This window comes from Ranitomeya variabilis, chromosome 4, assembly GCF_051348905.1.
Source record: "Ranitomeya variabilis isolate aRanVar5 chromosome 4, aRanVar5.hap1, whole genome shotgun sequence".
NCBI lineage: Eukaryota > Metazoa > Chordata > Amphibia > Anura > Dendrobatidae > Ranitomeya > Ranitomeya variabilis.
Window position 1 is genome coordinate 133541671 of NC_135235.1, and position 288358 is coordinate 133830028.

A 288358-nucleotide genomic window follows, 5' to 3' on the forward strand; every position below is an offset into this window, starting at 1 on the left:
GGGGAATCATAATGGCAGGTCAGTTTTAGCATTTATTAAACATGGTTAAAAAAAATTGTGGAATTGCACTTTATTTGTAATTTTACCACACTTTGAAATTTTTTTCCATTCTACAGTACACTATTTGTAAAACCAATGGTGTTGTTCAACCATACAATTCATCCCGCAAAAAACAAGCTCTCACATGGCCATATAGACAGAAAAAAAAGTTATGGCTCTGGGAAGAAGTTGAGTGAAAAACAGAAACTAAAAAAAGGAAAAACCCAAGGTGGTGAATGGGTTAATAAAAGCTATATTTTATCTCACTTTCTTTCTCTTTACCTTCCCCTTATAATTCACTAGACTTCTTTGAGTAGTGTAAACTTTTGTAAGAATAATTTTCTAAAACATTTCTCAAACATGATACTAGATTTCATAAAATTAATCTAAGCAACAGCAGCACAACTCTCTGGAGTTGTTCAGGCTGTGGGAGAGGGGTGCGAATTACAGCTGATTGGATCAATAGCGTTCCAGTCGGCTCACACACATAGAGATGTTTGAAAGGGAAATAAAACCATATTCACCTGCAAATATGGAGTCAATTTGTAGGTTAATAAAGCGTTCCAAAGCTACAACCACCATACTGAAAGTAAAGCTACCAAGAGGAAATTAACTTTATACCTCCCAAAAACTTCCAGCTTTCAGTCATAGAGGCGCGGCCAGCGTGGCTTCAGTCACCGCTCAGTATACAGTGAGTAGCAGCTGTAAGCATGCCCTGGCACATTGACTGACAGCTAGCTCTGCACTGTGCACTGCTCCTTAAGAAGTGGTGAGCAGGTGTTTGCAGACAGCAGCCAACATAAGGGAGTTGCAGGCTGCACCTGCAGCAATAAGCAGTGTGGTGCCTGAGCCAACCAGAAGATCCTCTAGTCCTCTGATTGGCTAGTCCTACCTTGGAAGAACATGAGATACATACATTCCACATTGGGTCTTTGATTTGAACTTCAAACTTCCTGTGCCTGTGAAATCATCAATGTTTTAATTTGGTGCAGGTAATTAAGTAGAACATATTTAATTAGGTGCAGGTGAAGGCACCTGAGATCTTGTAATCCTGATGTGTACTGGTCATTATGTATGAACAGTTTAGGGTTGTCTGCTCCTCTTCTCACTTTAGTATTATTTACTTCTTGTCTGCTACAGTATGTCATAAAACAAGAATATCTAAACTAATGACAGTGCTAGACCTCTTACATTCTGGACACCTGTGGTGCCTGGTGGACCACATGGACTTTAATGGGTTCTGCAAGGTTTTCTGTCATGATTGATGAACTGCTGAAGAGACCTCAGTAGTCTGGGAAGCGCTGAAGAGACCTAAGCAGTCTGGGTAGCTTCCAACTTTTGTCATATATTTCAGTTAACCATTAAAAGATATGGATGACTGAAGTATCTCATTTTGAATCTTTTCAAGGCATTGTGCAAAGAACAGGAGAATATGTAGGTTCAGGTTTGCAATGTAATGTAACAGAAGATAATACTGGCATGCATTAAAAAAGTGTAATAGAGGAAACATTGTGAGTGACTGTCTTTGTGCTGTCAGAGAAAAAAATTCTCCACCCAATGATTCAAACTAGGCCACAAAATAAGTAACATAGTTTTATCCACTGGCTTAGCTGTTATGTCAGCTTCTATGCCAAACATCTGACAAATTTACTTTTTTGAGCCCTGATCTGACGTTTTTACTGACACCATTTCAGGGTAGATATGATGTTTTGATCGTCTCCTATTGCATTTTATTGCAATGTTGCGTTGGCCAAAAAACGTAATTCTGGAGTTTTGATTTTTTTCTCATTACGCTGTTTATTGATCGGATTAGTTTATTTTATATTTTGATAGATCAGACTTTTACAAATGCAGCAACACCAAATATGTGTATTTTTATTGATTTACTTTTAATGTGGGCAAAGGGGGGTGATTTGAACTTTTATTATACTTTTTTCTTTTTCACATTTTGAAAAACATTTTTTACTTATTACTGTATTTATTAGTACCCCTGGGGGATTTGAACCTGCGATCATCTAATCTTGCACTATATATAGCAGCACATTAGCACTGGTATGTATTGCAAAAAGGAAAAACGTTGACAGGAAAACCGTCATGACAAGGTCGTCAGCAGAACCCTGGCTGTGATGACAACCCATCAGTGCCCGGCGATCACATCACGGGTGCTCGGATGGGCTCGTGGAATATCACGACCCCCTGCCAGTGCGCATTAAATGCTTCTCTCAGAGAGTGACACACGTATATAACAGGTTAACAGCCATAGGCGAAGCTCCTCCGGTGGCTGTTGGAGTCAGATAATTCAGCCACCATTTGCTGAGAAAATGTGAGCTTGGCTTGCAAGCCCGCATTAAAGTCAGGGACCCTGTACGTCATATGTCATGTCGGGAAGAGGTTAAAAGGCAGGTAGAATCCAGTGCTAATTAGAAACTACCGTATATACTCGAGTATAAGCCGACCGAGTATAAGCCGACCCCCCTAATTTTGCCACAAAAAACTGGGAAAACTTAATGACTCGAGTATAAGCCTAGGGTGTAAAATGCAGCAGCTACCAGTAAATGTCAAAAGTAAAAATAAATACCAATAAAAGTAAAATTAATTGAGACATCAGTAGGTTAAGTGTTTTTGAATATCCATATTAAATCAGGAGCCCCATATAATGCTCCATGCAGTTCATTATGGCCCCAAAAGATGCTCCATATTAAAATATGCCCTATATAATGCTCCATACAGTTCTTTATGGCCCCATAAGATGCTCCATAGACACATTTGCCCAATATAATGCTGCACAAATGTTGATTATGGCCCCACAAGATGCTCCATAAAGATATTTGCCCCATATAGTGCTGCACAAACCTTGATTATGGCCCCATAAGATGCTCCATAGACACTTGCCTCATATAATGCTGCACAAACGTTAATTATGGCCCCATAAGATGCTCCATAAAGATATTTATTATTATTATTATTTATTTATATAGCACCATTAATTCCATGGTGCTGTACATGAGAAAGGGGTTACATACAGAGTTATAGATATCATTTACAGTAAACAGGTTTACAGTGACACACTGGTACAGAGGGGAGAGGACCCTGTCCTTGCGGACTTACATTCTATGGGATAGTGGGGAAGAGACAGAAGGTAGGGGTGAGGCGGCGGCGGCTCTAGCGGTGGTGAGGCGGCGGCTCGGTTATTGTAGGCTGTAGGCTTTCCTGAAGAGATGGGTTTTCAGGTTCCGTCTGAAGGATCCGAGGGTGGTGGATAATCGGACGTGTTGAGGCATGGAATTCCAGAGGATGGGGGATATTCGGGAGAAATCTTGGAGGCGATTGTGTGAGGAACGAATAAGTGTGGAGGAGAGTAGGAGGTCTTGGGATGAACGAAGATTACGTGAGGGAAGATAGTGGGAGAATAGTTCAGAGATATAGGGAGGGGACAGGTTGTGGATGGCTTTGTAGATCAGTGTTAGTAGTTTGAACTGGATTCGTTGGGGGATTGGGAGCCAGTGGAGGGATTTGCAGAGGGGAGAAGAAGGGGAGTAGCGAGGAGAGAGGTGGATTAGGCGGGCAGCAGAGTTGAGGACAGACTGGAGTGGTGCAAGAGAGTTAGCGGGGAGGCCGCAGAGGAGGGTGTTACAGTAATCGAGGCGGGAGATGATGAGAGCATGCACAAGAGTTTTGGTAGATTGTGGACTGAGGAAGGAACGGATTCTGGCAATATTTTTGAGTTGGAGGCGACAGGAGGTGGCAAGAGCTTGGACGTGAGGTTTGAAGGACAGGGCAGAGTCAAGAGTTACTCCGAGGCAGCGGATTTCAGGAGCGGGAGAGAGCGTGATGCCGTTCACCATAATAGATAGATTGGGTAGGGGGGATACGTGAGGTGGGGGAAAGATGATGAATTCGGTTTTGTCTACATTGAGTTTTAGGAAGCGAGAGGTGAAGAAGGAGGATATGGCTGACAGACACTTCGGGATTCTGGACAGCAGGGAGGTGATATATGGGCCAGAGAGGAAGATCTGAGTGTCGTCTGCATACAGGTGGTACTGGAAGGCATGGGACTTTATGAGTTGTCCTAGGCCAAGGGTATAGATGGAAAAAAGTAGGGGTCCTAGGACAGAGCCTTGAGGGACTCCAACAGAGAGAGGGCGGTTTGAGAAGGTAGTGTGGGAGTGGGAAACGCTAAATGTGTGGTTGGATAGGTATGAGGCAATCCAGGACAGGGCGAGGTCTTTGATGCCAAGGGAAGAAAGAATCTGTAGCAGTAGGCAGTGATCGACTGTGTCGAAAGCAGAGGACAGGTCAAGAAGGAGGAGGATGGAGAACTGTCTGTTAGCTTTGGCTGTAAGTCATTAGTAATTTTGGTCAGGGCAGTTTCAGAGGAGGGTTGGGGAGGAAGCCAGATTGGAGGTTGTCAAGGAGAGAGTTAGATGAGAGGTGGGAGGAAAGTTGACCATGGACATGCTGCTCAAGGAGTTTTGAAGCAAACGGGAGCAGTGATATGGGGCGATAGCTGGGCATAGCAGTTGGGTCAAGGTTAGTTTTTTTGAGGATGGGTGTGATGGTGGCATGTTTGAAGGCAGAGGGGAAGGTACCAGAAGAGAGCGATAGGTTGAAGAGATGGGTTAGGGCTGGAATAAGCGTGTCAGTGAGGTTGGGGAGCAGGTGGGAAGGCATGGGGTCAAGTGCACAGGTGGTGAGGTGTGACTTGGAAAAGAGGCGAGTAAGCTCTCCTTCAGTGATGTTGGAGAGGGAGGTTATTAGGGAAGGGCAGAGGTCTGGTATATGGAGTGGTTGGGGTGGTGGACAAGTAAAGGTTTGCCTTGTTTGGTCGATCTTGTTTTTGAAGTAGGTGGCAAAGTCCTCGGAAGAGATGAAGGGAGTTGGAGGTGGCAGTGGTGGGCGGAGGAGAGAGTTAAATGTGCTGAACAGTTGTTTTGGGTTGTAGGATAGTGAATATACAAGGTTAGTGAAATAGGTCTGTTTAGCAGAGGTGAGGGCTGATTTGAAGTCAAATGTAGCTTGTTTGAAGGCAGTGAAGTCGTCTGGCAGGCGTGTTTTCTTCCAACGCCGCTCCGCAACCCTGGATGCTTGTCGAAGTTTTTTTGTGACATTGTTATGCCAAGGTTGCCTATTGGTTTGTCGCACTGTGCCATGCGTGAGAGGGGCGACTGAGTCTATGGCGGATGTGAGGGTCGAGTTATAGAAAGCGGTGGCGCTGTCCATGTCGTGCAGTGAAGATATGGAGGACAGGGGTAGGAGAGAGTCTGAGAGTCTGTGAGTGTCTAGATGTGCGAGGTTTCTGCGAGGATGTGGTAATGGCTGGACATGGGGGGCAGGTGAGGAGGACAAGGATGAGAAGGTGAGTAGATGGTGGTCAGATAGGGGGAAGGGAGAGTTTGTGAGATTAGATAAGGAACAAAGGCGGGTGAAGATGAGGTCTAGTGTATGTCCGTCTGTGTGGGTGGCTGTGGTGGACCAATGGGTGAGTCCAAAGGATGAAGTAAGGGCCAGTAGTTTGGAGGCTGCTGGCTGGTGGGTGTCAGTAGGGATATTAAAGTCACCCATGATGATGGTGGGGATGTCGGCAGAGAGAAAGTGAAGGAGCCAGGTGGAGAATTGGTCGATGAAGGCAGTGGCTGAGCCAGGTGGTCGGTATATGACAGCCATTTGGAGATTGGTGGGAGCGTAAATACGGACAGAGTGAACCTCAAAAGAAGGGAGGATAAGGGAGGGTGGGGGTTGGATAGGGTTGAAGGAGCAGTTTTTAGAAAGAAGGATACCCACTCCTCCACCATGTCTGTTGCCGGAGCGAGGAGTGTGGGTAAATTGGAGGCCACCGTAACTCAGTGCTGCAGGCGAGGCCGTGTCAGGGGGCGTCAGCCAGGTCTCAGTGAGGGCCAGGAAGAAAAGGTTGCGAGAAGTGAAGAGATCATGGACTATGTGGAGCTTGTTGCAGACAGAGCGGGCATTCCAAAGTGCCCCAGAGAGGGGAAGCAGTGTGGTGGGGGTCAGTTGCACAGGTTTTAAGTGTGAGGGGTTGCGGTGGTTTCTCATAGTGTGAGAAGGATAGGGTAAGGGGTAGTAATGTATGAGGCGGGGGCAGGATTGGGGGATGTGTCACCAGCAGTGAGAATAAGTAATATAGTGCTGCACAAACGTTATGGCCCCATAAGATACTCCATACAGACATTTGCCCCATATAATGCTGCACAAACGTTAATTATGGCCCCATAAGATGCTCCATAAAGATATTTACCCCATATAGTGCTGCACAAACGTTGATTATGGCCCCATAAGATGCTCCATACAGACACTTGCCCCATATAGTGCACCACAAATGTTATGGCCCCATAAGATGCTCCATACAGACACTTGCCCCATTTGCTGTTGCTGCGATAAAAAAAAAAATCACATACTCACCTCTCCATCGCTCAGGCCCCCGACACGTTCAATATTCACCTGACTTCGTTCTGGCGCCGCTCCATCTTCAACGTCTTCTGCACTGACGTTAAGGCAGAGGGCGCACACTAACCACGTCATCGCGCCCTCTGACCTGAGCGTCACTGCAGAAGATGCAGAATATGGAGTGGCGCCTGGAATGGGGAGCAGGTGAATATTGCGCAGCGCTCCCCCTCCCTATTATACTCACCTGCTCCTGGCGCTGTGCAGTCCCTGGTTCCACAGCGCCGTAGCTTCGTCCTGTACTGAGCGGTCACTGTTACCGCTCATTACAGTAATGAATATGTGGCTCCACCCCTATGGGAGGTGGAGCAGCATATTAATTACTGTAATGAGCAGATATGGAGCGCCCCCACGTGAAGGGCAGTGGGGTACTCGGCACTGGGTCTATCTCTCTCTCGGTTCTGGGGGTGTCACGGTGGCCCGACCCGGTCCGTGGCCCTTCTGAGGGGCGTCCAATTAAAGGTGAAGTCTGTCTGGTGTTCGTGATGCCACCTGTGGTATTCGGTCAGGGTGACCGACGCTGCTTAGGGGTCCGCTGGGGTGATGGAATGGCAGCTAGATGGTATACCTTCCCACAGGTGAAGTGTGTCCCCAGGGCTTCCCAGATGTGTAGGTGGTGATGGTGAACTTTGTAAGGCGCAATGAAAAACGGGGACACAAGGTTGCAGTCTCTTTACCTTTTACTGAAGACTTCAGCGTCCACAGTCCAGAGCACAGATCACAGGGCTGGCAGAGAGTCCGGCCGGTCCAAAGGCACATCCAGAGCTCCATGTGCAGGTGGAAATCAGTAGCCTTCCTACTAGCACCTGTGTGTAGTACCTCCCTGCTGAGCACCACGGGACAGTCCTCACAACTTTCTTGGATGTTTCTGATGTTCTCTCTCTGTTCCCCAGATGGTATGGATAGGACAACCCATATGACGGGGTAGGCCTGGAGCTATTTTATAGGGACCCTAAAGACGCCCCTCTCCCACAAATTACCTCCGTGTCTTCATAGGTATTAAGGTCGGGCAACCAACTTGGAATTGACTGTCCTGCCGGTCTCTGAAGTAATGCCTATTACTCCCTCGGTGTTCCGGCCACCTTCTACGCGCCTCAGAAGGAGGCTGCCGATCTTGGGGCAGAACTCCTCGAGGTATTATCTCCTTGTGCTGTGACCATCAGACGTAATATCACTCCCCCTAGTGGAAGAGCGACATTACTGCAATGACCAGGACTCTGGGGTGCTGCAGATACCATGTGACCGTTCAGTACAGGAAAAAGCTGGGGAGCCAGGGACCTGCAGGGACCGCACCAGGAGCAGGTGAGTATAATTAGACAGCCACCGCTCCCCTTAATATGCCGCCCCCTTGGTATGACTCGAGTATAAGCCGAGAGGGGGACTTTCAGCCCAAAAAAATGGCTTATACTTATGGCTTATACTCGAGTATATACGGTAATTTAAGTTTTTGTAAAAACTGTGACAATTTAAATCTAAGGTCATAATTTCCCCAAACCATATAAATCATCATGGAACTTCAGATCTCTCTCTAATAATGGAACATTTATAATGATAGCCAAATCTTCTACTTGTGGACATACCCTTATTCTCCAATAGACATGAGTACATTGTATAGCTATTTACAATTTATTCCACTGTTTAACATATGAAATAGTCTAGAATTAAAATTGAGTCTCTGTTGCTTACATTAGCTTATAACGAAGAAAGACTTCCAAAAAACAGATAAATCATAACCATTACTCTTACCATAGGCAAGTTGAGGCCTCTTATTCCCTTGAAGCGTTTTCAATTTTACGACTTTCTGACTTTGGCAATAAAGCGTGAGGCACCAGTTAGCAAGTCTTTTACTAGGCAATAAAAGTTTGTTCCTTCAGGGTATTTTTTATATGTATTCTTTACTATCTATGTCTATTGTAATATAATAGACTAAACACCTTTGTAAACAGACCTAATAAAATTCAAAGAAAGAAATCTCCATCTAACCAAACACTATAACCCAGGGCTGTACAGTAATCGCCATGAAAAGGAAACATTATATTATCCACCAGAATATTGCAGTAAACCCTACTTTTATGAAGCAATTAGATAAGAGAGAAGCCCTGAACTGAGCTATACAAACCTAGAACTAATAGACTACTGTACCCAAAGCACAAAGCTAATAAAAGAGCTGTTAATGCCATAAACTAATATGTATGTAAATGTTTCTGAAACTTCTCAGAAAAAGAGATTTGTGAGATAACGTAGTGGGGGCAGATGTTGATATGGCACTTTATTTCTGTAATTCCAGTGTACAGCAAACTCTCCAAAACATCAAAGAGTAAATGTACATTCAAATAACTTTTCAGAATAAGATGTCCTGCGTGTACATGAGAAATTATACTATACTATACTAATATCCTGCATTTCATTGTAGACCGTATCTCTTAATTTGCAATTGACTCTGAGCTGGTGCAGATATCTATCAGCTATGATGACATAGGCTACTTTCACACTACCGTCGGTACGGGCCCGTCGCAATGCGTCGGGCCAACGTACCGATGGACGCTGTGAAATAACTGCAAGACGTGGGCAGCTGATGCAGTTTTTCAATGCATCCGCTGCCCATTCTGCAGTCCGGAGAGGAGGGGGCGGAGTTTTGGCCGCGCATGTGCGGTCGAAAATTGCGGACGTGACGCACAAAAAAAGTTACATGGAACATTTTTTTGTGCCGACGGTCTGCCAAAACACGACGCATCCGTCGCACGACGGATGCGACGTGTAGCAATCCGTCGCGATCCGTCGCTAATACAAGGCTATGGGAAAAAAACGCATCCTGCAAGCACATTTGCAGGATCCTTTTTTTCCCAAAATGACGGATTGCGATGGACCTCTAAAGACGGAAGTGTGAAAGTAGCCTTCCATGCACATTACAGCACACAGGGATGGATTCATCCTCTTCATTCCTTAGGCAACACACAGATAGGAGAATTCTTTAACTGTGTAGATGTGAATACAGTTCTGGGGTGAGAGAAAAGACTTGTTAGAAAGCTCAGCACAATCTTTCTGTGTCCCCCTCTGCTTGTTCTCTCACTCCTCCTTCTTCCCACCTCAATAGAATATAAAGGGCTGTGTAATCTTACACCATACTGGGCTTGCATGCAATCATGTCTTGAGTAAAGGTACCGTCACACTAGGCGATATCGCCAGCAATCCGTGACGTTGCAGCGACCTGGATGGCGATATCGCTGTATTTGACACGCAGCAGCGATCTGGATCCCGCTGTGAAATTGCTGGTCGCTGCTAGAAGGTCTGCACATTATTTGGTCGCTAGGTCGCCGTGTATCGCCGTGTTTGACAGCAAAAGCGACGATACCAGCGATATTTTACACTGGTAACCAGGGTAAACATCGGGTTACTAAGCGCAGGGCCGCGCTTAGTAACCCGATGTTTACCCTGGTTACCAGCGTAAAAGTTAAAAAAACAAACAGTACATACTCACCAGCGCGTCCCCCAGCCTCTGCTTCCTGACACTAAAGCGCCGGCCCTAAACTGAAAGTGAAAGCAACAGCGGTGACGTCACCGCTCTGCTGTTAGGGCCGGAGCTCAGTCAGCGTCAGGATGCAGAGGCTGGGGGACGCGCAGGTGAGCATGTACTGTTTGTTTTTTTAACTTTTACGCTGGTAACCAGGGTAAACATCGGGTTACTAAGCGCGGCCCTGCGCTTAGCAACCCGATGTTTACCCTGGTTACCCGGGGACCTCGGCATCGCTGGTCGCTGGAGAGCGGTCTGTGTGACAGCTCTCCAGCGACCACACAGCGACGCTGCAGCGATCGGCATTGCTGTCGCTATCGCTGCAGCGTCGCTTAATGTGACGGTACCCTAAGACAGAGTTAAGTGCTCTTTTTTTGTGATATAATATATTACAAAGTTTCCTACAATCACACGTACCATTGTATATCACATGTATTGGGGCAAATATTGTTCAAGGTACAGTTACCGTTCACATATATTGTTTACACAGTGGAGGGTTTTCTATCAATTTTATTAAATCACTTGAGTAAATGATAATCAATCAAAGTTGCCCACTTAATGACTGTATTGTACAACGTTGCTGAGGGTTTAAAAATTGTCTTCCTCTTCATAGTCCCATTATATTGCCTAGATATCCATGAATCATAGAATCATAGAATGGTAGAGTTGGAAAGGACCTCCTGTGTCCTCTGGTCCAACCTCCTGCTCAAAGCAGGATTCGCTGAATCATCCCAGACAGATGACTGTCCAGCCTCTGTTTAAAAACTTCCATGGAAGGAGAACTCACCACCTCTTGTGGCAGCCTGTTCCACTCATTGATCACCCTAACTGTCAAAAAGTTTTTTCTAATATCTAACCTGTGCCTCCTCACATTCAGTTTCATCCCATTGCTTCTAGTCTTTCCTTGTGCAAATGAGAAAAAAGATGATCCTTCTACAATGTGACAGCCCTCGAGATATTTGTAGACAGCTATTAAGTCTCCTCTCAGTCTTCTTTTTTGCAAGCTAAACATTCCCAAATCCTGTAAATGTTCCTCATATCACATGGTTTGCAGACCGGTCACCATTCTGGTCGCTCTTCTCTGAACTTGCTCCAGTTTGTTGATGTCTTTTTTAAAATGTGGTGCCCAAAATGAACACAGTATTCCAGATGACGTCTGACCAAAGAGGAGTAGAGGGCAATAATGACTTCGCGTGATCTAGACTGTATGCTTCTGTTAATACATCCCAGAATTGTATTTGCCTTTTTTGCTGCTGCATCACACTGTTGACTAGTGTTGAGCATTCCGATACCGCAAGTATCGGGTATCGGCCGATACTTGCGGTATCGGAATTCCGATACCGAGTTCCAATATTTTTGAGATATCGGAATCGGAAGTTCCCAGTGTATTGTTCCCAGGGTCTGGAGGAGAGGAGACTCTCCTTCAGGTCCTGGGATCCATATTCATGTAAAAAATAAAGAATTAAAATAAAAAATATGGATATACTCACCCGTCCGGCGGCCCCTGGACCTTACCGCTGTTAACCGGCAGCCTCCGTTCCTAAGAATGAGGAGTTTAGGACCTGCGATGACGTCGCGGCTTGTGATTGGTCGCGTGAGCGGTCACATGAGCGGTCACGCGACCAATCACAAGCCGCGACGTCAGCCGCGACATCATCTAAGGTCCTAAACTCCTCATTCTTAGGAACGGAGGCTGCCGGTTAACAGTGGTAAGGTCCAGGGGCCGCCGGACGGGTGAGTATATCCATATTTTTTATTTTAATTCTTTATTTTTTACATGAATATGGATCCCAGGGCCTGAAGGAGAGTTTCCTCTCCGTCAGCCCCTGGGAACCATCCAGGATACCTTCCGATACTTGAGTCCCATTGACTTGTATTGGTATGGGGTATCGGTATCGGCGATATCCGATATTTTTCGGGTATCGGCCGATACTATCCGATACCGATACTTTCAAGTATCGGAAGGTATCGCTCAACACTACTGTTGACTCATGTTTAGTTTATGATCTATTAGTATACCCAAGTCTTTTTCACATGTGCTGTTGCTTAGCCCTATTCCTAACATTCTGTATATGCTTTTCATTTTTATTGCCCATATGTAGTATTTTGCATTTTTCCTTGTTAAAAACTATTCTGTTAGTTGCTACCCACTGCTCCAGTTTATTTATATCTTTTTGAATCCTCTCTCTCTCTTCTATAGTATTATCTATCTCTCCTAGCTTTGTGTCATCAGCAAATTTAATCAGTGCACCCTCTATTCCTTCATGTAAATCATTGATAAAGATGTTGAACAATACAGGGCCCAGGACAGAACCCTGTGGTCAGGGCTGGACAGGCCATCTGGCAATTCTGGCAAATGCCAGAAGGGCCTGTCTGGTCATGGGCTTGTCTGCTACGTTGTTTCAGAATCGGTGTTCTTAAGATACCCATACTGTTAAGAGTTGTGATGGAGCACAAAGTTGCTGACTCCGTCACTTACCCCAGCAGGCCACAGGTATTATTAGAAATATTGGTCTTGTAGAAAATCTTCCTTTCCTCCATCCAGGGTAATATAAGTAATATATGCCATCTGGTTCATGGGAACAGGGACAGCATGGGCCTGTGTGATTTCAAATGTCAGGACTGAATATCAGCCCCAGTCCGTACCTGCCTGTGGTACCCCACTTGAGACATTCTTCCAACTGGATATGCAGCCATTTACAACCACTCTTTGGACCCGATCACTAAGCCAGTTATGAATACACCTAACAGTTGTCTTGTCCATTCCATACTTAGTCATTTTTTCAATAAGAATGGTGTGATATACTTTGTCAAATGCTTTGCTGAAGTCAAGATATACTATATCTACAGCATTTCCCTGATCCACCCAGTCAGTGATTTTGTCATAAAAGTAAATTAAGTTAGTCTGACATGACTTATTAGTTACAAACCCATGCTGACTCTGGCTAACCCCTTAATCACATATGACATACTATCTCATCGAGGAGACCTGGGACTTAATTCCCAGTGATAGGATATTATGTCATATGCAATCGGCCGCGCTCACCGGGGGAGCGCGGCCGATCGCGGCCTTGTGTCAGCTGACTATCGCAGCTGACATCCGGCACTATGTGCCAGGAGCAGTCACGGACCACTCCTCGCATATTAACCCCCAGAACACTGCGATCAAACAAGATCACAGCGTTACGGGGACATAGGGAAGCATCGCGCAGGGAGTGGGCTCCCTGCGGGCTTCCCTGAGACCCTTGGTACAAGGAGATGTGCTCACCTTGTACCGAGTGTCTCCTCCCTGCAGGCCCCAGATCCAAAATGGCCACGGGGCTACTTCCGGGTCCTGCAGGGAGGTGGATTACAAGCGCCTGCTCAGAGCAGGCGCTGGTAAGCCAGGAGCACTGCCTGTCAGATCGCTGATCTGACACAGTGCTCTGCAAACTGTCAGATCAGCGATCTGTTACTATATAGTGATGTCCCCCCTGGGACAATGTGATAATAATGTAAAAAAAAAATATTTAGATGTGTAAAAAAAAAAAAAAAATTCCTAAATAAAGAAAAAAAAAAATATTGTTCCCATAAATAAATTTCTTTGTCTAAATTAAAAAAAATAAAAGTACACATATTTAGTATTGCTGCATCTGTAAGGACCTGACCTATAAAACTGTCCTGCTAGTTAACCCCTACAGTGAACACCGTAATAAAAAACGAGGCAAAAAACAACGCTTTGTTATCATACCGCCGAGCAAAAAGTGAAATAACACGCAATCAAAAATACGGATATAAATAACCATGGTACCGCTAAAAACCTCATCTTGTCCCACAAAAAACGAGCCACCATACAGCATCATCAGCAAAAAAATTAAAAAGTTATAGCCCTCAGAATAAAGCGATGCAAAAATAATTATTTTTTCTATAAAATAGTTTTTATCGTATAAAAGCGCCAAAACATAAAAAAATGATATAAATGAGGTATCGCTGTAATCGTACTGACCAAAGAATAAAACTGCTTTATCAATTTTACCAAACATGGAATGGTATAAACGCCCCCCCCCACAAAAGAAATTCATGAATAGCTGGTTTTTGGTCATTCTGCCTCACAAAAATCGGAATAAAAATCGATCAAAAAATGTCACGTGCCCGAATATGTTACCAATAAAAATGTCAACTCGTCCCGCAAAAAACAAGACCTCATATGACTCTGTGGACCAAAATATGGAAAAATTATAGCTCTCAAAATGTAGAGATGCAAAAACTATTTTTTGCAATAAAAACCGTCTTTTACTGTGTGACAGCTGCCAATCATAAAAATCCGCTAAAAAACCTGCTCTAAAAGTAAATCAAACCCCCCTTCATGACCCCCTAAGTTAGGGAAAAATAATAAAATTAAAAAAATGTATTTATTTCCATTTTCCCATTAGGGTTAAGGTTAGGGTTAGGGCTAGGGTTAGGGCTAGGATTAGGGCTAGATTTAGGGCTGGGGCTAGGGTTAGGGCTAGGGTTAGGGCTAGAGTTAGGGTTAGGGCTAGGGTTAGGGTTAGGGCTAGGATTAGGGCTAGGGTTAGGGCTAGTGTTAGGGTTAGGTTTAGGTTTGGGGCTAGGGTTGGGGCTAGGGTTAGGGTTGGGGTTAGGGTTGGGGCTAGGGATAGGGTTGGGGCTAAAGTTAGGTTTAGGGCTGGGGCTAAAGTTAGGGTTAGGGTTGGGGCTAAAGTTAGGATTAGGTTTGGGGCTAATGTTAGGGTTAGAGCTACAGTTAGGGTTGGGGCTAAAGTTAGGGTTAGGGTTGGGGCTAAAGTTAGGGTTAGGGTTGGGGCTAAAGTTAGGGTTGGGGCTAAAGTTAGGGTTAGGGCTTCAGTTAGGATTGGGGCTAAAGTTAGGGTTAGGGTTTGGATTACATTTACAGTTGGGATTAGGGTTAGGGGTGTGTCAGGGCCAGGGGTGTGGTTAGGGTTATGGTTGAGATTAGGGTTAGGGGTGTGTTGAAGTTAGGGGTGTGGTTAGGGTTGAGATTAGGGTTTAGGGTGTGTTGGGGTTAGGGGTGTGGTTGGGGTTAGGGGTGTGGTTGGGATTAGGGTTAGGGGTGTGTTTGGGTTAGGGTTTCAGTTACAAATGGGGGTTTCCACTGTTTAGGCACATCAGAGCTCTCCAAACACGACATGGCGTCCGATCTCAATTCCAGCCAATTCTGCGTTGAAAAAGTAAAGCAGTGCACCTTCCCTTCCGAGCTCTCCCGTGCGCCCAAACAGGGGTTTACCCCAACATATGGGGTATCAGAGTACTCAGAACAAATTGGACAACAACGTTTGGGGTCCAATTTCTCTTGTTACCCTTGGGAAAAGAAAAATTTGGGGGGCTAAAAAAACATTTTTGTGGGAAAAAAATTATTTTTTATTTTCAAGGATCTGCGTTATTAAATGTAGTGAAACACTTGGGGGTTCAAAGTTCTCACAACACTTCTAGATAAGTTCCTTCGGGGTCTAGTTTCCAATATGGGGTCACTTGTGGGGGGATTCCACTGTTTAGGTACATCAGGGGCTCTGCAAATGCAACTTGACACCTGCAGACCAATGCATCTAAGTCTGCATTCCAAATGACGCTCCTTCCCTTTCGAGCTCTGCCATGCACCAAAACGGTGGTTCCCACCCACATATGGGGTATCGGCGTACTCAGGACAAATTGGACAACAACTTTTTGGGTCCAATTTCTCCTGTTACCCTTGGAAAAAAACAAAACTGGGGGCTAAAAATTAATTTTTGTGGAAAAAAATGATTTTTTATTTTCACGGCTCTGCATTATAAACTTCTGTGAAGCACTTGGTGGGTCAAAGTGCTCACCACACATCTAGATAAGTTCCTTAGGGGGTCTACTTTCCAAAATGGTGTCACTTGTGGGGGGGTTCAATGCTTAGGCACATCATTTGCTCTCCAAACCCAACATGGCGTCCCATCTTAATTCCAGTCAATTTTGCATTGAAACGTCAAATGGCGCTCCTTCCCTTCCGAGCTCTGCCATGTGCCCAAACAGTGGTTTACCCCCACATGTGGGGTATCAGCGTACTCAGGACAAATTGCACAACAACTTTTGGGGTCCAATTTCTTCTGTTACCCTTGGGAAAATAAAAAATTGGGGGTGAAAATATAATTTTTGTGAAAAAATATGATTTTTTATTTTTACGGCTCTGCATTATAAACTTCTGTGAAGCACTTGGTTGGTCAAAGTGCTCGCCACACATCTAGATAAGTTCCTTAGGGGGTCTACTTTCCAAAATGGTGTCACTTGTGGGGGGTTTCAATGTTTAGGCACATCAGGGGCTCTCGAAACGCAACATGGCGTCCCATCTCAATTCCAGTCAATTTTGCATTGAAAAGTCAAATGGCGCTCCTTCCCTTCCGAGCTCTGCCATGCGCCCAAACAGTGGTTTACCCCCACATTTTGGGTATTGGCATACTCAGGACAAATTGTCCAACAACTTTTGGCATTCATTTTCTCCTGTTAACCTTGGTAAAATAAAACAAATTGGAGCTGAAGTAAATTTTTTGTGATAAAAAGTTAAATGTTCATTTTTTTTTAAACATTCCAAAAATTCCTGTGAAACACCTGAAGGATTAATAAACTTCTTGAATGTGGTTTTGAGCAGTTTTTAGAATGGTGTCACACTTGGTCATTTTCTATCATATAGACCCCTCAAAATGACTTCAAATGAGATGTGGTCCCTAAAAAAATGGTGTTGTAAAAATGAATAACCCTTATAACTCCCTAAAAAAAAAAATTTTGGTTCCAAAATTGTGCTGATGTAAAGTAGACATGTGGGAAATGTTACTTATTAAGTATTTTGTGTGACATATCTCTGTGATTTAAGGGCATAAAAATTCAAATTTGGAAAATTGCTAAATTTTCATAATTTTTCCCAAATTTCCGTTTTTTTCACAAATAAACGCAGGTAATATCAAAGAAATTTTACCCCTATCATGAAGCCCAATATGTCTCGAGAAAAAGATGTCAGAATCACCTGGATCCGTTGAAGCATTCCAGAGTTATAACCTCATTAAGGGACAGTGGTCAGAATTGGAAAAATTGGCCCGGTCATTAACGTGCAAACCACCCTTGGGGCTTAAGGGGTTAATCACTTCATTCTTATCCAGGTACTTACATACATGTTGTTTAATAATTTGTTCAAAGATCTTTCCTGGCATGGAAGTCAGACTCACCGGCCTATAGTTCCCCGGGTCCACCTTCTTCCCCTTTTTGAAGATGGGAACAACATTTGCTCTTCTCCAGTCTTCTGGGACTTCTCCTGTTCTCCAAGAATTTTCAAAGATTATGGAGAGTTGTTCAAAATTTTTTTCTGCTATCTCCTTCAGTACTCTGGGCTGTAATTCACCTGGACCTGCAGACTTGAATTCATTTATGTTAGTTAAGTGTTTCCTCGCTATCTTTTTGTTTATAGATATCCTGGATTCTTCTATTCCTTTAATAGAACAGTGAAAACTAGTTGATGATTTCCTTTCTGAGAGAAAACAGATGCAAAATAGGAACCAGGTGTGGAGTCCTCAGGAGAGAATTTGCATATTCCCAATGCATTCTAGGATAAGTAAAGAGTCTCCGTGAGCTCAAAAAACACTGGATTTTTGCCATTGCAGCTGAAAGGAGGACATCGGTAAACCAGGGGAGGAGTCCTGAGGAAAGAATTTGCATATTCCAAGTGCATTCTGGGATAAGTGAAGAGTCTCCTCCAGCTCAAAGAACACTGGATTTTGGCTGTTGCAACTGAAAGGAGGACATCGGTATGAGTCTAATGTGGTTATATAAAAGGAGTTTCCAGTGTTCACCTGCAAACTTTGGAGCCATCTAATAATGAAATATGGCTACAGCATTCCCGAAAGGAAAACAGAGTATTACACAAAAATCAATGAGTGGAGTATTATTATTATTATTATTATTATTATTATTTCTATAGCATCATTGATTCCATGGTGCTATACATGAGGAGGGTCTACATACAAAATACAGATGATAACTCAAAACTACAGCTCCTAGTGCAAAATCAGTCTAGCTTTCCCCAATTACAATGTGTAATTTATAATACTGGTCAGAGCATCTAATATTATTATAATAATGGTGTCTCCATTTGTTGTTGAAGGGACTCCGTGCCTCTATAGCTAAACACCGTTTAGGGGCTGTCAATATAATGTTTAACTTTTTTTGTTTTATTCCTTATATAGTTTAACGGGAACTTGTCACCAGATTTTTCCTATATAAAGTACAGCCAGCACCTGAAAGCCCTCATATACAGCATTCTAGAATACTGTATATATGTGCCCAATGCACTCTGCGTAACACAAAAAAAGACCTTTTATTATACTCACTTATGGCATGGTACGGTCTGATAGCCATCTAAGATCTTGATCCGGCGCCTCTTCTTTTCTTGCGAGCATCGGCCTCCTTCTTGCTTCTTGGAGATGCTGCATTCTACATTATCCACACAGTGTTCTCCATCGCTTTCCTGCACAGGCGTACTTCTCTCTGTCCTGCCAAGGGCAGAGCAAAGTATTGTAGATCGCAAATGCAGGAGCATGCTGCTCTTAACTTTACAGTACTTTGCTTTTCCCTCAGCAGGGGAAAGAGAAGTCCACCTGTGCGGGATTGGAAACACTGAGTGGATGACGTAGAATGTGTCATCCACATGAAGCCGGAAGGAGGAGTTGATAGAAGAAGAGAGGAGGTGCCAGATCAAGACCACAGATGCCCACTGGACCCCACCGTCCCATAGGTGAGTATGAGTATTTTTTGTGTTATGCAGGGAGGATTGGGGACATCTAAACAGCATTTTATAATGCTCTAACAGAAGGCTTACAGGTGCTGGTCCTACTTTATAATGGAAAAACCTGGAGATTCCCTTTCATTCTGAGTTCTCCAATAAGGTATTTGAAAATCTCCGAACCAGAACACCATACTTAACAACATCTTGGTCGATAAAAGAGTAATGTTTCAGATCACTCCCAAAGCAGATGGGAATGCCAACTTTTTGTATGAACCCTTTTAGGACCAGAACAAGACAATTTGCTGGGACAGGTTAAAAAAATCCAAGAAAGTCTTTGCAAATTGGAGGCTTTTAATCCTCTGGACATCCTCTGTGGTGGCTAAAACCTACACATTTAATCACTCTCTCTACTTTTCTATCAATAAGGAGAGAAAAAATACATTTTTAACTATTTACTTGCTTAGTAATAAAACAAACAATGGAGACATAGACCATACCACATAATTCTCATCATAATGATAATAATTTCGGCTGTGATTTCACAAAACCAAAAAGTGCTTTTTAGTGGGTGTAATTGTAGGCACAAGTATAGCTCAATAAGAGAATGGTATTGATGTCTGTGTTTTAGTACTCCTTCAATAGTGATGGGCTCTCTTTGAAGCTCTGCTCTTCTTATTGATCCAATTTCCTCTGTGAAAAGATTAGTCTATATGCCACATCTGGATTTCATATGGCAAGTGTACAGTTCTGTTGACTGTTAAATGTTTTTGTAATTGTGACGTGTTTCCTAAATATCTACAAATAAACATTGCTATATAAGCATTAACTACTAAACAGAACTGTAACAAATGCAATACAAAGAAGACTTATCAACATCAAAAAAAATTGAAACCCACAAACCTATTAGTGTAATATAAATCTCAAATATAAAAGCTGGACAAACTAGAACAAAGAAGCATTGTGTGCAAATAGATTAGTTCCAGTATTACATAAAAATGTTTTTGTCATTCCACAGATGTGTATGTACTGTATATGTCCCTCTACGTCCAACTCACAGAGTTTGACTGTGTCTCAAATACACACATCAAAATGGAACTGCATAGATACATTAGCTGAAGAGTGGCACGACTTTCAGTTTTATCAAAGTACTTTGCCCCCTTCACGACCTTGGAACTTTCCATTTTTGCGTTTGTTTTTTTTTTTTTTTACTGACCTGCCATTATGATTCTCCAGGTCATTACGAGTTTGCAGACACCAAACAAGTCTAGGTTCTTTTTTTTTATTTATGTGATGGAAAAAAAATCCAAAGTTTGTAAAAAAAATTAAAAAAGCGTGCCATTTTCCAAGACTGTAGTGTTTCCATTTTTTTGGTATCTGTTGCTGCATGAGGGCTTATTCTTTGCATGACGAGCTGATGTTTTTATTGATACTATTTTGTGAAAGATATGATCTTTTGATCACTCGTTTTTGCATTTTATTGCAATGTTGCAGCAACCAAAAAAACATTATTCTGGTCTTTTGACTTTTTTTTTCATGACGCTGTTTACCCATCAGATTAATTATTTTTATATATTGATAGATCAGGCATTTCTGAACATGGTGATACCAATTATGTGTATTTTTAAATATATTTTCTATTGTTTTTTATTGAATAGGGTAACATTGGGGTGATTTGAGCATTTATATTTTTAAAATTTTTAAATATTTTTAAGAACATTTTTTTCTCCTTTTTACTTGCTTCAATAGTCTCCTTGGGAGACTTGAAGCTGCGAAACTCCGATCCCCTGTGCAACACATAGCGGGGATTCAGCAGAAATGATAATCTTTGGGGTCTCCTGCAGACCCTGGGTTGTCATGCCAACCTATCAGCGTCCCACAATCATGTGACAGGCGAGATTTGTGATGCACTTCCGGTGTGGCCATGTTAAACGCTGCTGTCGGAGAATGACAGCAGCATTCAACTTGTTAACAACTGCAAGTGGATCACGATTCCAACCGCAGCAGTTAAGGGCACATGTCACCAGATGAAATCAGCTGTCAAATGCCGGAAAACATGTGAGCTGGAATGCAGGAACACAACCTATGACATATAAATATATGTCACAGTTCATGAAGGGGTTAATGGATAAAAGAAGAAGAGATGAAATAATGAATCATTCAATGTTAGGAAAACTGATAGGTGTCCAGTGTCCACATCTTGCAGTCTAGACCTGTATTCACCTTGATAGACATGTCATGTAAACAGAAATATTTGCTACTTGCTACTTTGTGAGTTTTTTCATTACAGTACCTTTAATACAGATAAACAATGAATGTCCAAAATGTTTCACATGACTGTATAAATACAACATAATTCAGTGTCTTTTCTGAATAGATCCCTGAAATATTGTATTGTGTTTAGTTTACATACAAAAAAAGTGCCAGTCGGGAGGTGGTGGATATTGGACTACAGAATCTTTGTGAGCTGTGAAAACCCGGGGAGTTTTCAACCCCTTGGCAACACGACATACATTTACATCTCATGTGTAAAGGGAGGGTGTAAAGCAGTCTCAGAAGCCAACTAGTGATGGAGATGACACCTGCCTGCAACTGCCATTATCAGAGATAGCCAGAAGTGGAATCATAGGTGGTCGTCATAGGTGGTCTACAAAGTAGACTTTATGTGGTTGATTCCTTTGTATATGGTAATATCCTGATGAAGATGTCTGAAGACTTTGAAACACATTGGTAATAAAATCACATTAAGTCTACTTTGTATCCTAGACCATTGTTTCCATCAACAGCGCAGACGACCCACCATTTGTTTCTCTTCTGGCATTTTAATGTTTTTTGAACCCATAAGACTGCAGCAGCTGACAAATGTAAGCTTCATCCTTGTTGTGTGAGCCACAACTATACAAGTTCAGCAATTCCCTGCACCTTATTGTCCTTCATCATCAGATAAGTTCCCTGTTGTGCTTTTTGCTCCTCAGTTTTTTCCTATATTATCAGAGGCAGCTCTGTCAGTTTAACCACTTAGATGCCACAGTCGAAAGTGACTGTAGCATCTAAGCTGTTAAAGGGGGACCTCATTCAGGACTCAACAGGAGAACGCTAACAGGATTATACACTGGATTGCAGAAATATTGTATTGTACCAACAATTGAATTAACACAGGCTTAATTCCTCAAGATAGATATAAAAGTTTAAACTCCTCACTTTTCAAATGTGTTAAATAAAATAAAAGCGTTACCAATTACCACAGCTATATCAGAACTACTAAGATTTTCCATTTTTTATCTCTGAGCAAGAGAATGTTGTAAAAAATAGCAAAAATTTAAAAAATGCCAGAATTAATGTTTTAGCGCCCTCAAAAATGGCATAAAAAGCTATCACAAAGTTACATAATCTCAAAATAATTAGGCTAAAAACCATATCTTGACATGCAAAAAAACAAACCCTCAATCAGCTCTACTGGAAAAAAAATAAAAATGTATTTGTTTTTATATTTCAAAAGTTTTTTATTTTTCTCAATTCAAAAAACGAAAAATATTTATTAAAAAATAATCAATATATGTCATGTTACTGCCATAAAAACAAAACCCTAAATCAAAGGCAGAATTGCTGTTTTTTTGCAATATATTTTGCACGTTTTTCAGTGCTTTACAAATAAAATAGATGTTGCCATGAAAAAATACATCTGTTTCCGCAAAAAAAATCTCATTTGGCTAGATTGAAAATTAAAAAAACAAAATTCTATCTCTTGAAGAGCAAGGATAGCAAAGGAGAGTGAAAAAAAATTTCAAATGATCAATAGATAATCAAAAACATTTTTTTTTTAACTGCAACCAGATATCTCTGGTCCTAGACTGGATTTTTCCATGACACTTGTTATGTTCTAACTGAAAGGTATTTTTTATTTTATGGGAGCAAATTTGTGAGACACCAGCAAATATCCCTTTCTGAAGCACAGAACAAGCCTTCTTTGATTTATAAAAAACAGACAGCCATTCAATATTTTTTTAACACAGTGACTCTCTTTAAAAGGTTGTTTTTGGAAGCAATTTGAGTATTTTTAATTGACTGCTCAATTATAAGATTTGTTATTCTTAATGTTCAGCCTTGAAATTCCTTACATTGTATGGCGGGCAGGTTAACATTTCACTTTTATGGAAGCTTCATATACGAAGGAAATTCCAAACCACTTGGTGACACTACATTGATATATACAGGAAATACCATGGATAACAACTCCAAAAGTATTACAGCTTATCACAATCACTTCCATTGCAGCAAGATTCATTCAATAATAGGCAAAGGCATTGTCTCCCAGCAACTAGTAGTAAAATAGTAGAAAGGGGAAAAAAAGTCAAAGAATAAAAATGAATAAGACATTTTTTTTTCGTTCTATGGAAGGATGAGTCAAAAGGAAAAAAAATATGACCAACAAAGAACCCATTATTTCTGGCAGAAATCAAATATAGCATTTCACAAAAAAGAATTCAAAACATCAGAACATCGGTGAATCATGGAAATAGTGTGATGATGAAGGGATGCTTTGCAGCTTCAGAATCTTAGCAACATACCATTTAAAAAAAAAAAAAAAACCTAAGACTTTTGCTCTAAACTCTAAAGTTTTTTTTTTACAAAATGTCCACTCATCTGTTTTTAAGTTGAAGTATAAGATTATTGAGAAAGAAAATGTTCTGAAGAACACAGATTTCTAAATCTATTATTTCAGTCTAAAGTTGATCCTTAAAGAGATACTGTGGCAAAACTTGAAAAAAGCAATTTATGCATAAAAATTACCATAATATTAAAATTAGGTCCCATGTACACAACAAGAACCTTCTACAAGGATGAGAGTACTGTACCTCCACATAGAGGCAGATAAAGCTTTAAAAAATAACCCACCATATAGAAATAGTTTGAATTATGAACATTGGTTCGAAAGTCTTTTTTTTTTTCAACAAACTTGTTTATGTGGAACGTCAAAAAGATGTGGTGCAAATTTACAATGTAAACTAAATCCATTACAACTCTCACCAAAGTGGAGTAAGGGTACCGTCACACAGTGCAATTTTGATCGCTACGACGGTACGATTCGTGACGTTCTAGCGATATCGTTACGATATCGCAGTGTCTGACACGCAGCAGCGATCAGGGATCCTGCTGAGAATCGTACGTCGTAGCAGATCGTTTGGAACTTTCTTTCGTCGCTTGATCACCCGCTGACATTGCTGGATCGTTGTGTGTGACAGCGATCCAGCGATGCGTTCGCTGGTAACCAGGGTAAACATCGGGTAACTAAGCGCAGGGCCGCGCTTAGTAACCCGATGTTTACCGTGGTTACCAGCGTAAAAGTAAAAAAAAACAAACCGTACATGCTCACCATCTGATGTCCGTCCGGTCCCTTGCCGTCCGCTTCCCGCTCTGACTGTCTGCCGGCCGGAAAGTGAGAGCAGATCACAGCGGTGATGTCACCGCTGCGCTCTGCTCTCACTGTACGGCCGGATCTGTCAGAGCGGGAAGCGGACGGCAAGGGACCGGACGGACATCAGATGGTGAGCATGTACGTTTTTTTTTTTTTTTACTTTTACGCTGGTAACCACGGTAAACATCGGGTTACTAAGCGCGGCCCTGCGCTTAGTTACCCGATGTTTACCCTGGTTACCCGGGGACTTCGGCATCGCTCCAGCGCCGTGATTGCAAAGTGTGACCGCAGTCTACGACGCTGGAGCGATAATCATACGATCGCTGCGACGTCACGGATCGTGCCGTCGTAGCGATCACAATTGCACTGTGTGACGGTACCCTTAGTCTGAAACAAGGTGTTCACAGCTGAGCCCCTACAGAGACACTGCAGAAAGGGAAGGTAGCTGAGCTTGAGAAAGGGGAGGTCCCCAAAAAGTCACAACAACAATGCAACAGCAACAGGTGCAGATGGAATATCCATAATGCAGCATTTCTACAGTGGATGAAATAGAGCCATCAATATTTTGTCTCGTGGGATTACTTCACGTTGGTGAAAGTATTGGCAGATTTTGCATTTCCTTTGTAAATTTGACCCTAAAACTTTTAAAGTTCTACATAATGTAGCTTGTTGAAAAAAAATTCATGGTACGTTGCTCTAGGAGGTGGTTAAGAGTTTGTCAAGAAAGGTCAAAGGTCTGGAGGAGTATGTATTCAGAGACACCATGCAAGATTACATTAATTGCATATTACCAATCCAGATTTGTATTACAGTGCTGTGTGAATGAGTCTTTTCCCTACCAGGATTCGTCACTTTTTGTTATCTTTACTACTGTGTACCTAATAAGCTAACTCATATCAGATAATGCTTATTTACAGGTGAATAAGGAAATAACTAGCTCACCTATATTTCCAACTTTAGGTTTTGCAGAACCTGGAACAGATCCTGTTGCAAGATGGTGATCAACTGAAAAAAGAGATGGTGTTGTCCTGCTCGATCCAAATAGATTGAAATTAGCACTTTATTTCAAACATTTAAAACCGCCTCACCACCACCCGAGCTGCTGCCTCACCACCACCAAAGCTGCTGCCTCACCACCACCAGAGATGCTGCACCCCAGACCTTCTGTCTCTTCCCCATTATCCTGTAGAATGTAAGTCCGCAAGGACAGGGTGCTCTCCCCTCTGTACCAGTCTGTCATTGTAAATTTGTTTACTGTAAATGATATCAATAACTCTGTATGTAACCCCTTTCTCATGTACAGCACCATGGAATTAATGGTGCTATATAAATAATAATAATTACCCATAGAAGAGTGGTGAATGGATACTGGTCATCAATGTGTTTCAAAAGCTATGTGCATTCTTAATTAAGATAAAATACCCTCTCCCTGTGTGGATAACAACGATATACTTTCCAATAGCAAAATCGGCCACACCTAATCTGCACATATTAGATTTAATTATCTTATTTGGATTGTCTTTGTAGGCAAAGAGTCAGTTATCCATATTGGGGAAACCTCTGATTAATGTGAACATGGTGTTAAGATATTGAGGTGGTGGGCAAGACTGAATAAATAAGAAAGTAGAGTATATGCCAATTTTGATTCATTTAACAAGCCAGTTGTAAAAACTCTAAATGAACCCCCCACCCCAATCTCTGCTGAGCAACTCTTTCCTTGATTTCTTATTTACCTACTTATTATATTTGTCAACTTGAATTTTTTTATGACCATGAACCAGGGTTGCTCACAGCGATCCTCTCATCTCTAGTTAGTTTATTTATATCAATTAACAAAATGCAAAGTGAATGAATTAAAGAGAAATCTAAATTACATCAATATTTGGTGTGACCACCGTTTGCCTTCAAAACAGCATTAGTTCTTTATGGTGCACTTGCAAAAAGGCAGGGATTTTATTGAATTACAGTCATGTGTATGAGAACCAATTATGCCAAACAGGTGATAATGATCATTATTTTCATGTGAAGGTTGAAGCATTGTCATTAACTGAAATGAGAAACATCTGTGTAAGAAGCTTATAACTGGATGAGGATCAGTCATACTCCACTACAAGGGTAAGGCTGTGAAAGACATTCTTTTCACATCTCCATGAAAACTTGCTCCTACAACTTCTGCTTCTGTCGCAAGATGCCACCATACTCACTCTGCAGATGGTGCTGGTGATGGAAGAGACCAGAACCTTTGGATGGTGGTCTCTATCCAGCCACTAAGGATAGAGTGGCTGGGACCTGTAATACCATTGACTCTGGCAGTATGGGTGCATGTGCTGTCCAGATGAAGTTATTCCCTCCTTGCTCCAGCCACTTGGAGAGAACTATTCCCTACTCAGGCTAGCAGCTGGGAGCTGCCAAATATAGCTTTGTGTTTCCCTGGCTAGGTTTCATTCTTCTTCTCCTGTTTTTTTGTTTAATGTATTGCTGTTTTGACTCCGACTTGTTTCTGAGTATACTTATGGTATGGTATGATATTAATTTTGTCCTTGATATGGCATCTTAGTTCCAACCCTTCTTGATGACCATTCCTACCTCTGGATGGCAGCCCTTCCATGGTAGCATTCCACTGGGTCCTATTATAAAACAAGATCCCTGTATAGGGGCTAAAAGGTGTTGGGATTTCTCTGTAGTCTGCCAGATGGAGTAGCTTGTACCAAGCCTGTCCGGTGCAGCCTTTTGAGCCTGTGGTCTAAGGCAAATGTTACAGATTTCATGTAAAACGTTATACAGTATATCAAAACTGAGCACAAAAACAAGGCACGAGATAGTTATACTGCTTGAGCAAAGTTTCTCTTAGGCAAAGTTGTCAAAGCAGACTGGAGTACAAGTTTTTTTGAAGAAACACCAAGAAATTAGCAATATTGAGGACTATAGATGTAGTCAAGGAAACTTATTGCAGCAGGTGACACTTCATGCTTAATTGAAATCTGAAGATATCTATTAGTACCATCAGCCCACAATTGGTAGCACACAGTGGGACCCAGCTACACCCATCTATTGTTAGGAGAAGTCTAGCCAGAACTATTCCACATATAAGAATTTCAACCAAAAACCTATACCTTCCACGTAAAAAGAAGGTGACTCAACAAGCACAAAAACATAGGAGCTGTGGAGCAGAAAAATACAGCAGACAATCTGGCCTGAAAAATGTGAAATATTTCCCTATATAGAAAAAAAATTGTTTGCCGAAGGACTGGAGACAAATGTCTGCAGACAACAGTGAAGCATGGGGGACATTCTTTGCCAGTTTGAATTTGCATTTCAGCAAATAAAGTTCTAAATTTGATCAGGACTAGAGGTATCAGCAATATGGAAAAACACAGGCAGATAATTATCCATCAGGCATTATAATCAGGAAAACATCAGATTAGCTACAAATTTATTTTGCAGAAGGAAAACAACCAAAAACAAACAACCCATGTCATAAAGAACTATCTTCAAGAGTCCTGGAAAATATGATATGCCGTTAAATGAAACAGGCCATGTCCTTTGCAACATGTAAAGTGTCCCCAGTGCGTTGGGGGACACTTCACATCCTACAAAGGACATGACAGGTTCCCTTAAATATCAACATCATTGAGTCTATCTGAGATTACATGAAGAGCTAAAAGGATTTGCACAAGCCTACATCCTCAGATCTGTGGTTAGTTCTCCAAGATGTTTGGAAGAATCTCCCTGTCAAGTTCCTTCAAAAATTGTGTGCAAGTGTATCTGGAAGAAACAATACAGTTTTGAAGGCAAAGAATGATCACACAAAATATTGATTAGATTTAGATTTGTTTGTTCAATTTGTATTGTGTTAATTGTTAAAGATAAACTATTAACATTTCTATTTTTTAAAGTATTCTTACTTTACAGCATTGTGTTCACACATGTGTAAAATTTTGCACAGTGCTTTGTTTCTACAGCCCATACTTCTGATATGAAGACATTGGCTGTATAATCTATGAACTCTAAAATGATAATTACATTTAAATTTCATCAGAGTAAATATGAATCATGGATGCATCAAATATGGTAAAAAATGACTCTATTTTTAGGGATTGTCCGGGAATTTCTTGATGGTTGGCAACACTGTAATTAACCCAATGACATCCCCTTTTAACATAGAAAATCTCCTGTAATAAGGAATTAATACAGTAAACATAGATCATTTTGTTAATTTGTTTTTTTATTTTTTATTTATTTTTTACATTTTTGGTACAGCTCAATTCTTGCAAAATAAAATATTTATTCCCCCCCTTCTTTTAATAAAATAAATAAATAAAATTACTTGGAAAATGTAACATCATTTTTTTTTCTAAATCAAATAATTAAGACAAAATCAAATATAAACTAAAACTTGGATACTCTCTAAAGAAAAACACAAAAATAAAACATTTCAGTTGTAAAAATGAAGAAATAAAGCAAATCAACTGTAAGGTTAACACGGACGACCTTGAATTGCACTTAATTTTCAAATAATGAATCTAGTTGATATAGTGCAAGTTTATTGCCATGCGTGACAAGTTGTATCTACGTCACTCTATTATTTTAATGTGTTGGTTAAGAGTGCACTTCAATAATAGAACTGATCCAACAATCACAAAAAAATCAAACAGAAACTTGTCTATTCTATTTAAACTTGCCGTAGAGCCTAATCTACTGCTACAGCCAAGGATAACACCTTGAAGGTCCATATTTTACAACATATTGCAAAATCGATAGTTACTTAAATTAAACTAAAAGTTTCAGATCACATACTGTATGTAGAAAAGTTCCACTTTGGTTAGATCATTATAAAGAGGTGGTGAAAACTAGCTACTTGCTGATTGAAACTGCTCTGCAAAATGTAATTCCTCACTCTGTCAGGCCAAAGTCAAGTCAATTATCATGGAGCCATGCTTATGCATATATAAGCATGTATTAGCTTTTCGGTATGTTCATAAGTGTCGTATTTGACATAACTTTTAGCACAAATTCTGTACTGAAAGCTGAAGACCATCCAAATCTCATAAATTCTAAAGGACTTTCCACACTCTTGGTCACATGCTTTGGAAATTTTCTGTGCAGACTAGTGTTGAGCGATACCGTCCGATACTTGAAAGTATCGGTATCGGATAGTATCGGCCGATACCCGAAAAGTATCGGATATCGCCGATACCGATACCCGATACCAATACAAGTCAATGGGACACCAAGTATCGGAAGGTATCCTGTATGGTTCCCAGGGTCTGAAGGAGAGGAAAACGCTTGAAAGACCTTAGATGACGTCGCGGCTTGTGATTGGTCGCGTGTCGGTCACGTGACCGCTCACGCGACCAATCACAAGCCGCGACGTCATCTAAGGTCTTTCAAGTGCTCATTCTTAGGAACGGTAGCTGCCGGTTACATCGGTAAGGTCCAGGCTGCGTCGGAGAGGTGAGTATATCAATATTTTTTATTTTTATTCTTTATTTTAGACATTAATATCGTTTCCCGATATCACAAAAGTATCGGATCTCGGTATCGGAATTCCGATACCGCAAATATCGGCCGATACCCGATACTTGCGGTATCGGAATGCTCAACACTAGTGCAGACTTTTCTACATGGAAAAGTCAAGTATTAGCCCAACTAAATGACAATAGAACTAATCCATAAGCAGATCCACAACACATACTGAAAATCAATGAGTAGAACAGGCTGCCACGACAGGTGGTGAGTTCTCCTTCAATGGAAGTCTTCAAACAGAGGCTGGACAGACATCTGTCTGAGATGGTTTAGTGAATCATGCATTGAGAAGGGGGTTGGACACGCTTACCTAGGAGGTCCCTTCCCACTCTACCATTGTATGATTCCTCTGCAGCAGTCCGAGGACCCAATAATGAGCTTCGGTCACACATGCGGATTGCAGAACTAATGCTCCTTTGAATACCTCTGACATTCCATTTAAGGGGTATTTCTCTTTTATCTTATTGCATGTTTTATAAAATATGAAGTAATACAATTGTAGACAATACTATGATCTGGATTGTATAAAGTGTATAGACCTGTCTCTAGTCCTGCCCGGTGAAGGACTCAGAAACATGTGCTGAGTGGCATGTTTAGCCCCTTCAGTTAGCCCATGAATATTCTATGCAGCACACATTTATTAGCTCTACTATTTAAAGGGGTTTCCCAGGAAAAAAAATAGTAAAAACAAAAAAAGTAAGTCCTTATTATTACCACAAGGGTTCAATACCTTTTTACCAATTTTGGTTCTCCTTTTCCCTCTTCTCAAATCAGCTTGTGTTTATAAGCAGCAGTCTGCTCCCTGCATCCAGGCTGCAGATCCAAAGATTCCAACTATCCCGATGTCTCAGCCAGCGCTTGATCTGGTCCCACATAAATGCTGGAGAAGGACATCTTTGACTTCTTTTGTACTGTCCTTGAAGACAGAGTTGCCAAGGGAGTGGGGATACAATTCCTCACTCCTTCTCCAGTATTCATGTCCAATCCCCACACCGTCTGTACACAGTGCAGGACACAAAGAGGAGATCATGCATGTGTGATCCGAATGTTTCTATGTCCCTTATAGGAGGGGAGAAAGCATGTCCGATCCTAGATCTTCAAAATTGTCCACAAGGAATCTTCGGCAGATGTTACGGGTACTGGGTAGAACCTTTCTGGCAGAAAATCATGTGGGTGGTATATGGAATATCAGCAGAGTGATGTCACAGCCCATATTTTCAGCACACTGAGGAGATGTCAGGGGCAGACTTTTTTTGTAAGTCCATTGTAAATCTGTTTAGGAGAAAGTTTAGGGACCTAAAAAAAAACTCTCTCGGATAACCTCTTTAACTGTGCTGGGACAGGTTTCTACTGCACTAATAAAGACAGAAATGGGAATAGCATTTTACATTCAAAAATATAAAAAATGCATGATTCCCTAATTATTTGATCCTACAATAACAGGTTTGAGAATCCCAAACAAGTCCCTATATACTAGATTTAGGTCCTCACAGCTCATCCCCTTAAAGACCATGCAATTTTTTGTTTTTTTCCTCCTCTTCGTCAAAGAGTCACAAATTTTATTTTTTCTGTTCAGATAGTCAGATGAGGACTTGTTTTACAGATAAACTGTGATGCAACGGGGGTAACCCATCGGTGCCCCGCGACTGCATCTGGAGCACCAGTCACACTGCATTTATACGTCACTATAGGAGATTGGCTGCAGTTGTTGCCATAGCCTGCATCTATCATGTGTGGAGAGAGCTCAGCTCCTGAGAACCCTCTCAATCACATACACGGATGTGATTTTGCATGGAGGGGTTAAAGAAGAGCTGCGCTCTGATGGGTGTTTCTACACTGTGCCTGATAATTGGCATACAGAAATGAATGGCGTTTAAGAGCTGATGTTTGTGGAGTGTATGAGCACCATTTCCGGAACGCCTTTCAGTGCTAGGTGTCAGTGTTAGAGAAAGTAAAGTGATGCCTCACAAACACCAAGCTGAACCTATCTAAGTGGTAGCATGCATATAACCATCTGAAGCCGGAGTATGGGGTTATTTGAGGATAGACTATTAATTTTATGCATACCTGAGTTATATATGTGGTAGATTTACTATTACCGTAGAATGCTGAGAAAACTGTGAATGAAAATAAAAATCTACGATCTGGACCTCAATACTCAGCAATTCATAGAAAAAACAGACCAGGGCTATGCTACCTTGTCCTTATTCAGAGTTGTACAGGTCTTGAGGGACGTCTTCGTGTCAGGAGGACACAGAGGGCATTATAGTGCAATAATCGGCCAAAAGTAGCAAAACCCATCTTACTAGTAATTTATGGCATGTAGTGAAGTGTGAATCTGAACCGAGCAACGCATATACAGTTCCCTGATTCACAGACCTACTTACTGCCAGGAATGACCTCAATAAGGCTTTACTGGGAAATAACATAGAGGGTCATTTATTGGACAGAATGTATCTTTATAGCCTCTCTTTACTTCACATTCTTTTTAGCTTTTTGGCCTGTAAATGGGGAAGGGAAGCCTTCATGTATTTATTTTAATGATGTTTTATCACTTTTATGGAAGATATGTTACTGACAGCTTCTAGAAATCATGCAATAATGCATACATATCTCACTTTCCGTAGAGTTATATAAAGGTTTGTGCAGAGTTATGAAATAATGAGACCAATGATTTTTATGCTTTAAAATGACAAAACAAGCAGCCGTTATCCGCTGAAGAGTCCAGCACCGCCTTTCCGCTCATCAAAGGTCAGAGTTCACAATGAGCCAATCACTAGGCTCTTGTACCGTCGACCTCGGCATTACTGATGCAGTACAGCAGTTCTGTTAGCTACAATTTAATAAAATTAAGGATTCTAGATCTTCATACCTGTAACATTTAGACTGGAACTACACAGCCACTCTGGCCACAACACCTATCATGCAACCAAATTCTGATAGCTGCCACTGTTACATCGCAGCAAAATACTAGTAATCCGGGATGCATTGTGACCCCAAGGATTCTGTGAGCAGGACAAGCAAGTAGTCAAACCACATCGGATATTTGTAACTTGCTTGTTGCAGTGGAAGTAACCTCAGGGTTGTAGTGGCAGAACCCCCGGGTTGCAACACGACCCGAATTACTTGTATGTAATCCATTTACCGCAATGTAACAACAACACTCAGTGAATTTGGTCGCGTGATAGGTGTCTCAGCCAAGGTCACTATGTAGCCCCAGCTTAAATATAGTGAAATGAATCGGAATTCATTTATCTCTTATATTAAAGAATAGGTTACTAAGTTACTTCTTAACTGAGTGTGCATACAGAATGTAATGTCTGCAGTGTATTGCATGGTAAGTCATAGCAGCACAGGTAATGAGTATGCAACTACAAGTCTTGTGTATACCCTGAACACTAGTATTCATTTTCTTCTTTAAAGGGAACCTGTCACTCCAACAAACATTATTTGCCTGCAGGTATAGTGGTAATCTGCATGTAAATAGTATTTAAGGTATGTCTGACAGAGTTACTGGACCGGTGGCTACAGGGAGGAAATAAAGTTATATTCTCCCTGCAGCCACTTGCTTCCAGTCATTGGGCCACTGCAGGGAGCTAGTAATCACTGCTTGCTATACAGTGAGTGTGCTATAATCACTCCCCGGCACACTGATTGACAACCTGCCCGCATTGTGTGTGTCACATGTGTGTGCAGAACCGGCTGTCAATCAAAGTCCCAGGGACTGATTACAGTCACGGTCACTATGGAGTGAACAGTGACTGTAATATCACTATGCGCTGCCCCCATGACTGGAAGCGAATCAGCCGCAGGGAGAATAAAACTTCATTTTATCCCTGTAGCTGCTGCTCTAGTATGGTAGTATCCAGGATTTAAATTCTATTTATTTGCAGATTAACCGTTTACCTGCAGGTACATAGCATTTCTTTACCATCATACATTCAAATTACAGCTACTACATGCCTCGTAGAAATCCATTCATTTATTCTATGTGACATGGTAAATGCTGCTGGTGTAGAATACATACAACATTTACAGAAGTATTAGTTACACACATCTCATAAATGTGTAATCATCTACCCATTCATGAAGGATTGCATTACATTTCACTGTCACTGCTGTTCATGTGTTCTACCTATTCGGGCTATTTAGACAACATAACCAGGAGCAGAGCTATATTAAACTATTAAAGTGTACTAATCTTTAGTGAAAAAAAGTTTTTTTTAAATTTAGGAGTGTCAAAGTGCATCTGATGGATGGGGGTCAGAGACCGCTCCAAATGTGCCCAGCTCCTGCATGAACATACATAGAGTGGTATATAGTAGATCTATGGGTTCATACCCTGTTTTTGAGAGTGGTGTATGGAGCCATTTACTTAATGTTGAGCCTGTACATAATGCTGAACATGATCCAGCAGGCTTTGGGTTCTTCAGAATGATATTTTGATTAACCAGTGGGGGTTCAAGAGCCTAAATCGCACCGATCTGCAGAATTATGCAGCACCTACATTATATAAAACATTTTCCAAATGATAGGTACACTTAAAAGGTGTTGCCTCCATAAGATTAACTCAGTATAGTATACTCATCTTGTATTTATAAATAGTTTCTCTGCTGGCTCGTCTAAAGTCCATCACAGTCCACTTGTCACTGCTATGGGCCATGACGGAATGGTTTTCTTATGCAGGATCATTACCAGAGATGTGGCTGTCAACCAGCCCAGTGTCAGTAGGGCAATGGAGAATATATGTATTATATATATATATATACAGGTCCTTCTCAAAAAATTAGCATATAGTGTTAAATTTCATTATTTACCATAATGTAATGATTACAATTAAACTTTCATATATTATAGATTCATTATCCACCAACTGAAATTTGTCAGGTCTTTTATTGTTTTAATACTGATGATTTTGGCATACAACTCCTGATAACCCAAAAAACCTGTCTCAATAAATTAGCATATCAAGAAAAGGTTCTCTAAATGACCTATTACCCTAATCTTCTGAATCAACTAATTAACTCTAAACACATGCAAAAGATACCCGAGGCTTTTAAAAACTCCCTGCCTGGTTCATTACTCAAAACCCCCATCATGGGTAAGACTAGCGACCTGACAGATGTCAAGAAGGCCATCATTGACACCCTCAAGCAAGAGGGTAAGACCCAGAAAGAAATTTCTCAACAAATAGGCTGTTCCCAGAGTGCTGTATCAAGGCACCTCAATGGTAAGTCTGTTGGAAGGAAACAATGTGGCAGAAAACGCTGTACAACGAGAAGAGGTGACCGGACCCTGAGGAAGATTGTGGAGAAGGACCGATTCCAGACCTTGGGGAACCTGAGGAAGCAGTGGACTGAGTCTGCCGTGTGCAGGAAATGGGCTACAGGTGCCGCATTCCCCAGGTAAAGCCACTTTTGAACCATAAACAGCGGCAGAAGCGCCTGACCTGGGCTACAGAGAAGCAGCACTGGACTGTTGCTAAGTGGTCCCAAGTACTTTTTTCTGATGAAAGCAAATTTTGCATGTCATTCGGAAATCAAGGTGCCAGAGTCTGGAGGAAGACTGGGGAGAAGGAAATGCCAAAATGCCTGAAGTCCAGTGTCAAGTACCCACAGTCAGTGATGGTGTGGGGTGCCATGTCAGCTGCTGGTGTTGGTCCACTGTGTTTCATCAAGGGCAGGGTCAATGCAGCTAGCTATCAGGAGATTTTGGAGCACTTCATGCTTCCCTCGGCTGAAATGCTTTATGGAGATGAAGATTTCATTTTTCAGCACGACCTGGCACCTGCTCACAGTGCCAAAACCACTGGTAAATGGTTTACTGACCATGGTATTACTGTGCTCAATTGGCCTGCCAACTCTCCTGACCTGAACCCCATAGAGAATCTGTGGGATATTGTGAAGAGAAAGTTGAGAGACGCAAGACCCAACACTCTGGATGAGCTTAAGGCCGCTATTGAAGCATCCTGGGCCTCCATAACATCTCAGCAGTGTCACAGCCTGATTGCCTCCATGCCACGCCGCATTGAAGCAGTCATTTCTGCCAAAGGATTCCCGACCAAGTATTGAGTGCATAACTGAACATTATTATTTGATGGTTTTTTTGTTTGGTATTAAAAAACACTTTTATTTGATTGGTCGGGTGAAATATGCTAATTTATTGAGACAGGTTTTTTGGGTTATCAGGAGTTGTAGGCCAAAATCATCAGTATTAAAACAATAAAAGACCTGACAAATTTCAGTTGGTGGATAATGAATCTATAATATATGAAAGTTTAATTGTAATCATTACATTATGGTAAATAATGAAATTTAACACTATATGCTAATTTTTTGAGAAGGACCTGTATATATATATATATAATACATATATTCTCCATTGCCCTACTGACACTGGGCTGGTTGACAGCCACATCTCTGGTAATGATCCTGCATAAGAAAACCATTCCGTCATGGCCCATAGCAGTGACAAGTGGACTGTGATGGACTTTAGACGAGCCAGCAGAGAAACTATTTATAAATACAAGATGAGTATACTATACTGAGTTAATCTTATGGAGGCAACACCTTTTAAGTGTACCTATCATTTGGAAAATGTTTTATATAATGTAGGTGCTGCATAATTCTGCAGATCGGTGCGATTTAGGCTCTTGAACCCCCACTGGTTAATCAAAATATCATTCTGAAGAACCCAAAGCCTGCTGGATCATGTTCAGCATTATGTACAGGCTCAACATTAAGTAAATGGCTCCATACACCACTCTCAAAAATATATATAATATATATATATATATATATATTAATAATTGTTTAAGTAAAATATCATTCTGATTCATGTGCAGCCTAAGACACATAAGGCATAAAGATTTGGCCAATATGATGAGAATTTTTTTATTGTAATACTTCTTGAGAAAGGGACTTAGACTACAAAAAAGTTTTCCAGTTATATGATTACGTTTCGGACAAATTGAACAGTTTAGAAATTACATGGTGGTCTAGTTCCAACAGAGTGAAAGCCACTCAATGTTCTTTACAATTTGGATTAAAGTGGGACCCACAGATTTCAGAAAGATTGGTCATCTATCAAATGCATATGAGACCTCCCGGATCCATTTGTTAACTCGAGAGGTAAGTGGCCGACACAGCGGGCAGGCAGTAACGTACTCTGCTCTCCCTGTTGAAAGTACAAGCATGATAGCTTGAGTGTAACGCTGACTGTTATGTATTGGCAGCTTTATACTTTCTGGGATAAAAGACAAACCATCTGTATCGTTTTTATCCGAAATCAATAGTACACATGAAAAAAATAAACTTTGTCACATATTTTATTTTAAAAAATCTGCTTCTTTCTCTACTCGAACAAATAATTTTTTTCCAAAACTCACAATTCCTGGGTAAAATCTGGGTTCAGTGAAAACAGAATGTGACATTATTAAGAAAGGAGATGGTAGTTAGTACTGATAAGATATTATGTAAAAGGGAGGTGGAGAAGGAGTAGCTAGAGGAAAAGCTCCCCCTTCCTCTCATTCTCTCCTCTTTACAAAAACTCTTATCAGCAGCAACTATCATCTCCTATCTCAGTAATGGGAAAGTCTGTCTTCACTGAATACAGATTTTACACCAGAATTGAGAATTTGAGAATGACTGATCATTCCTGGTGGAGAGAGAAGCAGATTTCTCTAATAAGATGCATTACAAAGTTTGTTATTTTCATGTGCATTATTAATTTATTAAAAAAAGAGATACTGATGTTACTCGTTAAGCAGAGAACTCCCCGTTATGATGCCTATTTGCCAAACAGGAGATACGATAGGGTTAGTCCTGGTCAGTTAACATCTTACCAGATATGCTTATGTGTTAAGTTGTAAAATACCATAGCTACATCTGGTCCATTTTAGTATTTATATAAGAAACTAAACAAACTCCATCGTGTCAAGTCAAATTCTTAGCCACAACAATCTTTCTAAATCTATTGAAAGGCATTCAAAGAGTAAGCTATAAAGAATGAAATGAAGGTAATAGCCAATCATAGCAGAGTGTCCTGATCTCTTCACAACATGCCTGCCCTTTGTTCGAACAAATTATCAGCGTGTTTGAACATTCTTCAGTTATGTTACCTAATTAGAATAAAGAATTGTTATTGACGAGACACAGTTTACTTTGCTAATCCAGGAGAAGGACAAGTTCCTACATGATGGTAATTAGACAGCATACAAAAATGATTCACTTTTTATATGAAGTGCACTGTTAACCAACACAATCATTTGGCATAAATGGCTTCTTTACGTATAATCATATGCTTCTAAGTCTACAGTAAAACCCAGATATGTTCAGTCATGGAACAATGCATGGAAAGATGGCAGATCGGATTACTGGCGTGTCTCCATATGAACATTATAGGGATGCTTTCAAGTTTGAAAGTTGTCTCCTATCCAAACGATAAGGGAAACTTTCCGATATCTGGGGTTCCAAACATTGTGGGTCCCACCGATCCCAAGAACTGGGGCTATGAGGAGCCACATCTGAATATAGCAGAGATCGATCAAGCGCACCACAAATCCATTTATTTTAATAGGAGCGCAGAAGATCAGATGTGCGCTATGCTCAGAAATCTCTGGCACTGCCATCAAGAGTTAATAGAGTGGTAGAGCACATGATCGACCTCCATTCCAATCAGCCAGGGTTCTTCAGAGCCATGTTTCTCCGGATCAGTAGGGATGATGGCGGTCCGACCCCTAGTAATTAGAAAGTTATCCCTTATCCCGTGGATAGGAGATAGCTTTTAAACTTGAGAACCCCCTTTAAATTGTTATAAATTATTTTCTCTAATATAGTCCAACTTGTGGATATGATTAATTAATTTTGGTGTACTGGATTTATTTAAAACTTCATATTCACATTTAATACATTAGGACTACTTCCAATAAAAGTCACTTGGTGTCCAGCCCTGCTGATCACTAACGTCACCACAGGACCCCAGGTATATATTATATTAAGACAAAATTGTTATCTAGCCATGTTCAAGCAACCCTGAGAGTCCAGCTTTTGGTGTGACCATAATTTAATACAATGATTTTGTGCAATCGATCATGGGAGGGGATTCAAAATATCTAGAAAGTCAGCTAATTACTGGTACTTGTTCCCAGTGCTTGTCTATTGGCTATGCAGACTAGTTGTGTTGTCCTGGCTAAAAAAAGCTCCTTCATATCGATCTTAAATTATAGTCTAATTACTACAATGAACTAATAAATGTTTGGACAAGACCAGCTGCCCACTACTCTGCTCTGAGCAATTCGCAGTCCTATTGAAAAGCATTCATTATCCTATTACAACCTCATTGAATGGAGAAGACAGGTGAGAGGTCTGCTCCAACTTTATGGAGTGTTAGCACAAGCTACAGTGAGAAACAGGTGGTGCAACCTCACATCCTAAAGAAAAACACAAGCTGACTTCCTCCGTTATACAGTATTTGATTTCACATGCAAAGCTTCAGCCAACTGTGTTCAAGCCTTGAAAGAAAAAGACACTTTGTAAGGCTGGGAATTTTGGTGTAAAATGATAAGGACGGAGAGCTTTAGCTTTTCATCCCAGTTGTATCATAAATATTTTCTATGTTTGCGGGGGAATGAATGTGCAAGCTCGTTCTTGCTCAGATATGCTGCTTTAGAAGGTCTCTCTCATATTCTAAGCGTCATAAAGAAAACATCTGCTCTGACTAGCATGAATACTTGTACAACAAAAGTCCACTGTCTTTGTATGTAAGAAACTCTCAAAATAAACCTATCGGTATATAAAATAATCACTCACAAAGACTGTTAGCCCCCCAAAATGGTAAAGCTTTCATCCTCTGTAGATGTGATTTCATAATTTATGTGCTGAATATTTGAGCTATTTTATGATTGCAGAGTCCTTGAACTTTTTGGACGCCTTGCAGTGCAGAAAATCTTTACCTCGGCTTCAGAAAACAGCTTGTGCTGTGGAGAAATTTCCAGGAATAGATTCAGCCAGTACCTGGAAAAGTAGGCATTTTCTGTACATCAGCAGGAATCATCCACTATAAAAGCCAATCTGGATAATCGGTATCTTCAGCTTCTTCCCCTGACTTTTCAATAAGAAAGACTTCCTAATTTAGGAAGTAATACACTGAAAAATGCACACATGCTTTAAAAAATGGCGCATTGCGGCTCAGCAGGTGCAAAAATTGGCCCTCTTCCATCTGCCTCCCCTGTTTCAAGCACAAAGTTTAATAGCAGTTTTTGACCCAAGATATAAATAATTTAAACAGCAGAACACTACCTCATCCAAAAATTAACCTTATCCTCTAGCAAACTGATTGAACGATTTGTAAGCGTCTTTAAGTCATTAGCCAACTTGTAGCCAAATAGTTTCATTGCTGGTTCACACACATCCTGAACTACTTGGGCTAATTTAAATGGTATGCTGAATCGCCACTTCTCAAACTGTTCAGAAGAGTTCTTTTGTGTAGAGTAGATACCATTATTTTCTTGGGAAGCTTGGGTGTTCTTGATGATCCACTCTTCCACCTGTGGTGTAAGTGTGATTCCAGCAAACCTATACATTTCCTTTGCCTTTTCAAGAGGAAATCTAGCAATGTCTTCATATCGTATGAGCATGTAGCGACCTCTAAGCCAATTTGGTTGACTCAAGCCAAGCTGTGCAGACATACGTATATTCTCACAGTTACCCTTTAATTTTTGAACTTCATCCTCATGTATGGGAGCTGCTCCTTCTAGAGCCCATTTTTTCCATAATTCATATTTTCCAGAGAAAGCTACCATGCGAGAGGCCAATACAGCTCTTGGGTCACGAACTAACTGTATTATCCTCATGTCAAGTCGTGGATCTTCAACAAGAGCGCGTAGAAACTCCAACTGTCGAATACGTACTGACTTAATAGCTACATGATCTTTTCTTAGACATGATTCCATTGCTAATGTCATATTAAGAGGACCACATCGACGATTCTTGCAGTGATATTTTTCAAAGGCTTTTTTCACAAAGGGAGTACACACTGGGTCTTCACATAAAGACTTACTAGAGCCTCTACGGAATAAGAATCTTGTAAGGTGGTTTTCAGAAGGTGGGGAAATAAAGTTCTCCAAGATATGTAGATCACAGAGGAGAAGTTGCTGGAGAACGTCTCTGTAAACAATTGCTGAACCAACCGCATTGGCACCAATCGATTCAAATGACACCGTTCTTTCAATGTGCCACAGAGGTTCAAACAAATAAAAGATATTTCCCTGTTGGTTAAAGAACTCTCCTACGAAAGATGAGCCAGTGCGCGTGGTGGCCATGAGCAGTATGTGCCTACGAGGCATTTTAGGAAGGTCCGCAGGAAATGGGTTTCTACCACCGAGTTGTAGGGTGACATTAACCAGTTGTTTCCTAAACTGAGAAAAGGCAGAGTCCAGCTCACTGAGTGACAGCAAGGAACCATTTTCTGAGTAGACAATATTGGTGCCTGTATTGTTGATCTCAAATATGTTCTGTGGCATTTGCTTCAGGTTAAGTTTGTCCGATACTCTGCAAGAAAAGAAATACGATATTACAACTTATCAGCATTTCCTAATTTTCATTAAATCCTGTGTATTTTGTATCTGAACATTATTCATTCTAGAAGCTGACTGATCCAACCAAAGAATGTCTACTACTACAAGTTTTACATATTTTTCTAGAACTGTTCTTTGTGTATATTGCATAAATATTAGATAAATTATGATGGTCTGCCAACAAAAGTCTTGTGAAAATAGCATGACTCTTTGCAGTAATTAGGTAATTACAAATTGTTGATGGAGAAAGTCAATAATAAGCAACAGCTGGATCTCTTTGGGTAGGTTTTACAAGTTAATGTTTCATAGAAAGACCACATGTACGTGGCCTAGAAATGGGAGTAAAGCCCATGTGGAGAAATACAGAGGGCCCTATTCATCAAAGCTTTTACGCCATGAAACTGGCATAAAAACTTTGCAAAGTTGCAAAAGTCTTGAGCAGCCTTGTGTTGTGCAAAAATTTGCAACTTTAGGTGCCAAAGTTGGGGTAGCTGGGGCAGCGCATGGTCAACTCCCACCAATTTAATTCATAACGAGTGGTGTCGTACCTTATGCACAATTATTTCTACAGTCCCGCACGTCACTTCGCTCCTCGCCTGACTCATTAAGAGGCATGACCGACGTGAAAACTGCAGGTCTTGATGAATTGGGGCTAGAGTCTCTATGTTGCAGTACTATGGATCTTTGGCCAATCAATATTCTTTTCTCTTGTTCCAATATATAAACACATATTAAAAATATTAATCTGTCAGTAGGATCAACCCTCCTAAGCCATCTATATGGGAATGCTGGTCATAGGAAGCTGAATAAATGAATACCTTGATCTCTGAGATCTGATGTCTTATTCCAGAGAAATCCACGTTTCTTCTTATATGTAAATGAGCTTTTCAAGACTATGGGCCGGACACTGACCTCCCTGAGTATCTGCCTCCAGAGCTTATTATAAATGAAGGGGGGAGTTACTAGTGTGATGTGTAATGATCACTTTCTGCTCTAGTGATCTCACTGTAGAACTGTGTGTGATTATAACTGACTCACCTGCAGGTTCCTCTCAGTGCTTCAGCTTCTATCTCACAGGCTGCCAGTGTTATAATATTGTAGGAACACAGCAGAACCGTGAAAGCTGCAGCTGTTAATATGTTTGTTATAAGACAGAGTTCAGTTCTACTGTTCTCTGTTAGTTACATGTATCACACTGGTAATGCCCCATTTTATTTAAGCTCTGGAGGCAGATTCTGTTACAGATCAGTGTACAACCCATAGCCTGGAACAGCTAATTTACATATAATTAAAAAGTAAATTTATCTGAAATAAAACATTGAATCTCCGATACTAAGGTATCATTTATTTTATTCAGCTTCGTAAAACCTGCATGCCCATATAGACGGCATAGAGGATTGATCCTACTGACAGATTCTCTTTAATTATGTATGAGCTTTTGGAGCCCTGCAGTACCCTTCTATGCCCCTGTTATAATATTTTCTGCAAACAGTGCATCTAACTACATAAAGAAAATTGACAGACACAATCTGCATATAATCGCTAAGAGTTACATGCTCTTATAGCAAAACATACAACCCCCACCCCTCATAATTGGTTAAAAATACTTTGCTACAAACATAAATCAAACTGGTTCACCATATTTAGTGGCCTGAATTCCCCTGAGGAAGCCACATGTGTGGCGATACGCGGAGGAAATACAGACACCTTACTTCGCCTAGGGTCTCTGTGATCTTATATGGTATTTATTCCTTGCACAAACACACTTTATTGCTTGATGTTAAATTTTGTATTAATCCTTGTTTTGGTATGTCAGCTTTATTATATGCATATTCTTTGTTAGACTATGTAATTGCACTTTATGCTGTGTGCTGATTATATTTCTTATTTTGGCAAGGAACCCTTGAATACAGGAGACAGGCGGTAATTCTGGTCACTTATCATGGTGAGCCAGTTTGATTTTTGCCTCCAGCACAATTGTGCTTTTTAAAGATTTTTTAAACATTTGTGCAGTTTCTTTGTGTTATGCAATTACACTTTTAATAAAATTGTATTTCCATGATGCCCACCAGTGTGCACTGCTACTATTTGTGTAGCTCTGGGATGTCTTTTTAAGTAAGCAGTACAACTAACCCACAAATTTTGCTTCTCCGTGTGTTGAGCTCAACACACATTTGACGAGTTGTTTTATAATAATAGATGTGACCTTCTAATTATATTACTGATTAGGGACAGGTTAATACTTCTGTAATGTAATATCACCCTTTGTGATTGGCCTGTATTGTACTTGTACTTTCATCAATCAGCTACTGCGTATGACTGCTTGGTCGAGCCAACAGACTTTAATGATCTCCACTTACTTCAATAAAACACACAAAAATCAAAGCGTAGCTGAACAAATTTCATCACAGTGTTGCTCATAAAGGGAAATTATGGTGCGGACTGTGAAGACTTGACCTGGAGCAGGAGAACCTCCTGGATTTGCAATCTCCAATTTCCTAATTTTTTCCAAGGGGCTAACTTTAAAGGTATTGCTTGTAATCTGAATTATTAGGGGTTAAAGGGAACCTGTCACTTCAGCAAACATTAGTTACCTTCAGATAATAGGGTTAAGCTGATTTATTCAAAGTGCGGCTACCAGGAGAAAATTAACTTATTTTCTCCCGGAAACCACCAGCTTTCAGTCATAGGGTTGTGCATGACTGTAAGCACAGTCTGGAATTTTATTTGACAGCTCATTCTGCACAGATGTGCTGCAGAGCCAGCTATCAGTCCAAGTGTTGGGGAGGGCTTACCGTCACCACTCATACTATCGTGAGCAGTGCTGTGAGTGAGCTGCGTCAGTACTCCTGCATAACTGAAAGCCAGTGAATCCTTGGAGGAAAAAAGTTATTTTTCTTCAGGTAGCCGCACTTTCAGGAAGACAGCAAAGCAGCATTGTTGACACTATTTAATTGCAGATTAACCCTATATTTTCAGATAAATAGTGTTTTCCAAGGTAATAGATTTCCTTTAAAAAGGCTTTTCGGCTTATGATATTGATAACCTATCTTTAGCATAGGCCATTAATATCAGATTCATGGGAACGCGATGCCCAGCATCCTCACAGATCAATTGTTTTCAACTCTGGCGCTGGCCAAATGTAAACAGTAAATGGATCCAAAACAGATGTATCCGGCATTAAAAAAGCATTGATTGGCGGTAGTGCAATCAGTGATCTCATATTGATGATCTTAGGATAGGTCATAAATATCATAAAGCCAGATAACCCCTTTAAAAACAGCCTAACATTCTTCCATTTTCTGTTCACCATTACCTAAACTATGTCCTAGTATCTTACTTTGAGATGATCTTGTTTTCCTTCTCAATGATGACCAGAACCACGACTAAGACTATGAAAAGAGCATATTTGGCTTTTATCCTGATTGTCCTCAGCAAATCTCTGATGTCCATGGGGGGGTACCGAAATCTATCCATGGCAGACAAGGTTTCCAATGGAACATCACTTTTTCTATTTTTTGGTGCGAGAATTTGTTTCTCCTTCAGGCATTAGGACAAAGCCAAGTCTCAAGAATCTTTGCATCTTCAATTATTTCCCTACAAAGAAAAAAAGTGTTATATTGTTTTTGTACTAAGATACAATAGTAACCTCAAAATACACAAACTACTGTGTAGCTGCCCATTCTACTAACTTTTAATAATATGCAGTATAGAGATTCAGCAATGCTTCACTAAAGACTATAGGTGTACCTTCATATTTCTAAAATCTTAAATATCAGAACACAAACTTCAAAAATATACTGCCTGGTGTTGCATCACACCACACAAGTGTAACATCTATGCTGGTTGCTGCTTCAGCCACCAGGCTGCACTGCGCCTTTGATGCCGGAGATGAGTGACAGCATCGGTCCTGTTCCTGGGATTTTTGGTGCTGCTGGATCATGGAGCTATGGGCTTAATTGATTGGATTTCGATTACTAATTTCTCAGAGCACTGGGGGGGCTCTCTGCTATTTAAACTCCTGGGTCTCTGACTTCCACCATCAATTAGGTTTTCTACCTGGTTTGTGCTAGTCATTGGTTGTGTTGGTTTCCTGACCTCGCAATACATTTTGACTCTATTCTTTTTTTACGACTCTGTTCCTGAAGTGACCTCTTGGCATTGACCTTGCTTGGCAACCTTTCCTGCCTCTGCTTCCTCTTCTGGATGGCAGCCCTTCCATGGAATCAATCAACTGGACCCTGTTGTAAGACTAGGTCTTTAGCCCCCGTCTCACTAAGCGAGATCGCTAGCGAGATCGCTGCTGAGTCACAAGTTTCGTGACGCAACAGCGACCTCCGTAGCGATCTCGCTTTGTGTGACACGTAGCAGCGACCAGGCCCCTGCTGTGAGATCGCTGGTCGTGTCGGAATGGCCTGGACCTTTTTTTGATCGTTGAGGTCCCGCTGGGTAGCACACATCGCTGTGTTTGACACCTTACCAACGACCTCGTTGACGACTCAGACACTGAATCGTCATAATAGCTCCCATGTGAGATCGTTGTACAGGTCACTACAGGTCGCTGGTGAGATGTCAAACAGTGAGATCGCAGCTGCGATCGTTAGTAAGATCTCACTGTTTGACATCTCACCAGCGACCACATAGCGACGCAGCAACGATCCCTGACAGGTCGTATCGTTGTCGGGATCGCTTTAGCGTCGCTAAGTGAGACGGGGCCTTTTGTGCAGAGGCTAAAGGGTGAAAAACAGATTCCTCTAGAATCTGTCAGAAAGAGTGGCTTTTGCCAAGTCTATCCGAGGTAGCCTTTTGAGCCTGTGGCCTCTGACAGCCATGAAAACAAGCAATACACTTAACAATAAGAGTATATTCACAAACTGCGGATATTTCTTTTCTGAAAAGAGAGTTTGCAGAAATCCATGTGTTTCCAGCCAAACCAACCCATACAGATAAATGGCACTGAATTTTCTGAGTTAATGTACACAAATGTTCCCTTCATGCAGTTATGAGAGATGAAGTAACTGTAACTGCTAAGGGAACATTTAGTGTCCTGGATGTGGGTTTATGGGCCAATGTGGACACCTATGTAGTAACATGATGAGAGATAACTTAATGTTATATGAATCCATTCATTAGTGAGTGGAAACATTTGCAGGAGTCTTGATTGATTTTCATTCTGTACATTACATTTTTATCTGCTTGTTAACAAAATTTAGATTTAATTGTGTGAACTTCACCAAGAAAGATATGACTTTTTAGGTTTTAAAGTCATTTGTCAACTTCTGAGAAGGAACCAACTGATTATTTGCCAAACGAGAGTTGAGTGTCTTTTTCTAATTTATGCTTTGTGTGAGAGAGCTAAAATAAGTTTTTAATTATCCCCATCATCATTTTCTTGTCTTTCTTGGAAAGGCGACATATGGTTCCAATTGCGATACAGCCACACAGACAGACACTCGCCCTATGTGCAGAGAAAAATAAAGACATCTACAGACATCTTCATGACAGCTGCGAAATACACAGAAAAATAAAGCCAAAAATCGACAAAGATGGACAGCGTCTACACTGGATACATATACAGCCGATCTTCCATTGAATGTAGACAATGACAATATTTAATATGCTTTACAAATGGACTTTTCAGAAGTATTTTCAGTGTCTCCCCCATATAAATGTCATTATAAATGTTACAGAAATATATAAAATATGAGCCAATATAATCTCTCTTTTTGCTAAAACAGTTTTATAAGATGATCACCGTCTGTCCATCTACACAGACCTCCCGGGGTCAGGAGTAGCCTGTGGTGCATCTCATCACAATGTGTTTAATTCTTTTGCAAAACTGGCATAGGAGAAATTAATTATTAAATATTATCTACGAACAACAGGTAATTAGTGTTGAGCGATACCGTCCGATACTTGAAAGTATCGGTATCGGAAAGTATCGGCCGATACCGGCAAAGTATCGGATCTAATCCGATACCGATACCCGATACCAATACAAGTCAATGGGACTCAAGTATCGGACGGTATCCCTGATGGTTCCCAGGGTCTGAAGGAGAGGAAACTCTCCTTCAGGCCCTGGGATCCATATTAATGTGTAAAAGAAAGAATTAAAATAAAAAATATTGCTATACTCACCTCTCCGACGCAGCCTGGACCTTACCGAGGGAACCGGCAGCGTTCTTTGCTTAAAATGCGCGCGTTTACTACCTTCCGTGATGTCACGGCTTGTGATTGGTCGCGTGCCACCCATGTGGCCACGACGCGACCAATCACAGCAAGCCGTGACGTAATTTTCAGGTCCTGAATGCCTAATTCAGCATTCAGGACCTGAAAATTACGTCACGGCTTGCTGTGATTGGTCGCGTCGCGGTCACATGGGCGGCACGCAACCAATCACAAGCCGTGATGTAATTTTAAAATGCGCGCATTTCCTGCCTCCCGTGACGTCACGGCTTGTGATTGGTCGCGTCGCCCATGTGGCCGGCGACGCGACCAATCACAGCAAGCCGTGACGTAATTTTCAGGTCCTGAATGCCTAATTCTGCATTCAGGACCTGAAAATTACGTCACGGCTTGCTGTGATTGGTCGCGTCGCGGCCACATGGGCGGCACGCGACCAATCACAAGCCGTGACGTCACGGAAGGTAGTAAACGCGCGCATTTTAAGCAAAGAACGCTGCCAGTTCCCTCGGTAAGGTCCAGGCTGCGTCGGAGAGGTGAGTATAGCAATATTTTTTATTTTAATTCTTTCTTTTACACATTAATGTTGTTTCGATACCGATACCCGATACCACAAAAGTATCGGATCTCGGTATCGGAATTCCGATACCCGCAAGTATCGGCCGATACTTGCGGTATCGGAATGCTCAACACTACAGGTAATATCTTTCTACAGGATAGAAGAAAAAAATTGCGCCAGCGTCAAAGGTAAATTAAAAACATAAATGCTTTATTCCTTCTACTTAAAAAGGTAACATGCCATATCACACAAGGAAAACACCTAAAACACATTTCAAGCCTGTTGAGCCATAAAGGCTTCAAACGCATCAGATGATTTTTTTTTCTGTCTTCGTTGTCTGATGTCATGTTACCTTTTGAAGAAGAAGAAATGAACCATCTATGTTTTTATCATACCTTAGACGCTGGCACAATATTTCCATGGTTCATACTGGTTCCATTACTACCCTTAGAGAAAAGATTATGTGTACTTCTGAACAATCCCTTAAAATCAATGGACTCTCCATATAAAGCACAAATATCAAGGGTGTTCCATAATAACACTCTGCTCTGGCTCATAAGTGAACATTATTTTTTGAAACATGTTTTATTCAACCTAAATTCTCTTGAATTTGCAGGACGTTATTCATCGATAATATATATTATATATATACAATACAGACCAAAAGTTTGGACACACCTTCTCATTTAAAGATTTTCTACATTTTCATGACTATGAAAATTGTACATTGTACATTCACACTGAAGGCATCAAAACTATGAATTAACACATGTGGAATTATATACTTAACAAAAAAGTGCGAAGCAACTGAAATTATGTCTTATATTCTAGGTTCTTCAAAGTAGCCACATTTTGCTTTGATGACTGCTTTGGACACTCTTGGCATTCTCTTGATGAGCTTCAAGAGGTAGTCATGGTTTTCCAACAATCTTGAAGGAGTTCCCAGAGATGCTTAGCACTTGTTGGCCCTTTTGCCTTCACTCTGCGGTCCAGCTCATCCCAAACCATCTCGATTGGGTTCAGGTCTGGTGACTGTGGAGGCCAGGTCATCTGGCGTAGCACCCCATCACTCTCCTTCTTGGTCAAATAGCCTTACACAGCCTGGAGGTGTGTTTGGGGTCATTGTCCTGTTGACAAATAAATGATTGTCCAACTAAACGCAAACCGGATGGAATAGCATGCCGCTGCAAGATGCTGTGGTAGCCATGCTGGTTCAGTATGCCTTCAGTTTTGAACAAATCCCCAACAGTGTCACCAGCAAGGCACCCCCATACCATCACACCTCCTCCTCCATGCTTCACTGTGGGAACCAGGCATGTAGAGTCCATCCGTTCGCCTTTTCTGCATCGCGCAAAGACACGGCGGTTGGAACCAAAGATCTCAAATTTGGACTTATCAGACCAAAGCACAGGTCTAATGTCCATTCCTTGTGTTCTTTAGCCCAAACAAGTCTCTTCTGCTTGTTGCCTGTCCTTAGCAGTGGTTTCCCTGCAGCTATTTTACCATGAAGGCCTGCTGCACAAAATCTCCTCTTAACAGTTATTGTAGAGATGTGTCTGCTGCTAGAACTCTGTATGGCATTGACCTGGTCTCTAATCTGAGCTGCTGTTAACCTGCGATTTCTGAGGCTGGTGACTCGGATAAACTTATCCTCAGAAGCAGAGGTGACTCTTGGTCTTCCTTTCCTGGGGCGGTCCTCATGTGAGCCAGTTTCTTTGTAGCGCTTGATGGTTTTTGTCACTGCACTTGGGGACACTTTCATAGTTTTCCCAATTTTTCGGACTGACTGACCTTCATTTCTTAAAGTAATGTTAGACACTGGTTTTTCTTTACTTAGCTGCTTTTTTCTTGCCATAATAGAAATTCTAACAGTCTATTCAGTAGGACTATCAGCTGTGTATCCACCAGACTTCTGTCTAACACAACTGATGGTCTCAATCCCATTTATAAGGGCACACCTGTGAAGTGAAAACCATTCCCGGTGACTACCTCTTGAAGCTCATCAAGAGAATGCCAAGAGTGTGCAAAGCAGTCATCAAAGCAAAAGGTGGCTACTTTGAAGAACCTAGAATATAAGACATAATTTCAGTTGTTTCACACTTTTTTGTTAAGTATATAATTCCACGTGTGTTAATTCGTAGTTTTGATTCCTTCACTGTGAATGTACAATTTTCATAGTCATGAGTATACAGAAAAATCTTTAAATGAGGTGTGTCCAAACTTTTGGTCTGTACTGTATATATGTATATATATACCGTATATATACATATATATAAATATTTATATACACACACAGTATATATATATATATATTATATATATATGTATGTATGTATGTACATATTCAGAGTGAAGTTCTCTACATCTATTGTAGAATCAGTTTTAGATTTAATATTTATTTACAATTATTTACAAATATATTTACATTAATGAACCATAAAAAACAATACTTAGCAAAAGCCAAAATTTGTGAAAATTACACCAACAACTCTGACTCCAGTAAAACAGTCTCTGATTTAAAAGTTTAAAAAAGTCACCAGCAACATATGCTTGTTGTCTCGTTATCTGTCATCAAAAATTGGTCATAGAAACAGGAAAAAAGTATCTTTCAAGTAAACAACAGCTGCAAGGATATTTAAAAAGTCATGCGTTCATGTCACATTTTCTCCTCAGACAGCACAAATCCCCAAGAGCCTGTGCCACACTTATCCTCCGAGCCACTCATTCTTAGCCATTATGGGAAAATTAAGGGTCATTTTCAGTATGCTTTTAACTTTACAAAAAAAAGAACAGGAATCCCTACTGAGAATTAAGCCGGTTATACTGAAACTTGATGGATGTAAAAAATATTTTGAAAATGCCGCTGTAGTAGTACGGAAGCTTCTCATCTCTCCTGTAGAAATGTCAGCCAGGTTAGTTACATAGTGATTCCTTACACCTTATTTTCTATAGAAGTAAATATATAATAAGAACAATATGTGTTATTTGTTCACTTGAAAGTTGATATAAAAACATCTGGATGCCATAATCATTCATGTGACCGCTGCAGCCAATTACTGGCCTCAGTGGTAATGTGTGCATGTAAGGAATGGGACTGATGAGGCCAGTGATTGTCTGCAGAGGTTCTATGATGATGGATGTGATGTATCGTAATTGCAGCAGGACCGTTGATACCATTGGAGTGGTGGATGAGTAATGTTTATTTTATTTTACCATATTTCATACTCTTTGCCAGTTTGTGAAAAATTCTGGCCAACTACCTTAAAATAATTCTGGTTACTTCTTTTTGAAACTTATAAAAATGCATTCTCTACATTGTGTCTGGAGAAAAATCACGTTTCTCTGGCACACTGCTTATGTTTCTTGGTTGTTGATCCACTAATCACAAGTGGTACAGGGAGCTAGGACTAAACCTCTTGTACCACTCACTGCCATTATTGACTCTGGATACAAAGAAAAGAAGGAATAAAATATGAAATCCATATGTGACATAATAATAATATGGGAGATATATTGGTTGCACACTATTCTGTATATATAAGGGCAGGAGAACTTCTGAAAATCAAATTGCATCGAAAGCACATTCACTTAGATTGGTTCATCGAGTACAAACTGAATGCTCAGAAATAAAGGATGACTGATTCTATGACTGACCAGACACAGCCCTTCAGATAAGAATGAATCCAGACAGGTGTATGTGCTTCCCAGGCTTCAGGTATGTATATACTGTGATGTATCACCCAGTGCACAGGATAAGGCCAATCCACAGCTACACATTGCAAGAGAGAGAAAGTCCAGCACTTGGGGTAACATCTTCTAAAACGTTATTTACAATTATTAAAAAACAACAAAAATACATAGTACACATATTGGCAGTCCCAAAACATGTACAAAACTCCAGCGCGTTTCACGATGAACACAGCTCTTCCACAGCCATAGCAATATGAAATCGTACTATTGTTCATTGTTTCAAGTAGTGATGAGCGAACGTGTTCAGATAAGGTGTTATCAGAGCCTGCTCGGGTGCTAACCAAGTGTCTTCGGCAGGCTTGAATAATATGTTTAAGTCCCCAAGCCTGTCTCGTGGCTGTTCAACAGCTGCAACACATGCTTGGATTGTCTAAGAAACAGGCAATCCCTCCATGTTTTGTGGCTGTCGAACAGCCGCGAGACATTCAATCACGGGAACTCGAACATAATTTTCGAACCCACCGAAGACTGTCGGTTAGCACACGAGCATGGCGGATAACACCGTATCCGAGCACGTTCCCTCATCACTAGTTGTCAGTCATAACATAGTGATGGCATACACTCAGGACAATCCCAATATGTGATTGGTGAAGGCCTGATATTCGACATAATCAGCGATCACCTGCCATATGCCCCGTCACATTGAACGGAGTGGCAAAGCACATCTATGCTTGATGTGTAGTGGCCGCTGCCAGGTATTGCAGAATAGCTCCTATTCTTTTTCAAGGTGGAGCAAATAACAGCTGATCGGTGGATAGATGATCAATATGTTGTGATTGGACAACCCCTTTAAAGAACAGTTTGTGGTTGATTAGACAAAGTCAGAGGTCCCCTTTAATGGCTTTAATATAAACAGTCAAACAACAAAGCCTATAGTGATAATTACCTAACTAATTTCAACTGTTTACAGAAGGATTTGCGCTCCACAACATTGTCACAAACCTTGATAAGAGATGCTGATTCCCAGGAAATACAAACATTTGTTAGATATTTACCAAAAAAACACTTCAAAAAAGCAAACAGAAGCTGAAGCATGTGCTGTCATTAGGACTGTGGTCATGTTGGAAACATATGGTCTATGAAATATGTAAGATTGCTTGCCAACATAAGACGTTGTTCTGTGAAACACTGAGGATTCTGGCGTCTCCAGTTCAGCATTCAAAGATTGCCAATAACCCAAAATGACATATATACTATGGGCAAACCACTGACTGATTAATGGCTAAAACCTACTGATTCTACATTCTAATTATCACTGCGGACTCTCAGATTTCATAGTAAAACCTTTGAGAACATATGCAGAGCTTACAGTCTGGCTTGTTGTTATAATCTCAGACGCATTACTAATTAACTTATAATAAAAACTCTAATTGCATAGTATATTTGTACAGCGTAGTTATATTCTGGGACACTGCCGAAATGGTGTCCTTTTCCACAAAAATCTTAGTTCACAATTACAATTCCCTCATGTGTACATCAAGGGTAATTTAATTAATCTAACAACTAGAGTTGAGCAACTTTCATTTTTTTAAGATCGAGTCGGGTTTTGTGAAACCCGATTTTGTCCAGAGTCGAGTCGAGTGCAGTCGGCCGATTATCGCTAAAAGTCGGGGATCGACCGAAACACGAAACCCAATGCAAGTCAATGGGGAAGCATAGTCGGCAGTGAGTGGAGGCCAGGAAAACACCTACAGTGCCCATTTTAATGCCAAAAACATCCATTCTTGTTTCTGAAGCTTGTCAATCTTAATTAACTTTATAATAATAGTTGGGCATAGGGAATTGGGGGTCATTTGGCAAAAGTTGTGGGGGGAGTAGGGCCGGCTCAAGTTTTTCGTGGGCCCAGGAAATGCGGACTACGTCACGGCGGTGTTGCAGGGAAAGGTAAGTATTTCAACGTTGCAAGTGCTGTGATCCTGAGCAAGCAGGGGGGGCCCACTCGTTCGCATTGGCACTGGCACAGGGCCCCTCAAAGTACAGCGATGTGTGTTTGCATGGCGGGGGCGCCTCCCACCAGCAGCAACACTTTTGCGTACTCTGAGGGGCCCTGTGCCAGTGACGTCGCCAACAAGTATGCCCCCCCACCTGATGAAGGAACCTGCACTTTCATCTGCACCTTCCTCTCTGTCCCTGTGTAAGGTGGTATAACATGCGGGAAGGGGAACCTTACTTTCAGCAGGGTCAGATTCTGGCTGTGTAGAGTATAAGGGGAATGTAGTGGTCTAGGTCAATGTACCAGCAGACTCATCTAGCAGTGGCTGGGCAATGGGCAGGATGAGGAGGAAACAGATATAGGGCCAAAGAATAAAGTAGGCTAAATGCAGTTCAAAATTGGTAACAGGACTAAACAGGCGACATTGCTTTGTTCAGTGGAGTAGCAAACCCAAGAGCAGCAGACACTGTTTCAAGGGCCTAACCACACTAGTAGGCCAAATGCAGTTTAATATCTGATAGTATAGGGCGAAAGCCAGAATGTGGAAGCTCAGCTTTGTTCAGTTGAGGACAACACCAGGCAGGGGCAGACAGACACCTTTAGTAGGCCGGAACAGCCAATTGCATTTTTAAAAATGGTAATTTGGAACTGAAGGTTGAAGCTCAGCTTTATTCAGTTGAGGACAACACCAGGCAGGGGCAGACAGACACCTTTAGTAGGCCGGAACAGCCAATTGCATTTTTAAAAATGGTAATTTGGAACAGAAGGTAGAAGCTCAGCTTTATTCAGTTGAGGACAACACCAGGCAGGGGCAGACATTCACCTTTAGTAGGCCGGAACAGCCAATTGCATTTTTAAAAATGGTAATTTGGAACAGAAGGTAGAAGCTCAGCTTTATTCAGTTGAGGACAACACCAGGCAGGGGCAGACATTCACCTTTAGTAGGCCGGAACAGCCAATTGCATTTTTAAAAATGGTAATTTGGAACTGAAGGTTGAAGCTCAGCTTTATTCAGTTGAGGACAACACCAGGCAGGGGCAGACATTCACCTTTAGTAGGCCGGAACAGCCAATTTTTAAAAAAAACAGCAGTTAGTAAGAGACAGAAGGTAGAAGCTCAGCTTTATTCAGTTGAGGACAACACCAAGCAGGGGCAGACAGAAACCTTTAGTAGGCCGGAACAGCCAATTGCATTTTTAAAAATGGTAATTTGGAACTGAAGGTTGAAGCTCAGCTTTATTCAGTTGAGGACAACACCAGGCAGGGGCAGACAGACACCTTTAGTAGGCCGGAACAGCCAATTTTTTTAAAAAAACAGCAGTTAGTAAGAGGCAGAAGGTAGAAGCTCAGCTTTATTCAGTTGAGGACAACACCAGGCAGGGGCAGACATTCACCTTTAGTAGGCCGGAACAGCCAATTTTTTAAAAAAACAGCAGTTAGTAAGAGGCAGAAGGTAGAAGCTCAGCTTTATTCAGTTGAGGACAACACCAGGCAGGGGCAGACAGACACCTTTAGTAGGCCGAAACAGCCAATTGCATTTTTAAAAATGGTAATTTGGAACTGAAGGTTGAAGCTCAGCTTTATTCAGTTGAGGACAACACCAGGCAGGGGCAGACATTCACCTTTAGTAGGCCGGAACAGCCAATTTTTTAAAAAAACAGCAGTTAGTAAGAGGCAGAAGGTAGAAGCTCAGCTTTATTCAGTTGAGGACAACACCAGGCAGGGGCAGACAGACACCTTTAGTAGGCCGGAACAGCCAATTTTTTAAAAAAACAGCAGTTAGTAAGAGGCAGAAGGTAGAAGCTCAGCTTTATTCAGTTGAGGACAACACCAGGCAGGGGCAGACATTCACCTTTAGTAGGCCGGAACAGCCAATTGCATTTTTAAAAATGGTAATTTGGAACTGAAGGTTGAAGCTCAGCTTTATTCAGTTGAGGACAACACCAGGCAGGGGCAGACAGACACCTTTAGTAGGCCGGAACAGCCAATTTTTTAAAAAAACAGCAGTTAGTAAGAGGCAGAAGGTAGAAGCTCAGCTTTATTCAGTTGAGGACAACACCAGGCAGGGGCAGACATTCACCTTTAGTAGGCCGGAACAGCCAATTTTTAAAAAAAACAGCAGTTAGTAAGAGGCAGAAGGTAGAAGCTCAGCTTTATTCAGTTGAGGACAACACCAGGCAGGGGCAGACAGACACCTTTAGTAGGCCGGAACAGCCAATTGCATTTTTAAAAATGGTAATTTGGAACTGAAGGTTGAAGCTCAGCTTTATTCAGTTGAGGACAACACCAGGCAGGGGCAGACATTCACCTTTAGTAGGCCGGAACAGCCAATTGCATTTTTAAAAATGGTAATTTGGAACAGAAGGTAGAAGCTCAGCTTTATTCAGTTGAGGACAACACCAGGCAGGGGCAGACATTCACCTTTAGTAGGCCGGAACAGCCAATTGCATTTTTAAAAATGGTAATTTGGAACTGAAGGTTGAAGCTCAGCTTTATTCAGTTGAGGACAACACCAGGCAGGGGCAGACAGACACCTTTAGTAGGCCGGAACAGCCAATTGCATTTTTAAAAATGGTAATTTGGAACTGAAGGTTGAAGCTCAGCTTTATTCAGTTGAGGACAACACCAGGCAGGGGCAGACAGACACCTTTAGTAGGCCGGAACAGCCAATTTTTTAAAAAAACAGCAGTTAGTAAGAGGCAGAAGGTAGAAGCTCAGCTTTATTCAGTTGAGGACAACACCAGGCAGGGGCAGACATTCACCTTTAGTAGGCCGGAACAGCCAATTTTTTAAAAAAACAGCAGTTAGTAAGAGGCAGAAGGCAGAAGCTCAGCTTTATTCAGTTGAGGACAACACCAGGCAGGGGCAGACAGACACCTTTAGTAGGCCGGAACAGCCAATTGCATTTTTAAAAATGGTAATTTGGAACTGAAGGTTGAAGCTCAGCTTTATTCAGTTGAGGACAACACCAGGCAGGGGCAGACATTCACCTTTAGTAGGCCGGAACAGCCAATTGCATTTTTAAAAATGGTAATTTGGAACAGAAGGTAGAAGCTCAGCTTTATTCAGTTGAGGACAACACCAGGCAGGGGCAGACATTCACCTTTAGTAGGCCGGAACAGCCAATTGCATTTTTAAAAATGGTAATTTGGAACTGAAGGTTGAAGCTCAGCTTTATTCAGTTGAGGACAACACCAGGCAGGGGCAGACAGACACCTTTAGTAGGCCGGAACAGCCAATTGCATTTTTAAAAATGGTAATTTGGAACTGAAGGTTGAAGCTCAGCTTTATTCAGTTGAGGACAACACCAGGCAGGGGCAGACAGACACCTTTAGTAGGCCGGAACAGCCAATTTTTTAAAAAAACAGCAGTTAGTAAGAGGCAGAAGGTAGAAGCTCAGCTTTATTCAGTTGAGGACAACACCAGGCAGGGGCAGACATTCACCTTTAGTAGGCCGGAACAGCCAATTTTTTAAAAAAACAGCAGTTAGTAAGAGGCAGAAGGCAGAAGCTCAGCTTTATTCAGTTGAGGACAACACCAGGCAGGGGCAGACAGACACCTTTAGTAGGCCGGAACAGCCAATTGCATTTTTAAAAATGGTAATTTGGAACTGAAGGTTGAAGCTCAGCTTTATTCAGTTGAGGACAACACCAGGCAGGGGCAGACATTCACCTTTAGTAGGCCGGAACAGCCAATTGCATTTTTAAAAATGGTAATTTGGAACAGAAGGTAGAAGCTCAGCTTTATTCAGTTGAGGACAACACCAGGCAGGGGCAGACATTCACCTTTAGTAGGCCGGAACAGCCAATTGCATTTTTAAAAATGGTAATTTGGAACTGAAGGTTGAAGCTCAGCTTTATTCAGTTGAGGACAACACCAGGCAGGGGCAGACAGACACCTTTAGTAGGCCGGAACAGCCAATTGCATTTTTAAAAATGGTAATTTGGAACTGAAGGTTGAAGCTCAGCTTTATTCAGTTGAGGACAACACCAGGCAGGGGCAGACAGACACCTTTAGTAGGCCGGAACAGCCAATTTTTTAAAAAAACAGCAGTTAGTAAGAGGCAGAAGGTAGAAGCTCAGCTTTATTCAGTTGCAGCTTCTTGGCAATAATATAAAGAAGACGCGACAGGACAACACTCGGTGGATGCCATATCTGTGTTTTCAATGGAAAAAAACCTTTCAGTTAACTACTTGCAGGAGCAAGTTTTTGTAGCTGGTGGACAATTTTTTTTAAAAAAAGCAGTTAATAAGAGGCAGAAGGTAGAAGCTCAGCTTTATTCAGTTGCAGCTTCTTGGCAATAATATAAAGAAGACGCGACAGGACAACACTCGGTGGATGCCATATCTGTGTTTTCAATGGAAAAAAACCTTTCAGTTAACTACTTGCAGGAGCAAGTTTTTGTAGCTGGTGGACAATTTTTTTTAAAAAAAGCAGTTAATAAGAGGCAGAAGGTAGAAGCTCAGCTTTATTCAGTTGCAGCTTCTTGGCAATAATATAAAGAAGACGCGACAGGACAACACTCGGTGGATGCCATATCTTTGCTTTCAATGGAAAAAAACCTTTCAGTTAACTACTTGCAGGAGCAAGTTTTTGTAGCTGGTGGACAATTTTTTTTAAAAAAAGCAGTTAATAAGAGGCAGAAGGTAGAAGCTCAGCTTTATTCAGTTGCAGCTTCTTGGCAATAATATAAAGAAGACGCGACAGGACAACACTCGGTGGATGCCATATCTGTGTTTTCAATGGAAAAAAACCTTTCAGTTAACTACTTGCAGGAGCAAGTTTTTGTAGCTGGTGGACAATTTTTTTTAAAAAAAGCAGTTAATAAGAGGCAGAAGGTAGAAGCTCAGCTTTATTCAGTTGCAGCTTCTTGGCAATAATATAAAGAAGACGCGACAGGACAACACTCGGTGGATGCCATATCTGTGTTTTCAATGGAAAAAAACCTTTCAGTTAACTACTTGCAGGAGCAAGTTTTTGTAGCTGGTGGACAATTTTTTTTAAAAAAAAGCAGTTAATAAGAGGCAGAAGGTAGAAGCTCAGCTTTATTCAGTTGCAGCTTCTTGGCAATAATATAAAGAAGACGCGACAGGACAACACTCGGTGGATGCCATATCTGTGTTTTCAATGGAAAAAAACCTTTCAGTTAACTACTTGCAGGAGCAAGTTTTTGTAGCTGGTGGACAATTTTTGTACTGTACCAGTTTTTTGTTGTATGTGTTTTTGTTTTTAATGTTAAAATGTCTGCATTTGATATCTCTCCAGTATTTTCTTTTTTATAAGCAAAATACTGCAGTTTTACATCGGTTACATGGATACACAGGCAGCTTGGTGGTGAGTGGAGGAGTATTTAAAGTAGGGACCGCAGACAGGCTATCAAAGGCCTAAAATAACAAACAATAGGCTCATGGCAGCTTTACAGCGGTTACATGGATACACGGGCAGGCAGCTTGGTGGTGAGTGGAGGAGTATTTAAAGTAGGGACCGCAGACAGGCTATCAAAGGCCTAAAATAACAAACAATAGGCTCATGGCAGTTTTACAGCGGTTACATGGATACACGGGCAGGCAGCTGGTGATGAGTGGAGGAGTATTTAAAGTAGGGACCGCAGACAGGCTATCAAAGGCCTAAAATAACAAACAATAGGCTCATGGCTGTTTTACATCGGTTATATGGATACACAGGCAGCTTGGTGGTGAGTGGAGGAGTATTTAAAGTAGGGACCGCAGACAGGCTATCAAAGGCCTAAAATAACAAACAATAGGCTCATGGCAGTTTTACATCGGTTACATGGATACACAGGCAGCTTGGTGGTCAGTGGAGGAGTATTTAAAGTAGGGACCGCAGACAGGCTATCAAAGGCCTAAAATAACAAACAATAGGCTCATGGCAGCTTTACAGCGGTTACATGGATACACAGGCAGCTTGGTGGTGAGTGGAGGAGTAGTGCAAGGAGTGTCTGTCCCAGTACTCCCAAAATATAAATAGATGTTAATGTCTCGCAAAACAACCAAAACAAAAAAAAAGGTGGCATACTTAGGTACAGGGGTGGGCTCATCTACTGAGTTTCTGACATAGTAATTTGGCAGTAACTATTTAATGGTGCCAATATAGGACACAGACACAGACTACTTTAAGTTGCATCATAGATGTCTACAAATTTGTATTGTCAGTGCCAGACATTGAATGATGTCAGCGAATAGACTAAAGATTGGTGGAGCTGTGCGACATAATTTTGCACGTGGTAGAGCACATTTTGAGCTGGGGTAGGGGGGAACTCTCTTGAGGCTGGCGGGACCGCCCCAGGGCCCCTCATGTTACAACGGTGTGTCTGACGTTGGGTGCGCACCACCACCGCCAGAGACACTACATTGTACTATGAGGGACCCAGTAGCAATGCCGTCAACCAAAAGCGAGCACACCCACCTCTTCAGACAAACAGCAGTCTCACGGGTGCTTGCGCCAAGTCGCGATACCACGGCCCCGTGTGGGGAGTTTGGCCATTTAGGGAGGTGTAAACATGTCGTATGCTGTACAATCAGCTGCAGCAAATTAGACATTAGAAAAGTAATTCACAGGCAAGAGCTTTTCATAGGAAAGCTAGGTGTCGGCCGGGCAAGGTGGGGCAAAAGATTTCGAAATCCAGTTGTGGTTCATTTTAATGAATGTTAGATCGTCAACATTTTGGGTAGCCAGACGAGTCCTTTTTTCGGTTAATATTGAACCTGCAGCACTGAATACTCTTTCTGATAGGACACTTGCTGCCGGGCAAGCAAGCTCCTGCAATGCATATTCTGCCAATTCTGGCCAGGTGTCTAATTTGGAGGCCCAGTAATCAAATGGGAATGACGGTTGAGGGAGAACATCGATAAGGGATGAAAAATAGTTAGTAACCATACTGGACAAATGTTGTCTCCTGTCACTTTCAATTGATGCAGCAGTACCTGTCCTGTCTGCGGTCATAGCAAAATCACTCCACAACCTGGTCAGAAAACCCCTCTGTCCAACGCCACTTCTGATGTGTGCACCCCTAACACTCCTAGTCTGCTGCCCCCTGGAGCTCGTGTGAGAACGATCACGTGCGCTGTGTGCTGGGAATGCCTGAAGCAAACGGTCAACAAGAGTTGATTGTTTGGTTGCTAATATTAGTTCCAAGTTCTCATGTGGCATAATATTTTGCAATTTGCCTTTATAGCGTGGATCAAGGAGGCAGGCCAACCAGTAATCGTCATCGTTCATCATTTTCGTAATGCGTGTGTCCCTTTTTAGGATACGTAAGGCATAATCCGCCATGTGGGCCAAAGTTCCAGTTGTCAAATCTCCGGTTGTGATTGGTTGAGGGGCAGTTGCAGGCAAATCTACGTCACTCGTGTCCCTCAAAAAACCAGAACCCGGCCGTGACACGCAACCAATTTCCTGTGCCCCCGGGAAAGGTTCGGCATTAAAAATATACTCATCCCCATCATCCTCCTCGTCCTCCACCTCCTCTTTGCCCGCTACCTCGTCCTGTACACTGCCCTGACCAGACAATGGCTGACTGTCATCAAGGCTTTCCTCTTCCTCTGGTGCAGACACCTGCTCCTTTATGTGCGTCAAACTTTGCATCAGCAGACGCATTAGGGGGATGCTCATGCTTATTACGGCGTTGTCTGCACTAACCAGCCGTGTGCATTCCTCAAAACACTGAAGGACTTGACACATGTCTTGTATCTTAGACCACTGCACACCTGACAACTCCATGTCTGCCATCCTACTGCCTGCCCGTGTATCCTCCCACAAATAAATAACAGCACGCCTCTGTTCGCACAGTCTCTGAAGCATGTGCAGTGTTGAGTTCCACCTTGTTGCAACGTCTATGATTAGGCAATGCTGGGGAAGGTTCAAAGACCGCTGATAGGTCTGCATACGGCTGGCGTGTACAGGCGAACGTCGGATATGTGAGCAAAGTGCACGCACTTTGAGGAGCAGGTCGGAGAACCCAGGATAAGTTTTCAATAAGCACTGCACCACCAGGTTTAAGGTGTGAGCCAGGCAAGGAATGTGTTTCAGTTGGGAAAGGGAGATGGCAGCCATGAAATTCCTTCCGTTATCACTCACTACCTTGCCTGCCTCAAGATCTACTGTGCCCAGCCACGACTGCGTTTCTTGTTGCAAGAACTCGGATAGAACTTCCGCGGTGTGTCTGTTGTCGCCCAAACACTTCATAGCCAATACAGCCTGCTGACGCTTGGCAGTAGCTGGCCCATAATGGGACAACTGGTGTGCAACAGTGTCATCTGCCGATGGAGTGGTTGGCAGACTGCGTTCTGTGGAAGAGCTGTAGCTTCTGCAGGAGGACGAGGAGGAGGAGGAGGAGGGGGTGCGAACGCCTACAGCCAACTGTTTCCTAGACCGTGGGCTAGGCACAACTGTCCCTAAATTGATGTCGCCTGTGGACCCTGCATCCACCACATTCACCCAGTGTGCCGTGATGGACACATAACGTCCCTGGCCATGCCTACTGGTCCATGCATCTGTAGTCAGGTGCACCTTTGTACTCACAGATTGCCTGAGTGCATGGACGATGCGCTGTTTAACATGCTGGTGCAGGGCTGGGATGGCTTTTCTGGAAAAAAAGTGTCGACTGGGTAGCTCGTATCGTGGTTCAGCGTACTCCATCAGGGCTTTGAAAGCTTCGCTTTCAACTAACCGGTAGGGCATCATCTCTAACGAGATTAGTCTAGCTATGTGGGCGTTAAAACCCTGTGTACGCGGATGCGAGGATAAGTACTTCCTTTTTCTAACCAGAGTCTCATGTAGGGTGAGCTGGACTGGAGAGCTGGAGATCGTGGAACTTTCGGGTGTGCCGGTGTACATGGCAGACTGAGAGACGGTTGGAGACTGTATTGTTTCCGCCGGTGCCCTAGATGCAATATTTCCTCCTACAAAACTGGTGGTTCCCTGACCCTGACTGCTTTTGGCTGGCAAAGAAACCTGCACAGATACTGCCGGTGGTGCGGAAAATGGTGGCCTTACAGTGACGGAAGGGATGTTGCGTTGCTGACTAGCTTCATTGGCCGATGGTGCTACAACCTTAAGGGACGTTTGGTAGTTAGTCCAGGCTTGAAAATGCATGGTGGTTAAGTGTCTATGCATGCAACTAGTATTTAGACTTTTCAGATTCTGACCTCTGCTTAAGCTAGTTGAACATTTTTGACAGATGACTTTGCGCTGATCAGTTGGATGTTGTTTAAAAAAATGCCAGACTGCACTCTTCCTAGACTCGGATCCCTTTTCAGGGATTGCAGACTGAGCTTTAACCGGATGGCCACGCTGTCCTCCAACAGGTTTTGGCTTTGACACGCGTTTTGGGCCAGATACGGGCCCGGCAGATGGAACCTGTTGCGATGTTGATGCCTGCTGCGGCCCCTCCTCCACCTCCGCTTCTGAACTACTGCCGCCTGCACCCTTTTCCCCCAATGGCTGCCAATCGGGGTCAATAACTGGGTCATCTATTACCTCCTCTTCGAGCTCGTGTGCAACTTCGTCTGTGTCACTGTGTCGGTCGGTGGTATAGCGTTCGTGGCGGGGCAACATAGTCTCATCAGGGTCTGATTGTGGATCTGTACCCTGAGAGGGCAATGTGGTGGTCTGAGTCAAAGGAGCAGCATAGTACTCTGGCTGTGGCTGTGCATCAGTGCACTCCATGTCAGAATCTACTTGTAATGGGCATGGCCTGTTAAATGTTTCACTTTCTAAGCCAGGGACGGTATGTGTAAAGAGCTCCATGGAGTGACCCGTTGTGTCGCCTGCTGCATCCTTCTCTCTTGTTGTAGTTTTTGCTGAGGAGGACAAGGAAGCGACTTGTCCCTGACCGTGAACATCCACAAGCGACGCGCTGCTTTTACATTTACCAGTTTCGGAAGAGGAGGCAAAAGAGCTAGAGGCTGAGTCTGCAATGTAAGCCAAAACTTGCTGTTGCTGCTCCGCCTTTAAAAGCAGTTTTCCTACTCCCAGAAAAGAGAGCGTTCGAGGCCTTGTGTAGCCTGACGACGAAACTGGCTCCACAGCTCCAGACTTAGGTGGAATATTTTTATCCCCACGACCACCTGATGCTCCACTACCACTACCATCATTACCAGCTGACAATGAACGCCCACGACGACCTCTTGCACCAGACTTCCTCATTGTTTTAAAATCTTAACCAAAGTAACTTTATTTGTTGCTGTCAAACAACTTACACGGTGAGCTATAACTTCAGTATGATTTCAATATCCCTTAACAGGTTGGTGAGACCACAAGGAAAATCAGGCACAATGTTACACACTCTGTTTTCTGTGGCACAAAATCACAGAGATGACACACACGCAGGACTGTCACTCAAGCACTAATGTCAATATTAATCTCCCACCTAATTTATTTATTTTTTTTTCTCAGGGAGACTTTAGAAACCAAATAATATTAAAAAAACCAAAAAAATAAATAGGCTTTCTATGGCCCACTGAATGAGAGAGAGAGGTGGCACACCCAGGAGTCAAGACTGGCACACAAGCTGAAAGGGCAATATTACTCTCCCACTGTTTTTTTATGTATTTTTTGTTTTTTAAGGGAGACTTTAGAAACCAAATAATATTAAAAAAACCAAAAAAATAAATAGCCTTTCTATGGCCCACTGAATGAGAGAGAGAGGTGGCACACCCAGGAGTCAAGACTGGCACACAAGCTGAAAGGGCAATATTACTCTCCCACTGTTTTTTTATGGTTTTTTTTTTTTCAGGGAGACTTTAGAAACCAAATAATATTAAAAAAACCAAAAAAATAAATAGCCTTTCTATGGCCCACTGAATGAGAGAGAGAGGTGGCACACCCAGGAGTCAAGACTGGCACACAAGCTGAAAGGGCAATATTACTCTCCCACTGTTTTTTTATGTATTTTTTGTTTTTTAAGGGAGACTTTAGAAACCCAATAATATTTAAAAAAATAAATAAATAGGCTTTCTATGGCCCACTGAATGAGAGAGGTGGCACACCCAGGAGTCAAGACTGGCACACAAGCTGAAAGGGCAATATTACTCTCCCACTGTTTTTTTATGTTTTTTTTGTTTTTTAAGGGAGACTTTAGAAACCAAATAATATTAAAAAAACCAAAAAAATAAATAGGCTTTCTATGGCCCACTGAATGAGAGAGAGAGGTGGCACACCCAGGAGTCAAGACTGGCACACAAGCTGAAAGGGCAATATTACTCTCCCACTGTTTTTTTATGTATTTTTTGTTTTTTAAGGGAGACTTTAGAAACCCAATAATATTTTAAAAAATAAATAAATAGGCTTTCTATGGCCCACTGAATGAGAGAGGTGGCACACCCAGGAGTCAAGACTGGCACACAAGCTGAAAGGGCAATATTACTCTCCCACTGTTTTTTTATGTTTTTTTTGTTTTTTAAGGGAGAATTTAGAAACCAAATAATATTAAAAAAACCAAAAAAATAAATAGGCTTTCTATGGCCCACTGAATGAGAGAGAGAGGTGGCACACCCAGGAGTCAAGACTGGCACACAAGCTGAAAGGGCAATATTACTCTCCCACTGTTTTTTTTATGTATTTTTTGTTTTTTAAGGGAGACTTTAGAAACCCAATAATATTTAAAAAAAAAAAAAAAATAGGCTTTCTATGGCCCACTGAATGAGAGAGGTGGCACACCCAGGAGTAAAGACTGGCACACAAGCTGAAAGGGCAATATTACTCTCCCACTGTTTTTTTATGTATTTTTTGTTTTTTAAGGGAGACTTTAGAAACCCAATAAAAATTTTTTAAAAAAATAAATAGGCTTTCTATGGCCCACTGAATGAGAGAGGTGGCACACCCAGGAGTCAAGACTAGCACACAAGCTGAAAGGGCAATATTACTCTCCCACTGTTTTTTTATGTTTTTTTTTTTTTCAGGGAGACTTTAGAAACCAAATAATATTAAAAAAACCAAAAAAATAAATAGGCTTTCTATGGCCCACTGAATGAGAGAGAGAGGTGGCACACCCAGGAGTCAAGACTGGCACACAAGCTGAAAGGGCAATATTACTCTCCCACTGTTTTTTTATTTTTTATTTTTTTTTCAGGGAGACTTTAGAAACCAAATAATAAGAAAATAAATAAATAAATAAATAGGCTTTCTATAGCCCACTGAATGAGAGATAGCACACACAGCAGTGGCACACAAGCCCTGACTGAGGCCAATATTTTTCTCCCACTGATTGATGTAGTGTTTTTGTGTTGAGGTAGATTTTAGAACACAAATCAAGGAAAAAAAAAAATGCTTTCTATGGCCCACTGAATGAGAGAGGTGGCACACCCAGGAGTCAAGACTGGCACACAAGCTGAAAGGGCAATATTACTCTCCCACTGTTTTTTTATGTATTTTTTGTTTTTTAAGGGAGACTTTAGAAACCCAATAATATTTAAAAAAAAAAATAAATAGGCTTTCTATGGCCCACTGAATGAGAGAGAGAGAGGTGGCACACCCAGGAGTCAAGACTGGCACACAAGCTGAAAGGGCAATATTACTCTCCCACTGTTTTTTTATGTATTTTTTGTTTTTTAAGGGAGACTTTAGAAACCAAATAATATTAAAAAAACCAAAAAAATAAATAGCCTTTCTATGGCCCACTGAATGAGAGAGAGAGGTGGCACACCCAGGAGTCAAGACTGGCACACAAGCTGAAAGGGCAATATTACTCTCCCACTGTTTTTTTATGTTTTTTTTTTTTTTCAGGGAGACTTTAGAAACCAAATAATATTAAAAAAAACAAAAAAATAAATAGCCTTTCTATGGCCCACTGAATGAGAGAGAGAGGTGGCACACCCAGGAGTCAAGACTGGCACACAAGCTGAAAGGGCAATATTACTCTCCCACTGTTTTTTTATGTATTTTTTGTTTTTTAAGGGAGACTTTAGAAACCCAATATTTAAAAAAAAAAATAAATAGGCTTTCTATGGCCCACTGAATGAGAGAGGTGGCACACCCAGGAGTCAAGACTGGCACACAAGCTGAAAGGGCAATATTACTCTCCCACTGTTTTTTTATGTTTTTTTTGTTTTTTAAGGGAGACTTTAGAAACCAAATAATATTAAAAAAACCAAAAAAATAAATAGGCTTTCTATGGCCCACTGAATGAGAGAGAGAGGTGGCACACCCAGGAGTCAAGACTGGCACACAAGCTGAAAGGGCAATATTACTCTCCCACTGTTTTTTTATGTATTTTTTGTTTTTTAAGGGAGACTTTAGAAACCAAATAATATTAAAAAAACCAAAAAAATAAATAGCCTTTCTATGGCCCACTGAATGAGAGAGAGAGGTGGCACACCCAGGAGTCAAGACTGGCACACAAGCTGAAAGGGCAATATTACTCTCCCACTGTTTTTTTATGTTTTTTTTTTTTTCAGGGAGACTTTAGAAACCAAATAATATTAAAAAAACCAAAAAAATAAATAGCCTTTCTATGGCCCACTGAATGAGAGAGAGAGGTGGCACACCCAGGAGTCAAGACTGGCACACAAGCTGAAAGGGCAATATTACTCTCCCACTGTTTTTTTATGTATTTTTTGTTTTTTAAGGGAGACTTTAGAAACCAAATAATATTAAAAAAAAAAACAAAAAAAAAAAGGCTTTCTATGGCCCACAATTAGAGAGAGAGAGGTGGCACACCCAGGAGTCAAGACTGGCGCACAAGCTGAAAGGGCAATATTACTCTCCCACTGTTTTCTTAAGTTTTTTTTCTTTTATTTTCAGGGAGACTTTAGAAACCAAATAATATTAAAAAAACCAAAAAAATAAATAGCCTTTCTATGGCCCACTGAATGAGAGAGAGGTGGCACACCCAGGAGTCAAGACTGGCACACAAGCTGAAAGGGCAATATTACTCTCCCACTGTTTTTTTATTTTTTATTTTTTTTCAGGGAGACTTTAGAAACCAAATAATAAGAAAAATAAATAAATAAATAAATAGGCTTTCTATAGCCCACTGAATGAGAGATAGCACACACAGCAGTGGCACACAAGCCCTGACTGAGGCCAATATTTTTCTACCACTGATTGATGTAGTGTTTTTGTGTTGAGGTAGAATTTAGAACACAAATCACGGAAAAAATAAATAGGCTTTCTATGGCCCACTCAGTGAGAGATGGCACACACAGGGATGGCACTGTAGCAGAAATGCCAATCTTAATCTCCCACAAAAAAAAAAAAAAAAACAGGGACTGTCCTACAATTACTATCTCCCTGCAGTAATCTAAGCCAGGTATGGCAGGCAGCAATAGGAGTGGACTGATGCACAAATTAAATAAAAAGTGTGGACAAACAAAAAAGATAGCTGTGCAGAAAGGAACAAGAGGATATGTGCTTTGAAAAAAGCAGTTGGTTTCCACAGTGGCGTACACACAGCAATACAGCTATCACGGAGCCTTCTAGGGCAGCCCAATGAGCTACAGCGCTGAGGAAAAAAAAAAAAAAAATAGCTTCCACAGTCCCTGCACACCGAAGGTGGTGTTGGACAGTGGAAATCGCTACAGCACAAGCGGTTTGGTGGTTAGTGGACCCTGCCTAACGCTCTCCCTGCTTCTGACGAAGCGGCAGCAACCTCTCCCTAAGCTCAGATCAGCAGCAGTGAGATGGCGGTCGGCGGGAACGCCCCTTTATAGCCCCTGTGACGCCGCAGACAGCAAGCCAATCACTGCAATGCCCTTCTCTAAGATGGTGGGGACCAGGACCTATGTCATCACGCTGCCCACACTCTGCGTTCACCTTCATTGGCTGAGAAATGGCGCTTTTCGCGTCATTGAAACGCGACTTTGGCGCGAAAGTCGCGTACCGCATGGCCGACAAGCACAGGGGTCGGATCGGGTTTCATGAGACGCCGACTTAGCCAAAAGTCGGCGACTTTTGAAAATGATCGACCCGTTTCGCTCAACCCTACTAACAACATATGAGGAAGGAAACTTGTGCCTGGAGAAAACTCATTTACATATGTGCACATAGAATATAAGAGTTCCATACCGATATTACATTAAAAAAATGTTTTTGCATCATCGATGGTAATATAGGGGCAAAACATGAGCATTAGTGTACATTGTTGCTAATTGCTACAATGGTCTAATGGGGGAGTCCAGAGTTTTTATTTTTTTCATAGCCATGGCCTCAGTTTACAGGTTTAGGCCTCTTTCACACTTCTGTCTTTTCAGATCCATTGCAATGCGTCGCTTTGGGGAAAAAACGGATCCTGCAAATGTGCCCGCAGGATCCATTTTTTTCCCATAGACTTGTATTAGCGACGGATCGCGACGGATGGCCACACGTCGCATCCGTCGTGCGACGGATCCATTATGTTTTGGCAGACCGTCGTCTGGAAAAAACGTTCAATGTAAGGCTACTTTCACACTAGCGTCGGTACGGGCCCGTCGCAGTGCGTCGGGCTGATGTACCCACGCATGCTGTGAAATAAATGTCCGGTGTGGGCAGCGTAAGCAGTCTTACGATGCTTCCACTGCCCCATTGTAATGTCCGGGGAGGAGGGGGCGGAGTTTCCGCCGTGCATGCGCGGTCAAAAATGGTGGACACAACGTGCAAAAAAACATTACATGTAACGTTTTTTGTGCCGACGGTCCGCCAAAACATGACGCAACCATCGCACGACGGTTGCGACGTGTGGCACTGCGTCGCTAATGCAATTCTATGGAGAAAAAACACATCCTGCGGGCAACTTTGCAGGATGCGTTTTTTCTCCAAAACGACGCATTGTGATGTGCGTCGAAAGACGCTAGTGTGAAAGTAGCCTAACGTTTTTTGTTTGCGTCAGGAAAACGTGTCGCGACGGATCCTGCGGCATATGTCGTTGACTAGAATGGAAGCCTGTGGATGCAGTACCCATCGTGACACGTCATATGACGGAATCCAGTGCTGGAATCCGTTTCTTTACACTGAACATGCTCAGAATCAGGAATTTGTAGCCAATTGGCCAGACAGGCCCCAAATCTATATAAACCTGGCCTGGGGCGTCACCCCCAAATGTGCCAGCAAGACTCCTGCCAGCCTGAAAACAGCCAGCCAGTCAATATATTGGTTTCCCTATTTTCCAGTAGCCAATCACATTTGGGAGACTCCCATTTTTAGGCATGGAAAACGGATCCGTCAAAAAAACGGATGAAACGGATGATAAAAACGGACAAAAGAGATGCAACGGATCCAGTTTTTCAACGGAACCGTCTAGCGGATCCATCAAAATACTGGATACGTTGCATCCGTTTTTCACTATTTTTGACGCATCCGTCGATACGTCACGCTGTTGTATTGTGATGGATTAAAAAAAACCGGAAGTGTGAAAGTAGCATAAAGCGAATCTGTCAGCAGGATTTTAGTAACTAAATTACAGACACTGCCAGGTTGCCTCTGTTATACTGATTAAAATGATACCTGGGTTGAAGGAATCCATCTCGTGGTTCTTGTGTAAACAGTGTTAGACGTTTTCAGTTAATGATATGCCTCTGCTCTGGGGTGGGACTGTAAGGAGTGTCTTTTCTTCCTGCTCTAAGCCAGAGAAACCAAGGAAAGACCTACCCACAGGCTGCCCGAAGCACAAACAGTCTGTCTCTATAATGGGGAACATGCTTGTGCGACAGGGCGGCCTGTGGGCAGGTCTTTCCTTGGTTTGCTGGCTTAGAGCAGGAAGATAAGACTCTGTCTACAGTCCCACCCTGGAGAATGGCATATCATTAACTGAAAACTTCTAACACTGATTACACAAGAACCACAAGATGGATTTCTTTGCAGCAGGTATCATTTTAATCAGTATAACAGCGGCAACCTGACAATGCCTGTAGTTTACTTAGCAAAATCCTGCTGACAGGTTCACTTTAAGTCCTTCCATTTCCTGTATCTCACACCACGAATATGTGTCAGTGTTATGGGTGACAGAGAAGCAAGCAAAATATTCATGTAATGCTGCTTCCTTAGAAATGTAAATAGGCTTCCGTGGTACACTGGGCATTTTCAAACTATTCTTGGCTTTTGGAAGTTCTTTCTTTTTCCTGGAAGCCATTTTAAAGGGGTTGGCAAGTATGCTACTACTACTGATCAACTACTACTGATCAATACGTTACCAGTGAGTTGACATCTACACCAGAGACTGATAGGAGCCTTCATTGCAATCTCCAACATATTTGACAAGAAGAATAGAGTCTGCTCTTCATCCCATTGAGAGAGTAGACACCACTGAGGAACCTGTTAGTCAATGAGGTCCATTAAATACTGTTAGTGTCTGTGCTAGAACCAAGTAAAAAAAAAAAAAAAATCAAAGACTTGATTTGGACTCATCTGTGAAACATGGATTGTGCTCAGATAGCAATACCTGGCCAACCATTGGGTCTCCTGAGTTAAGCTGACTACTATAGATTAGCAAATCTTACCCTTTATTTTGATGCACATCTCAATACTGCAAAGCCTAGAAAAGACATCTATAACGCTCCAAGGTCTATAGGACTGTATTGAACCCCTTTGAGCTCTTTAATACAAACACAAAATAGGACAGAGGGGTATTAAATTGCTCTTCTTGTTGCAGTGCACCAATAACAAAAAGAAAGTGTCACACTGACTGCGCAGGTCTAGCACCTCCCTACGTCACTTACATCTTTGGTATTATTTTGAGACTGAGATATAGTCACTTTTAATGTTTTGAAAACACCACCATGAGGTGTAGCCCTTTTAGTATCCATATGTGTTAGGATAAGCTGTGTGCTCCAAACTCCTTCCTCTAGGTTGTAAGATCCTAAAATGGTGCAGATTTCCCTGCCCTCATCTTTTATAATCCCCGTGATAGTCACCCCTGATTGGTTGTGTTAGGCTATGTCATGTGACAGCTGCAAGGCGTTATGGGGAATCCCGCGTAACTGTGTCTGATGCGATTAGCCCACTATATGGCTGATGCAATTTTCAACAGTGTGTGAAATGGTGCAGGGTATTTTTTTGTGATCCTCACAAATAGAAATGCAAATTGTTCAAATGCGCTGGGACCTGCGAATTTCAGAAAATTCTATTCAGGATCGATCCATTAATCTCTACTAACTACCTCATAGGCATTTATGAGGCAATTTTTTTCCAGTCAGAAGATCCTAAGGTTGGGCCAGGTTTTGCGATCCTAGCACTGTCCATTAATGGATGTGTGAAACCGGCCTTATTTGTCATGTAGGGGACACTTGATTATCGCCACAGAAAGACTGCCTGAACCATTTTCACCATGTCTGATGCTAAGCAATGCCCTTTAAAGTAATTATTGGTCAGCAAGATACAATTGGTTATTGGCTTATGAATTACTACAGGGAAACTTGTTTTGACGGTTTCCTTTCAAATAAATATTACTATGCTATAAGTGAATCCTCTAACATTGTCAGATCAGGACTCCTAGAACAAAAACTGCTCTTTTTCAGCTGATTTTTGTGACAACTTTCTAAGGCTTTTGGAAGTCAAGTTTGTTCTGAATAGGTATTTTGCTGTACTGCCAAGCTATTAAAGACAGGACGTTAGTCATAATGTGCTTTTCCTCCTGCGTTTAGATCTTAATCACAGAATTCCCAAGCATGACCTAGCCTGCTGAAGTGCGCTAGCAAACATTTCAAAGGCTTTTAATCACACATAAAGTTGTGTTCCAGTGACTTCCGGGAGAGATCTATGTATTTCTTTAGTATAGATAAAAATTTTAATTTTCTATTTGACTTTTATGCAGCTTAGACTCATCGTTAGATAGAAGGACACAGAATGTTGTTGAAGGATTAAAAAAAAAACAAATTCTTTCCACTGAAATAATATGAGCTACCATATTAATGAATTTCCCACTTTTCCAAACACTGCCATGGTAGCTGCAGTCATTTACCCCTAGTGGAGGCTGCATGTACCCACAATCATTTAATAAATGGATTTTCTCATGTTCCATCTTCATTGCATTGTCCAACAGCAGCACAGAAAGGCGGGAAGCTCGGGAGTAGTGCGCTCCTAAGGATTGAAAACTCAGACCAACAGTTCAAACTGTGAGCTCTCTGATGCTGCAAGCAGAGGTAACGTTGCCTCTGCAACACCAAAGGAGCAACGTGGCACTAAGGATGTCCGAATTATGATCTCCAGTGATCCAGCCAGCTTTAGATCAACACTAGCAAGCTCCACTAAAAAAGCTTGCAAGCACTGAACATGTTCATCCAACAATGCAAGACAGCAGTAGTGGCTGGTAACCTAGACAACAAGCATTAAACAATAATATTATGGTTGAGAAAGGAAGATTTATTGAATTCCCTATTCATTGTGGCTCTAAGAGTCCTAACTTGTAATTGACAGCCTTCTCTGTATGTGTGCATACTAAAATAGATATCAGTCATTGATTAGGACTGTTACATCGAAAGATTAAAACAGAATAAGCAGGGATTTCAATAAATTCAAGTTTTATGGAATCTCTTCCAACAAACTTTTATATCATTCTGCGTCTCCCAATAATATTCTGCTGCCCTAATATAGTTTTCAATGTGAAAGGTTCTATTTAAGCTTAAAATATGCTCAGATCCTAACACAAGTTTGTCTTTTGTACTGTATCCCATTTATGTTGAACATAAGAAATTAGAAGTTTTGACAGAAGATGCCTTCAAGGCTCTCGCACATTTCAAAATACCATTAATGTGGTAATAAAAGCTGGCAATGACTTCTCTGCTGTACACAGCTGATCCTATAGCTACTTGCTGCTCTAGTTGGCAGAACAGAACATGAGTGTTTGTGGAAGAATAGAACTTGGCTTCATAGCCAAAATTTTGTTTTACTAAAATATAACATGAAGGAACTTTACAAATAGTCTGATAGTCTATTGATCATATGTTACTAAGAGATGAAAGACAAATGGTAAGAAGTGCAGGATTTGAGGAGACAGTGTATGTTTGTACTGTAGTCTTTAATTTGCTTAGATGTAGACAGAACTGTGGGATGTTTGTGAAGATGCCCTGGAACAGTAAAGGTGATTTTGCAAAGATAAACATTTAACAATTGGCATCTGTTTACACAGGCAGACCAGTTTAATAGCCTGTTTACACAGGCAGACCACACATAATGATGTGCCCTGAACAAGCTGTAATAGATCAATCAGAGACAGTTGTTGACTGGGCCTGGGGGCAGAAGGGCACATGCACGGCAGGCCAGGCCCCAAGCAGCTGTTTAGGGTCACTTAGCGAGCTGCTGCTTTAGCAACAATGGGCCGGCCCGCAATTTTAAATGTACTCACCCGACAGCACAGTATAACAGGCGCTGCATGATGTGTGTGGCTGCATTGTCCTGACTGATGTCACTGAACATGCGGCCTGCTGAGAGGATCTCCGGGCAGGAGGGTGGGCCGTACGGGATACAAGCCGCAAAGCAGGTGTTGAGAGTTGTATGGTTGGATGCCTGCCTGTTCCAATTATGAGATGTAAAAGTATCCCTGACGTGTGTATGTATATGGAATTGTATATATGTGTATATGTATGTTTGTTTATGTATGTGAATAGATGTATTTATGTGTATAATATGTGTGTATGTAAGTTTCTATGTATATGTATGTGAAATTGTGTATATGTGTATATGTACAGTGGATACGGAAAGTATTCAGTCCCCTTTACATTTTTCACTTTGTTTCATTGCAGCCATTTGGTAAAATCAAAAAAGTTCATTTTTTTCTCATTAATGTACACTCTGCACCCCATCTTGACTGGAAAAAAAACAGAAACGCAGAAAATTTTTGCCAATTTTTTTTTTTTTTTTTAAACCCTAAAATATTACATGGTCATAACTATTCAGACCCTTTGCTTAGAAGCTGATATTTAAGTCACATGCTGTCCATTTCCTTGTGATCCTCCTTGAGATGGTTCTACTCCTTCATTGGAGGCCAGCTGTGTTTAAATTAACTGATAGGACTTGATTTGGAAAGACACACACCTGTCTATATAAGACCTCACAGCTCACAGTGCATGTCAGACCAAATGAGAATCAGGAGGTCAAAGGAACTGGCCAAGGAGCTCAGAGACAGAATTGTGGCAAGGCACAGATCTGGCCAAGGTTACAAAATAATTTCTGCAGTACTCAAGGTTCGTAAGAGCACAGTGGCCTCCATAATCCTTAAGTGGAAGAAGTTTGGGACCACCAGAAGTCTTCCTAGACCTGGTAGTCCATCCAACCTGAGCAATCGTGGGAGAAGAACCTTGGTGAGAGAGGTAAAGAAGAACCCCAAGATCACTGTGGCTGAGCTCCAGAGATGCAGTAGGGAGATGGGAGAAAGTTCCACAAAGTAAACTATCACTGCATCCCTCCAACAGTCGGGTCTTTATGGCAGAGTGGCAAGACAGAAGCCTCTCCTTAGTGCAAGACATATGAAAACCCACATAGAGTTTGCTAAAAAAAACATGAAGGACTCCCAGACTAAGAGAAATAAGATTCTCTGATCTGATGAGACAAAGATAGACCTTTTTGGTGATAATTCTAAGCGGTATGTGTGGAGAAAACCAGGTACTTTTCATCACCTGCCCAACACAATCCCAACAGTGAAACATGGTGGTGGCAGCATCATGCTATGGGGGTGTTTTTCAGCTGCAGGGACAGGACGACTGGTTGCCATTGAAGGAAACATGAAAGCGGCCAAGTACAGAGATATCCTGGATGAAAACTTCTTCCAGATTGCTCTGGAACTCAGACTTGGCCGAAGGTTCACCTTCCAACAAGATAATGACCCTAAGCACACAGCTAACATAACAAAGGAGTGGCTTCATAACAACTCTGTGACCATTCTTGACTAGTACAGCCAGAGCCCTGACCTAAGCCCAATTGAGAATCTCTGGAGAGACCTGAAAATGGCTGTCCATCAGCTTTCACCATCCAACCTGAAGGAACTGGAGAGGATCTGCAAAGGAAGAATGGCAGAAGATCCCCAAGTCCAGGTGTGAAAAACTTTTTGCATCATTCCCAAGAAGACTCATGGCTGTATTAGCTCAAAAGGGTGCTTCTACTCAATACTGAGCAAAGGGTCTGAATACTTATGACCATGTGATATTTCAGTGTTTCCTTTTTAATAAATTTGCAAAAATGTCTACATTTCTGTTTCTTTCAGTCAAGATGGGGTGCAGAATGTACATTATTGACAAAAAAATGAACTTTTTTGAATTTACCAAATGGCTGCAATGAAACAGAGAGAAAAATTTAAAGGGGTCTGAACACTTTCTGTGTACACTGTATGTTTGTATGTGTGTATGTATGATGTGTGTATATAAGTATATACACTCACCGGCCACTTTATTAGGTACACCTGTCCAACTTCTTGTTAACACTTAATTTCTAATCAGCCAATCACATGGCGGCATTTAGGCATGTAGACATGGTCAAGACAATCTCCTGCAGTTCAAACCGAGCATCAGTATGGGGAAGAAAGGTGATTTGAGTGCCTTTGAACGTGGCATGGTTGTTGGTGCCAGAAGGGCTGGTCTGAGTATTTCAGAAACTGCTGATCTACTGGGATTTTCACGCACAACCATCTCTAGGGTTTACAGAGAATGGTCCGAAAAAGAAAAAAAATCCAGTGAGCGGCAGTTCTGTGGGCGGAAATGCCTTGTTGATGCCAGAGGTCAGAGGAGAATGGGCAGACTGGTTCGAGCTGATAGAAAGGCAACAGTGACTCAAATCGCCACCCGTTACAACCAAGGTAGGCCTAAGAGCATCTCTGAACGCACAGTGCGTCGAACTTTGAGGCAGATGGGCTACAGCAGCAGAAGACCACACCGGGTACCACTCCTTTCAGCTAAGAACAGGAAACTGAGGCTACAATTTGCACAAGCTCATCGAAATTGGACAGTAGAAGATTGGAAAAACGTTGCTTGGTCTGATGAGTCTCGATTTCTGCTGCGACATTCGGATGGTAGGGTCAGAATTTGGCGTAAACAACATGAAAGCATGGATCCATCCTGCCTTGTATGGAGCATCTTTGGGATGTGCAGCCGACAAATCTGCGGCAACTGTGTGATGCCATCATGTCAATATGGACCAAAATCTCTGAGGAATGCTTCCAGCACCTTGTTGAATCTATGCCATGAAGAATTGAGGCAGTTCTGAAGGCAAAAGGGGGTCCAACCCATTACTAGCATGGTGTACCTAATAAAGTGGCCGGTGCGTGTATGTGTATATGTATGTGAAATTGTATATATGTGTATATATATGTATATGTTTGTATATCTGTGTGAATAGATGTATTTCTGTGTATAATATGTGTATGTAAGTGTATATGTATGTGGAAGTGTGCATTTGTGTTTATGCATGTTTGTATGTGTATAACCAAGTTCGGACTTACATAGGAGACTGGCTGAAAAGAAGCGAATCATATACGGAAATAAAAAGTTGAACTTTATTTTAAATTAATTAAAACATAAGATAAAATGACATAGTAAACAGACAGAGTGCCCAGTAGGAGGGATCCCATCCCTATCCACACAATAATAAGCTGTTGAGGTAAGTATAGTGCAGCGATTACCCAATGGACCAGAAAAATGCTCACTTGTTTGGATGAAAGATTTTTAAGCTTACTTGAAACATCGTTGTTGGCTTAACATCATCCTATGTAAATAGTGCCGTCGAAAACAATGGCAGCACACAATGATCAGTTGCTGAGCTCTTACAAATCATTTTGTACTAACAGGTGTTAGGGGTTGAGTTCCTGCCTCTGCACACGGGGAATCTCAAACCACCTCCGCTGCAGTCTCCCATTTTTCTCCAGCCGCAGAGGAACCTGCTCAGCAGAGATGTGAGTCCCAGCATCAGGCTCAGCCTGATACTGTGTGGATGGTTACTGCTGCCTTTCCAGGCTCAGCCATTGTAGTCAGTACTGGTCAGCAGCGAGCAGATGTCTCTGGGACTAAGTCCTGTTTTTCCCCTTCTGAGCATGCCCGGGGTAAAACCTCTCATTGGAGGTCGGGGGTCACATGGTCAGGTACTGTGGCAGCTCCCATTGGTCCTCTAGGAAGGTCCTGAAATTGCTCAGGTACTGTAGCAGCTCCCATTGGTCCTCTAGGAAGGTCCTAAAGTTGCTGCAGCTGTAAAAGGTTTGTATGGCCGCACGGCCATGCACTAGTATCAGCTTATGTTATGAGCTTTAGCTACTCAGTGGTCTTGTCTGCTTGTGGTCAGGGTCCGGATGAAATAAGCCACTAGAATACCGGCACCTCCGGTGAGGAGTTTGTATGGTGAATTCAGGGCTGGCTTAAAGCCATTAAAATTCCGGCTCCACCGGAGAGGAGGTGTTTGTGTGCTTGCTACTTCCTGACCACTGATTGCTTTTACTCTGTTAGGCAGCTGTGTTCCCCTCTGACGCTAACAGGGCACAGTGTTTTCCCTTCTTTTCGACTCTGTGAAGTAAAAGAGTTCGCTTCTACTGCCATATTGTGCCACCATTTGCCAGCAGCAGGTTGGTCTCCTGAACAGTGGACCCCGGGCTGCGAACGCACCAATAATATCTAAATATACTCAGTGTGTTCCGCCAGCCCTAACATAATACTAGCGCCAGGGTCTGGCTAGCAATGAAGAACACAGCAATCCATGCAGTACATCCAGCAGCTGGAGGGTAGGTTGGCGGCTCTCAAGTGCACAACCTCAGCTGTGGATGTAACCGCAGTTGCTGTTCAGGCTGCTAGCATGGCTGCAGCAACCTTGTCCACTGCCACCTCTGTTCCGACTCTATGTCGCCTCCCGCTGCCAGAACAATGTTCTGGTGATAGTAAATCTTGTAGGGGTTTCGTGAGCCAGCGCTCTATACATCTCGAGCTTCTGGTCGCATGTTTCCCCACAGAGCAGGCTAACGTGGGATTTATTGTGTCTCTCCTGTCGGACAGGGCGTTGGAATGGGCTTCGCCGCTGTGGGAGCATGGTAATCATGTGGTGCAGAGTGCTCCGTTGTTCCTGAGCACTCTGAAACAGGTCTTTTTAGGACCTCGTGTCGCCCATGATACGGCACTCCAACTGTTGGCATTGACTCAGGGCTCATCCTTGGTCAGCCATTTTGCTGTCCACTTTCGCACCCTAGCATCTGAGCTGGAGTGGTAAAATAAAGCCGTTATTCCGATATTTTGTAGGGGGCTGGCTGACAACGTGAAGGATTCTCTGGCCACTAGGGAGATTCCCACCACACTGGAGGAGTTAATAGCTGTGTCCACTCGTATTGACCTCCGTTTTCATGAGCGGAGGTTAGAGCGAGCCCAGTGTAGGCTGGCTCCCACCTTCGCCAAACCTTTGGAATCTCCAGTCCAGGCCCCTGAGTCACATGGGCACGAGCGGGATCTAAGTTCCAGACCGCTCATGCATTCCAGGTTTGTCATGTTTGCCAGCAGTCAGGGCGTCTTGCCACCAGATGTCCCCAGCGGTCGAAGAAACGTCAGGGTCTAGTGGTAGTAGATGAAGGTACACTAGACACGGTGACGTTTGCCTCCAAATTGTCCTTTAAGGGGACAATTACTATAGGCTCATTTACTCACTCGGTAGAGCTCTGCATGGATTCTGACGCGGAGTGCAATTTTATGTCTTCTGCCTTCGCCCAACGTCACGCAATTCCCCTGGTAATGTTAGCTCGACTAGTAACCGTACGAGTGGTAAATGGGTCAACACTGCCCTCACAGATAACACACCAGACCATCCCGTTTTCTCTGTCCATGTCACCATCTCATCAGGAAATTATATCTCTGCTCGTCATTCCTGAGGGAATTGATGAGATCCTGTTAGGGATACCTTGGCTACGGTACCACTCTCCTCATATTGAGTGGTCCACAGGCAGAATTTTGGGATGGGGTGAATCTTTTGGGGGTAGATGTCAGAGGGAATGTGTTCAGGTTGCTTCTACTGAGGTACCCGCAGCTCTATCCTCTCTCCCTAAGCAAAATTGGCCCTATGCTGACGTGTTCTCCAAAAGAGGTGCGGAGACCCTTCTGCCTCACTGCCCCTATGACTGTCCTATTGAATGGTGCTGAGACTCCCCGGGGTTGAGTCTATCCGTCATCTCTCCCGAAGACGGAGGCACTGTCACAGTACATCCAGGAAAATCTGGCAAGAGGATTCATTAGGAAGTCAGTGTCACCTGCAGGGGCTGGGTTCTTCTTCGTGCAGAAGAAGAACGGGGAACTACGTCCATGCATAGATTACAGGGGTCTTAATGCCATCACAGTTAAGAATAAGTATCCTCTGCCCCTGATATCTGAGCTCTTTGATAGGCTTTGGGGAGCAAGGGTATTTACAAAATTAGACCTGCGGGGTGCTAACAACCTGATTCGTATCCGTGAGGGGGACGAATGGAAGTTCAGGGATATGCTCTCCACCTCGGTCGTAGTCTATCTGGATGATATTCTCATCTACTCTCCAAATATTGACTCCCACCGGAGAGATGTTTGCAGAGTTTTCGACCTCTTACGGGCAAATTCCCTCTACGCAAAGTTGGAGAAATGTGTGTTTGAGCAGGAGTCCTTACCTTTCCTGGGCTATATAATCTCTGCCCAGGGATTGGCTATGGATCCTGCCAAGCTACAGGCTATGATGGACTGGCAGGAACCCCATTCTCTTACAGCGGTGCAGCTCCCATTGGTCCTCTAGGAAGGTCCTGAAATTGCTGCAGCTATAAAAGGTTCATATGGCCGCACGGCCATGCGCTAGTATCAGCTTATGTTATGAGCCTTAGATATTCAGTGGTCTTGTCTGCTTGTGGTCAGGGTCCGGCTGAAATAATCCACTAGAATACCGGCACCTCCGGTGAGGAGTTTGTATGGTGAATTCAGGGCTGGCTTAAAGCCATTAAAATTCTGGCTCCACCGGAGAGGAGGTGTTTGTGTCCTTGCTACTCCCTGACCACTGCTTGCTTTTGCTCTGTTAGGCAGCTGTGTTCTCCTGTGATGCTAACAGGGCTCAGCATTTTCCCTTCTTTTCGACTCTGTGAAGTAAAAGAGTTCGCGTCTACTGCCATATTGTGCCACCATTTGCTAGCAGCAGGTTGGTCTCCTGAACAGTGGACCCCGGGCTGCGAATGCACCAATAAATAATATCTAAATATACTCGGTGTGTTCCGCCAGCCCTAACATAATACTAGCGCCAGGGTCTGGCTAGCAATGAAGAACACAGCAATCCATGCGGTACATCCAGCAGCTGGAGGGTAGGTTGGCGGCTATCGAGTGCACAACCTCAGCTGTGGATGTAACCGCATTTGCTGTTCAGGCTGCTAGCGTGGCTGCAGCAACCTTGTCCACTGCCATCTCTGTTCCGACTCTATGTCGCCTCCTGCTGCCAGAAAAATGTTCTGGTGATAGTAAATCTTGTAGGGGTTTCGTGAGCCAGTGTTCTATACATCTCCAGCTTCTGGTCACATGTTTCCCCACAGAGCAGGCTAAGGTGGGATTTATTGTGTCTCTCCTGTCAGACAGGGTGTTGGAGTGGGCTTCACCGCTGTGGGAGTGTGGTAATCATGTGGTGCAGAGTGCTCCGTTGTTCCTGAGCACTCTGAAACAGGTCTTATTAGGACCTCGTGTCACCCATGATACGGCACTCCAACTGTTGGCATTGACTCAGAGCTCATCCTTGGTCAGCCATTTTGCCGTCCACTTTCACACCCTAGCATCTGAGCTGGAGTGGTCGAATAAAGCCCTTATTCCGATATTTTGGAGGGGGCTGGCTGACAACGTGAAGGACGCTCTGGCCACTAGGGAGATTCCCGCCACACTGGAGGAGTTAATAGCTGTGTCCACTCGTATTGACCTCCGTTTTCACGAGCGGAGGTTAGAGCGAGCCCAGTGTAGGCAGAGGTTTCGGCTGGCTCCCACCTTCGCCAAACCTTTGGAATCTCCAGTCCAGGCCCCTGAGTCACATGAGGCCATGGTAGTGTCACGAGCGGGATCTAAGTTCCGGACCGCTCGTGCACTCCAGGTTTGTCATGTTTGCCAGCAGTAAGGACATCTTGCCACCAGATGTCCCCAGCGGTCGAGGAAACGCCAGGGTCTAGTGGTAGTAGGTGGAGGTACACTAGACACGGCGATGTTTGCCTCTAAATTGTCCTTTAAAGGGACAATTACAATAGGCTTATTTACTCATTCGGTAGAGCTCTGCGTGCATTCTGACACGGAGGGCAATTTTATGTCTTCTGCCTTAGCCCAACATCGCGCAATTCCCCTGGTAATGTTAGCTCAACCAGTAACCGTACGAGTGGTAAATGGGTCGACACTGCCCTCACAGATAACACACCAGACCATCCCGTTTTCTCTGTCCATGTCACCATCTCATCAGGAAATTATATCTCTGCTCGTCATTCCTGAGGGAATTGATGAGGTCCTGTTAGGGATACCTTGGCTACGGTACCACTCTCCTCATATTGAGTGCTTCACAGGCAGAATTTTGGGATGGGGTGAAACGTGTGGGGGTAGATGTCAGAGGGAATGTGTTCAGGTTGCTTCTACTGAGGTACCCGCAGATCTATCCTCTCTCCCTAAGCAATATTGGCCCTATGCGGATGTGTTCTCCAAAAGAGGTGCGGAGACGCTTCCGCCTCACCGCCCCTATGACTGTCCTATTGAATGGTGCTGAGCCTCCCCGGGGTCGAGTCTATCCGTCATCTCTCCTGAAGACAGAGGCAATGTCACAGTACATCCAGGAAAATCTGGCAAGAGGATTCATTAGGAAGTCAGTGTCACCTGCAGGGGCTGGGTTCTTCTTCGTGCAGAAGAAGAATGGGGAACTACGTCCATGCATAGATTACAGGGGTCTTAACGCCATCACCGTTAAGAATAAGTATCCTCTGCCCCTGATATCTGAGCTCTTTGATAGGCTTCGGGGAGCAAGGGTATTTACAAAATTAGATCTGCGGGGTGTTTACAGCCTGATTCGTATCCGTGAGGGGGACGAATGGAAGATGGCTTTTAACACAAGGAATGGGCACTATGAATATCTGGTGATGCCCTTCAGGCTCTGTAATGCCCCAGCCGTTTTCCAAGACTTTGTGAACAACATCTTCAGGGATATACTCTCCACCTCGGTCGTAGTCTATCTGGATGATATTCTCATCTACTCTCCAAATATTGACTCCCACAGGAGAGATGTTTGCAGAGTCTTCGACCTCTTACGAGCAAATTCCCTCTACGCAAAGTTGGAGAAATGTGTGTTTGAGCAGGAGTCCTTACCTTTCCTGGGCTATATTATCTCTGCCCAGGGATTGGCTATGGATCCTGCCAAACTACAGGCTACGATGGACTGGCAGGAACCCCATTCTCTTAAAGCGGTGCAGCCCTTTATGGGGTTCATTACATACTATTGCCAGTTCATTCCACACTTCTCAACTTTGGTAGCTCCCTTAGTTGCCCTCATCAAGAAGGGAGCAAATCCCAAATTGTGGTCTGAGGAGGTCTCCAAGGCCTTTCACCTTATTAAGTCACACTTCGCTAGCGCTCCCATCCTACATAGCCCCTATGTAGATAAGCCATTTATAATGGAAGTGGATGCCCCTTCCGTTGGTGCTGGAGCAGTCCTTTTCCAAAAGAATGCTCAAGGTCGGAAGCATCCTTGCTTTGTCTTTTCCAAGACCTTCTCACCAGCAGAGAGGAATTATTCCATCGGGGACAGGGAGCTGCTAGCCATGAAGTTGGCCTTCTCAGAGTTGAGACATCTCTTGGAGGGGGCTCGTTTTCCCTTCCAAGGCTTCACAGACTACAAGAATTTGGTGTATTTGCAGACAGCCCAGTGGTTAAATTCTCACCAGGCCAGATGGTCCTTGTTCGTCTCCTGGTTTCATTTCACCCTTCATTTTCTTTCTGGGGAGAAGAACATTCGTGCCGATGCTCTCTCTTGCTCCGTTGTATCATCTGAGGAGGAGGAAGAGGAGCCTCGGATTATTGTCCCCACCGAGAGCCTGAGAACTGTGGCCCTGGTTTCGCTAGAGTCTGTGCCTCCAGGCAAAACTTTTGTACCATCCAGTCTGAGTCCGGAGCTTCTTTCTTGGGCTCACTCGTCCAGGGTGGGTGGACATTTTGGGTCCAAAAGGACATCTGAGCTACTGGCGAGGACATACTGGTGGCCGCATATGGCTAGTGACATCGCAGACTATGTTCGGGCATGTGTCTCTTGCGCCAAGAACAAGTCTCCTCGACAATGGGCAGCTGGGTTGCTTTACCCCCTGCCGGTGGCAGACAGGCCCTGGGAGATGGTCGGGGTGGATTTTGTGGTGGGCTTACCCAAGTCTCATAGCTGCACTATTATCTGGGTGATCACTAGGGTTGAGCGACTGTTATTTTTATAGGATCGGGTCGGGTTTCACGAAACCCGACTTTCTCAAAAGTCGGGTCGAGCGAAATCGGCCGATCCTATAAAAAAGAGGAAACTCTCCTTCAGGCCCTGGGATCCATATTAATGTGTAAAATAAAGAATTAAAATAAAAAATATTGATATACTCACCCGTCCGGAGGCCCCTGGACATCACCGCTGGTAACCAGCAGCCTTCTTTGCTTAAAATGAGCACGTTCAGGGCCTTCCATGACGTCACGGCTTCTGATTGGTCGCGTGCCGCTCATGTGACAGCCATGCGACCAATCACAAGCCGTGACGTAATTCTCAGGTCCTAAATTCCTAATTCTAGGAATTTAGGACCTGAGAATTACGTCACGGCTTGTGATTGGTCGCGTGGCGGTCACATGGGCGGCCGCGACCAATCACAAGCCGTGACATCATCTAAGGCCCTGAACACGCTCATTCTTAGGAAGGAAGGCTGCCGGAAAGAAGCCGAGGGTGAGTATATTCCTATTAGGTATATACTCACCCTCGGACGCGCCCTGCTTCTTTCCGGCAGCCTTCCTTCTTAAGAATGAGCGCGTGAAGGGCCTTAGATGACGTCACGGCTTGTGATTGGTCGCGGCCGCCCATGTGACCGCTCACGCGACCAATCACAAGCCGTGACGTAATTCTCAGGTCCTAAATTCCTAGAATGAGGAATTTAGGACCTGAGAATTACGTCACGGCTTGTGATTGGTCGCGTGGCGGTCACATGAGCGGCACGCGACCAATCAGAAGCCGTGACGTCATGGAAGGCCGTAAACGCGCTCATTTTAAGCAAAGAAGGCTGCCGGTTACCAGCGGCGATGTCCAGGGGCCTCCGGAGAGGTGAGTATATCAATATTTTTTATTTTAATTCTTTATTTTACACTTAAATGTGGATTCCGATACCGATTTCCGATATCGCAAACATATCGGAACTCGGTATCGGAATTCCGATACCAGATTCAGAAGATCGCCGACCTCATGGCCGACCCCACACAGGGGTCGGGTTTCATGAAACCCGACTTTGCCAAAAGTCGGCGACTTCTGAAAATGGCCGACCCGTTTCGCTCAACCCTAGTGATCACCGACCATTTTTCCAAAATGGTGCACTTGGTGCCTCTTCCACGGCTACCTTCTGCACAGGCTCTGGCAGTGTTGTTCATCAAGCATATCTTTTGCCTACATGGTATGCCAGACAAAATTGTCAGTGACCGGGGTCCCCAGTTTGTGTCTCGATTCTGGATAGGGCTTTGTCCTCTACTCAGAATTGAGTTGAATCTCTCCTCGGCATATCATCCCGAGATGAATGGGTTGGTGGAGAGGACCAACCAGACCCTGGTCATATATTTACGACATTTTGTTTCTGCCAGGCAGGATGACTGGGCATCCTTGCTACCATGGGCGGAGTTTGTGCTTAACAACGCCGTAGCCGACTCCACTGGTCAGACTCCATTCCTCCTAAATTGCGGCCAGCATCCGCGGGTCCCTGTGCCCATGCCCGTGTCTTCCGCCGACTCCAGGGTGGTAGACTGGGCTGTGTAGGCACGGGATATTTGGGACCGCACTCAGGATGCCATTCTGGCCTCCAAGGAGAGAATGAGGTCCTTCGCCAATGCACATCGGTGTCCCGCTCCTGGCGACTTGGTGTGGCTCGCCACCCGTAACATCAGGCTGTGAGTTGAGTCCACTAAGTTTGCACCTCAATACTTGGTCCCTTCAAGGTCCTCAAACAGGTTAACCCTGTGGTCTACCGTCTGGCCCTTCCTCCACGCCTAGGTATCACCGACACCTTTCATGTGTCCCTCTTGAAGCCCATATACATGTCCCGGTTTTCAGAGTCATCTGCCAGGACATCGGGTTCGTGTACGGACGATTACGAGGTGAACGCTATTTTGGGGTGCATGGTGGTACATGGCAAAAAATTCTATTTGGTGGACTGCAAGGGTTATGGCCCAGAGCACATTCGAGCCCCGCAGCTCATTGCTGCTTTCGAGCGTAGCGAGGCCCAAGGAGGGGGCTAATGTTAGGGGTCGAGTTCCCACCTCTGCACAGGGGGAATCTTGAAACATTTCTGCTGCGGTCTCCTATTATTCTCCAGCCGCAGTGGAGCCTGCTCAGCGGAGACGTCGGTCCCAGCGTCTGGCTCAGCCTGATACTGTGTGGATGGTTACTGCTGCCTTTCCAGGCTCAGCCATTGTAGCCAGTAATGGTCAGCGGCGAGCAGATGTCTCTGGGACTAAGTCCTGCTTTTCCCCTTCTGAGCATGCCCGGGGTAAGACCTCTCGTTGGAGGTCTGGTGTTATGATCCTGGTGGTAGGATCTCAAACTGACCTGACAAATAATACCCTGAGTATATAGGACAAGTTCTGGGGATGTGGAAGCTATACTGACCGCAATCCTGATCCTATCCAAACACACTAAAGGCAGCTGTGGAACGTTACCTGAAAACCTAGACGTCTCGTCACAGCCTGAGAAACTGACTACCCCTAGAGAGAAAGCAAAGACCTCACTTGCCTCAGAGAAATGTACCCCAAAGTTTTAGATAGCCCCCCACAAATAATAACGGTGAGTCAAGGGGAAAACACAAACGTAGAGATGAAACAGATTTAGCAAATGAGGCCCGCTAATACTAGATAGGTAGAAAATAGATAGGTGTCTGTGCGGTCAGTACAAAACTATCAAAAGTAAACCACGCAGAGAATACAAGAACCCCCACACCGACTCACGATGTGAGGGGCGCACTCTGCACCCCAGAACTAACCAGCAAGCAAAAAATCACATAAAAGCAAGCTGGGCTGAACTCATAATATAATGAGAAACGTTTTCAAGGAAATAATGAGAAACTGAACAAGCAAACTTAGCTTCTCATAGCAGGAGACTGGTCACAAGGAATATTCAGGAGAGCACAGGATCAGGACTGAATACACTGACAGCGGGCGACAAGTGAAGGTCCAGGTGAGTTAAATAGGCCCAGCCTAGCAGGAGATGAAACAGCTGAGCCCAGCCAAGACCAGCCATATCGCTAAAGGCCACCAGAGGGAGCCCAAGACCAAACTCACACAGTACCACTCATGACCACAGGAGGGAGCCCGAGAACGGAATTCACAACAGTCTGGGGTCACATGGTCAGGTACTGTGGCAGCTCCCATTGGTCCTCTAGGAAGGTCCTGAAGTTGCTCAGGCACTGTAGCAGCTCCCATTGGTCCTCTAGGAAGGTCCTGAAGTTGCTGCAGCTATAAAAGGTTCGTATGGCCGCACAGCCATGCACTAGTATCAGCTTATGTTATGAGCTTTAGCTACTCAGTGGTCTTGTCTGCTTGTGGTCAGGGTCCGGCTGAAATAAGCCACTAGAATACCAGCACCTCCGGTGGGGAGTTTGTATGGTGAATTTAGGGCTGGCTTAAATCCATTAATATTCTCGCTCCACCGGAGAGGAGGTGTTTGTGTGCTTGCTGCTCCCTGACCACTGATTGCTTTTGCTCTGTTAGGCAGCTGTGTTCCCCTGTGATGCTAACAGTACATAGCGTTTTCCCTTCTGTCCGACTCTGTGAAATAACAGAGTTCGCTTCTACCGCCATATTGTACCACCATTTGCTAGCAGCAGGTTGGTCTCCTGCACGGTGGACCCCAGGCTGTGAACGCACCAATAATAATATCTAAATATACTCGGTGTGTTTCGCCAGCCCTAACAATGGGCAATGCCATTGGGCTGTCTAATCAGACTATTAAATGACCGTTTATTGGCTTGTACATAGTTAATCGGTGGTCATTTACTGCTGCAAGTCGTGCAGTGTAAGTGTGCCCGCTACTCACATTATGATCTCACATTGGACGAGCGTGTACATTTGATAAGCCACAAATAAGTTACCCGAGGCTCTGCTCCACTGAGCCATGGCCTGTAGTAGAAAGAACAAAAAGCTATCACTCGACTATCTTTGAAGTTCGATGGTGCGAGTGAACGGAGCCAGTGGTCCTTTAAATAGTTGAGGTGAAAAATCACTGCACTCATCCAGTTCAAAAAGGTTGCTTAGGTGAATATTTTATTGAGATATGGTGATGAAAACGAAACGACAGGTAATAAGGCAATTAACGTTTTGGCCACCCCAAGGCCTTGATCACAGTAATGCCTTTGTGGCGGTTCGTTTCTATCAATGGACGTTTTTGTTGTTTAAGGGATAATCAATTGTGAGGATGGCCCAGTCTAAACCCTATATAGGAATATAAGGCCTGTGGTCCAAACAGGGAGAGTCCGGGATGGTGTATATGTACCATCTACCCAAAAAGAGGGGGGGTTGTTGCCCATGGAGCGTTGAGCCAGCAGGGACTGAGGTAGATAGCACTGTATGTGTACCCTTGCCCGAAGTGATTATATATGCTTAGGTAGCGGGGTTGTCTCACATCTATCGGCAGTGCAGTGGGGACCGCAATACTAGTCCTGGAAGCCAGCATTGGTGGCAAAGTGGGAGGAGCCGACACGGTATGTGTCCTGGCTAAGAGAGCGGCCTGTAGTGGCAGACATAATCACCTCTGCTTGTGTCTGACTTTCTTTAAGCAATGTACACATTTCTTTTTAAGAGTATAGTAAAGTGCAGCATACTGTATACTACTGTTCACTACATAACGTTACCCTTTAAAATGTGGAATTCTAACACAGTGTAACGCACTGGTAGGATTCGGCTGATTTTGCACACTTGTAACTGGTTACATGACCGATCCATGTGTAATGTACATAGAGATGATCATGCTGATTTCACTTCTGCTTCTCTCAATGGTTTCACGCAAAAAAAACATAAGAGAAACAGATTGTCATGTTATTATAAGTATTCAAATGACATATAAAGTCCATCATGTGATGAGTGCTGAGAGTGGTAAAAACAGTTGTATCCTACACATCAGATTATTTTTAATTTTTTAGTGAAAAAAAGTTTTCAAAAGTTTTGTTTTCTTTTAAAAAAAGGTGGTGTACAAAAATTCCTCTATCCAGTTCTGTTCTCGTATCTCTGTAGTAAGCTGATATCTTAAGATTGATTCTGTTCCCATATCTAAGCAATAAACTCAGTTCATTTCCAGCATCTATGTACCAAGCTAAGTTCTGTTCCCATATTTATGTAGTAAGATCGGTTTTGTTACCGTTTTTATGCATGAAGCTCAGTTTTGTTTCCTTCAACTCTGACCAAGTTTCCTGTGCCTTTTTTAGATCACACATCCCAAAAACATCAGCGATCCACCTCCATGCCTCACCGTAGGAATGGTGTTCCTTTCATCATAGGCCTTGTTGACCTCTCTCCAAATGCAATGTTCATGGTTGTGGCCAAAAAGTTCAATTTTTGTCTCAACACTCCAAATATCCTTGTTCCATAAGTTTTGATGAATGGCTCTGTGCTGTATTGCGCATTGTAAGCAAGATACTTTGTGACTTTTGAGCAGTAATCGCTTTTTCCTGGTGACTAGACCATGCAGCCCATTTTTCTTCAAGTTCCTCCTTATTGTGCATCTTGAAACAGTCATACCACTAGTTTTCAGAGAGTCCTGTATTGTAGCTGATGTTATTTGTGGGTTTTTCTTTGCATCCCGAACAATTTTCCTGGCAGTTGTGGATATTTTTGTTGGTCTACCTGACCATGGTTTTGTTTTTACAGAGCCCCTGATTTTCCATTTGTTAATAACAGCTTGAACACTGCTGACTGGAATCATCAATTCCTTGGATATCTTTTTGTATCCCTTTCCTGTTTTACACAATTCAACTACCTTTTCCTGTAGATTTGTTGACAATTCTTTTGCTTTCCCCATGAGTTACACTCCAGAAATGTCAGTGGCTGGATGAAAGATGCAAGAGTCTGTCTGGATTCCAGAAAATCACTCAGCTTTTATGCACACACACGGATTACAAGCAAACAGGTCACAGGTGAGGATGTTACCTTTAGTAGCCATTCAAACCCATTTGTGTCAACTTCTGTGCATGTTATCAGGCCAAAATCACCAGGGTATATAAACTTTTGATCAGAGTCATTTGGATGTTTTGGGTTGTCATTATGATTTAAAAAGAGAAAATACAGTAGTTTGACAATAAATGGCTTCAACCAAACACTAATCATGACTGGAGAAGAAGTGTTGGTGTCATCATTCATATTCTCTGAAAAAAGGCCAAGTAAGCAAAAATTCTGCCGTGGTATGCAAATTTTTTAGAACAACTGTATATCGTAAGCTTCATTCTAATTCCCTATGTATTTATAAGCTGGCTAAAAATAAGCCAGCTAAACTCAGGGGCCAGTCAGGGCCATAATTGCCACAAGCACTTGAGTGCACCTTCCTGGGGTGCCAGGATGCAAGGGGGCAGCACCTGAGCAATTTTTTTTCCACCTGTGTCCCCAGGAACTGTCATGTAGCATTAGTGGGTGCAGAGCGGCTGGAAGCGGAAGACTGGCAGGGAAGAGACAAGACAGTGGACGGGACTGGTGCGGGGTGGGGAGGAGTGAAGAAGCTGCAGCCTGAAGAGTGGGAAGATGAGAATGAGCGTTAGCGGCACTGGAGAAGTGGGATACAAGGAGGCGGAGCTAAGGACCCCAGAGCTGTGAGCAGCCAGAAGATGCTGTGCTTGGAGCGGCTGGCTCTGCTTGCAGTGCTGGGATCACCAGTGTCCGGCATTGCGCCTCCTCCCGGGACTGGCTAAGCCTTGCTTCTTCCTGATATCTACTGTGGCATTAGGATACCGTGCACAGAGGTGAGGTGTGTGTGTGCAGAGAGGTGTATGGTGCTGTGTGTGTGTGTGTGTGTGTGTGTGTGTGTGTGCAGAGAGGTGAATGGTGCTGTGTGTGTGTGTGCAGAGAAGTGAATGGTGCTGTGTGTAACTGTGTGTGTGTAGGTGGAGAAGAGGACAATGATGAGGTGACGGGGCATAAGGCAATAATTGGGTTGATGGAGATGGCAATGATGGGGTGATGGGGCAGAAGGCAATGATTGGGTTGATGTAGGTGGTGGAATGGGTAATGATGGGGGTGGTGGGGGGAGAAGACGATGATGGTGGTGGAAAAGACAAAGATGGGTGGTGGGGAAGGAGGCAATGATGGAAGTGGTGGAATGAGCAATAATGTGGTGGTGGGGAGAAAGCAATAATGGGGGTGGTGAAGAGGGCAATCATGGGGTTGGGGAGAGGGCAATAATAGGATGTGGGGGAGGAGACCAATGAGGGGTGTGGGGGATTGGGATGGGAGGAAGGGGGATTTATAATGAATTTAGGAACAAGGGGAGGTGGAGGAAGACGTTATTATCAATTATGTCTATCACAGTCCCTTAGTATAAAGTGTACTCACTTATGTATAGCACAGTCCCTTAGTGTATATATATATATATATATATATATATATATATATATATATGTATATAGAAATACATAGCCCAGACACATTTCCTGCACAGGGGCCCCAAGCTGTCTGTCTGCCCCTGCCTCTGTCGATTTTCTGGGGGGATGATGGAGCACACATATCCTTCCTACAGCTGCCGGAGCCCAGTGTGGGAGGATATGGTGGGTACTGGGGACACGGAATGCCAGCACTGCGGGGTGGTTGGGACTGGAGGAAATTAGTGTCCGCTATGTGACTGCTGCATGGACCGGGGCAGGGTGTGGGTAGCTGGAATGGGCAGCTATACCAGGTCCTGTGGTGGAAGTTGAAAGCCAGGCTGGGGGCATCGTGTGCATGGGGCGGGCTACCAGTCCTGTTGTGGCATATGAGCACTGGCGGATGTGCCACTTCCCATCTGTCCCAGCTGGTAGCTTGCACTGGCAGTGGCAGGCACTGTGTACTGGGTAGTGTTTGCAATGGACTGGTTTAGTACAGAGGTATATACTGACTTATACCTTGGTTACAATGGACTGCTAGTGTTTATTGGTTCTTATGGACTGTTACAGTATGCCAGGCAGTATCCAAAGGTTATAGTGGACTGGTACTGTATGCCAGGCAGTATCCAAAGGTTCTTATGGACCGGTACAGTATGCCAGGCAGGATCCAATGGTTATAATGGACTGGTACAGTGTGCCAGGCAGTATCCAATGGTTATAGTGGACTGGTACAGTATGTCAGGCCATATCCAAAGGTTATAGTGGACTGGTACTGTATGCCAGGCAGTATCCAATGGTTCCTATGGACTGGTACAGTATGCCAGGCAGGATCCAATGGTTATAATGGACCAGTACAGTATGCCAGGCAGTATCCAATGGTTACAGTGGACTGGTACAGTATGCCAGGCCGTATCCAATGGTTATAGTGGACTGGTACTGTATGCCAGGCAGGATCCAATGGTTCTTATGGACTGGTACAGTATACCAGGCAGGATCCAATGGTTATAATGGACTGGTACAGTAAGCCAGGCAGTATCCAAAGGTTATAGTGGACTGGTACAGTATGCCAGGCTGTATCCAATGGTTATAGTGGACTGGTACTGTATGCCCGGCACTATCCAAAGGTTGTAGTGGACTGGTACAGTATGCCAGGCAGTATCTAACTGTTAGGGTAGACTGGTACAGTATGCCAGGCAATATCCAATAGTATTTTTTTCTCTGGACTGGTATCATTACACTGGTTCTCTCCTGGACACTCATTTTTGTATGTGTTACTTGTCAAGGGAGCAGAACATGCAGATCTCTCATTAAAAACGTGTGGTTTGTAATAAAATTTCTTAAAAGGTCCAAAATGCAAATTCTCAAATGTCTTGTCAGCGTAGTGCATTAATTTGAATCACCGCTAATTTTTAGGAAAAAAAGGGCTACAAGGCTTGCGGCAAAACCGCAAGTGCCGCACATGTCCACAAGTCTCATAGGCAATGAATGAGGCCAAACGCAGTGTTGCCTTAAGTGCAAAACTGCCGCATCTGACGCAAATGGCAAAAATCACTGATGTGAAAGTAGCCCAAGTCACTGCCGACAGTGTCTGCATTAGTCAACAAAGTGTTAATCCGCACAGCGGGGAAGCCCACTCAGTGCACAGGTAATTGCATGAACTGATGCTGCAAGCATGTATACAACAGTAAGTGCTCCGTGAGCCGGGGTGCCACGCCAAAGAAAATAGCCACAATGGATACAAAAATTGAAAGGAATGGATGGCACTCACCAGTTAAAAAACTTCTTTATTCCAATACTTTAAAACATCGGCGTCGGGAGGACGGGAGCAGGAGTGGAATGGATGACAGCCATTTCTCGCTGCAGTGGCACTTCTACTCTCACCAATGGAGAGGCAGCACTAAAAGTTGCTAGGGAAGCATAAACTCTAAATACGGCCCTGGGGCCAGTGCTTTCTTACTGCCCACCAGGCTAAGATTTGTCAGCCCCTACTCCGTGTGCATAGGCTGCCATTGTTCTTGGCCATGCACGTCCTGTTTATACAGACTAATTTGCTGCTGGAAACAATGCTCTTTTGTGAAAACCCAAAGATCATTTCAACTAATTAACTTATATTTCTTCATTCATCGCATGATCGGCAGCCTGTTAAACTGTGAGGTTATCTTGAAAAGAGCAGGTTCCTACAAATGCTTATTCACAATAACCTTTCCTATGTAAATGCACCTTAAGAAAGGGTTGCAACATGGGCATAACTTTCTAACTAAAATGATATACAAACTATAGATTTTTAACAAATAAAACTTGCATGATTCACCTATGTAAGAGGTTGATCAGAGGGGTTTTAGCATGTATACCATGTTCGGTTCATGATATACAAGAAATAATATAATGTGAAGATAGGAAACAAAGGGCAAAATTTCTACATCTAACAATTTCCATCCATAATATACAAGAAATAGTATAATAGTGAAGATCGGAAACTAAGGGCAATATTTCTACATCTAACTGTTTGCATCCATGTACAGTTTAATCTTAAAAGCAATAACTATAATCTGTAATTACCAAGTACAATGACAGCATAACAATGCATTATTAAGAACATACAGTATCTTTAATGAAAGACTCATTATTTCCACACAAAGTCATCGCTGAGATTTAGCACCTGCAAGAAGAATGCTTCAGTGAGGGTAAATCTAAGTGTGCACCTGGAAACGAAAAGAGTTTATACACAGTATCCCGGACGATGCCTCTTTATCACAAGATAAATGACATAGACTTGTTCTTTGTACTGGCTGCAGTTGTTCAGAACTGCTGGAGCGGTTACTTTAATTACTTGCACTAGTCCCGCTCACTGATAAAGAAATGAATGCCAATTATTGCATCAGGCCAAAATAGCGTCAGCATGTTCCAGTCCAAAAAATACATTTGCTTTTTTTTCTTTTTGGTTACAGGACAGCAGCTCGATTTTTTGCTCTCTGACATTTATGTAGATTGCTAACAAGAACCAAAACAGGAAGCTACTCTTTTGACTTACAATATCTTTTGTTTTAGGGGGAAATTTGTTAGATGTACTTCTCAGTATTGTAAACTGAACACATTTTATCACTTTGCTTTGTCCTTCTTGGGTATTAGGATACATTCAGACTGGCTGATTATTGGGAACAAGTGTTCCTAGGATAATTCACCTGATTAAACAGGCTGCCAATCACCCAATAAACAGAGAAAACTCTTGTTAGAGGGGTGAAATGATTTTTAAGCTCGCGTAAAAACAATTACTCTCAGCAGCACATTGCTCCTTGTAATAGGACATGTACTGCCAAGAACACTGATACTCCGTGGACAGAACGACTGTTTTAAAGGGAATCTGTCACCCCCAAAATTGGCCTATAAACTAAGGCCACCGGCATCATTCTGTAATGCTGTAGATAAGCCCCCGATGTATCCTGAAAGATAAGAAAAACAAGTTATATTATACTCACCCGGGGAGGTGACGGTGCGGTCCGGTCCAATAGGCGTCGCGGTCAAGGTCCAGCGCCTCCCATCTTCACACGATGACGTCCTCTTCTTGTCTTCCTGCCGCGGCTCCTGTGCAGGCATTCTTTGTCTGTCCTGTTGAGGGCAGAGCAAAGTACTGCAGTGCGCAGGCGCTGGGCTTCTCTGACCTTTCCCGGTGCCTGCGCACTACAGTACTGTGCTCTGCCCTCAACACGGCAAAGTACACCTGCGCCGGAGCCACGGCAGGAAGAAAAGAAGAGGACGTCATCGTATGAAGATGGGAGGCGCTGTAACAGACCGTGACGCCCATCGGACCGGACTGCCCTGAGACCGCCCCTGGGTGAGTATAATATAACCTGCTTTTCTCATCTTTCAGGATACATCGGGGGCTTATCTACAGCATTACAGAATGTTGTAGATAAGTCCCTGATGCTGGTGGCCTTAGTTTATAGGCCAATTTTGGGGTGACAGATTCCCTTTAACAATGTGAACATGGCAAATGTCTAAACACGTGATTGGTTGCCATTTAACCCTCAATTAAAACTTGGACTTGTAACTGTTCTGGTGCTGACTAAAGTAAGGTGTGGAGTCTAAAGAATCTTATTTGTTTTTTCTGGTAACTCATATTGGGGTATTTGTAATATTTAAATTGTTTCATACTGCATTTTGTGAGAGGCACAACAATTGAAAAATGACAATTCAATTTTTTTTTTCGATTTTACAATACAGGCTAAATTTGTACTTTGCTAGATCGGACATTTCAGTGATAGCGAATATGATAGTTTTAACGTTTCTAGTTTTCATGGCGGAAAGAGAGGACGATTCCATTTTTTTTACATTTTCAAAAGCTTTCGAACCCAATGACATCCCATGATTGTGCCTAGGGGAGCCGGTGGGTGAAATTCACATCTGCAATTACAGATTGATGCCGCCTGTGTAAGGGTATGTTTCCACGGTCAGGAAACGCTGCTTGTTTGACGCTGCGCAGAGCTGCAGCGTCAAACAAGCAGCGTCCAGATGTTCCAGCATAGTGGAGGGGATTTTATGAAATCCCGTCTCCACTATGCGTGGAAACCCGCACGCGGCGGCCCTGCGACTACGGACATGCTGCGCGTCTTTTCAGATCGCAGCATGTCCGTACACCTTGCGGGGACGCAGCGTCCCCGCAAGGCATATCACAGGGCGCTATGGGAGAGAGCGATCATCCCGGATGTGAAGAGTTAACACATCCGGCATGATCGCGTCCCAGAAAGAGGGCGGGGCTTAGCACCGAGCGGCTTCGCCACTGCGGTGATACCGCCGGCCATCCTGAACGTGGAGACATAGCCTAACAGTTCCTGAACCTGCTTCATAAACCCGTATGTCTCACGTTGGAAATAAATGAAATTGACTGCCAGAACTGGGAACATTAATTTTTGAAATACAGGTTTTGGAAGCAAAATAAGATTGGGAAAACAGATTGATCTGAGTGAATTTGATAAAAAAAAACAAATTTTGATGGTTAGACAACTGGGTCAGATCACCAAAACCAGAGGTCTTGTGAGGTGTTCCCAATATGCAGTGGTTAGTACCAATCAAAATGAATCCAAAGAATGAAAAACAGAGAAGCGATGACTGGATCATTGGTGCCCAAAGTTCATTGATCAGATCTCATAGATGAACAGTTATAATGAAAACATTGCGAACAACATGGCAGCGATGCTGAACACTGTCCATCTCCAGGAACTGCCTACAATATGAACCTGCATATTCTGATATTAAACATGTTACTGATATGTATCAATAACCTAAACACTGTTCCAGACCAGGTACACCCCATCATAGCAACATTATGTCATAAGTGCAGTCACCTCCTGCTGCATTGCAAAACACGTTTTCGAATGCCTTGAAAAAGATGTTAAAGCGTATTGACCTGATGGCCCCATATATGCACTTACAGGCCATTAAACGTATCTGACATGTTACTAAGCTTTCTTATGTAAGGGTAGAATTACAGCTACAAATCCGTGCTCCTAGTAGAGAAAACAGCACACAATATTATGCTGCTTAGTTACTAGAAGCTCTGATATAATAGATATTTCTATCCCGTATATCCATGAGAAGAGCACTACCCTGTCTCCTCATACGCAGGGGCCACACAAGAGATGATTCTCTCTTCCGAGAGAATCGGGCCAATTATGTAAATGACTCTCCGTTTCAAGTCTGATCCGAGTGTCAGTTTGCTGTTATCTGATTTTCTAGCATAAAAGAATTGTATCACAGGTACAAAGAAGACGGAGAACTTAATTTCTCCATCTTCTCCATTGTGTGTGCCTGCGGAAATTGGACTCCACATACTTGTATGAGTGCGCGAGGTGGCTGCAATTTTTTTCCAACGACAAATTCGGTCTGTGGAAAAAAACACAGATCTGCCCTATTATATAGCATTGATCTATCTGATAAGACATCACATAGTACTTGTCCAAGTCACGCGCCTGTGTGAGCCCTTAGAGAGTGTTTGACAGCCTGCTATGTTTGTAGATAATGCTCAGCATTGGGGTCCCATAACCCTAATGTGCAGACATGAGCTGCTCAGGAGTGATGAGTTTTATCATTTAAATTAATTTACAGAAAGAACAGATCAAGAACTGAAGAGCAATTCTTACAATTGACATAATTGATAACTGTGTTCACATTGCAAGTGGTATCTGCATCAGCCCGTGCGGCTGGGGTCTTTCTTCTGTTTCCTGCACAATCACTTAATCTTGCAAGGACACAGCAGTTTCACCTTCAAGATTGTGACATGGTCCTCCGTTTTTGCAGGTGAAACTGCTATTTTACTTCAAGATTAAGTGAATATGTGGGGAAACAGTGGAAACACTGCAGCGCCTCAGGCCTGTTGCCTGTTGGCTGGTTGTGGTTGACTATGTGTGTGAACATAGCCTTAAGGTACCGTTACACTTAACGATTTACCAACGATCACGACCAGCGATACGACCTGGCCGTGATCGTTGGTAAGACTTTGTGTGGTCGCTGGAGAGCTGTCACACAGACAGCTCTCCAGTGACCAACGATGCCGAAGTCCCCGGGTAACCAGGGTAAACATCGGGTTACTAAGCGCAGGGCCGCGCTTAGTAACCCGATATTTACCCTGGTTACCAGTGAAGACATCGCTGCATCGGCGTCACACACGCCAATGCAGCGATGAGAGCGGGTGATCAGCAACCAAATAAAGGTCCTGATCATTCGCAGCGACCAACGATCTCCCAGCAGGGGCCTGATCGTTGGTCGCTGTCACGCATAACGATTTCGTTAACGATATCGTTGCTACGTCACAAAAAGCAACGATATCGTTAACGAAATTGTTATGTGGGACGTTACCTTTAGCCAGTTGCCACTTATGGCCATAGTACTACAGACCTGGCATTCTTTGTGTTGAGAATCTACAACAGCGGGAGTCGGAGTTATTGTCAATCTACTTGAAAAGCAAAGATCGAAGCAACCATTCATCTCTGTGACTCAACCACTGCCATATCCTCTTCCAGGGAAGTAGCCTGTCTTCTGCAAGAGTCTCAGATTGATTGCTGCCCATACAAAGTATGGGTCAGCAGCCTACAGTCCATAGAAGGACTTCAGAGCTGTTTTACTATAGCCCATGGCTTACTTATGAATGCCTTAGCAAAGATTTGTACAATAAATGTACAATATTATTTGTGATTGATGATGCTCAATGATGTAAATCTAATATATAAAGCTGAATGTGTGTGTGTATGAGTGTGTACTGTATGTCCGGGATTGGCATCTGCACCGTCGCAGCTACAGCCACAAAATTTTTCACAGTCACACGTCTGGACCCCGAGAGCGTCATAGGCTATGTTATGAGGCGAAATTTTAACCCCGCACTTTCCAACTCACCACAAAATTTTGCCCCTATCTACATAATGGGGAAAAAGTGAAAGGAAAAATGTTGGAGGCAAATTGACAGCTGCCAGATGTGAACAAGGGGGACTTAAAGAGTGAGAGCGATGGCGCCAAAGAGTATATACTGTACAGTTGCTAAGGTGGGGCCCCGACATGGGATACTCACCACACACGGGGATATGAACACACACAAAAAATGCACCACACACTACCACGTGCTTGAACACATATCACCCTCAGCACACATTTCACCACACATACACCAACCTCGCCACATAAAAGTCGAAACACAAAAGTCACTGCTCAAAACTCGCCACACGCAAAATTCGCCACATGCAAAACTCGCCACATGCAAAACTAGGCTCACGCAAAACTTGCATATGCGGAAAAATTGCCACATGCACAAAAGTTGCTACACATGCAAACGTTGCCTCACACAAAACTTGCACATACTCAAAACGCACCACACATAAAACTCGCCACACGCAAAACTTGCTGCACACAACTTGCTACACACAACTTGCTACACTAACCTGTCACATGCAACTCGACATGCAAAAAGTTGCTACATGCATGTCGCCACACAAAACTCATCTCACAAAAGTCGCTACATGCATGTCGCCACACGCAACTCGACACACACAACTTTACACATGAAACTCGCCCTAAAACACACACAAGTCTGGTATTATCCTTCAAAAATAAAAATCTGATTAATTAAGCAGACAAACTACAAGAGCAACAGATGTACCATATTGGAGATACGGCAGCTGTCAGTCACATGACCTGTCTATTATGTGTATGTGTGAGCTAATATATACTGCCAGGGGGGAGTGCTTCCTGTAGGCTGGGGATTTATCAGGCTGCCAATTTTGCTTACAAATACTGAGGTAAAAATACTGACCAAATAATGAGTGAATGAGGTCTAATACAGGAGGAGATGACATACAGGTGCATACTATATACAGGGGAGATGACACACAGGTATATACTATATACAGGAGGAGATGACTTACAGGTATATACTATACACAGGAGATGACATACAGGTATATACTATATACAGGAGGAGATGACTCACAGATATACACTATATACAGGAGGAGATGACTTACAGGTATATACTATATACAGGAGGAGATGACATACAGGTATATACTATATATATGAGGAGATGACACACAGGTATATACTATACACAGGAGGAGATGACAAATGTATATTCTATATACAGGAGGAGATGACATACAGCAGGTATATCCTATATAAAAGAGGAGATGACTCATAGGTATATAGAGGAGGAGATGACATACAGCATGTATATACTATATATTCAGGGGAGATGACTTACAGGTATATACTATATACAGGAGATGACATACAGGTATATACTATATACAGGAGGAGATGACTCACAGATATACACTATATACAGGAGGAGATAACTTACAGGTATATACTATATACAGGAGGAGATGACATACAGGTATATACTATATATATGAGGAGATGACACACAGGTATATACTATACACAGGAGGAGATGACAAATGTATATTCTATATACAGGAGGAGATGACATACAGCAGGTATATCCTATATAAAAGAGGAGATGACTCATAGGTATATAGAGGAGGAGATGACATACAGCAAGTATATACTATATATTCAGGGGAGATGACTTACAGGTATATACTATATACAGGAGATGACATACAGGTATATACTATATACAGGAGGAGATGACTCACAGATATACACTATATACAGGAGGAGATAACTTACAGGTATATACTATATACAGGAGGAGATGACATACAGGTATATACTATATATATGAGGAGATGACACACAGGTATATACTATATACAGGAGGAGATGACACACGTATATACTATATACAGGAGGAGATGACATACAGCAGGTATATACTATATACAGGGGAGATGACATACAGGTATATGACATACAGGTATATACTATATACAGGAGATGACATACAGGTATATACTATATATAGGAGGAGAAGACATACAGGTATATACTATATACAGAAGAGATGACATACAGGTATATACTATATACAGGAGGAGATGACACATAGGTATATACAATATACAGGAGGAGATGACATACAGCAGGTATATACTATTTACAGGGGAGATGACATGCAGGTATATACTATATACAGGAGATGACATACAGGTGTATACTATATATAAGGGAGATGACAAACATGTATATACTGAGGGGAAAATGAGAGGTGTGAGGTGAAAATGAAAAGGTGTGAGTGCAAAATGAGAGGAGTGAGGAACAATAGTGGAGTGATCAGAAAATGACAAGTGTTAGTGGGGAATGAGAGGAGTGAGGGGGGAATGAGAGGAGTGAGGGGGAAAATGAGAAATGTGAGGGGAAAATGAAAGATGTGAGGGGGAAAATGAGAGGTGTGATGGAAAAATAAGAGAAGTGAGGTGCTATAACCACAGATATTTACTATGCCCAGGCAACGTCGGGCTCTTCAGCTAGTACTAACATAAATCTACACCATAATGTTCCTCTATCAAAATGTAACTTGTCTTGTCGGAATAACATGGAATCATACTGCTACGTCAGAGAAAAAAATGAACACATAGGCCAGTTCCACACATCAGTTCTCTGGTATGTGTACTATCCATTATTATTGTGGGTAGATCATGGACGCATTAAAATCAGTGTGTGTTTTCACATGTCCTTCTTTGTCTACAGATTGCTAAAAGACAAAAATAGAAAGATCCAACTTTCTCTTTGGCTAAGTTAAAAAAATATGGATAGCACAGGGATGTCAGTTGAGCGAGTGTACAAAATAGTACAAGGGTCAAGCACAGGTCCAGCACACTGGAAAACAAATGTTTTTCACATATGGGGAAAAAAATGATGTATGAATCAGGCCTCAGTGAAGAGGAAAAAAATGCACAAAAAACAGATAAATCTGAGCCCGAATTGGTTAACATTACTGTGGTCCAGGGTATATAGAAACACAATATAAATAAACACAGTAAAAAATGGAACACAGCTGGAGTCTTCTTATTATCAAGAGGTTCCAGCTGTCTTAATGTTTGGCTGCTATTTTCCAGCTTCAATGTGTCAATTCAGGGCTTTTTTTTAAACTGCTTTGAGTTGGAAACATTTGAGCCTCATTACATTATTTACATACCATTATATCATTTAAAAACAGTTACAAGGTTTTTATATGAAAGAGGCTTGGGAAGGAAAATACAGGTGCATCTCACAAAATTAGAATATCATCAAAAAGTTAATTTTTGCATGCTATAGAAGCTGTCAGCACTGCAGCTTCTGTACACTAACCTTAGAGACTTCCAGATATGCACTGTGCATGACAGGAAGTCTCTTAGCTCTGGAGACCCGGATGTCATGATGACGACATCTGGTCTCCTTGGCATGCCATGGGTTCTCCGATCCAAAGGCAGAGGGGCTGTCAGCCCCTTTGCAGGCTCTGGAACGCTGTGATCATGCTTGATCGCAGTGTTTTCGGGGTTAAAGTGTCGGGGCTGTCTGTGACTGCTCCTGGCTCTTAGTGCTGGGTGTCAGCTGTGACAATCAGCTGACACCCGGCGCTGATAGGCCGCACACCACCCGTGTGCGCGGCCGATCAGCTACGACGTACTGTCCCATCCATGGTCAGACGGGCCCAGCCCACATGGACGGGATGGAACGTCGGATGTCAGAAAGGGGTTAAACCAGGTATTGGTACTTTTGGCAGTGTGGACAGGTGCTATGTCCTGCTGGAGAATTACATTTTCATCTCAAAAAGCTTGTCGGCAGATGAAAGCATGAAGTGCTCTAAAATTTCCTGGTAGACATCTGCGCTGACTTTGGTCTTGATAAAACACAGTGGACCTACACCAGCAGATGACATGGCTCCCCAAATCATCACTGATTGTGGAAACTTCACACTAAACCTTAAGCAGCTTGGATTGTGTGCCTCTACACTCTTCCTCCAGACTCTGGGACCTTGATTTCAAAGGTCTAGTGTGAAGTATCCACAATCAATGATGGTTTGGGGAGCCATGTCATCTGCTGGTGTAGGTCCAATGTGTTTTATCAAGACCAAAGACTTTTGGGTTTTCATTGGCTGTAAGCCATAATCATCAACATTAACAGAAATAAACATTTGAAATAGATCACTCTGTTTATAATGACTTTAATATGTGAGTTTCACTTTTTGCATAAAAGAACTTACATAAATTAACTTTTTGATGGTATTCTAATTTTGTGAGATGCACCTGTATGTGCAGTCTCAATAAATCTGCAATGATTTGTCACTATTCATCAAGTGATTTTGTTGGGTGTGAGAGGTTAATGATTAAGACGTGGTTTTACATGCTTGTAGAAAATGCCCCCAAAAATGTACCTATATTTGCTTTTTTTATTATTGAAGTATTTTTCATGATCTCTCTTTTAGCGCTGTGCAAGCACAGTTGTTTTCATGCAGTTTCTTGGGGGCCGGAATAACAAGATAAAGGAGAGGCTCAAATAATTTATTTCCCCTCTCACTGCCAGTGCCTCTTTCTACAAATGCCTGCCAGCTCCTATGTGAGGGTACGCTCAAACTAGCGTAAATTCTCTCATGCAAGGGAATCGAGACGATTTTGTCAGAGTTTGGGCTAACCTTAGTGTGATCAGTTTCTCTCACAGGCAAGAAGCGGATCACAGATGTGGAGTAGACATGGAACTTAATTTCAATATTTTACACGCACCCATAGACTTGAATGAGTGCACTTGTGCCGATTTGTGCAGCAACTCACAATAGGCTGCGATTGTTTTCTCATGCCGAATCGGCTTAAGAAAAATATCACTGATCTGAGCTGCCCCATAGTATAACAATGATAAAACATCAGATAGCACTCGGCCGTGTTATACTCAGCCCTCACACAGTATAAGATAGTGTTGTAATTACTACCTGTCTTCACAGACAATACACTTAAGGTACCTTCACATTAAGCGACGCTGCAGCGATAGCGACAACGATGCCGATCGCTGCAGCGTCGCTGTTTGATCGCTGGAGAGCTGTCACACAGACCGCTCTCCAGCGACCAACGATGCCGAGGTCCCCGGGTAACCAGGGTAAACATCGGGTTACTAAGTGCAGGGCCGCGCTTAGTAACCCGATGTTTACCCTGGTTACCAGCGTAAAATGAAAAAAAAACAAACAGTACATACTTACATTCGCGTCCCCCGGCGTCCGCTTCCTGCACTGACTGAGCGCCGGCCCTAACAGCAGAGCAGTGACGTCACCGCTGTGCTGTACTTTCACTTTCACTTTACGGCGCTCAGTCAGTGTGGGAAGCGGACGCCGGGGGACGCGAAGGTGAGTATGTACTGTTTGTTTTTTTTACATTTTACGCTGGTAACCAGGGTAAACATCGGGTTACTAAGCGCGGCCCTGCACTTAGTAACCCGATGTTTACCCTGGTTACCAGTGTAAAACATCGCTGGTATCGTTGCTTTTGGTGTCAAACATGACGATACACGCCGGTCTGACGACCAAATAAAGTTCTGAACTTTGTTCAACGACCAGCGATATCACAGCAGGATCCTGATCGCTGCTACGTGTCAAACTAAACGATATCGCTAGCCAGGACGCTGCAACGTCACGGATCGCTAGCGATATCGTTTAGTGTGAAGGTAACTTAAGAAACTGTTCTAAGGATTAGGATTCTGCACTCTGCTGTCTGTATGTGAAACTCCAGAGACAGAGAGAGATTGGGGAAATGTCAATTAGAAGTGGAGAAGGAAGGAAGAGTAGAGGCCTACGATGGTCACATGGTGCAAAAAAGAAGGGAAGATAAGAACACCACACGTTCAGAGGACCACACGTCACACAAGCAGGATATAAACACCATGTGAAACTAGCAAACAGGCAGAGAAACCTAATACAGTATATCAGTAAGTGGTAAATCGGATTCCTTTTAAACAATTTGCATATAATTTTTACATTTATATGTGAAGGGGTTTCAAAATGAAGATGCTATCATCTATTCACTAGATAGACAATTGCCTTGGTGATAGCAGGACTTCCCACCATGAATCCCAAGAACAAGGTTTTGCAGCGCCCTGTGTGAATTAATTGTTGCACCATGAGTTCATTCATTGTCTATGGTGTACGGTTATCTCTGCAGTCCCAGAATGTAGCGGTGGTTCACGTGGGCCACTCTTAAAATCTATACAAAGTCGTATTGTTGTTGAGTTTTTCATTTATAATTATCCACACTTTAAACTGACACAAAATAAATGTTGATACAGCTGTGCATTAACACAAGCAACTAACCAAAGACGATTTTGGATACAATATTCTAGTCCTCGGTTCACTGACAATTTTGATGTCCATTGTAAAAGCTCTAAAATGTGTTAATCAGGTTCTTGTATGACATGTATAAAAAAATTTGATTTGATTTTATAAAACGATATTTATAAAAAAAATAGTAATCTTGCAATTGTTATACCTGGAAATGAGGATTTTTAATGTATACCATACTTTCTATCTTTTCACAAAGACTGTCCAGCACATCTTCTTATCATCAGAGGCAGGATTACAGTGACAGGTAACACCTCTATACACAACCGATGACACAGGATCCACCAATCACTATAGGCGACGTCACAGCTGAACCTGCTCCCCATATTTTTTAAATGATGTTTGCACGGTCTCATTAGATACTGTATTACAACAGATAGGGTGAAGAACTGACCATGGTGGCTATGTACATGTGTTGTTTCCTGAACAACAGGAAGTTAGAGTATAAAAAAGTGCTAGTGTGAAAATTGCAAGTTTTATTTTTTTATTATTTGTTTACTGATTGTGATATGTAAAAGAGTTGCCACCACCCCCCAAAAAAAACATACATTTAACAGAAAAGCTTCATTGAACCAAAAGACATTTTTCTGATGATAACTTCTCTCTAAATCAGGAAAATAAACACCCCTATAAACATGCATTCTCTAATCAGTCAATCAAGCAGTTTATTTTAATTGCCAAATATGTCTTTGTATTTCTTGTCTTCTAGAGGAACAAAGGACTGGGCATATTGGAAGTGAACATATCTGACATTTATCCTGAAAGCTAAAAATAATTGACTAGTAAGATGCTCAGGTCAACCTCACAGCCACCACTTAGGGGGCTACCAATAGGTGCTGGGTAGTCCATGTGATCAAATGAAAAGTGTGTGACCCCCAGGCTGCCAGACAGTAAGGTGCACTACACAACTGTGTGACTGCGACTTTATAAAAGACTTATCTGTGTGTTATAACACTAGGCTTACCACCTTTATAAATAGTAAGTCATTTACTGTACATGGAGATTTTGCATTTATTCATTTGACCTTCCTTACTGTGGCACGGGTATTTTAGGCTTCGATCCATCACCAGAGGAAACAAGGTTCAAGATTTATGTATACTCAGAGCATTAAGTATTGTCCTTTATGTGGATCTCTCACCAAATTTCACAATACAATCTCTTTACATTATTAAATTCTACATATGTATAGACCCGATGAGCCTGTTGTATTTATCCATGCTAGAATGGATATAAAATCCTAATATTAAGATGATAATTTTATGAGTCCAACTATAGGATGAAAATAGCTCAGGAGTCCACTGACGAACATCTGCAGGTTGTACTGAGCACAATGAGATCTCTGCAGGAGGAAAGAGCTGTCAATCGAGTTTTGAGTGCGGGGAATGAGTTAATAAACCCATTATGACGTTTATAAAGTAAATACAGCACCTATATCAGGTCAGATCTATTTCGTAAAGTATATAGCTTGTATTGTAAAAACTGATGACAGATTTCCTTTAAAGGGAATCTGTCACCAGGTTTTTGTGTCACTTACTTTGCGGGTTGCTGCAGTTCTAATTAAAAAAACGTTTAATCTTCCGCAGATCTACCAGTTCTGCCAATGATGAGCTTTGCATAACCCCTACCACATCACTGATTGACAGTTTTTATTATGCCCTGTGCATAGGCAGAAAGTTGTTAATCAGTACTGGGTGTGGTGTTATATAGAGCTCAACAATATGGAGGACTATGAGGCAGCAGCCCAACTGCCCAACTAGTCATCTACTGATAAAAACTATAGCATGCAGCCCAGTAAGTGATACATCACTGGAATCAGGGTCTCTTTCCCTATATAGTGCTGTTCTCAGATTAGGTAGTAAAACACAGTGATAGATCCCCTTTAACCCCTTCACAATCAATGACGTATAGGTATGTAATAGATCGTGTCTCTTCCTTTTATGCGGCTCCGGAGCTGAGCGTGCATCTTTCCCGGCACATCACAGCTGATTTGATTAGCTGTCATAACAGCAGCGGGTCAATCCGCGATCCACCCGCGGTTTTAAAAAGCTAAATGCTGCTGTCAACCTCTGACAGCGGCATTTAACACTCGCTGGCCAGAAGCGCGTCACAAGACATGCCCAAAGGCGCCCATGTCACATAATCACTGGGCGTTTGTGATTTCTGCTACACATAGCAGGGCTGAAGGTGATCAGATGATCGAAGTTTCAAGTCTCCTAAAGGGACTATTGAGGTCAGTAAAAAAAAAAAAGTTTTTTCAAAATATTCCCATTTTTCCAGTATGGTATACGGCAAAATCAATGGCGTCGATGAAAATTACAACTCGTCCCACAAAAAATAAGACCTCACATGCCCATATTGATGGAAAAATAAAAAAGTTACGGCTCTGGGAAGAAGGGGAGCAAAAAAACAAAAACAAAAAAATCACCAGAGGTCAAGGGGTTAAATATGCATTATGAGTTCTGCATGTGACAGACCTCAACAACCAAGCATCAAAATCAACTGCCAAACAAGTGTAACCACTGGCCTTTATTCTGGCCCACAGTCTAGCTATACTTCACTCTCTAGCATTGGATCTACAGTGGCAGCCAATGCATCTAGTTTACAACATACGATTATCTAATTAAAATATAAATAAAGGAATAACATTCCATAAGTATTATTTTCACATGACCGGATGATCCGGGGGGTAAAGGAAAACCGTTGGCAGCATGTCGCCGTCATTAATTTCGATATAAGTGAATTAACATTACTATTGAAAAAACACAAACTGTGGAGAAAACAACAATCAAAGTTCATCAATATAATGATCAACTTTACTTTACGAAATCCTGCACCAACCATAAGGTTTAGTTTTCCAAAATGTTGCTTCCACCTGTTAGACTCTGCATGTACCTTCCATTAAGCTACTATTAGTTATTCAGGTACTTGGTAATATAGAAGAGTGTATTTTGGGTGTTGGAATAGATCATGGCAATGACATTAATGATGCCAAACAACATACCAGACTAAGTAATACTCATACATACTGTAATCATAAAAGTATCATCTAATTAACGTATTACCCAAATGATAATCCTGGCAACATGATACGTTTTTGTTTATATTTTGCTTGTGTAAAAGTTATGTTACAGGGGAGCGCTGCACTTTCTGTCTGCACTAGTTGTCATATACAAGGCTGTGATACTTTTTGCTTCATTGCGGAAGCAGCTTCAATTATAAGGGCCGTGTTATCGGTACCATAAAGTTCTTAACGATTAAATGGAATTCAAACTTACATACCTTTTACGAGAGCTGCAATTTCACTTTTCTATCATTGACGTAGGAAAAAATGCACCTGAAATTTCAAGAAAAAAATAGGTCACAAGAGCCCATACATCTGCAAGTCTTAAACTCAATGTTTCTGCCAAACAGCCAAGTTCCTATACAGAGCAAAGCAAAACCATTCAGCAAGAATAAAAATAGTCACTGAGCTGACGTTGAAACCATACTTCCTGCCTTATCGGATTAACCCTCTGCAGATGCTTTCCTCTTATGAATATTAAGAAAACTCTGCTAGCCTCTCAATATTAATGATTTCTAAAAGCTTTGTGTGTTTGCAGCTTCATGACGGTCAACTTTTTTATTTTTCATCCAGATTATTATTTATTTATGCACATTACTGTTAGGATGTTGTTTACCTTAGAAGCTAATGTAACACCAGATCGAAGAACTCTGCTCAGCCCCTGTTATGTCCTGAATCTAGGGAGATATTTCCAAAAATGGCAAGCAGTAGTAGAAATAGTGGAATAGTTCAGCATAAAGCCATGAGAAGACCTGTAGAGAAGAGTGGGCTACTACGTACTGGTGCTTGGGAACTCCACTATACACTGTAAGAAAATGTATCTGCAAGTTTGCTTGACTCTGGGACCTCCACGTATTGGGCAAGCAAGGGTCCAAGGCCAAAAGTCCCCTTACACATTGCATAAAAGTCAGACAAACCCGCCAATTTAAGTCTACCATCGAATGTGCATGGAACCTCCTGGCTCTTCCCGATGTCAATGATGATGTTGGGGCGAAGTATTGGGCCTGTTGAATTTCTAAAGCAATCCTTTTTTTAGGTAAATCTCTGACCAACAATTCTGTCAGCAGCTTTCTAATAAAGAACACAGGAACACTTGGGCCAAGCAGGAGAGATAGTTGTCGGACAATTTATTGTTTTGGCCAATAGCTAGCCAATGTATATGGCCAGCATAATTCTTAGTGGATTCTCCATCTACACCATGTGCACAACTATTAGGCAGTTTGTATTTTTGATGATTATTGAATAACTCCAGTGCTCTCAGTCAATCCAAAAGGTTAATAAATCTGAAACCTGAATATTTCAGAAAGTAAAAGTGAGGTTTTGTCTTAGGAGAATATCTACTTATATGTGCAGAATTATTGAGAAACTATTACTGTACCAATTATTATGTAGCTAAAAAAAATTTTTCCATCTGTTTGTTTTTATCTGTTAAAGTGAAAATAATACCCAAACAACTCAAAATGTACAAAAATAAATTTCTGACATTAAATATATATGTCAGTGACCGATAAAGCTGTGCTTCTTTTCTATAACAGTGGCAGAGCTCAGAAGGGAAGGAGTGCTGTTTTTGTAACGAGTCCCTGATGTACCTAAATAGTAGAAACCCCACACACATTACCCCATATTGGAAACTAGACCCCCCCAAGAAACTTATCTAGATGTGTTGTGAGAACTTTGAACCCCCAAGTGTTTCACTAAAGTTTATAACGCAGAGCCGTGAAAATAGAAAATCATTTTTTTCCACAAAAAATGATTTTTTTACCCCCCAGTTTTGTATTTTCCCAAGGGTAATAGGAGTAATTGGACCCCAAAAGTTGTTGTGCAATTTGTCCCGAGTACGCTGATACCCCATATGTGGGAGAAAATTACTGTTTGGGCACACGTCGGGGCTCGGAAGAGAAGTAGTGGCATTTTGGAATGCAGATTTTGATGGAATGGTCTGCGAGCGTTATGTTGCATTTGCAGAGCGACTGATGTGCCTAAACAGTAGAAACCCCCCACAAGTGACCCCATTCAGGAAACTAGACCCCCAAGGAACTTATCTAGATGTGTTGTGAGAACTTTGAACCCCCAAGTGTTTCACTAAAGTTTATAACGCAGAGCCGTGAAAATAAAAAATCATTTTTTTTCCACAAAAATGATTTTTTAGAGCAATTTTTGATTTTCCCAAGGGTAACAGGAGAAGTTGGACAGCAAAATGTTAGCCCCAACACTAACCCTAACTTTAGCCCCTACCCTATCATTAACTTTAGCCCCAATCCGAAACCTAACTTTAGCCCCAATCCTAACCCTAACTTTAGCCCCAACCCTAACCCTAATTTTAGCCCTAACCCTAACCCTAATGGGAAAATAGAAATAAATACATTTTTTTATTTTATTATTTTTCCCTAACTAAGGGGGTGATAAAGGGGGGTTTGATCTACTATTTATAGCGGGTTTTTATGTTTGGCAGCTGTCACACACTAAAAGACACTTTTTATTGCAAAGAATAGTTTTTGCATTACCACATTTTGAGAGCTATACTTTCTCCATATTTTGGCCAACAGAGTCATGTGAGGTCTTGTTTTTTGCGAGACAAGTTGATGTTTTTATTGGTACCATTTTAGGCACATGACATTTTTTGATCGCTTTTTATTACGATTTTTGGGAGGCAGAATGAACAAAAACCAGCAATTCGTGAATTTCTTTTGGGTGGGGCGTGTATACCGTTTCGCTTGTGGTAAAATTGATAAAGCAGTTTTATTCTTCAGATTAGTACGATTACAGCTGTAGAATCTGCTGAGTTTTGGGGTGCCAGTTAATACTAATTAACAAGAACTACTGGATCTTTAAAAGGGGGTTTATTACAAACAAGGTATTTACAATGACATACATAAGGGAAGTCTAACTAAGGGACAAGGGTACAATTAAATGGAAGAGGTAATAGGAGAGGGTAGAAGAAGCTGGGATGTGTTAGGTGTTGAGTTCCCACCTCTGCACAGGGGGAATCTGGAACCATCTCCGCTGCGGTCTCCCATTCTTCTCCAGCCGCAGTGGAGTCTGCTCAGCGGAGACGTCGGTCTCTATGTCTTGCTCAGTCTGACTCTGTGCAAAGGGTTACTGCTGTCTTTCCAGCTTCTGCCATTGTAGCCAGTACTGGGCAGCGGTGAGCAGATGTTTTTGGGACTAAGTCCTGCTTTTCCCCTTCTGAGCATGCCCAGGGCAAGATCTCTCATTGGAGATCGAGGGTCACATGCTTAGATACTGCAGCAAATCCCATTGGTCCTCTAGGAAGGTCCTGAAGGTGCTCGACTTCTGTGGCAGCCTCCCATTGGTCCTTCTGGGAAGGTCCTGTACTTGCTGCAGCTATAAAAGGTTCGCATGGCTGCACAGCCATGCGCTAGTGTACACTTGTAAACGTGTGTGTTGATGTGTGAAAGTCGTTCATTAATTATCCCCTCCCTTGTGCATGACTGCTCGCGTAAGGTGGATGATTGCTATCTACAAATCAGCACGTGACACACAATACAGCGTCAGATTGCTGTGACCGCCAGTGCAGCGCCGTGCGCTTTCACAGCGCTTTCCTTACCCAAGCCTGGGTGGTTAGTGGCGTCCGCCAGAGCGGCACCGCACGCACTCCCGTGCATCTAATTATTTTGGTTACGCTGACACCCCAGTTGCGGTGTTGGGTGCAAGAGGTCTAGTTGTACTCTAATCCCGTTTCTAGGGGCAGAGTTCTGTGACTCCTTGCTTGCGCTCTTTGTGCGGTACCATGGCCCTGTGATGCAACAGGGTTCGCTTTCTTCATACTGGGTGAAGTTAACCCGTGTGTGAATCCATATTGTACCGCCATATAGTCCGTCATTACTTAGCAGCAGGTTTCATTTCTGCACGGTGGACCCCGGGCTGCGAATGCACTTTACTCTATCTTTCTAATTATTTGATGCGTTATGTTAGCCCTAACAGGATGTAGGAAGAGATATATAACTGATCCTTACATATATACACTGCTCAAAAAAATAAAGGGAACACTAAAATACCACATCCTAGATATCCCTTAACCCCTTCATGACCCAGCCTATTTTGGCCTTAATGACCTTGCCATTTTTTGCAATTCTGACCAGTGTCCCTTTATGAGGTAATAACTCAGGAACGCTTCAACGGATCCTTGCGGTTCTGAGATTGTTTTTTCGTGACATATTGGGCTTCATGTTAGTGGTAAATTTAGGTCGATAATTTCTGAGTTTATTTGTGAAAAAAACGGAAATTTGGCGAAAATTTTGAAAATTTCGCAATTTTCACATTTTTAATTTTTATTCTGTTAAACCAGAGAGTTATGTGACACAAAATAGTTAATAAATAACATTTCCCACATGTCTACTTTACATCAGCACAATTTTGGAAATAATTTTTTTTTTTTGCTAGGAAGTTATAAGGGTTAAAATTTGACCAGTGATTTCTCATTTTTACAACAAAATTTACAAAACCATTTTTTTTAGGGACCACCTCACATTTGAAGTCAGTTTCAGGGTTCTATATGGCCGAAAATACCCAAAAGTGACACCATTCTAAAAACTGCACCCCTCAAGGTGCTCAAAACCACATTCAAGAAGTTTATTAACCCTTCAGGTGTTTCACAACAGCAGAAGCAACATGGAAGGAAAAAGTGAACATTTAACTTTTTAGTCACAAAAATGATCTTTTAGCAACAATTTTTTTATTTTCCCAAGGGTAAAAGGAGAAACTGGACCACAAAAGTTGTTGTCCAATTTGTTCTGAGTACGTTGATACCTCATATGTGGGGGTAAACCACTGTTTGTGGGCACGGCAGGGCTCGGAAGCGAAGGAGCGCCATTTGACTTTTTCAATGAAAAATTGGCTCCAATCTTTAGCGGACACCATGTCGCGTTTGGAGAGCCCCCGTGTGCCTAAACATTGGAGCTCCCCCACAAGTGACCCCATTTTGGAAACTAGACGCCCCAAGGAACTTATCTAGATGCATAGTGAGCACTTTAATCCCCAAGGTGCTTCACAAATTGATCCGTAAAAATGAAAAAGTACTTTTTTTTCACAAAACATTTTTTTAGCCTCAATTTTTTCATTTTCACATGGGCAACAGGATAAAATGGATCCTAAAATCTGTTGGGCAATTTCTCCTGAGTACGCCGATACCTCATATGTGGGGGTAAACCACTGTTTGGGTGCACGGCAAGGCTCGGAAGGGAAGGCGCGCCATTTGACTTTTTGAATGAAAAATTATCTCCATCGTTAGCGGACACCATGTCGCGTTTGGAGAGACCCTGTGTGCCTAAACATTGAAGCTCCCCCACATGTGACCCCATTTTGGAAACTAGACCCCCCAAGGAACTTATCTAGATGCATAGTGAGCACTTTAAACTCTCAGGTGCTTCACAAATTGATCCGTAAAAAATGAAAAAGTACTTTTTTTTCACAAAAAAAATTTTTTAGCCTCAATTTTTTCATTTTCACATGGGCAACAGGATAAAATGGATCCTAAAATTTGTTGGGCAATTTCTCTTGAGTACGCCAATACCTCATATGTGGGGGTAAACCACTGTTTGGGTGCACGGCAAGGCTTGGAAGGGAAGGCGCGCCATTTGACTTTTTCAATGGAAAATTAGCTCCAATCGTTAGTGGACACCATGTTGCGTTCGGAGAGCCCCTGTGTGCCTAAACATTAGAGCTCCCCTACAAGTGACCCCATTTTGGAAACTAGACCCCCCAAGGAACTAATCTAGCTGTATAGTGAGCACTTAAAACCCCCAGGTGCTTCACAGAAGTTTATAACGCAGAGCCATGAAAATAAAAAAATATTTTTCTTTCCTCAAAAATGATTTTTAGCCCGGAGTTTTTTATTTTCCCAAGGATAATAGGAGAAATTGGACCCCAAATGTTGTTGTCCAGTTTGTCCTGAGTACGATGATACCCCATATGTGGGGGTAAACCACTGTTTGGGCGCACGGCAGGGCTCGGAAGGGAAGGCACGCCATTTGGCTTTTTGAATGGAAAATTAGCTCCAATCATTAGCGGACACCATGTCGCGTTTGGAGAGCCCCTGTGTGCCTAAACATTGGAGCTCCCACACAAGTGACCCCATTTTGGAAACTAGACCTCCCAAGGAACTAATCTAGATGTGTGGTGAGCACTTTGAACCCTCAAGTGCTTCACAGAAGTTTATAACGCAGAGCCATGAAAATATAAAATTATTTTTCTTTCCTCAAAAATGATTTTTTAACCCACAATTTTTTATTTTCCCAAGGGTAACAGGAGAAATTGGACCCCAAAAGTTGTTGTGCAGTTTCTCCTGAGTACGCTGATACCCCATATGTGGGGGTAAACCACTGTTTTGGCACACGTCGGGGAGCGGAAGGGAAGTAGTGACGTTTTGAAATGCAGACTTTAATGGAATGCTCTGCGGGCGTCACGTTGCGTTTGCAGAGCCCCTGATGTGCCTAAACAGTAGAAACACCCCACAAGTGACCCCATTTTGGAAACTAGACCCCAAAAGGATCTTATCTAGATGTGTGGTGACTCTGGTGAGCACTTTCAACCCCCAAGTGTTTCACATAAGTTTATAACGTAGAGCCGTGAAAATAAAAAATAATTGTTCTTTCCTCAAAATTATGTTTTAGCAAGTAATTTTTTATTTTTGCAAGGGTAACAGGAGAAAATGGACCCCAATAGTTGTTGCCCAGTTTGTCCTGAGTACGCTGGTATCCCATATGTGGGGGTAAACCACTGTTTGGGCGCACGTCGGGGCTTGGAAGGGAGGGCGCACCATTTGACTTTTTGAACGCAAGATTGGCTGGAATCATTGGTGGCGCCATGTTGCGTTTGGAGACCCCTGATGTGCCTAAACAGTGGAAACCCCTCAATTCTAACTTCAACACTAACCCCAACACACCCCTAACCCTAATCCCAACTGTAGCCATAACCCTAATCACAACCCTAACCCCAACACACCCCTAACCACAACCCTAACCCCAACACACCCGTAACCCTAAATCCAACCCTAATCCTAACCCTAATCCCAACCCTACCCACAACTGTAACCCCAACACAACCCTAACCCTATCCTTAACCCTAACCACAAGCCTAATCTTAACCCTATTTCCAACCCTAGCCCTAATTACAACCCTAAGGGTACCGTCTCACATAACGATTTACCAACGATCACGACCAGCGATACGACCTGGCCGTGATCGTTGGAAAGTCATTGTGTGGTCGCTGGGGAGCTGTCACACAGACCGCTCTCCAGCGACCAACGATGCCAAGGTCCCGGGTAACCAGGGTAAACATCGGGTTACTAAGCGCAGGGCCGCGCTTAGTAACCCGATGTTTACAGTGGTTACCAGCGTAAAAGTAAAAAAAAAAACGTACATACTCACATTTTGGTGTCCTTCAGGTCCCTTGCCGTCTGCTTCCCGCTCTGACTGAGCGCCGCCGTACAGTGAGAGCACAGCACAGCGGTGACGTCACCGCTGCGCTCTGCTCTCACTTTCCGGCCGGCAGACAGTCAGAGCGGGAAGCAGACGGCAAGGGACCTGAAGGACACCGAAATGTGAGTATGTACGTTTTTTTTTTTTTTTTACTTTTACGCTGGTAACCACGGTAAACATCGAGTTACTAAGCGCGGCCCTGCGCTTAGTAACCCGATGTTTACCCTGGTTACAAGTGAACGCATCGCTGGATAGCTGTCACACACAACGATCCAGCGATGACAGCGGGAGATCCAGCGACGAAAGAAAGTTCCAAACGATCTGCTACGACGTACGATTCTCAGCAGGGTCTCTGATCGCTGCTGCGTGTCAGACACAGCGATATCGTATGGATATCCCTGGAACATCACAGATCGTACCGTCGTAGCGATCAAAGTGCCACTGTGAGACGGTACCCTAACTCTAATTCCAACCCTAACCCTAAGGCTATGTGCCCACTTTGCGGATTCGTGTGAGATTTTTCCGCACCATTTTTGAAAAATCCGCAGGTAAAAGGCACTGCGTTTTACCTACGGATTTACAGCGGATTTCCAGTGTTTTTTTGTGCGGATTTCACCTGCGGATTCCTATTGAGGAACAGGTGTAAAACGCTGCGGAATCCGCACAAAATTGACATGCTGCGGAAAATACACAGCGTTTCCGCACGGTATTTTCCGCACCATGGGCACAGCAGATTTGGTTTTCCATAGGTGTACATGGTACTGTAAACCTGATGGAAAACTGCTACGAATTCGCAGCGGCCAATCCGCTGCGGATCCGCTGCGGATCCGCTGCGGATCCGCGGCCGATCCGCTGCGGATCCGCGGCAATCCGCTGCGGATTCGCAGCCAAATCCGCACTGTGTGCACATGCCCTAACCCTACCCCTAACCCTAACCCTACCCCTAATTCTAACCCTAATTCTAACCCTAGTTCTAACCCTAACCCTAGCAGAAAAAAAAAAAATATTTTATTTATTTTTATTATTGTCCCTATGGGGGTGATAAAGGGGGGTCATTTACTTTTTTTTATTTTGATCACTGTGATAGGCTATATCGCAGTGATCAAAATACTTCTGAAATGAATCTGCCAGCCGGCAGACTCTGCGGGCGCAGTGCGCATGCGCCCGCCATATTGGAAGATGGCGGCGCCCATGGAGAAGCCGGACGGACATCGGGAGGCCCGGTAAGTATGAAGGGGGGGTGATCGGATCACGGGGGGGGACCGGAGCACAGGGGGGGGACCGGAGCACAGGGAGGGGGCACCGGAGCACGGGGGGAGCGGACAGGAGAACGGAGGAGCGGACAGAACGAATTAGGGGGGCGGACCGCGCACCGGAGCACTGGGGGGGCGATCGGTGGGGTGGGGTGGGGGCAGATTAGGTTTTCCAGCCATGGCCGATGATATTGCAGCATCGGCCATGGCTGGATTGTAATATTTCACCGTTTTTTGGGGTGAAATATTACAAATCGCTCTGATTGGCAGTTTCACTTTCAACAGCCAATCAGAGCGATCGTAGCCACGGGGGGGTGAAGCCACCCCCCCTGGGCTGAAGCACCACTCCCCCTGTTCCTGGAGATCGGGTGAAATTGGAGTTAACCCTTTCACCCGATCTGCAGGAGCGCGATCCCTCCATGACGCATACGCTGCGTCACAGGTCGTGAAGGCACCGACTTTCATGACGCAGCGTATGCGTCAAAGGTCGTTAAGGGGTTAAGGAAATATTCCAGTTGCAAATTTTTATTCATTTCATAGTGGAATATGTTCAGAACAATAAAACATAACAATTACACAATTATCAAACTAAATCAAAATGAATATCCCATGGAGGTCTGCATTTGGAATGATACTAAACATCAAAGTGGAAAATCAAATTACAGGCTGATCCAACTTCAGTGGAAATGCCTAATGATAAGGAAAAGATGCTCAGTATTGTGTGCGGCCTCCACGTGCCTGTATGACCTCCCTATTGTACAAAGCCTGGGCATGCTCCTGATGAGGTGGCAGATGGTCTCCTGAGGGATCTCCTCTCAGACCTGGAATAAAGTATCCACCAACTTCCTTTTTGGAAGTGCATTTGAACAGCAAGGTGGCTTGTTGTTGAAGGGAAATAGAGAAAAAAAAAATCTATAAATCTTCAGCATAGCGAGTGTGAGCGAGCTGAGTGTGACCTGAGTGTAAGTGTGGACGGCGGTAAGTGTGACTTGTGATTCAGTGACTTTGGAATCAGGGAGTTTCCAAGGGAGGAATTGCTGTCTCTTTTTAATTAATACTTGTATTTATTTTTTATTTAACGTTTCTGTGTGGTGCAATCCCAATAAGGAAATGAGCTCCACTATTGTTAATGCCATTCAGTGCACATCTTGCCACATGTATGCAGTCCTTGATCAGCCGGTCGAGGGTGCATACTGCTGTGCGAGATGTGAGCACGTTGTGCATTTGGAATCCCAGATTCTGGATCTAAATGTGCAGCTGGCAACACTGAGATCCATAGACAATATGGAGAGGAGTCTTCTGCTCACAGAGCAGACACTCAATGGGATAGATGAGGAGGGGGATGGTAGGATGGAGCTGCAGGACAGTGAAGTAGGTAGCTGGGTGACATTCAGAAAGCGGGGTAGAGGGAAGAGTGCCAGGGAGGCTAGTCCTGATCTGGCTCACCCCAATAAGTTTGCTAAGTTGGCAGATGAGGGGGGTGCCAGTACAGGGGTAGCACTGCTGCAGCCAGGCATGTCCTCTGAAAGCCGGAGGAGTGACTGCTCCAGTAAGGGGGGAAATAGGAGAGCAGGGCAGGCCAGACAGGTGCTGGTAGTGGGGGACTCAATTATTAGGGGAACAGATAGGGCAATCTGTCACAAAGACAGGGATCGTCGAACGGTGTGCTGCCTACCTGGCGCTCGAGTCCGACACATCGCTGATCGGGTGGACAGATTACTGGGAGGGGCTGGTGAGGACCCAGCGGTCATTGTGCACATTGGCACAAATGACAAAGTTAGAGGTAGGTGGAAGGTCCTTAAAGATGATTTCAGGGAATTAGGCTGCAAGCTGAAAGCAAGGACCTCCAACGTGGTATTTTCCAAAATACTGCCTGTACCACGTGCCACGCCAGAGAGGCAACGGGAGATTAGGGAGGTTAATAAGTGGCTCAAGAATTGGTGTAGGAAGGAGGGGTTTGGGTTCCTGCAGAACTGGGCCGACTTCTCAGTGGGCTACAGGCTCTACGCTAGGGACGGGCTGCACCTCAATGGGGAAGGTGCAGCTGTGCTGGGGGAGAAAATGGCTAGAAGGTTGGAGGAGTGTTTAAACTAGGGATTGGGGGGGAGAGTATTCATTTTATAGGAGGGGTAGATAGTGCAGATAGAGACCTGGGCACAAATAAGGAAGTTGGGGGTGGCGGTGGCATGGGGGGTGGGGTTAGAACAGTTAGTAATTTAAGAAAGAATAGAGGTACAGAGAGGAACATCAAGTGCATGTATACTAATGCCAGAAGCCTCGCCAACAAAATGGATGAATTAGAACTAATGTTGTTGGAACATAATTATGATATGGTGGGGATATCTGAAACATGGCTGGATGAGAGCCATGACTGGGCTGTTAACTTGCAGGGCTATAGCCTTTTCAGAAATGACCGTACAGATAAGCGAGGGGGTGGGGTGTGTCTGTATGTAAAATCGACCTTAAAACCCATCCTGCGTGATAATATAGGTGAATCTAATGAAAATGTAGAGTCCCTTTGGGTGGAGATAAGGGGAGGGGGAAAAAATAGTAAATTACTGATAGGGGTTTGTTATAAATCTCCAAAAATAATGGAAGCAATGGAGAATATCCTCGTAAAGCAAATAGATGAAGCTGCGACTAAAGGAGAAGTCATTATTATGGGGGACTTCAACTACCCTGAAATAGATTGGGGAACAGAAACCTGCAGTTCCAGTAAAGGTAATCGGTTTTTGACAACTATGAGAGACAATTACCTTTCACAACTGGTTCAGGACCCAACAAGAAGGGGGGCACTGCTAGACCTAATATTAACCAACACGCCAGACGGCATATCAAATATAAGGGTTGGGGGTCACTTGGGGAATAGTGATCACAAAATAATAAGTTTTCATGTCTCCTTTAATAAGATGTGTAGTACAGGGGTGACAAGGACACTAAACTTCAGGAGGGCAAATTTCCAATGGATGAGAGAGGATCTTGGTGCAATTAACTGGGACGATATCCTGAGACATAAAAGTACACAAAGAAAATGGGAGACGTTTATTAGCATCCTGGATAGGACCTGTGCACAGTATATACCGTATGGGAATAAACATACTAGAAATAGGAGGAAACCAATATGGCTAAATAAAGCTGTAAGGGGTGAAATAAGTGACAAAAAGAAAGCATTTAGAGAATTAAAGGAAGTAGGTAGTGAGGAGGCATTAAATAAATACAGAAAATTAAATAAATTCTGTAAAAAGCAAATCAAGGCAGCAAAGATTGAGACAGAGAGACTCATTGCCAGAGAGAGCAAAAATAACCCCAAAATATTATTTAACTACATAAATAGTAAGAAACTAAAAAATGATAGTGTTGGCCCCCTTAAAAATAGTCTGGGTGAAATGGTGGATGAGGATGAGGGAAAAGCCAATATGCTAAATGACTTTTTTTCATCAGTATTTACAAAAGAAAATCCCATGGCAGCCAATATGACTAGTGATAAAAATTCCCAATTAAATGTTACCTGCTTAACCCAGCAGGAAGTACGGCGGCGTCTAAAAATCACAAAAATTGACAAATCTCCGGGCCCGGATGGGATACACCCCCGAGTACTGCAGGAATTAAGTACAGTCATTGATAGACCATTATTTTTAATCTTTAAAGAGTCCATAATAACAGGGTCTGTACCACAGGACTGGCGTATAGCAAATGTGGTGCCAATATTCAAAAAGGGGACAAAAACTGAACTCTGTAATTATAGGCCAGTAAGCTTAACCTCTACTGTGGGTAAAATCCTGGAGGGCATTCTAAGGGATGCTATACTGGAGTATCTGAAGAGGAATAACCTCATGACCCAGTATCAGCACGGGTTTACTAGGGACCGATCATGTCACACTAATTTGATCAGCTTCTATGAAGAGGTAAGTTCCGGACTGGACCAAGGGAACCCAGTAGATGTAGTGTATATGGACTTTTCAAAAGCTTTTGATACGGTGCCACACAAAAGGTTGATACATAAAATGAGAATAATGGGGATAGGGGAAAATATGTGCAAGTGGGTTGAGAGCTGGCTCAGGGATAGGAAACAAAGGGTGGTTATTAATGGAGCACACTCGGACTGGGTCGCGGTTAGTAGTGGGGTACCACAGGGGTCAGTATTGGGCCCTTTTCTTTTTAACATATTTATTAATGACCTTGTAGGGGGCATTCAGAGTAGAATTTCAATATTTGCAGATGACACTAAACTCTGCAGGGTAATCAATACAGAGGAGGACAATTTTATATTACAGGATGATTTATGTAAACTAGAAGCTTGGGCTGATAAATGGCAAATGAGCTTTAATAGGGATAAATGTAAGGTCATGCACTTGGGTAGAAGTAATAAGATGTATAACTATGTGCTTAATTCTAAAACTCTGGGCAAAACCGTCAATGAAAAAGACCTGGGTGTATGGGTGGATGACAAACTCATATTCAGTGGCCAGTGTCAGGCAGCTGCTACAAAGGCAAATAAAATAATGGGATGCATTAAAAGAGGCATAGATGCTCATGAGGAGAACATAATTTTACCTCTATACAAGTCACTAGTTCGACCACACTTAGAATACTGTGCACAGTTCTGGTCTCCGGTGTATAAGAAAGACATAGCTGAACTGGAGCGGGTGCAGAGAAGAGCGACCAAGGTTATTAGAGGACTGGGGGGTCTGCAATACCAAGATAGGTTATTACACTTGGGGCTATTTAGTTTGGAAAAACGAAGGCTAAGGGGTGATCTTATGTTAATGTATAAATATATGAGGGGACAGTACAAAGACCTTTCTGATGATCTTTTTAATCATAGACCTGAGACAGGGACAAGGGGGCATCCTCTACGTCTGGAGGAAAGAAGGTTTAAGCATAATAACAGACGCGGATTCTTTACTGTAAGAGCAGTGAGACTATGGAACTCTCTGCCGTATGATGTTGTAATGAGTGATTCATTACTTAAATTTAAGAGGGGATTGGATACCTTTCTGGAAAAGTATAATGTTACAGGGTATATATATTAGATTCCTTGATAAGGCGTTGATCCAGGGAACTAGTCTGATTGCCGTATGTGGGGTCGGGAAGGAATTTTTTTCCCCATGGTGGAGCTTACTCTTTGCCACATGGGTTTTTTTTGCCTTCCCCTGGATCAACATGTTAGGGCATGTTAGGTTAGGCTATGGGTTGAACTAGATGGACTTAAAGTCTTCCTTCAACCTTAATAACTATGTAGACAGTCTGTGGTGCAATGTGATGTTGGTGGATGGAGTGAGACATGATGTCCCAGATGTGCTCAGTTGGATTCAGGTCTGGGGAATGGGTGGTCCAGTCCATAGCTTCAATGCCTTCATCTTGCAGGAACTGCTGACACACCCCAGCATGGGGTCTGGCATTGTCCTGCATTATGAGGAACCCAGTGCCAACCGTACCAGCATATGGTCTCACAAGGGGTCTGAGGATCTCATCTCGGTACCTAATGGCAGTCAGGCTACTTCTGGCGGGCACATGGAGGGCTGTACGGCCCTCCAAAGAAATGCCACCCCACATCATTACTGACTCACTGCCAAACCGGTCATGCTGAAGGATGTTGCAGGCAGCAGATTGCTCTCCACGGCATCTCCAGACTCTGTCACATCTGTCACATGTGCTCAGTGTGAACCTGTGTGAATCTGCTTTCATCTGTGAAGATCACAGGGTGCCAGTGGTGAATTTGCCAATCCAGGTGTTCTGTGGCAAATGTCAAGTGTCCTGCACGGTGTTGGGCTGTGAGCACAACCCCCATCTGTTGATATCGGGCACTCAGACCATCCTCATGGAGTCGGTTTCTAACAGTTTGTGCAGACACATGCACATTTGTGGCCTGCTGGAGGTCATTTTGCAGGGCTCTGGCAGTGCTCCTCCTGTTCCTCCTTGCACAAAGGCAGAGGTAGCGGTCCTGCTGCTGGGTTGTTGCCCTCCTACGGCCCCCTCCACGTCTCCTGGTGTACTGGCCTGTCTCCTGGTAGCGCCTCCAGCCTCTGGACACTACACTGACAGACAGAGCAAACCTTCTTGCCACAGCTCGCATTGATGTGTCATCCTGGATGAGCTGCACTACCTGATCCACTTATGTGGGTTGTAGAGTCCATCTCATGCCACCATGAGTGTGAAAGCACAACCACCATTCAAACCAAAATATGGGCAGCACGGTGGCTCAGTGGTTAGCACTGCAGCCTTGCAGCGCTGGAGTCCTGGGTTCAAATTTTGTATGTTCTCCCCCTGTTTGCATAGGTTTCCTCCGGGTACTCTGGTTTCCTCAAACATTCCAAAAGACATACTGATAGGAAATTTGGATTGTGAGCCCCATCGGGGACAGCAATGATAATGTGTGAAAACTGTAAAGCGCTGAGGAATATGTTAGGGCTATATAAAAATAAAGATTATTATTATTATTATTATTATTAAATGTGACCAACACATCAGCCAGAAAGCATTGGTACTGAGATGTGGTCTGTGGTCCCCACCTGCAGAACCACTCCTTTATTGAGGGTATCTTGATAATTGTCAAAAATTTCCATCTCTTTTCTATTTCACTTGCAATCAGCATGTGAAATTGATTGTCAATCAGTGTTGCTTCCGAATCCTAAGTGGACAGTTTGATTTCACAGAAGTTTGATTTGCTTGGAGTTATATTCTGATGTTTAAGTGTTCCCTTTATTTTTTTGAGCAGTGTATTAAGCCAATACACTTCCACACCCACATACAAGCCATGACTCCACCCATGCTCCGGTATCCTTTGTAGTAGAGTATCCAATCATCTTCTGAGGAGCATGGCGGCTTTAGGTCTCCTCATCTCGGCATGCTCATTTCGGCATGCTTAGCATGTCAGTCTCTGCAAGGAGAAATGATACTTCTTGGATATCTGGTAATTTTAGAAATTATCATTGCAGTGGTCATCATTTTCCTCTGGATGGCGTTCTTGGATTTAGGATAAAGTCCTGGTGTCAAAAGGCCAGAGGGCATTCCCTTTAGGCTGGAGACTAGATGTCCATCTGAAGAACAATGGCTTGTAATTCACCTCCACATGGAATGTTTGTCAAAGATGAAATGTTCAATTCAGGAGCAGTGGTTTATACTCCCAATCCCAACACCACAGGGGTTATGCATCCTCAAAGAGATTGGAGACACAATTCCCATCTACAATGTAGATTCTCTTTATTCTATTAAAAGAATGGAGGACTTCATACCCCAGGAACTTGTGCGACCACATTTTACAGCTAATGGTCAATTCTTGATGTAGGTTTTAGCTGTTATGTAGAGTTCAAGGAATGTTCATTGCTTTTATGATACATAAACTGTCCATGTTGGCTCCAACAACAGCGATACCTCATTTATATATATTTTTTATGTTTTGGTGCTTTTATACAATAAAAACTATTTTACATGAAAAATAATTGTTTTTGCATCGATTTATTCTGAGGGCTATAACTTTTTTACTATTATAGGTCGGGTCATTATGGACGCAGCGACACTAAATATGTGGACTTTTATTTATTTTTTTATTTACATAAAGAAATTTATTTATCGATACAGCGATGCTTCGGTATAACAACCAGAGGTCTCTTTAAGACCTCTATGGTTGTTGATGCCGGATTGCGATGAGCACCACCCTGTGGTCAGCGCTCATAGCAATGCAGTAAATCTACTACATATGAGCGACCTGAGCTTCGCTCCTATGTAGCAGAGCCGATTGAGTTGTGCCAGCTTCTAGCCTCCCATGGAGGCTATTGAAGCATGACAAAAGTAAAAATAAATGTTTTAAAAAATATGAAAAAAATAAAAAAACATCTAAAAGTTTAAATCACCCCCTTTTCGCCTCATTCAAAATAAAACAATAAAATAAAAATCAAACCTACACATATTTGGTATCGCCGCGTTCAGAATCGCCCGATCTATCAATAAAAAAAAGGATTAACCTGATCGCTAAGCGGCGTAGCGAGAAAAAAATTTGAAAAGCCAGAATTACGTTTTTTTCGTTGCCATGACATTGCATTAAAATGCAATAACGGGCGATCAAAAGAACATATATCCACTAAAATGGTATCATTAAAAACGTTAGCTTGGCATGCAAAAAATAAGCCATCACCCGACCCCAGATCAAGAAAAATGGAGACTCTATTGGTATCAGAAAATTGCGCTTTTTTTTTTTATAACAAAGTTTTGAATTTTTTTTACCACTTAGATAAAACGTAACCTGGACATGTTTGGTGTCTATGAACTCGTTATGACCTGGAGAATCAAAATGACAGGTTAGTGAACCTAGCAAAAAAGCCAAACAAAAGACAAGTGTGGGATTGCACTTTTTTTGCAATTTCACCGCACTTGGAATTTTTTTCCCATTTTCTAGTACACAACATGCTAAAACCAATGATGTCTTTCAAAGGTACAACTTGTCCCGCAAGAAACAAGCACTCACATGGCCATATTGACAGAAAAATAAAAAAGTTATGGCTCTGGGAAGAAGGGGAGCGAAAAACGAAAACGCAAAAATGGAAAAGAGCAAGGTCTTGAAGGGGTTGAGTCCCAGGTCACATGGATGGGATAGTACATCTGATGGCAGAAAGGGGTTAAGGCTTTTACTAGCAGGCAAGCAAAGGAGACTTTTGATGTTGCGATGGAGCATTATCCTGCATAAAAATCATTGTTTTCTTGAAAGATGCAGACTCTTTCCAGTACCACTGTTTGAAGGAAGTGTCTTCTAAAAACTTGCGGTAGGAGTTGATTTTGAGAGCAACCTCAACCCAAAAAAGGTTCAACTAGATCATCTATAATAATACTAACCCATATCAGTAACCCACCTCCATGTTCTGACACTTGAGTAGAAGTGGATGTCTATGCCCATTACTGATTCCACCACAGGCTCATCCCTTTGGTTCATCAAGTGTCATTCTCATCTCATCTCATCAGTCCATAAAACCTCTGAGAAATCTGTCTTCAGATATTTTTTGGCCCAGAATTGACATTTCTACTTCTGTGGTGTTGGCATCACTATCATCACATACATGAACGGACATTTTCACCTTTATCTTTGCAGCACACTTCATCTACTGTGTACAAAGTGTTAATGTCTATGGTGTTACATACACAAAAGTGATGAAATCTTTTTTATCTGAAAAATGTTATCATACTGTACTTTTCATAAGCCATAACAGACACTTCCCCAAACAGAAACCTTACAGTGAACAGTTCTTAATCTTGCTCTAGAAAAACATTAAAGGGAACCTGTCACTGATAAAATGCTATTAACCTGCAGATATGAGGTTAATCTGCAGGTTAATAGCGTGACTAACCTAGCCGGCACCTGCACTTAGCTGAACGCTGAGGGGAGAAAATGAACCTTATTTCCTCACAGTGTTTCAGTCACGGGGCGGACCTGGATCAGTCACACAGCAGCGGCTGTAACTGCGCCCCCTGCACTGACTGACTGCCGGCTCCAATGCAGAGTGAGTGTCAGTCAGGGCTGGGGCGCGGTTACCGTGGCCAGCGGTGACTGAACAAGAGCTGGCGCCTCCGAGTGACTGACACCACAACGCTGCGAGGTGAATAAAGTTTGTTTCTCCCCTGCAGTGTTGGCTGTGTGCAGGTGCCAGACAGGTTAATAACGAAATTACCATGCAGATTAATAGCGAGTTTTCTAGTGACAGGTCCCCATTAACCCCTTAACGACCGCCGATACGCCTTTTAACGGCGGCCGCTAAGGGTACTTAAACCACAGCGCCGTTAATTAACGGCGCTGTGGAAAAAGTGAATAGCGCCCCCCAGAGTCGGATTTTCTCTGGGGTCTCGGTTGCCGAGGGTAGCCGAGACCCCAGAGAACATGATTCGGGGGGTTTTTACCGACCCCCGAGTTGCGATCGCCGGTAATTAACCGTTTACCGGCGGTCGCAACAAAAAAAAAAAAAACGCGATTTGCCGTTTAATTTCTCTGTCCTCCGATGTGATCGCACATCGGAGGACAGAGAAATGTGGTCCCCGATGGCCCCCAATAGCCCCCCAATACTTACCTACCTCCCCCGGTGCTCCTCGTGTCTCCCCATGGGCGCCGCCATCTTTTTTCCGGGAAAAAATGGCGGGCGCACGCGCAGTGCGCCCGCCGCCCGGCACCCGGATGTTCTTTGGGGTCTCGGCTGCCGGGGGTAGCCGAGACCCCAAAGAACATGATCGGGGTCGATTTGCACCGACCCCTGCTTTGCGATCGCCGGTAATTAACAGTTTACCGGCGACCGCAAAAAAAAAAAAAAAAAAAAAAAAGCGATCAGTTATTTCTCTGTCCTCTGATGTGATCGCACATCAGAGGACAGAGAAATAGGGGGATTCGGGGACCCTAACATACTCACCCGGGGTCCCTGGGTCCTCTTCTGTCTTCTCCTGCCAGCCGGCTTTTTCATCATGGCGGGCGCATGCGCAGTGCGCCCGCCATCTGCTGCCATCTGCCGGCCGGCAGGAGAAGACAAGTTGGGGCTAAAATTAGGGTTAGGGTTAGGGTTAGGGTTAGAGTTAGGGTTAGAGTTAGGGTTAGGGTTGGGGCTAAATTTAGGGTTAGGGTTAGGGCTAGGGTTAGGCTACTTTCACACTAGCGTTTTTTGGCTTCCGTCGCAATGCGTCGTTGGAGAAAAAACGCATCCTGCAAAAGTGCTTGCAGGATGCGTTTTTTCTCCATTGGCTTGCATTAGCGACGCATTGCGACGGATTGCCACATGTCGCATCCGTCGTGCGACGGATGCGTCGTGCTTCGGCGGACCGTCGACACAAAAAAAACTACATGTAACTTTTTTGTGCAACGTGTCCCACATATTTCAGTGCCACGTGCCACGTATTTAAGTGACATGTGCCACGTATCAAAGTGCCACGTGCCACATATTTCAGTGCCACGTATCAAAGTGCCACGTGCCACGTATCAAAGTGCCACGTGCCACGTATCAAAGTGCCACGTGCCACGTATCAAAGTGCCACGTGCCACGTATCAAAGTGCCACGTGCCACATATTTCAGTGCCACGTATCAAAGTGCCACGTGCCACATCTTTCAGTGCCACGTGCCACGTATTTAAGAGACACGTGCCACGTATCAAAGTGCCACGTGCCACATATTTCAGTGCCACGTGCCACGTATCAAAGTGCCACGTGCCACATATTTCAGTGCCACGTATCAAAGTGCCACGTGCCACGTATCAAAGTGCCACGTGCCACGTATCAAAGTGCCACGTGCCACGTATCAAAGTGCCACGTGCCACATATTTCAGTGCCACGTGCCACGTATCAAAGTGCCACGTGCCACGTATCAAAGTGCCACGTGCCACATCTTTCAGTGCCACGTATTTAAGAGACACGTGCCACGTATCAAAGTGCCACGTATCACATATTTCAGTGCCACGTATTTAAGTGACACGTATCACGTATTTAATTGCCACATATTTAAGTGCCACGTATCAAGATTTTCCATGGAGAACAGACACATCCAGAGATATGTCTGCTCTCCACGGCTGCAGCAACACACTGACAGGAGCCATAGTTCCTGTCGGTGTGTCACTGCGCATGCGCGAGCGAGTTTACCGGCGGTCATTGACCCCGGCACTCTCGCTTAACGGCAGTGCTGCGTGGGAAAGTTCAACGCAGCTGTACTGCTGTTAACCGAGACGCCGGAGTCATTGAACTCCGGAACAGTACGCGATACACTGCTAGGAGCTTCGCTCCTGGCAGTGTATCGCCGGAGAGCAGCCGATCGGCGTGGGACACTCGTTTTATGGATTCTGCGGACAGGGAGTATGAATTTGGTTTATTATTTTTGGATTTTTTCCTGGAGGATCGAGGGCTTCGCCTACAAGTGTGCTGTTGGTGAGTATATACTCTGTGTTATATGTTGTATGTACTGTGTGTCATGTATGTGTATTGTGTGTAGGTGTTTTGTGTAACTTTACAATTGTGCTAAGTCGCCGGACACAGGGACAACTCTCCCATCCTAATACCGGATGGGAGTAGTAGTCCCATACGGCGACTTAGCACAATGGTGGCACTAGCGTCGCATGGGGACACACACACGCACACACACGCACACACACACACACAGAAGGACTCCATGCTGCTTCACTGGGGGGCGGGGGCTTCCCTCTTCCTGTCCGACGTCACGTCCGGTCCTGGGTGTCAACCCCTCCGTACAAAGACGCCGACACCCAGGACAAAGGCGCTGTGTGTGGAAGGTAATATGGGGCCCTAGGGGGATACGCAGACACGCCGCTGCGTAAAGAATTGACATGTCAATTCTTTTTACGCCGGCGTGTTTGCAGACAAAAGCGCCGCGTTTTTTTGCGGTGTGTCTGAACGGCAAAGTGAATTTCTCATTCACTTTGCCGGCAGACGAAAATGACATTGCGCATTTTTGAAAAGCGCCCGCAAAATAGCGCTCAAAAATGCGCTATGTCTGAAAGTAGCCTAAGGCTTCTTTCACACTTGCGTCGGTACGGGGCGGTCGCAATGCGTCGGCCCGATGTACCGACGCACGTTGTGAAAATTGTGCACAACGTGGGCAGCGGATGCAGTTTTTCAACGCATCCGCTGCCCAGTCTATGTCCTGGGGAGGAGGGGGCAGAGTTACGGCCACGCATCCGCGGAAATGGCGGACGCGACGTACAAAAAAAAGGTTACATTGAACTTTTTTTGTGACGACGGGGGCTAAAGTTATGGTTAGGGTTGGGGCTAAAGTTAGGGTTGGGGCTAAAGTTAGGGTTAGAGTTGGGATTAGGGTTAGGGTTTGGATTAGGGTTGGGATTAGTGTTACGTTTGGGATTAGGGTTGGGATTAGGGTTAGGGTTGGGATTAGGGTTAGGGGTGTGTTGGATTTAGGGTTTTGATTAGGGTTATGGTTAGGGTTGAGATTAGGGCTGTTTTGGGGTTAGGGTTGTGATTATCGTTAGGGTTGTGATTAGGATTATGGATCGGGTTGAGATTAGGGTTAGGGCTGTGTTGGGGTTAGGGTTGGAGTTAGAATTGGGGGGTTTCCACTGTTTAGGTACATCAGGGGGTCTCCAAACACGACAGCCAATTTTGCGCTAAAAAAGTCAAATGGTACTCCCTCCCTTCTGAGCTCTGCCGTGCGCCCAAACAGTGGTTTACCCCCACATATGGGGCATCAGCGTACTCGGGATAAATTGGACAACAACTTTTGGGGTCCAATTTCTCCTGTTACCCTTGTGAAAATAAAAACTTGGGGGCTAAAAATCTTTTTTGTTGGAAAAAATATATTTTTTTATTTTCACTACTCTGCATTATAAATTTCTGTGAAGCACTTGAGCTTTCAAAGTTCTCACCACATATCTAGATAAGTTCCTTAGGGGGTCTAGTTTCCAAAATTTGGTCACTTGTGGGGGTTTCTACTGTTTAGGTACATTAGGGGTCTGCAAACGCAACATAACGCCCGCAGACAATTCTATCAAAGTCTGCATTGCAAAATGGCGCTCCTTCCCTTCCGAGCTCTGCCGTGCGCCCAAACAGTGGTTTACCCCCACATATGGGGTACCAGCATACTCAGGACAAATTGGACAACAACTTTTGGGGTCCAATTTCTCTTGTTACCCTTGTGAAAATAAAAACTTGGGGGCTAAAAAATCTTTATTGTTAAAAAATATATATATTTTATTTTCACGACTCTGCATTATAAACTTCTGTGATGCACTTGGGCATTCAAAGTTCTCACTACACATCTAGATAAGTTCCATGGGGGGTCTAGTTTCCAAAATGGGGTCACTTTTGGGGGGTTTCTGCTGTTTAGGCACATCAGGGGCTCTCCAAACGCGACATGGCGTCCGATCTCAATTCCAGTCAATTTTGCATTGAAAAGTCAAATGGCGCTCCTTTGCTTCCGAGCTCAGCCATGCGCCCAAACAGTGGTTTACCCCCACATATGGGGTGTCGGCGTACTCAAGACAAATTGTACAACAGCTTCTGGGGTCCATTTTCTCCTGTTACCCTTGGTAAAATAAAAATTTGGAGGCAAAAAGATCATTTTTGTAGAAAAAATGCGATTTTTTTATTTTCACGGCTCTACGTTATAAACTTCTGTGAAGCACCTGGGGGTTTAAAGTGCTCACCACACATCTAGATAAGTTCCTTAAGGGGTCTAGTTTCCAAAATGGTGTCATATGTGGGGGGTCTCTACTGTTTAGGCACATCAGGGGCTCTCCAAACGTGACATGGCGTCCGATCTCAATTCCAGCCAATTCTACATTGAAAAAGTAAAACGACACTCCTTCTCTTCCAAGCTCTGCGGTGCGCCCAAACAGTGGTTTACCCCCATATATGGGGTATCGACGTACTCAGGAGAAATTGCAAAACAACTTTTGTGGTCTAATTTCTCCTGTTACCCTTGTGAAAATAAAAATTTGGGGGCAAAAAGATCATTTTTGTAGAAAAAATGAGATTTTTTATTTTCACGGCTCTACGTTATAAACTTCTGTGAAGCACTTGGGGGTTCAAAGTACTCACCACACATCTAGATAAGTTCCTTGGGGGGTCTAGTTTCCAAAATGGTATCACTTGTGGGGGGTTTCCACTGTTTAGGCACATCAGGGACTCTCCAAACGCGACATGGCATCCGATCTCAATTCCAGCCAATTCTGCATTGAAAAAGTCAAACGGTGCTCCTTCACTTCCAAGCTCTGCGGTGCGCCCAAACAGTGGTTTACCCCCATATATGGGGTATCGACGTACTCAGGAGAAATTGCACAACAACTTTTGTGGTCTAATTTCTCCCGTTACCCTTGTGAAAATAAAAATTTTGGGGCAAAAAGATCATTTTTGTAGAAAAAATGAGATTTTTTATTTTCACGGCTCTACGTTATAAACTTCTGTGAAGCACTTGGGGGTTCAAAGTGCTCACCACACATCTAGATAAGTTCCTTGGGGGGTCTAGTTTCCAAAATGGTATCACTTGTGGGGGGTTTCCACTGTTTAGGCACATCAGGGACTCTCCAAACGCGACATGGCGTCCGATCTCAATTCCAGCCAATTCTGCATTGAAACAGTCAAACGGTGCTCCTTCACTTCCAAGCTCTGCGGTGCGCCCAAACAGTGGTTTACCTCCACATATGGGGTATCGACGTACTCAGGAGAAATTGCACAACAACTTTTGTGGTCTAATTTCTCCTGTTACCCTTGTGAAAATAAGAATTTGTGGGCGAAAAAATCATTTTTGTGAAAACAAATGCGATTTTTTATTTTCACGGCTCTACGTTATAAACTTCTGTGAAGCACTTGGGGGTTCAAAGTGCTCACCACACATCTAGATAAGTTCCTTGGGGGGTCTAGTTTCCAAAATGGTGTCACTTGTGGGGGGTTTCCACTGTTTAGGCACATTAGGGGCTCTCCAAACGCGACATGGCGTCCGATCTCAATTCCAGCCAATTCTGCATTGAAACAGTCAAACGGTGCTCCTTCACTTCCAAGCTCTGCGGTGCGCCCAAACAGTGGTTTACCTCCACATATGGGGTATCGGCGTACTCAGGAAAAATTGCACAACAAAATTTGTGGTTAAATTTCTGTTTTTACACTTGTGAAAATTAAAAAAAATGGTTCTGAAGTAAAATGTTTGCAAAAAAAAGTAAAATGTTAATTTTTTTCTTCCACATTGTTTTAGTTCCTGTGAAGTACGTAAAGGGTTAATAAACTTCTTGAATGTGGTTTTGAGCAGCTTGAGGGGTGCAGTTTTTAGAATGGTGTCACACTTGGTTATTTTCTATCATATAGACCCCTCAAAATCACTTCAAAGGTGATGTGGTCCCTAAAAAAAACATGGTGTTGTAAAAATGAGAAATTGCTGGTCAACTTTTAACCCTTATAACTCCCTAACAAAAAAAAAAATTGTTTCCAAAATTGTGCTGATGTAAAGTAGACATGTGAGAAATGTTATTTATTAACTATTTTTTGTGACATATCTCTCTGATTTAAGGGCATAAAAATACAAAGTTTGAAAATTGCAAAATTTTAAAAATTTTCGCCATATTTCCATTTTTTTCATAAATAATCGCAAGTAATATCGAAGAAATGTTACCACTAACTTGAAGTACAACATGTCACGAAAAAACAATCTCAGAATCAGCGGGATCCGATAAAGCGTTCCAGAGTTATAACCTCATAAAGTGACACTGGTCAGAATTGTAAAAATTGGCTCGGTCATTAAGTACCAAATTGGCTCTGTCACTAAGGGGTTAAGGGAGTCCATACCTGATTATGTTTGTAATGTTAAAAAAAAAAAATGTATCATCACTTTGATCCCTCCTGCTGCTCCTCTCCCAGTTTTTGGCTATCGCCGACAGCTGCTACAGCGCAGGCATGGGTAGCGCCATCTTGGAGGAGGAAATATTTTTTTTCTTCTCTAGCAAGATGCGCAGTAGCACACTGTATCCATACATGTCATATATGAGTAATTATTGATGAAGCTGCACCACCACCATTTAACATTGAAACACAATTGAAATCTTAAAAATCAACTTTCATTCGAAAAGAAATGAATGAACTATTCAGTGATAAAGAAAACAAAAACATCTGATCACGCTTGTCCCAATGTTATTCTATAGGGTCGTACACAGGTACAATTTGCATCCGTAAATTGGACTCAACCATGCAAGTCAATGAATCCGTGGAAAATATCGGATCGAACTCGGATGACATTTGGGTGCAGTCCGATTTTCACCGACTGACAATGGAGAAGATGGAGAAATTGTTTTCCATCTTCTCCACATTTGAGAAAATCAGATCACACTATGATCATTCTTTGATTAAACTCTGAGTGTGATCATCATAATCGGACCGATGTGAGAAAATATGCTCGTGTGCCCGCACCCTTAGGTAAATTATTTCTACTACCAAAGTAACTGCTGTTACTCCCGAGAAGTCTACAGTCTATTCGCCAGAGCCGCTGCTGTTATTAACATGGTGTTGTTACTGCTCGCCATTATTTTTTATGACCCACCTAATGTTTTTCTTTTAGGTTCAAGCTAACGTTAGATTATTTACTTATCCTTGCGACTGAATGTAAAATACTAAACGAGCCATTGTTTATAACCTCAGGGTAATTAAGTTAGGGTTCCAACCGTAAAGATATTGATGAATGGCCTCTTACTTACAATCTACGGTACATTCATTTTTGTGCCTTACTATTCTTTCTTTCTAGAATTCGAGTTATATTATTCCCCCGTTGCGCTGCTCACATATTTTCATGGCTACAGTGCTTTTGATCTATAGTTGCAATCATCCTGAATAACTTATAGACTGGCCAATTCACATATAATAGCTAATATATAGCTGTATGCTACATTATTTATAAAGGCATTATGGAGGCCAAATGCATACATAAGTAGCATCACAGAGTAAAGCATTGCTAAGTATATATTGGCCAAATTAAAGATTAAAAAATAGTGGAGTGAACATGAATTCAGATTGCAACTTGGAAATTAAAGTTGGCCATACACATTAGATGGCTATCAGCTTTCGCCGATCGTTTGGTGGGAAGCCATGTCAGCCAGCATTCCCATACACAAGAGCACTTGTTTGGCTCCTGTATGACAGAGCCGTCAACAGACATGTGTGACAGCCGCTTATCTAGAGGAAACAATACAATTAGAAGTTGGAAATTGGACATGCTTGATTGAAATTATTTCCTCTGACAATAAATTGACTGGGGCTCCCATACCCATTAGACTGACAGTGAAATCAGCAGACATTCTTCTCATGTGTATGGGGGCCCCAATTTTTTATTTGCATTTTTTCAATCAATTTTCTTTTTTGTCTTGCGGTATTCGTAAAACTAAAAGTATTATCTTTATTATTGTCTTTTTAGCACATAAAAAGTTGCACATTTCACAAGAATACACAAAACTTTTCTGAATCACATAAAATCAATCCAAGGGAAAACTGAAGTACATTTGAGACAAATTTTGAGAGTTTTTGAAAAGTGGCAAAAGAAAAATCAGATGAATCCCTAAACTCCACAATGGTAAAAAATGCAAACAAAAGAAAAGGTGAGCATATCATAAAGTTTAAAAAAGATGCAAATTAAAAGAAGAATTAGGCCTAAATGAAAATTGGGTTAAAAAAACTAAAAACTATACAAATAACATTAATACAATAGGAGAAAAAATTAATTGTCAACTGACAAAGACATGAATAGTCTATAATTTTAAGGGTGGATTAATTTTAACATTGAGAGATAGAATATCAAAAATAAAATCCTGAAAATCACATTGTATTTATTATATAGATTTATTTGCATTTTGCAATGAGAAATAAGTATTTGATCCCCTACTAACCATAAAGTGTTCTGGCTCCTACAGACCAGTTAGACGCTCCTAATCAGCTCATTACCTGCATTAAAGATAGCTGTCTTACATAGTCACCTTTATAAAAGACTCCTGTCCACAGACTCAATTAGTCAGTCAGACTCTAACCTCTACAACATGGGCAAGACCAAAGATCTTTCTAAGGATGTCAGTGACAAGATCATAGACCTGCACAAAGCTGGAATGGGCTACAAACCTTTAAGTAAGATGCTGGGTGAGAAGGAGACAACTGTTGGTGCAATAGTAAAAAAAATGGAAGAAATACAAAATGACTGTCAATCGACATCGATCTGGGGCACCATGCAAAATCTCCCCTAGTGGGGTATCCTTGAATATGAGGAAGGTGATAGATCAGCCTAAAACTACAAGGGGGAAATTATTAATGATCTCAAGGCAGCTGTGTCCACAGTCATTAAGAAAACCATTGGTAACACAACACATTTACGCCGTAAAAGTTTAAATTCTTGCTTTGCCCGCAATGTCCCTCTGCTCAAGAAGGCATATGTGCAGGCCCATCTGAAGTTTGCCAATGAACACCTGGATGATTATGTGAGTGATTGGGAGAAGGTGCTGTGGTCAGATGAGACAAAAATTAAGGTCTTTGGCATTAACTCAACTCGCCATGTTTGGAGGAAGAGAAATGCTGCCTATGACTGAAAGAACACCGTCCCCACTGTCAAGCATGGAGGTGGAAACATTATGTTTTGGGGGTGTTTCTGTGCTAAGGGAACAGAACTACTTCACCGTATAAATGGGAGAATGGATGGAGCCATGTACCATAAAATCCTGAGTGACAACCTCCTTCTCTCCACCAGGACATTAAAAATGGGTCATGGCTGGGTCTTCCAGCAAGACAATGACCCAAAACATACAGCCAAGGCAACAAAGGAGTGGATCAAAAAGAAGCACATTAAGGTCATGGAGTGGCCTAGCCAGTCTCCAGACCTTAATCTCATAGAAAACTTATGGAGGGAGTTGAAGCTCCCTAGTTGCCAAGCGACAGCCTCAAAATCTTAATGATTTAGAGATGATCTGCAAAGAGTGGACCAAAATTCCTCCTGACATGTGCGCAAACCTCATCATCAACTACAAAAAATGTCTGACTGCTGTGCTTGCCAACAAGGATTTTGCCTTTAATTTAATGCTGTTCAAAGGATAACATTAGATAACAATAACAAATCATTCCTACAAATATTTTTGCACAGAGGTCGGAGGGAAAGATATTTTAGTTATATAAATATATTACCAAATATAACCTATAGCAGTGCTTGTGGTGCTTTTATACATTAAAGATATTGTATGCCATCTTTTATAAATAAAGCGATCTGGTATCTTAGATCTATATTGTTATTAAAGGGAATCTGTCACCAGGTTTTGGCACTTAATGTGAGAGCAGACTAATGTAGGAACAGAGACCTTGATTTCAGCTATGTCACTTACTGGGCTTTTAGATGTAGTTTTGATACAATCACTGTTTTATGAGCAAGAGATTATCACATGAGAACTAGTAAACTTGCTGCCATGTAGTCGGCTATATTCATGAGCTTTGTATAACCCCTCCTCCACCATTGATTGGCAGTTTTCTGCCTATGCACAGTGTACACAGAAAGCTGCCAATCAATGATGTGGGAGGGGTTATGCAAAGCTCAGTATTCAGAAAACTGCTAGATCTGCAGCAGAGAAAACAGTGATTTTTATCAAAATAAGATGCATAGCTGGAATCAGGATCTCTGCCCTTACATCATACTGTTCTCAGATGGGGTAGCAAACACCTTGCGACAGATTCCTTTTAAGTTATTCTCACGTTTTAAAATAAAAAGAGAGATAGACAGTGAAAAATTAAGCAAGTTTGCAAATTGACTTGCTATTTCAATTTGCCTCCATTCCACAACTCTTAATGTACCGTCACATTAAGCGACGCTGCAGCGATATACAGGTCCTTCTCAAAAAATTAGCATATAGTGTTAAATTTCATTATTTACCATAATGTAATGATTACAATTAAACTTTCATATATTATAGATTCATTATCCACCAACTGAAATTTGTCAGGTCTTTTACTGTTTTAATACTGATGATTTTGGCATACAACTCCTGATAACCCAAAAAACCTGTCTCAAAAAATTAGCATATTTCACCCGTCCAATCAAATAAAAGTGTTTTTTAATAACAAACAAAAAAACCATCAAATAATAATGTTCAGTTATGCACTCAATACTTGGTCGGGAATCCTTTGGCAGAAATGACTGCTTCAATGCGGCGTGGCATGGAGGCAATCAGCCTGTGACACTGCTGAGATGTTATGGAGGCCCAGGATGCTTCAATAGCGGCCTTAAGCTCATCCAGAGTGTTGGGTCTTGCGTCTCTCAACTTTCTCTTCACAATATCCCACAGATTCTCTATGGGTTTCAGGTCAGGAGAGTTGGCAGGCCAATTGAGCACAGTAATACCATGGTCAGTAAACCATTTACCAGTGGTTTTGGCACTGTGAGCAGGTGCCAGGTCGTGCTGAAAAATGAAATCTTCATCTCCATAAAGCATTTCAGCCGATGGAAGCATGAAGTGCTCCAAAATCTCCTGATAGCTAGCTGCATTGACCCTGCCCTTGATGAAACACAGTGGACCAACACCAGCAGCTGACATGGCACCCCACACCATCACTGACTGTGGGTACTTGACACTGGACTTCAGGCATTTTGGCATTTCCTTCTCCCCAGTCTTCCTCCAGACTCTGGCACCTTGATTTCCGAATGACATGCAAAATTTGCTTTCATCAGAAAAAAGTACTTGGGACCACTTAGCAACAGTCCAGTGCTGCTTCTCTGTAGCCCAGGTCAGGCGCTTCTGCCGCTGTTTATGGTTCAAAAGTGGCTTTACCTGGGGAATGCGGCACCTGTAGCCCATTTCCTGCACAAGCCTGTGCACGGTGGCTCTGTATGTTTCCACACCAGACTCAGTCCACTGCTTCCTCAGGTTCCGGTCACCTCTTCTCGTTGTACAGCGTTTTCTGCCACATTGTTTCCTTCCAACAGACTTACCATTGAGGTGCCTTGATACAGCACTCTGGGAACAGCCTATTTGTTGAGAAATTTCTTTCTGGGTCTTACCCTCTTGCTTGAGGGTGTCAATGATGGCCTTCTTGACATCTGTCAGGTCGCTAGTCTTACCCATGATGGGGGTTTTGAGTAATGAACCAGGCAGGGAGTTTTTAAAAGCCTCAGGTATCTTTTGCATGTGTTTAGAGTTAATTAGTTGATTCAGAAGATTAGGGTAATAGGTCGTTTAGAGAACCTTTTCTTGATATGCTAATTTATTGAGACAGGTTTTTTGGGTTATCAGGAGTTGTAGGCCAAAATCATCAGTATTAAAACAATAAAAGACCTGACAAATTTCAGTTGGTGGATAATGAATCTATAATATATGAAAGTTTAATTGTAATCATTACATTATGGTAAATAATGAAATTTAACACTATATGCTAATTTTTTGAGAAGGACCTGTAGACAACGATGCTGATCGCTGCAGCGTCGTTGTGTGGTCGCTGGAGAGCTGTCACACAGACAGCTCTCCAGCGACCAACAATGCCGAAGTCCCCGGGTAACCAGGGTAAACATTGGGTTACTAAGCGCAGGGCCGCGCTTAGTAACCCGATGTTTACCCTGGTTACCATTGTAAATGTAAAAAAAACCCACATACTCACGTTCCGGTGCCTGTCACGTCCCCCGGCGTCCGCTTCCCTGCACTCCTCCTGCATCCTGTGTAAGCACCACCGGAAAGTAGAGCGGTGACGTCACCGCTGTGCTCTGCTTTACGGCCGGCCGGCGCTGACATGGGATGCAGGAGGAGTGCAGGGAAGAAGATGCCGGGGGACGTGACAGGCACCGGAATGTGAGTATGTAGTGTTTTTTTTTTTTACATTTACAATGGTAACCAGGGTAAACATCGGGTTACTAAGTGCGGCCCTGCGCTTAGTAATCCGATAGTTACCCTGGTTATCATTGTAAAACATTGCTGGCATCGTTGCTTTTGCTGTCAAACACAACAATACACGCCGACCTGACGACCAAATAAAGTTTTGGACTTCTAGCTCCGACCAACGATATCACAGCAGGATCCAGATCGCTGCTGCGTGTCAAACACAACGAGATCGCTATCCAGGACGCTGCAATGTCACGGATCGCTATCGTTATCGTTCTAAAGTCGCTCAGTGTGAAGGTACCTTTACTCCTTTTCTTTCTTTGTTTTTATTTTATTTGTCTATAGCTCATTGCCAGGATAACCTGCTGCAGACACCAAGCTGCCCCATATAGCAGCGCAGGGTCCAGGCTAGCAGTGCGGCGTAATAAGGAGAGCCCACCCATGCCAACAAGAAAGCCAGAATCAGTGGGCTCCTAAAGGCACAAGATGAATTTGGATAGCCACACTGCACAATTGTATGAAATAGTAGTCACATAAAAATACTATTTGCCAAAACTGAATTTCATAAATGATTGTATATCCTTAATCATATTATTCAATGTATTTGTCATCTAAAAAGCAACAAGAGAGTAAAAATCCACACGGCAAAGTAACGAGATCTTCTGTGGATGCAGAGCAATACTGACGGCTAAATCTATGGCCATGTTTGGTTACAGTCATCGTTGCCGTCTTATAAGGCAGTCATATTGCGGTGAGTCAGTCTGGACACGTCTGTTTGTGTAGCTGTTTCACAGCACAAACATTTAGCTGGTCACAACTGAAGCCTGACATTAGCACCCCATTAATGTGAGCGGAGGAGAATTCACACCCTTATTCTTGTTGTACTCGGAGCAGACAGGCAGCAGGCCCTTGCAGGGTCACCTATAGAGCCGTTCCTTTGGCATTTTTGCAGTTTACTAAGTCTAACATCCATCTAATCTACATTCACAGTGCAGTTATAACCTCTTGGCTCTTCTAAGCAACTTTTATAGACTCGGATTGTCTTGCCGCTGCTGCTGATGTCTAGTGTTGTCTGCCGTGCTGTCGACATCATGTCAGCGCTGCAGCCAATCAGTGATTTTAGCAGCACTGAACCAGGCGCTCCCTTGAGCCGCTGACCTCACTGACAGGCGCCAGCATCACAGCCAATGCTAGACCCAAGGAGCAGCAGCAAGAAACATCCGTGGACCTGGGTAAGGTGGGGATAGAGGGGTTGTTTCCTTATAAAAATTTGTAGCTGAGGATTTATTTTTACTGAAGGCGAACAACCTTAAGGGAAGCAAAAAAGGGAAGCTGAAAGACGCAGAGAATTAAGACTGGGAAACCACGATGCAATGGGAGGAGATAAAGAGCAAAAGCTATTACAAGAAAACTATTTACAGGCCAAGATCATTATTTTATAGTTACCATTTCATGCAAATATTTTATGCTTTAATAAATAGATGCCCGTATAAAATATTGTATTATTTATTTTTTTATTATGCTTTGCTTATATAGCTCCACTAATTCCACAGCGCTTAACACACATAATCAATGCTGTCCCAATTGGGGCTCACAATCTAGATTCCCTATCAGTATATCTTTGGAATGTGGGAGGAAACCGGGAGTACCTGGAGGAAACCCACGCAAACACGGGGAGAACATACAAACTCCTTATAGATGTCGTACTTGGTGGGATCTGAGCCCAGGACCCCAGCGCTGTAAGGTAACAGTATGAAACACTCATACTGACCATGGAGTGACAGTATACAGAGCCTTATCTGTGTGTATAGTATGGCTATCTTGCATTATCTAGAAATGATAGGCCACTGAAATTCCAATGGCCGAATCCTTTTTATCCCAACATCTTTTGGGGGAAGAGTCAAGAGGCCCCTATAGATGGTTGGCTAATCCCATCGATATCAGGGGCTTTGTATGGCCTTTCTCTAGTGTGTATGGGGCTCATAACACTTTCATGATAAGAATAACTCTGATACACACAATATATGCAACTTCAACAAGATTTGATTGTTTTATGTGGACAGTCAGTGATGATGAGTGAATCTGCCAAAATTCATATACCCCAAATTTTGCCAGGAATTTTGACTTGGACTCATCTCTCCAGAATTAGAGCATGATACAAATCAAAAAAATATCAGGCATGACATCTAAGATTTACTCAATATTGGAAACCATGGTGCTGAGGGAAGATGATGGAAGAGCCAAAGAGGACATGCAGAACACCAAACGACAGACTGTGAGACAAGTGAGTAACAAAATGACTATTTTTTACGATCCTCTAAAATTCAACAAAATGGCCACCAGCTTCTGTTAAGCTGAATTTACAGCAAGTACATCATAAAAAATTTAGATTCAGAACAGATCCGCTGATCTCTAACAGTCACCAAACATTTCTTTTTAAATATGTTTAGAATAAAAACCTGACCTAAATAATGGACCAGTTTCTGATTATTCGTCCTCTAAAAACTTAAAGTGAACCCGTCACCAGAAAAAAATGCTATTATCCTGCAGATGTAATCTTTCTCCGTTCATTACAGCCTAAAGTTAGGCCATAATGGTAGATTAGTGAAAGATGGACGCTTTCTCCTATCACTGGAGCCTTGGACCAGTCTATGATTACTCAGGTATCTGCTGTGATGGGGATAGACAACAAATTTTGTCTTTTCATTTTCTTTTCCCCATTATTGTAGTCTCATGTAACAGAACTATAATCCATAAACGTTTGTCAGTGCTCCGATTACCAAACTAAGAGCCAAAAGGAGAAACAATATTATGTTATACAGATTCAGGTAAGTAATATGGAATGTATATTATGTAAGGTTTGCAGACTTTAATAGCTTTATTATATTCATTTTTCTTTATCTTGCCTTATCTACAGTAGTAGGTTGTAAAGGACCAAGGCAAACTTCTATGGATAAAGGCTGCTGATCGCGTAATACATGAATACAATCTTGCTGGTAGAAAATATATATTCACTCCAAGACTACCAACCATGCCAGACCTCAGCTGTGTAGTTTCTATTGTGCCCTACTAGATTTTCCCATAATGGATCACAAATCGCAGCGTTAAAAGGAATGATTGAACATTGAACTGGTAAAACATAAATTTTAATCCATTAATGACCCAACATAACCCCGGAAGGACATTCTATATATTAATTAGCCATGACAGTAAAACCTCTGAATAATTTGCAGAGATTAGTATTTAAAAAAAAAGTGTTCCAAGGAGGTGTAAACAGTGACAGGGCCATGGGCCTCCAAAGGATCATTAATGCACATAAGGACCCATGGCAGTGGGCCCTTTTTACCAGGATTATGCACACAGCGAAAATGTTCAGGGATGGTTCAAGAAACATGACAAAGTTCAAAGTGATGACTTTGCAAAAATTTTATCCGGTCGAGTATTTGAATAGTGTACTGGAAAAACAAATTCAACCCATAAAGGCCACTCCTCATAATTTACATGAATTAAAGAATCTGCTCCTATGTTTGTTAGGGCTAGCAGAACACACCGAGTAAATAGATGAAGTTATTGGTGCGTTCGCAGCCCGGGGTCCACCGTGCAGGAGGAACCTGCTGCTAGCTAATGGTGGCACTGTTTGGTGGTATAGACTAGCTTTGTTACTTCACAGAGTCACCAACAAAAGAAAGCACTGTGCCCTCTTAGACTCACAGGAGTACACAGCTAACTGCTGAGCTGATAGCAGTCAGTGGTCTTGCACACACACACTCCTCACCGGAGGTGCCGGTATACTAGGGGCTTATTTCAGCCAAGACCCTGAATACATGCACACAAAACTCCTCACCGGAAGTGCCGGTATTCTAGGGGCTTATTTCAGCCGGGGCCCTAAATACATACACACAAGACCACACTGGCGCAAAGCATATAACACAGATTGATACTAGCGCATGGCCGTGCGGTCATGCAAACCTTTTATAGCTGCAGCAACTTCAGGACCTTCCCAGAGGGACCAATGGGAGGCTGCCACAGAACTTGAGCAGCTTCAGGACCTTCCTAGAGGACCAATGGGAGTTGCTGCAGTACCTGAGCATGTGACCCTTGATCTCCAATGAGAGATCTTATCCTGGGCATGCTCAAAAGGGGAAAAGCAGGACTTAGTCCCAAAGATGTCTGCTCACCGCTGACCAGTACTGGCTACAATGGCAGAAGCTGGAGAGGCAGCAGTAACTTTTGCACAGTATCAGACTGAGCGAGACGCTGGGACCGACGTCTCCGCTGAGCAGGCTCCACTGTGGCAGGAGAAGAATGGGAGACTGCAGCGGATATTATCGGTCTTTTTGGATTCCATACATTCACAAGTCATTGTGTTTAGGTGTTAATGCCAGCTATGGACATCATCAGGATCAGACTGGCCCATAGGGGAACAGGGAAATCCCCTGGTGGGCCCCTGTGCAGATCTGCGCCCCCAGCCCAACTGTATGGGCAGTACTTGGCATAATTCACTATGTACATAAAAAAGCTGCATCTCATCATTCATTAACCAAACTACCCAATTTATTATTATATAGCAATTAAGGTAAATTTGTGAATGAGGGTAGTGTAATATTTGTATGCAGGTGAAAAGTGGGTTCCCCAAAGTCAATGTTACTGGTAGGCCCTTGGCACCCCAGTCCGACACTGGACACCATTAGAGGTCTGGTGAAGTCCTTGTATTCATCAGTCAGTGTGTTAGGCGCCAATAATGTGTAGTGACATATACAGACACCATTAGAGGACTTATAGAGTTCACGCTTAGACAGGTTAGATAGCATAGGTGACATGAGAAGGATCTACAATATAATAGGACAAGTGTTTTAAATAGTTACCTGTCTTATCATTTCCTGAAGACAGGGCCAAGGTTGCACAAATTAGAACACAAACAGCGCCTCACTTGCTGCATATGTGACTGTGGCGCTGCCCATGCTGTCCTCAGTCCACTCATAATACCGCTTTTATTGGGCATATGAGCATTAGAACTGGACTATTACGCAATAAAAGATGGTGGCCCACTCTAATATTGTGTGTAAGTCACCTCCCTGTGAAAAAGATTGCAACAAGCTGCACTATGAGAAACCTAAAAGTTGGAATAATTCTCTAGGCAATTTTCTGGTTGAAAATCTTGGGTCTTGAGTTTGACATTCAAAATACATAGATGTTACTTTAATGCATTTTATAGATCAATCTCTCTTCATGGCAAAGTATTCCCTAATGGCAGCGACCTCTTTAGGCAACATAATGCGCCTTGTTAAACTGAGAACATTTTCAAGAATGGCTTGAGAAGCATGAGAAAGTTTAAACTGTTGACTTTGCCTATAAATTTCCAATCATTTGTGGGATGAACTGGAAAAACAATTATAATCTATGAAGATCACTTTAATCTGCTGTTACCATTATCTGTCTTGTAGAGTCGATGCTTAGACCTATCAAAGTGCTTTGGTGCCACGAAGGGGATCTCCACAATATTAGTCAACTAGTATTGACGTCACTAATAGGCTGTAAGTCAGACACTGTGCAGTACACCGATCTGTGTCACTGGCGCCCTATACAAGCCTTATCAGTGTGCGTCGGTAATACTAGGCGGTTGATAAATATGGCTTTTTTCTGTGATATTTTTTGAATTTCATGTCCTTTTTGGTGAGTTACAATATTAGGCAAGTTAGTGTTTCATCAATACCAATTGCAATGCAGCCACATGAGATGAGTGGGCTTTATCTGCGACCCCCTCTCTACTCCCGGCATGTCAGTAACAGTCACACTCATAACTGAGGACATATTTATCTCTATCTATACTGCTGTTACACAGAAACCTGGTGGTGTAAACCTGGCCATGAACATAAGATAATGTTCCTGACAGTGAGTATCAGTCCTGACACCCCTAATAAACATAGGCTTGGCTTAACTCTCATATCATTTCAAGAGGGAGTGAAATCCTCGTAGCTGCTTCTGTCATGTACAAAATGTACATGACAAAATAAATTGGATATTTAGCATAAAAATATATGTTAGTCAATCCTACAATATATATATTAATTTTAAAATGTAAATTTAAAAATGGAGATTTTTGTAAACAAAAACAACTTACACAAATTATGTAAATTGAATGCTAATCATACAAAAAAGAAATTTACTCTGAAAAAGTAACCTAACAAGGAATCTCAATGCAACATATGCAAAAACATACAAAATAAAAAACAGTTCAAATAAAATGTAATACACAGTGTAAACCTTTCTTTCTTACTATGTCCTTCCTATTTTAGTCTATGGCGGGCAAGATAGGCAGCCATATATGTATGAAGACAGCTTTTTGCATTTCAATGTATATGTCCAACAAACTGCACTATGTAAATGTGAACCTGCATCCGTAAGGAGTTGAACATTGAGATGTCCCGGTTGTAACTTGGTTACCTGATTGTTAGTTCAAATTACTACTGTTCATATTCGGGTTTTTTTCTACAGTTTAAAGTCTGAAATTCTCCTTAAAGTAGTAGGAATGCAGTTGGAAATTTGGCACGTGAACACACCAGAGAAAATAGGTGCCAAATTTTACGAACAATGGATAAACATTGTTAGTTGAAAAGAAGCACTTGGCCTGAACATTGCTCTGCATTCAAGCTGCTAATGTAAGCGTCCTATCCTGCCCACATGATAGAGAATCACTGATCTCACTGTACAAGCGTTCCTCTAGATCCATCCATATGTTCTATTCAATGTTATGGTTGTGCTAACAAATCTAATTAACATTTTTTTAATCATTTTTACAAAGAAACATAAACTAGAATATGTGCTAAAGGGAATGTGCCATCAGAAAGTGACCTACAGTTTTTTGTCAAATTACCTTTTTAAAAACTTTTGGAAATGTTTTATTTTTCTATATTATTATCTGCATTAAAAATAGATATGACTAATCTTGCATATTTTCACAGTGGCCTTTTGCCAGTATTTCAGAAAATGCACATGCACATTAGGAACAATGAACAAACTCTGACCCAATCATTTGTACTGAGGCATCTAATGAGCATGTGCAAAGGTCATTGTGAATGGTCAGTTGTGACATTACCTATTATGATTGATGGATCCCATGTTTTCAGCTGTGTATAGAGGTGTTACCAGTCATTCTAATCCTGCCTCTGATTATAAGGAGGAATATAATCGCAGTGGCCAGTGTGAAAAATGTGAGATATCTACTTTTGCTGTCTAATTCAGATCGTAATATGAAAAAAAAATGTACAAAAACATTTAAAAATACATGTAACACAAAAACCTGATGAGGTAATTTTCTGATTATATATTCCCTTTATGGGGTTTATATCCCTGTCACACTACCATGAAGATATCTATGTACATGCAGAGAAAAGTAACTGGAAGATTAAAATGTATATGTTTATGGAACTATCAGAAGATATAACAGTTGACCAAATGATTCTTTGTCCAGCTTTCTCATATGTATTGCCAGCTAAACCCCTAAAAATTGTCTGAAATATCCCCTAACCTAGAAGGCCTGCTTGCCATTAAATAAACTATTGATATTCTGATATGGTTATTCCTATAATAATTACGAATGTCTTGTTACAGCAAACCACTGAGCAGACCTCATCTTCACCCGCCTCTGTTCCTCATCTAATCTCACAACCTCTCCCTTCCCCCTATCTGACCACCATCTACTCACCTTCTAATCCTTGTCCTCCTCACCCACCCCCCATGTCCAGCCACTATCACATCCTCACAGAAACCTCCCACACCTAGACATTCACAGACTCTCTTCTACCCCTGTCTTCCATATCTTCACTTCACGACACGGACAGCGCCACTGCTTTCTATAACTCCACCCTCACATCAGCCATAGACTCAGTCGCCCCTCTCATGCATGGCAAAGTGCGAAAAATCAATAGGCAACCCTGGCACAACAATCTCACCAAAAAACTTTGACAAGCATCCAGGGTTGCGGAGCAGCGTTGGAAGAAAACACGCCTACCAGACGACTTCACTGCTTTCAAACAAGCTACACTTGCCTTCAAATTAGCCCTCACCTCTGCTAAACAGACCTATTTCACAAACCTTGTATCTTGATTATCCTACAAGATCGACCAAACAAGGCAAACCCTTACTGTTCCACCACCCCAACCACTCCATATACCAGACCTCTGCCCTTCCCTAATAACCTCCCTCTCCAACATCACTGAAGGAGAGCTTGCTCACCTCTTTTCCCAATCACACTTCACCACATGTGCACTTGACCCCATCCCTTCCCACCTGCTCCCCAACCTCACTAACATGCTCACTCCAGACCTATCCCATCTCTTCAACCTATCGCTATGATCTGGTACCTTCCACACTGCCTTCAAACATGCCACCATCACACCCATCCTTAAAAAAAATAACCTTGACCCAACTGCTATGCCCAGCTATCACCCCATATCACTGCTCTCGTTTGCCTCGACACCCCTTGAAGCAGCAAGTCCATGCTCAACTTTCTTCCCACCGCTCATCTAACTCTCTCCTTGACAACCTCCAATCTGGCTTCCGCCCCAACCCTCCTCTGAAACTGCCCTGACCAAAATTACTAATGACTTACTCACAGCCAAAGCTAATAGACAGTTCTCCATCCTCCTCCTCGACCTGTTCTCTGCCTTCAACACAGTCGACCACTACCTAGTGCTACAGATTCTTTCTACCCTTGGCATCAAAGACCTTGCCCTGTCCTGGATTGCCTCATGGCACCCCCTTACATCTCCTCCCTCATTTCTGTCTATCGGCCTAGCCGAACGCTGCGCTCTGCAAACGACTTTCGACTAACCTCTGCACTAATCCGTACCTCACACTCCCGACTCCAAGACTTCTCCCGTGCTGCGCCAATCCTCTGGAATGCTCTACCCCAAGATATTAGGACCAGCCACAATTTGCATAGTTTTAGGCGCTTGCTCAAAACACATTTGTTCAGAGCGGCCTATCACCTTCACTAATCAAACTCATTTTAGGTTTGTGTTTGTGTAGCCCATTCACTATCTCCATCTATCCCCCACCCCCTGAAGATGGCTGGACCATCATTGTAAATACATCATTGTAAATACACACCTGTACTTTGTATCTCCCCACCTCATTGTAGATTGTAAGCTCTCACGAGCAGGGTCGTCTTATTTTGTTTTATTCTGCTTTATTACTGTATTGTTAACATTGTTAACTATGACTGTTGTGTTTGAAACTGTTAAACTGTAAAGCGCTGCGGAATATGTTGGCGCTATATAAATAAAGATTATTATTATTATTATTATTATTCCAACCACACATTTAGCGTTTCCCACTCCCACAGTACCTCCTCATCCCGCCCGCCCTCTGTTGGAGTCCCTTGAGGCTCTGTCCTAGGGCTCCTACTTTTTTCCATCTATACCCTTGGCCTAGGACAACTCATAAAGTCCCATGGCTTCCAGTACCACATGTATGTGGATAACACTAAGATCTACCTCTCTGGCCCAGATGTCACCTCTCTGCTGTCCAGAATCCTGGAGTGTCTATCTGCCATATCCTATTCTTCACCTCTCGCTTCCTAAAACTCAATGTAGACAAAACCAAGCTCATCATCTTTCCCCCATCTCTCGCAACCCCCCCTACCTGATGTATCTATTATGATAAACGGCATCACACTCTCTCCCGCACCTGAAATCCGCTGCCTCGGGGTAACTCTCGACTCTGCCCTGACCTTCAAACCGCGTGTCCAAACTCTTGCCACCTCCTGTTGCCTCCAACTGAAAAATATTGCCAGAATCTGTCCCTTGCTAGGCCAACAATTTACTAAAACTCTTGTGCATGCCCTCATCATCTCCTGCCTCGATTACTGTAACACCCTCCTCTGTGGCCTCCCTGCTAACTTTCTTGCACCACTCCAGTCTGTCCTCAACTCTGCTGCCCAGCTAATCCACCTCTCTTCTCGTTACTCCCCTGTTTCTCCCCTCTACAAATCCCTCCACTGGCTCCCAATTCCCCAAAGAATCCAGTTCAAACTACTAACACTGATCTACAAAGCCATCCACAATCTGTCCCCTCCCTATATCTCTGAACTAATCTCCCAATATCTTCCCTCACTTAATCTTCGATCCTCCCAAGACCTCCTACTCTCCTCCACACTTATTCATTATTCACACAACTGCCTCCAAGATTTCTCCCGAATATTCCCCATCCTCTGGAATTCCACGCCTCAACACGTCCAATTATCCACCACCCTCGGATCCTTCAGAAGGAATCTGAAAACCCATCTCTTCAGGAACGCCTACAGCCTGCAGTAACCATTCTGCCGCCTCACCACCACCCGAGTTGCCGCCTCACCAACACCCGAGCTGATACCTCACCACCAACCGAGCTGAAGCCTCACCACCACCCGAGATGCTGCCTCACCACCACCAGAGCTGCCGCAACCTCGACCTTCTGTCTCTTCCCCATTATCCCGTAGAATGTAAGTCCGCAAGGACAGTATCCTCTCCCCTCTGTACCAGCCTGTCATTGTAAATTTGTTTACTGTAAATTATATCAATAACTCTGTATGTAACCCCTTTCTCATGTACAGCACCATGGAATTAATGGTGCTATCTAAATAAATAATAATAAACCTCGGTAAGGCAAGGTGCGGATCACTTACCATTTTCATTTTGATGGTTTGTCTTGAAGCATTTACAATTAATGGTAACCACGATCTAACTCATGCTACCTGAATCACACATAAAACATACTTTGAAAAACTGGCCTGGGACTAGGCCTCTTGGATGGCTTTTCTGAGCCAGTTCCCATGGTGGTTTCTCCCCAGTCCACTCACCCGAGCATGACATATTTCTCCCTATTCATGCTTATTTACCCTCTCATCTCTCTTTCCTGTCAGTATCGGCTGACCGCTACTGTGTGATCTTGTGCGCAGCGAATGCCCGCTGCAAACAGGAATGGAGGTGCATGCACTGACACTGGACACTGTGTGTGCTCTCGATTCCTGCAGTGTCAGTGTGTGAAGAGCTGCATGGCAAGCAATGACAACATATAAAGGTACAAATGATTGTAATTGATAGGGTGGAACAGTACACTGAGCCCTTGACCACACTAAATGTGCAACACAGCCCCTTCATTTATATGTCCATGAAAGGTTTATATTAAAAATTAAATAAATAAAATCTGTACTACAAGTATGATCTTTATAGGTACAAAGTCCCCAGTATGAATGTGTAAATGGTATAATTTGAGTTTTGGGAGGTGACAGAGTCTCTTCAACATGCTTCAAAATGCTAATAACCCCCTGACACAATAAAGATTATTTTTGAGGGAAAACATTGTCATTACTGATCTAACAGTTTAAAATTTCTTACAAAGTAATCATATATTGAACATAGTGTAATTTTTATAACATCTCGTTCTCGAAGAGTCTTTCCCTATATGCTACTTGGTTAACTAAAAAGGCTTTAATATCACACATTTAGGTTTACTGTTGCATTTTAGATATAAAGATTCTAATTTCTTTGCATTTTTCTCATTACCAAAATTGCTTCTTTGCGCAAACAAAATGTGTTCTTATAGTCATAAGAGAACAGAACTGTGATAGTAATATTTTACAATTCTGGACAGAACTTATGTGACCTGAATTTGTCATTTATGAAACAGACACTACATTGCTATTGACAGAACCTGCTGATTTTCACAGAAGCCAATGATTTTTATCTATAGAGCAGTTTTTTTTGTTTTACAGCACTTCTATAATGCTAGGTGTGCAGCGGACTCTCATATTTTTCTCGCTTTCCGTAACCAAGATTGAAAGTGATGCACAATTTCGCACTCAATCATTTTGCATTGTTCCATCACACTTAAGAGAAAAAGAAATGTCTGCACATACTGTAGTCTTAGTCGGAAAAACGAAGTATACAGCTCCTATGCAGGTCATATGTGTCTTCATGGGCACAACCTACGAAGGGATGAGATGTTCCTTGTCAGGTCTCTTTTCCTCTGTTTCTATCTTACTAAAAAGAGTGGGCAGATGGAAGTGACACATCACCGCAGGGTTAGAATACACACAGAGATTGTAATTTGTAACAGATACGGAATCAGTTTTCAATCTGCGGTAGGGACAGATGGACACGACAGGACAATGTGATGCTGAATAGCAGAACTCTGATCGGGATAGGTGAGAACCTACTTTATTAGTTATGAAGCAGAACTTATATATTAGTCATATGTAGTGTTGAGCGATACCGTCCGATACTTGAAAGTATCGGTATCGGAAAGTATCGGCCGATACCGGCAAAATATCGGATCCAATCCGATACCGATACCCGATACCAATACAAGTCAATGGGACTCAGGTATCGGACGGTATCCCTGATGGTTCTCAGGGTCTGAAGGAGAGGAAACTCTCCTTCAGGCCCTGGGAACCATATAAATGTGTAAAATAAAGAATTAAAATAAAAAATATCGCTATACTCACCTGTCCGACGCAGCCGGGACCTCGGCGATTGTAAGCGGCAGCGTTGTTTCTTTAAAATTCGCGCTTTTACTTGCTTACGTGAATTCCCGGCTTCTGATTGGTCAGGGCGGCCATGTTGCCGGGACTCGGACCAATCACAGCAAGCCGTGACGAAATTACGTCACGGCTTGCTGTGATTGGTCCGCGTCCCGGCAATATGGCGCCGTGACCAATCACAAGCCGTGACGTCACGGGAGGCTGGACACGCGCGCTTTTCAAAATAAGCGCGTGTCCAGCCTCCCGTGACGTCACGGCTTGTGATTGGTTAATGGCGGCCATGTTCCTGGGACGCGGACCAATCACAGCAAGCCGTGACGTAATTTCGTCACGGCTTGCTGTGATTGGTCCGCATCCCGGCAATATGGCGCCGTGACCAATCACAAGCCGTGACGTCACGGGAGGCTGGACACGCGCGCTTTTCAAAATAAGCGCGTGTCCAGCCTCCCGTGACGTCACGGCTTGTGATTGGTTAATGGCGGCCATGTTCCTGGGACGCGGACCAATCACAGCAAGCCGTGACGTAATTTCGTCACGGCTTGCTGTGATTGGTCCGCATCCCGGCAATATGGCGCCGTGACCAATCACAAGCCGTGACGTCACGGGAGGCTGGACACGCGCGCTTTTCAAAATAAGCGCATGTCCAGCCTCCCGTGACGTCACGGCTTGTGATTGGTTAATGGCGGCCATGTTGCCGTGACGCGGACCAATCACAGCAAGCCGTGACGTAATTTCGTCACGGCTTGCTGTGATTGGTCCGCGTCCCGGCAACATGGCCGCCCTGACCAATCAGAAGCCGGGAATTCACGTAAGCAAGTAAAAGCGCGAATTTTAAACAAACAACGCTGCCGGTTCCTTCGCTGAGGTCCCGGCTGCGTCGGACAGGTGAGTATAGCGATTTTTTTTATTTTAATTCTTTCTTTTACACCTTTTTACATTAATGTTGTTTCGATACCGATATCCGATATTACAAAAATATCGGATCTCGGTATCGGAAATTCCGATACAGCAAGTATCGGCCGATACCCGATACTTGCAGCATCGGAATGCTCAACACTAGTCATATGCTTTATTCTTCAAAAACCTGTTAGCCATCATCACATCAGATATTCTTCCTATCAGTTATACTACAAAACCTTAGTCAGAAATAAGTAATTAGATACCAATACTTTCCAGCATAATCTAAACATCACCATAAACATTAGATAAAAGTCATCTGAACAAACAAATTTTGGCAGGATCGGCCGATATGTACCGGGGTTTTGCGACAGATTACAATATGTAATGGGCCATAAGATTAGGCACTTGAAATTCAGTGGCCCAATCATTTTGTTTGGAGTGGAGATAAGCTGTGGTCAGATGGTTCTGGCCAGGACTCTCTCCTAGAGAACACAAGTTCATTTGGCTGAGATAAGGGTCACGGAGTTTGGGGGAGTTGTTGACAACGTGCATGCAGTTTAAAGAGGACTTGTAACCAGGTCAAAATGGCCAGTGTTTGTTGTTATTTTATTCCTGCTGCTCCCTGAGCATTCCAATTTTTGTTTTTCTAAAATCAGTTTCACAGATATGAGCCTTTTTTCATTTAGTGCCAATTTTTATAGTTTTTACCAAGGAGGTGGGGCTCCCTTGGTAATAGGGCAGAGCTGCCCATAAAAGACAAGCCCATAAAAAAAAATCAGCACTAAATAAAAAGGCTAAAATCTCTAGAACAATATGGTGGATTTAAAAAAAAAAGAAAAGCGTAATATTCAGGAAAAAGAATAAAATAAGAGTAAAAACTGGACATTTTAATCTGGCGACAGGTTCTCTTTTACACTCCTTACTCACTACTTCATCAGTTAAATCTATCTTGTTTTTCCAGTAAATCATTAGACAATCATGTTTCCCTCTTCATGTACTACACTTAAACTGTGCTTTCCTTACTTTCCTGCCTCATTTTTTGCATTCAACGCATCTCAGGGAAAGAGGCTGAAAAGATAAGGATTCTTGTAACGTCATTAAGATCTTATGTACGTTGCATTCATTAGTGGTTCTTCTAGACCTACCTATGATCCTTAGTATTTATTTTATTGACATCCCAGTAAAGACGCATTTCAATTTGCGAAACCAAGTGACCGTTATGACTAACCCATCATCCAAATCCATTGAATAATCCACTTATTGAAAGTTTCCTAAACCTTCTTTAGAATGTCCTTTTCTAAAAGGTTCCTTTAGTTCTAGTGGTTTTTTTTTTACAGTAATTATGGCGCTATACGACCCTGTATGGCAGCTGCATTCACAAGCCCAGGAGACTTTCAATCTGTTTATGTTACATGTATTATAACAATGAAAACCCACAATGTGAACACATAATCCAGACATCTAAGTAATGATAGATACTGTAATTTGTCAAACATTTCTGGCCAACTTCAAGGATCGCAGATGCAACTGTTGGGTCATCCAGCTTGGCCAAATAAGGATTTGATAACTGTTGGTATTTTACACGCAGACTCACACCGGTCATGGGAACATTTACATTTAGTGAAACAAACAACCTAATTTTCCAGGCGCTTTCCCAGTCAATTAAGGATCCAACTGCTCGTAACATCTTCATTCCTCACTTCCTGCCCTCACAGCAATTAGATTTCTATGATATTGCGTTATTTGTCTTTGGAACAATTTGTATTGTATATTCTGATGGGAAACTTATGTTATCTGTGAGTATTGTGCTCAAATCGAAGTTATTCTTCAAAACACAATAACGAGAAAAGCTAAAAAGTAACAAGATATTAAGCAACATTACATAGAGAAGTTCATGCATCAGCTATTACTTGAAGTGCACAGGCCAAAGCACACCATAAATTATTGGTGAATTGTTAATAGCGTTTCTAAATCTCTGCCCTAAGGGTTTATTCATTCACAGATCATTGAAAGCTAACGTTATACTTAACATATTAACTTACATGGTTTACAATATTTTAATCAGTTAAAAAGAAAAAACAGAGCCAGAACAGAGGGTAAATTCCAAAACAAAAATAAGGAACATCTTACCTCCCAGGTAACTGATGAAACCTATGATACCACTATTAGCATGTGTTGTCCTTCAGAAAAATTGGCAGTTCAGACCATGCTGCTGGCCCAAACTATGCTGTCTCAAACTATGCTGTCTCCAATGCTGCAAGCTGTGAAGGCAGAGGCTCTGAAGCTGGCCAGATCTCATGCACTGCTCTCCTTGCCTTGGAAACTGGCCACCTATGATACACCGCACCAGTGTCCGGTAACTTAGGCATCAAGTAATAGACAATAAAAATAAAAAATCTTCCTTCCATGTAAGTAATATTTTTATATTTATTTTTTTGCGAAAAGACTGATGCCATTCATTAGAGACTGAAGTCTGAACTTTTCTACAAGTCTGGTTTCCAAAGTAGACATCTAAAAAATGTTATTTCTCACTCTGAAACATAAAAAATGGTATAAATAAATTGCACGGTTCCTGAAACTCCGTATAAGTATAACTCTACACCTGTTATTTTACTGTTACAGCCTTCCGCTAAATTCACAACCTGTCATTTTTTCCTGGACAAGTTCCTCGCGTTGACGGTCCAGCAGCCTATTTACAGCCATTTCTTATTTTTCTATAAGATTAGAAGCCATAGTGTTGGTTGGTGAGACGAAAAATTACACAGCTCAAGAACACCTACTCATTACTCTGCGCGCCGAGCCACGGGGACCGGTGACTCAGACATATAAGGTAAATGTTTAAATTCTTTGAACCTCAGAAAATCTGTTACGGAAAACATGTAGTGAGCAAATTGTTACTAATAACTGAGAGCAATGCCAGCGCCAACACAAATGTATAATAACAGATGGCAATTACTCTCACTAGTTAGAAACCTCTATGGGAAACTTTACCGTATCTGCACTTTTCACAATATGATCAGGAAAAAACAAACAAACTAATATATGAAGTGAATTAATAAGTAATAAGGAAAAGGACTAATGGGGTTAAATTCCAGGAGACCGGTAACTCAATGCACCTAGAAATGTCAGACTAAGGAATATTCTCATGTTCTGACGTTGGTATAGTTAATAAGGCGTCATTCACACGTCTGTTTTACATGTACGTATGTTATCTGTTTTTATCATGGACAGAAGACATTTCCAGTATAATCTATGGGGCTATTGATGTGTCCGTGTTTTTTCACAGACCGTATGGCTGTGCAAATCTCACAGAGACATGATTGTTTTTCTCTCGTATCATGGATGAAAAGGGCCAATACAAGTCTATGCTTCCGTGAAAAACATGTACAGCACACGGATGACATCCATACTGTTTGTCATCCATGCGCTGTACTGATTTAACATTGCAAAGTATAGGAGAAGATTTGTAATTTATTCATTTATTTATCCATCCATTAAAAACACTGATGACACACTGATGGTAAAAATGGACACATGGACCAAACACTGATAGTAAAAATGGACACATGGACAAAACACTGATGACACACTGATGGAAAAAATGGACACATGGACCAAACAATGATGACACACTGATGGTAAAAATGGACACACTGACCAAACACTGATGACACACTGATGGTAAAAATGGATACATGGCCCAAACACTGATGACACACTGATGGTAAAAATGGATACATGGACCAAACACTGATGACACACTGATGGTAAAAATGGACACACATACCAAACACTTATGTCACCCTGATGGAAAACACTGATGACACTGGTACCATTTATTAACATTGTGTTTAAACACACATGTGAATGAGGCCTTAGACAGCATAACAATAGGCAAGCAGGAGATGTGCCAACCCCCTCCCCCACAGCAACAAATAAGTGAAAGAGACCAGAGAGCTGTTTTGTGCTCAAGACAAAACTTGAAAACAAAATTTTAACTTTTGGACTGTTCTCAATTAATGTCAATTTCACATTTTATTCATAGGCCATTAACCCCTTCACCCCCAAAGGTGGTTTGCACGTTCATGACCGGGCCAATTTTTACAATTCTGACCACTGTCCCTTTATGAGGTTATAACTCTGGAACGCTTCAATTGATCTTGGCGATTCTGACAATGTTTTCCCGTGACATATTGTACTTCATGATAGTCATAAAATTTCTTCGATATAACTTGCGTTTATTTGTGAAAAAACGGATATTTGGCGAAAATTTTGAAAATTTCGCAATTTTCCAACTTTGAATTTTTATGCCCTTAAATCACAGAGATATGTCACGCAAAATACTTAATAAGTAACATTTCCCACATGTCTACTTTACATCAGCACAATTTTGGAACCAAAATTTTTTTTGTTAGGGAGTTATAAGGGTTAAAAGTTGACCAGAAATTTCTCATTTTTACAACACCATTTTTTTTTAGGGACAACATCTCATTTGAAGTCATTTTGAGGGGTCTATATGATAGAAAATACCCAAGTGTGACACCATTCTAAAAACTGCACCACTCAAGGTGCTCAAAACCACATTCAAGAAATTTATTAACCCTTCAGGTGTTTCACAGGAATTTTTAGAATGTTTAAATAAAAATGAACATTTAACTTTTTTTCACACAAAATTTATTTCAGTTCCAATTTGTTTTATTTTACCAAGGGTAACAGGAGAAAATGGTCCCCAAAAGTTGTTGTACAATTTGTCCTGAGTACGCTGATACCCCATATGTGGGGGTAAACCACTGTTTGGGCGCATGGCAGAGCTTGGAAGGAAAGGAGGGCCATTTGACTTTTCAATGCAAAATTGACTGGAATTGAGATGGGATGCCATGTTGCATTTGGAGAGCCCCTGATGTGCCTAAACATTGGAACCCCCCACAAGTGACACCATTTTGGAAAGTAGACCCCTTAAGGAACTTATCTAGATGTGTGTTGAGTAGTGTTGAGCGATACCGTCCGATACTTGAAAGTATCGGTATCGGAAAGTATCGGCCAATATCGGCAAAGTATCGGATCCAATCCGATACCGATACCCGATACCAATACAAGTCAATGGGACTCAAGTATCGGACGGTATCCCTGATGGTTCCCAGGGTCTGAAGGAGAGGAAACTCTCCTTCAGGCCCTGGGATCCACATTAATGTGTAAAAGAAAGAATTAAAATAAAAAATATTGCTATACTCACCTCTCTGACACAGCCTGGACCTCAGCGAGGGAACCGGCAGCGTTGTTTGCTTAAAATTCGCGCGTTTACTTCCTGACGTGAAGTCCCGGCTTGTGATTGGTCGCGTGCCGCCCATGTGGCCGCGACGCGACCAATCACAGCAAGCCGTGACGTAATTTTAGGTCCTTCAGGATTTTAAAATTACGTTCTGGCTTGTGATTGGTCGCGTCGCGGTCACATGGGCGACGCGACCAATCACAAGCCGTGACGTCACGGGAGGCAGGACACGCGCGCATTTTAAAATGCGCGCGTGTCCAGCCTCCCGTGACGTCACGGCTTGTGATTGGTCGCGTCGCCCATGTGACCGCGACGCGACCAATCACAAGCCAGAACGTAATTTTAAAATCCTGAAGGACCTAAAATTACGTCACGGCTTGCTGTGATTGGTCGCGTCGCGGCCACATGGGCGACGCGACCAATCACAAGCCGGGACGTCACGGGAGGCAGGACACGCGCGCATTTTAAAATGCGCGCGTGTCCAGCCTCCCGTGACGTCACGGCTTGTGATTGGTCGCGTCGCCCATGTGACCGCGACGCGACCAATCACAAGCCAGAACATAATTTTAAAATCTTGAAGGACCTAAAATTACGTCACGGCTTGCTGTGATTGGTCGCGTCGCGGCCACATGGGCGGCACGCGACCAATCACAAGCCGGGACTTCACATAAGGAAGTAAACGCGCAAATTTTAAGCAAACAACGCTGCCGGTTCCCTCGCTGAGGTCCAGGCTGCGTCGGAGAGGTGAGTATAGCAATATTTTTTATTTTAATTCTCTCTTTTACACATTATTACATTAATGTTGTTTCGATACCGATACCCGATACCACAAAAGTATCGGATCTCGGTATCGGAATTCCGATACCCGCAAGTATCGGCCGATACCCGATACTTGCGGTATCGGAATGCTCAACACTAGTGTTGAGCACTTTGACCCAACAAGTGCTTCACAGAAGTTTATAATGCAGAGCCGTAAAAATAAAAAATCATATTTTTTCACAAAAATGATCTTTTCGCCCCCAATTTTTTATTTTCCCAAGGGTAAGAGAAGAAATTAGACCACAAAAGTTGTTGTGCAATTTGTCCTGAGTGCGACGATACCCCATATGTGGGGGTAAACCACTGTTTGGGCGCATAGCAGAGCTCGGAAGGGAAGGAGCGCTATTTTACTTTTCAATGCAAAATTGACTGGAATTAAGATGGGACGCCATGTTGCGTTTGGAGAGCCCCTGATGTGCCTAAACATTAAAAAACCCCACAAGTGACACCATTTTGGAAAGTAGACCCCATAAGGAACTTATCTAGATGTGTTTTGAGAGCTTTGAACCCCCAAGTGTTTCTCTACAGTTTATAACGCAGAGCCGTGAAAATAAAAATTCTTTTTTTTTTCACAAAAATGATTTTTTTAGCCCCCAGCTTTGTATTTTTACAAGGGTAACAGAATAAATTGGACCCCAAAATTTGTTGTCCAATTTGTCTTGAGTACGCTGATACCCCATATGTGGGGGGGAACCACTGTTTGGGCGCATAACAGAGCTCGCAAGGGAAGGAGCGCCATTTGGAATGCAGACTTAAATGAATTGGTCTGCAGGCATCATGTTGCATTTGCAGAGCCCCTGATGTACCCAAACAGTACAAACCCCCCACAAGTGACCCCATATTGGAAACTAGACCTCCCACGGAACTTATCTAGATGTGTTGTGAGAACTTTGAACCCCCAAGTGTTTCACTACAGTTTACAACGCAGCCGTGAAAATAAAAAATATTTTTTTCCCACAAAAATGATTTTTAGCCCCCCAAATTTTTATTTTCCCAAGGGTAACAAGAGAACTTGGACTCCAAAAGTTGTTGTCCAATTTGTTACAAGTACGATGATACCCCATATGTTGGGGTAAACCCCTGTTTGGGCACACGGGAGAGCTCGGAAGGGAAGGAGCACTGTTTTACTTTTTCAACGCAGAATTGGCTGGAATTGAGATCGGACACCATGTCACATTTGGAGAGCCCCTGATGTGCCTGAACAGTGGAAACTCCCCAATTCTACCTGAAACCCTAATCCAAACACACCCCTAACCCTAATCCCAACGGTAACCCTAACCACACCCCTAACCCTGACACACCCCTAACTCTAATCTAAACCCTAATCCCAACCGTAAATGTAATCCAAACCATAACCCTAATTTTAGCCCCAACCCTAACCCTATCTTTAGCCCCAACCCTAACCCTAACTTTACCTCCAACCCTAGCCCCAACCCTAACCCTAGCCCTAACCCTAGCCCTAACCCTAGCCCTAACCCTAACCCTAACCCTAGCCCTAACCCTAACTTTAGCCCCAACCCTAACCCTAACTTTACCTCCAACCCTAGCCCCAACCCTAGCCCCAACCCTAGCCCTAGCCCTAACCCTAACCCTAGCCCTAACCCTAGCCCTAACCCTAGCTGTTGTGAACTCTGTTTTCGGGCTCCCTCTTGTGGTCACTGGTGGTATGGTGTGACTTTTGCTTTGGGCTCCCCCTGGTGGCTTTGTTTGTTATCCTGCTGGTCTCTGGCTATCAGCTGGTTCGTTATCCTCTGGGAGGTTCCTATATAGCTCTGTTTTACTTCCACTTGTGGCCGGCTGTCGACGTAATCAGTGCTACTCAGATTCTGTTGTGAATTTGCTTTTTGCTCCCTCTAGTGGTTACTAGTTCTTTGACTCTGGTTTTTCTGTCATTCCTTTTATCCGCACCTGGGTCGTTAGTTAGGGGTGTTGCTATATAAGCTCCCTGGACCTTCAGTTCAATGCCTGGCAACGTAGTTATCAGAGCTAGTCTGCTGTGCTCTTGTCTACTGATCCTGGTTCCAGTTATATCAGCTAAGTCTGCCTTTTGCTTTTTGCTATTTGTTTTGGTTTTGTATTTTTGTCCAGCTTGTTCCAAATCTATATCCTGACCTTTGCTGGAAGCTCTAGGGGACTGGTGTTCTCCCCCCGGACCGTTAGACGGTTCGGGGGTTCTTGAATTTCCAGTGTGGATTTTGATAGGGTTTTTGTTGACCATATAAGTTACCTTTCTTTATTCTGCTATCAGTAAGCGGGCCTCTCTGTGCTAAACCTGGTTCATTTCTGTGTTTGTCATTTCCTCTTACCTCACCGTCATTAATTGTGGGGGGCTTCTATCCAGCTTTGGGGTCCCCTTCTCTGGAGGCAAGAAAGGTCTTTGTTTTCCTCTACTAGGGGTAGCTAGATTCTCCGGCTGGCGCGTGTCATCTAGAATCAACGTAGGATTGATCCCCGGCTACTTCTAGTGTTGGCGTTAGGAGTAGATATATGGTCAACCCAGTTACCACTGCCCTATGAGCTGGATTTTTGTATTCTGCAGACTTCCACGTTCCTCTGAGACCCTCGCCATTGGGGTCATAACAGTTTGCCAGGCCAATATTAAATGTTTAATGCATTGCAGAAGAGGGATTATAAGAAAGAAGATTCTGAGTTTTTTTTTTCTTCTTCCCCTTTACCTCAGAGTGGCTATGCTTGCTGCAGACATGAATGTCCAGACCTTGATTACAAGTGTGGACCAGCTGGCTACTCGTGTGCAGGGCATACAAGACTATGTTATCAGAAATCCTAGGTCAGAACCTAAAATACCGATTCCTGAACTGTTTTCCGGAGACAGGTTTAAGTTTAGGAATTTCGTGAATAATTGTAAATTGTTTTTGTCCCTGAGACCCTGTTCATCTGGAGATTCTGCTCAGCAAGTTAAAATTGTTATTTCGTTCTTACGGGGCGACCCTCAGGATTGGGCTTTTTCGCTGGCGCCAGGAGATCCGGCATTGGCTGATCTTGATGCGTTTTTTCTGGCGCTCGGTTTACTTTATGAGGAACCCAATCTTGAGATTCAGGCAGAAAAGGCCTTGCTGGCTATGTCTCAGGGGCAGGACGAGGCTGAAGTGTATTGCCAAAAATTTCGGAAATGGTCCGTGCTGACACATTGGAACGAGTGTGCACTGGCCGCTAATTTTAGAAATGGCCTTTCTGAAGCCATTAAGAATGTTATGGTGGGTTTTCCCATTCCCACAGGTCTGAATGATACTATGGCACTGGCTATTCAAATTGACCGGCGGTTGCGGGAGCGCAAAACCGCAAATTCCCTCATGGTGTTGTCTGAACAGACACCTAATTCGGTGCAATGTGATAGAAAAACCACAAATTCCCTCATGGTGTTGTCTGAACAGACACCTGATTTAATGCAATGTGATAGAATCCTGACTAGAAATGAGCGGAAAATTCATAGACGCCGGAATGGCTTGTGCTACTACTGTGGTGATTCTGCACATGTTATCTCAGCATGCTCTAAACGTATATCTAAGGTTGTTAGTCCTGTCACCGTTGGTAATTTGCAACCTAAATTTATTCTGTCTGTAACTTTGATTTGCTCACTGTCATCTTATCCTGTCATGGCGTTTGTAGATTCAGGTGCTGCCCTGAGTCTCATGGATCTCTCATTTGCTAAGCGCTGTGGTTTTACTCTTGAACCATTAGAAAATCCTATTCCTCTTAGGGGTATTGATGCTACACCATTGGCAGCAAATAAACCGCAGTATTGGACACAGGTTATCATGTGCATGACTCCTGAACACCGCGAGGTGATACGTTTTCTTGTTCTACATAAGATGCATGATTTGGTTGTTTTAGGGCTGCCATGGTTACAGACCCATAATCCAGTTCTGGACTGGAAGGCTATGTCAGTCTCAAGTTGGGGCTGTCGTGGTATTCATGGGGATTCCCTGCCTGTGTCTATTGCTTCTTCTACGCCTTCGGAAGTTCCGGAGTATTTGTCTGATTATCAGGATGTCTTCAGTGAGTCTGAGTCCAGTGCACTGCCTCCTCATAGGGACTGTGACTGTGCTATAGATTTGATCCCAGGCAGTAAATTTCCTAAGGGAAGACTGTTTAATCTGTCGGTACCTGAACATACCGCTATGCGTTCATATATCAAGGAGTCTCTGGAGAAAGGACATATTCGTCCGTCTTCTTCCCCTCTTGGTGCGGGATTCTTTTTTGTGGCAAAAAAGGACGGATCTTTGAGACCTTGTATTGATTATCGGCTTTTAAATAAGATCACTGTCAAATTTCAGTATCCTTTACCGCTGTTGTCTGATTTGTTTGCCCGGATTAAGGGTGCCAAGTGGTTCACCAAGATAGACCTTCGTGGTGCGTACAACCTTGTGCGCATTAAGCAAGGTGATGAATGGAAAACCGCATTCAATACGCCCGAAGGTCATTTTGAGTACTTGGTGATGCCTTTTGGGCTCTCCAATGCGCCTTCAGTTTTTCAGTCCTTTATGCATGACATTTTCCGGAAGTATCTGGATAAATTTTTGATTGTTTATCTGGATGATATTTTGGTTTTTTCTGATAATTGGGATTCGCATGTGGAGCAGGTCAGGTTGGTCTTTAAAATTTTGCGTGAAAATTCTTTGTTTGTCAAGGGCTCAGAGTGTCTCTTTGGTGTTTTGTCTCTGCTGATCAGGACGATTGGGTGACATTCTTGCCGTTGGCTGAGTTTGCCCTTAATAATCGGGCTAGTTCCGCCACCTTGGTTTCGCCTTTTTTCTGCAACTCTGGTTTCCATCCTCGCTTTTCTTCGGGTCATGTGGAGCCTTCTGACTGTCCTGGGGTGGATTCTGTGGTGGATAGGTTGCAGCAGATCTGGAATCATGTGGTGGACAACTTGAAGTTGTCACAGGAGAAGGCTCAGCGCTTTGCCAACCGCCGCCGCGGTGTGGGTCCCCGACTACGCGTTGGGGATTTGGTATGGCTTTCTTCCCGCTTTGTTCCTATGAAGGTCTCCTCTCCCAAATTTAAACCTCGTTTTATTGGGCCTTACAAGATATTGGAAATCCTTAATCCTGTATCTTTTCGTCTGGATCTTCCTGTGTCGTTTGCTATTCACAATGTATTTCATAGGTCCTTGTTGCGGCGGTACATTGTGCCTGTAGTTCCTTCTGCTGAGCCTCCTGCTCCGGTGTTGGTTGAGGGCGAGTTGGAGTACGTGGTGGAGAAGATCTTGGATTCTCGCCTCTCCAGGCGGAGGCTTCAGTACCTGGTCAAGTGGAAGGGCTATGGTCAGGAGGATAATTCCTGGGTGGTCGCCTCTGATGTTCATGCGGCCGATTTAGTTCGTGCCTTTCATGCCGCTCATCCTGATCGCCCTGGTGGTCGTGGTGAGGGTTCGGTGACCCCTCACTAAGGGGGGGGTACTGTTGTGAATTTGCTTTTTGCTCCCTCTAGTGGTTACTAGTTTTTTGACTCTGGTTTTTCTGTCATTCCTTTTATCCGCACCTGGGTCGTTAGTTAGGGGTGTAGCTATATAAGCTCCCTGGACCTTCAGTTCAATGCCTGGCAACGTAGTTATCAGAGCTAGTCTGCTGTGCTCTTGTCTACTGATCCTGGTTCCAGTTATATCAGCTAAGTCTGCCTTTTGCTTTTTGCTATTTGTTTTGGTTTTGTATTTTTGTCCAGCTTGTTCCAAATCTATATCCTGACCTTTGCTGGAAGCTCTAGGGGACTGGTGTTCTCCCCCCGGACCGTTAGACGGTTCGGGGGTTCTTGAATTTCCAGTGTGGATTTTGATAGGGTTTTTGTTGACCATATAAGTTACCTTTCTTTATTCTGCTATCAGTAAGCGGGCCTCTCTGTGCTAAACCTGGTTCATTTCTGTGTTTGTCATTTCCTCTTACCTCACCGTCATTAATTGTGGGGGGCTTCTATCCAGCTTTGGGGTCCCCTTCTCTGGAGGCAAGAAAGGTCTTTGTTTTCCTCTACTAGGGGTAGCTAGATTCTCCGGCTGGCGCGTGTCATCTAGAATCAACGTAGGATTGATCCCCGGCTACTTCTAGTGTTGGCGTTAGGAGTAGATATATGGTCAACCCAGTTACCACTGCCCTATGAGCTGGATTTTTGTATTCTGCAGACTTCCACGTTCCTCTGAGACCCTCGCCATTGGGGTCATAACAGATTCCTTCTGACTACCTTGCTCCCAGTCCATCCAGGATAAGCTAAGTTTTGTTTGCTCATTTTTTGATCAGCAGTGTTTATCATGTTTTCTGTTCCAGCTTGCTAAAATGTAATTCCCTCGCTTGCTGGTTGCTCTAGTGGGCTGAGTTTCTCCCCACACACCGTTAGTTGGTGTGTGGGTTCTTGAAATCTCAGGATGGATATTTTGTAAGGGTTTTTTATTGATCGCATAGACCCCTGCTCTATTTTCTGCTTTCTAGTACTAGTGGGCCTCTTTTGCTGAATCTGATTTCATCCCTATGTATGTGCCTTCTTCTTACTTCACCGTTAATATTTGTTGTGGGCTTCTATATCTTTGGGGATTATTTCTCTGGAGGCAAGTGAGGTCTTTCTTTCTCTTTAGGGGTAGCTAGTTCCTCAGGCTGGCTCGAGACGTCTAAGAATTTTTTAGGCACGTTCACCGGCTACCTCTAGTTGTTTTGGATAGGTTCAGATTTGCGATCAGTCCAGTTACCATCTCCCTAGAGCTCGTCCTTAGTTTAATCACTTGCTGATCTATTTGTGATCCTCCGCCACTAGGGATCATAACACCTAGCCCTAACCCTAACACTAGCCCTAATGGGAAAATGGAAATAAATACATTTTTTAAAATTTATTATTCTTCCCTAACTAAGGGGGCGATGAAGGGGGGTTTGATTTACTTTTATAGCGTTTTTTTATATCAGATTTTTATGATTGACAGCTGTCACACACTAAAAGACGCTTTTTATAGCAAAAAAGTTTTTGCGTCTCCACATTTTGAGACCTATAATTTTTCCATATTTTGGTCCACAGGGTCATGTGAGGTCTTGTTTTTTGCAGTACGAGTTGACATTTTTATTGGTAACATTTTCGGACACATGACAGTTTTTGATCGCTTTTTATTCCTATTTTTGTGAGGCAGAATGACCAAAAACTAGCTATTCATGAATTTCTTTTGGGGGAGGCGTTTATACTGTTCCGCGTTTGGTAAAATTGATAAAGCAGATTTATTCTTCGGGTCAGTACGATTACAGTGATACCTCATTTATATCTTTTTTTTATGTTTTGGCGCTTTTATACGATAAAAGCTATTTTATAGAAAAAATAATTATTTTGGCATCGCTTTATTCTGAGGACTATAACTTTTTAATTTTTTTGCTTATGATGCTGTTTTTTGCGGGACAAGATGACGTTTTCAGCGGTACTATGGTTGTTTATATCCGTCTTTTTGATCGCGTGTTATTCCACTTTTTGTTTGGCGGTATGATAATAAAGCGTTGTTTTTTGGCTCGTTTTTTTTTTTTTTCTTACGGTGTTCACTGAAGGGGTTAACTAGTGGGACAATTTTATAGGTTGGGTCGTTACGGACGCGGCGATACTAAATATGTGTACTTTTATTGTTTTTCTTTTTTTTTTTAGATAAAGAAATGTATTTATGGGAATAATATTTTTTTTTTTCTTTATTTAGGAATTTTTATTTTTTATTTTTTTTTACACGTGGAAATTTTTTTTTTTACTTTGTCCCAGGGAGGGTCATCACAGATCGCTGATCTCACAGTTTGCATAGCACTCTGTGAGATCGGCGATCTCATTCATCGCTGCAGGCTTACAGAGCAGCATCTGCAGCCTGCTCCTGACCCGGAAGTCCTCCCTGCAGGACCCGGATGCAGCCCCGCGGCCATTTTGGATCCGGGGACTGCAGGGAGAAGACGCTCATTACAAGGTGAGTACATTCCCTTGTACCGATCGTCCAGGGAAGCCCGCAGGAAAACCCCCTCCCTGCGCGATGCTTCCCTGTACCGCCGGTACACCGCGATCATGTTTGATCGCGGTGTGCCAGGAGTTAATGTGCCGGGGGCGGTTCGTGACCGCTCCTGGCACATAGTGCCAGATGTCAGCTGCGATAGGCAGCTGACACCCGGCCGCGATCGGCCGCGCTCCCCCCGTGAGCGTGGCCGATCGCATATGACGTACTATCCCGTCGGTGGTCATACGGGCCCACCCCACCTCGACGGGATAGTACATCAGATGTCAGAAAGGGGTTAAACTAGTCAAACTGGCCCCTATCAACTGAATAGGTGATGTTAGATTGGTGGAGCCAGACTGATGGGACTCCCACTACTAAAGAGTTGTCAGATTTATTTGACTAAACAATCCATGTATACGTCTGATTAACAATGTTTCTAGAATATTTCAGTAGAGTCTTAAAGACCACATTCCAAAGCACTAAGTGCAATTGTAGACGACATTCAAATATTCATCATTTGTTACTGTATGGAATGTGAGATAGTTGCTCTTTCCAAGAATGAAGTATGCAGTGTTCTTCCCACTCGCACTGCTTCTTTTTCCTTGATAAGGTGATCATCTGTTTTTGCACTTACATAAACTACAATCTTTAGTTGCATCATCAAAGCACAGATGAATTCCAATGAAAAATTACATACATCTAAACAGTATCTGTTGTATTAAACTTGTTTCAACATTGCTGTAAAAGATGGAAGAGCAAATATATAGATGACATTGCATAATTAATATGTGACATCTCATACTTTTATTTTCTAGGTGTGATTGTCTTGAAGAGAATCCGTCAGCAGGTTTTTGCTATTTCATCTGAGAGTAACAGAATTATGACCATTGCGATTCTGCAGCGCTTTACGGACATTATCGTTTCCGTCCCCACTGGGGTTCATGATGTAAATTCCCTATCAGTATGTCTTTGGAGAGCAGCACTGTACTATAGTATAATACGCACATGTGCACGTATACAAGGTGATATAGGTGAAGAGGGTTTGCGAAGGCCTAAGCTAAACCTTTCTGCCAGGGCCCATGAGATTTCAGCAATGCAAAAGCTCCTTCCATCTTGGAATAATAAAACTCTGGCATAATAGAATGACCTTTAGGATCCCAGTTAATACATTAAAGAAGTTGTCCTCTACAAGTTCTTCTCATAACCCATGCTTGGCCCTGATAAAATAGAAAAGCCCATATTCACCTCCGGTGGTGGCACCGTTCCCGCAGTGTCGGCCTTCTGCTCTCCCCGGGGCTCCCATGTGGTTGCTGTGACCCATAACTCTAGCGCCCAATCAGCACTGGCGTAACTGTCCCCGCCTCCTGTTGAATTAAAGAGGAAGAGGAAGTGAGAGAGGAGCTGCGGCCCGGACTTCCTCTTCATGTTTGATTTGTCCGAAGGCGGGGACAGTGACCCCAGTGCTGATTGGGCACTGAGGTCACATGGCACAACAACATTGGAGCCCCGGGACCGTGAGTGCTGACACCACTGGAACTGGAGGCGAGTATAGGCTTTATTGTTTTATTGGCGCCAAACAATTAGATCAAGGAGGGGGTGTCCAAGTACTGGACAAACCCCTTAATATTAAAATGATAATGATGATGGGAATAATAGATTTAAAATGGAATCAATATAAGCATGATATGCAATTTACTACAAAATACATGAGTAATAGCTCAGACTAGACAGGACACAACTTATATTGCTGAATAGTACATGTAACTGCAGCTTTTGTTTTCATTTCTTGCCAGAGGGCGACAGATTGACGGACAAAATATGTAACACAATAAAACATCAGGATCTGACACAGACATGACAAGCTACGGACTGGATTACTTCATATTACACAATGCTGGTTTGAAATAAGACTTGTTAAAAAATGTAAATTTCACATAAGGATTTCTAGCTACATCACCTTTATAGATACTACAAATGTATATAGTGTAACACTGATTCACACATCTTTTTTTTTTTTCTCATACTTGAAAAACAGTCCCTGTGGGTTTTTTAGCATGCTGGATCCATTTTTAGTTTGTGTGTTAGTTTTTACAATCCTTAATGCATCTGTTTTTCACATATGAAAAAATAAAATCTCAGCTTCAGCTACTTAATAAACAGTAAAATGCAGAAAGCACATGGATGACATTTGTGTGTTTTCGGTTTACTAATTTGAGTAAAACTATAGATTTTGTAAATGAAAATTACATTATTATACTTATTTTCATGTTATTTTGCCTATGAAACTCAGTCTGGCCAAACTTTAGAAATTGTTCTTGTGTTCATTGAGATATTGATTAAAATCTTACTTATCAAAGGGGGTGTACTCATTTATGCACAACACTAAATATATATATATATATATATATATATATATATACACTTCATAGACATTATCGGCCCATTGGGGCTCACAGTTTAGATTCCCTATTAGTCTGTCTTTGGAATGTGGGAGGAAACTGTAGAATCGTGAGGAAACCCACACAAACATGAGAACATACCAACTCCTTTCAGATGTTGTCCTTGGTGGGATTTGAACCCAGGACTCCAGCGCTGCAAGGCTCCAGTACTAACCACTGAGCCACTGTGCTGCCTATATATATTACATATAAATATACATCATTTTTTTATGTATATATAATGTGTAGTATACATATGTGGCATAAAATTCCTTCCTTGTCATGTTTGGCTTTTTTGGGATTTTGCATGCACAGCTATGTCTGCAATCATGGTGGAACAAGATGGGACCTGTTTTTAGATAGATCCAAGTTCCAGAGCTGTATATATTGTATTGGATGAGTAACATAATGTCACAATCCATTGAACTGTTTCAGACTAAGTACACAATACTAAATCCAGGGGGGTTGGACTAATGGACATGCTCCTCTAAAGCCCACTGCTCCTGTGCATGCCTCCTTGTGAAAACCTTTCTGGAGATCTTGTATACCAAAACGAAATGATCATTAAAGGATAATGACAAATGATCAGAACCACTGCTACTGTTAATTAGTCACTATCGTGAAGCAAATGGACTTCCTATAAAGCAGCTGAGCACTATCCTCCTACTAAATGTCAGGATTTACTTGTTCCTAATGATGACAAAGAATATTCTAATAAAATTAGTAAAATAAACACATTACTTAACTGTGTGCACATTTTCTCACTCAAGTAGAAAGCTGAAGAGGAACATTGTGCAGGCCATAAAAAAATCAAAAGACAGCACAAGATGTGAAAGCTCCGCCAGCAGAACTGCCATTACACTGGGGCTCATTAATTATTGGGAGCGACTTGGCTGATTCCTACAATCTAAATCATCAAGATTGATTTTCCTCAGATATCCTTCTGCAGACCGAGCAAGACTATATTCCTGGTTATCTCTCCTAAAAAGCCATGTGCTGAAGTAAACCTATACTTTAGATAAATATGTTAAACTTACCAGGAGAATGTAGGAGAGGGAGAGTAAAAAAAGAGACGTAGAAATCAGAAGACAATTTCCCGATGGCTTCCACATTCTAACGTGTTTGTCGTAATGACAATAGTAAATGTTGTGGTCTAGCCATATAAAGCCAATAAGCGATTTCTTGCAATAAACAATGGGCTTACAATTAGGAAGAATAACCGCACTTTGGCTTTTCCGACATTTTTTCCCCTTGTCTTTCATAACTTCAGAGCTGAGTTGCTAAATTCAGCCAAAGGAGCGTAGACCACATCTTGTCACAGAGACCAGAACTGTGCTTCATCCATAGCTCTGGAATTTGGCCATCTGCCTGTTTCTTTCATTCCCACTCCCTGAACTGTACTGAAATAGAAATGGAAGGATTTTCCTTCTGCATCTCCCAAGTTTTCTGCTTCATCCAGGGTTCAGCAGAGGACAGGAAATTATCCTCCCAATAATGTCCCTTCTTGATAGAAGCAATCATGCCATGATTTTTATGTGTCTTTCTCTGAACATCTCCTTAATATGTTAACATCTGCTGAATCCAGCAGAACTCTGCATATGGAAGTACTTAGCTATGTATGCTGGGCTGCCGGTGACGTGATTTTATGAATCAGTCTGAAATCATTTACAAAAAGAGAAGCCAGTGACATATGTATTCCCAGCCACAGTAACTAACACCCTTATTTAAAGAAGTTGTGGGATATTATGAAAAAAAGTCCGATTTTTTTTCCCCCGAAGAACAGATACTATTATTTATGAGCATACAAGAAAATAGTGAATACAGAATCGGAAAGCTCAAAAAACATGTCTCTTAATTAGATCATAAAACATATAGAAAAACAGATAAAGAAGTGAGTCATCCAGTGGATGAACAAATCAGGAGACAAGTGTAGTAAATAATAGAGCTAACACTATGGGACAATGGGACCCCCAAAAATAGATGATAGTCATTTATAGCAAGACAGATATGCCAAAGGATGCGGACTTAAAGAAATATGTGTCATATAATCATAATAAGTGCCGAAATTAATGAACTATTTCATAAGATGTATGAATCCTACAATATTAAATACATGAAAAGAGAAAAAGAAAGCTCAATGTCAGGACGGGGTATAAAGCTCACATTAACAAATAGTAAATAGAGAAGATCAATGATATGTGACGACATAACGAATAATGTCTCCTGGTGGCGTGGCACTAAACCTATTGAGCATTTCGGTGCTGTGCCTTTGCTGTGTACGCCAACATATCAGACTATCCTCATCTTCAAAATCTAAAAATTAAGAAGACGAAAACCTACAATTCCCTTCCACCACCTCGCTGAGATATGACCAGCTACTCTCACCTACTATCTCCTTTCTCATTATACTATTTCTTATTTCATTTGTATATCTTTAAAACATTCTCTAACCTTGCATTAACAGCAATTCCCTAAAACATTTGCATCGTTGGACTAAATCATATAAAACGTAACAAAAAAAAATTGTAAAATAATCTAGTTTAAATTGTGTCAATTTTAAGACAAATTGGTAAATGAAATCAAACAAACCCATTTTCTGGCAGAAAAAAACTAACAAAAAAGAAAAACTTTTACCATTATTGATTTAGGATGAGAAAGGGTCAAGAGAGTATGCAGCAGAAGATCCCGTCTTCCCAGGATTGATAGAAGCAGGGAATGCCTGGAGTCTACTGAGGAAGCCTTGATGGCTAGGACTCCTGTTTGCTCTGATCTGTTCCGGGGAGGTTTTCAGTCCCTTGCTTGTTTATTTTGGGTGACATTCCTCTCCAGCTGTGTTTTTCCCCCTGGTCACTGGTCACTACATTTGCTTCTATTGTCCAGTAAAGGACATGAATTCAGGAGGTGAGAGGCAAGCAATGAAACGGGCCATAAAGCATTGCCAGTGTAAATCTGACTGTTTTGGGTTTTAGGAGTCAAAATTTCAACAAAAGATTAAGAAATTGCGTGTTTACGTTAAACCTGTGTCTTGCATTTCTAAAAGTGCTTATTATTCCTGGGCATTGGTGTCTTTTTCTCACAAATTATTTGTTCAATACACCATTACTGATATATTTCCATTGTAAGTAAGAATTCTTTTGGACTGCAAGGCATAGGTCAGGCCAATAATAGAGATGATCTGTGCATCTATCAGTAAAAGTGATGGTGGACCAGTAAAAAGAAAACACAGCAGCACTCTGTAAGGGCCTAGATATATGAAAGTATTGCAAGCATTAAATCTAAGCTGGATTGTTATTCAATACGATGTACTTACAAAAATGAAGGTTCTTAGTACATAAATTGGCCAATTCATGTGTGCCCATCAACCACGGCAATGTGACACTTATCTGATGGAGCCTATCCTACTGGACATGCCACTTTCATATCCTACTGAACATGCCACTTTCTTAAATGTAGACGTTTTAGCCCGAGAGTGGCATGTTCAGTTGGATATGAAAGTGGCATATCCAGAAGGATAGTACCCATCGGAGAAGTGTTACCTTGCCATGGTTGATGGGCATACATGAATTGGCCAATTTATGCACTAAGAACATAAGTGCATCTTATTGAGTAACAATACAGCTTAGATTTAATGCTTGCAGTATTTTCATATATCTTGGCCCTTTCAGAGTGCTGCTGTGCTTATTTTTTATACATCATGCAGTCATTGCAGATTACACCTGTTCACATTAAGAAGGTGCTGGTTGGGTTTATTACTACAGATGGCGGAGCAGTGTGTGATATTTTTGGATTGGTGAAACTTTATTTATCAGCAATATTCATCCTCACACTTCCTTCATATTATTAACTCACCCATAACAACTAATCCCTTACACAATGGATAGGTGTAAAGTGCCTGGTGGAATGTCTGACCACATGTAACCTCAGAAAATCTATAGTCCATCATCCTATTCAAACAGTTGAATCCAGAGCTTGGCTGTTTAAACTGTTGCTCTATGTAAACGCCTTAAAGACGATATACAAATTTATGATTAGCACAGGGATTAGGTGAAGGATAAACCCTGACGCTAGGAAATAGGATGCTCTGACCTCAAGATAGGAGTGTGTACATAGGGCAGTCTTTAGGTTCACACCTGTGTGTTCTGCTCAGTAGGTCAGGGTCTTTTCAGGACTAGGACCAAGAATTTAGTAGGGGAAGTTCCTGAGATTAGGATTTTGCACAATATAGTTGAGCTCAATATAAAACAAGGGCATAGTGCAATATTCCTAAAAATATTCCTGACCGGGCAATGGAGCAATAATATCAGACTGATCTCTTATTAATAATACTATTCAAGCTAACCATTGTGATAATAGCATACTTTGGTATAGCTCTGGGATGTTATAGACACAAAAAAAAATTACCAATGCTGCCGTGTTATAGATTATCATGTGTGGCATGGATAGGATGACGGATGCCAACACATATGGGTGGTTTAACCCTGTATTAGTATCCATACTATGACCCTGATATGTGTAGCAGGGCTATAGTGGATAGACTGTGCATAGCACTATGGATTGTTAAATTAATTTTATTTAGCAATGATAAAGGTTATATTTATTGTGTTCGTCCACCTCAGTCAGTGAATGCGTTATCAGTTAGTGGAATTTTTGGAGTTCTCTAGGTCGTCACTCAGTGATGTCGCAGCATAATCATCTATTCTGTGGATAGGTGATAACTTAGTATGGTAGACCCATCCCTTAAAATTAAAACTAATTTCCATACAGAAGGGAGACACTCTTGACATCTCCTAAGATTATGCTTTCATAAATCATACAACGTATGATTCAAATCTGGTTTGCACAATGCCAAATATTGGCAACCTTTTAAATGGAACTTGTCAGAAACTTTACCCTTTCATAACCATAAATTCCACTAGGTAACCCTTTAAAACAAAAGTTCACCACTTTTATGACCTCAAAGTGCTTCTTCATTAGAGAGAAATTGCATATTGAAGTTCAGCCTGGAAGTGTAAAGGAGAGTGATGATGCCCTTACAGCTCCTTAGTAGTGATGAGCGAGCATGCTCCCCACTACTCGGAGCTCGCTGAGTATTTCTGGGGTTGCTCGGTGGGAGTTTGGTTCCCTGCTCAGCATGTTTGGTGCTCATTAGAGAGCCAATGAACATGCAGGGATTGTCTGCCACACACTGTAATGCCATAGCCATGTTGGTTGTGGCGTTACAGTGATTGGCTGGCTGCACAGCGTCGTCAGGGCCACAACTTTTGACGTATATATACGTCATAGGTCGTGAAGGGGTTAAATGGATACAAAGTCATATTGATGGTTTTGGGGGGGATGGGTAAAAGTTTCCAACAGGTTCTGTTAAGTAATATAAGCTCCATGATATGGGTGTTGATTAGTGATGAGCGAATGTGCTCGGATAACGTCTTATCTGAGCATGCTCGGGTGTTATCAGAGTATCTCGGGAGTGCTCATATATTATGTTTGAGTCCCCGCAGCTGCATGATTTACGGCTGCTCGACAGCCAGAACACACGCAGGGATTGCCTGTTTGTTAGGGAATCCTCACATGTGTTCAAGCTGTCTAACAGCCGCAAATCATGCAGCCACATAATATACCAGCACGCCCGAGATACTCCTGTAACACCCGAGCATGATCAGATAAGATATTATCCGAGCATGTTCGCTCATCACTAGTGTCGATCAGTTTACAATTGGTTCCTAAGTGAAATTACATGGTCAGTTTTGAACAGTGGTTTAACGTGAAACTTGTAGGCCACAATACAAAATCTAAAAGAGAATCCACAACTATCACAAGCCTTTAATAGTACTGGACTTGCCATATCGGCCAAATGAACCTTTTGGGTCCCCTAGGCTCCAGGGTTTGGGTGCGATTGCAACAACTGCACCTATTATAGTTATGCCCCTGGTTTTGAAATTTTGTTTTTTTTTATACTTTGTCACTTTTGCATCCTTTGTTGGATGACACAGTTGTACTTGGCCACATGCTATAACCTGCACGGTGTGCATTAGGCTATCGGTGATACAGTTGTACTCGGCCACATGCTAGTTCCTGCACTGTGTGCATTATGCTATGAGTAGTGTCCCTCCATCGTAAACATTCCTCTTTACAAGTATGTGATAAAAAAGAAGCATCATTAGGCATAAAACAATAAACAGGAGGTAAGAATTAGCCTACACTGTGATAACAACACACAGCTGTGCCCCCCAACTATTGTGGTCACTCATGTGTCACTATGTCTATTTTCTCAGATAAAGATACCAAGAACATGTATTGTGTGACTAATCCTGGATTCTCCATGTGTACACCCGCCAATTAGTCACACATATTTGATGTGTTCAGCTGAGTGACCACACACAGTACAGCCTTCAATCTAGGATTTAGCAAATGAGCTACTATCACCCAGGTCATAAACTTTATTATAGCTTAACAAAAGACCCTTTGCTTTCTCCAAGGAAATGTATCATAAGAAAGTGACGTCAGTTTTTAACTAAAGTTTTTTTTAAAGATTATTTTTGGTGAGTCTTTTCATTTTAATGCCACTATCCTGCAATCTTGCTTTTTTACTCTGACCACTGAGGCTCATACAAGGCTAAGCTTCCTGTTATGTACTTATCACTTTTCATCATCCATCTCATTACCAGCACAGGCAGGTGTCAATGACAACTGGTACAAATATATTGTTAATGAAGGATATCACGCTTGATAATAGGCGACAGTCACAGCTCCCTTCTTCCCCCTCTCTGCACACAGGAAGGTAACTTTACAATAATTGAGCTGGCGGGAAGGATAATGTTGGCTTTACACAAGACATATATTGAATGGGTTGATTTTGACCTCCAAAACTGATATAAAAAAATAAAAAGAAAGTTGTATTTCAACTGTTGAATGGTTTTGCTCTAGGGAACATAAGGTGCCTCCAGTGGAATCTGGCAGTGGCTTACTCACTTCTTAAAGCCCCCATATAGTTTCCGAATTAGTGTACAGCACTGAAGAATATGTTGGTGGCCTATAAATAATTGCAGATCATTACACAGTAATAAATACATTTTAAACATACTAACCAGTAAGGGTCCTTTTAGACCACCCGATTTTGTTGCTTTAAATGACTGCAAATTGGTAAATATTTACTGATCACTAGCTTGTACGCACTTTAATATTTCTTTGTAAAGAAGGGGTTGTCCTAGTGGTGGACAACCCCTTTAAGCCTCAACTCTACGGGCTTGATTCATTGTTGCATTTGTACCTGTTTTATGATGACTTTTTTTTGTAGTTTATGCCTTTTTTTGTTTGCACAAAATTAATCTTCCATTTGCACCTTTTTTTACATCCACTTCATGTGTTCACTTGGATTTTTTTTAGATTGCCACTGTGGGCGATTTTTAGTGCTTCCATTTGTTTTCACTTTGGTTTTTTTTGCGACTCTTCAAAAAGTTGCTAAATTTGTCTTAAATGTAATCCTGTCCCTCTCGCCCAAATGCCCTGGAGTGATTTTATGTTTATCAGCATTTTTTTAATCAATTTTTGGGACATTTTGCAAAATGTGCGACTATTTGCTCTAAGAGGTTGCAACAATAGTAAAAGGCAGAAAAAAATGACCATTTTTTACTTTTCATCAAAATTTGTAAAATGTGTGCAATATTTTGATGAATTTGGCATAAAAAACATCAAGACATACTTAAAGATAAAAAACAAAACAAAAGAGACTTAAAAAAAATGCAAATGATGAATTTAGCCCAATACCACTGCACGACCATCTCTACTCTCACCTACTGTATCCTCACCCATCCCTTGCAGACTATGATTCCTTCTCTACCAGTCGGTCACTTGCATTGTTTAAGATTATTGTACTTATTTGTATTATACATGCCCCTTTTCACATGTAAAGTGCCATGGAATAAATGGCGCTATAATAATGATAATAATGTGCTCTCTGCTTGACACTAGGTGTGTGGTGCCATTTTTTGTGCAGTCGGCCATCCCAAAAAGTATTCTGCTTCAAATCAACATCTGTAAAGGCTTTAAAGTTTAACCCCTTAGTAAATTTAGGCCGATATGTTTTGTGTTTATTTATAAAAAATATCAGAAATTTGACAAAAATGGAAAGAAAATAATAATTTTCAAATTTTGAATGATTATCTCTTTGATCCAGATGGTCATACCATAGCAAAACATTAATAAATAACATTTATCTCACGTCTCCTTTACATCAGCACCATTTGTAAAATGTTATTTTATTTTGTTAGCATTTTAGGAGGTTTAAAAATGTAGCAGTAATTTTTCATTTTTTCATGTAAATTTACAAAATTATTTTTTTAGGGACCTATCCATGTTTGAAGTGACTTTAGGGGTCCTATACATTGGAAAACGCCCAAAACTGATACCATTTTAAAAACAGCACCCCTCGACTTATGAAAATTTGCAGTCATTTAGGTTATTAACCCTTCAGGTGATTTTCAGGAATGAATGCAAAGTGACATGACAGAATTAAAAAGTTATTTTTACCACCTAAATGTCACTGAGTTTTGAACAGGCCACTGTAGCCGGCAGACTCTAAGGCCGCTATTTGGTCGTGAATTGCCATGACAAACATCAGGACCACACGATCGTGATCTCAGGGTGCCGATGGGGATAAAGAGGGAGCCCCCACACTCTTTTAAACATTTATATGATATAGTCATTATTGACAGCAGCATCTAAGGGGTTAAACAGATATGGACGGTGACAACACTGATCGCTAGTTGTCAGCTATAGTGTACAGCCAACAGCTGCTGGATTGTCACCTGTATGGGAAAGCTAGTCTCTTATATCTCAGGTCAGTTAAAAGACGTATTGACGGTCATTAAGAAGTTAAAACTTTCCAAAAGAATTGGTGTGTGGTGTAATGGAACTGTTACATATAGTATTACACATAAGAGCTATATGTTGTTATGTAATAGAGACAGGAATAATTACAGAGTAATCATATATACAGAATACTGACATACAGTAATATCTTTATTCTGATGTAATGCCTCAAATTAAAAAAATATGGTAAAGCTATATACAACTGCTTCTCACAAAATTAGAATATCATCAAAAAGTTACTTTATTTCAGTTCTTCAATACAAAAAGTTAAACTCATATATTATATTGTCATTACAAACAGAGTGATCTATTTCAAGCGTTTATTTCTGTTAATGTTGATGATTATGGCTTACAGCCAATCAAAACCCCAAAGTTGTTATCTCAGTAAATTAAAATAATTAACAAAAAACACCTGCAAAGGCTTCCTAATCATTTAAAAAGGTTCCTTAGTCTGTTTCAGTAGGCTCCACAATCATGGGGAAGACTGTTGACTTGACATACAATATGTTCAGAAGGCAGTCATTGACACACTCCACAAGGACGGGAAGCCACAAAAGATTATTGCTAAAGAAGCTGGCTTTTCACAGAGTGCTGTATCCAAGCATATTAATGGAAAGTGAGTGGACGGAAAAAGTGTAGTAGAAAAAGGTGCACAAGCAACCGGGATAACCGCAGCCTTGAAAGGATTGTTAAGAAAAGGCCATTCAAAAATTTGAGGGAGATTGACAAGCAGTGGACTGCTGCTGGAGTCATTGCTTCAAGAATCAGCACAGATAGACATATCCAGGACATGGGCTTCAAGTGTCGTATTCCTTGTGTCAAGCCACTCATGACCAATAGACAATGCCAGAAGCATCTTACCTGAGCCAAGGAGAAAAAGAACTGGACTGATGCTCAGTGGTCCAAGGTGTTTGCATTTCATTTGGAAATCAAGGTCCCAGAGTCTGGAGGAACAGTGGAGAGGCACACAATCCAAGCTGCTTGAGGTCTAGTGTGAAGTTTCCACAATCAGTGATGGTTTGGTGAGCAATGTCATCTACTGTGTAAGTCCATTCTGTTTTATCAATACCAAAGTCAGCGCAGCCATCTACCAGGAAATTTTAGAGTACTTCATGCTTCCCTCTGCTGACAAGCTTTTTGGAGATGGAAATTTCATTCTCCAGCAGGACTTGGCACCTGTCCATACAACCAAATGTACCTATACCTGATTTAAAAACACCAGTATCACTGTGCTTGATTGGCCAGCAAACTCGCCTGACCTTAACCCCATAGAGAATCTATGGGGTATTGTCAAGAGGAAGAAGAGAGACACCAGACCCTACAATGCAGACGAGCTGAAGGCTGCTATCAGAGCAACCTGGGCTTCCAGTGCCACAGGCTGATCACCTCCATGCCACGCTGCATTGTTGCAGTAATTGATGCAAAAGGAACCCCGATCAAGTATTGACTACATTTTCTAAACATTTCTGCAGCGCCCCAGAGTCCTGGTCGTTGCAGTACTGTGGCTCCGCCACTAAGGGGAGCTATGGCACGTCCGATGGCACTGAAGGAGTTCATCTGACCAGGTATCACAGACACCAATACATTTCACAGTCGGGGGTCCAGGGGGAGCTAAGGGTTCTATTCATTAGGCCACTCCCCACCATTGTGGGTAAACTGGGGGTCAGGCAGGAAGTTAGTGGAGAAAGCTGACTGGATTGGAACCAGGCAACACCTTGTGGCAGGGGGTGTTGTGGGAGAAGATTCGGTAGGGTTCCTGTCAGGGGTGGGATCCTGACAGAGGCCTGGCTACAAGAAGGAATGTAACGGGACCGTGCCTGCTCAGCATAGCGGCGGTGCCCAAGGAAGGATTAGAAGCGAGATAGATTGTGCTGAGTGAGAAACGAGATCAAAGCAAGAAGGAGAATACCAGTAGGAGTCGTGCTGTGAGACCGAGGCAACATCCTACTGAGGCGCACAACCGGCGGCCGGAACGCCGAGGGAGTATTACAATATTCAGCTTCAGGCAATACTCTAAACCAACGGCAGGACAGTCAGTCTAAGGCGGGCTGTCTCACCCAAATCACCTATGCAGTCTTGGGGGGCAACTTGTGGAGAGGGGCGACTCTAGGGTCCCGGAAGAGCTCCGAGCCTACCCGTCATACGGGTGCCGTCCTAACCGCAACATCAGGGAGGGACGGAGGATTAGCAGAACATCATTTAATCGAGTTGTGAGGGAACTTAAGAAACGGACACAACAGTTGTGGGGACTTTCCGTAAGCACAGCAGGGAAGGACCGCAACACCTAGCGCTAGAAGGAAGGCACAGATTTCCACCTGTTAAGAGAACTCTGGAGGTGCCATTGGACCGGCCGGACTTGCGCAGCCTGGTTATCTGGATTCCGGACTGAGGACCCAGAGATCTTCAGTAAAGAGGTAAAGAGACTGCAACCTGGTGTCCTCGTTATTTACTGCACCGCACCACCACCACCACTACCACCATTCATATCATATATTCACTGTACGCCCCTCGGCAGGGTCACGGACCGGGCCTGGCCACCGTGACAACCCCAGAGCAGAGACTCAGAGGCCCGGTACCGGGTACCCCTCGGCCCTGCGGCAGTGGGGGCGCTACAACTTGGCGTCACGAACAGGATCTACTTAAGCCTGAAGAATCAGGTCATGTGTGCCTTGGAACTGTGATTTATTGTGCTTGGACTTTACTTTATTGCAAAGACTGTGCTGTGCCACTTGCCGCCAAAATCCGCCGCCATTACAGCGCCGAGGAGAGCGCAGGAGAAGAAGAGGGGCGTGAAGTGGGCGTAGACAAGCTGGAGACCGCGAAAGACAATGGCCGCCCAATCTAAATATTTCTGCACCGTGAGGACGTGTCCGTCAGCAGCAGAGATCCGCCTCCTGATTCTCAATGGTGGGCGGAGACAGCGGAAACGAAACCGCCCACAAAGGAGAGAGCGGGAAAAGAACCAGGAAGCGACTCACGTGGAGGACGCCATGGCCAGCAGCTCAGAACCCGAATGTGGGGTAGAAGCAGAAGTCTCCCCCAACTACCTGGACGAGTACTGCAGCCAATTCTCCGCGGACAGCGCTGATCTGTTGCAGGCTGAGATGGGGGACCTGATCCACCAGCTCCTTCAGCTAAACACGGAGGCCCAGGCTCCGCACCAGGTGGCGCTGGAAGAAGGTCCTCTGACATCGGATCCTGTACCACTACCGGAATTGTTGCTGGGATCCTCGCCGACACCGCCAGCGGAACCTGCCGCGGAGGAGGAACCTGCATCGGCTGGTGAGTCCGTCGACCCTGTCCCGCCAGCAGAGGACTTGTTAATAGGCCCCGTCGCGGCACCCCCTCTCCCTGGGACCCATAGACTCCAACGCCTGTTACCATGGGAGGAGGCAACGGGCATGGAACACCGCCTGAAGGCCCCGATCGTGCCAACCACCCTGTTGTGTGAGACCCGTGCGGAGCGCACGGTATGCCGCTGGGTGAACCCAGGATTTAACCTTATGGGGTTCCCCGGGGTGAAAACACAGGAAGGGGAGATGGTGCAGGCCCTGAGCTGGGAGGAATACCAGGCCCAGCTGGAACAGCAGTGGAAGGAGAATAAAAAGGTGTACCAGGCCGGGCGGGAGGCCTACCATCAGAAAGACCTGGCGGTCAAGGACCGAACCCGCAAGGACCCCACCGCTCACCAGGCCCCGCGCAGGCAGGGCATCATCACCACCTTCAAGCTCCGTGGAGGCTGGGGCTTCATCAAAGAGCCGGGCCTGTATGCGGAGGTGTTTGTAAACTGAAGGGATGTTGAGTCGCATCTCAGAGAGGGCCACCCAGACCGGGATCTCTACCCGGGGGATGAAGTCTCGTACACCAGGCACTTTGGGGAAAAGGGTTGGTTTGCCCTGAATGTCCGCAAGAGGCAGAACCCTGTGACCCCCCCGGTTAAGGTGCCAGTGAAGCTGACCCCTGTAGCAAAGGTGCCCCCTTGTGGTCAGCCCATGGTCATTGCCAGGACCACTGAGATCACTCCAACGTGCACTATGGTCAAGACCACAACGTGCAGCATCGTCACTTCAACCACCATCGTGGCCAAGGAGGCGCCTCCTCAGGCGGGTGGTGCTTCTGCTGCTCCAGCATCGAAGACAGTGGGTACACAAACCCCCAGATGGGACAGTACTCCACCTTACGCAGTGCCAGGTGGTGGGCAATATCCTAAGGGGTTGCCTCCGCCGGTGCTGCCCCCTGATTGGTTTAAGTAAGATCTTAAAACTCTGAATATGTAAATAGTTCTTTAAACTGTTTTCTGCTATGTTGCTGCTAAACCCGTTGAGGGTTAACTCTTAAAGGGATCCCTTTGTTGACCCGGGATCCCTATTGTTTTGTTTGCTTTTCCTACCTTCCCCTATTATCAGGAACTGCCGCCATCATGAACAGTGCATGATATAAACTGCTTGTAAATAGTTTGCACCTTATTAAAGGTGCTCCCTACTGGTTTTTCTTAAAGAGAGACTCTTTGCGAAGATACCGCACCGGAGCTTTTGCTGAGTATGGACTGGTAGCTTGAGAAGATGTGCTACCTCATAAAGACTTGGTCCCCTCTTAAAGGGGATGTTCACATATTGTGCTGATGAACCGTATTGCCTTAAGACAGTTGGGTGGCAATAATGTCTTGGAAAGAGAAAGCAATAATGTTGATATGAACACGTTAAATGTACCTAATTAGTTAAATGTGAAAAGTGTTTGATAATGTTGATGGAAGAATGAGGACAGGAAGTGAACCCGTAGGGGTTAGTGGTGAGTCCTCTTAGGAGCCAGATAGAGATGGCTCAGTGATTTCAAACTGAAGGTAAATGTTATGATCTATACTGTGTATAGTAGTTGAAAAGGCAGTAGGCCCGGGCTGAAAGGGGCGGTCCTGTAAAGAAAGGAGAGGCAGTAGGTCTGGAGCCGTTAGGACAGGCGGTCCTGCAGATTTAAAGAAGGGGAATGAAGTTAATTGCCTTATAGTGTGTTATAAGAAGTTCTTTAGTGGATTCAGAGTGTACATCCTTAAAGGCAACGTTGGATTAATGTCTAAAATTTTTGCACTTAGTAGAATACCCGGTTGGGTAAAGAGAGTTATTTATAGAAAAGTTATTTAAAAGTATTTAACCATGTTTGTAACGTTCAAGTGTCCTCACCTCCCATAAAGGGAAGCTCTGTTCAAGTATACTTATTGTTATTGCACTCAACAAAATTGTATGTCTTTTTGCTAACCTGTATTGTTGTTTTCTTCCCAGTCCAGGAGTACTGGATTTAACCGGGGGGAGTGCAGCGCCCCAGAGTCCTGGTCGTTGCAGTACTGTGGCTCCACCACTAAGGGGAGCTATGGTACGTCCGATGGCACTGAAGGAGTTCATCTGACCAGGTATCACAGACACCAATACATTTCACAGTCGGGCCTCCAGGGGGAGCTAAGGGTTCTATTCATTAGGCCACTCCCCACCATTGTGGGTAAACTGGGGGTCAGGCAGGAAGTTAGTGGAGAAAGCTGACTGGATTGGAACCAGGCAACACCTTGTGGCAGGGGGTGCTGTGGGAGAAGATTCGGTAGGGTTCCTGTCAGGGGTGGGATCCTGACAGAGGCCTGGCTACAAGAAGGAATGTAACGGGACCGTGCCTGCTCAGCATAGCGGCGGTGCCCAAGGAAGGATTAGAAGCGAGATAGATTGTGCTGAGTGAGAAACAAGATCAAAGCAAGAAGGAGAATACCAGTAGGAGTCGTGCTGTGAGACCGAGGCAACATCCTACTGAGGCGCACAACCGGCGGCCGGAACGCCGAGGGAGTATTACAATATTCAGCTTCAGGCTATACTCTAAACCAACGGCAGGACAGTCAGTCTAAGGCGGGCTGTCTCACCCAAATCACCTATGCAGTCTTGGGGGGCAACTTGTGGAGAGGGGCGACTCTAGGGTCCCGGAAGAGCTCCGAGCCTACCCGTCATATGGGTGCTGTCCTAACAGCAACATCAGGGAGAGACGAAGGATTAGCAGAACATCATCTAATCGAGTTGTGAGGGAACTTAAGAAACGGACACAACAGTTGTGGGGACTTTCCGTAAGCACAGCAGGGAAGGACCGCAACACCTAGCGCTAGAAGGAAGGCACAGATTTCTACCTGTTAAGAGAACTCTGGAGGTGCCATTGGACCGGCCGGACTTGCACAGCCTGGTTATCTGGATTCCGGACTGAGGACCCAGAGATCTTCAGTAAAGAGTTAAAGCGACTGCAACCTGGTGTCCTCGTTATTTACTGCACCGCACCACCACCACCACTACCACCATTCATATCATATATTCACTGTACGCCCCTCGGCAGGGTCACGGACCGGGCCTGGCCACCGTGACAACCCCAGAGCCGAGACTCAGAGGCCCGGTACCGGGTACCCCTCGGCCCTGCGGCAGTGGGGGCGCTACATTTCAGTAAGCCAACATTTTGGATTTTAAAATCATTTTTCAAGTTAGTGTTATAAAGTATTCTAATTTACTGAGATAATGACTTTTGGGTTTTCATTGGCTGTAAGCCATAATTTGTTTTTTTATTTATTTTACTCTCTTATATAGCGCCATTAATTCCACAATCATTAATGACACTGTCCCCATTGGGGCTCACAATCTAGAATCCCTATCAGTATGTCTTTGGAATGTGGGAGGAAACTGGAGAATCCGGAGGAAACCCACGCAAATTACGGGGAGAACATACAAACTCCTTGGAGATGTTGTCCTTGGTGGGATTTGAACCCATGACCCCAGCACTGCAAGACTACAGTGTTATTCAACAATAACAGAAATAAACACTTGAAATAGATCACTCTGTTTGTAATGACGCTATATGAGTTTCACTTTTTGCATTGAAGAACTGAAATAAATTAACTTTTTAATGATATTTAATTTTGTAAGAAGCACTTGTAAAACAGATAGAGAAGTATCTGTGCACATCTGCTTTAGAGACGCTGGCTTTAAACATTATTCTACTGTCAAAAAATGAAAACTATGATGTAACCAGATGTCTCCTATTATAAGTCAATAGGATCTGTCAGGTGCAGGTGGTATCCGTCATGTCCAAATGCAAACCACAACTCAAGTGTAAACAGAGCCATATTCAAACAACATTCTTTAAATGAAGGTTGCTGATATTTTGATAAGCTTGTCTCCACACCCTTGTCGGAATTAAGTTATTAAGCTATTTGAAACTGAATGAGCCTTTATGACATAGTACATGTGAAGACGTTTTCCATTTTCATGGACGTTAATTATTTCCATTTGCGATGCTTTTCAGAACAAATATACATACACTGAGCTAGCCACATATAATGACACCCACAGTCCCAAGTATTTGGTGACTTTTTTTTACATCAGTATTTGTAAGCCAAAATCAGGAGGGGAACAGTCAGAGGAAAAGTATTTAGGGTGCAGACTGACCGTATAACTCGAGCGAGGATCGCATTGCATTCCTGGGACTGTCTGTCTGCTCTTCTGACCTGAGCTTGACAGCTGCACAGAAATGCATCATGCTGTGTAGCTCAGGACAGGAGTGGTGCCAAGCCAGTCTGTGCATTGAGATGCACACGTGAGTAGTATGGCTGTCTGTCTGTGCCCTTATAGAAATATGTCACCACTTCTGCATTTTTTCCCCAGTCATAGTTTTGGCTTTCAAATACTGAGGTAAAAAACTGACCAAATACTCAAAGTGTAAACGTGGCCTTATAGTCTCCATACACATTAGATTCATGTCGACTGAACCCATTTTCAGTGGGGCCAGAAGATCATTTAATAGGGATGTCAGTCTCCTGACAGATGATGTCAAAGGAAAGAAGTATTGATAATATTAAATTTCATTGGCTCTCAGCTATCCCTAGTGAAAATACATGCACGCTCATCTGGACAGAGCATACATGTGTACAGTGGATCAGGAGAGATAGCTGTCAGATGAATGAGTGTCCAGCCAACCGATATCTATGTGTGTGCACCATCAACTGCTTCCGCCTAAGTGTAAAATGAGCAAACACATAGAATGGTTTTACAGTGTAAATGGAAATAGTAGAATAAATATACTGTAATTATCTGTTGATTTATTGAACTTAGTATAAAATCTACTGTGCAGGGAGCATTGTTGGCTCCTTTACCTGTGCTGTTCACAGATCCGGTCTGTTAGTGAAATTCAGCCCAGGCAAGTAATAGCACACAGGCCCTTGCTGCCCTTCGCTAATCCAAATGAGGGTCTTTATTCTAAATATTACTACACCTGGAGGAAATAAAGGTTTACTACAAGACCTATATTACCAATTGTACCACTATATAAGATTCAATAATACCGCTACACCATGACTACATGATACCACCACATAGTGACAGAATACAATTAAAAAGGTTGCATGCTCCTGAGTGGATCTTCTGCAAGCAGTAGTGCAGCCTAACAAATCCCACCAACGTGTAATACACACACCATTGGGTTTCACCTGAGCTTGTCAGTTCCAACAGATGTCATGGGATGGCGGTATGTGATTTACATTCTTGTGATTATGAGCTGACTACAGTCTCAGCCGCTTCGCTCAGTGATCTGCACAAAACTGCACTTGTGCAAATCGCATCCTCGAGATCATATGACAACTGCTCTAACCAGATATAACACACTGTTAGGATTCAACAAGCTGCAATGGTTGCAAGAAATATACACCAGTGCATAACCAAATATTACCAGCATATACAGCAGTGATAATACCGCCATACTGATAATCAATCAAATCCACTAGGAGTGGACTGATATCATGGCCATACAGTGACCAAATAATGGTAATATCGGTTTTAAAACAGTGCTCCGCAGATCATATATGTGTGTACTGTACACGATTTCACCTGTGTTGTGCTCACTGACTGTAGTCAATCATTTTCCCTTTTTTTTCATTTTCCCTTTTTTTTCAATTCATTCCAGACTACCATGAACACTAATTCCATCCATAATGCATCTGTGCAAAATGTAATAGACATCTTTTGGCTTACTACTTTTTTAGAACCATCTTCACATTCCTCTTCCTCTACACAAACCATATAGTGCTATAAACAGTGCACTAGACAGTAATAAAGCCCCATCTATGCCCTTACACAGTAAGAATGCTCCCTCTGTATCTCATCATTGTAATAATATCGCCTTGTTCCTCCTTATAATAATAATCCCCCATGCCTCCTTTAATATTTATCCCCCCTGTGCTTTGTTATAATAATAATGATCCTGTACCTCCATATTATAATAATAATGTCCCTTTGTTTTTGATAATAATACCCCTATGCTTCCCTATAATCTTAATGATCCCTCATTGTGCCTCCTTATAATGAATGATGCTCCCCATCCAACCATACGCAGTATGGTCACCATAGACATCATACACAGTATGATGGCCTCCAATGTAAATTCCCTTATACACAACATGATTTCAACCACAGCTCCTCATACGCAGTATGATGTTCCTCACAACCCCCTGTACACAGTATGATGTACTACATAGTACATTCCCCTGTACACAGTATAAAGATACACACCCCCATACACATTATTATGCTCCTAAAGTTCCCTATCCATAGCTTTCCTATACAAAGTATGGAGCCCCATAGCACCCTATATATAGTAAACAGTGCCTTCCCCCCTCCCACCAGACCCGTAATGACAACAAAGACAGGCCTAGATGGGTTGAACAGGTCAGTCACAGTTTATTAATTTGGCAAGCAGAGAGAGGCAATTACATTTCAGAACGGGCTCATTGCCAAAGGCCCTGTCTGCAACCGACAGGCGAGCTGGCCACGTAGGATCTTGCAAATGGCCTACACTTCCACCACGGAGGATCATGTGAATGACCTACACATGACTCTGACCTCCACCCATCAGGATTAGGGCCTGTTCAACTCCGTCCTGCAAGCCTGATAAAAAATATGTTGTGCCCAATGTCTGTGAGACGAATACTCACAGTATGTTGGCCCACAGCCCCTATACAGTTTGATGTTCCCACAGTACATTTCCTCATACACAATATGGCACCCTTTTGGCTCCCTTTAATCCTAATCATCCCTCATTGTGTCTACTTATAATGATGCTCCAAAACCCACCATATGCAGTATGGTCACCATAACAGCCTATGCACATTATGATGGACCCCACTGCATATTCCCCTCTACACAGTACGATTTCCACCACAGCCTCCATATGCAGTATGATGTTCCCCACAGTCCCCTTAGACATAGTATGATGTCCTACATAGTACGTACCCCTATGCACCGTATGAAGCCACAAAGCCCCCATACACAGTATGTTGCCCCACAGAACCCCATTCAGATGCCCACCAGCTCCCTATACATACAGTAGCTCTCCTATACAAAGTATGATGCCCCATAGCCCCTTATTTAGGGTATTATGGCCCAAAGCCCCCTATGCACAGTGTGTTGGCCCACAGAGTATGATGTCTGCACAGTCCATTTCCCACTGCTCAGTATGATGTCCCCACAGTACATTCTTTCATACACAGTATGGCACTCCCACAGCCCTCCATACACAGAATGATGCTCCATATTTCCTTATACTCAGCATGATGACATATGACCCCTAAACACACAGTATTAGGGTCTATAGCCTCCATGAAGTATGATGTCTCATAGCCCCATACAAAGAATGATGCCCTATATCCTCCTATACAGTGATGACCCATACCCTCATATACACAGTATAATACTCCTAAGCCCTTCTATAGGTGGTATGACACCCATTAGCCACACATATGCAGTATAATGGCCTATAAACCCACCTATGCCCAGTATAATGCTGATACTCACCTACCCCTGGTTCCCCATCCACTGCCACAGCATAATGCACTGCTGTCTCTCTGCTCCACTACAGCTGTTAACAATATAAGATGCTTGTATTGTTACAAGTTTTTCAAGCCAATGCGGCCCACTGCCAAACCATCCCATCTGGCATATGCCAGATTTTCCTGATGGTCAATCCGGCCCTTGCTGCCAAGGATTAGCATTCAGATATTTGTAGAGTATTGAATTCATTTAGTCACTGCCCATTCTGGTCACACAAAGAAATCCCCAATTATATAAATCATTTGTTATTTTCAAGCAAGTGCAGCAATTGGCTTCTGTACATTCTAGAAATATTGTATACATGCTCAAAACATGAGCAGAATCCAAATCAGATCATTTCTTAAGCTTGCTATACACGAGATAGCTGCAGCCAACAGTCATTTCTCCCTCTTATGCATGAGCCATCTTCTGGACCAAGCGTTCATGTGTTTTCAATGTGAAGGCAAGAGAAAGATACTGCCAGATACTTCTGGCATCGAATTTGTCCCCCTAAAATCGAAAGGATTGGGTGTTCAAATTCCAGCTGCCCGACTATCCTCTCCCTCGATATCACCTCTGGATCAACATGTTAGGGATGTTAGGTTAGGCTATCGGTTGGACTAGATGGACTTAAAGTCTTCCTTCAACCTTAATAACTAGGTTACTATGTTACCTGTTGGAGGAGAGTTAAAAGGCCCTCCATACACATTAGATGGTGAGCTGGTCTCATCAAATTCGACAGGTTGGCCAATTTTCATTTGATGTCAATGGGGACCTTGAACGAGTTGTCCCTTTTTGAAAAGTTTTGGCTGCAATCTTAGTTTGCTGTAAGAAAATACCAAAATGCTTTTTACTTACCATCCTTGGATCCAGCCCTGGTTCTCCTGCACTGCTTGAGTCTCTGTTGTTTGGCTGCAGTGGTGACATCCCATTGACAGCACTGCAGCCAATCATTGGGCTCAGCTGCTTGAGCCATCTACTGTATATCGGCGTTATGTATCGCTGCAATCTATATACAATGAATGGAGCAGCACCGGATATGATACACAGTGCTGGACCCAGAGAGAGAATAAAGTGCAGTTTGTCTTTTTCCAACAAACTGAGCCAGCAAGCAAAAGTTTTCTGAAAAGGGACAGGTCCTTTAAGTCTTAAGTCTTTGGTTTGTGATGAAATCTGTTTCATGCAGAAACTCTAGAATGTAAATGTAGAAACCGTCTATACAGTAAGCACAGGTAATGCAATTCTACATGAAGTTGTATAGCTGCATTAATAACATAAATGGAGATTTACATAACACCATACAAACATTATGTTCTGTGGCTTACAACAGACTCATCAAGGTAAGGGATTTCCTGTCGGACTAGTTTCCTTTAGTCATCATGCGCTGAGCGTGCCACTGTACAGTGCTTCTGTATCGCAGCAGATTAGGAGGTTTCCCCTGCAGCGATGATTTTTCCTCTAATATGCAATAGCATAGAACATGCCAATTTTTTTTCTTGGAATTCTTTGGGGGCCTGCTCTACCTATGTATATTTCTGCTTTAAAGCGGAAACATAAAATGATAAGGTAGAGTGCCCACTGGCCTCTATGGATACCTATCCGAGCCCCCCATCTCTTATGTAATGCAGATATGATTACGAACTCTACATTTTAAACATGAAATACAATTATTTTCAGGACTACTATTTTTTTTATTGAAAATGAACACTTTGCTAGGTAAAGCGATCCTGCCATCAGTTTTTTGCTATGTAATATGACAGACAAAACCGAAGATAGAAACAAAATGAACATATTCTCCGCTATAAGTAATAAGCAATAGAACATATAAATAACATACGGTTCTTACAAAACACTGTTTTTGATTTAAAAAAAAAGAGTAAAAGCCATCCCACCAGCGTCAAGATGAACCCAGTCGGGAAGGTCCTAACTTCTAGTATTAAAACCTTATCATGTGTCAAAAATGCCCTCAGAATGAATCAGGGCCAAGCAGGACTGGGGCCCAACTATGGACACCCAGTAATGGAAAGCTATCTTAGGTTTTGTCTGTTTAATGGCCAGTATTAACCTTTGCATGTATACCAACTTATATTCCAGGTTAATTCTTTTTGTTTTGCTTTAGGTTTTTGCACTGAGAGCATGCACGGGGGTGATCTCCTATATTTTAAGCTAAGCATTATGTTTATATAGCTTCCAACAGATGGGTGTCCACAGTTGGGCCTCGGTCCTGCTCGGCTCTTATTCACATTGAGGTAAGTTTTGACACATAAGGTTTTAATTCTAGAGGTTAGGACTGTCCCAACTGGGAACACCTTGACGCTGTTGGATGGCTTTTACACTTTTTTTAAAGCACTATTGCTTTTTACTTACTTATAGCAGGGTACATGTTCATTTAGTTTCTATTTTAGGTATTGTGTGTTTAGTGGCCAGTGTGAACATGCTCCTACACATTGTATGTATTCCAACTTACATTACAGTTCATTTCTTTGAGATTTGCTTTATGCGATCTGACAGCAACATAATGCAGGAACCAATTCCAGCGATATATCACTTATGTTGCAGTATGTTACATCCATGAGAGAATCAGTTTTAATTACTATAGATCTAGCAAGGCTCGGAATGCTGAGCCCTGTGCAAACCCACCCACATCACTGATTGGCAGCTTTCCGAGTACATTGTATATTGATAGAAAACTAATCAGTGCTGGGAGTGAGGTTGGACTAGGAAGCATGAGGGCAGCTTGTCCTGTAGTGATAATCTCCTGCTGATAAAGCACTGATTTTATTGAAACAGCAAAGCACAGTGCAGTAAGTGGCACACCAGGGGCTCTCCAAACATGACATGACGTCTGCTATTATGCCAGCAAATTTTACATTCAAAAAGTCAAACGGCGCTCCTTCCCTTCCAAGCCCTGCCGTGTGCCCAAACAGTAGATTTCCCCCACATATGGGGTATCGGCATGCTCAGGAGAAATTGCAAAACAAAACGTATGGTCCATTTTGTCATGTTACCCTTGCGAAAATTAAAAAAATAGATCTAAAGGAAAATTTTTGTGAAAGATATGTCCAGGAGGAGAAAGAAGCAGATTTCTCTAATAACATATCACACAAAGTTGCTTATTTTCATGTATACTAAAGATTTCTGAAAAAACTAAACAAAAGTTACTCCATAAGAAAACTCTTCTATTAGAGTGTGACACAAGATGAGGGAGTTGTATCCATTAATGAGTCTCTCTACTTTTTTTTTATTTTTAACTGTTGTCAAGTGCAATTACACATTGCAAAGGATCACACCAGAGAGATCACTGAGAATCCCTCTTCTGCCACCAAATGTGAAGAACCCGAACCTCACCACCCTGCCTGATATCAGTATATCAGCGAGATCACGTGGTATTGTCTCCTCACTTGCACCAATGTAATGTTTCTCACCCCCTGGGGACATGTAAAGATATCATGACATAGTTTTACACAGGCAACCCCTGTCCACATGGGTCCAGGAAGGCACAGGGAGTGAGAGGAGGTAGCCCACACAGTCACTGACATGGCACCACACTCGCCCACAACCCTGACAGGCTGAGAGCCCCCTTTCACTAGCCCTAGTGAAACAGAAATTTATTAGCCTAGTAGAACTAACACCATTTCCTCGTTCGATATAAGCTTGGTCCATTAACGGGAATTATATCTGGCAGAAACCAGCCCCGGTAGCATGGAAGATTATACCGAGAAACAGACGTGTGGATTCATGGATCAAGATAAAAGAGCAGCCGTTTAATTATACTGTATATTTAATTGCCTTAAGGGCACACTAGAAACTACACTATATACACAATGGTTCTATATAGATATATATAATGGTCAGATATTATTATTATTATTATTATTATTTATTTATATAGCACCATTAATTCCATGGTGCTGTACATGAGACGGGGTTACATCAAAATACAAATATCACTTACAGTAAACAAAACTAACAATGACAGCCTGATACAGAGGGGAGATGACCCTGCCCTTGCGGGCTTACATTCTACAGGATTGTGGGGAGGGAGACAGTAGGTCGGGGGTTGCAGTAGCTCTGATGATGTTGAGGTGGCCGTGTGGTCATTACAGGTTGTAAGCTTCTTTGAAGAGGTGGATTTTCAGGTTCCGTTTGAAGGATCCAAATGTGGTGGATAACCGGACATGTTGGGGCATAGAATTCCAGATGATGGGTGATATTCAGGAGAAGTCTTGGAGGCGATTGGGTGAGGAGCGAATAAGCGTGGAGGAGAGAAAGAGGTCTGGGGAGGACCGGAGATTAACTGAGGGAAGATATTGAGAGGTTAGTATGGAAATATACGGAGGAGAAAGGTTATGGATGGCTTTGTATGTCAGTGTTAGTAGTTTAAACTGGTTACGCTGGGAAATTGGGAGCCAAAATACTTTTTTCCACCATAATTTGCTAAATAAATCTTGTCAAATCAGACAAGTCGATTTTCTGGATTTGTTTTCTCAATTTTGACTCTCATAGTTGTGGGTGGTCTACCTATGATGTCAATTACAGACCTCTCTCATGTTTTTAAGTGGGAGAACTTGCACAATTGGTGGCTAACTAAATACTTTTTTTCCCTACTGTATCTCCCAATGTTGTGAGGCTAGAACGGATTGAAACCCTGGAAGGTGTACGGTCTGGTCTGGGGATCTCGGAAACATACACAATGCACAGCCAGGACGTACTGTATAGTATCTCCATAACTCCACATGAAATTATAGCTAACTTAACAAATAAATTTTGTCAGCATGGTATCCACATGGCCAGCAAACCTTTTGCTGCACTGAACTGGTCAAGGTGTGAGATCTGTCACTCACAGTTTTTTGACTCTGGACCCACCCTGCTGCTACTGTGTTCTGTTACAACTGCACACTATAGGGGTTATTACAATCTCATGCCAAATATGATACAAATAATTGACATGGAATGATATCTCCAATATTCATCACACACATGGTGATCAGATAAGGAAGTGTAAAAAAAAAGGGACTCCGTGTAAAATCGTGAGTTGACGTGTCTGTCAACCCTGGAAGTACGGTAAATGTTAGAAAGCTCTAACATGAAGACAACAGCTACATTATTATTATTATTTATTTATATAGCACCATTAATTCCATGGTGCTGTACATGTGAAAAGGGGTTACATACAGGGTTATAGATATCGTTAACAGTAAACAAATTTACAATGACAGACTGGTACAGAGGGGAGAGGACAACATGAATGTTGGATTAATATTTTCCATTCTAACCTTTCATGCAGAAGCCAATACCTGTCCAAACAGAATAACCTGGGATATGCAATTAATAAGTACCGTAATTAACAGAAACATGTATTTTGAGCATAAGATTACTTATCTGATATCCACATTGTTTATCTGTAGACCATGTGCATGTGCCAGATCTGTTTGAAGTTGTGACCTCCTTATAGCTTTGTGTGTCAGAATATTGCGTTATATGCAGGTCCGTATGTTACAGATATAAAATACCTCTTGTGGATGCCACCAATTTTAGTAAAACTGAGGTAATACAGTAAGCTCCAAAGATATCTAATTGTGCCCTATTACAGCTTCATGAAAGATAAAGAGGTAGTTCAACACTAACACTGATTTTATCCTAAATTTCTACGTAATGTAATAATCTAATTGCTTTTCTAATATACTTTAATTAAAAAATTCCTTACCATTCCCTCTCTACTCTACAGCTTTATTTTTTTTTCTGCTTCTTCTTTATTGATGCTTTCTTTGAGAATCCAACGGTGCATTTTTTTGTAGGTTTTGGATACTCAAACGAGACATTGTTAGGGGCAGAGGCTGTGGTCACTGCCACAACCTTTGCCCCCACCCTGAAACAAAGCGACATCTGCTTTAGGGGCCGGGCTAGTTTCTGCTCTACTGAGCATGTGCAGTTGTCTCTTCCCGACTCTGATGAGAAGTGATGAGTCGGCAATAGAGCGCATTATAAATAAATAAATAATCTTTATTTTTATATAGCGCTAACGTATTCCACAGCACTTTACAGTTTGCACACAATCTAGAATCCCTATCAGTATGTTTTTGGAATGTGGGAGGAAACCGGAGTGCCCTGAGGAAACCCATGCAAACTCCTTGCAGATGTTGTCCTTGGTGGGATTTGAACCCAGGACCCCAGCACTGCAAGGCTATCCACTGAGCCACCATGCTGCCCCATTAATATGCATTGTAAGGAGATAATCTAGTAAGCAGGAAAAGAAGAGATCTGCCCTGCCCCCAAAACCAATGTAACTTTCAGGGGTAAGGCTGGTCTCTGCTGCTCATCCAAACCAAATGTCATCAAACAGAAAGTTGGTCCCAAAAAAAATAAAGCAGTTAGATTACAGAGGGAATTGCAGGTTTTTTTTAAGTAAGGTATTGGGGAAAAGTAATTGGATCATTACATCAAATACACAGACATTTAGGATTAAATCAGTGTTAGTTTTGGACCACCCCTTTAATTATACGAATATCTTTTATAAAACATTGGGGGATATGTATCATGCAAAATGGAGCTGACTGTGTAATATTTATCACAGCTGCCTACATGGCCTGTTCATTTATTAGCCAGGCATTTTGTCTTCCTTTCTCCCAGATCCAGCTTTGTAGAAAATATAGTACAATAGGGCCCATGCTTTCCCACCCATATAACACCACCATACCATAATATGGTGCAAAAGCAACACTGCCAAAGACAACTCACGTAAAAACACCATGTAATGCCTAGATAATATTGCTATATATAACATGCATACTACAACTTAAAGCCTCAAATGATAAACAGTATCCAAATATTACTCCCGTGAAAAGCCCACTTAATGTTGCCGAAGAGTTCCCAGAATGCTATTTAATTTGAAAATAAAACCACCGTACACCGCTAAGCAATACTAACTTATTATAGTTTGCACCTGTGTACTAGCATACAATATGAAACAAGATGGGTGGCAAGTGCCCTGATTGCTCTTCTATAACAATCGTTGGCCACTACATGGTGGGTGGACATATACACCAATATTTTATGCCTAAATATGGTACATTTTAGTACTGCAGAGTGAAGTTTTATAAAATGTCATATGAATGACTGAAACAAAGGGACAGAAGTGGACAGTAGAGCATTGTGCCTCTGGATGGGCTTCTTTGAGTAGATAGGGTTAGTGGTGTACAGGCTATTTAAAGTCTCTAGGCCCATGCACTCTATGATGATGGGTAAGCAAGCCCATTTATAGGCAGAGGGGGACAGAACGCTGCTGAGCATTTCTGCCCCTAGATCTGTTACTATATCATGTATATTCTCAAGAGGCAGCGTTCCAGTCCCGGGTGTAAAAAGTAAAATAACATGTATCCTGCCATATAAAAGGTAACAACGTTTAGACCTTTGAAAAGGTCTTTATCAAGTCACTGTCACTATGTCAAGTCAAAAGTTTGATGAAACCAAGGTGTAGGCCCCCCATACACATTAGACCAATGCTGGTAGAACCTACTGATATCGACGGGTTCGGCTGACAGTCCAATGAGTATTGGGGAACCCAATGACTGATGGTCAGGACAGATGTCGATTGCACATGTCAAATTTTTTTACAACAGAGTATTTTTGACCTCACTGTGCTCTTTTGTGTCTTCAAGTATTCTGGTGGTGTGAACAGGTTCCTACAGACTTGTTCAATGTGCAAGTGGCCCATGTGTTTCTGGTTCTATAATTCTTTTCTTGTTTCTACAAGACTGGGGAGTCCACCACTCCTCTGTGGGTCATTTGCATTTAACTGCTCCATCCTGCATGTCCACATGGATAGTCCTTCTCTGAACCCTGCTTATACAGGTATTATACAGATGATCAGGTTTTTAATAGATCAGATAGGGATTCTATACATTAGTTAGGACTGCTCTATAAGGGTATACCTTGACGATTTGGTGGAGCAGCTTAGTATACATTTTTTTGCAAAAAAACGTATCAACTAAATACCCTGTTTTCTTTACATCTTTTGACTAGCACTTGCTGATTACTGTGATTTTTTTTTTTTTTTACAACAGAGTATTTTTGACCTCACTGTGCTCTTTTGTGTCTTCAAGTATTCTGGTGGTGTGAACAGGTTCCTACAGACTTGTTCAATGTGCAAGTGGCCCATGTGTTTCTGGTTCTATAATTCTTCTCTTGTTTCTACAAGACTGGGGAGTCCACCACTCCTCTGTGGGTCATTTGCATTTAACTGCTCCATCCTGCATGTCCACATGGATAGTCCTTCTCTGAACCCTGCTTATACAGGTATTATACAGATGATCAGGTTTTAAATACATCAGATAGGGATTCTATACATTAGTTAGGACTGCTCTATAAGGGTATACCTTGACGATTTGGTGGAGCAGCTTAATATACATTTTTTTGCAAAAAAACGTATCAACTAAATACCCTGTTTTCTTTACATCTTTTGACTAGCACTTGCTGATTACTGTGATTTTTTTTTTTATTTTTACAACAGAGTATTTTTGACCTCACTGTGCTCTTTTGTGTCTTCATGTCCAATTTTGGATAGCTGCTGGCCAACATGTCAGTCGGTGGCTTTCTTACAGAGAACACAGGAGCGCTCAGCCGTGTGAGCACTCCTGTGTATGGGAGAGTTAACTGAGATGTCCATTGGCCAAAAAATTAGATGAAATATCGTTTGACTGACAGCCATCTAATGTGTATTTCCAGCCTTAAGGCCCCGTCTCACTAAGCGATTTACCAACGATCACGACCAGCGATACGACCTGGCCGTGATCGTTGGTAAGTCGCTGTGTGGTCGCTGGGGAGCTGTCACACAGACAGCTCTCTCCAGCGACCAACGATCAGGGGAACGACTTCGGCATCGTTGAAACTGTCTTCAACGATGCCGAAGTCCCCCTGCAGCACCCGGGTAACCAGGGTAAACATCGGGTTACTAAGTGCAGGGCCGCGCTTAGTAACCCAATGTTTACCCTGGTTACCAAAAAAAACAAACAGTACATACTCGCCTTTCGGTGTCCAGGTCCCTTGCCGTCTGCTTCCTGCTCTGACTGAGATCCGGCCGTACAGTGAGAGCAGAGTGCAGCGGTGACATCACCGCTGTGCTCTCACTTCTCACTGTACGGCGGCAGTCACTGAGAGCAGGAAGCGGACGGCAAGGGACCTGGACACCGAAAGGCGAGTATGTACTGTTTGTTTTTTTTTACATTTACGCTGGTAACCAGGGTAAACATCGGGTTACTAAGCGCGGCCCTGCGCTTAGTAACCCGATGTTTACCCTGGTTACCAGTGAAGACATCGCTGGATCGGTGTCACACACACCGATTCAGCGATGTCAGCGGGGCCTCAACGACCAAAAAAAGGTCCAGGCCATTCCGACACGACCAGCGATCTCGCAGCAGGGGCCTGATCGCTGGTACGTGTCACACATAGCGAGATCGCTATGGAGGTCGCTGTTGCGTCACAAAACTTGTGACTCAGCAGCGATCTCGCTAGCGATCTCGCTATGTGAGACGGGGCCTTTACTTTTTAAACCTATCGCTTTATCTAGAATCTGTCAAAGTAAGTGTAAAAAATGTCTAAAACACATGATAAAATCAGTGCACAGCATACACTCTGTTGCAATTTACACCAAATGTTCTTGATTTTTCTTAGTAAATCTCCCCCAATCTGGCTTGCTAGTGAATAAATAAGATGTAAAGGAGGAAATCTTCCACATCTGGGATATTGAACCCGACGTCAGAAAGGAAGCAGTTTGACTAACATCTGGAAACTTCAGACATAAAAAGTTCATTCCATTTGGCATGAAAAAGTAACATGATAGCTTTAAATGTCTCTTTTGTTACTCAGAATGTGCCCTTAAACACTAGCTACATGTGAGTGCTGAACGCTGCCCAAGCATTGGAAATCTTTCCAGTAGTAATACGCTCAATGTATCATTTCGTTTTCCAGGCTGGAAACTAATTTAACTATTTGACCAGTTACCTTCATTTTTTTTTACTATGGTACCTCCCATTGTGTTCTCCTCATTCCCGCGCCTTAGGCTTTGGTTAGTAACTTGGAATATAATATGGTCAATTACCAAATCAGCTATAAAAAATGTGTTAGCACATAAAATGCTAATTTAAGCTATTCCATTTATCTAATTTCCATCAGAATCTATCAAATGTGACAGTTACTTATGCAATCTGTCCACGCCCAACACCAAACATATGTAATATTATGCCTCAGAACCCTACGTGAAGTTCTATATGTTCCATCTGCCTGTGAATTATTCAGTTGGATAAGGTATAAAAATACACTGCCATAGTATAAATGGCAGAGGTGTCCTTTCTCCATTTAATCCATCCCTTATGGCATTATTGAATGCTGAACACAAGCAGATATGACTTTATTGGGATAAACTGCTGGTAAATTGATTTTGCAAACATCATCACAGTTAAACAAATTAAATTGCAAATTTGCAAAATCAATGTATTAGCCAGATGTTACCATTCACTATTACTATGAGATCGATGTGTGCTCGAGATGGACGATTTGCTTTTTGTAAGAATACCAATTGTACAAGTGTTGCTAAGACAAGCAAATAAAATTGATTTGCAGATCAGACCCCTCTGTATTCACTTACCATTAAATCATCAACAAAGATATAAGTACATAATTCTAACTTAATAAAGTGACTCATAAATCACAGAAAACATTATAACTGTCGCATTTGGTTTTTGCAGAATATACAGATTTAAAATGCTTACCGTTAGCTTATTTTATAACTTTGTTGATACTTGGGAATGAAATATATATCAATTGTTCACTGTCTGATGGATCAGGTGCTACAGATTCCAGCATAATCATTCAGCGTTCATACATTGTGGGAGAATGAAGTGTATTACTAGGGATGTAAATCAACCATAGCTTTATCATCTGAGGATCACATCAAAGAACTGACATAAGCAAACCAAACCTAAAGGATAATGTACTCGTAACAAAGGAGAAATTGGAGTAACCATAAACCACCAATAAGATTAAAGCAAGAATATGTGTTAGAAAAAGTTCATTAAAAATAGTCATCAAACAGTGTAAGTGCAGCGCCCCAGAGTCCTGGTCGTTGCAGTAATGTCACTCTTCCACCAGGGGAGTGATGTTACGTCTGATTGTACTAAAGGAGTTCACCTGACCAGGTGTCACAGTCACACATTACACTTCACACTCCAGTCCACCAGGGGGAGCAAAGGTTCTATTTACTAGGCCACTCCTCACACTCGGGTAAAACTGGTGGGTTGGATAGGAAGTTAGTCAGAAGCTGCCTGGGTTTGACCCAGAGAGGACCTGTCAGGCAGACAGGGGGAGACGGAGGAACATCTGAGCTGCAGACAGAGGGTCGCTGTCAGGGGTGGGATCCTGACAGAGACATAACACGAGACAGAACGTTACGGAGCTGCGCCTGCACCTATTGCGGCAGCATCCTAAGAAAGGACACAAAGCAAATTGCACTGTGGAGAGTGAGAAACGAGATCACAGCACAAGGAGATAATACCGGGAGGAGTCCTGCCCCAAGATCGGCAGCCTCCTTCTGAGGCGCGTAGCCGGTGGCCGGAACACCGAGGGAGTAATAGGCTCTACGCATTACTTCAGAGACCGGCAGGACAGTCAATTCCAAGTTGGTTGCCCGACCTTAATACCTAAGAAGACACAGAGGCAAATTGTGGGAGAGGGGCGTCTCTAGGGTCCCTATAAATAAGCTCCAGGCCTACCCCGTCATACGGGTTGTCCTATCCATACCATCTGGGGGACAGAGAGAGAGAACATCAGAAACATCTACGAAAGTTGTGAGGACTATCCTGTGGTGCTCAGCAGGGAGGTACTACAACACACAGGCGCTAGTAGGAAGGCTACTGACTTCCACCTGCACAAGGAAGCTCTGGATATACCTACGGACCGGCAGGACTCTGCCAGCCCTGCGATCCGTACTCTGGACTGTGGACGCTGAAGTCTTCAGTAAAAGGTAAAGAGACTGCAACCTTGTGTCCTCGTTATTCATTGCGCCTTACATCGTCCACCATCACCACCCACACATCTGGGAAGCCCTGGGGATACACTTCACCTGTGGGAAGGTACACCATCTAGCTGCCATTCTATCACCCCAGCGGACCCCTAGCAGTGTCGGTCACCCTGACCGAACACCACAGGTGACGTCACGAACACCGTACAAACTACCCCTTTAACTGGATTCCCCTCAAAGGGCCACGGACCGGGTCGGGCCACCGTGACATCCCCAGAACCGAGAAGGACCCGGTGCCGAGTACCCCACTGCCCTGACGTGGGGGCGCTCCATAAGTGTCAAACCGCCCCTTGAAAAAGCTGCAAGCAAAACGTGCGTCGGGACAGTGCTAGCAGAGCCCCACCAAGTCTCCTCTCCCTCCTGCACTATGGGTAAGCATTACAACCTATAAACCGGTCTCTTGCCTCATTCTATGCCTATTAGGTCTTTATTACATACAGTGACTGGGTGTATAGATCTAGTATATACCATTTACTGCTTGATACTTTGGATTGGTTTGGTGGACCTCTGTCTATTAATCCTTCTTAGTTTGACATATTGTTACAGTTTGGCTATTTTTAATGAACTTTTTCCTAACAAATAATCTTGTTTTAACCTTATTGGTGGTTTATGGTTACTCCAATTTCTGCTCTGTTATGTGCAAGTTTTCCAGAGTACTCCACCGCCTGATGTTGCGGTATTACTAGCTTATGGGGGGACATCAGCCTCTAGCCCCTTACCCAATGATGAACATGTGCTTATGGGATATCTTTTTACAAAGAGATAATATAGTACAGCACAGAGGAACTGCACTTATTAACAAACTTTAACATCACGCACCGTCTTCATTCTGCTTACCACTGTGCTCTCTAGCATGAGTTATCCCATGGCAATGTGATAAGAGTCAGTCCTCCACAAATACAATATTTATAGCCTATCCTATGGACAGGATAACAGTTTTAAAAGGCTTTGTCACCCTTTGAAAGCAGTTGTCCAGTTTCTGGGGTCAATTCTTTTTTTTCATACTTTTGGCAAAAAATAATTATTGCAAATGGGTTGCGATAAAAATGGTGCACTATTAGCCCTCTATAGTCTTTGCGTTGTGTTGTTGCCTATTGATGGTAGTAGACTAGGTTACGTGAGAACTGATCATTGCGCTTGTTCTTTTGGTGCAATGGGAGACTTTTTAACTTTATTATCTGTCTTTTTCAGCTCCTCTCAGCTGATTTATGACCACAGATCACAGCAGCAAAGAGTAAGCAGGGAAACAAGGAGCTAATATTGCAGGTCAGCAAGTGAATATATGATATTGTGTGTAATAAAGGCGTCTTTTTCTGATCAATTGAAGTCTGCTTTCAAGTATAAAAAAAATAAAAAAAATAAAAAGTATATTTTTTGTAACCAGCAGAATTGTATATCCAAAAGTAAGGAGATATTCAAATGCTGCTATTAAAATGCTGTTATTGCCATAATTTTATGAAACCTGCTTCAAAAGTTGTCATATGGTACTTGCATAATTGATACTCCATGCTAAATCTTTTATATTACTTATTGTGCATCTACCAATGCAGGGCATCAGGATTTCCATCTAATTGACTTTCTGGTGGTGTAATCAATACCACCCGCACCACATTAATTATTAATGAACTGATCTCAACCAAAGTGTGGGCTTTGAAGAGTTCTTATTCATGTCAGCATTAAAAAGGCCATTGTGAATTTTTGATTTGAATTCTGCAGCTGGAATTTGTTGGCCAGAATCTGCTCACGGCAGGGATCCCGGCCATTAATTCAAGGATCCTTTACATTTCACAATGCAGTTTTCCTTCCTTTGCTATGAATGGCATTAGCAAATAGGAGGAAATAGATTCAGCAGGATTTTTTGAAGTTTAAAAGAAGCTTTTATCCACAGGAAAAATAAGAATATAAATGATAAAAGATATTCAAAGCACAATTGTACATTGTATGTGGTAAACGGCAAACTATCAAAGGACTACAAGTGCTATTGTTACAATGGCCGGGGTAATTGGAAGAAAAAGGTTCCAATATGGCAAATCTGTGTATGAAAGAAGAAAGGCAGCCATATAGTGTGGAATGAATAACGCCACATTGTATATATGGGTAATCCTAGATACAAGCAAGGCACAAAATGTAAAGTGCACATGCCCTAACACATGATTAGCATTGACGGGAAACTGTAGGGGCCAGTGATAATCATACATAGACTACGGGAGGAAGTGGAGGCTGCAAAGCAAACGTAGGTAGGAATGTTCCGAATTCTAAAAACAAGCAGCAAAATGTCTGGCAGTAATGCTAAGCAAAAGCGGCTAGAAATATAAAAATATACAAATGTGCACCTGTAGGGTTATGTGCCTATGTGGATTTTAAAGGGACTTGATTAATTTATTTCTGTTTTTTGGCATTTCCCCACTGACTACATTTTCTACGTGGAGTAGAGCAGCTAAATTTACATCACATTTGTGGTGTTCCGCAGGAAGAATACGGCATGTCTATAAACTTTAGTGGGCAAACATATGCCTAAAATAAGAAGTCCTCTTGGCATGAATTCGACTGTTGGCCACAACTGTATGGAAAGACAGAGTTCAATGCACTTTTCATTGCAAAATATTGCGTACCTTTATAGCATAATTGCTATCATTAAAAGTTATCACCCATCCAAAAGATTAGAGATAACATGTAAATTGGCCAGGTTTTGAAATGAAAACAAAGTGACACAAGATGGAATATGTAAACTCCTGAAAAAACTCAGTGTGAACTTAGCCTCAAGATATGTGCATACTGAGATTTTTTTCAGACATTTAAAAATGAAGAGCTTTCCAGTGGAAATTGTATCAGGAAATGCTTCTTCTCTACAGACTTTTTTTTAACAAGGTTTTTGTTTCTTGAAGAGGTTTCGAACCGTTTTGGAAGAGTTTTTTCCCCAGCATTTTACAAACCTGAACAATTAAAAGAAAAACGCAAAACACTCATATAATCATAAAATGTTAGAGTTGGAAGGAACCTCATGGGTCATAGTGTCCAACCTCCTGCTCAATGCAGAATTCACTAAACCATCTCAGACAGGTGTCTGTCCAGCCTCTGAAGACTTCCATTGAAAGAGAACTCCCCACCTTTCGTGGAAACCTGTTCCACTCATTGATCACCCTCACTGTCAAAAAGATTTTTCTAATATCTAATCTGTATCTTCTCCCTTTCGCCACTCTGGGTCCAGGGGACTAGGTTCAGGCACTGGTCGCTCCAGCACCAGGGGACGTGGGAAAGTATGTCCCACAGCCTGTCCAGATGGTATGAAACTGGTACCCACAGCTTGTCAGGATGGTGGGAAAGTAGTATCCCCAGTCTGTTAGCTATTGTCACCTGTAGTAAGAGTGCCCAAAACGCAGGTAATGCTCTGCCTTCTGATCCTTCATCATCCAGAGAGATAACAGGACTAGTTACTGACCCAGAGCAGTTCCAGAGGGTTCCTGTGATGTTGGGGCCTTAATGTTGCTTCTGGCTACCTCTAGCCAGGACTTTCAGACTGCACAACACATAGATGCCAGTCTTGAGGTGCTTAGTGACAACATGGAGCAGCTCATCTCTGAGTCCAAGAAGGAAAGGGTATTGCAGGATCCAGGGAGTTTCTGTCAAGAGATGGACTTGGGAGACAATAAATCAGTCTATGTAAATCAGTCTCTTATGCCACTTCCAAAAGGGGGAGCTGTCATATATAAAAAAATAAAATCAATAAAGACATCTCCAAAGAGGGAGCATATCACCCTCACATTGATCATATGGAATTAATTATAACCGGGGAAGTAAGAAACTAATTATAACTGGGGAAATGAGAGAGACGACACTTTAACCTCCATTGAAGTAGGACCTCCTGCAGCGACCAGGTATTTACAACAGGAGATCTGCTCTGAGAACCAGACACCAAGGCTAGGATTTGTAAATTCAGAGGTGGGAAAGTACATTTCCATGGCAAGAACTTGCTCTGTTCAAAGCACTTGATTCAAACTCATTCCCTTAAGTAGCGGGCACACTTGAGAGCGTGTCCATTATTAAAGAGAAATAAATATTCACTGCTCTCCACTCCCATGGCCATGGAGAGCAGTGAATATTAATTTATCTTTATCAGTGGGCACAGGTGTTATCCATGTTAGTTAGCTCCTGCCTCCTGTGACCCACTGCTTCACCGCTGACGCTCCCCCACTTCCCCATCCAAAGCCACAGAATGTACATATTCCAATTTTTGGAGGAAAAAAGTGCCTCTAATAGTCTGAAAAATGAGGTATATATTTCATGTGCTGGAATTGAAGGTGTATATACCATACACTCACTGTGAGTTCCCCAATAACTGCCCTAGTAGTAGAAGCAGACATCACAATGATGAGAAAACAAAAATGTGAATGCAGGCTTAGGCTATGTGCACACGTTGCAGAATAGAAGCAGATTTTTCAGCTGCAAATCCACACTCTCTTGCCAAGGAAAACGCTTGCTGATTTTATTGTGTTTTTGTTGCGTTTTTCAAGCGTTTTTGTCACGTTTTTCATGCGTTTTTTTCCAAGTGTTTTGCAATGCTATGTTGCTATGCAACTCTATGGCGGCAGAATTGCCTCAATTCTGCAAAATTAATGAACATGCTGCGTATTTTACACATTTACACATCCATTTACATGATGACTTTTTTTCTTTCATGCTATCTGTTTTGCCTGTGTTTTGCATCTTTGCTGCTTTCATTTTTTTTTCTCATCGGTTTTCAAAAACTGAATATGCCTAAACTTCTTTGTTTTATGTCTTTTAACAGTGTATCAGAGAAAAAACTGAAAAAAATGAAGAAAAACAAATGAAACACTGAAGTACAAAGTCTGTATTCTGTGTTTCATCTGTTTTATATGATACCCTATTGAGTTTATTGTCCGAGACTGGTTCACAAAACTAATGAGTATAGGACCTGCTCTGCGTCTCATGGACCATTTATAAACCTGATGGCTTTTAGGCCATGTTCATACTTTCTCTGTTTGGTCAGTATTTTACATCAGTATTTGCAAGCCAAAATCAGGAGTGGGTGATAAATGCAGAAGTGGTGACGGTTTTTTATTACACTTTTCTTCTGATTGTTCCACTTCTGATTTTGGCTTATATAAATACTGGGGTAAAATACTGACCAAATACTGAACATGTGAATGTGACCTCTATGAAACTCTGGGTCCATGGGCTGAGAGGAAAAACATCAGTAATAAATTATCTGAGTTTCATCAGTGTGTTTGATCAGAGTTTGGTCAGATCCTTATCAGTATTTTTCAGATGAAGGCTTTAGGCTACGTTCACATTTGCGTTGTGCGCCGCAGCGTCGGCGACGCAACGCACAACGCAAACAAAAACGCAACAAAACGCACGCTAAAACGCTGCGTTTTGCGACGCATGCGTCCTTTTTTGCCGAAAGTTGGACGCAAAAAAAATGCAACTTGCTGCGTTCTCTGCGCCCAACGCTTGCGGCCAAAAAAACGCATGCGTCGCAAAACGCAGCACAACGCATGTCCATGCGCCCCCATGTTAAATATAGGGGCGCATGACGCATGCGGCGCCGCTGCGGCGCCCGACGCTGCGGCGCCGAACGCTAATGTGAACGTAGACTTATTCACACATCAGTATTTTTCATCAGTATTTAGTCAGTATTTGTATGCAATAACGAGGAGTGTCTCGAAAACACAGAACAGGTGTAAATCTTTCAATTATAGTTTTTCTCTGTAAGTTCCACTCCTGGTTTTGGCATACGAACACTGCTGCTAAATGCTGATCAAATACTTAAGTGTGAACAGGCCTGAAAAAAAAGAAAACAATGGAGGTCTCTCAATCTTCTATCAATTAGTTCATGAAAATGGACAGCACATGGACTTCATCTATGTGCTGTCTGATTATTCCATGTATCTGTAGACTTTCAATGTTGAATTTGATCTAACTCTTGGATCAATATCAGACAAGTGAACTACCCCATAGATTATGATAGTTGTAAATGCTATCTGTGAAGAACACAGATAGCACTCATACGGGAAAAACTTATGAATGATCACTTACTCTGATTTTTAAAACTTTGACTTAACGAAGCTATCTAAAGCCATAAAGGACTTCATCTTCCTTACTGCTAGAAAACATTTATGCCTTTAACAAAATTGCTAGAGTAAATATATCAGATATCCTGATTCCTGTTACTGTTTATGTGATCTAGATGATGCTTAGCAACATACAGAAAATATGAAGAAATCAAACAGGCGGTTCGGTTAATTATACTAACGGAATGTGATAAGCTGATGCAGGTTTTGTAACATACTGGAAAATGTGAGTTGATAATCAACATTTTTCTACATGCATTTATTACATCATCCTCCAACCAACATAGTGGAGGAGTTTCCACTGTCCTCAGAACCTAAAGAAAAGTGCTTACCAATTGTGGTATATTTTAAATAAACTCATTTTCCTGTGTATAGATTTACGGCCATATCTCGATGAGTGTATTGGAACTGTATTTAAAGGGAACTTGTCAGCTATTTTATACTATCCAAACCATGGACAACATAAAATCCAGAAAGGCTTCCTCCTCACACAGAGCTATAGCCAAGCACTGCATCAGGGTTTTCCATCTCATTCCCGGAATATTGGATCAGAAAAAAACCCAATGGAGCTATTCAGTATGATGAAGCACACGGAATCACCTTGGACTCTTGTTTCTGTGGTGTTTTTCCACTTAAAGCCTCATGTAAACATCTGTGAAACAAAGTCTGTGTACAGATTGAGATGCATGGACTGGTCATTGACAGACCAAAAATTGACTCATAAGTATATACTAGCCAGTTGAGTTTGGGTCGGGAGAACCACGGCCAGTCTTACATCACTGTCCGTACACAGACTGTGTTTCATTGAGGCTTTAGGTGGACAGAATAGTATTGTGCTTAGCATAGAAAACAGTAGAAATGTGAGAGAGGCTGCCCTACTCTGAAGAACTGAAGCTTCTCAGAGAAAACTTAGATGAAAATGAGTATGGCATGGAGATCCATGTCCACTGATCAGATCCGGCTTCTCCTTGCCTGGCCTGGCTTAATTTACAGTTCTCTCCCTATTTGATCTGTTTGCAAAGCTGAGCTGGGCAAGAAGAAGCTGAACTAAGCTATCCAGCAGACTATTCTGCCATGCCAGGCTTGTCTTTTTGCCCTGTTATCTCCTAAACACCTTAAGGTACCTTCACACGAAACGACATCGCTAGCGATCCGTGACGTTGCAGCGTCCTGGCTAGCGATATCATTTCGTTTGACACGCAGCAGCGATCAGGATCCTGCTGTGATGTCGCTGGTCGCTGAATAAAGTCCAGAACTTTATTTGGTCGTCCGATCGCTGTGTATCGTTGTGTTTGAAAGCAAAAGCAACGATACCAGCGATGTTTTACACTGGTAACCAGGGTAAACATCGGGTTACCAAGCGCAGGGCCGCGCTTAGTAACCCGATGTTTACCCTGGTTACCAGCGTAAAAGTAAAAAAAACAAACAGTACATGCTCACCTGCGCGTCCCCTGCCGTTCGCTTCCTGCTCTGACTGAGATCCGGCCCTAAAGTGAAAGTGAAAGCACAGCAGTGACGTCACCGCTGTGCTGTTAGGGCCGGAGCTCAGTCAGTGTCAGGAAGCGGACGCTGGGGGACGCGCAGGTGAGCATGTACTGTTTGTTTTTTTTACTTTTACGCTGGTAACCAGGGTAAACATCGGGTTACTAAGCGCGGCCCTGCGCTTAGCAACCCGATGTTTACCCTGGTTACCCGGGGACCTCGGCATCGTTGGTCGCTGGAGAGCGGTCTGTGTGACAGCTCTCCAGCGATCAAACAGCGACGCTGCAGCGATCGGCATCGTTGTCGCTATCGCTGCAGCGTCGCTTCGTGTGAAGGTACCTTTAGTATTTCAGAGTACTACACATCTTCCTGCAATAAGCCAGCCTTGCTGTATGTCATGCTGCCAGCAGTCCAGGCAGCATGAAATGGCTGACAGGTTCCCTTTAACTGGGGAGAAAATGGTGTGCACTAGGAATAGAATGGCGAGGTGCTGGTGTAGAAGACTGAATAGTCCTAATATACTAGAGATGAGTTTAATACACCGCACACTCTGAGGATATACACTCACCGGCCACTTTATTAGGTACACCTGTCCAACTTCTTGTTAACACTTAATTTCTAATCAGCCAATCACATGGCGGCAACTCAGTGCATTTAGGCATGTAGACATGGTCAAGACAATCTCCTGCAGTTCAAACCGAGCATCAGTATGGGGAAGAAAGGTGATTTGAGTGCCTTTGAACGTGGCATGGTTGTTGGTGCCAGAAGGGCTGGTCTGAGTATTTCAGAAACTGCTGATCTACTGGGATTTTCACACACAACCATCTCTAGGGTTTACAGAGAATGGTCCGAAAAAGAAAAAAAATCCAGTGAGCGGCAGTTCTGTGGGCGGAAATGCCTTGTTGATGCCAGAGGTCAGAGGAGAATGGGCAGACTGGTTCGAGCTGATAGAAAGGCAACAGTGACTCAAATCGCCACCCGTTACAACCAAGGTAGGCCTAAGAGCATCTCTGAACACACAGTGCATCAAACTTTGAGGCAGATGGGCTACAGCAGCAGAAGACCACACCGGGTACCACTCCTTTCAACTAAGAACAGGAAACTGAGGCTACAATTTGTACAAGCTCATCGAAATTGGACAGTAGAAGATTGGAAAAATGTTGCTTGGTCTGATGAGTCTCGATTTCTGCTGCGACATTCGGATGGTAGGGTCAGAATTTGGTGTAAACAACATGAAAGCATGGATCCATCCTGCCTTGTATGGAGCATCTTTGGGATGTGCAGCCGACAAATCTGCGGCAACTGTGTGATGCCATCATGTCAATATGGACCAAAATCTCTGAGGAATGCTTCCAGCACCTTGTTGAATCTATGCCACGAAGAATTGAGGCAGTTCTGAAGGCAAAAGGGGGTCCAACCCGTTACTAGCATGGTGTACCTAATAAAGTGGCCGGTGAGTGTATATTGTGACAAACGTATAATTTGTTAAAGTGCTATGAACATAGTATTCAACAATGCCGTAGGCGACCAGATGTCAGGACTCTGAACATTTTTTACCTTTTGTGCATTACTGCCCTTTTTCAACATGGCGTCTTTGGTCTCATGTGCACTTGTCTTCCTGCTATAAAACTCCACCCCAGCCTTCAGTCTGTGCTAGATTATTCTGCCTTGCATCCAGATCCTGACCTCTGATTACTCCCTGGCTATACACCTGCTCCTGTGAACCGGTGTAGTGATCCTGCTACTCTGCTCTGAGTTCCTGCTGCATACACAAGCTTCCAGTAATCCTCCTTCATCTGCTGCTCGTGGTTACTTACCTGCATTTGCTAGACATGTAAGCTGCTGCTGCTGCAATAACCTGAGACTATTAACCAGGCCTCCCTGGTTGAGCTAAGATATGATTTGAACTGCCTTATAAGCATATCTATCTGTTTCTGGACTAAGTCAAGGATTTATTTGTGTCAAGTATCCTCAAGAATAACTGTGCTTCATAGACTTTCTGCTTGATTGCTTGTTTCTCTGAAGTTTCCTATAGACTGCTAAGCTGCGTTTATTATTTGCACCAAGTGTTGTGGACTTGAGTTTCTCTCTGCACCTGTTTGAATCACCATGTGACAATATAGACTTTACCACTTATAAAACTGTGTCCTGTAGTTGTCTTGTTCCATGCAAAGAGTCTCCTGAGTTATCCCCTATAATTATTACACCAGAAGTCAAACTGACAACGTTTCGACTCTTCCCGAGTCTTTACATTGTGGTCGCTTAGCAAGGTGAATAAAAGTATATAGCACAAATAGTATCCTTGAAATATACGGGATATCTTATATATTGTGACAATTGTATATGAATTGTCTTGTCTTGATATACCACAGATGGAATCTGGCAATGCTGGAGAACAAGCGGTGTTTCCGTGTTTGGGAAATCTATAAGGTTTCTGGCAAAGCTTGAGTATAAGCGGCGCTCCCGCGTCTTGCTTAATCAGGCACCTCTAGGTTCCCTTTAACTGGCTGCATTTTATATTAAGGCTCAGACCTTACAATACCACATCCATGGGGTAAAGTGAAGTAAACGTAAAGCACCATAATTTCTATGCTTATCCCTCAGCACTAGCATTTGCCAAAGTGACACCTCACTATCAGGGCATGGCGCATTGGCTGGTGAGGCACAGGTATCCGACAAAATGACAGGTGAGACTCACACCAAAATTGGAGCAGCATAGATGACTGGGGTAGGATAGACTATCCATCTCTAGCAATAGGTACAGTCAGCATGGAATTGCATCTCCAGCTAGTATGGCTTTTCCATGGCAGCTGTGCTGTGGCTCCTTATCGACCATCTGCATAAAACAGAGGCGTATCGGGGCAGTGTCTTTATTCATACATTGCCTAGTACAAATGGGCACTCTATCTGGTTCCTGATGCTGCAGGTTACTGGGTGTCAGTGAGATACAGAGAATGAGGGGCAGACCCGTAGAATGACAACAAGTCATGGGCTCAGGGGTGGCTGGAAATTTAGCTCAGTGCTTAATACAATATATATATACGGTACCTGTATAAATATATTTCTTGATTCCCTTGTAGATGCCCACAATAGTTTGTCCATAGCTCAGTGGTCACAGCCTTTTCCTCTAGAGACTTTGAGGCTCATTCTCTTTCCCAATCTCTTGGATGCCTTGGGGCTCATGGTATAATATAACTGGAGGCTCCAACACATGGAACCAGAAGGTGATCACTAAAACATCACTTTTGGCCCAGAAGACAGGTCCTATTCTCTCTCTGTGTTCCCTCACGATGAGCATTAATAATTGTCCTAATTCACTTGCCATGTATTCAGGTTGTGAGTTTCTGGTATTTTACAGTGCACAGTGCTATTTGTTTGGCACTTCTGGAAAGGTATTTTGTGCTGTATTGTGGTATTTGGTGCTAGGGGGTATTATGTGCAGTGCAGGTACCACTTGGAGTAAACGGATAGAGTTCATAGATCATTATTTAATAATCTCTTGACAAATTCTTAATCTTGGCTCTTGGGACTTTCGTATAAGCAAAACGTGATGTAAAAATTTTAATGTGAACATTTGAGTAGAAGATGTAACGTCTGGCATTTGTTGGGCGCTCCATTGTAGTTAATTTTTTTTCAGTCTTTAGGAATTGGCATCTGCATGGGATGTCTGGTGAGGTCCAAAAAATAAAAAGTTTAAGAAATCTTGATTTGCAGTTTCTAATAGCAAATCAAAATCAGCCCTGATGTAAAACATCCCAAACAGATGGCTGATGTGATCATCATCCAAAGACTTAAGGGTAAAACACCCTAGAGTGAAAAACTAGACAAAGGAATCTAATTTCCACTCCAATTGTCACATGCAAATGAGATCTTGATTGACATTCAGTGTTAAACTATCCTAATGAGGAAACTCAAAAATCACAGCCAAGTAGCAAAGTGATAATGAAAACTACACACATTGTGCAGTGTAATGTCACACCTATGTGCTATACTGCCAAAAGATTCAATGCTAAAAAAGAATGGAGGGCTGACATGCTTTATTGAAAGTGTTATATTTGTGGAAATATGTGTAACCCTTTATGTGCTATCAATAGATCAACAAGCCAAGCATTTAGAAGTGAATAGCTTTATGATTTGGAATGTTTTTGAACATACATTTATTTTATACTAGATTTCAAATGAATCCTTGACAATACTATTGTTGTTTTAGTAATGCATCCATTCCCATCTATTCCAATTGAAGACACGCAGAGGTGCAGTATCGGCCCATAGTAATCGACGCTGTACAACAAGGGTCTATAATATGGCATGCAAATTAAGAATCATTGTCATTAACATCTCATAAAATTCTAAATGATTATAGGAAGTCAATAGCATAGGTCAGTCTATGCCAGTGATGATTGGCCTTCTGTGTCCCCAGCCCCAGTCCGAGTGCTCCAATTTAGGAGGGAATTTCGACTTTCCTGACACATCTGTTAAGTAAGGCTAAGTTTACATTAGCGTTTGAGTCTGCAGCGTGGTGCTGCGGACCTCTTTCCTTAAGCTCCACCCTTCTTTCCTTAAGCTCCGCCTACTTCTGCATGCTTCCTGCATACCTATCTTTAACATTGGGTACGCAGGGACATGCGTTGTATGCGGATGCATCCGCGTGCATCGTTTTGATGTGCCTGCCGAATGCAAGAAAATGCAACATGTTGCATTCGGAGGGCACTTCTAAACGACGCACGCGGATGCATTCACATACAACGCATGTCCCTGCGTACCCAATGTTAAAGATATGCAAATATGAAAAATAAGTCAGCTCACCTGTCCTGGCTGCTCCTCATCTAATCCCGCACGGAAAAGAAGGAAGCCGAGCAACTGGTTCAGAAATGCACATGTGGGTAATAATCCAGCGGGGTGCAGGTACTTGTATAAAAAATTAGAATTTATTTATCCATGATTAAAAAATGTTCCATAGGTGTACCATAAAAAATATATTCGGTGAACATCAACACATGGCAGCATGTGACACTACAGCAACATTAGCCTATGTGTTTCGACAACCGTCTTATTCATGTTAAAGATAGGTACGCAGGACACATGCGGAAGTAGGCGGAGCTAAGGAAAGAAGTCCACAGCACCACGCTGCAGACTCAAACGCTAATATGAACCCGGCTAAGAAGCCACATTCTCCATGAACGACCTATTCTCAAGCATCTTTGCTTTGAAATCGGCGGAGAGCTGACAGTTTCCCTTCAAAAACTTTTCCATCATTACCTATTTTTAGTGCCAGAGCTAAAAGAACTGGAATTTTTTTCACAGGTCACATATTTACTGGACCAGTAGATGTAAACACTGCCTGCATGTGGAAACACAACCACTCTTTTATGCAAAATTTATGGAAAATTATTTTTTTAAAGTCAGCACAAAAAGAACGTTCAAACCAAGCAGAGCATCTTGCAAGGGGCACAGCTCTAACAAAAATCGTACATTAAATGTCCAGATTCGTTCCTACGTTTTCCAGAAATTGTTCTTTATTTAAAAATGCTAATGAGGTGCTCCGCGCACCATTTTGCAATGGCCAAACAGAACAGTGCACCTTCTTTTCCATCTACCCTTGCCCCTTTCTCGCTCTTTGAAGCTACATTCCCATGACGGCCTTTTGGTGAGTTTTTGATGTTGCAGATATTCTGCACCCGTTAAGTAAAATAGATTACTTACATTTTTTGAAAATACACAGCGTAGAAAACTCACCAAAAACGCATTGTGGGAATGTGACCTTAAAGCTCAATTATCGATCAAGAAAGAGGAGGGCAGAGATTAAAAAAAGAAACAATTAGCTGGGAAGAGGCACAGAAGTGCTCCGCCACGCCCAGGGTGCACTAAGCACTTCATTAGCATATATGAATGATAAAATATTTCTGACAAATGCAGCAATGAATTTGTCCACTAAAGGTAGGATTATTATGAGGTCTATGTCACCTATGCTTGGTTTGTACAGACATTTGGTGCTGACAGACTCCCTTTAAGCACGACATAGTCTTAATATAGTAACCCTATTAATTCTTTCTCCTGCCAGCCATGCATCACTCCAGTATGTGGAACTGAAAGTACATAATAAAACCTTTTCATGATATTTGACTTGAGTCATCAGCTGTTCACACAGTAGCTCCTCTGTGGAGCGCCGAAGAGCACTACTCTGGCTCTAACAGAACAGCTCTTTCTCATATTCTAGATATTGACGCTTTCTATGATGGCCACACTGTAGACATCATACCGGGATTTAGAACCTATCCATGCAAACTCTTTGTAGTAACCTATAGAACCATTTATACAATAGTTATTCACAGACACAAGAATCCATATAAACAGTGACAGAGTAAATACATATAAATACATATATATTTTATTCTTGTGCCGTAGGGCTCTTGTGTTTGATTGCTTTACATTTCGGAGCAGCAAAGCAATCGCACACATGCTGTGAAGTAGTACTTGTTTCCTGTGGTTATAAACAGCAGTTTTGGGTTTTGCTAGATGAGCTTCTGCTGTATGCGAATGGTTCAGACACATGGATATACTCACACACTCTACATTGCCCGGGGCTTTGAAGTCTCTTTTGCTTTTGGCATGTTTTAAGTGAATGTGAACAGTAAGCGAAGAGCTTTAACATCTCCTGAGCTCCGTTGAAGCCCAGACTTCTCTGTAGCACAGATCTTTCCGGGCTTTAGACACTTGCAATATGCTTTACTTTATTTCTTTATTTTACCCATTTATATAGCACCATTAATTCACAGACTTCATCATTGATATAAGGCCCTGTAAAGAACAATATGGTCCTATAAAAAAGTAATAGGAATGCCAGTGAATACTATACATCTTTCTGACAGCTGTTGACAGAACAGTTTTTACAGAGCAAAAAAAAAAAGTCTCAAGAAAGATAATTCTTTGAACGGTCTTTTCTGTCCAGCTGCACTTTGTACAGCCATTAGTTATACCTGATTTAGAAGAACCAACATTGCTGCTGTTCCAGCTCTCGGAGACTAAATGGCTTAGTTATGTAGAGATTCATTCTCCCACCGAACCATTCAGACATCTGAGAAAGTTGGGTGATGTAAACTACGTCTCAAACTTTACACGAAATGTCATAAGAAAAACATGACTCAATATACGCAGAATATTATATAGCCCAGAGGCAGCTTTACCTAGAACACCTGGCCACATCTGTCCTTACTTCCTAAAACTAACTTTGGCCGATATTAGAAAAGTTTGTCTTGCTAAGAATGTCAGCAGTTTTTAAGCGTCTTATGGTATTTTTAATTTGATAAATTATGGGCTTCTTTTTTACAGCCAAATTTAAGAACTAGACATTTCCTAGATAACAGAGCTTAGATCCCCATAATGTATTTTATTACAGAAAATTGTAATTTCCAATGTCCTCATTATGACTCTTGGGATTCCCAAGGCTACAGGTCACTGAAAGAATCAGAAATGTTCAAAAGAGCAAATTTATTTCAGAAATGTCAGCGATGGTCCCATTCATCTGACTGTGGGTTTCGAGAACTGCAGCATCACATGAATAGGACAGGTTTTCAGTCACATAGAAGGTCCCTATTCTGCCATCAGTTTCACATTTCCCTGCTCACTGAAGTGTGAATGGCCAGTAACAGATCACATGAAGCAGGCTGGCGGCATCACAAGGTGCCAAATAGAAGCATTTTATGAGAAGCTGTCAAACCAGCGGTCAGGAATAATTAATCTGTCAATTCAGGTAATGATGTTAGCTTTGTATCATTAATTTATATAATCATTGTGCTATCAACCTGATTAGCTGTAATTTACACATCCGCAGCTGAAATTCACAACCGACATATCATGATCTGTTACTATTCCTGACACATCACATAACAACATAAATGTCTTAGCTAAGAAGCAAAATGTAATTACTAAATATCAATTATGGTATCAGTTACAACGCTTTAGTTCAATTTGGTATCAGATCTAAAATATATGGAGAAAAAATATGTGCATATATTCAAAAAAGTACGGCCAACCTGATGGCAGTTATCAGATATAATGAAGTGATATTAATCAGATATCTTCTCTGTCGATTTATCTGCCTATCTGTATATAGTTATTTTACGCCAAGCTTTGCCGGTGATGTGTAACTTGGCACAAGGCGCCTCTATATGTGCTGGATACCTATCATAATGATGAAATAACCTAGTAGGAAGATTGGAAAGTTCTGCCATCCCAGATCGCCCTCTTCCTGCAGCTTCCTAGAAGTAAAATGTGTACTTACTATGAGAGGCGCAGCGCCCAGTTCCTTCCTCACAACTCAGGCTAGAGTGAACTTAAGATCCATACTGGGTGATACTGAGCCCAGGGGTGTTCTCTAGTCAGCAGGAGGACAGCTGGCATCTCAGTAGCTTGTGGATCTCACATGTATTCCCAGCCCTTCAGTAAAGGCTTTCCTATAAAGTCACACCAGGCACTTTACAATCCTCCTCCTAACTGATCCTTATAACATCCCCAAATGTATGAAGTTAGGAGCTGAGTGAGAAGTTGGTGAGTGGCTCCTGAATGGAGGCTGGAGTGCATCATCTCAGGAGGAGCTTGGTAAGGATCTCCCACCCCTCTCACCACCCTCTGTGTCCCCTCATGTCTCCCTCTCCTCCCTGAAGCCATCAGCTCCTTCTTCTCCACACCCATCCTGCTTTTCCCCCCTCCTCCATAGATGTAGCAGCAGCAGCAGCACCTCCTTCCCTCTCCCCTTCCTTCTCCAGGGATCCTTACGAACAACGACCTCTCTGTTAGCTTTGTCTCAGAGCAGCACCAAGTGTTCACTGCTTGACTATTCCACACTTGTACTTTAATAAAAGTCATTTCTTTCTGTCGCTCGTTTTTTCACGTGCATGCTTTTTTTTTTGCAGATTATTATTTACTGCTGTCCCCACAGTCTTGTTAAAATAAGGGCTGCCTGCAATAAATAGCATTCATGTGTTACTACACCGCTTCCTCACATCTGCCTTGTGATGGACCAATGAACCACTTACAAGTTGTTACAACCTTTGCTTTATTGCTGATGGACAGGTCAAAATAAAACTATATCAGCCATCCTTCATTTATAGATTCCTGCCTTGGTATTTGTTGTAAAACCGTGACCTGTGTACCTAAAAAGTTCCTGTCAAGGAAATATTTGTGAAATGGGATCTTGTAGTCAGAGGCGTAGCTAGGGTTTTGATTCAGGAGTGCAAAACTTCTGAGTGGGCCCCTAGCCAGGTAGCCTTGATTACAACTGGGTGAAGCACCCTAATAGTGGAGGAGAACCTCAGCAGATGACCGCCTGTTACTGAAGATAATCTCTATATCAAGACCAACATGGATATTACCGCCATATGGTCAGTGGTAGATACCAGTCCTACGGAACATATACAGTGGAGGAAATAAGTATTTGATCCCTTGCTGATTTTGTGCGTTTGCCCGCTGACAAAGACATGAACAGTCTATAATTTTAAGGGTAGGTTAATTTTAAATTTGAGGGATAGAATATCAAAAATAAAATCCAGAAAATCACATTGTATAAATTACATAAATGCATTTGCATTGTGCATTGAGAAATAATATTTGATTCATCTGGCAAACAAGTCTTAATACTTGGTGGCAAAACCCTTGTTGGCAAGCACAGCAGTCAGACGTTTTTTGTAGTTGATGATGAGGTTTGCGCACATGTCAGGAGGAATTTTGGCTCTCTGCTCTTTGCAGATCATCTCTAAATCATTAACCCCTTAAGCCCCGAGGGTGGTTTGCACGTTAATGACCAGGCCAATTTTTACAATTCTGACCACTGTCCCTTTATGAGGTTATAACTCAGGAACGCTTCAACGGATCTTGGCGATTCTGACAATATTTTCTCGTGACATATTGTACTTCATGATAGTGGTAAAATTTATTAGATATAACTTGCGTTTATTTGTGAATAAAATGGAAATTTGGCGAAAATTTTGAAAATTTCGCAATTTTCCAACTTTGAGTTTTTATGCCCTTAAATCACAGAGATATGTCACGCAAAATACTTAATAAACAACATTTCCCACATGTCTACTTTACATCAGCACAATTTTAGAACCAAAATTTTTTTTTCGTTAGGGAGTTATAAGGGTTAAAAGTTGACCAGCAATTTCTCATTTTTACAACACCATTTTTTTTTAGGGACCACATCTCATTTGAAGTCATTTTGAGGGGTCTATATGATAGAAAATACCCAAGTGTGACACCATTCTAAAAACTTCACCCCTCAAGGTGCTCAAAACCACATTCAAGAAGTTTATTAACCCTTCAGGTGTTTCACAGGAATTTTTGGAATGTTTAAATAAAAATGAACATTTAACTTTTTTTCACACAAAATTTATTTCAGCTCCAATTTGTTTTATTTTACCAAGGGTAAAAGGAGAAAATGGACCCCAAAAGTTGTTGTGCAATTTGTCCTGAGTACACTGATACCCCATATGTGGGTGTTATCCATTGTTTGGGCGCATGGCAGAGCTCGGAAGGGAAGGAGCACCATTTGACTTTTCAATGCAAAATTGACTGGAATTGAGATGGCACGCCATGTTGCGTTTGGAGAGCCCCTGATGTGCCTAAACATTGAAACCCACCACAAGTGACACCATTTTGGAAAGTAGACCCCTTAACGAACTTATCTAGATGTGTGGTGAGCACTTTGATCCAACAAGTGCTTCACAGAAGTTTATAATGAAGAGCCGTAAAAATAAAAAATCATATTTTTTCACAAAAATGATCATTTCGCCCCCAATTTTTTATTTTCCCAAGGGTAAGAGAAGAAATTGGACCCCAAAAGTTGTTGTGCAATTTGTCCTGAGTATGCTGATACCCCATATGTGGGGGTAAACGACTGTTTGGGCGTATGGCAGAGCTCGGAAGGGAAGGAGCGCCATTTGACTTTTCAATGCAAAATTAACTGGAATTGAGATGGGACACCATGTCGCGTTTGGCGAGCCCCTGATGTACCTAAACATTAAAACCCCCCACAAGTGACACCATTTTGTAAAGTACACCCCCTAAGGAACTTATCTAGATGTGTTTTGAGAGCTTTGAACCTCCAAGTGTTTCACTACAGTTTATAACGCAGAGCCGTGAAAATAAAAATTCTTTTTTTTTTTCACAAAAATGATTTTTTAGCCCCCAGTTTTGTATTTTCCCAAGGGTAACAGGAGAAATGGACCCCAAAAGTCGTTTTCCAATTTGTCCTGAGTACGCTGATACCCCGTATGTGGGGGGGAACCACTGTTTTGGCGCATGGCAGAGCTCGGAAGGGAAGGGTCTCTCCATGCATTTAAAGGGTGCCTTGGCCCTGCACCCACCACCCAACTTTCTGGAGGAGGCCATGACCCAGGCCGTCCGTATGGACCGAAGGCTGAGAGAGAGGTGTTGTACAATGAGATGCCCCTTTATTGCCAGGGAAGTCAGAGCCTTTGTTGTCGGTTGAGCCCATGGAGGTGGGGGCTGTCTCTATGAAGGAAAAGGAGAGGAGATGCCGCAGAGAGAAAAAACTCTGCTTCTTTTGTGGAGAGCCAGGTTATTGGATTAAGGACTTTCCCTCCTGTCCTCCGGATTCCAAGGTCTTGAGAAATGACTCAGGGTAAGTGCTGAGAAGGTTACCCAGACCCACAGGTACTTTCTTCCTCATCCTTCACACTATTGTTAAAGGTGGAAGTAGGTGTGAACAATTGGTTTTTTTCCCTCTTCTGCTTTTGTGGATTGCGGGTCTTCAGTGAACTTGATTGACTCGAGGTTGGTGGCCCACTGTGAGATAGAGACAGTCAGGTTGGACAAACTCATGAAAGTGGTGGCTATTAACTCAACCCCATTCACCAAGGATGGGATCCGCTCTGTTATTAAAGAGTTCATCCTTAAGGTGTGGTCTGTTCATTTGGAGCATATAGCTTGTTTCATTCTGGACAACTTCCCTGCTGGTGTGGTTTTGGGGTTTCCTTGGCTGCAATGTCATAATCCAGTCATTGACTGGGAGGCCCGTGAGATTGTTAAATGGGGATCCAATTGTGAAAACAAATGTCTGAATTCTGTGTCTGTGTCGTCCATCAGTCTGGACGGTATTCTGGAGTACCTGAAGGACTTCGAGGATATGTTCTCCGAAAGTCAGGCTGAGGTGTTACCACCGCACTGCCCTTTTGATTGTGCCATTGACCTGATTCCTGGGGCTAAATTGCCAAAAGCCCGATTCTTTAACCTTTCTGGTCCCAAGCGGGTCACCATGAAGGAGCACATATTGGGGAGTCTCCGCAAGGGGCATTTTCGCCCTTCCATGTCTCCTGTTGCTGCAGGGTTTTTTTTATAAAAAAAAAAGATGGTGGTCTCCGCCCATGCTTTGACTTTCGGGAACTAAGTAAGATTACTGTAAGAAACACATATCCCCTCCCATTCATTCCTGATTTGTGTAACCAATTGTCTGGGACAAATGGTTTTCAAATCTTGACTTGCAGGGGGCATATAACCTCATCCGGGTATTGGAGGGGGATGAGTGGAAGTCTGCATTTCTCACCTCAGAAGGGCTGTTTGAAAATTTAGTTATGCCGTATGGTCTGACCAATGCCCTTGCAGTTTTCCAGAACTTCATCAATTATGTGTTCTCTGATTTTATTGGGCGGTTTGTGGTGATATTCTTGGATGACATTCTAGTTTATTCACTTGACAAGCAGTCACATATTTGTCACCTTCGGGTGGTTCTCAGAGACTCAGGGAGAACCAACTTTTCGCTAAGCTAGAGAAATGCTCATTTTTCATACATGAACTGCCTTTTTTTGGGTTCATTATCTCTAGTGTGGGGTTTCGTTTGAATCCAAAAAAGGTGCAGGCCATTGTAGATTGAGTTCAACCCCGGGACCTGAAGGGCCTTCAGTGCTTCTTGGGAGTCAACAATTACTACCGGAGGTTTATTAAAGGATTCTTTCAGGTGGTCAAGCCTCTCACTGACTTGACACAGAATGGGGCTGACATTAAGAATTGGTCTGCCTCAGTGGTAGCGGCGTTTCTCACTCTCAAAAAATGTTTTATGACTGCCCCGATTCTTATTTAGTCTGATCCAACTGAACCTTTTGTGGTGGAGGTTCACGCCGCAGAGGTGGGGTCGGTGTTGTCCCAGGGGCACACCACTTTGACCAATTTTTGACCATGCGCCTTCTTTTTCAGGAAGTTCTCCCCGGCTGAGAGAAATTATGACATGGGTAATCGGGAACTTCTTGCAATTAAGTTACCTTTGAGGAATGGAGGCATTTTTAGGAGGGTGTGGTTCATTCCATTACTGTAATTACGGACCACAAAAACCTGGCATATATTGAGACTGCTAAAAGGTTGACCCCCAGGCAAGACAGATGGTCACTTTTTTTTCCCGGTTTCAGTTCTCTATCACGTTTCGTCCGGGATCCAAAAATGTGAAGGCCGATGCCTTCTCTCGTAGTCTGGATCCAGTTTCTCCCCTGAACCTCCATCCTCCAGTCTTCAACCCGGGGTGGTGGTGGCTGATGTATCTGCAGGTTTGGAAAGGGAGATTCAGGAAGCCCAGTCTTAGGCTCCTCCATCCCAGCTGGTTAGATAAGATTCTTAGGGGGACTAGTTTCCAAAATTGTGTCACTTGTAGGGGTTTCTATTGTTTAGGTATATCAGGGGCTCTCCAAACACGACATGGCATCCGATCTTAATTCCAGACAATTTTGCATTGAAAAAGTAAAACAGCACTCCTTCCCTTCCGAGCCATGCCATGCCCCCAAACAGTGGTTTACCCCTACATATGGGGTATCAGCATACTCAGGACAAATTGCACAATAACTTTTGGGCTCCAATTTCTTCTGTTACAATTGGCAAAATAAAAAATTGGGGGCAAAAAATCACTTTTGTGGAAAAACTATGATTTTTTATTTTTACGGCTCTGCGTTATAAATTTAGGTGCAGCACTTGGGGGTTGAAAGTGCTCACCAGACATCTAGGTAAGTTTCCTTGAGGGTCTAGTTTCCAAAATGGTGTCACTTGTGGGTGGTTTCCACTGTTTAAGCACATCAGGGACTCTCCAACCGAGACATGGCGTCCCATCTTGTTATGGAAATTTGGTTTGGATAAATCTATCCCTGTGTGTGCTGCGGCCGTTCCCAATAAGACTGAGTATTTTGAGCGCTCAAGGAACGAGACTGCACACCATTGTGTCAATAACATTCCATCAATACTGATGATTTATTGTACATACATAGTTTTATAATTGCAAATAGAAAGGAGTGGTTAGGGGTGGTTAGTTAATTACCATATTGTCTAGCTCATCTGCTATTGGTTATCTAAATATATATGGAATATTGTGATTAATGCACATATGAATGCTGATTAAGCAACTAAAATGTAGCTCTCTGTATCTAGGACAAAGTTGAGACATCTGATCATCACTTAATACATCTGGTACTGTTCCGCTTTTGCCTGGAAAACCCCATACAGTCTGTCTGGCTTATATCAGTTTATGTCAGCCATTTTAAGCCATTGATTATAATGTATATATTAGCTGTGAGTATATATGAGTATATATGATTATAGACGAGTATACATGCAAGTGAGATCTACATGATATATATATATTTCTATCACAATCTCAATTCCAGCCAATTTTGCAATGAAAAGTCAAACGGCGCTCCATCCCTTCCAAGCTCTGCCATGCGCCCAAACAGTGGTTTACCCCAACATATGGGGAATCATCATACTCAGGAGAAATTGCACAACAACGTTTGGGGTCTAATTTCTCCTTTTACCCTTGGTAAAATAAAATCATTTCGGTCTGAATTAAAATTTTTGTGAAAAAAAAGTTAAATGTTATTTTTTTTTTTTAAACATTCAAAAAATTCATGTGAAGCACCTGAAGGGTTAATAAACATCTTGAATGTGGTTTTGAGTACCTTGAGGGGTGCAGTTTTTGAAATGGTGCCACTTTTGGGTATTTTCTATCATATAGACCCCTCAAAGTGACTTCAAATGTGAGGTGGTCCCTAAAAAAATTGGTGTTGTAAAAATGAGAAATCGCTGTTTAACTTTTAACCCTTTTAACTTCCTAAAAAAAATTTTTGGTTCCAAAATTGTACTGATGTAAAGTAGACAGGTGGGAAATGTTACCTATTAAGTATTTGGTGTGACATATCTCTGTGATTTAAGGGCATGAAAATTCTAAGTTGGAAAATTGCGAAATTTTCAAAATTAACGCAAAATTTCCATTTTTTTCATAAATAATCGCAAGTCATATAAAAGAAAATTTTTTAAGCGTTCCAGAGTTTTACCTCATAAAGGGACAGTGGTCAGAATTGTAAAAATTGGCTTGGTCATTAACATGCAAACCACCCTAGGGAGCAAAAGGGTTAAAATGAACTTTTGACCACTCATCAGAACAGATACTGTAGTGAAATCTTAACCAAATAACCGGGAAGTTAAGAACAAACATTATAATTTTACTAATGGTGAATTACATCAGCCAGTAAAGACTCTGATTGGGCATGTGATTCATGACACGAACATAATATGTCACTACAGCACCATTATGGCTCTATTCTAAGGTTGCAGACGCAGCAGCATAGGGCTACGTCAATATTCAATCACTTTGTTAGGTTAGTAGTTAGTTACAGTACAAACTAGCTAGCAAATAGCAATGCAGCAAAGCTAACAGCTATGGCCAGTAGATATATGTTGCTGTAAGGGTTAATGAAGACGAGGAATCACTAATTCTGATTCCTGTATGGAAAAAAATTTAATGCTCCATTGTCTATTATATGCTACCATTCCTACTGTTAATGTACAGTCTTAGATTTGCGCATTTGTTGGATGCTTTTGGTGGAGAAAAATATTGCATTTTTACAGTGATTTATATGTACAATTCCATTCTAGGATGGGTAGATTTTGAATGTATATTGAAAATATGGTAGACCATTCTCTGGTGTGCAGAAGAACGACAATTTACTTTATAGTGCTAAGTAGGGTTGAGCGACTTTCATTTTTTAAAGATCGAGTCGGGTTTTGTGAAACCCGACTTTGTCCAGAGTCGAGTCGAGTGCAGTCGGCCGATTATCGCTTAAAGTCGGGGATCGACCGAAACACGAAACCCAATGCAAGTCAATGGGGAAGCATAGTCGGCAGTGAGTGGAGGCCAGGAAAACACCTACAGTGCCCATTTTAATGCCAAAAACATCCATTCTTGTTTCTGAAGCTTGTCAATCTTAATTAACTTTATAATAATAGTTGTTCAATGGAACTTGGGTCATTTGGCAAAAGTTGTGGGGGGTAGGGCTGGTTCAAGGTTTTAGTGGGCCCAGGAATCGTGGACTACGTCACGGCGGTGGAGCAGGGAGAGGTAAGTATTTAAACGTTGCAAGTGCTGTGATCCTGAGCAAGCAGGGGGGCACACTTGTTCACATTGGCACTGGCACAGGGCCCCTCAAAGTACAGCGGTGTGTTTGCACGGCGGGGGCACCTCCCACCAGCAGCGACACTTTTGCGTACTCTGAGGGGCCCTGTGCCAGTGACGTCGCCAACGAGTATGCCCCCCCCCACCTGATGAAGGAACCTGCACTTTCATCTGCACCTTCCTCTTTGTCCCTGTGTAAGGTGGTATAACATGCGGGAAGGGGAACCTTACTTTCAGCAGGGTCAGATTCTGGCTGTGTAGAGTGCAAGGGGAATGTAGTGGTCTAGGTCAATGTACCAGCAGACTCATCTAGCAGTGGCTGGGCAATGGGCAGGATGAGGAGGAAACAGATATAGGGCCAAAGAATAAAGTAGGCTAAATGCAGTTCAAAATTGGTAACAGGACTAAACAGGCGGCATTGCTTTGTTCAGTGGAGTAGCAAACCCAGGAGCAGCAGACACTGTTTTAAGGGCCCAACCACACTAGTAGGCCAAATGCAGTTTAATATCTGCTACTATAGGCCAAAAGCCTAAAGACTGAAGCTCAGCTTTATACAGTTGAGGACAACACCAGGGAGCGGCAGACACCGTTAGTAGGCCATAACCAAAGTTGAAGGCCAAATGCAGTTTAATATCTGATACTATAGGCCGAAAGCCAGAAGGTGGAAGCTCAGCTTTATTCAGTTGAGGGCAAACACCAGGGAGGGGCAGACACCGTTAGTAGGCCCTAACCACCAATTTTTAAAAACACAGCACTTAATGAGAGCCAGAAGGTTGAAGCTCAGCTTTATTCAGTTGAGGACAAACACCAGGCAGGGGCAGACACCGTTAGTAGGCCGTAACCAAAGTTGAAGTCAAAATGTATTTTAATATCTGATACTATAGGCCGAAAGCCAGAAGGTGGAAGCTCAGCTTTATTCAGTTGAGGGCAAACACCAGGGAGGGGCAGACACCGTTAGTAGGCCCTAACCACCAATTTTTAAAAACGCAGCACTTAATGAGAGCCAGAAGGTTGAAGCTCAGCTTTATTCAGTTGAGGGCAAACACCAGGCAGGGGCAGACACCGTTAGTAGGCCGTAACCAAAGTTGAAGGCCAAATGCAGTTTAATATCTGATACTATAGGCCGAAAGCCAGAAGGTGGAAGCTCAGCTTTATTCAGTTGAGGGCAAACACCAGGGAGGGGCAGACACCGTTAGTAGGCCCTAACCACCAATTTTTAAAAACACAGCACTTAATGAGAGCCAGAAGGTTGAAGCTCAGCTTTATTCAGTTGAGGACAAACACCAGGCAGGGGCAGACACCGTTAGTAGGCCGTAACCAAAGTTGAAGGCCAAATGCAGTTTAATATCTGATACTATAGGCCGAAAGCCAGAAGGTGGAAGCTCAGCTTTATTCAGTTGAGGGCAAATACCAGGGAGGGGCAGACACCGTTAGTAGGCCCTAACCACCAATTTTTAAAAACACAGCACTTAATGAGAGCCAGAAGGTTGAAGCTCAGCTTTATTCAGTTGAGGACAAACACCAGGCAGGGGCAGACACCGTTAGTAGGCCGTAACCAAAGTTGAAGGCCAAATGCAGTTTAATTTCTGATACTATAGGCCGAAAGCCAGAAGGTGGAAGCTCCGATTTAGACAGTGGAGGACAATTTGACTGCAGACAGACTTAGTAGGCTGTCCCCTGTGGACCATGCATCCACCACATTAACCCATTGCGCCTTAATGGACACGTAATCTTCCGTGGCCATGCCTACAGGTCCATGCGTCTGTTGTCAGGTGCACCTTTGTACTCACAGATTGCCAGAGTGCATGGACAATGCGGTCTTTTACATGCTGGTGGAGGGTTGGGATGGCTTTTCTCGCAAAAGAAGTGTCGACTGGTTAGCTTGTAGCGTGGTACAGCGTAGTCCATCATAGCCTTATTAATAGTAAATAAAATATATAACTAGGCTCTATGAACTTTTAAATAGGTTTCAGGGGTACACGGGCAGCATTGGTGTGGTCAGTGGAGGAGTATTGCAAGTAGGGGCCGCAGACAGGCTGTCAAAGGCCTAAAATAACAAACAATAGGCAGGCATGGCAGTTTTAAATCGGTTACATGGATACACAGGCAGGCACTCCAGGCAGCATTGTGGTCAATGGAGGAGTATTGCAAGTAGGGGCCGCAGACAGGCTATCAAAGGCCTAAAATAACAAACAATAGGCAGGCATGGCAGTTTTAAATCGGTTAGGGTACCGTCACACAGTGCCATTTTCATCGCTACGACGGCACGATTCGTGACGTTCTAGTGATATCGTTACGATATCGTAGTGTCTGACACGCTACTGCGATCCGGAACCCCGCTGAGAATCGTACGTCGTAGCAGATCGTTTGAAACTTTCTTTCGTCGTCTAGTGTCCCGCTGTGGCGGCATGATTGCATTGTGTGACACAGGTTGTATACGATGTGCGCACAGTAACCAACGGCTTCTACATCGCAAATACGTCATGAAATTATCGGTCCAGCGCCGTGTATTGCAACGTGTGATCGCAGTCTACGACGCTGGAGCCATAATCATCCGACGCTGCAACGTCACGAATCGTGCCGTCGTAGCGATGAAAATGGCACTGTGTGACGGTACCCTTACATGGATACACAGGCAGGCAGCATTGTGGTCAGTGGAGGAGTATTGCAAGTAGGGGCCGCAGACAGGCTATCAAAGGCCTAAAATAACAAACAATAGGCAGGCATGGCAGTTTTAAATCGGTTACATGGATACACAGGCAGGCAGCATTGTGGTCAGTGGAGGAGTATTGCAAGAAGTGTCTGACACAGTTAGTACTCCCAAAAAATAAATAGATGTTAATGTCTCGCAAAACAACTATAAATAAAAAAAAGGTGGCATGCTTAGGTACAGGGGTGGGCTCATCTGCAGAGTTTATGACAAAGTAATTTGGCAGTAAATTAGTATTTACTGGTGTCAATATAGGACACGGACCCAGACTACTGTAACTATCATCATAGATGTCAACAAATTGGTATTGATTGTCAGTGCCAGGCATTGAATGATGTCAGCGCATAGACTAAACATTGGTGGAGCTGTGCGAGATAATTTGGCACGTGGTAGAGCACAGTTTGAGCTGGGGGGGGGATTCTCTTGTGGCCGGCGGTACCGCCCCAGGGCCCCTCATGCTACAACGGTGTGTCTGATGTTGGGTGCGCACCACCACCGCCAGAGACACTACATTGTACTATGAGGGACCCAGTGGCAGTGCCGTCGACCAAAAGTGAGCACACCCACCTCTTCTGACAAACAGCACTGTAACTAACGGGTGCTTGCGCCAAGTGTCGAGAGTGAGACAACGGCCCCGTGGGGGGAGTTTTCCCATTGGGGGATGTGTAAACATGTCGTATGCTGGTCAAACAGCTGCTGCAAATTAAGAGATTTTAACACTCAGTAAGACCAGTCTACAAGCAAGACCTTTTTATAGGAAAGCTAGGTGTCAGCCGGGAAAGGTGGGGCAAAATAATTTGAAATCCAGGAGTGGTTCATTTTAATGAAGGTGAGATCATCCACATTTTGGGTAGCCAGACGAGTCCTTTTTTCGGTTAATATTGAACCAGCAGCACTGAATACTCTTTCTGATAGCACACTAGCTGCTGGGCAAGCAAGCTCCTGCAACGCATAGTCTGCCAATTCAGGCCAGGTGTCTAATTTGGATGCCCAGTAATCAAATGGGAATGACAGTTGAGGGAGAACATCAATAAGGGCTGAAAAATAGTTAGTAACCATACTGGACAAATGTTGTCTCCTGTCACTTTGAATAGATGCTGCAGTACCTGTCCTGTCTGCGGTCATTGCGAAATCACTCCACAACCTGGTCAGAAAACCCCTCTGTCCAACGCCACTTCTGATCTGTGCACCTCTAACACCTCTGCCCTGTAGCCCCCTGCAGCTCATGTGAGAACCATCACCAGCGCTGTGTGCTGGGAATGCCTGAATCAAACGGTCTACAAGAGTAGCTTGTTTGGTTGCTAATATTTGTTCGAGGTTCTCATGTGGCATAATATTTAGCAATTTGCCTTTATAGCGAGGGTCAAGGATGCAGGCCAACCAGTAATCATCATCGCTCATCATTTTAATAATGCGTGGGTCCTTTTTGAGGATACGTAAGGCATAATCCGCCATGTGGGCCAAAGTTCCAGTTGGCAAATCTGCGGTTGTGCTGTTTGAGGGGCAGTTACAGGCAAATCTACGTCACTTGTCTCCCTTACAAAAACAGAACCCGGCCTTGCAACGCCACTAATTTCTGTTGGCCCAGGAGAAGCTTCCTCAGTAAAAAAGTACTCATCCCCATCATCCTCCTCATCCTCCTCCTCCTCTTCGCCCGCTACCGCGTCCTCTACACGGCCCTGACCAGACAATGGCTGACTGTCATCAAGGCTTTCCTCTTCCTCGGCTGCAGACGCCTGCTCCTTTATGTGCGTCAAACTTTGCATCAGCAGACGCATTAGGGGGATGCTCATGCTTATTATTGCGTTGTCTGCACTAACCAGCCGTGTGCATTCCTCAAAACACTGAAGGACTTGACACAGGTCTTGTAGCTTCGACCACTGCACACCTGACAACTCCATGTCTGCCATCCAACTGCCTGCCCGTGTATCCTCCCACAAATACATAACAGCACGCCTCTGTTCGCACACTCTCTGAAGCATGTGCAGTGTGGAGTTCCACCTTGTTGCAACGTCGATGATTAGGCGATGCTGAGGAAGGTTCAAAAAATGCTGATAGTTCTGCATACGGCTGGAGTGTACAGGCGAACGGCGGATATGCGAGCAAAGTCTACGCACTTTGAGGAGCAGGTCGGGTAACCCCGGATAACTTTTCAGGAAGCACTGCACCACCAGGTTTAAGGTGTGAGCCAGGCAAGGAATGTATTTCAGTTGGGAAAGGGCTATGGCAGCCATGAAATTCCTTCCGTTATCACTCACTACCTTGCCTGCCTCAAGATGTACAGTGCCCAGCCATGACTGAGTTTCTTTCTGCAAGAACTCGGACAGAACTTCCGCGGTGTGTCTGTTGTCGCCCAAACACTTCATTGCCAATACAGCCTGCTGACGCTTGCCACTAGCTGTCCCATAATGGCACACCTGGTGTGCAACAGTGGCAGCTGCGGATGGAGTGGATGTGCGACTGCGGTCTGTGGACGAGCTCTCGCTTCTGCAGGAGGAGGAGGAAGAGGAGGAGGGGGGGCGAACGCCTACAGCCAACTCTTTCCTTGACCGTGGGCTAGGCAGAACTGTCCCAATATTGCTGTCCCCTGTGGAGCCTGCATCCACCACATTCACCCAGTGTGCCGTGATGGACACGTATCGTCCCTGGCCATGCCTACTGGTCCATGCATCTGTTGTCAGGTGCACCTTTGTAGTCACAGACTGCCTGAGTGCATGGACGATGCGGTCTTTAACATGCTGTTGGAGGGCTGGGATGGCTTTTCTAGAAAAGAAGTGCCGACTGGGTAGCTCGTAGCGTGGTACAGCGTAGTCCATCAGCGCTTTGAAAGCTTCGCTTTCAACTAACCGGTAAAGCATCATCTCTAATGAGATTAGTCTAGCAATGTGGGCGTTCAAACCCTGTGTACGCGGATGCGAGGATGAGTACTTCCTTTTCCTAACAAGAGTCTCATGTAGGGTGAGCTGGACTGGAGAGCTGGAGATCGTGGAACTAGCGGTGGTGCCGGTGGACATGGGTGAGTGAGAGAGGGTTGGAGATGGTATTCTTGCCGGTGCCCTACATGCAGTGTTTCCTACTACTAACCTGGTGATTCCCTGACTGCTTTGGCCTGGCAACGAAAGCTGCACAGATACTGCAGGTGGTGTGGGAAATGGTCGGCTTACAGGGAGGGAAGGGATGTAGCGTTGCTGACTAGCTTCATTGGCCGAGGGTGCTGCAACCTTTAGGGACGTTTGGTAGTTAGTCCAGGCTTGCAAATGCATGGTGGATAAATGTCTATGCATGCAACTTGTATTTAGACTTTTAAGATTCTGACCTCTGCTTAAGGTAGTTGAAGATTTTTGACAGATGACTTTGCGCTGATCATTTGGATGTTGTTTAAAAAAAATGCCAGACTGCACTCTTTCTACTATCGGATACCTTTTCAGGCATTGCAGACTGAGCTTCTTTAACCGGATGGCCACGCTGTCCTCCAACTGGTTTTGGTTTTGCCACGCGTTTTTGGCCAGATACGGGCCCGGTAGATGGAACCTGTTGTGATTATGATGCCTGCTGCGGCTCCTCCTCCTCCGCTTCAGAACTACTGCCGCCTGCACCCTGTTCCCCCAATGGCTGCCAATCGGGGTCCACAACTGGGTCATCTATGACCTCCTCTTCTATGTTGTGTGCAACTTCGTCTGTGTCACCGTGTAAGCCGGTGGTATTGCGTTCGTGACGGAGCACCATAGTCTCCGCTGGTTTTGATTCTGCCTCAGTACACTGCGAGGGCAATGTTCTGGTCTGAGTCAAAGGAACAGCATAGTAATCTGGCTGTGGCTGTGCATCTGTGCACTCCATGTCCGATTCAACTTCTAATGGGCATAGCCTGTTAACTGTTTCACTGTGTAACCCAGGAACAGTATGTGTAAAGAGCTCCATGGAGTAACCTGTTGTGTCGACTGACGCATCCTTTACTGTTGATTTTAGTGAAGGACACAAGGAAGCGACTTGTTCCTGACCGGGAGCATCCACTGACGATGCACTGCTCTGACATTTGGCACTTTCCGAGGAGGAGGCAAAAGAGTTAGAGGCAGAGTCAGCAATGAAAGCCAATACTTGTTCCTCCTGCTCCGGCTTCAAAAGTGGTTTTCCTACTCCCAGAAAAGAGAGCGTTCGAGGCCTTGTGTAGCCAGACAACGAACCTGGCTCAACAACTCGAGACTTAGGTGCTGTACTGCTTTTACCACAACCACCTGATGCTCCACCACCACTACCATCATTACCAGCTGACAATGACCGCCCACGGCCATGACCTCTTCCACTAGACTTTCTCATTGTTTGCAAAACGTAACCAAAGTAACGCTATTTGTTACTGTAAAACAACTTATCAGGTGAACTCAAACTTCTGTAGGATTTATATATACCTTTATAGGTGCCTGACACTGAAAGGAAAATCAGGCCCAATGTTACACACTAGGTTTTCTGTGCCCCAATAATTTGAGACAGATGGCACACACAGGACCAGCACTCAAGCAGAAATGCCAATCTTAATCTCCCACTATTTTTTTTTTTTTTTCTGGGAGAATTTACCCCTAAAAAAAAAAAAATGGCCAAGTATTACACAGTGTTTTCGGTGCCACACAATGACAGACAGATGCCACACACAGCAATGGCACGGAGGCAGACTTGCCAATATTTATCTCCCACTAATTTTTTTTTGGGAGAAAGGAGAATTTAGCAAAAAAAAACAAAAACTGGCCAAGTATTACACAGTGTTTTCGGTGGCACACAATGAGAGACAGATACCACACACAGCAATGGCACGGAGGCAGACTTGCCAATATTTATCTCCCACTAATTTTTTTTTTGGAAAAGGGAGAATGTACCCCCCCCCAAAAAAAAAAATGGCCAAGTATTACACAGTGTTTTCGGTGCCACACAATGAGAGACAGATGCCACACACAGCAATGGCACGGAGGCAGACTTGCCAATATTTATCTCCCACTAATTTTTTTTGGGGAAAAGGGAGAATGTACCCCCCCCAAAAAAAAAAATGGCCAAGTATTACACAGTGTTTTCGGTGCCACACAATGACAGACAGATGCCACACACAGCAATGGCACGGAGGCAGACTTGCCAATATTTATCTCCCACTAATTTTTTTTTGGGAAAAGGGAGAATTTAGCAAAAAAAAAAAAAAAATGGCCAAGTATTACACAGTGTTTTCGGTGGCACACAATGAGAGACAGATGCCACACACAGCAATGGCACGGAGGCAGACTTGCCAATATTTATCTCCCACTAATTTTTTTTTTGGAAAAGGGAGAATGTACCCAAAAAAAAAAAAAATGGCCAAGTATTACACAGTGTTTTCGGTGCCACACAATGAGAGACAGATGCCACACACAGCAATGGCACGGAGGCAGACTTGCCAATATTTATCTCCCACTAATTTCTTTTTTGGAAAAGGGAGAATGTACCCCCCCCCCCAAAAAAAAATGGCCAAGTATTACACAGTGTTTTCGGTGCCACACAATGACAGACAGATGCCACACACAGCAATGGCACGGAGGCAGACTTGCCAATATTTATCTCCCACTAATTTTTTTTTTGGAAAAGGGAGAATGTACCCCCCCCCCAAAAAAAAATGGCCAAGTATTACACAGTGTTTTCGGTGGCACACAATGAGAGACAGATACCACACACAGCAATGGCACGGAGGCAGACTTGCCAATATTTATCTCCCTGCAGTTATCTCAGAAAAGTATGGCAGGCAGCTATAAAAAGGACTGCTGCACACAAAAGTGTGGACAAACACACAAGATAGCTGTGCAGAAAGGAAGGAAAAACAGGATTTGTGCTTTGAAAAAAGCAGTTGGTTTGCACAGCGGCGTACACACAGGCACAGCAACGCAGCTATCAGGGTCAGGGAGCCTTCTAGTGCAGCCCAATGAGCTACAGCGCTGAGGAAAAAAAAATGTAGCTTCCACTGTCCCTGCAATCAAAAGGTGGTGTTGGACAGTGGAAATCGCTACAGCACAAGCGGTTTGTAGCTTTATGTACCCTGCCTATCACTATCCCTGCTTCTGAAGAAGCTGCAGCAACCTCTCCCTACGCTCAGATCAGCAGCAGTAAGATGGCGGTCGGCGGGAACGCCCCTTTATAGCCCCTGTGACGCCGCAGAAAGCAAGCCAATCACTGCAATGCCCTTCTCTAAGATGGTGGGAACTGAGATCTATGTCATCACGCTGCCCACACTCTGCGTCCACCTTCATTGGCTGAGAAATGGCGCTTTTAGCGTCATTGAAACGCGACTTTGGCGTGAAAGTCGCGTACCGCATGGCAGACCCCACACAGGGATCGGCTCGGTTTCATGAGACGCCGACTTTGCCAAAAGTCGGCGACTTATGAAAATGAACGATCCGTTTCGCTCAACCCTAGTGCTAAGGATTGGAGGGTTGTGAGGATACTAAAATGCACAATTATAGAGCGGGAGAAGTAGGAGCAACATGCCATAGCATAGAGGTATAGCGATAGGTTAAGCAGCAATGTTCAACCGGAAAAAAGATCCAACCTGAAAATAAACTCTAGCATGATTTTCAGGATTTTTGTACTATGCTTGAAATATAAGCCCTATGTAACAACTCTGCTGGCATCACGGCATGGCCTCTCATCTTTCACACTATCTTACCCACTGCTCCAGGCCATGATGTGGTTTCTGTTTCTCGCCAGCTCCATATTCTGTGTCTCTGCTCTCTGCATGCTTCCTGGCTGTGTACATAGGGGGCGGCACCTGAACTCTCTGGTTCTTATAGGAATCAGGTGCATCTGTCTAATCTGTTCCTGACTAATTGCCAGGAGGCCTCCAGTATTTAGTGCAGCTCCACCCAGTGGTCTGGGCCTGTGCAATGTGTTAGCTCAGTTTGTGTTTAGCTTCTGAGTTTGCCAGGCCTTGCTCTGTGTTACTCCCTCTCTGGAGGCTTTACTCTGTATTCTTGCCTTGATCTTGTTGTCCGCCCTCCAGGAGGCAGAATATCCTGGTCCCTGTGTCTTTGTCCTTGTTTCTTGTCTTGTTCCATTTCCTTGTCTGAACTTAGTCTTACCTCGGTCTCCTTGTCTGTGGCTTCCTTCCCTGCTGTGTCTTTCCTCCACCTCATTGCGGCGGCATCTTAAGAAAGGACACAAAGCGAAGTATATTGTGGAGAAGTGAGAAACGAGATCACAGCACAAAGACAATAGAACCAGAAGGAGTCGTGCCCCGAGATCGGCAACATCCTTCTGAGGCGCGTAGCCGGCTGCCGGAACGCCGAGGAAGTAATAGACTCTACGCATTACTTTGAACTACGGCAGGGCAGTTAACTCTAGGTTGGCTGTCTCACCTTTTCACCTAATGAAGACAACGGAGGCAATTGTGGGAGAGGGGCGTCTCTAGGGTCCCTATAAAATAACTCCAGGCCTACCCCGTCATACGGGTCGTCCTATCCATATCATCTGGGGGACGGAGAGAGAGAACAGAAACATACACGACAGTTGTGAGGACTATTCCGTGGTGCTCAGCAGGGAAGTACTACAACACCCAGGCGCTAGTAGGTAGGCTACTGATCTCCCCCTGCAAAGGGAACTCTGGATGTGCCTTCGGACCGGCCGGTCTTAGCCAGCCCTGTTAACAGTGCTCTGGATTGCGGATACCGAAGCCTTCAGTAAAGAGGTAAAGAGACTGCAACCCTGTGTCCTCATTATTTACTGCGACCTACACCGTCACCTACATCTTTAATTGGGTGCCCCGGGACCGGGTCAGGCCACCGTGACATTCCCCAGAACCGAAAGACCCGGTACCGAGTACCCCGCTGCCCTGCGTCTGGGGGCCGCTCCACTAACTCTTGCTGCTCTACCATTCCTATCCACAGCCTTGAGGTTCTCTTCCTGTGTGAACAGGTTCCTACCTGTTCCTTCACACTCCATTCCTTCCTGCTTGTTTCTGTACTTGCATCTTCTGTGTGAACAGGTCCCAACCTGTTCCTTCATTCTCCTTTCCTTCTGGCTTGTTTCCTTTCCTGCACCTCCTGTGTGAACAGGTCCCTACCTGTTCCTCCATACTACATATCCTTACCTGCACCTCCAGTGTGAACAGGTCCCTACCTGTTCCTTCATACACCACATTAACCAGCCCTGTGTTCTCTGCCATGTCTCTGCCAGCCCTGTGTTCTCTGCCGTGTCTCTGCCAGCCCTGTGTCTCAGCCGTGCCACCCTACTCATCTGAGTTTCAGCCATGCTCTTCTGCCAGTCCTGCCTGATGCCCGCCTGATGCCCGCACCAATCCTGGTGTTCCTGTCTCCCAAGAGGGATCAGCAGCCACAGCCAGACACCACCCTGGAGTAGCACCTGGCAGCTGCCTGCCACACAAGCCTGACCTCACCATCAGAGGCTCCAGTGAAAACCCAGGCAGCTGTCATAGTCATGCCCCTTCCACGGTAGTCTGGTTTGTGGCACAGTGGGGCCACAAACCCCCCGAGCTCACGCCCACCAGTCAGGGCGTGAGCGTGACACCCTACTTCAAAATATTCCCTAGTTACAGTCAGGTGACCATAATGTCACCGAAAGTCTCTTGCATGCTGGAGTCTAGAGGATCTGAATGCTAGACTGGTTGGTATAAAATGTTGACGTTAGGGGAAGGGAGAGCAAACTGGGCAATTTTTCACAGTCCTCACTCTTAGGGGCCCTCATATTTCTATTCTGAGGTAAAGACTGCTTAAGGACCTTTGGTGACATCAAGGTCATGTGACCATGATGTCACTAAGAGTCTTTTAACCGGAGCAGTCTACAGCTGAAGAGGAGACAGGCTGGTATGTACAGTATGTGCAGTGTATGTATAAATGTGTATGTATGTGCTGTGTGTCTGTACATACATTGTAAGATGGCTGCCGGACGAGTCCTTGAGGGGAGATATTTGTCAATGCGGCTGTTAGCAGCGGTGATGTGAGCTCGGAAGCATGCTAAAGCACATATAGTGCCAGGGCCGGGTTTTACGAGTGGTCATAAGAGATGGGTGGGAATGACCACTCACATCTCCCAACCCCAGGGGCGTGAATTGGCAGATAAAATGGAGTAGCTGAGTGAGCACAAACCTCTACAATTGGTACTAGAAGCACGGGCATAAATCCCAATGGGCAGTGAGACTGCGGTACAGATACCGCATGTCCCAGATGAAAGCGGCTACAGGAGCAAAAGTCGACAATATGGAGGACCTGCTGAAACAACTGGTCCAGTCGCAGCAACAGCAAGAGACCAACAGGCTGTTGTTACAGCGGATCCAGCAAAGCCAGCAGGAATGACAGCAGTTCCTGCAGAGCTAGAAGGAGCAACGTCAGCAGATGCAGCTTCTGGCAACTGCCATCCAGGGCAGGGCGAGCACCCCATCCCAAAGTCTGGCTGATGAATCTTACGTGAGGAAAATGGTAAGAAGAGCGTTGCAAAAGATGACCCTGGGTGATGATGTTGAGGTGTTCCTGACGGGGTTTGAAAGGGTGGCGGAACAGTAGAAATTGCCTCCAGAGCAGTTGGCCGAGGTGCTGGCACCTTTTCTAACAGGAGAACTGCAGAAGGCATATTATGACTTGGCTCTGAAGGATGCAAAAGAGTATGCCAAGTTAAAGGCTGAGATCTTGGCATTACTTACTCTGTCAGGGCGCAACGGTGCACGAGTGGGCATATGGCAGTGACAAACTTCCTCAGTCCCAAATGTTCGATCTGCTACACCTGGTCCAAAAATGGTTGCGACCGGAATCCTCCTTCTCAGCACAGATGGCAGAGAAGGTTGCTATGGACAGGTTAATACACTCCCTACCAAGGCCAGTGCAATCCTGGGTTGCCCAGGGAGATCCTCATAATGCCGATGACCTATTGAGCCTGGTGGAGAGGTACAAGGTGGTCGAGAGGTCCTTGGGGAAGCAAGGGGGCGGAGCCTCCCATACTGGGGTCCCAAAAGGGGGAGGGGACCCAAAAGGGGGTGGGTCGTCCACGAACCCAGAAGGTACCTGAGTCAAAAGCCCCATTCAGTAGTATCATTTGTTGGAGGTGTCATACCCCAGGTCACATAGCCGCCCATTGCCCTATGACCACCAATACAATGGACTGCAACCTTAGATGGTGCTGTTCATATTTTGCATACCCCGCCTGCAGTGCTGTCACTCAACCAAGTAAGGGACCATAGGCATGCCCCGTGTAAGTAAATGGGGTACAAGTGACTGGTCTGCTGGACTCAGGAAGTTTGGTAACCCTAGTGAGGGCCACAATTCCTCATCGGCTGATTCTTGGGAAGAGGGTGGGCATCCGCTGTATCCATGGCAACGTTAAGGACTATCCTGTGGCCCAAGTGGTCATAAACACAAACTGTGACACTGAGTCCCATGAGGTCGGCATGGTCAAGGACCTATTGCACCATATTATAATAGGGCGTGACTTTGTGTTATTTTGGGACTTGTGGGGAAAAGGGAGGACATCTGGTTGTCCAGACAACCCCAGGTTGCTCCCAAAGAAACATTGTTGCAGGCTAAGGATGACAGGTTTGCATTTTGTGTACTCATTAGCTATGAGGATGAGGCAGCATCCACTGAAGCCAACATCCCTGACCTGGAGGTGTCCGGGGGAAACCCTGTAACTGCCCAACTCAGAGGCATAACTCATAAAGGGGCATTTGAAAATGTAACGGTGTTAAATGGTGTGCCTCAGTAGCCAGGGGTCGACAATCGGTTCCCTCATTTTGCTGTGATTGGGGTCTGTTTTATAGAGTAGCTTAGCCAAGGGGTGAGGTGATAGAGCAGTTACTGGTGCCAGGGCCCTATGGACGCAGTGTGCTAGACATGGCTTATTCCCATGTGTTGGGGGATCACCTGGGGGCAGGTAAGACCCAGGAGTGCATTCTGCAGAGATTCTACTGGCCGGGGTGTTACAAAGAAATCTTGAACTACTGTCGTTCCTGTACCACGTGTCAGCTGACCTCCCCAGTGGCCCACTTCTGCAGTCCTCTGGTACCATAGCCTATCATTGAGGTGCCAATTGAGTGAATAGAGATGGACCTAATGGGACCCCTGGTAGAGTCCGCAAGGGTACATCAATACATATTGGTGGTCCTGGATTATGCTGCCCGGTATCCAGAAGCGGTACCCTTAAGAAATGCATCTGCCAAGTGTATCTCTAAGGAGCTGATCCATATCTTCTCATCAATTGGGCTGCTGAAGGAGATACGGACGGACCAAGGGACCCCTTTAACCCCTTCCCGCCGTGGCCCTTTTTTGTTTTTGCGTTTTTGTTTTTCGCTCCCCTTCTTCACAGAGCCATAACTTTTTTATTTTTCCGTCAATATGGTCATGTGAGGGCTTATTTTTTGCAGGGCGAGTTGTACTTTTGAAAGACACCATTGGTTTTACCATGTCTTGTACTAGAAAATGGGAAAAAAAATTCCAAGTGCGGTGAAATTGCAAAAAAGTGCAATCCCACACTTGTTTTTTTATTGGCTTTTTTGCTAGCTTCACTAAATGCTAAAGCTGACCTGATATTATGATTCTCCAGGTCATTACGAGTTCATAGACACCTAATATGGCTTGGTTATTTTTTATCTAAGTGGTGAAAAAAAATTCAAAACTTTGCTTAAAAAAAAAGCGCCATTTTCCGATACCCGTAGCATCTCCATTTTTCGTCATCTGGGGTCGGGTGAGGGCTTATTTCTTGTGTGCCGAGCTGACGTTTTTAATGTTACCATTTTTGTGCAGATACGTTGTTTTGATCGCCCGTTATTGCATTTTAATGCAATGTCGCAGCGACCAAAAAAAAGTAATTCTGGCGTTTCAAATTTTTTTCTTGCTACGCCGTTTAGCGATCAGGTTAATGCTTTTTTTATTGATATTTCGGGCGATTCTGAACACAGCGATACCAAATATGTGTAGGTTTGATTTTTTTATTGTTTTATTTTGGATGGGGCGAAAGGGGGGTGATTTAAACTTTTATATATTTTTTATTTTTTTCAGATTTTTAAAAACATTTTTTTTTACTTTTGCCATGCTTCAATAGCCTCCATGGGAGGCTAGAAGCTGGCATAGCCTGATCGGCTCTGCTACATAGCAGCGATCATCAGATCGCTGCTATGTAGCTGAAATGCAGGCTTGCTATGAGCGCCGACCACAGGGGGGCGCTCACAGCAGGCTGGCATCAGTAACCATAGAGGCCTCAAGGACCTCTATGGTTACCATCCTGATGCATCGCCGAACCCCGATCTTGTGACTGGGGTCGGCGATGCGCTCATTTCCGGCCGCGCAGCCAAAAGCGCCGGTTAAATGCCGCTGTCAGCGTTTGACAGCGGCATTTAAAAGGTTAATAGCGGCAGGTGAATCTCGATTTCACCCGCCTCTATTGCGTGCACATGTCAGCTGTACAAAACAGCTGACATGTCGCGACTTTGATGTGGGCTCACCGCCGGAGCCCACATCAAAGCAGGGGACCCGACATGCGCCTTACTAGTACGGGGCATGTCGGGAAGGGGTTAATATCGAAGGTGATGAGGGAGTTGTGCAAGACCCTGCAAATTTCCCAGCTTAGAACCTCAGTGTACCATCCCCAGACTGATGGACTGGTAGAGAGGCTTAACAAAACCTTGAAGGCTTTGCTGAAGAAAGCAGTGGAGAAGGATGGCCGAGACTGGGACTGTCTGTTTTCCTACCTGCTGTTTTCCATTCGAGAAGCTTCCCAAGCTTGCACTGGCTTCTCCCCATTTTAATTGCTCTATGAATGACATCCTTGAGGGCTCCTGGATGTGGCAAAGGAATCCTGGGAGGCTGAAAACACCCCCATAGAAGCGTGGTACAGCATGTCACCCAGATGCAAGACAGGATTGCCAATGTGATGCCCATTGTGAAAGAGCACCACTTCAAGGCTCAGGAAGTCCAGTCCAGGGTGTATAATAGGTCCACCAGGGTAAGACCGTTTAACTCAGGGAATCAAACTCTTGTGTTGGTGCCCATGGTGGAGATCAAATTCCTGGCCAAGTGACAGGATCCCTATGAGGCAGTGGAGAAAGTTGGGGTAAGGTCACCTACAAAGTACACCAACCGGGGAAATGGAAGCCCTATCAGGTGTTCCACATGAAACTGATCAAACCGTTGCAGAACAGAGAACCCGTGGAAGCTCTATGTCTGTTGGCCAAAGTCTGATGTTGGTGCGGAGGATGTTAAGGTGGCAGACATTTTGTCTCGCTCGCAGAAGCAGCAGTGCCGAGAGTTGCTACAGCGTAACAGAGACCTGCTCTCAGAACTTCCAGGTTGTACGAAGGTCATAGAGCATGACATCCTGACGGAGCCACATGTCTGGGTCAACTTGAAGCCATACCGGATTCCCGAAGTATGCTGAGAGGTGACCTCAAAAGAGGTGAAGTGGATGCTGAGCCTGGGAGTCATCGATGAATCCAAGAGTGGCTGGTCCAGTCCAACAGTCCTAGTGCCAAAACCAGATGGAGAATGGCGATTTTGTAATGACTACCGGAAGCTGAACAAGGTTTCTAAGACGGATGCCTACCCAATGCTCTGAGCAGATAAATTAATTGAGAGGCTAGGACCGGCTCAGTACATTACTACCCTTGACCTTACAAAAGGGTATTGGCAAATTCCCATGAGTCAAGGCACCAAAGAAAAGAATGCATTCTCAACCCCAGATGGATGCTTCCAATACACAAAGATGCCTTTTGTGTTACAAGGCGCTCCAGCAACATTCCAGAGAGCCATGGACTGGGTCCTAGCTCCCCACAAAAGGTATGCAGTGGCCTACCTCGACGATATTGTGAGTTTCAGCCAAGATTGGGGAAGCCATCTGAGCAAGGTCCTAGTGATATTTGATGCTCTACGGAAGGTGGGGTTTTCCATAAACCCGAAGAAGTGTGCCTTGGGAATGGAGGAAGTGAGGTACTTGGGCTTTGTTGTAGGCAGGGGTGAAGTAAAGCCCCAGATAAATAAAGTTGAGACTATCCAGGGCTGGCCATAACCCCTCTCAGAGAAGCAGTCAGGGCATTCCTGGGCATTGTGGGCTATTACCGCTGGTTTATCCCAAACTTCGCCATCCTAGCCACTTCTCTGACAGACCTCCTTAAAGGGACAAAGTCGGCTATGGCTAAGTGGTCCCCAGAAGCTGAGACGGCCTTCCCGGAACTGAAGCTGGCCCTGTGTAAACAGTCGATGCTGGTAGCACCCGATTTCTCCAAGGAGTTTGTGATCCAGATGGACACGTCAGAGGTCAGGATGGGAGCCGTCTTATCTCAAGAGGTGAACGGGGAAGAGCACCTCATAATGTATCTCATCCAAAAGTTGTCATCCTGCGAAAAAAATTACTCCTTAGTGGAGAAGGAATGTTTAGCCATCGAGTGGCCATTAGACACTCTAAGATACTACCTCTTGGGCAGGAAGTTTAGACTGCTGTCAGACCATGCACCACTGAAGTGGATGAGGGAGAAAAAAGGGAACAATGCCCTAGTGACCAAGTGGTTCATAGCACTTCAGGATTTTAACTTTCATGTTATGCATAGGCCAGGAAAACTGCATGGTAATGCTGACGCTCTGTTGAGAGTCTACTGTTTGTTGGCAGAAGGTGTCAAGCCCCCGCCTTTGGGCAGAGGGGGAGAGTATGTAAGATGGCTGCCAGACAAGTCCTTGACGGGAGATATGTGTCATCGCGGCTATTAGCTGCGGTGATGTGAGCTCAGAAGCATGCTTCAGCACATATAGTGCTGAGTTATTTGGCCATTCCAGGGCCAGGTTTTACAATTGGTCATAAGAGATGGGTGGGAATGACCGCTCACATATCCCAACCCAAGGGGCGTGGCTTGGCAGATAAAATGGAGGCCCATGTCTCTCATTCAGGGTCTGTGGCTTGAGTTGTGGTGACCTTCAGTGTGTTGCTAAAGACACTGACCTGAGCAGGCGGACCCGCAGTGCTTTATGGACTATTTACTTGCAGTTCGTGTTCACCTTCAGTATGTGTTGCTAAAGGCATTGACCTGAGCGGGCGAGCCTTCCATACCATATAGACTATTTGTTTCCAGTTTGTTTTTCTATTTGTGCCGGAAAAAGCTCTGTTTTGTTTTGCCACCCGGAGAGGTTTATGAGGTTAAATAAACTTGCCTGGACATTGCATGAATACTGCCTCCTGTGCCTATCTGAAGAGCAGCTGAGTGAGTAAAAATCTCGACAACATGTATATGTACATTTCTGCCAGAAGCACATGGCCCTTGTAAGATTCCTAATTTGGTGCTTCTTACTCCAGCTCCATTCATTAAGACTGGCGTGCATAACGCCATGCATCAGAGCTATTGCTCTTGTTGTTAGAACTTTGACCGGTGTAAACAGAAGATGTGTTACCGATTACATGACATGTAAGGAGACAGAATGATCTATTAGTCATCATTCTAACTTCATTGTTCTTCATCAGCCTGTGTAATATACTACTATAGTGCTGAAGCAGACTGAAAATGAGAGTGATAGTCTCAGTCTGTGAACGATAATCCAAAGATTTAAGTGATAGTGTGTACACTGCAGTATTAGCACCTAATTTGTAATTTTTTTTTTATTCTCGACACACGGCAAACAAGGAGGGCAGTTTATTATCCCTCTTTTCTAATTTTGCTGAACACAAATTCTAAATCCAAGGCTTCAGTATCACAGAAAGTTTGCTTCCTGAATTGTGACTTGGACAAATTATTAAATACAGGTGCGTCTCACAAGATTGGAATATCATCAAAAAATTAATTTATTTCAGTTCTGCAATACAAAAAGTGAAACTCATATATTATATAGTCATTACAAATAGAGTGATCTTTTTCAAGGGTTTATTTCTGTTAATGTTGATGATTTTTACTTACAGCCAATGAAAACCCAAAAGTCAAAAATTAATTATCTCAGTAAATTAGAAAACATTATAACACCAGCTTGAAAAATTATTTTAAAATCCAAAATGTTGGCCTACTTAAATATACACTCACCGGCCACTTTATTAGGTACACCTGTCCAACTTCTTGTTAACACTTAATTTCTAATCAGCCAATCACATGGCGGCAACTCAGTGCATTTAGGCATGTAGACATGGTCAAGACAATCTCCTGCAGTTCAATCCGAGCATCAGTATGGGGAAGAAAGGTGATTTGAGTGCCTTTGAACGTGGCATGGTTGTTGGTGCCAGAAGGGCTGGTCTGAGTATTTCAGAAACTGCTGATCTACTGGGATTTTCACGCACAACCATCTTTAGGGTTTACAGAGAATGGTCCGAAAAAGAAAAAAAATCCAGTGAGCGGCAGTTCTGTGGGCGGAAATGCCTTGCTGATGCCAGAGGTCAGAGGAGAATGGGCAGACTGGTTCGAGCTGATAGAAAGGCAACAGTGACTCAAATCGCCACCCGTTACAACCAAGGTAGGCCTAAGAGCATCTCTGAACGCACAGTGCGTCGAACTTTGAGGCAGATGGGCTACAGCAGCAGAAGACCACACCGGGTACCACTCCTTTCAGCTAAGAACAGGAAACTGAGGCTACAATTTGTACAAGCTCATCGAAATTGGACAGTAGAAGATTGGAAAAACGTTGCTTGGTCTGATGAGTCTCGATTTCTGCTGCGACATTCGGATGGTAGGGTCAGAATTTGGCGTAAACAACATGAAAGCATGGATCCATCCTGCCTTGTATGGAGCATCTTTGGGATGTGCAGCCGACAAATCTGCGGCAACTGTGTGATGCCATCATGTCAATATGGACCAAAATCTCTGAGGAATGCTTCCAGCACCTTGTTGAATCTATGCCACGAAGAATTGAGGCAGTTCTGAAGGCAAAAGGGGGTCCAACCCGTTACTAGCATGGTGTACCTAATAAAGTGGCCGGTGAGTGTATGTTGAGTAAATGCACTTAATACTTGGTCAGGGCTCCCTTTGCATCAATGACTACATAAATGCTGTGTGGCATGGAGGCGATCAGCCTGTGGCACTGCTGAGGTGTTATGGAAGCCCAGGTTGCTTTGATAGCAGCCTCCAGCTCATCTGCATTGTTGGGTATGGGTTCTCTCATTTTCTTCTTGACAATACTCCATAGATTCTCTATGGGGTTAAGGTCAGGCAAGTTTTCTGGCCAATCAAGCACAGTGAATCAGCAAGACGTAAGAATCAACAATGTCCTCCAACACCAATAAGATAAAGTAATTTTATTCATATACAAAACTTTAAGAACAATTAAAATTCAGGAGATGCAAGTAAACCATACAATGATGGCAAAAGAACGCAAACACTGGACAAGATATTAGCAGATATATTAGCAGAATTATGCCTTAAAGGGAAGGTGCCGCATTTTATTTTTTGTATCAAAAATTATTGTTTATATAAACAATTATTTTTAATACAAATTTACATTTTTTTACTTTAACTTTTTTTATTATTAATTATTTTTTCAGCCACTGGGCGCCGCCATTTTGCTTTGCAGGAGTGTAAGTGTAGCTGCACGACACTTACACTCTGCAAATACGGCAGCCCTGGGCATAGAGATCTGCGGTCGGCATCCGACCCTATACTTTACATTGAGCTGCTCCCTGCTGTGATCTGGCCATGCCCCCCTGAGCCGTCCACATCACAGCAGAGGCAGGAGATCGGCGCCATCTTTCTGGAGCTCACAGTGCATCTGTGAGCTCCACTTGAGAGCCCTGCTGTTATAGGAGGAGGAGAACAAGGACGGCACAGGAGGGAGAAAGGAGCAGCGTCAGCAGCAGTGAAGTAATATCGGCGGGGGAGGGGTAATATAATCCTATCCTTTGTGATGCTGACTCTAAGCAGTGTATCTCCTCCCATGTGTGTTACTGTGCTGACTGTGAATCTAATCCTATCCTGTGTGATACTGACTGAGCCATGTATCTAATCCTACCCTGTGTGATACTGTGCTGAGATGTGTATCTAATCCTCTCCTGTGGGATACTGTCTGCTGAGCTGTGTATCTAATCCTATTCTGTGTGTTACTGTATGCTGAGCCGTGTATCTAATCCTATTTTATGTGTTACTGTATGCTGAGCCGTTTATCTAATCCAACCCTGTGTGATACTGACTGAGCTGTGTATCTAATCCTCTCCTGTGTGATGCTGTCTGCTGAGCCATGTATCTAATCCTACCCTGTGTGATACTGTCTGCTGAGCCATGTATCTAATCCTCTCCTGTGTGATACTGTGCTGAGACGTGTATCTAATCCTCTCCTGTGTGATGCTGTCTACTGAGCCATGTATCTAATTCTACCCTGTGTGATACTGTCTGCTGAGCTGTGTATCTAATCCTACCGTGTGATACTGTGCTGAGACGTGTATCTAATCCTCTCCTGTGGGATACTGTGTGCTGAGCCGTGCATCTAATCCTATTCTGTGTTACTGTATGCTGAGCCGTGTATCTAATCCTACCCTGTGTGATACTGACTGAGCTGTGTATCTAATCCTACCCTGTGTGATACTGTGCTGAGACGTGTATCTTGTCCTCTCCTGTCGGATACTGTGTGCTGAGCCGTGTATCTAATCCTATTCTGTGTGTTACTGTATGCTGAGCCGTGTATCTAATCCTACCCTGTGTGATACTGACTGAGCTGTGTATCTAATCCTACCGTGTGATACTGTGCTGAGACGTGTATCTAATCCTCTCCTGTGGGATAATGTGTGCTGAGCCATGTACCTAATCCTATTCTGTGTTACTGTATGCTGAGCCGTGTATCTAATTCTACCCTGTGTGATACTGACTGAGCTGTGTATCTAATCCTACCGTGTGATACTGTGTTGAGACGTGTATCTAATCCTCTCCTGTGGGATAATGTGTGCTGAGCCATGTATCTAATCCTATTCTGTGTTACTGTATGCTGAGCCTTGTATCTAATCCTACCCTGTGTGATACTGACTGAGCTGTGTATCTAATCCTACCCTGTGTGATACTGTGCTGAGACGTGTATCTAATCCTCTCCTGTGGGATACTGTGTGCTGAGCCGTGTATCTAATCCTAGTCTGTGTGTTACTGTATGCTGAGCCGTGTATCTAATCCTACCGTGTGATACTGACTGAGCTGTGTATCTAATCCTCTCCTGTGTGATGCTGTCTGCTGAGCCATGTATCTAATCCTACCCTGTGTGATACTGTCTGCTTAGCCATGTATCTAATCCTACCCTGTGTGATACTGTGCTGAGACGTGTATCTAATCCGCTCCTGTGGGATACTGTGTGCTGAGCCGTGTATCTAATCCTATTCTGTGTGTTACTGTATGCTGAGCCGTGTATCTAATCCTCTCCTGTGTGATACTTTGCTGAGGCGTGTATCTAATCCTCCCCTGTGTGATCTTGACTGCTGAGCCATGTATCTAATCCTATCCTGTGTGATACTGACTGAGCTGTGTATCTAATACTATCCGGTGTGAAACTGACTGCTGAGCTGTGTATCTAATCCTCCTATGTGTGATACTAACTGCTGGGCCGTGTATCTTATCCTCTCCTATGCACTCCTCCCCCCCTGTTATGTGTGATCTATATGGCGGTATTATGTGAGAAGTATATGGCGGTATTATGTGTGAAGTATATGGCGGTATTATGTGTGATCTATATGGCGGTATTGTGAGAACACTGGTGGCATGTGTGAAGTATATGGCGTTGTTATGTGTGAAGTATATGGCGGTATTATGTGTGAAGTATATGGCGGTATTATGTGAGAGCACTATGGCATCGTTATTTGCGATCTATATGATGGTATTTTGTGAGAACTATAGGACAGTATTATGTGTGATCTGTATGGCGGTATTATGTGAGAACACTATGGCAGTATTATCTTCAGAAAGGGAACCCATTCTAGGGTGGTTCTGGCTGAGCACCTGCACACAGGTCTGGGGTAATAGAGGGGGCAGCATGACCTCCAGTTAGGTGCAGTCAGGGGAGGGCTGGTGAGGCTGCTGAAGAGAGGGGTCTCCATTTTATCGTTACTATATGGCTACATTTCCTTTCCAGCGTCACCCCGTACTTCGCCTGTCGCCTCGCTTTCACACATCACCAGGACAGGGTGGGGAAGACAGGATCTGAGGAGGGGAATGGGGTCTTTGCATGCAAAGTCTGGATCAGAACAGGCCATCAATCCGCAGAAATGTTTCCTGGATTTCTGTGGAGCAGACAAGCAGACGGTCCATCCATGTGTATAAAAGACAGTGCTCTATGTACAATCCCTGGCTGCTCCGCGCACCGAACAGGGTGCCCCCCATAGACCAGCACACTGCTCTCCTGAAATACTCTGTGCTGCTGTCACCCTGCTCCCTCCACCATATATCTCCCAGAATCCTTGCTGCCTGCCATCCTCGGTGACTGTCTACTTGTCAGTATAACTCTGCAGTCGCCAATAAAATGGCTGCTCACTGGATTCCTGAATATCATCCTCTCTTATCACTTAGCAAACACCTAGAAGGGGAGGAGAGGAGACATCACACACGTCAGCAGACTCCGCCCATAATTACTGCAGTGCTGTAATGTGAGCTAGTTGTACACTAGGTTTTTGTCAAATTTCATTAGCTGCTCCCCCTAGCGTTTAAAAGTGGAAATGCCAAACCTTTTCAAATAATTTTTCATATTTTACTAAATTATAAACAATCTATAATATTTTTTAAGAAAATTTAAACATTAATTTTACATTTTTTCAATCGCTGGAATTTTTTTTTTTATGGCACCTTCCCTTTAAGTAGGGCAATATAGGGTATGCCACATCCTAAAATAATGATACAACCAATCTAGGCAAGAATGTAAACAAAATCACATACAAAAAATAAAGTGCATAGTGCAAAAAGCGATTTAGTTAATTGTGCAGCTATATGGCGTCTGAAAACATATGATAATGCACAGTGGGGAATCAAGTACACATCCAGGGGTACGCTGGACGTGTACTTATTTAAGGTTATTATAATAACTCTGGTTTTCTTGATCTGATATTATCATCTTTATACCAGGATACCCGAGTTATGGTGAGCACATCATTATTGGTTCTATCTCTCTCTGAAGGTTATACATTATAATGATCTTACTTTATGTGTTTTTGCTATCTTTTGCCTTCAGTTACAAACCCGGTTTGGCACTATACTAATAATGCTGCTCACTTACTTGTACATTATTATATTTTTTCAGACACCTTAAAGCTGTATGATTAACTAAACGTTTTTTTTGTATTATGCACTTTAACTTTAGTAATAATACGATTTATTGATTCGCCACTGTGCATTATCATATGTTTTCAGACGCCATATAGCTGCACAATTAACTAAATCGCTTTTTGCACTATGCACTTTATTTTTTGTATGTGATTTTGTTTACATTCTTGCCTAGATTGGTTGTATCATTATTTTAGGATGTGACATACCCTATATTGCCCTACTTAAGGCATAATTCTGCTAATATCTTGTCCAGCGTTTGCGTTCTTTTGCCATCATTGTATGGTTTACTTGCATCTCCTGAATTTTAATTGTTCTTAAAGTTTTGCATATGAATAAAATTACTTTATATTATTGGTGTTGGAGGACTTTGTTGATTCTTACATCTTGCTGATTCACATGCGGTCCTCCTTGTGTATTTTGGGGCTATTCATTCCTGTTCAATCAAGCACAGTGTTGTTTTTAAGCCAGGCATTGGTACTTTTGGCAGTGTGGACAGGTGCCAAGTCCTGCTGGAGAATGAAATTTCCATTTCCAAAAAGCTTTGTCGGCAGAGGGAAGCATAAAGTGCTCTAAAATTTCCTGGTAGATGGATGCGCTGACTTTGGTCTTGATAAAACACAGTGGACCTACACCAGCAGATGACATGTCTCCCCAAACCAACGCTGATTGTGGAAACTTCACAGTAGACCTCAAGCAGCTTGGATTGTGTGCCTCTCCTCTGTTCCTCAAGAATGGCTTGACACAAGGAGTGTGACACTTGTAGCCCATGTCCTGGATACGTCTGTGTGTGGTGGCTCTTGAAGCAATGACTCCAGCAGCAGTCCACTGCTTGTGAATCTCCCCCAAATTTTTGCATGGCCTTTTCTTAGCAATCCTTTCCAGGCTGCGGTTATCCCGGTTGCTTGTGCACCTTTTTCTACCACACTTTTTCCTTCCACTCAACTTTCTAATAATATGTTTGGATAAAGCACTCTGTGAACAGCCAGCTTCTTTATCAATGACCTTTTGTTGCTCACCCTCCTTGTGGAGTGTGTCAATGACTGCCTTCTGGACATCTGTCAAGTCAGCAGTCTTCCCCATGATTGTGGAGCCTACTGACACAGACTAAGACTTTTGTTAATTATTCTAATTTACTGAGATAATGACTTTTGGGCTTTCATTGGCTGTAAACCATAACCATCAACATTAACAGAAATAAACACTTGAAATAGATTACTCTGTATTGACTATATAATATATGCGTTACACTATTTGTATTGAAGAACTGAAAAAAAAACCTTTTTAATGATATTCTAATTTAGTTAGAAGCTCTTTTATGTAAAGCACTGCAGAATATAATGGCACTACATAAGCAAATATATTCTTCTCTGCATTAGTAGGTCCTTCATTAGAGGCAAAATCTTCCTCTTCAAAATTCTAATACAGGCAGGAATCAGTATCGCCAGAATTTCCTCCTATTTGATCTTCTTGAGAATCCTGAGAGGGAAAATATAGACATGCTCATTAACTCATTTAGAAATCTCAAAAAGGTTGGATCAGTGTTAACAAATGTTTGGAAATGTAAGTAATACTGATGAAAAACAGCTGGAGGTTCAATTTTCAACTCGAGTCACATGACTACAGAGCCAGAGTCTCACAGAAACAAAGACGGTCACCTGCAACTTTTTAGCTGGAAGAATTTTAGAAAAATGTTCTTGAATGAAAAATTCAAAAGACTTTGAATATCCCACCATCTATAATACTTAATATCATCAAAATATTCAGAGATTCTGAAAAAAATCTATCTGCACAAGGGATTCTCATGAGGCTCTCAGGAGGCACTGTATTAAATACAGAGATCGCCTTGTCGTTGGCTGCTGGGCATGCATGAATTGGCCAAATTATGTGCTAAGTATCTCCATTTTTTATCTGGAGCAGTAATGCTATTCATATTTCATATTTTCATGCTTTAGAACTACAGAGTGCAACTTTGTTATGTATAGAGATGGCTACTCTTAGCCTTAGAGAGGTGTTCACACTAGATAGGTTCCCAGCAAAAGCGGAGATCGCCTGTCGTTGGCTACTGTGCGTGCATGAATTGGCCAAATTTTGTGCTAAGTGTCTCCTTTTTTTCTTACTATCTAGAGCAGTAATGCTAATCACATTTCATATATTTCATATTAACATGCCTTAGCACTAGAGAGTACTACTTTATCTGTTTGTATTAAATACGGTCAGGATTCAGTGGTGCAGATCACCGCATGGGCTCAGGAATACGTACAGAAATCATTGTCTGTGAGCACTGTTCACCCTGCTGACGTATCATAAGCTGTTGGCCTACATTGGCCTGCGGTTTAGGAGATGAAAAGTGGTAGAGAAAGGAGCTTTATTGAACTGTGTCGGTGTCATGTTGATGGAAACACAGGCCAATGTGGTGGTCATCTGAGATCCAGGGCCACAGGTAAGAAATTTGGGGCTGGAACCCAGGATCTTTGAGGCTTTCACAAAGCCTTTAAAGAGCCATCATCAAGCTTCTGTGAGATGACATCAAGAGAAAGAAGGATTTGCGCAAGCCTACATCCAAAGAAGATCTGTGATTAATTCTCCAAGATGTTTAGAAAACCCTACTTGCTGAGTTCCATTAAAAACAATGTTCTAATGTACCTAGAAGAATTGATGCTGATTTGGACTCAAAGGGTGATCAAATCAAATGTTCATTTGCTTTAGATTTCTCTGTTGTTTATTCAATTAGAATTTTGTTAATTGTTAAAATAAACTGTTAATTCTATTACTGTCCAGCATTTTTTCCACACCTGCCTAAAACTTTTGCATTGTTCTGTATTTCTGAACCTATGACATAGGTCCACCTTCCTTTCAGGTTTAGTACAAGTTTATTCAAAGAATTCCTTGAACAAATTATGATTGGGTCAGACTTTGTCATTGAAGTAAAATAATTGTTGCTTGTTGAACACTTAATTTCCCTCGAATAAAATTAGCATAAAAAGTATATATAAAAACAAACCACTAGGTGTCACTATACTCCCAAGAATAGGCAATCCCAAGCTGTATTCCCAAATAATAGCAGGAGAAACTCAGAATCACGAGTACAGATGAGTGAACCTGTGAATGTTCGGGTTCGCCGGGTTCAACGAACATATAGTAAAAAGTTTGGATCAGGTTTTAACTTCACCTGGAACTTGACCCCGGACCTGAACCCAATAGAAGTCAATAGGGACCTGAACGTTTGTGCTTGAAAATGACTGACTGCAAAATGGTCATAGTCAATTATAGGGGACTGCAAAGGGAAGATAAATGGGGGTGGAGCAGGAAAATTGCCCTGAAAACAAATGTGGATAGAGAAAATAACTTAAAGGGGTCCTGTCACCATAGCAATCACAGTAAAATAGGAAGTAAATAAATAACATACCAATTTTAACACTGCCCTCACAGAGACAGAGACTAGCTATTTCCAGTCCATTTAAAAATCTCACCCACAGAGCATGGGGCAGAACACCCCTATATCAGCAGATTACAAATTTCACCAACAGAGCATGGGGAAGAATAACTCTACATTAGCAGATTACAAATTTCACCCATAGTACATAGGGCACAGTACACCATACATTAGCAGCTTACAAGCTGTGCCCTATGTACTATGGGTGAAATTTGTAATCTGCTAATGTAGAGTTATTCTTCCCCATGCTCTGTTTGTGAAATTTGTAAGGTGCTAATCTTGGGGTACTGTGCTCCATGCTCTGTGGGTGACATTTGTAAGCTGCTATTGTAAAGGTACTCTGTCCCATGGTCTGTGGGTGAAATTTATAAACTGCTGATGTATGGGGTACTGTGCCCCATGCTCTGTGGGTGAAAATTGTAAACTGTTAGGGTATGTGTCCACGTTCAGGATTGCATCAGGATTTGGTCAGGATTTTATGCAGGTAAAATCCTGACCAAATCTTCACCTGAGGTCACTGGCAGGACACCTGCGTTGTTTCAGCATTGTATGGACATGCTGCACTCTTAGGGTATGTTTCCACGTTCAGGAAACGCTTTATCCGACCACTCCAGCTCAGATGCCAAGGTGCGGAAGTGGACGGCAAAATGGCTGACCAAGGACGAGCCCTGAGTCAATGCCAACAGTTGGAGCGCCGTATCATGGGTGACTCGAGGTCCTAAAAAGACCTGTTTCAGAGTGCTCAGAAACAGCGGAGCACTCTGCACCACATGATCGACACGCCCCCACAACGGCGTAGCCCACTCCAACGCCCTGTCCGACAGGAGGGACATAATGAATCCCACCTTTGCCCGCTCTGTAGGGAAACGTGCAGCCAGAAGCTCAAGGTGTATTGAGCACTGACTCACGAAACCCCTACAAGATTTACCATCACCAGAGAATTTTTCTGGCAGCGGGAGGCGAGATAGGGTCGGAACAGGGGTGGCAGTGGACAAAGTTGCTGCAGCCACGCTACCAGCCTGAACAGCTACTGCGGTAACATCCACAGCTGAGGTTGTGCGCTCGAGAGCCTCCAACCTACCCTCCAGCTGCTGGATGTACCGCAAAGATTGCTGTTTGTCCGCCATTGCTAGCCAGACCCTGGCGCTAGTATTATATTAGGGCTAGCGGAACGCACCGAGTAAATATAGATGTTATTATTGGTGCGTTCGCAGCCCGGGGTCCACCGTGCAGGAGGAACCTGCTGCTAGCAAATAACGGCACTATATGGCGGTTTAAGCGAACTCTGTTACTTCACAGAGTTGCACGGAAACAAGACGCTGTGCCCTGTTAACCCCACAGGAGTACACATCTAACTGCCGAGCTGAAAGCAGTCTGTGGTCACACACACATATAATCTCCTCACCGGAGAAGCCGGTATTCTAGGGGCTTATTTCAGCCGGGGCCCTAGATCCACACACACAATCTCCTCGCCGGAGGTGCTGGCATTCTAGGGGCTTATTTCAGCCGAGTCCCTGAACACATACTCAGAATGAGAAAAGCAGGACTTAGTCCCAGAAGTGTCTGCTCGCCGCTGCCCAGCACTGACTTCAATGGCAGAAGCAGGAAAAGCAGCAGTAACTCTCTGTACAGAGTCAGACTGAGCGAGACGCTGGGACCGATGTCTCCGCTGAGCAGGCTCCACTGCGGCAGGGGAAGAATGGGAGACTGCAGCGGAGATGGCCTGAGATTCCCCCTGTGCAAAGGTGGGATCTCAATGTGGTTGTGGTGCATTAAAAGACGGAAACGGACATGCGGCGCGTCTTTTAAGAACACAGCATGTCCTTACAATAAGCAAAACACGCAAGAACAACGCAAATGACCTCAGGTGCAGATTTGGTCAGGTGTCATGATCTCAATGGCAAGAGAACATAGCATCAGCATATATAGGAACTAGCTCTTGGAAGATGGGAACTGAGCTGACCATGAACTAAACCTAACGCACAACTAGCAGTGGCCGGGTAGCATGCCTACGTTGATTCTAGATGCCCAGCACCAGCCGGAGGACTAAATAAAGCTAGCAGAGGAAAATATTAGTCCTAGCTCACCTCTAGAGAAATACCCCGAAAGGAGACAGAGGCCCCCCACATGTATTGGCGGTGAATTAAGAAGAAATAACAAACGTAGTATGAAAATAGGTTTAGCAAATTTGAGGTCCACTTACTACATAGCAGAAGACAGAAAGGACACTTTCATGGTCAGCTGAAAACCCTATCAAAACACCATCCAGAAATTACTTTAAAACTCTGGCATTAACTCATAACACCAGAGTGGCAATTCCTGTTCACAAGAGCTTTCCAGACACAGTAACGAAACTACAGCTGTGAACTGGAACAAAAATGCAAAAACAAACATGGACAAGAATCCAACTTATCTAGTAGTTGTCTAGGAGCAGGAACAAGCACAGAGAGGCTTCTGATAACATTGTTGACCGGCAAGCAACTAACAGAGAAGCAAGGTTATATAGCGACTCCCACATCTTGATGGGAACAGGTGAACAGAGAAGATGAAGACACCAGTTCAATTCCACCAGTAGCCACCGGGGGAGCCCAGAATCCAAAATCACAACAGTACCCCCCCCTCAAGGAGGGGGCACCGAACCCTCACCAGAACCACCAGGGCGATCAGGATGGGCCCTATGAAAGGCACGAACCAGATCAGAGGCATGAACATCAGATGCATTCACCCAAGAATTATCCTCCTGGCCGTATCCCTTCCACTTGACCAGATACTGGAGTCTCCGTCTGGAAACACGGGAGTCTAAGATTTTCTCCACAACGTACTCCAACTCACCCTCAACCAACACCGGAGCAGGAGGCTCAACGGAAGGCACAACCGGTACCTCATACCTGCGCAATAATGACCGATGAAAAACGTTATGAATAGAAAAGGATGCAGGGAGGTCCAAACGGAAGGAAACAGGGTTAAGAATCTCCAATATCTTATACGGGCCGATGAACCGAGGCTTAAACTTAGGAGAAGAGACCCTCATAGGGACAAAACGAGAAGACAACCACACCAAATCCCCAACGCAAAGCCGAGGACCAACACGACGGTGGCGGTTGGCAAAAAGCTGAGTCTTCTCCTGGGACAACCTCAAATTGTCCACCACCTGCCCCCAGATCTGATGCAATCTCTCCACCACAGCATCCACTCCAGGACAATCCGAAGATTCCACCTGACCAGAGGAAAATCGAGGATGAAACCCCGAATTACAGAAAAACGGGGACACCAAAGTGGCAGAGCTGGCCCGATTATTGAGAGCGAACTCCGCCAATGGCAAAAAAGCAACCCAATCATCCTGGTCAGCAGACACAAAACACCTCAGATATGTCTCCAGGGTCTGATTAGTCCGCTCGGTCTGGCCATTCGTCTGAGGATGGAAAGCGGACGAAAAAGATAAATCTATGCCCATCCTAGCACAGAATGCCCGCCAAAATCTAGACACGAATTGGGTCCCTCTGTCAGAAATGATATTCTCAGGAATACCATGCAAACGAACAACATTTTGAAAAAACAGAGGAACCAACTCGGAAGAAGAAGGCAACTTGGGCAGAGGAACCAAATGGACCATCTTAGAGAAACGGTCACACACCACCCAGATGACAGACATCTTCTGAGAAACAGGCAGATCTGAAATAAAATCCATCGAGATGTGCGTCCAAGGCCTCTTAGGAATAGGCAAGGGCAACAATAATCCACTAGCCCGAGAACAACAAGGCTTGGCCCGAGCACAAACGTCACAAGACTGCACAAAGCCTCGCACATCTCGTGACAGGGAAGGCCACCAGAAGGACCTTGCCACCAAATCCCTGGTACCAAAAATGCCAGGATGACCTGCCAACGCAGAAGAATGAACCTCAGAGATGACTCTACTGGTCCAATCATCAGGAACAAACAGTTTATCAGGTGGGCAACGATCCGGTCTATCCGCCTGAAACTCCTGCAAGGCCCGCCGCAGGTCTGGAGAAACGGCAGACAATACCACTCCATCCTTAAGGATACCTGTGGGCTCAGAGTTACCAGGCGAGTCAGGCTCAAAACTCCTAGAAAGGGCATCCGCCTTAACATTCTTAGAACCCGGTAGGTATGACACCACAAAATTAAACCGAGAGAAAAATAATGACCAGCGCGCCTGTCTAGGATTCAGGCGCCTGGCGGTCTCAAGATAAATCAAATTTTTGTGGTCAGTCAATACCACCACCTGATGTCTGGCCCCCTCAAGCCAATGGCGCCACTCCTCAAAAGCCCACTTCATGGCCAAAAGCTCCCGATTCCCAACATCATAATTCCGCTCAGCGGGCGAAAATTTACGGGAAAAGAAGGCACAAGGCCTCATCACGGAGCAGTCAGAACTTTTCTGCGACAACACTGCCCCAGCTCCGATCTCAGAAGCGTCGACCTCAACCTGAAAAGGTAGAGCAACATCAGGCTGACGCAACACAGGGGCAGAGGAAAAACGGCGCTTAAGCTCCCGAAAGGCCTCCACAGCATCAGGGGACCAATCAGCAACATCAGCACCCTTCTTAGTCAAATCGGTCAATGGCTTAGCAATATCCGAAAAACCAGCAATAAATCGACGATAAAAGTTAGCAAAGCCCAAAAATTTCTGAAGACTCTTAAGAGAAGAGGGCTGCGTCCAATCACAAATAGCTTGAACCTTGACAGGATCCATTTCAATGGAAGAGGGAGAAAAAATATATCCCAAAAAGGAAATCCTCTGTACCCCAAAAACACACTTAGAACCCTTCACACACAAAGAATTAGACCGCAAAACCTGAAAAACCCTCCTGACTTGCTGGACATGAGAGTCCCAGTCATCCGAAAAAATCAGAATATCATCCAGATACACAATCATAAATTTATCCAAATAATCGCGAAAAATATCATGCATAAAGGACTGGAAAACTGACGGAGCATTTGAAAGACCAAAAGGCATCACTAAATACTCAAAGTGGCCCTCGGGCGTATTAAATGCGGTTTTCCACTCATCCCCCTGCCTAATTCGCACCAAATTATACGCCCCACGAAGGTCAATCTTAGAGAACCACTTGGCCCCCTTTATGCGAGCAAACAAATCAGTCAGCAACGGCAATGGGTATTGATATTTAACAGTGATTTTATTCAAAAGCCGATAATCAATACATGGTCTCAAAGAGCCGTCTTTTTTTGACACAAAGAAAAAACCGGCTCCTAAGGGAGATGACGATGGACGAATATGTCCCTTTTCCAAGGACTCCTTTATATATTCTCGCATAGCAGCATGTTCAGGCACAGACAGATTAAATAAACGACCCTTTGGGTATTTACTACCCGGGATTAAATCTATGGCACAATCGCACTCTCGGTGCGGAGGTAACGAACCAAGCTTGGATTCTTCAAAGACGTCACGATAGTCAGACAGGAACTCAGGAATTTCAGAGGGAATAGATGATGAAATGGAAACCACAGGTACATCCCCATGAGCCCCCTTACATCCCCAGCTCAACACAGACATAGCTCTCCAGTCGAGGACTGGGTTGTGAGATTGCAGCCAAGGCAATCCTAGCACCAAATCATCATGTAGATTATACAGCACCAGAAAGCGAATAATCTCCTGGTGATCCGGATTAATACGCATAGTTACTTGTGTCCAGTATTGTGGTTTATTATTAGCCAATGGGGTGGAGTCAATCCCCTTCAGAGGAATAGGAGTCTCCAAAGGCTCTAAATCATACCCACAGCGTTTGGCAAAGGACCAATCCATAAGACTCAAAGCGGCGCCAGAGTCGACATAGGCGTCCGTGGTAATAGATGACAAAGAGCAAATCAGGGTCACAGATAGAATAAACTTAGACGGTAAGGTGCAAATGGAAACAGATTTATCAAGCTTTTTAGTGCGCTTAGAGCATGCTGATATAACATGAGTAGAATCACCACAATAGAAACACAACCCATTTTTCCGTCTAAAATTCTGCCGCTCGCTTCGGGACAGAATTCTATCACACTGCATACTCTCTGGCGACTTCTCAGTGGACACCGCCAGATGGTGCACTGGTTTGCGCTCCCGCAAACGCCTATCGATCTGAATAGCCATTGTCATGGACTCATTCAGACCCGCAGGCACAGGGAACCCCACCATAACATCCTTAATGGCATCAGAGAGACCCTCTCTGAAAGTCGCCGCCAGGGCGCACTCATTCCACTGAGTAAGCACAGACCATTTACGGAATCTTTGGCAGTAAATTTCCGCTTCATCTTGCCCCTGAGATAGGGACATCAAAGTTTTTTCTGCCTGAAGCTCCAAATGAGGTTCGTCATAAAGCAACCCCAAGGCCAGAAAAAATGCATCTACATTGAGCAACGCAGGATCCCCTGGTGTCAATGAAAAAGCCCAGTCTTGAGGGTCGCCCCGGAGCAAGGAAATCACAATCCTGACCTGCTGTGCAGGGTCTCCGGCAGAGCGAAATTTCAGGGACAAAAATAATTTGCAATTATTTCGAAAATTCTGAAACCCAGATCTGTTCCCCGAGAAAAATTCCGGCAAAGGAATTCTCGGCTCAGATACAGGTGCATGACAAACAAAGTCTTGCAAATTTTGTACCTTCGTGGCGAGATTATTCAAACCTGCAGTTACACTCTGAAGATCCATTACAAACAGGTGGACACAGAGCCATTCAAAGATTAGAAGGAGAGAAAAAAAAAAAAAAAAAAATTTCAGCAGACTTCTTATTTCTCTCCTTTCTCAGCCAAGGATTTTAACCCTTTAGTGGGCCGGTCAAACTGTCATGATCTCAATGGCAAGAGAACATAGCATCAGCATATATAGGAACTAGCTCTTGGAAGATGGGAACTGAGCTGACCATGAACTAAACCTAACGCACAACTAGCAGTGGCCGGGTAGCATGCCTACGTTGATTCTAGATGCCCAGCACCAGCCGGAGGACTAAATAAAGCTAGCAGAGGAAAATATTAGTCCTAGCTCACCTCTAGAGAAATACCCCGAAAGGAGACAGAGGCCCCCCACATGTATTGGCGGTGAATTAAGAAGAAATAACAAACGTAGTATGAAAATAGGTTTAGCAAATTTGAGGTCCACTTACTACATAGCAGAAGACAGAAAGGACACTTTCATGGTCAGCTGAAAACCCTATCAAAACACCATCCAGAAATTACTTTAAAACTCTGGCATTAACTCATAACACCAGAGTGGCAATTCCTGTTCACAAGAGCTTTCCAGACACAGTAATGAAACTACAGCTGTGAACTGGAACAAAAATGCAAAAACAAACATGGACAAGAGTCCAACTTATCTAGTAGTTGTCTAGGAGCAGGAACAAGCACAGAGAGGCTTCTGATAACATTGTTGACCGGCAAGCAACTAACAGAGAAGCAAGGTTATATAGCGACTCCCACATCTTGATGGGAACAGGTGAACAGAGAAGATGAAGACACCAGTTCAATTCCACCAGTAGCCACCGGGGGAGCCCAGAATCCAAAATCACAACAGTCAGGATTTTACCTGCATAAAATCCTGACCAAATCCTGATGCAATCCTGAACGTGGACACATACCCTTAAAAGACGCACCGCATGTCCGTTTCCGCGGGTCTGCCGCATGAGTCTTTTAATGCATAGTGGAGACAGAATTTCATGAAATCCCCTCGACTATGCTGTAACATCTGGACGCTGCGTGTTTGATGCTGCGACTCTACGCAGCGTTAAACACGCAGCGTTTCCTGAACGTGGAAACATACCCTTAACGTAGGGGTACTGTGCCGCTTGCTCTGTGGGTGAAATATTCTAAGCTGCTAATGTAGGAGTACTCTGCTCCATGCTCTGTGGGGTGGGTGATATTTGTAAGCTGCTAATGTATGGGGTACTGTGCACTATGCTCTGTGGGTGTAATTTGTATGCTGGTAATGTAGGCATACTATACCCCGTGATCTGTGGGTTACATTTGTAAGCTGCTAATGTAGGGGTATGGTGCTCTGGGCATGTAATGTTTAAGCTGCTAATGCAGTATTGTTCTACATGCTTTGTGGGTGAAATTTATATGCTGTTAATGTATGGATACTGTTCCCCATGCTCTGTGGGTGAAAATTGTAAGCTAATAATGTGAGGTTACTTTGCCCCATGCCCCGTGTGTAATATTTGTAAGCTGCTAAAGTAGGGGTAATGTGCCCCATGCCCTGTGGGTGAAATTTGTAAGCTGCTAATGTGGGGGTGCTGTGCTCCATGCTCTGTGGGTGAAATTTGTAGCTGCTAATGTGGGGGTGCTGTGCTCCATGCTCTGTGGGTGAAATTTGTAAGCTGCTAATGTGGGGGTGCTGTGCTCCATGCTCTGTGGGTGAAATTTGTAAGCTTTCAATGTTGGGGTACTGTGCCCCTTGGCAGTGACGCCGCTACCATGAGGTGATTTGAGCTCTTTGGCTCAGGCGGCACTGCCGTCCCTGAAGAGAGGGGGCGGCAGATTCTGTCGGTGTAGTAACTTGATTCGCGTCGGAGACGCAGGTTCAGTTACTACGCTACGCTATTGAGTCTATTCAGGGCTCCGTCCTGGATCTCCTCATCCAGCCCTCCCCAACTCTCGTGACATCATCACAGGTCCTGACGCTGAAGTCGCTCTTCTCCATGCATCTCCTCGGGTTGCTCATGGATGGCTGCTCTGTGCACCCAGGACCTGTGATGAGGTCACAGGAGGGGGAGGAGTCAGCGGTCACATGTTCAGGGTCCTCATGTATGCAGGACTTTGCTGTGGTGATTGTCATGGTGCTGGATGAAGGGAAGTTGATGTGTGGGGTCAGGAGGGGTTTGCAGGGTGGATGTAGCAGAGCTGTGTGTGCACAAGGTATACGGAGCGGAGCCGTGTGTGTACGAGGTGTGCGGAGCAGAGCCGGGTGTGTACGAGGTGTACGGAGCGGAGCCATGTGTGTACAATTTGTGCGGAGCAGAGACACATGTGTACAAGGTGTATGGAGCGGAGCCGTGTGTGTACAAGGTGTATGGAGTGGAGCCATGTGTGTACTTGGTGTATGGAGTGGAGCCGTGTGTGTACAAGGTGTACAAAGCGGAGCCGCGTGTGTACTTGGTGTACAGAGTGGAGCCGTGTGTGTATGAGGTGTATGGAGCGGAGCCGTGTGTGTACGAGGTGTAAGGAGCGGAGCCGTGTGTGTACGAGGTGTACGGAGCGGAGCCATGTGTTTACTTGGTGTATGAAGCGGAGCCATGCGTGTTCAAGGTGTATGGAGCAGAGCCGTGTGTGTACTTGGCGTACAGAGTGTAGCCGTGTGTGTACTTGGTGTATGGAGCGGAACCATGTGTGTACTTGGTGTACAGAGTGGAGCCTTGTGTGTACTTGGTGTATGGAGCGGAGCCATGTGTGTACTTGGTGTATGAAGCAGAGCTGTGTGTGTACAAGGTGTACGGAGTGGAGCCATGTGTGTACGATTTGTATGAAGCAGAGACGCGTGTGTACAAGGTGTATGGAGCGGAGCCGAGTGTGTACTTGGTGTATGAAGCGGAGCTGTGTGTGTACAAGGTGTATGGAGTGGAGCCATGTATGTACGATTTGTATGAAGCAGAGACGCGTGTACAAGGTGTATGGAGCGGAGCCATGTGTACTTGATGTATGAAGCGGAGCCGTGTGTGTACTTGGTGTACAGAGTGGAGCCGTGTGTGTATGAGGTGTATGAAGCGGAGCTGTGTGTGTACAAGGTGTACGGAGTAGAGCCATGTGTGTACGATTTGTATGAAGCAGAGACGCGTGTGTACAAGGTGTATGGAGCGGAGCCGTGTGTACTTGATGTATGAAGTGGAGCCGTGTGTGTATGAGGTGTATGGAGCGGAGCCGTGTGTGTGCAAGGTGTACGTAGTGGAGCCGTGTGTATACTTGGTGTATGGAGCGGAGCCATATGTGTGTACTTGTTGAAGGACAAAAGTCCGAAACGTGCGTAGGGGTGCATAATATAGGACGTGGCGACCCCTTAAGGTAATACTCAGCATTCCTTCTCCTTTTTGCACTGTGCACTTTATTTTAACTTTAAACATTGTTGGTATATGATGTTCTTTTGTACATTGATAGTGATGTGACACATGGCATATGGGACTTTAGTTGTTTATACATATGGCACATACCCCGTGCATCCTTGAACATTTTTTTTGCACTGTTGCACTTTTTTAGTTGCACTTTTTTAGTATTCCTGAGCGAACTATTTATATGTACAGGAGTACACGGCGGAGCCCCGAGGAGCACTTTAAAACTCGCACGTGACGTTCCACCGGAAGTGACGTGCTGGAAGCTGACCGGAAATGATGTAATTTCGGGAGGAGATTGTGACGGAACCATGGAGGCATTCAGGGAATGCTTCAGATCCATCACCGTATCCCCCTCCGACAGCGTGGACAGCGGGATCCCCTTGGAATCGGGGACGCCGGCCATGTGAGCGGATCATGATATGTCCTGCAGTGGGATGCTCAGGTGGGCATTACAATGGGAGCCGGGCCGCTATAGTATCTTTATAGAATCTTTCTTTCTCTCTCTTTCTTTCTCTCTGTTCTTTCTTTCTTTCCCCTCTTTCTTTCTCTCTCTCTGTTCTTTCTTTCTTTACTCTCTTTATTTCTCTCCTTTCTTTCATTCTCCTCTTTCTTTCTCTTTCTCTCTCTGTTCTTTCTTTCCTTTCTTTTTCTTTCCTTTCTTTTTCTTTCCTTTCTTTTTCTTTCTTTCTCTTTCTTTCTTTCTTTCTTTCATTCTTTCTTTCTTTCTTTCTTTCTCTCTTTCTCCATTCTTTCTTTCTCTCTCTCCTTTCTTTCTCTCTCTCTGTTCTTCCTTTCCCTATAACCAACGAACAGAAAAAGGGGGCGGCGTGTTAAAAAGGTACTACTGGCCTCTCAGATCCTCAATATTAATCTGACCTGATAGCAAAATGACTATATTTGCCCATAGGATGAATAGTATATACATGATCTCATTTATATGGTACAAATAAGTGGTGCTTATAAGAAAAGGATGTTATACCCATACATGTTATTGTGACTTACTTGGGCAAGTGGAGGACATATCCTATGGGCAACTATAGTCATTTTGCTATCAGGTCAGATTAATATTGAGGATCTGAGAGGCCAGTAGTACCTTTTTAAAGGGCGTCTGTCACCCCAAAAATCGTATATGAGCTGCGGCCACCGGCATCAGGGGCTTATCTACAGCATTCTGTAATGCATTCTGTAATGCTGTAGATAAGCCCCCGATGTTACCTGAAAGATGAGAAATAAAGGTTATATTATACTCACCCAGGGGCGGTCCCGGCCTGTTACGGGTCAGATGGGCGTCGCGGTCTGCTCCAGTTCCAGCTGTTTGCGGGAAGTCAGAAGTAACAGAAACACGCTATCAGGCCACGTTCACATGTTCAGTATGTTACCTCAGTATTTGTAAGCCAAAACCAGGAGAGTAACAATCAGAGGAAAAGTATAAAGAAACACGTCACCACTTCTGGATCTCTCACCCACTCCCGATTTGGCTTACAAATACTGAGGTAAAATTCTGACCAAATACTGAACGTGTGAATGTGGCTTTAGGCTGGTTTCACACATTCTGATATTTCCGGTACCGGAAAAAATGGTACTGGAGATATTCGTGTCCGTGCGTGTAATACGTGTGGCAACTGTGTGCCGCATCTGTATGACACGGACGCCTGCTGGGGAAGAAGCGCTACAGTAAGCACTGTTCCCCGGCCAAGGGCACACTTAAAATGAAGCAAGTTGATCACTTCACCTCAGGCGGCATTTAACCCCTGAAGAAGATCGATGTTTCAAATATATTCCTATTTAACCCATTAAGCCCCGAGGGTGGTTTGCACGTTAATGACCGGGCCAATTTTTACAATTCTGACCACTGTCCCTTTATGAGGTTATAACTCTGGAACGCTTCAACGGATCTTGGCGATTCTGACAATATTTTCTCGTGACATATTGTACTTCATGTTAGTGGTAAAATTTCTTCGATATAACTTGCGTTTATTTGTGAAAAAAACGAATATTTGGCGAAAATTTTGAAAATTTCGCAATTTTCCAACTTTGAATTTTTATGCCCTTAAATCACAGACATATGTCACACAAAATACTTAATAAATAACATTTCCCACATGTCTACTTTACATCAGCACAATTTTGGAACCAAAATTTTTTTTTGTGACGGAGTTATAAGGGTTAAAAGTTGACCAGCAATTTCTCATTTTTACAACACCATTTTTTTTTAGGGACCACATCTCATTTGAAGTCATTTTGACGGGTCTATATGATAGAAAATACCCAAGTGTGACACCATTCTAAAAACTGCACCCCTCAAGGTACTCAAAACCACTTTCAAGAAGTTTATTAACCCTTCAGGTGTTTCACAGGAATTTTTGGAATGTTTAAATAAAAATGAACATTTAACTTTTTTTCACACAAAATTTATTTCAGCTCCAATTTGTTTTATTTTACCAAGGGTAACAGGAGAAAATAGACCCCAAAAGTTGTTGTACAATTTGTCCTGAGTACGCTGATACCCCATATGTGGGGGTAAACCACAGTTTGGGCGCATGGCAGAGCTTGGAAGCAAAGGAGCGCCATTTGACTTTTCAATGCAAAATTGACTGGAATTAAGATGGGACGCCATGTTGCATTTGGAGAGCCCCTGATGTGCCTAAACATTGAAACCCCCCACAAGTGACACCATTTTGGAAAGTAGACCCCCTAAGGAACTTATCTAGATGTGTGGTGAGCACTTTGACCCAACAAGTGCTTTACAGAAGTTTATAATGCAGAGCCGTAAAAATAAAAAATCATATTTTTTCACAAAAATTATCTTTTCACCCCCAATTTTTTATTTTCCCAAGGGTGAGAGAAGAAATTGGACCCCAAAAATTGTTGTGCAATTTGTCCTGAGTACGCTGATACCCCATATGTGGGTGTAAACCATTGTTTGGGCGCAGGGCAGAGCTCGGAAGGGAAGGAGCGCCATTTGACTTTTCAATGCAAAATTGACTGGAATTGAGATGGGACGCCATGTTGCATTTAGAGAGCCCTTGATGTGCCTAAACATTGAAACCCCTAACAAGTGACACCATTTTGGAAAGTAGACCCCCTAAGGAACTTATCTAGATGTGTGGTGAGCACTTTGACCCAACAAGTGCTTTACAGAAGTTTATAATGCAGAGCCGTAAAAATAAAAAATCATATTTTTTCACAAAAATGATCTTTTCACCCCCAATTTTTTATTTTCCCAAGGGTAAGAGAAGAAATTGGACCCCAAAAATTGTTGTGCAATTTGTCCTGAGTACACTGATACCCCATATGTGGGTGTAAACCATTGTTTGGGCGCAGGGCAGAGCTCAGAAGGGAAGGAGCGCCATTTGACTTTTCAATGCAAAATTGACTGGAATTGAGATGGGACGCCATGTTGCGTTTGGAGAGCCCCTAATGTGCCTAAACATTGAAACCCCCCACGAGTGACACCATTTTGGAAAGTAGACCCCTTAAGGAACTTATCTAGATGTGTGTTGAGCACTTTGACCCAACAAGTGCTTCACAGAAGTTTATAATGCAGAGCCGTAAAAATAAAAAATCATATTTTTTCACAAAAATGATATTTTCACCCCCATTTTTTTATTTCCCCAAGGGTAAGAGAAGAAATTAGACCACAAAAGTTGTTGTGCAATTTGTCCTGAGTACGACGATACCCCATATGTGGGTGTAAACCATTGTTTGTGCGCATAGCAGAGCTCAGAAGGGAAGAAGCGCTATTTTACTTTTCAATGCAAAATTGACTGGAATTAAGATGGGATGCCATGTTGCGTTTGGAGAGCCCCTGATGTGCCTAAACATTAAACCCCCCCACAAGTGACACCATTTTGGAAAGTAGACCCCCTAAGGAACTTATCTAGATGTGTTTTGAGAGCTTTGAACCCCCAAGTGTTTCACTACAGTTTATAACGCAGAGCCGTGAAAATAAAAATTATTTTTTTTTTCACAAAAATGATTTTTTAGCCCCCAGTTTTGTATTTTCACAAGGGTATCAGGATAAATTGGACCCCAAAAGTTGTTGTCCAATTTGTCTGGAGTACGCTGATACCCCATTTGTGGGGAGGGACCACTGTTTGGGCGCATGACAGAGCTCGGAAGGGAAGGAGCGCCATTTGGAATGCAGACTTAAATGGATTGGTCTGCAGGCGTCGCGTTGCATTTGCAGAGCCCCTGATGTACCCAAACAGTACAAACCCCCCACAAGTGACCCCATATTGGAAACTAGACCCCCCAAGGAACTTATCTAGATGTGTTGTGAGAACTTTGAACCCCCAAGTGTTTCACTACAGTTTATAACGCAGAGCCGTGAAAATAATTTTTTTTTTTTTCACAAAAATGAAATTTAGCCCCCAGTTTTGTATTTTCACAAGGGTATCAGGATAAATTGGACCCTAAAAGTTGTTGTCCAATTTGTCCTGAGTACGCTGATACCCCCTATGTGGGGGGGAACCACTGTTTGGGCGCATGACAGAGCTCGGAAGGGAAGGAGCGCCATTTGGAATGCAGACTTAAATGGATTGGTCTGCAGGCGTCACGTTGCATTTGCAGAGCCCCTGATGTACCCAAATAGTACAAACCCCCCACAAGTGACCCCATATTGGAAACTAGACCTCCCAAGGAACTTATCTAGATGTGTTGTGAGAACTTTGAACCCCCAAGTGTTTCACTACAGTTTACAACGCAGAGCCGTGAAAATAAAACATATTTTTTTTCCCACAAAAATGATTTTTAGCCCCCCAAATTTTTATTTTCCCAAGGATAACAAGAGAACTTGGACCCCAGAAGTTGTTGTTCAATTTGTCCCTAGTACGCTGATACCCCATATGTTGGGGTAAACCCCTTTTTGGACGCACGGGAGAGCTCGGAAGGGAAGGAGCACTGTTTTACTTTTTCAACGCAGAATTGGCTGGAATTGAGATTGGACGCCATGTCGCGTTTGGAGAGCCCCTGATGTGCCTGAACAGTGGAAACTCCCCAATTCTACCTGAAACCCTACCCCTAACCGTTTACTGAACATTTTCTGACAGTCATAAGTGCCACGTATATAAGTGCCACGTATATAAGTGCCACGTATTTAAGTGCCACGTATTTAAGTGCCACGTATTTAAGTGCCACGTATTTAAGTGCCACGATATTTAAGTGCCACGATATTTCAGTGCCACAATATTTCAGTGCCACGTATTTCAGTGCCACGTATTTCAGTGCCACGTATTTCAGTGCCACATATTTCAGGCACTGAAAAATACATGGCACGTAAATACTTCAGTGCCACGATATTTCAGTGCCACGATATTTCAGTGCCACGTATTTCAGTGCCACGTATTTCAGGCACTGAAAAATACGTGGCACGTAAATACGTGGCACGTAAATACGTGGCACTTAAATACGTGGCACTTAAATACGTGGCACTTAAATACGTGGCACTTAAATACGTGGCACTTAAATACGTGGCACTTAAATACGTGGCACTTATATACGTGGCCACTGAAATATCGTGGCACTTATATACGTATATACGTATATAAACGTATATTTCAGTGCCACGTATTTCAGTGCCACGTATTTCAGGTTAGGGGTAGGGTTAGGGGTAGGGTTAGGGTTTTTTGTTTTTTTCTTGTTTTCTTGTGTTTTTCTATAAAAACGCATGCGTTTTACCGCGTTTACATGCATTTTTTTTTAAAAAAACGCATGCAGATAAAAACGCAAGTGTGAAACCAGACTAAAAGACGCTTTTTATAGCAAAAAAGTTTTTGCGTCTCCACATTTTGAGACCTATAATTTTTCCACATTTTGGTCCACAGAGTCATGTGAGGTCTTGTTTTTTGCGGGACGAGTTGACGTTTTTATTGGTAACATTTTCGGACACGTGACCATTTTTTATCACTTTTTATTCCGATTTTTGTGAGGCAGAATAACCAAAAAACAGCTATTCATGAATTTCTTTTGGGAGAGGCGTTTATACCGTTCTGCGCTTGGTAAAATTGATAAAGCAGTTTTATTCGTCGGGTCAGTACGATTACAGCGATACCTCATTTATATCATTTTTTTATGTTTTGACGCTTTTATACGATAAAAACTATTTTATAGAAAAAATAATTATTTTGGCATCGCTTTATTCTGAGGACTATAACTTTTTTATTTTTTTGCTGATGATGCTGTATGGCGGCTCGTTTTTTGCGGGACAAGATGACGTTTTCAGCGGTAACATGGTTATTTATATCCGTCTTTTTGATCGCGTGTTATTCCACTTTTTGTTCGGCGGTATGGTAATAAAGCGTTGTTTTTTGCCTCGTTTTTTTTTTTTTTTTCTTACGGTGTTTACTGAAGGGGTTAACTAGTGGGCCAGTTTTATAGGTTGGGTCGTTACGGACGCGGCGATACTAAATATGTGTACTTTTATTGTTTTTGTTTGTTTTTTTTAGATAAAGAAATGTATTTATGGGAATAATATTTTTTTTTTTATTATTATTTATTTAGGAATTATTATTTTTTTTTTTTTACACATGTGGAAATTTTTTTTTTTACTTTTTTACTTTCTCCCAGGGGGGGACATCACAGATCGCAGATCTGATAGTGTGCACAGCACTCTATCAGATCTGCGATCATACTTTCATCGGAGCAGGCTGCAGCTTTCATCTGCAGCCTGCTCCGACCCGGAAGTGCTCCCTGCAGGACCCGGATACAGCCCCTCGGCCATTTTGGATCCGGGGCCTGCAAGGAGAAGACGTTCGGTACGAGGTGAGTACATCACCTTGTACCGATCGTCTCAGGGAAGCCCGCAGGGAGCCCCCTCCCTGCGCGATGCTTCCCTGTACCGCCGGTACACCGCGATCATGTTTGATCGCGGTGTGCCGGGGGTTAATGTGCCGGGGGCGGTCCGTGACCGCTCCTGGCACATAGTGCCGGATGTCAGCTGCGATATGCAGCCGACACCCGGCCGCGATCGGCCGCGCTCCCCCCGTGAGCGCGGCCGATCGCGTATGACGTACTATACCGTCACCGGGAATTAAGGCCCACCCCACCTCGACGGTATTGTACGTCATATGGGATTAAGGGGTTAAAAGTGTATGTATTTTCCATGTGCGTCAGGTTGGGCTAGTAAAGAGTAAACCAGATTTATTTGTACTGATTTTATTACGGGGGGGGGGGGGGGGCACCATTTTTCCGTTCGCCTCAGGCAGCAGAGAGGCTAGGTTCACCCCTGCCCCTTGGTCTGTGTGTGAAATGTTCTAAGCTGCTAATTTAGGAGTACTTTGCTACATGCTGTGGGTACAATTTGTAAGCTGCTAATGTATGGGGTACTGTTCCCTATGCACTGAGGGTGAAATTTGTAAGCTGGTAATTTAGAGAGAGGTACTCTGCCACATGCTTTGTGGGTGAAATCTGTAAGCTGCTAATGTAGGGGAACTGTGCCCTATGCTCTGTTGGTGACATTTGTAAGCTGCTAATGTCGGAGTACTGTGCTCCATGCTCTGTGGGTGAAGTAAGTTTCACCCACAGAGCATGGGACACAGAACCACAAGATTAACAGCTTACAAATTTCACCCACACAGCATTGAGCAGAGTACCTTTACATTACTCAGACTGTCCAAGTTTGAACAGAGGGGAGGTATATTTGAGGCAGTGAGGGGGATCATATGTGAGGGTCAATATGTGTTCCCCAGGATGTGGACCGAGTCTTATTAAACCTGCTGGAGCGCCTTGTGTTCACAGCAGAATGCTTGTAAATCACAAGGCAAAAATAAAAGAAATAGTAGATTAGGTCCATGTAATTGACCCAGTCAGATTTTTAGGAAAACCGGTCAAGAGCTTTTATTTTTAGAGGGATTTGCAGGTTTGGTAGTGGGGCGAATCCCTCTCTCCACTATGGGTTTTGGGAAGTGGCCCTATGGCCATGATTCCATTTGAATCTGTCAGTTTTGCCTTGGGTATGTCAGTTTGGAGTTTGTAAGCTGCAGAGCAGGAGGCTCTGTGCAACCCAGGTCTGTGTGGAGCTCACACAGAGCCAGGGACTTCAAGGTGGCTTATGCACCCAGAGACATGGTGGTGCCATTGCCCATTGCAACGGGTTTGAACACAGACTGTATTTGCTGAAACCCGGCTGCAATCCGGAGGATATCACTCCTGTATGTGAGACTGAAAATAAAAACACTGTTTGTTGAACTTTCTGTTGTCCCTGCCTATCTATCGCACTGCACCAACCCCGCTGCACTACACAACATATTGTTGTAATGCTTATATCTGCTAATACAGACCATATCAGATGGTGGTGCTGGATGTTGCATGCTCATTTAGTTTTGCCACATTTCTGCCATGCTAACCCTGCCTTCCGAAGTGCTGGCGGTGCTCCAGCTGCGTTGGTGACTTTCTCCTTCACCTTGTTGTTCCACTGAGACCTCATTTGTCAGGTGGGAAAGCCATTTGTAGTTTTTCTACCATTGTGTGCTTGTATTCACACATTTTGTGATCCCTTTCCAGTGATGGAAGTAATGATTATGCATTGTCCTTGTAGCGAGGATCAATCTGCACTGGTAACAATACGAGCAACTCGGCTGTCATTCTGCAGGCATAGGAGCATGTACTGGCTCATGTGTGCCAGGCTTCCCAGAGAAAACAACACGCTGTCCTAAGTGGGAGGTATATTGTCTGGGTACTTTGTATCTCCCCAACCACGCTACAGTGATGCCTGTGAGCTGATCTGAGTTGCACCCTGCTGTGAACATGGTTGTTCCTCCTCCTCATCATCATCAAACTGTCCACTGGCTGTACAGTTAGGTACCTGGGAGTAGCGTAGCTACCAGGGGGGCAGAGGGGGCGGTCGCCCAGGGCCCTGCGCTGAGGGGGCCCACCCGGAGCTACGCTACTGTAACTGTATCGGAACGCAGAACACCGATACAGTTACATTCTGTGGCAGAGCAGGGAGTGGGCCCCCCGCCCATCATCGCAAGGTCAGTTGTACCGACATTTAGCCTATGGGGGTGCTGCCTTATTCTACAGAGTCTGCCTATAGGGGTGCCGCCTTATACTACAGGGTCTGCCTATAGGGGTGCTGCTTATACTACAAGGTCTGCCTAAGGGGGTGCTGCCTTATACTACAGAGTCTGCCTATAGTGGTGCTGCCTTATACTACAGGGTCTGCCTATAGGGGTGCTGCCTTATCAGAAAGAACGTCAGCGGTAAGTCATTATCTGTAACTGTGCTGTGATCTATTATATACCATGGGAGAGAAGCAGGATGAAGGCACAGCTGTATGACCTCGGGTTAATGAAGCTGCACACACACCAGGGATTACGGGTGCCACTTCCAAAGAAAGAGACTCTGTATAACCATAGAAAAGAAAGCGGATTATAATAATAATAATCTTTATTTTTATATAGCGCTAACATATTCCGCAGCGCTTTACAATTTTGCACACATTATCATCGCTGTCCCTGATGGGGCTCACAATCTAAATTCCTTATCAGTATGTCTTTGGAATGTGGGAGGAAACCGGAGTACCCGGAGGAAACCCACGCAAACACGGAGAGAACATACAAACTCTTTGCAGATGTTGTCCTGAGTGGGATTAGAACCCAGGACTCCAGCGCTGCAAGGCTGCTGTGCTATCCACTGCACATACCGTCCCGTGCAACAAAATCCTTTGTTGTGGCATCATCATACCAACAGCAGGCAGATAAAACAGTGGAGCAAATACAGAAGACGATCGTTTCACGCTTACATTGCGCTTCAACAGGTCATATGTTTTGATGATATATGTGATCTGTTATACACTGTGTTCCAAATTATTATGCAAATAACATTTCCTCATATTTTCTCTAAATTACCTATCTGAATTGCAGTCATTGTTATTTTCAAGTCATCTACTATTCTAGTATAATTGCAATGTTTTGGAACAAACTGCCTATGAAAACAGAATCTTTAAAAAAAAAATAAACACTCAAAATGCATGTTCCAAATTATTATGCACAGCGGAGTTTTCAACCTTTTTTATTTTATTTTGAACCATAAAATGTCCAATTGTGAAGTTATAAGCATTATCAGCTTATTACAAAATGAAATCAAACAGTTTTCAAGTGAAAACTTTATTCTAGGTGATGTTACATTTGCACATAGGACCCCTTGTTCGAAAGAAGCTTCTGAACTCTCTCGTCCATTGAATTTGTCAGTTTTTGGATGGTTTGTGCTTCAATTGTTTTGCATGTGGACAGAATACCCTCTCAGAGCTGTTGCTTAGATGTGAACTGCCTCCCGCCATCATAGACACTCTCCTTTTGATGATGCTCCAGAGGTTCTCAATGGGGTTGAGGTCAGGGGAAGATGGTGGCCACACCATAAGTTTGTCCTCTTTTATGCCCATAGCAGCCAGAGATGCAGATGTATTTTTTGCAGCATGAGACGGTGCATTATCATGCATGAAAATGATCTTGCTGCGGAAAGCACAGTTCTTCCTCTTGAACCATGGCAGGAAGTGTTGTTTTAGAAACTCCACATAGATTATGGAGTTCATCTTTACCCCTTCAGTGATCATATAGGGGTCTCCCCATGATTCCAGCCCAAATCATTACTCCACCTCCTCCTTGTTGGCGCCTTAGCCGTGTTTTCATGGGGTGTCCATCAACCAGCCATCCTCCACTCCATCCATCTGGACCATCGAGCGTTGCACGGCACTCATCGGTGAACAAAACAGTTTGGAAGTCAGTCTTCATGTATCGTTTGGCCCACTGGAGCCGTTTCTGCTTGTGTGCAGTGGATAGAGGTGGTCAACAGGATGGCTTACGCACCTCTAAAGGACCTTGCATCTTGTTGTTCTGAGGACATTGGAGGCACCAGGAGCTTCAAAAACTTGTCTGCTGCTATGACAAGGCATTTTTGCAGCTGCTCTTTTAACTTTATGCAATTGCATGTTGGAAAGAGTCCTCAATTTTTCCTTATCAGCACGCACAGGTGTGTGCTGGGAATCAGCTACATACTTCTTGATTGTGCGATGATAACGATGAAGTGTCTTGGCAATGTTGATTGTAGTCATGCCTTGACCTAAATACTCCACAATTTGTTGCTTCCCAGCAGCCGACACATCCTTTTTCTTTCCCATTTTGGCAAAAAATGTAGGCTGCTTAATAATGTGGAACAGCCTTCTTAAGTAGTCTTGCCTTTATTTGGACACACTTGCCAAACTAATTTGCACATGTATCTGCAATTGCTTTCAGTGATATAAAGAGCCCTGACACACATCACCATCAATGAGTTTAAATGACAAACAAAAAAATTCTAACCTTATCACTCCTAAACTCTTTGTGCATAATAATTTGGAACACAGTGTATGTTCTGTAGGACTGGTATTTACCACTGACCATATGGCGGTGATATCCATGTTGGTCTTTATATAGAGATTATCTTCAGTAATAGAGCGGTCATCTGCTGAGGTTCTCCTCCACTATTAGGGTGCGTCACCCAGTTGTAATCAAGGTTACCTGGAAGGGCGAACTCAGAAGTTTTGCCCCCCTGAACCAAAACCTTAGCTACGCCTCTGGTACCTGGCAATGTTGGCACAGTAACCCACCTTCTGAGCCATGTGTGGACGACAGGCCTGATAATGGTGTGAATTGGCTCTGCTCCTCTTCCTGCTCCTCTTAATATTGTACCACCATCTTATGTATCATAGCCTGAATTGTTTTAGCCAGCAGATATATAAGTGCTATAGCAACGTTGAAGCTGGCATCATCATATGCAAGGTGGAGTTTCATTTGTTGGTACATTATATAACAGCCAGTGACCGGGAAGGCAGAAGTGACGCTGCAATGATGATGCTCGAGCAGCAGTAGGGTGACAACAGCAAAAGCGCACGCACACTGCCTGCACTCTTGATTTGGTCCACAACATGTCTGTGCAGGGCAGGGCAGGGATGGCCCACCTGGAAAAGGATTGGTGACTGAGAACAATGTACTACAAGGCAGCCACCGACATCGGTTTTTTAAAACTGTCTGTCTCCACCTGCCAAAATGGCAGCACTTCAAAGGCCAGTAATTTGGAAATGCTGTCATTCACGACCATAGCTCGTGGGTGGATAGGGAGGTATCTGCTCTTTCTTTTGAGGATTTGGGGGAATGGAAAGCTGAACACCTCCATGGGATGGTGTGGAGATGCTTGGTGACACTGATGGTGGCGACGGTGTCCCATCCTGTCTTTGCGGGGAGGCAGGTGGACCAGTTGAGCAGGAAGAGGCCGAGACAGCATCAGAAGAGGGAGCAGTAGGAAGCTCAGAGCTATCATGCTGTTTAACTGTGTACTCCACTGCACCTCATACTTGGAATTCAGATGTCTCATCATGCATGTGGTGCTCAGGTTCAGAAGATTCATGCCTCATGTGACGCAGTGACTGGTGTTACAGGTAGGGGTTGCTGTATGTTCCCCCCAGGATACGCACGGAGGTGTATTGAGGCCATGAGAGTGCATTGCAGTCACAGGCATAGCTGTGGTTGTGTAGTGCCCCCACTGCCGCAGGGCCGAGGGGTACCCGGTACCGGGCCTCGGAGTCTCTGCTCTGGGGTTATCACGGTGGCTAGACCCGGTCCGTGACCCTGCTGAGTGGCGCACAATGAAAGGTGGTGGTATGGTGCTGATGTTATGGTGCGGTGTAGTGCCGGACGCGGTCAATAACGAGGACACCAGGTTGCAGTCTCTTTACCTCTTTACTGAAGGCTTCTGAGTCCTCAATCCGGAATACGGTTAACCAGGCTGCGCAAGTCCGGCCAGTCCGATGGCACCTCCAGAGTTCCCTTTGCAGGTGGAAATCTGTGCCTACCTTCCTGCGCTTGTGTGTTGTGGTCCTCCCCTGCTGTGCTTACGGGATAGCACCCACAACTGTTGTGTCTGTTTCTCGTGTTCCCTCACAACTCGATTCTGATGTTCTCCCTCCACGTCCCCCTGATCTTACGGTTAGGACGCACCCGTATGACGGGGAGGCTCGGAGCTCTTCCGGGACTCCAGCGTCGCCCCACTCCTGTTGTTACCCCCCTGTGTCTTCCTGGGTCTGGGTGAGACAGCCCGCCTGTAACTGACTGTCCTGCCATAGGTTTGAAGTTTGGCTTGGAGCTCTATACTTCCTCGGCATTCCGGCCACCGGTTATGCGCCTCAATAGGATGTTGCCTCGTCTTACAGCACGACTCCTACTGGTATTCTCCTTGTCGCGTTGATCTCGTTTGTCACTCAGCACAATAAACCTCGCTTCTTGTCCTTTCTTGGGGTACCGCCGCTATATCGTGCAGGCGCGGTCCCGTAACGTTCTCTCTGGTTGCTAGGCCTCTGTCAGGATCCCACCCCTGACAGGGACCCCTCTGAATCTTCCCCTACAACACCCTCTGCCACAAGGTGTTGCCTGGTTCCAACCCAGTCAGCTTTCTCTGATCTAACTTCCTGCCTAACCCCCAGTTTTACCAGACTGTGAGGAGTGGCCTAATGAATAGTACCCTTAGCTCCCCCTGGAGGCCAGACTGTGAAATGTATTGGTGTCTGTGATACCTGGTCAGATGAACTCCTTCAGTGCCATCAGACGTACCATAGCCCCCCTTAGCGGCGGAGCCACAGTACTGCAACGACCAGGACTCTGGGGAGCTGCACTCCCCCCTGGTTAAATCCAGTACTCCTGGACTGGGAAGAAAACAACAATACATGTCAGCAAAAAGACATACAATTTTGAAAATGCAAGTACAAGTAAACTTTTTAACAGAGCTTCCCTTTATGGGAGGTGAGGACACTTGAACGTTACAAACATGGTTAAATACTTTAAATACCAGACTATAAATAACTCTTCTTACCCAACCGGGTATTCTACTAAATGCAAAATTTGTGAACAATAATTTAACTTTGCCTTTAAGGACGTACTCGCTGAATCCACTAAAGACCTTCTTATAATCACATTATAAGGCTAATCAACTTTTATACATTCTCCTTCTTTACATCTGCAGGACCGCCTGTCCTAACTGCTCCAGACCTACTGCCTCTCCTTTCTGTACAGGACCGCCCCTTTCCCCCCGGGCCTACTGTCCTTCCACTACTATACACAGTATAGAACATATCATTTTTCTTTCAGTTCAAGATCACTGAGCCATCTCTGTATGGCTCTTTGGAGGACTCACTAACTAACCCCGTACGGGTTCACTTCCTGTCCTCGTTCTTCTATCAACATCATTAAACATTTCTTACAATCAACTAGTTGGCTACATTTAACTTTCACATATCAGCATTATTACTTTTCTTTTTAGAGCATCATCATCCTCTAAGTACTATCAATGAACATCCCCTTTAAGAGGGGACCAAGTCTCTATGAGGTAGTGCAACTTCTCAAGCTGCAAGTCTGTTCGCAATAAGGACTCCAGTAATGTTTTCAAAAACAGTATCTTCGCAAAGTGTCCTTTCTTTATGTAAAACCAGTAGAGAGCACCTTTAAGAAGGTGCAAACTATTTACAACATCAGTTTTTGAATCATTCACCGTCCATGATTCGGCAGTCTTTACAACATGGGTGAATAGGGAGCAAAAAGGAAAATAAAAGCAAAAATAAAAGCAATAGGGATCCTGGGTAAACAAAGGGATCCCTTTAAGAATAACCCTAGTCGGGTTTAAAGCAGCAAAAAGCAGGGAAACAAGCAGTTAACTATTTACATATCTATGGCATCGAGGTTTACTCTCGCTCTGGCGGCCGTAGCTCCGCATAGACCTCGCTCGGCAAGGTGATCGGCAAGATTGGGGCCTTTAAGAATTGCTCCATACCCGTGGCCCGATCCCAGGGTGTAAGGCGCCGGAGTCTATAGGTCCCAGGGAGAGGGGGTGCTGCGACGGGGCCTATCAGCAGGTCCTCCGCTGGCGGGGCAGGGTCGTTCTTCATACCTGCTTCAGATGCGGTCCCTCCGGTGCCGATTTGCTGCGTCTCCGCTAGGATCTGGAACGCTGGTTGCAGGGCCTTGCGCTGCGGCCCTGTCCTCTCCATTTGCAGCACCTCGCTTTCCGGTAGGGCCTTGCTTTCTGGCTTCGGAGAGCTGGAACTTCTTTCTTGCTCCGGACCAGATGAGGCTGCCGACAGATGTCTGGTGAGGCTCCCGATGTTGGTCTTCTTCCACCCGGTCTCGGTGCTCAGCTGCGTCTGCAGGAGTTGGTGGATCAGCTCGTCCGCTCTGGTCTGCAGGAGGTCACCGTCAACTGTGGAGGTCTGGCTGCGGTGCCTCTCCGGGTAGCTGGGGGAGTCCTCGGCCCCGACCCCACGCTCCGGCTCCTGGCGGCTGGCCATGGCGTCCTCCATGTCGCTGACTTCTTCTTCCTGGTCCTTTTCCCGCTCTCTCCTTCGTGGGCGGTTTAGTTTTCTCTGTCTCCGCTCACCATTGAGAATCAGGAGGCGGATCTCGGCTGCTGACGGACACGTCCTCACGGTGCAGAAATATTTAGACTGGGCGGCCATTGTCTTTCGCGCTCTTCAGCTTGTCTACGCCCACTCCACGCCCCTCTTCTTCTCCTGCGCTCTCCTCAGCGCTATAATGGTGGCGGAATTTGGCAGCAAGTGGCGCAGCACAGTCTTTGCAATAAGTCATAGTCCAAGTATAATAAATCACAGTTCCAAGGCACACATGACCTGATTCTTCAGGCTTAAGTAGATCCTGTTCGTGACGCCAGGTTGTAGCGCCCCCACTGCCGCAGGGCCGAGGGGTACCCGGTACCGGGCCTCTGAGTCTCTGCTCTGGGGTTATCACAGTGGCTAGACCCGGTCCGTGACCCTGCTGAGGGGCGCACAATGAAAGGTGGTGGTATGGTGCTGATGTTATGGTGCGGTGTAGTGCCGGACGCGGTCAATAACGAGGACACCAGGTTGCAGTCTCTTTACCTCTTTACTGAAGGCTTCTGAGTCCTCAATCCGGAATACGGTTAACCAGGCTGCGCAAGTCCGGCCAGTCCGATGGCACCTCCAGAGTTCCCTTTGCAGGTGGAAATCTGTGCCTACCTTCCTGCGCTTGTGTGTTGTGGTCCTTCCCTGCTGTGCTTACGGGATAGCACCCACAACTGTTGTGTCTGTTTCTCGTGTTCCCTCACAACTCGATTCTGATGTTCTCCCTCCACGTCCCCCTGATCTTACGGTTAGGACGCACCCGTATGACGGGGAGGCTCGGAGCTCTTCCGGGACACCAGCGTCGCCCCACTCCTGTTGTTACCCCCCTGTGTCTTCCTGGGTCTGGGTGAGACAGCCCGCCTGTAACTGACTGTCCTGCCGTAGGTTTGAAGTTTGGCTTGGAGCTCTATACTTCCTCGGCGTTCCGGCCACCGGTTATGCGCCTCAATAGGATGTTGCCTCGTCTTACAGCACGACTCCTACTGGTATTCTCCTTGTCGCGTTGATCTCGTTTGTCACTCAGCACAATAAACCTCGCTTCTTGACCTTTCTTGGGGTACCGCCGCTATATCGTGCAGGCGCGGTCCCGTAACGGTCTCTCTGGTTGCTAGGCCTCTGTCAGGATCCCACCCCTGACAGGGACCCCTCTGAATCTTCCCCTACAACACCCTCTGCCACAAGGTGTTGCCTGGTTCCAACCCAGTCAGCTTTCTCTGATCTAACTTCCTGCCTAACCCCCAATTTTACCAGACTGTGAGGAGTGGCCTAATGAATAGTACCCTTAGCTCCCCCTGGAGGCCAGACTGTGAAATGTATTGGTGTCTGTGATACCTGGTCAGATGAACTCCTTCAGTGCCATCAGACGTACCATAGCCCCCCTTAGCGGCAGAGCCACAGTACTGCAACGACCAGGACTCTGGGGCGCTGCAGTTGCAATGCAGACTAAAATGAGTATAGGTCTTGGACATGTTGGTTGTCCAAGGCAGATTTGGGAAAAACCTGCTCTGGTCTTTGGTGTTTTGAAACAGACTGCAGATGCTAATGTTGTAGTCCATTTGATTCCATGCTGGGTTTACCACATGGCTTAAGGCAACAGGTTGCTAGTTAAAAACCCTGCAGTATAGGGCTTGGGTTTGTAAGGGTCAGAGTCAATGTCAGTCTGGTGTTGGCTAGAGGGAAGAGCAGTCAGCTCTGTAGAGCTCCACGTGTGAGGCAGCACAGGTAAGCAGAGCCAATAGCCAGGGGAGCTGAGACACCTGGCACCCACAGCATATACAGTAACTTGTCTCTGAGATGGACTGTCTTGTGCACGGTGGTGAACCGGAGGTAGACTGTCCTGTGCCTGAAGGTGGACTGGCGTATTTAACGACTGTAAACTTAAGGATATGGTTCCCAGCTGTGATCAGGAGGATATCGTGTACTGTGTAAAGCTGTGAGTAGAACTCAAACATGGCGATGCAGTCACCCACGGCAACTGGTCTCAAGAGGAGGGCTGGCATGTTTAGTGACTGTAATCCAGAGGATATGTGCCCGAATGCAATCCAGAGGATATTGTGTGATGTGTTTATATGAGTTGGACATTAATGCTCTGAAGTAAACGCATGAAAGAGACTTTTGTTTGGAACTTTGCTGGGTCACTGCCTCATCACTGCATATGGTGCTACTGTAACACCCTAGGTTCCTGGTTGTTACAGTGGCATTGCTTTCCTTAAGGGGAAAGTGATGTCATGCTTGGAAGCAATGAAGGATTCTTTTCATCAGGTATTCAGCACATACACCACTGTTCTGACTCCATGCCAGAAGGGGGATCTCTGGACCCAGTTTCAGGGGAGTTTCCCTAGATATTGATATACTGTATATTCTGGTCTGGAGGAGGAGTTAGGTAGTTGGTCCAGGGAGACCAGAGCAGACAGTCTGTGAGAGGAGAGTGGAGGCAAACAAAGTCTGATAGAGAAAGAGGGGGCCGTGTAGCAACGAGAAGTGCTGCAGCTCCTGGGAAGAGCAAAGAGGAAAGCAGAGCAGTCTGTAAAGAGACTGAGTTGGGAATTGGAGCTAAGGAGAGTTGAGAGCTGGAGAGAGAAGCTGCGACTGGGCTTCCTCCATGCTGAGCCTAGATACCGGTAGCTGGAAGACCGAGGCTGTGGGGGTAACTCTATGCCCCACAGCAGAAAGCAGCAGACAGCAGATTGCAAGTTACCTGTCCACCATTGCTAATTGCCGCCAAAACTGCTGCCATTAAAGCAACATGTGGCGTGCAGGAGAAGGGCGTGTTGTTGTGGGTGGAACCTGGAGGAATGGCTCGAAAACCATGGCCGCCCTTCACCAATACTACTATGTGAGAGAAGTATGCCCATCAAGGAGAGACAGCTGCCTCCTGCTTTGGGATGGCAGGAAGAAGAAGAGGAAACGCCCACAAAGAAAGGCGTGGTAGAGTGAAACCGTGGGAAATCGGACCGAGGAGGAAATGCTGGAAAGCAGCAGGGTGGAGGGAGGTGAGCGAGCACTGGAGTGTGGGGTGGAGCAGGAGGACTCCTCCAGCAAGGGTACCGTGCCCATCACCGAAGCTGGATCTGGATCTCCTGCGGAAAGAAGTGGAAGAACTCACCTGGCAGCTCGTGCGGATGCAGCTGGAGGCTGTGGCCAGGTGGAAGGAGGCCATTCTCAGGAACCTTACCGAACGATCGCCAGCAACCTTGTCTGGTCCAGAGCGATAAATAGGATCCGACACTGTGGAAGAAAAGGTAAGGGGTGCGACCCTGACCCCAGCGACCCAACGGCTAGGCCCGAGTCACTACCACCGCTGTATACGCCCGACCAGGGTTTTGAGTCCCTTAGTGAAATGTCACCATACGCCGAGGGTACCCTGGCCTCAAGTCCCACTGCAACCCCTGTGCTAGAGGATTCCCTGGTGGGCCCGGAGGAGTAGATCATCAGCTATACCGGGACTGGGTGGACGTCAGCTTGGGTCAGATTGCAGCCCTGCTAATTCCAACCTGTGGGCCCCAGGTTAACTATGCCGAGCCCGTGGTGTTAGAGGAAGGACCCACGGAGGAGGACATGATATTGCTCCAAGGGGAAATCCCCATTATAACATGGAGGGAGCATTGCAGAAGTCGGGAGGAGAGAGAGAAACAGCAATTCCTGGCCCGGCAGGCATAAGAGGAAGTAAAGAATTTAAAGTAATTGTAGAAAGTTCAAAATGACTGTTAAAAAGTTAATTTGCTGGAAAAGACACTGAGGCCATGGACAGTAAATCATCCACAAACATTCTCTGTACATAGAAGTGAAACAAAAACAGTTTAGACTGCACCAACGCCTGTGTAAATTAGCTGACACTACTCACCTGCAGTGGAGGTCTAGTCTTTAGATTCCGGGTGCTGTAGCCGAATAAACAAATGGAATAATCCAAAGCAGAAGAGAAAAGAGGCAGCACTCACCGATCTTCCGAGACAGGTAAATTTATTACTCACAATAAACTGACTGACCTGTAGAAGCGCCCGTCAGGCGCGAAACGGCCGTTGTCAGGTTTGCCGCACTCAGTATCTCAGCACCCCCGTGAAGATTTTATTGTGAGTAATAAATTTACCTGTCTCGGAAGATCGGTGAGTGCTGCCTCTTTTCTCTTCTGCTTTGGATTCTCTGTACATAGTTGGCACCTCTTAAGGGGCTTTCTACTGGTTTTACAAGTAACTACTAAAGATACTGTTCATTGTTTACCTTAAAGTTATTTGTCTTAAAGTGACCTGAAGAAAAACCCGTTTGGTGTAGCTGAAGAAACGGTCCAAAGAGGAGGCCAGATATGTCTTGCAGCACGCCCAAACCTACATTGGGGGTTTGCGAACTGGTCCCCTGCATAATTGCTGATTGTTGGTGGGAGTGATCTCACAATTTACTGAATGAGAATGTTATTAATGTGACATTGAAAGACTTGAAAACTGTTTGCACTTTTAAGTGTTGCACTCCTGAAAAATGTCTTGATTTTGTTGCACTTTACCAGAAGAAGTGTTAGTGTTGATGTTGCTAAAGATAGCATACCCATAAAGGGTGATTGTCATTTCATATTTCATATTTAATATTTCATATTTAATGTAATAGAAAGTTCTATTTTTGAAAAGTTATATTTTACCTTGTATTAAGCACTAATACCTCCCATAAAGGGAAGCAAAAGTTTAACCTGTTGTATGCATACCAAAAATGTTTTGCCTGTCTTTAAACAATTGTTGTTTTTGTTTTCCCAGTTTGGGAGTACTGGATTTAACAGGGGGGGAGTGTAACACCCCAGGTTCCTGGTTGTTACAGTGGCCTTGCTTTCCTCACAGGGAGAGTGATGTCACGATTGGAAGTGATTAAGGATTCCTTTTATCAGCTATTCAGCACATACACCACTGTTCTGACTCCTGGCCAGAAGAGGGAGTTCTTAACCCAGTTTCAGGGGAGCTTCCCTAGATATTGATATATATTCTGGCCTGGAGGAGGAGTTAGGCAATTGGTCCAGAGAGACCAGAGCAGACAGTCTGTGAGAGGAGAGTGGAGTGAGAGGAGGCAGATAGTCTGAGAGAGAAAGATGGGGCTGTGCAGCCACGTGAGGTGCTGCAGCTCCTGGGAAACGCAAAGAGAAAAGCAGAGCAGTCTGTTAAGAGACTGAGTGTGAAATTGGAGTGAAGGAGAGTTGAGAGCTGGAGAGAGAAGCTGCCACTGGGATTTCTCCATGCTGAGCTCAGATACCGGTAGCCAGAAGACTGAGGTTGTGGAGGTAACTCTATGCCCCACGGCAGAAATCGGCGGACAGCAGATTGCAAGTTACCTGTCCACCATTGACACCGCAGGACACAGTAGCAGAATGGAGCCCGGGTCATGATAGAGATCCTGTAAAAAGGCTCAAGTTACCTGTCGTACGGGTAGTGTCCTACCAACAAGGGGGACAGAGAGAAAATGTGAGGACCTTGTGTGAGGCCTAAGGCAGCAAGGGACTACACCACAGCGCTAGAGGGAAGGCTTCCAACACCACCTGGTAAAGGGGATTCCAGATTCGCTTCCAAGCCAGCAAGACCTTACCTGTACCTGTGATCTGGTACCCTGGACTGCGGCTGCCTGAATTCATCAGTAAACCAGGTAAAGAGACTGCAACTCTGTGTTCTCCGTTTATTCCCAGCACCACACCATCCTTGCCAAACACCTCGGGAGCCCTGGCGACCCAGCTTCACCTGTGAGATGCCATATCATCCCTGCTGCCACAACACTACCCCAGAGGTCCCCTTTAAGCAGCAACGGTCACCCCTGACCGATTACCACAGGTGGCGTCACAAACTTTTATTATTTCACAAACCCCTTTAAAGAGAGTCTGATGGCACAAAGTGGGCAGTAGCAGCCAATGTACTGGTCAGGTGATGCCCACACTGCCTTTGCACCTTGCTCCCCTTTTGGGGTGCAGCTGTCAGGACTTGAACCCAACAGCTCTTGTGCAACAGGCAGCAGCTCTTCCCTCTGACCTATTCAGCTCACAGGGGACAGTTTCTTGCTAACTCAGATACTAGTACCTGTGTTGTTCCTGATTGTCTCCAACCTGTGTTCTGGACTATTTCAACCCTGAATTCCTGATTGGTTGCACCCTGTGATCCACCTTGTGATCTCCTGATGGAACACCCTATTTAACCAGGCATTACACTTCCTTCCTTGCGAGCGAATTGAGCTCCCAGCCTTTAGTCAAGCTATCCTTTCACCTGCTGCTTCATCCAAGACTATACTGCTGCTACCATGTACTGACCTCTGGCTATTCCTGACTACGCAACCTGATGATCCTTTAACTATACTGCTGCTCCCGTATACCGACGTTTGGCTATTCCTGACTATGCATACCTGCTGATCCTTTAACTATACTGCTTATCCTCTGTACTGACCTCTGCCTATTCCTCACTATGCTACCTGCTAATGCTGCTTCTAGTGGTTGCAACACCTCTACTCCAAACCAGCACATAACAGCTGCTGTGGCAGTGTGGCCACCTCCTTATCCTACGTACTATGCACGTAACAAGGATGGCCTCCGCTCCTTGTGGGGTCTATTACCTCATCATCCCCACATCAACTTCCACCAAATCCTCAACCCTGCCCTCCTAGCCATCCCATGTACTCATCCTCCAACCTAAGAAGTGTTTGGGCATCAGTTCACTCAGTCTCTTCCACTTCTGGAGCAGCGGCAGGAGGATGGGCCATGGAACCCCAGACAGCGGAGTCATCAAAAAGCAGAAAAGACTGCTGCATGATTTGTGGCTCAGACTGCTTGATTTGCAAGGGGATGACGTGGATGCCAGATGACTATGGTCCTCAGGTGCCAACTGTGCACTTTCTGCACTGGACAGGGTGGAAGATAATGGGAAAGAACTGGAGCCTCTCTCAGCCATCCAATCTAACATCTTTTCAACATCTTTTGGCCTCACCATTTGTGCAGTGATATTTGGACCTATGAAAGTATGCATAAGTCCTGTGGCCTGAGTGCACCAGAGGAAGGTGTTGTATTTTGGCACACAGCAGGTGCAGAACATCCACGTCCTCTCCATACAATAGCTACACCACCACCTCCATCAGAAACTACACCAGCACAACCACGGCTACATCCACGTCCCTTGGTTGATGCTCGTAAGGGATGAACGAACCTGCTCAGTGATACTCGGATATCACTTAAGTATCCGGGTACTCAGATGTGCTCGGATGCGATTGGCACTCGACAAGCATTGGGTGGTGCTCGGATTCAAACCTCGATTCCCTGCCTCACATGTTTGGCACCTGTTACACAGTTAATAAACATGTGAGGATTGCCTGCCAGTCACTGTAATGTCGTAGCATGGGAGTCGCTAATGATCCTATCAGAGCCACCGGCGTTTCTTGCGCTGTCATGCAGATGACAGCATGACAAACACCTGGTGTTTGGGGTGCAGAACCCAAACAGTAACATGGACTTCCTGTTGAAGTTTGCGTTCGGGATCCTGTTGTGAATTCCGTTCTCGGGCTCCCTCCTGTGGTCGTGAATGGTACTTTGGTGAGTTCTGTCCTTGGGCACCCTCTGGTGGCTTTGAGTGGAACTGCTGATCTTTGAGGTTGGCTTTCTCAGCTGCCCTCGTTTATTGCTGCTGCTGGCTTCCCTATTTAACTCTGCCCAGGTCGTTAGTTCATGCCAGCTGTCAATGTCTCAGTACTGGTTCAGATCTCTCTTGGATTTCTCAGATGACCTGTCTACTCCAGCAGAAGCTAAGTCCTTGCTAGTCATTTGCTGTTCATCGGTTTTTGAATATATTTTTCAGTACATGCTATGTTTCAGTCCATCCTGCTTTTATGATATTTCCTTGCTAGCTGGAAGCTCTGGGGGTGCAGAGCTGCACCTCCACACCGTGAGTCGGTGTGGAGGTCTTTTTGCACACTCTGCTTGGTTTTTGTAGTTTTTTTATATTGACCGCATAGTTCCCTTTCCTATCCTCTGTCTTTCTAGAGAAGATTCGGCCTCCTTTGCTAAAATCTGTTTCATTCCTGTGTTTGTCACTTCCCTCTTAACTCACAGTTAATATTTGTGGGGGGCTACCTTTACTTTGGGGAATTTCTCTAAGGCAAGGTAGGCTGCTATTTCTATCTTTAGGGGTAGTTAGCTCTTAGGCTGTGAAGGGGCGTCTAGGGAGAGTTAGGTACGCTCCACGGCTATTTCTAGTGTGTGATAGGATTAGGGATTGCGGTCAGTAGAGTTACCACCTCCTCAGAGCTTGTCCCAGGTTTTCTGTTTTAACCATCAGGTCACTTCGGGTGCTCCTAACCACCAGGTCCATAATAGTACAGCTGGCCCGCAAAGTGTTAATGCATCTCAAAAGAGGGATAAGAGAAGTTCTGAGTCCATTTTTTTTTCTTTGCAGCTTGTTTTGTCTTTCTTTTCCCCTTAACCTCTGGGTGGTTCAGGACTCAGGTGTAGATATGGATATTCAAGGTTTGTCCTCTTGTGTGGATCAACTCACTGCTAGGGTACAGAGTATTCAAGATTATGTAGTTCAGAATCCGATGTTAGAGCCTAGAATTCCAATTCCTGATTTGTTTTCTGGGGATAGATCTAAATTTTTGAATTTCAAAAATAATTGCAGACTGTTTCTTGCTCTGAAACCCCGCTCCTCTGGTGATCCCATTCAGCAAGTAAAGATTATTATTTCTTTGTTGCGTGGTGACCCGCAAGACTGGGCATTCTCCCTTGAGCCAGGAAATCCTGCATTGCTAAATGTGGATGCATTTTTTCTAGCGCTTGGATTGCTGTATGACGAACCTAATTCTGTGGATCAGGCAGAAAAGATCTTGCTGACTCTATGTCAGGGTCAGGATGAGGCAGAAGTATATTGCCAGAAGATTAGAAAGTGGTCTGTGCTTACTCAATGGAATGAGTGTGCCCTGGCAGCAATTTTCAGAAAGGGTCTTTCTGAAGCCCTTAAGGATGTTATGGTGGGGTTCCCCACGCCTGCTGGTCTGAATGAGTCAATGTCTTTGGCCATTCAGATTGATCGGCGTTTGCGCGAGCGCAAAGTTGTGCACCATTTGGCGGTGTCCTCTGAGCGGAGGCCTGAGCCTATGCAATGTGATAGGACTTTGACCAGAGCTGAACGGCAAGAACACAGACGTCAGAATGGGCTGTGTTTTTACTGTGGTGACTCCTCTCATGCTATCTCTGATTGTCCTAAGCGCACTAAGAGGTTCGCTAGGTCTGTCACCATTAGTACTTTGCAGCCTAAATTTCTCTTATCTGTTACTCTGATTTGCTCACTGTCGTCCTACTCTGTTATGGCATTTGTGGATTCGGGCGCTGCCCTGAACTTGATGGATGGAGTTTGCCAGACGCTGTAGTTTTTCCTTGGAGCCTTTGCAGAGTCCTATTCCCTTAAGGGGAATTGATTCTACGCCATTGGCCAAGAATAAACCTCAGTACTGGACTCAGCTGACCATGTACATGGCTCCCGCACATCAGGAAAATATTCGCTTTTTGGTGTTGCATAATTTGCATGATGTTGTCGTGTTGGGTTTGCCATGGTTACAGGTTCACAATCCAGTACTGGATTGGAAATCAATGTCTGTGTCTGGTTGGGGTTGTCAAGGGATACATGGTGATGTTCCTTTGATGTCAATTTCTTCTTCCACTCCTTCTGAAGTCCCTGAGTTTTTGTCGGATTACCAGGATGTATTTGATGAGCCCAAGTCCAGTGCCCTACCTCCTCATAGGGACTGTGATTGCACTATTAATTTGATTCCTGGTAGTAAGTTCCCTAAGGGCCGACTGTTCAATTTATCTGTGCCAGAACATGCCGCTATGCAGAGTTATGTGAAGGAGTCCTTGGAGAAAGGACATATTCGCCCGTCTTCATCACCGTTGGGAGCAGGGTTCTTTTTTGTGGCCAAGAAGGATGGCTCTCTGAGACCCTGTATAGATTATCGCCTTCTCAATAAAATCACGGTCAAATTTCAGTACCCTTTGCCTCTGTTGTCTGATTTGTTTGCTTGGATTAAGGGGGCTAGTTGGTTTACCAAGATTGACCTTCGAGGGGCGTATAATCTTGTGCGTATTAAACAGGGCGATGAATGGAAAACAGCATTTAATACGCCCGAGGGCCATTTTGAGTACCTGGTGATGCCATTCGGGCTTTCTAATGCTCCATCTGTGTTTCAGTCCTTTATGCACGACATCTTCCGGAAGTATCTGGATAGGTTCATGATCGTATATTTGGATGATATTTTGGTCTTTTCGGATGATTGGGAGTCTCATGTAAAGCAGGTCAGGATGGTGTTCCAGGTCCTTCGTGCTAATGCATTGTTTGTGAAGGGCTCTAAATGCCTCTTTGGAGTTCAGAAAGTTTCCTTTTTGGGCTTCATTTTTTCCCCTTCTACTATCGAGATGGATCCTGTTAAAGTTCAGGCCATTTATGATTGGACTCAACCTACATCTGTGAAGAGTCTTCAGAAGTTCCTGGGCTTTGCTAATTTTTACCGTCGCTTCATCGTTAATTTTTCTAGTGTGGTTAAGCCTTTGACTGATTTGACGAAGAAAGGCGCTGATGTGGTGAATTGGTCCCCTGCGGCCGTTGAGGCCTTTCAGGAGCTTAAATGTCGTTTTACTTCGGCCCCTGTGTTGCGTCAGCCAGATGTTTTGCTCCCTTTTCAGGTCAAGGTTGATGCTTCTGAGATTCGGGCAGGGGCTG

General features: G+C 43.5%; 1 protein-coding gene and 1 long non-coding RNA gene across 2 annotated transcripts; one reads left to right on the top strand and one right to left on the bottom strand.

Annotated features, from left to right (window-relative positions):
* Window positions 1-36452: 36452 nt before the first annotated feature.
* CHST3 (carbohydrate sulfotransferase 3) lies at window positions 36453-217040 on the bottom strand. Its single transcript, XM_077259277.1, has 4 exons — window positions 216711-217040; window positions 108389-108443; window positions 44616-44872; window positions 36453-41249 (listed from the first exon to the last, which is right to left on the bottom strand). Exons 3-4 carry the CDS (start codon window positions 44750-44752, stop codon window positions 39995-39997), a joined length of 1392 nt encoding a protein of 463 aa, XP_077115392.1. The 5' UTR covers window positions 44753-44872; window positions 108389-108443; window positions 216711-217040; the 3' UTR covers window positions 36453-39994.
* On the top strand, window positions 151275-168883 carry LOC143768514 (uncharacterized). Its single transcript, XR_013213912.1, has 3 exons — window positions 151275-151342; window positions 155305-155408; window positions 167427-168883. It is a non-coding gene; the product is annotated as an uncharacterized LOC143768514 (long non-coding RNA).
* Window positions 217041-288358: the final 71318 nt, after the last annotated feature.

Bases quoted from the DNA above. Each gene is read 5' to 3' on its own strand.
- CHST3 (XM_077259277.1), bottom strand. From the start codon at position 44,752: ATGGATAGATTTCGGTACCCCCCCATGGACATCAGAGATTTGCTGAGG. The intron at 41,250-44,615 runs GTAAGATACTAG...CTTTTCTTGCAG, and splicing joins GAAAACAAGATCATCTCAAA to AGTATCGGACAAACTTAACC.